Source organism: Mastigoproctus giganteus, chromosome 4 (genome assembly GCF_048544385.1).
Source record: "Mastigoproctus giganteus isolate SK-2022 chromosome 4, ASM4854438v1, whole genome shotgun sequence".
In the NCBI taxonomy this organism is placed as follows: domain Eukaryota; kingdom Metazoa; phylum Arthropoda; class Arachnida; order Uropygi; family Thelyphonidae; genus Mastigoproctus; species Mastigoproctus giganteus.
The window spans coordinates 130,590,931-130,879,288 of record NC_143578.1 but is presented as its reverse complement, the minus strand read 5'-3'; the positions used below and the strand labels follow the sequence as shown (position 1 = coordinate 130,879,288).

General features: G+C 38.4%; 1 protein-coding gene across 1 annotated transcript; it reads right to left on the bottom strand.

The window, feature by feature from the left end:
• Positions 1-153,323: 153,323 nt before the first annotated feature.
• LOC150087064 (glutaryl-CoA dehydrogenase, mitochondrial) lies at positions 153,324-273,121 on the bottom strand. Its single transcript, XM_090371792.1, has 11 exons — positions 272,916-273,121; positions 260,015-260,044; positions 252,763-252,897; positions 225,026-225,149; positions 213,816-213,925; positions 202,263-202,392; positions 188,990-189,206; positions 164,211-164,314; positions 158,548-158,673; positions 157,758-157,918; positions 153,324-153,696 (listed from the first exon to the last, which is right to left on the bottom strand). The coding sequence occupies exons 1-11, from the start codon at positions 273,073-273,075 to the stop codon at positions 153,626-153,628; spliced, it is 1,368 nt and encodes a 455-aa protein (XP_090227918.1). The 5' UTR covers positions 273,076-273,121; the 3' UTR covers positions 153,324-153,625.
• Between the last annotated feature and the right edge of the window lie 15,237 nt (positions 273,122-288,358).

Here is a 288,358-nt window from a genome sequence, read left to right as displayed (position 1 = left end):
ACTACAACCCAGCCTTTATGCGAAATGAGAATTCATATAGAACAAGGTTTATTTTAGTGAGCGAAGTAATTCACATGTTGGTTTTAATTCCCAAAATAACTGGTTCCGGAAGTGGAATGAAGCATGTGAAGGACGTCAGACGGTAGCCAACAATACTAATTTTAGAAATAAATTACTGCGAACCACTTACCCGTGGCAAACACTGCTTTCGAAAAATAAAATTAAATAAAATAGCTCACGAGACCACTGAGGTAATTTGATAAAGTTGATGAGAAATATGGTAGAATCATACTAAAAAACATGTTCGATGCACTCCTAGAGCGTATGCATAAGACTTTAATGTTCGGCTGGATCAAAAATAAAAGTGTTATTTTTCAGCTCATTTAAATGATCCGGCCGAACACAAATGAACCTCTTTTTTCATTTGGCCTCCTATTCGTCGTTTTGCCATTTTGACACGACTACGATCGAAACTGGAAGAGGTAACGAACAAATTGACAGAAAAGGTGACATGAAAGTATGTGTGTGATGCAAAAGTGCAAATTCTGTGACATTGCAGAAGTGAGATTATAAGTTTTATTTCATTGCTCAGGTGAAGTACTCGAACTGTTTCCTACTTCGTATTAAACTCCAAAAAGAAAGCTCTTGGCAACTCAAGTACTTTCTGTTTATCCGATCGTTGTGCGAGAATTCAGGATTATTTCGCTTCGAGTACAGTATTCATTGGAATCTTTTTCGAATTTCTTCTCAGTCGAAATAGTTGGTCTCAAGGCTGGGAATGACGGGTGTCCTTAGAAGTTGCTCAAGGTTTCCTTTCGCAGAATAGTTCAGTCCTCCTCAGAGAAGAGAATTTTCAGTCCAGAAATAGAAATACAGTAAACGGTATACAATATTCCACTTTACAATCCGCAATTCTTTAAAATTTGGCACATTTAAGAAAAAAAAAAAAAATCAACATTTTGCAAACCGAAAATATAAGGAAGCCATCCGGCACTCGTGTTAATGCTCGCATTCATGGTTCCTTTAAGAATCCATGTAAAAAAAAAAAAAAGGAGTGATATTTCTTTCTTAATCTGTTTTTTTTTCGGCTAGCATGATTTAAACTGCATAGATAATGCAATTATCTTAATTCTCACAGCATAAAAAAACTTGCTTTTGGAACGAGTTGTCCTGGTATTGCACTACTTTCAACATATGACTTCGTCAAAAGGTTAATCGGCTATGTGTTTAAAAGATCAGACTGCTATAAAACCCTCAAAGACTAAATGGTTGTTTATCAAGCAGCAGGTGGCCGCCATTAGAAGCAACACGCGAGCAAAACAATTTTATTGGTCTAAAAGATATTTCTTGACTAAATGCCTAAGAGTACAATGCTTATGCCTGAGTAATGAACACTTCTACTACCAAGGTAGTTTTAATGCTGTTGTTATTTGGTTTTTAGGAGCATTAGCAACTAAGGCCATATTGCTCCGGGGATATGCTCCGGTTCCCTGACCTTTCCGCATCCTCCCTATTTGGTGGTCACGGGCACGAACCCCCCGCTCTAATCAAGAAGCGTGTGATATGCACTGCTGCTCCTGCCCACCTAGCTAGGAAGGCGCCAGTTTTAATGCATCGTTTGATTATATCTCATATTGTGAATACCTTCACAACGAGTTGCCCATGGTATTGCACTACCTCTAATAAGTAACGCTTTCACTATGGAGAAGACTAATGAAGACTTATTCTCGGCGGATACCACCACTCAGATGGCACCGTTTCGAAGCTTGTTGGCCTCTCAACAACAGGGTACCTGCCCACCCACCGATGAGAGGCCAACAAGCTTCGAACTGGTATCGTTTGGGTGGTGGTATCCGCTGAGAATAAGTAACATTAGTCTTCTTCATAGGTGAAGCGTTGCTTATTTGAAGTAGTGCAATACCATGGCAACTCGTTGTTGTGAAGGTATTCACAATATGAGATATAATTAAAACGTTGCATTAAAACTACATTGGTAGCAGAAATGATGTGTGTGCATTACCCATGCATAAAAAATCTCCTTCAATTTTATTGTTGTAAAGAAGTTGTTCGATGTGAGCTGCCATGCGGTATACGAAATCACTTTTCAAAACTGTAATATGAATAAAGCTATCTGTTGAAATTAGTTCACTACCAGTGCAACTCGTTACAAGGCAATTTTGCTCTGCTGTGAGAATTAAGACCACTGTATATGCAGTTTAAATTCTGCTGGCCGGAAAAAAAAAAAAAAACAGATGAAAGGACAAAATAGTCATTATAAATGTTTACAGAAGTAAATAAGTTCAGTTGATTGTGCTCCTCTAAAACTAGTCAACTATCAGGTACACCTCTCTAAAATCCAGAATATTTTTTTTAAAATTCGGCACCTTTCAATCTCCCAGAGTGGCAGGTTTTAGAGTCTGCTATATTAGTGCGGTTTACGTTAGGGATTAGTGAAGTAGTTAGGGATATTTATAAAGGATGTACTTCCTAAAATTCTTTACCAGAGTATAGATATGTTGTATATGAACTAAATGCGTCCTTGTAAAGGTTGCTTACAGTGAAATATTTATAGAAGGAAGGAAGATACAGATTGTTTAAAATGTTCAAGAAAAGTGCACATCTTAGCAAAACTTTATTCTACGGAGTGCTTATTTGGTCGTCATGCCACCGATTCTGATAAGGCTACATAACCATTGCTTCAGGCAAGCGAACCGGAACACCATTCTTCCTTCCGGGTATTTGGAACGCCATACACAGCAGACCTGTCAAGTTAGGTTTAGACTGTAATCATATCATGGAACAAGGGCTTGAAAGCTTCAGATAAAAGAAGTGTGCGAGAGTGAAGTGAAGTAATCGGAGTCCGTTTTCTGGTGCGTGTGATGAAGACAGGTTAGGCTTAGAGGCATAACAAAGACGTATGACTTGATTTGCTATTCTCCGGAAACCGCTGTCACCTGGAAACTTTCATAAATCATGACTCAGACCATTCTTTTTGTGAAAATATTTCCAAACATAATAGAAACAAATACGAAGGCATGGAAGCTGAAAGTGATTCAGAAGTTAATGTAGAAATCGCATGATTTTATTTGCGTCGTGAAGGAAAGAAGAGAAATTTAAAGCGACGTCTGGTGTTTAGAATGGGTAAGTCGACTCCTCCAGCTTAAATTATTGTAAACTTCCTGCCCGTAGCGAACCTTATCAAATATTCTCTATAGACATCTCGTTGACATTTGAGGAAGGGAGGTAATCTTGCTATGTCGGAAGGAAGCGAAAGCGAAAGTCACAATCGAAGTGTTGGACTTCCTTTCAGTGACAACGTAATTTCCCACTCACTACCGCACTTCAGAAGAGTGTCGCTGTCAGCAGACCTTTTGTCAAATAAAGAGAGCCCAAATTCTGGGATTGTTTTAGAAGTGACGTTTTAAAGGTTGAACACCTACTGCATCAGTCCCCACCCGTATAAATTGGACTATTCTAGTATATTACGCTCGATTGTGTTCAAATATTGCATGCACGTGCAAGAATGATCATACTTACTTTACGTCCAGCAGCATGGGAAATATGATGCCATTATCTTTAAAGATGGTGCCGTTGAACCTTATGTTAGTACTAACATCAAGGAAGTGTAATACTTAAATCTGTTTTTCTTTTTACCTCCTTTTTTTTTAAATTCCACATATAAAGAGAAACGCTGCCATTTAGCTATAAAGTCTAGACTAGCAATTAATGGATTAAAATGCTTGAAGGCATTGGTACTGCGTGTCACCATAAGAAGGGAGTTGTTGACAAGTAGAACTCCTCAAAATATTGTACTGGTAGAAGAAACGGTTACTCATAGTTCAGAAATCGGTGAAACGGTTTCCTCAAAATGACGAGGAAAGACCACATACTGCTGTATTTCTTCTTCTTCTTCTTTTTCTTCTGTAGCAAACATATTCACGAGTTGGGCATTTGGAATCGATATCCAGCACACTTTGGCTTTGGGTGACCTTGTTCAATACTACGACGAGTTCAATATGTTTGTTTCAGCGCAAAGCTAATAAGGCTGTGAGGCATTATTGAGTGTATTGTATGGTCGATGTGCTTGTTATGTGGATAAAAATTCGAGTTTCTCTTGGGGAGATCATATAACCCTCGAAACCAACTAATTTTTCGGCTATATTGTGAAGAAAGGCCTAAGTTTCTCTGTGAAAATAGCCAGTGAATTTTTACGTTACGCTTCCAATAAAAGTTTCTATAATTTGAGACAAATCGTAAAGAAAGGCCATATTAATCCCTCCGTCTTGACGAGAGGACTCGGGACTTTGTCCTGTGGTGTGAAAGGAGAGTGTGATCATAACCACTGCGCTACCGCGTGGGTCTTGCTTTGGAACGGGGGGTTTAGACTTATACTTAATACCTAATACTTAATACCTAAAAGTCGATAAACAGTTAAATATGCTGACTCTCTTATGTTGTCAGAGTCGGATGTTTATTATTAGGTATACAAATGCATATATTGAACTACTTGAATGCGTAAAGTTCTTCCAAATAAATTATCAACAGCTGGGCGCTGTACCTATAATTCGGTATAGGTGCGTAGTACACCTCTCTATTACTGTAGTGCGTAAAAATGTCATGTGTAAACTAATAAACGGTACAAATTTTAATTTTTGATAATAAAAAAATAAATAAACATTTAACATTTTTTGTTCGTCATTTTCTGACGCCATAGAGCCCGAGCACGTCATTATGTTAATAATTCAGAAAATATCCTAATAATGTGTAATTCTAGTAGAAAGTACGAGGGGTGATCATTTAATTCACTATCTGGTGAAGGATTTTATGTTTACCGCGCGAACTTTCCATAACTGCCACTAGAAGCGCTTTCCCTGATCGCTACTGAGAAGACTCTGTATGCGCATAGAGTCCAGGTAGTGTTGCGTGAAGAGTTTTTTTTTTTTTTTAGCGGCGTATCACTGACGATCGTTTTGAAGCAAGTATCATGTCGGACATGCAGATTGAACAGCGATGTGTGATTCGTTATTGTGTCAGACGTGGCTTAAATGCATCGGAAACAGTTAAAGAGATGAAGTGTATAGTAATGAGAGTCTTGGTAGGACGGCCATGTTCCAGTGTGAAATGGTTTCTCCATCAAGACAAAGCCAGGCCCTATAGGGCCAATATTGTGCAGGCAGTGATCACTGTCATAGGGGTTCATAGTGGCAGAGGTTTTGCTACATCACCCTTATTCATCGGACTTAGCTCCTTGTGATTTCTTCTTGTTTCCAAGTCTCAAGAAAGCTCTGAAAGGCAAGCGTTTTGCGTCCGACACAACGATGCTCGTAGAGCCACAATTGAAGCACTTCGCAATCTTGAAAAATGGCTTGCAAGAAGCATTTAATGCGTGAGTACGACGGTGGCGAAAGTGTGTAAAGTTCAAGGGCGAGTATTTCGAGAAGGAGTCATCCATAGAAGATTCAGATGATGATAATTAAGATAAGATCTTGCACCAGTCTGCGAATTAAATGATCACTCCTCGTATATTTTATGTTCATATTCGTTATTTTACATTTTTAGTTTGATTAAAGATTACTTTATTAATTAATTGTATCCTCATTATATTCTTTTGTGATCTCACGGTACTATTAAATTCTAAATCTGTGCAGTACAAAGCTCAGATTGACAGGACCACATTAATCAAAAATATGGTAGTATTTTCGTCTCAAGAGAGCAGAGGACTGGCGGCGGTGTAGGTATTCTTTTCAACACACAGAAATTCTCACTTACTAGCTCAGCCACTTTAAAGACAGAACTGTTTGAAGCTTCAAAAGTCTCACTCAGTGTCCAAGACAACAGATTTGACGTGTGCACAGTCTACATCCCCCACCCTCAGTTAAGAACACTATACAATAGGTCTCTAACTAGATCGTTAATCAATGCCACCCCAAAGCAACTTTATTTGTGTGGGGAGACTTCAATATTAGCTCAGACCAACAGTCTTCGCAGATTGTTATCCTCTAATCTGACCCTCCAGAACTTTGCCCCTACTAGAGGCACTGACCTATTAGACCTAATCTTTGCAACAGACACCCTCACCTTAGACAGCCAGCCTGAAACAGCCTTCATGTCAGACCACTTACCAGTAGCCCTCTGTCTCCTAATTGCATCCAAGACACCATGGTAACATCAGATACCAGTTAAGAAAACTGTGATTAGTCCTTCACTACTCGGTCCACAGAAATTCTGCTTTGCAGCATCCATCTTTCCTTGGGATGCCCTAAACCAATGTCATCCACAGCTCGGGCTGCACTTTCTTACCTACTGGCTGAATTCCATTGCTCGATCTGCAGCTTCAAAAACCGGGTCAATTTCTCGCCGGAGCAATGCATGGTGGAACCAACAGCTCAGCCTCGAATTTCAGAATAAGCGAAGGCTTCATTCAAAATGAAAAGCCAAATCAGACCCAATAAACAGGATAACATACTTAAGAACCCGTGCTCAGTTTAACAGAAGTAAATCTAAAGCCATGAAAGCCTACATTCATAAAACACTCAAGGTTGAGAAGACACCGTTTAAGGCAGGACATGATGATTTCCCTCAACAAATTAATCCGATCGAATGGCTTGACTACATTACAAGATTTAAGCCCAAGTCTGCATTAGATCGTAAGAACCTTCACAACAGTTGTCAGCGAGATACCGTCGCATCCATCATCATTACAAAAGGAGAGCACATCCAGGTCATCAATAGTATCCCACCAACGTCATGTGCTGGATATGATGGGATCCCACAATTTATCCTTAAGAGTGCAAGTGTTTTCATCATAGATGCGCTTCTAGGAATCCTAAATGGAATTCTTACAACTGAAAGTTTCCCAACAGCCTGGAACCAATATATAGTTCTGGCAATTCCAAAAACACATGGAGTTAACTCAGTATCACAATTCAGGCCAATTATGAAAGCGTCATGGATCATCAAAGTTATGGAGAAGTGCCTTCTCCATAATCTTAACCAACCAGGTTCTCCCATGTAATTCACAGTTTATCCATTATGCACTGAAATGCAGGTCCACCATCACCAACCTGCTGCCTTCGACTGCATTGACGTCCAGCCCCTCCTTCAGCTATGTGAGGAGGGATACCAGATTAAAGGAAATATCCTTGAAATCTCAAAGTCGCTTCTTACAACTAGAGTTCTCCATCTGACGGTGAATAAAAAATCCAGTCACTAGGAAATTCAGTGTAGGAGTTCTTTCTGGGCTCCTCTTTACTACTGCTATCCACCTATTCCTGTGCCAGGAAACGGATTTTCTCAGCCACGCAGATGATTTGAAGTTCCTCTATCGGATCCATGGGACCGACCAACCTGAGACTGCTTTCGACACCATCAACAACAGCCTAAAAACTCTTGTTATGTTCTTAGCACAGTTCTCTCTCTCTCTCCAGATTAACCAAAATAAGTCGGCACAAATGGTGTTCTCCCTCAAATCACACCCAACTCAACTAAACTTGAAAATCCATGAAACCTCCAACCCTCCAGTAACCAAGCACAGAGACCTCAGGATCATCTTTGACCCTAAGCTCAGCTTTAAACACCGTGTCGCAGATATTCACAACAAGGTCTGCCGATCCAGATGACTTGCCAAACAACACCTCCTTCATGTCACAGAGTCTCAGTTCACCCTTCAATATATTTATCTGTTTCTTCAACCAGTCATTACCTACGGATCTGAAATCTGGGCGTCGGCAACAAAAACTACGCTAAAAACCATCTCATCTGATGAGTACTGGATATAGATGAACAGTGCACTGTTGAGTCAGTTTGGTGTGACATAAGCACTGCGAAAGCAAAAATTAGAGTAGGAATGTGTTATAGGCCTAATGACTCGAATGAGTACAATGAACAATTGTACAGAGAAATAGAGTGGGCTAGTAAATCGAAATGTCTTATAATGGGGGATTTTAACTTCCCAGATATTGACTGGAACTTGTGGATTGGGCACTCACACACTAGTCAGACTTTTGTGGATTTATTGGATGATTGTTTTCTGCAGCAGCATGTTCGAGAGGCAGCCAGAGAAAGTAATACTCTTGATCTGGTTATCAGCAGTGATCATTCATGTATTAGGAATTTGCAGATAAAAGAACCACTAGGTGGCAGTGATCACAGTGTACTGACGTGGGATTTACTTAAAGATTTAATTACCATCAGGGGTAAAGGAAAGGGTTTTTGCTTCCGTAAAGGCGAGTACAGTGGTCTCCGACAGTTTTTAAATTCTGTACAGTGGGATCAACTCACGACGTTACCAACAGTAAATTCTAAGTGGGAAGCATTCAAGGAATTAATCGTGGAGGCTACTAAAAGTTTCATACCTATTAAGAAATATTGTTCAAGGTTTAGGCCTAAATGGTTGTCAAATGAACTAATGAGACTCGTGACAGAGAAGAAAAATGCTTGGGATGCATATAAATTATCAAGCGACTCAGAAGCCTATGGCAGATATAAGCTAGTCTGTAATCAGGTCACAAAGGAGGTTCGGCAGGCGAAGGCAGATTACGAGAAATCCTTGGCAAAAGATGCTAAGAAAAACAGCAGGGATTTCTTTACTTATATAAATTCTAAAAGGAAGGGGATGAATCTGATTGGTCCACTTGACATCGATGGTTCGACTGTTGATGATCCTGCTCAGATAGCAAACAAACTGAATGAGTATTTTGCATCTACATTCACACATGAGGAGTTATTAAGGTTTGAAAATGGCAGAAGGTTATCAAATTGTAGCAGGGTGCTTAATGATCTTGTAATAACTGACAGCAAAGTGGAAGAGAAATTGTTGAAGTTAAACGTAAGAAAAGCACCTGGGGTGGATGGGATCTATCCAGTTATATTAAAGGAGGCGGCAAAGCAACTAAGCAAACCCTTAGCCATAATTATGAGAGCATCCTTGGACTCAGGGGAGGTTCCCACGGACTGGAGATGTACAAATGTATCCCCAATTCACAAAGGAGGATCGAATGGTGACACGAGTAATTACAGACCAGTTAGTTTAACTTCTGTTCCGGGTAAAATAATGGAGTCGCTGGTTAAAGATGCATTGCAGGATCATCTAGACAAGACTGCAGCAATAATTCAGACACAGCATGGGTTTCTTAAGGGAAAGTCTTGTCTGACAAATTTGATAGGATATTATGATGTGGTTACAAAGGAACTGGTTAATGGAGTCACTGGTTAAAGATGCATTGCAGGATCATCTAGACAAGACTGCAGCAATAATTCAGACACAGCATGGGTTTGTTAAGGGAAAGTCTTGTCTGACAAATTTGATTGGATATTATGATGTGGTTACAAAGGAACTGGATGCAAAAAATAATTTTGATATCATATATTTGGATTTCAGGAAAGCTTTTGACACTGTTGCGCATGGAAGACTATTGTACAAATTGGAGCAGAATGGTATTAAGGGTAAGTTGCTACAATGGATAAAAGGATGGTTAAGTGGGAGAAGACAGAGGGTGGTAATCAATGGATGCTGCTCTTCTTGGACTAATGTTATTAGTGGAGTCCCACAGGGCTCGGTGTTAGGTCCACTGTTGTTTTGTATATTTATCAATGATATTGATGAAGGTATATCAGGCTTAATGTCGAAGTTTGCAGATGATACAAAGGTTGGCAGGGTTGTTAATGACAGTAATGGCAGTGTGCTACTGCAACAGGATCTAGATAATTTGGGCAGATGGGCTAAGAAGTGGCAACTGAAGTTTAACCTTGACAAATGCAAAGTACTGCATATGGGTAGAAGTAACCCCAGAGAAACGTACCAACTGTGTGGTACTACACTTAAGGTGGTAGAAAATGAAAAAGACCTGGGAGTAATTGTGCAGTCAGATATGAAGTTCTCTGAGCAATGTAGACAGGCTGCCAGGGCAGGTCATGGGGTTTGGTCAATGATAGATAGGAATTTTGCTAGCAGGGAAAAGGAGGTGATTATCCCTCTATATAAGGCAATGGTCAGGCCCCGCCTTGAGTACTGCGTACAGGTCTGGAGGCCTCATTTTAGGAAGGATGTAGATTTACTTGAGCGTGTACAGAGAAGGGCAACAAGATTGGTGAGGGGAATGAAGGGATCCTCTTACCAAGAGAGGCTTAAGTTCTGCAAATTGCAGTGGCTGGAGACTAGGCACCTGCGCGGTGATCTGATTGAGGTATATAAGGCCTTGAATGGGTTGAGCACGCTGAATTCTGATGGGATCCTTCCACTTGTTCAGATTACGAACCTAAGGGGGCATAAATTCAAATTAAGAAAAGACAGATGTAGAATAGATGTGCCGAAATTTGCCTTTAGCCAGCGGGTGGTTAATTGCTGGAACAAACTTCCATCTGTCGTTGTGGAAGTTGATAGGTTGAATAAATTTAAGGAGGAACTGGACAGGCATTTGGAGGGAATGGTGTGATTTTTTTTTTTTTTTTGGCTGATGCTGCATAAGCTCATACATTTGCTTTCTTGCATCACATGCCACTACTACTACTACTTCGGTGGGTGCTCTTCAAGCACAAGTTTGCAACCCTTACACATACTTCAGAAATGACCAAAAAATGATAGCGGGTGAAATCAATACCCCAAGTTTTTGGCAGATTTGTAATTGGCGGCTCCCCCGGAAACCCTTAAGGGCCCTCCCTTCTTTACAGTGCATGGCGTGGAGGCTCAAGAAGGGTGACAGATTCCTGCCAATGAATATGCTCCAAAACGTCCAAGATATGGATGCTTACTACAAGAAATTCATTGAGGACAAAGCCTACAGAAGACGTATTATCAGGGAGCAGTTCTCGTCTTCAACCGACTGACTGTCACTGTTTTTCCTTGATCGGTTTGTTGATATTGTGAAAAAAAAAAAAAAAAAAAAAAAAACTTGTTTTCAAGTATTTACAACTTATATTTTGTTTTTAGAGTTTTAGTTCCTTTATATGTTAAACCCCTAGCATTTTTGCTGTTATGGGCATTGCATCAGGCATCCATGTAAAATTTACTTATTTTCGCTGAATGCAATAAAGTATTATATATAGTAGTTTATTAATCCGCTGGGTGGTTGGTTGTTATAGGACTTTGGACGCATCGGTAATTTTGGCCATATTGTACCGTGTCTGTAAATTTGGATGTGTTCTGTGGTCGATTTTGCTATTTCTGAAAGAAAAATCTGTTTCCAAAAAAAAAAAAAAATTCTCTCCTCGCCTGAGACCGACAAACTCAGCCAAGTTGTGAAAAAGACCCCATAAAAATTTCTGGCGTCATTGACGGATTCAAACTCAACTCTTTTCTACCCTGTGTGGGATTTTCATTTCTTCGACCCCAGGTGCAGTAGTCCAGTTTGTTTATTTGCATTCACGTTTTTTTTTTTTGTATTTTTTTCACTCGCATGCTACAAAAATTTACATTTATAACAAGAATTTGGTACTGTATGAAACCATGTAATTTTCATGGCTATTTTTGTGGTTTAGTGGTATATTTATCCCATGATAAATTGATCGCACGGCGTTTAGTTTTGCATCAAAAAGAAAATGAATTTAAACTCAATTTATTCTCAGTTTGAAAATGCCTTAGAAATCCAATAAATAGACGATTTATCACTGTAAGAAAAACTCAAACGATTAATCTCATTCGAAGAATATAAAATGTCATGCGAAATACTAATTGCATCTGCTGGCGTCGTCTGTTAACATGAAAAGTTCGTTTTTGCCTTCCAAACAAAAATTTATTCCTAAAGGAATTGCATGCTATTAATTTCTAACTTATTTTTGGTTTTTTTAATCAAATATTGCAATTCCACTACGTGGCGTAACAGTTCTTCTTTCTGCGCGCGTGTAAAGTATGGTTGTCATGGCGTGAGATATACGGTAACAATTTCCTCCCTCATATATTCATTAATTTCTAATATTTTGTAATTTGCTCGTTCATGATTAAGATTAATACTGTATTTGTATATTTGTGAATCAGACGCAGCATTCCATAAAATTGATAACTAGTCTGCATAAAGAAACCAACTGCACATTTGGTGTAACGATATTGAATTCACTTTTAATGAAGCCTAACATGATTTATGAATTAATTTACTTGTTTTGGAACAGCCATAAGTTTGTATTATACAAATGAGTTTGGCTATGCAACTACATTTAACAGATTAGCGCTGACCTAGCCTTCAATGGTCAATAAGCTTAATTGATTTTGAGTTTGCACACAGCGTGACAATGCAAATTCTGATAAAGCGAAAACAGATAGCTAACGGCTTAGCTCTGTTATTCTCCTGGAGAGATTGCAGCGCCTGTGCTCCAATACGTAAACATTTCATTTTCCCGAAATTACATGAAAGAATGCACTAAGAATGTTGTCGACGTCAAATATGACGATGGCTATTTTTTATCGAAGGAAATATTATTGGTGTTTCATGAAAATAATTGTATATTTGTGTAGGATTTAGATAACCTTAAACATATAAATAAATTTTCTGTTTATACTCCGGGACGACCAAACGGTCAGAGGAGTTTACAAGATACACAAAATACAAGAAACAGCACCGTATTCAGCAGTCACGGGCTTGAACCCGCGGTCACTCAAGGCACGTGTACTTATGCACCCGCGCGCCTGACCACTAGGCTACGATAAGACATTAAATCGCCATGGTGGCATGTGAATGTGAAGAAAACTATCCTCTGTGTCAGTATAGTTCGAGCGTTACATGTACGTTTACCTCTCATTTAAAGAGATCCATGTTCGATTCTCTCCGACGACTGAAGGAATTCTTAAAAGCGTCTTCAGCCGGAGCTGTAGCTACCCGATCTCAAGAGAAGAGAGTATGATGAAAGGAAGCCGAGTTAAGGCATTGCTTGGATGTCTTTTTTTTAACCCGTAGCTGAAATTGTTCTCGAGCGGACCTCTTGTTTTCCCGTGAATAATTCCAGTTTTTTGTAAATCGCCTCTTGAACACATTTCTGCAGACAACTACACATATGAAATATGTGTAGTTGTCTACACATACAACTACACATACAACTACAAATATGGATGTAAGCGAATAGGTTGAGCGCTGTTAAAATAATAATTTTAAATGTTTGCGAAAGGAAACCAGAGAAACATCTAAGTGAAGTGATAGTACGAACTTAGCAAAAGTTCGTACTATCTGCAAAGTCCTGATCTTCAGAGAGGCAATAACCGTGCCGTTAATATAAAACTACTATTAATAAAAAACTAATGGGCTCCGCCCCTCTGCTCGCCAACCCCCGCGCACGCTTTTCTACGTAATAGGTAGATGTATGACGGAGTAAGTCAAATCTTTTCTACGTAAAAGACACACCTGTCGAAACGCACTGGTCGATATCTAATCAGGAAATGACCTATGTAATTATTTACCCGTGCATTTGTAGTGCGTAGCATTCAAAAGGTCGAATAAATATCACTATGTAATTATTTGCCTGCGTTTACATAAGTCACTTAGGAAAAGCCCTGGTAAAAATTCAGATCTTTGGTACCATTCCATACTTCGACTAACGGTCAGGAAGAAGGCAGTGATCGGCAGGTGCTTGCTACTCCTGTTTAGCCCCGCCCCTTTTGGTTAACATGCCTAGGGTGTTTATCCCTCCACTTGTCGCTGTTTTTTTTTTTTTTTTTTCTTGACTTGGCGCATTATGGCCTTAGCTGCCAATGCGCCGTAAAAAACCAAATCAAATCAAATCAAATCAAAGCCGCTGTTTTAAAATCGGAAACTCGTTTTCGAATTTTAATAAAAATACCGTCAACGCGGCAGAGCGCATTGTCCGGCTGAAACACATCTGTGTCATCCACATCATGTATGCGTGTACCTGATCATCCACAATGCATAGGTAGTTTTTCGCATTCAGAGTGCGATCTAAGGGTATGAGTGCTCCAAGAGATTCCCAGAAAAACATCACCCATACCAAAACACTACCGCCACTTGCGTATTTCTGTCGGACCAGGAACGGAAGGATACCTCTTTGCAATTTGTCGCTCTCCCCATCTACCGTCCACACAGCATACCAAGAAACGTGATTCATCGGAAAAGGCAATTATTTCAAGTCGTCAACGGTCCAATGACGGCATTCAGATGCCGTCATTGGACCGTTGACGGCATTCAGATGTAAACTTTAGGCATTATTGGTGATGGGTGACAGTAAGCATGGGTACCTTGACCGGGCGCCTAGTCTGATGGCTAATACGGAGTAGGGTTCGTTGGATCATGGTTCTGGAAACTCTCCTGGTCGTCCCCCTGGGTTAAAATCCCATTCCCACCGTTTTCCGCAGAAGGCGGGACTGCATATGTCCAAACCATCAAATCAATGAAGAGTGGCGTCCACCATTGACCCAGCGACTGCTCTGTCTACTATCCATCCACTCTTAGAATAACACTCCGTGAACAGCTTACAAGATTAGCAATTGCGTAGTACCGGCACCCGATAATCATCCCTTTTTCGAAGCCTGCCTCATCGCGTCTCTTGCCCATGTCATCAAGAGCCCAGAATGGATCCCATGCCAGGAACCTGCTGTATCACATTTACCGGTTCTCGCTGAGACAGGTTTGTGCCACAGGCGGGAAAGAACGGCCTAATGCTAAAACATGGAGATGGTCATGTTTTAGTTGAACAATGTATATAAATATTCTTTGTTATATTTTCATTTGTTTTCTTTTTAAAAACGAGATTTTTTTTTAAAATACGTTCTTATTACAGAAATGCAGAATTACAGAAAAACGCATTTGATGGATATTGAACCGAATTTGAGATAAGACAGCATTTTTCATGGATCCTTTTGTCTTATCCAGTCACCCATCAGTGAACGTTTACTTTTTTGCCATTTAGTATACAACGTTTACAAAAAAAAAAAATAATAATAAAAATAAATAAATAAATAATAATACATAATAAATAAATGCGGTCACTCGCACGATGTCTGTTAGACCTCTTGTAATCAGTAGTCGAAATGAAAAGAGAAAATGCTCATTGATGGGGAAGAATATATGAGAGGATATGGGTCATTCCCAATTTCTGAGAAACGGCAAAAGGTGGAGGGCGGAGGACAGCCTATCGGCGGGCGCATCCGTAGCCAGGTGGGAAGGAGCAGCAGTGCGTAGCACACGCTTCTTGATTAGACCGGGGTTCGATCCCGTCACCACCACATACGGAGGATGCGGAATGGTCAGGAAATGACCACCGCATATTCCCGGAGCAATATGGCCTTAGTTGCTAATGCTCCTAAAAACCAAAACAACAACAACAACAAACAGGACAGCCTATCAGAGGTCGTTGTGAATCACGGAATGTTAAAACAAATAAATAAAATTTTCTCTTTATACTTGGGGATGAGCACATGGTCACAGAATTTACAAGATAAAGCGAATGCAAGGAACTGCTTCGTATTTAGTAGTCATGCGAGCTTGAAGTACGGTCACTCAAAGCACATGTATGCTTAGGCACCCTCGTGATTGGCCACTTGGGTACATACCTTGCGAAAAAAAAAAATAATAAAGGCGTAGGAATTATTTTTTTTTAAAGGTCGTCTCGGGTCAAATAATAAGGGTCAGCGAACCGGGACCACGCCAACCTTCATGCAAGGGATGGTTTTTTTTTTTTTTAGTTGTTGGCGCATCAGCTTCTATGGCCATAATGCACCTCCCAAAGTTTTTGCATTTTACTGCAAGCCCGAGGCGGGAATCGAACCCGCGACCTTTGGGTTGCCAGGGAGGAACTTTATCTACCTGGCTAGCCAGGTCGGCTACAAGGGATGGTTGCCCATCCCTTGTATGGCATGGTTCGCTTAACGCAAAACTCTACCAATTCAGACTTTCCAATACAGTCTCTTGTCGATGTGGGCTACCGGAAGACTCTCCTCACGTACTTTTTGAATGCTCCATTTACGAGGATCTAAGGTCGGCTCTTAAGGCAACAGTACCAAACTTGTGTCCCGGAGGTGAGAAGATACTCATTTCTGTCAACAATTTCCAGGCCCTTCAAACCTTCTGCAAAGCTGCTTTTAATCGCAGGAAGGCTCTCAACCTCAATGTTAATTCAAGAAATCAAACTGAAAACACATCATAAATCATAATACAACTGTGCGCTGCCTCGTCGTCTGATGACGTCATATAACAGATGCTGCACTTTTCTGACTCTCCTTTATCAAGACTCTCTTCAACTAAACCTCTGCTCAGTGATATCGTCATCGACCAGAGACTTCTGACACCACTCTAGTTTAACAGAATTCAGAATTATATCTAGAACTTGTTCCTGCCGATCATGATTGAATGACATTACTACTTCTGTTTGACAATACACCTTTTTCTCTCTGTGGACCACTTTGGGCAGCACTGCATAAAGACGTGGGCAAGAAATGGATAAAGATTTTATTTTATTTTTATTTATTATTTATTTATTTATTTATTTTATTTTATATATTCTTTTTATATATTTTTTCTTTTTCTTTTTTTATTATTATTATTATTTTTTTTACTTTATGCTATTTTCATCCTTATTTCTTCGTCTTCTGCTGTCCTGTCTCCTGGGAATTTGTGTGTGTGTGTGTGTGTGTGCGTGTGTGTGTGTGTGCGTGTGTGTGTGTGTGTGCGTGCGCTGTTGCCGGCTTGCTGGCATGGGGTTGTTTTGAATGGCTCCAAACCCTCTTTGGACATTCAGTACGTGACTGTTGAGGTTGGCCATGGTTCTTGCGCAGTTGTGGCCTACCTCCCCGTGGTGTAGACGGACACTGGGCAGGCTTTCCAGGTGATCGCCTGCCTGGTGACAAAACGGCCAGAACAACTAAACAACACACACACTGCACAAACATAACGTTACACACATTTCTGGCCTGTTACAGTGCTCTGTAACCATCGCAGTGTACAAAGACGGAGTTGAACTTTCGTTCAGGTGCCGTCCTACATAAGATACTATACATGTCTACATGTCTACACATCCCTTGTATGTAGTTTGCTACATACAAGGGATGTGTAGACATGTAGACCATGAAACTGTCGTTGTCGCGTCTCATTATTAGTACCAAACAGCAGTCATCATTCTATGTTGGAACTCTGCCGATTGAATTTGCCTTCTAGGCACCACTGCTGATGTTGTTCATGCCTCTGAATCTGAATCTTTCCATAGAATACGACGCAGACGCGTTGCATTCTATGGAAAGAGGTATTATCACACTTCGAATTAACCGCCTTAAAATACATGATAACGGCGTTAAATTTACTGTAGGTAGTCGCAGCTACGCTTTATCAACAGAAAGAATGATTAATTTCCAGGAAGCATAATTTGGTCGATACCATCAAGCTAATCATAATAGATTCTCGTTTTGATACAGGATGATGTAACCAAGTGGTTAAACGCGGAGTACAATGGCACACGCATTTCACTTTACCGTGGTTCAAGTCTGTGTAACTGTTAAACACCGTTATGTTCTGCTTCCTGTCCTGTAAATTCCCCTTGGCGATATGTGGTCATATCGGAGTATAACCAAGATTTTTTCTTTAGAAAATTTAATTTTCTGTGAGCTGTACAAAGGAGTGGTTGCTACAGACTTAACTACCTGCAGGCTGGCGACAGGATAAAGGGTCTCTTGTAAGTCCTGATTCACGCATCTAGGCATCTCGTCACTTTCTGAAAGCTTTGACAAAATCGCATTATCTGCTACGAGATGGCAAGAGGTTCTGGCGCAACTCTGGCTTACAAAGGTAGCCAATTCCTCCACTCAGGCGTGTACGATATCGTGGGTTCTCTTCTAATTGCACTTACGCCTCTACTGCTCCCAAACGGCCAACATAAGTACAAGATGGCTGTGTTGGATTAGTCTAATGTATTTTCTTATCTGTTCTCGTGCATTCTAGTATACTGAGTGCCATAAAACTATGAAAATGACTTAATTTTTCTAATATATTCAGTAAAGGACATTACACGGGTAATTTTAATAATTTAAATATAAAAAAATCAACAATACGTGTGCCACCCTTGATTATACGAATGGCGCTCGGTGAACCACTTTTCGGATACGCTGTAGATATTTTTAACCCGTGAGGTATCATTTGATGATTGAACCTGTGCCTGAAATACAATACGTATTACTTGTGCGCATATACTAACACGATGAGTGTCTCTCTTTCGCACTTGCCCTTATATATCGTGTTTTGTGCTAATTTTGTTGTTTTATTTTGTATTGCGGTCGTAATTTATCAGCTCACACGGTTGAATTTGCTTTCTACACTTGACGTAATGTCTGCAACGGACGCTGTTTACTTCACGGATTGGTTGGCACATATCGATTTTGTCTACTAAACACTCCGTGTAATATATAAAAGCAATTTATAAAATGTCAACACCAAACAGAACTCTTTAGTTACAGAACCACATTTATAAGACAGTTTTTCAAAAATAAGTGAGTCTGCAGTCGCGTCCTTCGGAATGTGTTTATTTCGTTTCTTTACATAAAATGTTTCGGGATGGGCATTAATCTTACACAGTGCTCACCGCTAGTGCACAGTAAACGCATGCCGGAAGACGATTTAGTGACAAAAAAGAAGGGAGAGGGGAAGAAAAGAAAAAAAAAACAGTTACCACAATGACTTCTTCTCCATATAAACTGCCCTCTCATTGGCCGGGCGTGCTGGCAATATGTATTATTGGATCTCCTTCTTTCTAGTATATTGAGAAGTTGGAGCGGTTATTTTGTTAGCTTGATGTCTTATAAATTAATTTGAAAAAAAAAAAAAAACAAAACAAAAAACTGTATGTCCTATGCAGTTTCTAAACTTTAATTTTTTATTTTGGTAGGTGGAAGAAACAGAATGAATGTCCAGCAAATGGAGCATCGTTCACTAATCAAATTTTTGACCAAAGAGGATAGAAATGCCAAACAAATCTATGAAATAATGACTACGGTGTTTGAGGAAGTATCACCCAGTTATGCCACTCTTGCAAGATGGGCAGCAGATTTCAAAAGAGGACGGGAGTCAGTCGAGGATGATTCAATGTGAGGTTGGTCATCCGAAGCAACCAGTTCTGAAGTAATTTGCCATCGTTCAAGGGAAAAATAGTATAAAACAAAAGAATTAAGTTGTCTGGACTTGAAAAAGGACTTAACATTTCCGTGGAAGCATTTTAGCAAAAGAATAATACAGGAGCATTTGGGAATGTCTAGAGTTTGTGCAAAATGGGAAAGGTCTTTTCCCATTTTGCACAAAACCTCAAAACCTTTCCAATCATGAACAAATATTAGAGAATGGAGTCATAAAAAGAATTTAAAATTAATTCTTGCTAATCCAGATAGATTTTATCCCGACTAGTAGCGAAACTTGGCTATATTTTTATGATCCTAGATCTAAATTGGAAAGCACGCAGTGGATGCACTGCCTGCATCTCTAACCGCAAAAAAAAAAAACAAAAAAAAAAGTTTCGACCCAGTTGTTGTCGATGATGCTCCTAAAATCCTATTACAACATATTACGTCCTCGTGGGTAGCACAGTCGGTAGGATCACCGTCCTGGCGTCTCCGTAGCCAAGTGGGAAGGAGCAGCAGTGCGTAGCACACGCTTCTTGATTAGACCGGGGTTCGAGCCCGTCACCACCAAATACGGATAATGCGGGAAGGTCAAGGGAATGACCAGCGCATATTCCCGGAGCAATATGGCCTTAGTTGCTAATGCTCCTAAAAACTAAATAACAAACAAACAACAATCACCGTCCTCCCCACACCAGACGGAAAAGACCTAAGTTCGAATCCCGTCGACGACGGGAAGAATTTTTATGGGTTCTTTTCACAACGTGGCCGAGTTAGTCAGTTTCAGGCGAGGGTAGCATGGTTTTTTTCCCCCGGAAACTCGGGTTTTTCGTCCAGCAAACAGAACATCGACCTCAAACACACGCAATTTACAGACAATATACGCGGAGACTATATTTTATACCTAAAATCCAATAACAACAACATATTGCCCCGCAGTTTACATTGTCAGTAAACTGCATTGTAAACTGCAACACACGCTCTTTACATTGTAAACTGCGTGTTCTGAGGTGGAATTTCTGTTTGCTGGACGAAAACCCCTAGTTTCCCGGAGGAAAAAACCATGCTACGAACGCCTGAGACCGACTAACTCAGCCACGTTGTGAAAAAGGCTCATAAAAATTCCTCACGTCATCGACGGGAATCGAACTCAGGTCTTTTCCACCCAGTATGGGGGGGGGGATGGCGATCCTACCAACTGTATTACCCATGAGGGCTTTGAACCCAGTCTGGGTTCGAAAAGTATTGGCTCAGTTTTCTGGGACACAAAATAATTGTTTTTTAATTGATTACGTATCTCGTAAAACCGCAACAACAGGAGAATATTATGCTAGTCTTATATCAAAGGTTGCAATTCGAGAAAAAAGCTTAGGAAAGTTGGAGGCGCCTCCGTAGCCAGGTGGGAAGGAGCGGCAGTGTGTAGCATACGCTTCTTGATTAGACCGGGGTTCGAGCCCGTCGCCACCAAATACGGAGGATGTGGAAAGGTCAGGGAATGACCACCGCATATCCCGGAGCAATATGGCCTTAGTTGCTAATGCTCCTAAAACCCAAATAACTAACTAACTAATTAGGAAAGTTGGGTCATCTGGTTTTGCTTCTCCATGACAATGCACCCGTCCACAAATCCTGGCTTGTACAGGCAAAAATTTATGAACGTGGATTTGAACAATTAAACAATCCCACGCATATCTTAGATTGGCTCCAAATGACTATTTTTGTTCAAAAACTTCAAGCCTCATCTTTGTGGAAATCAAAGGCCGCCGTAGCCTAATGGTCAGGCGCGTGGGAAGTACACGTGCTTTTAGTGGCCCGGGTTGAAGCCCGTGCTTGCTGAATACGGTGCTGTTTCTTGTATTCTGTCTATCTTGTGAATTCATCTGACCGTTTGGTCGTCCCGGAGTATAAACAGAAAATTTATTTATTTTATTTTAAAGGTGACGAAGAGCTAAAAGCGGCTATGAAAGCCTGGTTTGATGCCCAACCTGAAGAATATTTTTGAAGCTCTGCAGATTAAATGCACTAAGTGTATTGAACGTCGGGGTGAATACATTGAAAGATAAAAAACGTATAATTTTGTACGTATCTTTTATACTCCGTTCTCAGAACATTTTGATCACCCTCGTGTATACATACCATTACTCGTTACTCTAACTTTTCAATATCCTTCAACTCAGTTTATACAGGAAACAGATGTGGGTTGCTACTTTGTTATGCCGATTTATCTAATAATGCTTTCGCTGTCGAGTTTCGCCGTGACATTTTCCATAATTTTAAAGGCTGAACTAGGCTCATGCTCTAAATGCCCAAAATTAGGCAGTGCTCTTTATCCGAAATAATAATGCCACTTGTGCTGCCAAGCGAACACACCATTTGGCGTTTCGCCAACGGGCGGTCCAATATTGTTCTACGGCTTCTGTCAAGTATTGTCATAAAGTGATTCGCATGAGTGCCATTTGTTTTATCTTCGCCGTGGTCTATGGTGAAGAAAGTATTTTCTGCGTGTGACACGCCTGAAGGGCAGAGAGGAACCGGTCTTTAATATGAAGTTCAATAGCTGAGTCGCGCATCTGGATGTAAAGCTGCGCAGGTACGTAAGCAGACGTATTCGATGCCACGTGATCTTTATGAATCATTAAAGAAAAGGTTTGCACATTTCTGCCGCCCCGCTTCTTAATTGCTAAAAGTTGACGTTTCATTATTTATTTATATACAGTAGACTCCCGATTATCCGGGACGTATTAACCGGGTTGCGGATTCACTAGTCTCTACCGCTTAGGTTGATTCCTCTTGGTCTCATGTGGATGGTTCTATCGATTGCATGGAACAACAAGGAGGCACCGCTTTCGTTTAAAAGATGACGCTTCAAAATTTGTCCTTTGCGAGCTGGTTTAAGTGCCAATTTACCATTCTCTTTTCACCAAAGGAGAAAGCAAACTTAATTTTTTTTTCCTTTTTCAAAAATAATATGTGCATATTAAATTTTATGTCGAGTCTTTCCACACGTAGTGTTGTTTTATAAATGTGTATAGAAATCTCTCATTTTTTCGGATTACCGGTAAATTTATTTCCCAGTCACCCCGATTAATCGGGAGTCTATTGTATATTTATATCTATAATAATTCTAAATTATTGTATATTTATTTCGCTTGATGATTGTTCATATGGATGAAGTAGAAAGTTAAAATGTTATCTTTTTATTTTGAAATACTGAATATTTCTCTTATTTTTGTTAGGTAGCGGCTTTTTTTTCAAGTCATCAACTAAAGGCCACTGGAAACATTAAACTTTGTTTAAAAATAAGGTAACATTCACTTATTAGTCGAATAATATTTTCAATTTGTGTGTGAGATAGACAGATAGATGGAAATTTGTAAGTGATACCTTATATTATTATCATTGAGGTTTTAACAAGCTGATCGAAGTGAAATTATACCACTTGGAATAAAAACTACACTGCTGGACAAAATGAACAGAACACGTAGAAAACGTGATGTAACTCATGCAGCATGCGATGAAGTGTATAGAATAACGATGAAATGCGGAGACAGCGAGAAACTTAGGACAAGTATAAGGGACATTTATAGGGATTGTAATAATAATTACAAAAAAAGGTCACATTACAGAAATAGATACAAGATGGCCGAAAATATGGTCATATCAGTACGGCTTATGATCCCTTCCAGTGGCTAAATTGAAAGGGATCAGCATTGGCAGATCTAAATTGGCAGATCTAAAAGCGGTGAATCATGTTCGATATAAGGGCGTTTGCAAGATTCTGTGGCAACATGCCACCAATGCAGTCCTTCTCCATCACCACTTGAGCTCTATATGCAGTGACATTGCCGTGTCGTCCATGAAAAGAAAATCTGGGCCAACTGCACCCCTAAAAACTCGCACATAGGTTTCGAGGATCTGTTTTTGGTACATCTGCGCAGTTACGAAAGCCCTACAAAAAATACGAAGAGGGGTGTGGCCGTTGATCATTATTCCGTCCTACACGAGAACACCGCCTTCGCCATAACTGTCCTTTTCTATGATGTTGGAGGGACAGTACCGCATTCCTCATTATCTCCAGATGGAAAAAAAAAAAAAAAAAAAGTCTAGAATCTGTAGACTAAAACAGGACTCATCAGAGAACAGAACTGTACCCATTTGTCAGGGCTCCAATCACATGTTCATGGCACAGTTTCGACGAGCTCTGCGGTGGTTTTGGGTTAATGGAATACAAACCACTTGAATTGAGCTTTCTTAACCCAGTACGGTTGGAAGTGTTTTCACATTTGATAACAGGACATTGTAATGTTCCGTCTTGCCTTTAGAGCCAGCTATCAGTCTGTTCTGGTTTACATAGCCCTCGGGCAACCTTTGCCAGCTTTTCTTGTAATTGTTCCTGTCTACTGGAACTACTATTATATTAGGCTCACCTGGTAAGTTATTACATATACCCATGTGTATTGTGTCTGTAAATTGCGTGTGTTCTCTGCTCGATTTCCTGTTTTGCTGGACGAAAAACCCCAGTTCTGCGGAAAACCAACGTCCTCCCCACACCGGGTGGGAAAGGCCCGGAACCCTGGCCTTTCCCACCCGGTGTGGGGAGGACGGTGACGATACTAATGTGCTACACGCGCAGACTGTTTCCTGAAACTGCTTCCATAGTGTCGAGACGACACTGCGTGATACCTTTAGCCAACTCCGCCTGCGACTGTCCGGCTTCAAGTCGCCCAAAGACCCGCCACCTGAAAGAGTCATCAAAACGAAGATGACTTGCCGTCCTGAATACTGGAGATGTAGCTGTCCCACTGATCAAGCCAAAAAACGGAAATGAAGTGACATTGGTTGCAACCCGTGTTTTTATAGGCATGAATAATTTGCATAGGCCTGACGTAGCCCAGTGGTCAGGAGCGAGAGTGCATAGCACGCATTCCTTGAGTGGACCGGGGTTCAAGCCCGTGACTACTAAACACGATAAATATTTGTATTGACGATTTATTGTAAACTCTACTGACTTGGTTGTCGTGCCGGAGTATAAACAGAAAATTTATTTATAATGTGCGGCTCTGTAAGGGGGTAGATCGATTTCTATTGGATACTTGGAATTTGCATGTAAAGATGCCTATTATATCAAACATTCGCCTTCGGTGATACTGTTCAACAATAAAATATATTCATGAAAAACATTTTGTTCTGTTAATTTTGTCGAGCAGTGTATATGTTCCTATTAAATACAACTTCAATAGAGCAGTCGATGCAGCTACTGACCGCGGACACCTACATGTTTCCAAGAACCTTTTATTGATACAGTATTTAGTAACGTGTTGGCCCACCTTTGGCCTCAATTACACGCTATGTAATTGGGGTAGACTCCGAACTAATTTGTGACAACATTGAAGGCAGTATTTTGGTCCATTCCAACTTCAACATTGTTAATTCAGATACTGATTGCGAAGTATTGTGAACTGGAATATCGGCATGAAGCCGATATTCCAATTCATCCCAAAGGCGGTGTTAAGTCGAAGCGCCGCTGAGGACAGTAAAGCTTCTGCACGCCCATGTCTTAAGACTAATCACTACAGTTTGTGCAGAATGGCATGGTGTATTGTTTTTCTGAAATGAAAAAGGGCTCTCCTCATATGCTCTCACAGTGTATTCAAAGTATTATTATTATTGTTATTATCATCAATGTATTCAACAAACACCCCTGTACAGAAATTATCTAGGAGGGTGGCTCATACATACATCCAACTAAACTTATTAGAGTGTAACATAGGATAAAATATCAGCAAATACATAAGATATATATAAATATAGTGGAAAAATTACATAGATACAGAAATCATACATTCATAGAAAAATTACAAAATTACAAAACAATATACATACATAGAAAAATGACATCGTCATTTACACTATGAATTGGTCCTCATTGTCATTCTCTGAACAAAAGGAATACCCTCAGTCCTATGAGAGTCTTTTGGAAATATAATATATCGTTCATTTAAGATTTTTAAGATTTTTATGAGTTTGAGGGCACTTGAAGTCTTTCTTGAATTACATTCTTCATCATATTTGTAGTTCCGTATACAGATCCGCTGCAATGAGCTTCCTGTAAGTTTTCTCATGGCAGTACCTGTCCGGGTCTATTTTGAGGTCTCTAAACAGCTCCAGAGTATTGCCAGGAAACATCCGTCCTAATCCGTCAGTGTTATTGAGAGCGCTTCGGAGACTATGAGGGTTGTGGAAGCGGGTTCCAGGGCGGGGCCTTACTACAATATTTTCAGTTTGAGGGGCATCTAAACTCCCAGTCAGAAGTTGTGCCAGAGTGCTGATGTTTCGTATTGTGATCATCTGAATCCACGGAGCTGTGTTCAAGTTTGCGTACAGTATGGATTTCGAAATTGTGAAGGGCTTCCCGGCAATCCTATTTAACTACCGGAGCAACCAGTATTCCAGGCTGAGAAGTTTTCTAATATAAGTATTTGGAGCAGAGGACCAAATTGTCGAAGCATATAAGGATACAGGAACGATACATATTTGGATATATTGGGTCACTAGCTGCTGGTTTCGAATCCCAGTTATTTCCTGTCTTACAGCCAATATGGCAGCAAGAGTTTTTGTTCTCGTGTTCTGAAAGTGCCTTTGGAGGGTAAGGCCCTCGTCCCACGTCACTCCTAGGTCGGTGTATGAGTTGACTTTCTTAATCTGTGCTCCATTAATAGATAATTTGATTTGATTTTTTATCTTCTTATTAGTTATTGTCAGTTGTGCTGACTTGTCTGAGTTTAGCCACAAACCGATTTTGCGTAGATATGTCTCCAGTTCATACAGCTTAGCGTTGGCATGGAAATTGACGTCGGACACCAGAGATCCTTCGTTAAAGACAACAAAATATTTTATATCATCGGCGTAGGAAATAAAATTCAGATTCCGCGCCAGAAAAGGCTCCAGGGCGGCAGCGAACAGCAAAGCTGATAAAACACCTCCCTGTGGGATGCCCCAAGTTACCTTCCCTCTCAACAAGAACGTCCGGCAATGGTTTTCTCCCACCCTAACAACATCGTATATACTTACTGGGCACGGCTCCATCAACTCCAAACTATTTCAATTTGGCTTGTCTGACACCAGTCTCTGCTTGTGTGGTGCTGAGGAAACCTGGACGCACATTCTGTATCGCTGCAGCCTGTACCACGATGACAGATCTACACTACAAGCTGCTGTCAGCAACTTCTCTGAAGGAAATGAAGTGGCGCTGACTGAAAATTCTCAATCGTTCTCAGCTCTACAACAGTTCTGCTCTGCTGTTTTCACCAAAAGAAAGCAACTCTTCTCAAGTTTATCAACATATCAACAACAAGGAACCAACCCAACACCTGCAATGTCTATCGATATTTCTTAAAACTGATATGCCATCTACTTTTTTTCTTTTTGTTTTTTAAAGCTGGTACACCAGTTTGGGCAGCTGTGGGTACAGGATTAGCTAACACCCATTGGTATAGCACTACCTCCAGTGGGTGCGGTTTTCATTCTTCCTAGGACAGAAAAAGACTGCTGTATTGTGGTTTCTGTGCCACAATTAATACTTCTGATTAGTTGGGTGATGTGATTTGATGTGTGAACATGTTACATGTTCATTACGCTTATGACATTGTAATTAACACGATTATATGTATATATATTGTATCATTGTATGTATCATATATACAGGGTGTTTCAGTTAAACGTTTCAGAACTTCTAAGAGGGGTAGGGTACATCCTGACAACTCGAAATCATATAGCAATGTGGGGTCGGAAATGCTTTCCTGAAGCGGTGTTGTACACAGAAGCACCATAAAGAAAAAAGACCGTAAGTGAGAAATCGTTTTAATAATACATGAAAAGAAGCAAAAGGTACATGGATTAAAGTAAGTGTTCGAAGTTTCTTCCACGGGCTACAATGCACGCCTCACATCTCCGACGCATGGACATCCGAACATTCTGGAATACTCCAGGCGAATTTCGAATTTCTTCGGCAGCTACTGCGATTCTTGCAACCAGCTCCTCAGCATTGTCAACAGGGGTGTCATAAACTAGCGATTTCGTATGACCCCAGAAATAAAAATCAAGACATGATAGGTCGGGTGACCGAGCAGGCCAACGCACGGGACCACCACGTCCGATCCACTGTTGACCAAATGTGACATCCAGGTAGTTACGAACATCTCCACTATGGGCAGGGGATCCATCGTGTTGGAACCACATTGTCTGTTGCGTCGATGCAGAAATCTGTTCATCTCTCAAAAGTTGTGGCAATACTTGCTGCAGAAAGATCAAGTAGATAGGTCCGGTTAGACGACACGGTAACAGGTAAGGTCCGATGAGGTGATCTCCCATAATACCGGCCCATACATTGACCGAAAATCGAATCTGTGCTGCACGACGTCGTATTGCATGCGGGTTCTCGACCGCCCAGATATGGTCGTTATGCGTGTTGAAAATTCCTTCCCTTGTGAAGGATGCCTCATCGGAAAACAACACTTCAGCAGGAAAAAGGGGATTTGTAGCACATTTTCCAAGGTACCACTGTGCGAAAGCAATACGAGGTTGAAGAAACTTCGAACACTTACTTTAATCCATGTACCTTTTGCTTCTTTTCATGTATTATTAAAACGATTTCTCACTTACGGTCTCTTTTCTTTCTTTGGTGCTTCTGTGTACAACACCGCTTCAGGAAAGCATTTCCGACCCCACATTGCTATATGATTTCGAGTTGTCAGGATGTACCCTACCCCTCTTAGAAGTTCTGAAACGTTTAACTGAAACACCCTGTATATATCATTCTATTAGTAAATTAATAAGAGGAGTTTACCTCAATATAGTACGTGGAACACTTCCGTATGATACCCTCCAGAAATTAAAACGGAAAAAACGAAAAAATCGACAACTTACCGGTACATTAAAGTAAAATATAAATAATTAAAGTAAATTATAAATAATTAAATAATCAATTTAACACAATTCAAAATCAATTCAAAACAATTAAAATTCAAATTAACGCAATTAAAAGAATCTAACGAAAATATTCAAAACGATTTTCCTTCCTGAAGCTGACAATGCTTTTCGACCGACTGTCGTGATCACAGGAATGAAAATTATCGAATCAGGCTAAACCTGCAACTTAAATAGTGATTATGTGTCTTCGCGCATGCGCGTAAAGGTCCACGCATCGGAGATCAAATATGGCCGCCGAACATTAACAGAATTCTCGTGTAATTTAATTTCAACGGTTTCTGCAATTAATAGTCGCGTATAATTACGTTGAACGTTAAGTATTTTGGCCTCGTTAAATAAAAAAGTATGTTTTTCGTTAATGGCATGAAAGGCTAATTCTGACGCTGCTGAACGAGAAGCACGAACAGAGGCTTCGTGTTGATTTACACGGATATTAAGAGAAAACCGCGTGGAACCCTGATAAGACGAGTCGCAATCACCGCAAGAAATGTTGTATACTAGATCATTAATTTGTGTTGCGAACGCCGAAAGAACCGAGCGATTGTTCAGTATAGTGTGTAACTTCCGTATAGGCCTAGCTATAATTTTAAATTCGGTATCTTTAAAGAATCTGTTAAGCTGTTTGTGCCATTGTTCAACATATGGGACAGAAATAAAGTATTTTTTGATATTACTATTGTTGATTGGTGCAGTATTTTGTATCCTATCCTTAGCTTGTACCCTAATTCGATTTATTGTGTAAATGGGATAACCCCTGTTCAAGAATCTGCTAGTTAATATTTGTATTTCTGAGTCTAAAGCAGAATCCGTCGTTGAATATTTATAGGCATTTAGAAATTGATTAAAGATAATCGATCTTTTGTAGGTGAACGGGTGGTAGCTATTATAATGTAGAAGCATACCGGTGTTTGTGGGTTTTCGATAGATGCTAAATTGTATTTTGTTCGAGTCCCGGGTAAGCGTGAAATTTAGAAAGTTTAATGACTTAGTATCCGTATCTTCCCTTTCCAATGTAAATTTGAGTCTAGAATGAATATTGTTAAACGAATGTAAAATATCTTGGATAGTACTACTATCGGTAATAACTAGAACATCGTCTAAATACCTCCCATAGTATGTGATACGGGGACGAAAAGGTGTCAAATGTATCTGCTCAATCGTTGAGAGATAGATCTCTGACATTAAGCCACTCAGGCTCAAACCCATTGGTAATCCAAAAATTTGTTTGTACACCTTGTCTCGAAAGGTGATGTAGTTAGCCTCAACTAATAGTTTAATTAAGTGAAAAATCTCCTTTATAGGCAGCTTCGTATAATTAATCGGTGTCGAGTTTTTATTTAACATATCCCAAATAATATCTAATGTGTATTCAACGTTTACATTCGTATATAATGATGTAACATCTAATGAGAATAAATTGTCATTGTCGCCGAGTCTACAGTCTTTAAGATTATTAAATAATGTATCGTAATTCTTAATCCCAAATTGTATAACCTGTCTAAAAGGTTTTATAATGTTATATACATGTGTGGCTAAGGCTGAAAATGCCGAGTTCCTGTAGGAAACAATAGGTCGAATCGGAAATCCAGGCTTGTGTAATTTTACCTGACCAAAAAGTGCAGGAATATTGTATGTTCTGGACTTCAATTCCTTCAACTGAACCATAGTAATGTAGTCGTTTTTACGATATGTGGTTAACGTTTTATTGTATTGATTTACCAAATTGGTAAACAGTGTCGGGTCCACTTCACAATAAGTGGAGCTATCAGATACAACTGAATCTAACTTATTAATATAATCATGTTTATCTAGTATTACCACTGTATCTCCTTTATCTGCCCTCTGTATAATAATGTCCTTATTTTCACGAAGTTCTCGTAAAGCTGAACTGTCATGTGTATTCAATTTAGGAAGTCGTGTTTCTTTTATGTTATTCACTACTTGGTTAACTTGTTGAATAAATACATCTTTTTGTGGAACACTACGAAGTCCAAATTCAAAATCAATTACGCATTGTTTTTTTGGCAGCTTTCGAGGTGGTAAATTATAATTTAATCCTTTGGATAAAAGTGAAATCTGGTCCTGCGATAGTGTACACGAGGAAAGATTTGTAACCTGTTGATGTGTCGGTTCGTTGGATACTGGGTGAGGGGGTGTTCGTGAACTAGCCGACATATTCTGTGGTAGTGCGTTATGTGTCTGTGGGGGGGATGTCACCCAACTCGTGTGAACTTGGTCGCAAGCTCGCGACAATGTGTTGGAATTCGTATGAACGTGTCTTGAACTATTCGATAATGTTTGCAACTTATTAACGTGTCTGTTTTTTATTTCTGAGGCTTGTGCTTCCCGTCGCAAATCTATGGAGGTCTTCAATACAGACCAATCGTTCGGATGTAGATAATTTTTTAATTTATCGCGAAGCTTCCTAACCTGGGAAAGGTATTTTTGTTTATCCGAATATCGAGATTTTAAGGCAAGCTTAACAATATTACGTGATGTCGCCAGTGATAGTTGTTTTATGCCTGAAATTTTTTGATTTAAATTCACCCTGGCAAACTTCGGAACGATGTTGTTTTGAAGGCAATATTTTAGGAAAGAAATATGGTAACTTTGGGCCGAGTACCTTAGTGTAGATTTAATGTAATTTTGTACCAAGCCATTCAAAAAATCTCCCATAATTGTGTGTATCGATTGTATACTACTGGAGAGACAGGAAGTGAATGAAATAGTCAATAAGAGTATGAAAATTAATTTGATAGTATGAATCAGAGCTGTAATACTCAATATGTTCTACGTTGATAATGATATTAGTAAATTAATAAGAGGAGTTTACCTCAATATAGTACGTGGAACACTTCCGTATGATACCCTCCAGAAATTAAAACGGAAAAAACGAAAAAATCGACAACTTACCGGTACATTAAAGTAAAATATAAATAATTAAAGTAAATTATAAATAATTAAATAATCAATTTAACACAATTCAAAATCAATTCAAAACAATTAAAATTCAAATTAACGCAATTAAAAGAATCTAACGAAAATATTCAAAACGATTTTCCTTCCTGAAGCTGACAATGCTTTTCGACCGACTGTCGTGATCACAGGAATGAAAATTATCGAATCAGGCTAAACCTGCAACTTAAATAGTGATTATGTGTCTTCGCGCATGCGCGTAAAGGTCCACGCATCGGAGATCAAATATGGCCGCCGAACATTAACAGAATTCTCGTGTAATTTAATTTCAACGGTTTCTGCAATTAATAGTCGCGTATAATTACGTTGAACGTTAAGTATTTTGGCCTCGTTAAATAAAAAAGTATGTTTTTCGTTAATGGCATGAAAGGCTAATTCTGACGCTGCTGAACGAGAAGCACGAACGGAGGCTTCGTGTTGATTTACACGGATATTAAGAGAAAACCGCGTGGAACCCTGATAAGACGAGTCGCAATCACCGCAAGAAATGTTGTATACTAGATCATTAATTTGTGTTGCGAACGCCGAAAGAACCGAGCGATTGTTCAGTATAGTGTGTAACTTCCGTATAGGCCTAGCTATAATTTTAAATTCGGTATCTTTAAAGAATCTGTTAAGCTGTTTGTGCCATTGTTCAACATATGGGACAGAAATAAAGTATTTTTTGATATTACTATTGTTGATTGGTGCAGTATTTTGTATCCTATCCTTAGCTTGTACCCTAATTCGATTTATTGTGTAAATGGGATAACCCCTGTTCAAGAATCTGCTAGTTAATATTTGTATTTCTGAGTCTAAAGCAGAATCCGTCGTTGAATATTTATAGGCATTTAGAAATTGATTAAAGATAATCGATCTTTTGTAGGTGAACGGGTGGTAGCTATTATAATGTAGAAGCATACCGGTGTTTGTGGGTTTTCGATAGATGCTAAATTGTATTTTGTTCGAGTCCCGGGTAAGCGTGAAATTTAGAAAGTTTAATGACTTAGTATCCGTATCTTCCCTTTCCAATGTAAATTTGAGTCTAGAATGAATATTGTTAAACGAATGTAAAATATCTTGGATAGTACTACTATCGGTAATAACTAGAACATCGTCTAAATACCTCCCATAGTATGTGATACGGGGACGAAAAGGTGTCAAATGTATCTGCTCAATCGTTGAGAGATAGATCTCTGACATTAAGCCACTCAGGCTCAAACCCATTGGTAATCCAAAAATTTGTTTGTACACCTTGTCTCGAAAGGTGATGTAGTTAGCCTCAACTAATAGTTTAATTAAGTGAAAAATCTCCTTTATAGGCAGCTTCGTATAATTAATCGGTGTCGAGTTTTTATTTAACATATCCCAAATAATATCTAATGTGTATTCAACGTTTACATTCGTATATAATGATGTAACATCTAATGAGAATAAATTGTCATTGTCGCCGAGTCTACAGTCTTTAAGATTATTAAATAATGTATCGTAATTCTTAATCCCAAATTGTATAACCTGTCTAAAAGGTTTTATAATGTTATATACATGTGTGGCTAAGGCTGAAAATGCCGAGTTCCTGTAGGAAACAATAGGTCGAATCGGAAATCCAGGCTTGTGTAATTTTACCTGACCAAAAAGTGCAGGAATATTGTATGTTCTGGACTTCAATTCCTTCAACTGAACCATAGTAATGTAGTCGTTTTTACGATATGTGGTTAACGTTTTATTGTATTGATTTACCAAATTGGTAAACAGTGTCGGGTCCACTTCACAATAAGTGGAGCTATCAGATACAACTGAATCTAACTTATTAATATAATCATGTTTATCTAGTATTACCACTGTATCTCCTTTATCTGCCCTCTGTATAATAATGTCCTTATTTTCACGAAGTTCTCGTAAAGCTGAACTGTCATGTGTATTCAATTTAGGAAGTCGTGTTTCTTTTATGTTATTCACTACTTGGTTAACTTGTTGAATAAATACATCTTTTTGTGGAACACTACGAAGTCCAAATTCAAAATCAATTACGCATTGTTTTTTTGGCAGCTTTCGAGGTGGTAAATTATAATTTAATCCTTTGGATAAAAGTGAAATCTGGTCCTGCGATAGTGTACACGAGGAAAGATTTGTAACCTGTTGATGTGTCGGTTCGTTGGATACTGGGTGAGGGGGTGTTCGTGAACTAGCCGACATATTCTGTGGTAGTGCGTTATGTGTCTGTGGGGGGGATGTCACCCAACTCGTGTGAACTTGGTCGCAAGCTCGCGACAATGTGTTGGAATTCGTATGAACGTGTCTTGAACTATTCGATAATGTTTGCAACTTATTAACGTGTCTGTTTTTTATTTCTGAGGCTTGTGCTTCCCGTCGCAAATCTATGGAGGTCTTCAATACAGACCAATCGTTCGGATGTAGATAATTTTTTAATTTATCGCGAAGCTTCCTAACCTGGGAAAGGTATTTTTGTTTATCCGAATATCGAGATTTTAAGGCAAGCTTAACAATATTACGTGATGTCGCCAGTGATAGTTGTTTTATGCCTGAAATTTTTTGATTTAAATTCACCCTGGCAAACTTCGGAACGATGTTGTTTTGAAGGCAATATTTTAGGAAAGAAATATGGTAACTTTGGGCCGAGTACCTTAGTGTAGATTTAATGTAATTTTGTACCAAGCCATTCAAAAAATCTCCCATAATTGTGTGTATCGATTGTATACTACTGGAGAGACAGGAAGTGAATGAAATAGTCAATAAGAGTATGAAAATTAATTTGATAGTATGAATCAGAGCTGTAATACTCAATATGTTCTACGTTGATAATGATATTAGTAAATTAATAAGAGGAGTTTACCTCAATATAGTACGTGGAACACTTCCGTATGATACCCTCCAGAAATTAAAACGGAAAAAACGAAAAAATCGACAACTTACCGGTACATTAAAGTAAAATATAAATAATTAAAGTAAATTATAAATAATTAAATAATCAATTTAACACAATTCAAAATCAATTCAAAACAATTAAAATTCAAATTAACGCAATTAAAAGAATCTAACGAAAATATTCAAAACGATTTTCCTTCCTGAAGCTGACAATGCTTTTCGACCGACTGTCGTGATCACAGGAATGAAAATTATCGAATCAGGCTAAACCTGCAACTTAAATAGTGATTATGTGTCTTCGCGCATGCGCGTAAAGGTCCACGCATCGGAGATCAAATATGGCCGCCGAACATTAACAGAATTCTCGTGTAATTTAATTTCAACGGTTTCTGCAATTAATAGTCGCGTATAATTACGTTGAACGTTAAGTATTTTGGCCTCGTTAAATAAAAAAGTATGTTTTTCGTTAATGGCATGAAAGGCTAATTCTGACGCTGCTGAACGAGAAGCACGAACAGAGGCTTCGTGTTGATTTACACGGATATTAAGAGAAAACCGCGTGGAACCCTGATAAGACGAGTCGCAATCACCGCAAGAAATGTTGTATACTAGATCATTAATTTGTGTTGCGAACGCCGAAAGAACCGAGCGATTGTTCAGTATAGTGTGTAACTTCCGTATAGGCCTAGCTATAATTTTAAATTCGGTATCTTTAAAGAATCTGTTAAGCTGTTTGTGCCATTGTTCAACATATGGGACAGAAATAAAGTATTTTTTGATATTACTATTGTTGATTGGTGCAGTATTTTGTATCCTATCCTTAGCTTGTACCCTAATTCGATTTATTGTGTAAATGGGATAACCCCTGTTCAAGAATCTGCTAGTTAATATTTGTATTTCTGAGTCTAAAGCAGAATCCGTCGTTGAATATTTATAGGCATTTAGAAATTGATTAAAGATAATCGATCTTTTGTAGGTGAACGGGTGGTAGCTATTATAATGTAGAAGCATACCGGTGTTTGTGGGTTTTCGATAGATGCTAAATTGTATTTTGTTCGAGTCCCGGGTAAGCGTGAAATTTAGAAAGTTTAATGACTTAGTATCCGTATCTTCCCTTTCCAATGTAAATTTGAGTCTAGAATGAATATTGTTAAACGAATGTAAAATATCTTGGATAGTACTACTATCGGTAATAAGAGATCTATCTCTCAACGATTGAGCAGATACATTTGACACCTTTTCGTCCCCGTATCACATACTATGGGAGGTATTTAGACGATGTTCTAGTTATTACCGATAGTAGTACTATCCAAGATATTTTACATTCGTTTCAGCAGATTCTTGAACAGGGGTTATCCCATTTACACAATAAATCGAATTAGGGTACAAGCTAAGGATAGGATACAAAATACTGCACCAATCAACAATAGTAATATCAAAAAATACTTTATTTCTGTCCCATATGTTGAACAATGGCACAAACAGCTTAACAGATTCTTTAAAGATACCGAATTTAAAATTATAGCTAGGCCTATACGGAAGTTACACACTATACTGAACAATCGCTCGGTTCTTTCGGCGTTCGCAACACAAATTAATGATCTAGTATACAACATTTCTTGCGGTGATTGCGACTCGTCTTATCAGGGTTCCACGCGGTTTTCTCTTAATATCCGTGTAAATCAACACGAAGCCTCTGTTCGTGCTTCTCGTTCAGCAGCGTCAGAATTAGCCTTTCATGCCATTAACGAAAAACATACTTTTTTATTTAACGAGGCCAAAATACTTAACGTTCAACGTAATTATACGCGACTATTAATTGCAGAAACCGTTGAAATTAAATTACACGAGAATTCTGTTAATGTTCGGCGGCCATATTTGATCTCCGATGCGTGGACCTTTACGCGCATGCGCGAAGACACACAATCACTATTTAAGTTGCAGGTTTAGCCTGATTCGATAATTTTCATTCCTGTGATCACGACAGTCGGTCGAAAAGCATTGTCAGCTTCAGGAAGGAAAATCGTTTTGAATATTTTCGTTAGATTCTTTTAATTGCGTTAATTTGAATTTTAATTGTTTTGAATTGATTTTGAATTGTGTTAAATTGATTATTTAATTATTTATAATTTACTTTAATTATTTATATTTTACTTTAATGTACCGGTAAGTTGTCGATTTTTTCGTTTTTTCCGTTTTAATTTCTGGAGGGTATCATACGGAAGTGTTCCACGTACTATATTGAGGTAAACTCCTCTTATTAATTTACTAATATCATTATCAACGTAGAACATATTGAGTATTACAGCTCTGATTCATACTATCAAATATCATTCTATATATATCTATATATGTACATAGTGGATTTGCCAGTTTCTGGCTAGGGGTCGCTTGTTGTTTTTGTTAATAAAGAAGTCATAATACTAAAAAAAAAAAAAAAAAAAAAAAAAAAGAAGAAGAATGCCCCAAGTGAGGGTGTGTTCTGCATTGAATTCTTGGTGTTGTATAATTAGGTGCCTTGGCTTCAAAATGGTTTTGATGATCTGTAATAGTTTGCCCTCAATGCGGAAATAAACTTTCAATATGTTTTCAAGTGCAGGTAACGACACATTACCGAAAGCTGCCTTAATGTCAAGGAATATGATGTCAATTTGGGCTTTTTCATTTAATGCGTGCTGCATTCTGAAGAGAGTCTCCAACAGATTAGTAGTAGTCGATCGTCTCGGTACTACGGTATGGAGGTGGGGTGGCCTGTGCGCAAAACACTGTTGGGTTAAAGCAGGAAGGATGGCTTTTTCAAAAAAAGTTTTAAAAGAGAACAACTGATGGATATAGGTCGAAAGTCTGAAGAGGACTTAGGGTTCTTCTTTTTAGCACAGGCCGCACAAAGTAATGATTCCATCTCTGGGGAAGGACTCCATCTCTCAGGATGTTTTGGAAAATGTGCAACAGCACATCAACAATATAGGCACTGCATATTTTTAAAATAAAGATAGGAAACCCGTCGGGGTCGATCGTAGATTTGGTGGGCAAGGAATTCTGGCATTGATGAGATCTCTAGAAATAGTGACTGTGAATAAAGCATTCGCACAAACTCTTCCTCTCGCTAAAATATCTTGTGCCATATTCTCCAGCTGATATCTTTGGACATTTTTTGTTTACCTTCAACTGGTAGCCTTTCAAAGCACTCCTTAGCCCAGTGTCCGAATGTGGTTTCTTCCATTTCAAATTTAGCGGTCTTTTTGCTCACGATTCTTTTCGAATGTCGAAGCTTTCTAATAACCTCTTCATGTAATTAAAAACTAAATCATGTAATTAAAACCTTAACATGTAATTAAAAACTAATTATCAACAGCATATATACATACAATCAATTTTATCAACAGTATATACATACAATCTACAACCCAGTAATTATAATAAACCCAGTTATAATATCAACCATTAGGGCAGATAATAACTTAAAATCAAATTTAAAACTCCAAAAACAACAAGGCAAGAATCATACCAATAAGCAATCGAAAGGCTGCAAATCAATAAGATTACAAAACCTTGAAAAACTTACAACTAAAACAGCCAATCAATCAGCAAAACCCCCCAACAACACGAGTAATGTAAGATAACAACACATAACAAGGTAATTAATCTAATACCACTTCCAAAACCCAAGACACAATCAGAGAGCAAGTCCAAATAGACAACTTAACAATAATCAAGCAGTATTTTGCATTTTAACAAGTGATAATCTGAACCCAACCCCGGCACCAGAAAACTGGCTCTCACAGTATAGGAAGTACGGATCTGTCCGGAATTTCTGTGTTCCGCATGGCATTCGGTTTCATGGTTTCAGGCACATCAGCAACTTTGGCTATATTCCAGCAACTTTGGCTATATATAATATGTCGTAAATTGCATGTGTTCAGAACGATTTGCTGTTTGCTGGACGAAATCCCCGAGTTTCCAGGTGGTAAAACCACCCTTCACTGCGCTGCAGGTTCTCGAGCCTGATGTGTCATGTTCCTCCATTCTTAGGCAGAGCCAGCGATATGACGCTATTGTAGCGTTTGATACTGCAGGAAGGGGTTGCATCCGATACTCTAGGATGGGGCTGAATTTCGATATACTGTATATCATTTTTAAGTTTCTTTGTTCCTTGTGGTGGATTTTAACTTTTTGCCTATAGGCAAAAATTCTTCACATTTACCAGGATGATAAGGAAGAGATGGAAATTTCCGTGGCGATGCCCACCACTTAATGTGCGTAGAGTGGGGGGAGGGGTCTTCCAGACCTTTCTCTTCCTTATGAATCATTTGACGAAGCTGGAATAGTAATCTTTGGCTGCTGCTTTGAGTGTGACCATGTGAAGTTCACTGTTCACTTTTTGTGGACTGTCAAAATCGGGGGTTTTCCTGGTATAATATTCTGACACGGATTTTTCTTCGTGTCAGGAATATTGAAGAAATGGAGAGGGAGACTGCCTTGGGTGCTACCTTCCCGATGCCCTCTGTACATCGGATGAGCAGTGTGCCATCCGTGGTGTAACTTCTCCTTGCTTTCAGCACTATTTCGTAAAAAGATATTTCTTAGCTTTATTTTTATGACGCATGTAAGAACCAGTAGAGGGCGCAAAAGATTCAGTTGTGCTGAACCGAGGAGCTGTTCAGAGTTCGTGTACTGTTCGCTTAGCCTATTTTCAATTATGTGATTAATATTCACGATATTTTCAGTATCGATATTTTTCTAGTTTACGTCGTTTTGCTTGTTCTGCTAGTAAGTGATATTTAAGTGCTTATTACATTTGTTAATTTCCTAGTGAAATTAATGAAGTCGTATTTTCATTTACAATAACTGTCGCAAGTTAAACATTCATCTCAAATGAAAGTTTGATTTCCGGTAATTATTATAATTAGTGATTAATTTTAATTTGTATAAATGTCGGTGGATATCGAATAATGTTTCTAAGTTGCTAGAGGCCATGTTTGTGTGCATTTCTTTTGTTTTTCTTGAGAACATAATAGCTCACAGTATTCTGGACATAGGAATAATCAGTATATTATTACAACTACAGAAGTAACTAAGAAATTAGTCACTTCTTCGAGGCTGCTCTATCATTATATGCCATGTGTACGAAGCGCTTTCTAATGTGTTAAAATTATAAAGTTTTTTTACAAGAAATTTTCAGCATATTTACACGAGTCGCTGTAAAATTAATGCCTTGTTTTAAAACAAGACGTGTTAAACAACGTCGAGAACCCACATTGACGCCATTTTCTCTTTCACTTCGTAACGACCTTCATGCTCGGTCGCAGCAGATATTGTATCGTTGGGGTAAGTTGCAGTTTAGCCCATCCCATTTTGAGGCGCAAACTGTTTCAGCTCGTCTTTTGAAACCGTGGAAATTTTTTTGAAGGGAGGTCATTCTTCAAGGTTTCGAAACTTTTTTTCTGAGTCCCAATGAATACTATAAGTTAATCGATAGAAATTTCTTGGATAAAATAATTAAATATATGTACATATCTAAATGCGTTTTAAATCGCTCTTTGATTTATCCATAATGCTCTTGAAATGCGTGGTACCATTTTGGACACTCTTTAACTGATGTTGATTGATTAAAATATAAGTAATTCAATTTTTCAAATGCCAGTCGGCCTCGACCATTATTTTAATGACGTTTTTCTTACTGTTGGCTAGTTCTGAGCTTTTCATAATTTGTTTGTACCAAACTACATTTTGAAAGTTACTTTTTTTAATTTACGTTTGACTCATGTGTTGTAAATTTTCAACAGAAAGAAAAGTTATTTATATCACAGCGTGTTGTTTAAATTTTAAATAATTCAAAATTTAAATGATAAAAAGTCGAAGTTTGAAAATCACGTAACAATATGACTAAGATAAAGATTTTTGTGGACACTATTACGGCTCGAATAATCTAGTTATATTATACAACTTAATTTTTCATGTGTGTACATTCTCTTCTCCAAAAACTAAAAAAATAGCCCATGAGTTTTTTTTTTTTCCGTTCTGGATACACGCTGGCTTTCACTTAATTAAGATTATTAAATGCCAGCTGTCCAATTCTGAGGAATGTCAATACTTTGCAGAGCATAGTAGCGTCCTCTACCCCTAATTTCGTTTCCATCGAACATCTGCAGTATATCCCGTTGATGCAAAGATATTAGATAGGATCTCATTTACATAAGAAAATCGTGAACATCTTATTAATCGAAACTCTGCTTTAGAGAATTTGGCAGCCAACAATCAGGCAAGAAAAAATAAAATAAAATAATTGAAATCAAGTTGTCGTGAGAGTGTTAAGAGAAAATAAATGTAATTAAGATGCGGCAGATTGAGACTCGTCAGTCATTAACTGTTTCATCACAAACTTGCTTTCATTCGATTTGTAACTCCAATTTAACTTCATAAGAAAAAGGCAACCACAAGAATTGGGAATTAAGATAAACATTTGAATATTGCCACTGTCGCTTCTTCGGGTTTCTTGCGTAAGGAGATGTGATTAATGTAATGTAGAAAACATGTTAACATGAAAAGGGCGGAACTTTCTATCTCTGATAATGTAGGCCGCATGAACATTTAAGCCTTGATTAGCCAAATGCATTTAGAGGTAAGATCGTGGGCGACCGATATTGCTCACTTTGAATACTTAATTATTAGGATTTTTTTTTTTTTTTAACTGGTAGCGAAAAATGAAGCCATCTCCTCAGAAAACTCATTCTTTATTTTCTAAGTCAACGATTAGGTTTTACAGCAACGAGTAGTAGTGACTTGGGTGCATGGTTGGTTTTGGGTCCCCTTTCTTATCGGGACCTGGGTGCGTCACATCCAGTGTACATCCTCTCCCTCCCCTCCGTTCACTTGGCGCAATACAGCGTCAGATGCGCCATAAAATCCCTAATCAAGCAAATTCCCCCCCCCTCCTTTGCTGGGACCTGCATTTTACGCATTGAAGTGCTACGCTGATTTATTGATGTACGCGTTGACTATGATTTAATTCTCAAATAGTGAACTGAATAAACGACTCATGAAGGTCAGCACACGTTTATTCAGTTGCTGACAGTAAAAGTTCTGTTAAAATGGTGCGCCTGAAGTTAGTTGCCCTTTCGATTGGGTAGGGTACAGCCCCGTGTTCTTGCCAGTTTTCCGTTACTGTTGCTGCGCAACTTCAATAGAAAATTTCCATAGTTTGGCTAGAAAAGCTGAAATCTGAATTTATGACCTCGTTGCCTTGATGTCGCCGTCTGAGGTTGCTGTTGAAATGCTTCTAGCATGCTCTTATTTCTTCGTGGCATGGATATTTACCTGGTTGCGCGTAAGGAAGACACTTGCAGAACTGAAGAGAAAACTTTTGTTACTACAAGCTGAGTGTACAAGTGCGCAAGCTCCCGCCTAATGCTATGGAACAGATTCTGAAAAGCACAACTTAAGAAACGCTTTAAGCCAGCATTCGCCTCCCCCCCATCGTATGCAATAATTGAAACGACGGAAATTGTATTTCAGACTGGAATTTTTTTATAGCAACATTACATTAAAATATTTTATTACTGGAAAGTGTGATAACAAAATACAGAATCAGATGTGTCAAACTTAGAATTTTTCTGGGCCGTCTAAAGACGAACTTCGTAAAGTTCCTTGAATTTCAGGAATTCTCCATCACAGATTGACAGATGAAGATATGTCTGGAGTGGAGCCTGAAACCAGCCCGTAAACTAGTGTTTACGAGCTGGTTGTACCCTTTCCTAATGGAAAAGAGATCATCCACTCTTCTGTAGATGTGCCTTTTCCATTAGGGAAAGGCACAACTACAGAAGATGGGTGCAATTCTTGAACCCCATATCACACTGAAAGGAAATGTGAATGTTTAATTCACATTTCCTTCTAATGGGTGATAACCAGGTGATTGTGAAGATTATGACGAAAGCCTCTACATGCAGATGGAATGGGCAAGTAAGCGTCAATGTCTTATTACGGGCGATTTCAATTGCCCTCTAATTGATTGGAGTAAATGGGAAGGAAACTCGACATGGGGAACAAAGTTTTTAAATCAACTAGATAACTGTTATTTGTATCAACATGTCAGGGAAAGTACTAGAGAAAAGAATATCCTAGACCTCATCACCCATGAATCAGATGACATAACAGGGCTCACAGTAGAGGAACCAGTAGCAGGACGTGATCACGGAGTTCTACGGTGGATGATGATGAGAGAGGTAGCAGTAGTAAAAGGCAAAGGAATGGGTTTTAATTTCAGAAAAGGAAATTACGATGCTTTAAGGTACTACATGACCTCTATTAACTGGGTAGATATCGCACAGAGAATGAATACAATTGAACTGTGGTATGCTTTTAAAACATTAATCACAGATGCCTTGAATGCGTATGTACCATTAAAAAAAACCCCACGAGGAGGGTTCCAAGTTGGATGAATAGTGAAGTTGCCACATTTCTTGAGAAGAAAAAGGTGGCATGGGGAGGTTACAGAGCAATAAAAAGTACTGAAGCCTATAACAGCTAGAAGATGATCTGTAATAGAGCCACAGAAAAGGTTCGACAGGCAAAGGCAGTTTATGAGAAATCACTAGCAAACAGAGCAAAGAGGGGGAGATGAGGAATTCTTCACATATATAAATGCCAAGAAGAGAAGGACAAACCAGATCGGACCTTTACGTAAGGGAAAGGGGATAGTATTAAATACACCAGCTGCCGTTGCAGATGAACTCAACAGTTATTTTGAATCGATATTTACAAATGGAAAACCTTTTGTGGCAATGGGAGATTGTGGGAGCTAAGTTGAAAAATATGTAATTAATGATATTGAAATTTCGCAAGATTATTTAATGAAGAAACTTTCGATCCTATAGGCCAGTAAGGCTCCTGGAGTTGATGGAATATACCCTATAATCTTAAGGGAGGCGGCAAGTGAGTGCATTGAACTATTGAGGCTAATTATGCGAGCATCACTAGACTCTGGGGAGATTCCCTTGGATTGGAAAAGTGCCAATATATCTCCCATACATAAGGGTGGGTCTAAGAGTGAAGTGGGAAATTATCGACCTGTCAGTCTGACTTCAGTGGTATGGAAAATCATGGAGGCAATGATCAAGGGTGGAATTCAGGATCATTTGGATAGAATTGAAATTCTTAAGGATACTCAGCATGGTTTTCTAATGGGAAAATCATGTTTAACAAATCTGGTTCGCTATTTTAAAGGGTCACTCACGAGCTGGATTTAGGGAATAATTTCGACATTATTTATTTAGATTTCAGCAAAGCTTTTGACTCAGTCCCACATGAGCGGTTGCTTTATAAGCTGGAACAGGTCGGAATCACTGGGAAAATCCTTAGATGGATAGCAGGATGGCTTCAGGGCAGGAGGCAGAGGATGGTGATAAATGGCTATTTCTCAGATTGAGTTGATATAAGAAGTGGGGTTCCCCAAGAATCAGTATTAGGACCACTGTTGTTTTTAATTTTCATAAACGACATCGATGAAGGGATAGAGGGCGTGATGTCTAAATTTGCAGATGTTAAAATTGATAGAGTAGTTAATGATCACTCTTAAGCTGAGCCTCTTCAGAGTGACCTAGATAGACTTCAGGAATGGTCAGAAAAATGGCAGCTATGCTTTAATCCAACAAAGTCTAAGGTATTACACCTGGGAAACAGTAATCCCAAAAAAACTTATTCACTTGGTGGAGTTCAACTAAACCCAGTACTGGAGGAAAGGGACTTTGGTGTTACGATACGGTCAGACATGAAATTCTCTGAGTATTGTAAATAGGTTGCAAGGAAGACCCATGGTGTCCTATCGATGATCTATCGAACTTTTGCAAGTAGAGATAGGGACATGATAATCCCATTATATAAGGCTTTTGTTAGGCCACACTTGGAATACTATGTTCAAGTATGGAGACCGCACCTAAAGAAAGCCATCGAGCTTCTTGAAAGGGTGCAAAGACGGGTAACTCGCCTGGTGAGATCGGCAAAAGGGCGTCCTTATGAAGAAAGACTTCGAATTTGTGGGTTGCAGAGTTTGGAAACTAGACACCTTAGAGGAGATTTGATTGACGTGTTTAAGGCTCTATCCAGGTGAGGGAGGCGTATAGGATGATAGGTTTAATTTCCTTTTCTTTTATTAATTATTATTATTTTTTCTTTTTTTTATCAGTTTTTTCGGTTTTTTTTTTTTTTTTGGCTGGTGCAGCATAAGCCATAGGCTTTCTTGGTGTATTGTATTAGTAATGTATTAGTAATGTTAATTAGTAATTAACTTGTATTAGTAATGGCCGCATGGTGCAAGTAAGCCATAGGCTTTCTTGCACCATGCGGCCATTACTAATACTAACTCCCATTCTCAAAGAGAGCAATTGGTGAAGGACCTCCTTCAGGTTCCAGAATGTCTATTGCACCTTTACTATATGCATCGCCAATCTGGTCTTCTGCTCTGACGTTGTTTGTAAACAGATTCCTGGCAGTCGAATATTGGGTAATGCGATGGATGAATAAGGTCACGGGCAACGCATTCACCATTTCCAGGGCTGTTTTATATAGCAACCTAAATATCACTCTCTGGAGAGTTCTCGTAGCATCCAGGATTATTCTTCTTCTTTCTCAGATGCTTACCGATGTGATTGACTCTTCAAGGATTTATCTCTACACCACGTGCTGGACGCAGTAATTGACAACCTGTATCTACATTCTGGCCTGTTACATTTTAGTGTCCAACCTGTCCTGTCTAAAGAATTTCTTCACAAACAACACAGTCAACATATTTAATTCATTAGCAATAGATACTGAAATACATGTACTCTGAAAGCAAGCAGTACAGAGTGAAGAGCCTCTCTGAATCCCACTGCTTACTCCAACTATAGAATGGGAGCTTCTTTATCCGAATAGTTTCATCAAAGTTGATGAAACTATTCGGATATAAAGAAGTGGAACGAGATGCAATACTATAATTAAGAAGTAATAATCCTGTAAAAATAAATTTTCTGTTTATACTCCGGGACGACCAAACGGTCAGAGGAGTTCACAAGATAAACAGAATACAAGAAACAGCACTGTATTCAGCAATCACGGGCTTGAATCCCGATCACACAAGGCACGTGTACTTATGCACCTGCTCGCCTGACCACTAGGCTACGGCAACTTTAACAAGTGGTAATGCAGCATAAAATCACTGTTGAACATTTACTTTAGTAAGATACTGCAAACAGTTTCCTCTTTTAATATTGTGAATAATTGCATTTTTGTAAATAATATATATATGTGAATAATTGCTGTTGTTGCATTTCTGGACACCCTTCTAGCCAGTCGGCTGTGTAAAAGCGTTGAAAGCAAACATTTGCTATAATAAATGGATTTAATATTAATAATTTATCTTAATTTTTTCCCTTTAATACAGTCTCTATAATAAGTAAAGGGATTAGAGCGAAGTCGATTATCCGGAATTAAAAGTATTTTGTGATTTATCTAAATAAAATTCAAATCTGAAATGATGCTTTTTAATTTTGTTAAAGATTTTTTTAAAAATCTTTAACTTCAAATAACTTTAAATCTGTAAGGTTTTCAAGGGCTTTATTTTAATAAATAAAATTATATGAAATATCCTTAATTTATTAAAATAAAAACCTTTAAGTTAATGAAGCTAATAAAAGGTGTAATTAAAAAAAAACCAAAGCAAAAAAATGTAAATGTTTGCTTTTGTCGTACTTGAACTCTGCAGCTTTCAAATTGCGATTATTTCGTGAACTGCGATCCTTCCTCTAACATGCGAAGTGACGAATAATAAATTGAAGCTGCCTTAATTTCTCGTGAATGTTATTTGGGGAATCTATTTCAAAAATTTCGAATAAAATGAAAAGAAACCTGAGCTGAGTTAATGGTTTCTGATGGAGGTGTAATGTTTTCCTGAGATATTCTTTTTATCACAATGAAAGGAGAAATCCGTATTAGATCAAACGCAGTCATAATTTTATTTGCCCTTGTAACGCCAAAAGTGGAAAGAGATCGCGACTTGAGTATTCCATACAAATGAATAAAATGAACAGTCTGATTACAATAAGCTACACAAAATACGGATTAAATAAGTTTCACTCCAACTTGATGTCCATTTGCACACAATGTGGCAGTTGGCCAGATGCGTGCGTACATTTCTTTGTTTTTTGCGTGTTGCAAGCATATTTTGGCTTGTCGCTTTTGATTACTTGACGATTGGCTTTTCTTTTTAGCAGAAAAAGAAATCAATATCGCCTCCTTCCATCTGTGTTTTCTCTGAAAGGATTTCGACCCGAAGATGTTAAGGAACCGTGGACACGCACAAAGACGAAATTATTGGAAAGTTCGCGGTAATTGTGTCCCTACTCCTTTCTGTGCTATCGCTAAATTCGTTTGATGCGCAGTCGTCAAAATAACGAGAAAGAAAAAAGAAAAAAGTAACCCAGTAAGGCTTAAGGAGGTAATCAAGGTGCTTAACTTGCTTCATCGATTCACTTCGAATATTAGCTTGAGGAATTGGGCTCAACTTGAGGATTCCCTTTATAGGAAACCAAGGCGTGCGAGATTATATTAGCCGTATTTTTCAATTCTTTATTAAATTCGTTCTCGAAACTAAACCCCAGTATAATGAATGCTATTCAAATCAGAAAGGTCTGGAGCGTGTGTTTTTTTTTTTTTTTTTTTTTTGTCAGTTCAGGCTTAGGTACGGAAACGTACTTAATTGAAAAACCGAATTTGAAAAAGTTTATTATGAACGCACAAAAGAACGTAAAAAAAAAAAATCATTAATGCACGCTCTCACATTATTTTTTTTTTTACCATTCTTTTCATATCCGCTATCTTCCATTAACCTTTATTTTCTTTTCTTTATATATCATGGCAGCATTTTTTTTGTCAATAATTCGGTGTTCTCGTGAATTCCAAGTGGGTTCATCCGCATTTTTACCATCAAACACTTCAAGACAATCTTGGTGACCTATTGTTTAACGAAATTGCATGAAACGGTTCACAATGATCTTTGTCCTTGTTTGCCTCCATTAGAGAACTGTTGATTTCCAATTGTCTCACTTATTTGAGACTTGTGACATTTCGCCATCCCCTATCCTTCGCCGGAAGTTTGAATAAATCGTCGCGAGAGTAAATATGCATTGCCACTGTTATTGAACAAGGAGCTCATGATGCTTGTTAAAACGAAGTATATGGGAAAATGGCAGGCTACGCCCCAGGAATAAATTAATTTTAATTTTTATCTGTATCTCGTTAGTGATTTTGATATTCTTAAGAAGTTAGCTGTTAATCTCTCGAGAAAAAGACGATGATAACGGAAAATAGGACTCGAACGGGTTTAGAATCTCCCAAAACGTATTCGAGAAACCATAAAGAGGTTAGTTTGTGCCTAATGTATAATCTTTGCGGTAAACATTACAGGGCAGGTCAAAGAGGGTACAAATAGATTCGTCAGTACGTCCACCAACTGTAGAGAGATGCATAGCCTTTATGGAAATGAGTTCAATGGGAGGGCAGCTGTGTAAGTTCCATCAGGATGTTTCCTTATAACCCAATAAAACATTTTTATTCTAGAGCCCCGCTAATTTTGTTGAAGTTCGTGGTTTCTAAAACAATGTCAGAGAATGGGGGAAAACAATTTCACTGCGTTAAAAATACACAGACGGGAGAAAAATTTCTATCTGAAATTGCAGCTTTATGCAAATAAGTTCTGGAAGAGTCAAAAATTATAAAACGATAATTCATAGATATGTACCCTAATAAAACGTTATCTCTATGAATATTAATACAAGCGTGATGCCACCTCACGTTGGGAACGGGACTGTTAACCCCCGTTTTAATTAGTGCTGGAGTTTATTAGTATTAGTAATGGCCGCATGGTGCAAGAAAGCCTATGGCTTATGCTGCACCAGCCAAAAAAAAAAAAAAAATATATCCGAACAAAACAATGATTAAAAAATAAATAAATAATAATAATTAATAAAAAAAAAGGAAATTAAACCTATCATCCCACGCACCTCCCCTACCCGAAGGCACCATCCAGATGACCCTTGAATTTCCCCAAACTGTCGGCCTCTACCACCCATGAAGGCAACCTATTCCAGTAATTTATAACTCGCTGGCTAAAATAAAACTTCCTGCAGTCCAATCTAAACATTTCCCCCCCCCCGTAAATTGAATTATGTCCCCTAGTTCTAGCATCATTTATAATCTTGAAAATTTCGTCCTCATTAATTTTACTGATGCCTCTCAGAGCCTTAAACACCTCAATCAAATCTCCTCTAAGGTGTCTAGTTTCTAAACTCTGCAACCCACATATTCGAAGTCTTTCTTCATAAGGACGCCATTTTGCCGATCTCACCAGGCGAGTTACCCTTCTTTGCACCCTTTCAAGAAGCTCGATGTCTTTCTTTAGGTGCGGTCTCCATACTTGAACACAGTATTCCAAGTGTGGTCTAACATAAGCCTTATATAATGGGATTATCACGTCCCTATCTCTACTTGCAAAAGTTCGACAGATCATCGATAGGACACCATGGGCCTTCCTTGCAACCTGTTTACAATGCTCAGAGAATTTCATGTCTGACCGTATCGTAACACCCAAGTCCCTTTCCTCCAGTACTGGGTTTAGTTGAACTCCACCAAGTGAATAAGTTATTTTGGGATTAGTGTTTCCCAGGTGTAATACTTTACACTTCAGTTTCCATTCATTCGTAAGGGTCGGCTCACTGTCAGTGAATTTACTTGATCGACCCTTGGACGAGCAACTTGCGTGAGTCATCCCGAGTATGCCCCATGGCCCTTTTAAAATAGCAGGTAACATTTAACAGCTGCAGTGTTGTGGAGAGACTTGCGCAAGTCACTTAATTTTTTGGGGATTACCCGAGTCATTCGTAAAAGAAAAAAAGTAGTTCCATAAAATTTAACCGATTATTTTAATCGGGGGCATATTTGTTAACAAGAGCCTCACCGGAGGTGAGGCTCTTGTTAACAAATTATCAGCACACCCCTGATTAGTAATACAGGGTGAACATAAAATCTTTCCCTGATTAAGAAAAATTATAATTTAAAAACTATGCTAGGTAGAAACTTGCACCTTGTGTCATAACGAAGGCCAATGCTTAGAGGTTTTTTCACTGTACAATTGCACAATCTGTTCAACAAGACGATCTAGGTAGCGCTGAAATCGCTACAATTGATACATCGCTGCAATTGCCTGTATCAAAATGGCGTCGATGAAGGAGAGAGCTCAGTGTGTTTTGTGGTTTCATGAAACCACACTCAGGAGAAAGTCCTGAGTTTGGGAAGATCGACGTGGAAGCAGAAAAAAGCCGTAAGCCTAGCGGATCAGCAGAAGAAATCGGAGTGGAGGCACTTGTGAAGGACTGGAAATCAACTACTCTTCCAGATAGAGTGAGAAAGACCAAGTAAGTCAGTTTAGAGAATTTTACTAACGAGAACGGTGTTATAAAGAAATCCATGGGAGAAAATTGGACAGGACAGTTTGAGAAGTATTGTAACATGATTACTTCTATATTGTAAGGATAGGAATAGGATATAATAGAAATATAGAGAAAGAGAATGAGTGAGTACGTTACTCATCTGTATTTAGAGGTATTGGTATGAAACTTAAAAGAAATGTGTTAAAAGCAAAAGAGTTGATATCATGAATTGTCTAATTGCTATTAACAGAGTGAATTGTATTCGGTAGAAATTTCCTCATTAGAGTATGTAAGAGAGAGTGAAAAATTATTGGAGTTATTCAGTATATGTTGGAAAGGATACATATATATCCTTTATATATGGTCATATATATATATATGACCATATAAAAGTGTATAGGATAGAATATTTAAGATTTTCTATTGAAAACATAGTGGAAGTTTATGAATTTCTTAAGAAGAGTGATTAAGGGAGGATACCATTTCATGTATAATAATAATTACTGTGTTGAAAAATTTTGATATCATGAATAATTTAGAATGTCTAAATAATTGTACAAATGGTAAATAAATCCTTGTTATGTTAATACCCCTTGTTTCGTCTTAATAGACTGACACCTCAGAACTAATTAGTAGTACGAACTATCCAAGCTAGGGAAGCTAGTATAAAGAGAAAAAATAATAAAATAAAGTCCTCAGTACTTGGATCTTCTGATTAATAAACAAGATAAAATTAATGGAAATAATATATTATGCAGCAGGTAGCATGTGGGCCTTGGAAGGGAAGTGAGGACCCCCTGTTTAAAGAAATAAAAACAACAGCCTTTGTGGTTCCAACGTAATGGGGGAAAGAAATAGCAAGGATAGATAATATATATATATATATAGATGATAGAGAATAATTATCAATATTATTCTCCCCCCCCACAATTGTCGAGCCATAGCTGGGATAAGAAAACCCGTTCCCACAGAAGTGTCGCTTGAGATTGGATTGAATGGAAAGGTTTCGTATTATCAATTGTGAAAGTCTCATTACAAATCTAATTTGTTCGACTCATCGCTAACTACGAAAAATGTCAAGTCTTATCCATATTTTGTGTTATTGCTTTTATTTTTTTAAATTATTCTTATTGTTTTTTTGGACTTTTTGTATGACAGTTGTGTGCTTCTGTACTGTGGGATCTGCTATACCTTTAATGCTTTGGTCGATTCTTCCAAATTTTAATTGTTTGAATTTAGTTTTATTTATCGTTGCATTCAGAAACTGTACAAAGGGTACTAGGAAAGTTTTGCAATATGACGCAACAATGAATCACAGGAAGCTGCTTGTTGCTGCATGTTGAGACATGTTCATACGTGCATAGTAGCCGCCGCGCCAAGTCGATGGGCTCAGTTATTCATTAGTAGTGAGAGTGTAAAGTGCTTGCGATGGCATCGTGGTCACGAAATGAGATAAGGACAGTTTTGCGGTATAATTTCGTGCGTGGTTTAACCATAGACCAGTGTTTAGAAGAAATGACTCTTGCACTAGATGATGATTGTCCACATCGTACAACGATATTCAGGTGGTATAGAGAATTCCAAAAGGGAAATTTCACTCTGGAGGATTCTGAGAGGCTGGGAAGGCCACGAACGTCAGTTACGGAGGAAAACGTTACTGCTGTGAGGAAAATGCTTGACGAAAACAGGCGAGTGACCTACCAACAGATAGAGGATACTTTGGGCCTAAATGCACCAGCAATTCGTTCGATTCTGCAAGATCATTTGCACGTGAAGAAACTTTGTTCTCTCTGGGTGCCGCATCAACTGACTGAAGAGCAGATGACACGACGTGTGACTTGGTGCCGGGAGATGTTAAAAAAGTTTGATAAGGGACAATCTCGGTATGTGAACAACATCGTGACAGGTGACGAGACTTAGCTGTACTATTACGATCTGCCGACCAAGGCTCAAAACAAAGTTTGGGTCTTTGATGATGACGACACACCCGTAATTGTCAGAAAATCCCGATCTGTAAAGAAGAAAATGATAGCTGTATTTTTCAAATCGAGTGGAATTGTGGAACGTGTCGTTTTGGACACGCAGAAGACAGTCACAGCTAAGTGGTATACTGAACAATGCCTGCCTAAAGTCATTGGATCTATGAAGAACCTGCGGCCAAAGTCAAGAATGGACACCTGGTACCTCCATCACGATAATGCTCCAGCTCACCGCGCCAAAGCCTGCACCGAGTATTTGACCACGACAGGACTGAAACTTCTCGAGCACCCTCCCTACAGCCCAGACCTTGCTCCCTGCGACTTTGCACTGTTCCCGCATGTGAAAATGAAGCTAAAAGGGAGGCGGTTTTCCAGTGATGAGGACCTTCTATGGGCTTGGGACAACGAGTGTGCTTTACTCCCTAGTGAAACTTGGCAGAACTGGTTTAAAGATTGGTTTCGGAGGATGGAGAGGTGTATTGAATGTAGAGGAAATTACTTTGAAAAAATTAAATAAACAAAGCTGTATTGCAAAACTTTCCTAGTACCCTTTGTATGTTGACTGAATTTCTTATGCAGCAATTTCTAAATTGTATCGTAAATAATTTTGTAGGGGGATAAGTAAACAGTACATCGAGCTGTTTTCATTTTATAGCCCCGCCTACTGACTGCACTCATTGTTGACGGGGGAAAAGTAACGGAAGTTGTAGAAATAAAATTGTACGCTTCCGCCTGTGAAAGTGGGAAGTATTATCAACTACCTGACATACAAGGAAATGATATTGTTGTTCATTTTATTCTCTGCAAATACGCATAGTAATACAAGAATGGAGACCTATTCTTTGTTTTACAAAATCGTGTTGATGTTTTTGTATTTCAAACGAAATTAGAAAAACAAAATGGCTGCCCCATAGAACACGTTGAGGAAGCGTATTTTTATAATAATAATGGCATTTATTTAATTAGTTTTAACAATTTATATTTGAAACATTTTTTTGATTTGTCTGAAATATATGAATGGCATAAAACAAAGTGTATATACATACAGTATTTAACAAGTTGTTTGCACCACAGCATTAGGGTGGAGGGAAATTTTGTTGGAGCCTCAGCGCATGTAATCCATGTCGACTGAGAATCTCTTGAGGTCAGCATCACGTTCAGTCACTTTGAGTAACATTTTCAGTTGGAAGAAATCGGTCGGAAAAATGCAATCTGTTGTTAATCGATTCGTCCTAAGACAGGGTTCCACGAAAATCGCCTTTAAATCCATATAGTTTAGTGTATATTAAATAGGTGATAATCATGGATAAAAATTTAATGTTAACATCCTGTTTGAGGAGAGCGCACATTTTTGTTGTAGTGATTCCTAAAAGGTGTTGAATTCTAAACTGTTATTACATCATTTCTGAATAACCTCATGCGCATACTGTGCTAAAATCTGTCTTTCTTCTCATCTTGACCGAACAAGGTTTTTGTTGTCGTTTTATCTCCGAGGATAAGTTTGAAATTCTTACTTAATTGAACACTTCCATTCTTTGCGCTTATTAGCGGATAGTGTGTTTGGATAATAATAATAATAAATAAATACTAGATGCCTGAAAGCACAGGCAAGTTTTAAAATTTTTATAAAGTATTGAAGTAAACAAATATATGCTGTGATATTTAGTGCATGTTTCCATCTCGAGCTTAGTAATTAACGTAATACATTTTCTGAAGAAATGCCTCGTGCCTTTTCTTAAGCTCCGAATCGATCGAATCCGTTCCCCATCGGAGCAAAAAGCTGCGGATGTGGAATGAATAAAAGCTACAATCGCAACGAAATTAAAATTCATCAAAGTTTCATAATCGAACAGTCGGTATCGCTGTTAATAAGAATTTGTGCAGCCATAGGAAATGGGCGTGAGGGTTGCTATGTGTGATCGCATCCTGAAGTCTGGAAAAACTATTTCGGTGGCGAATCTCTCCTGCCTCTTCCTCTGAGAATCGATTTGTTAACTTTGTGTAATTAAAGATGACATCGCGTGCAGCCCTGGGAGGAGAGGAGTCATCCTCATATTACTTTTGACAGCGAGAGGTAGACTAATAAGAACTGCATGGCCTGAAGCACACCAGCGATCTGTACATGTAGTGTGCGTCATATGCTGACCAATATTGGAACAGAAGCAATGCACGAAGCCCTTGCCAAAATCTTGCTGCCGTTCTGTGATTCTTCAGCGATTAGAGAGATTAGAGCTTTGACTTACTCACTAGATCCTTTCTAAAATCTATTGAGATGCTAATATTGTACGGCAAATGATACTTAGAACACTGACCATCTAAAAATGAACCATTGCATCCATTCTGCCACCACACGGGAAGGTGGGGACGAATTTAAGTGGTTGAAGTGGTAGTGAATGAGCGGTAGTGGGGAAGGAGGAATTTAAGCCGACTTCTGCTGACTTACCAACCTGGAAGCTATAGTTGTTGGTATACGATCTACAAATTCCTAATCACAGGTATAAACCAATGGGAATAAAGACTACCGTTGTGTAAAGATCCCAGCAAAAGTCGCTGCCCTACGATCCTGTTGCTGAAACAACAGTCATTGTCTACCTCGATGCCTCAATTTACCAAGCACCCTTATACCCCTGAGAATACCACCTTGGTTCAATGGTGGTGTTTATAATTAGTGACGAGTCAACTAAGCAACGAGGCGTTAGTATATATTGTGTATAAATATACAATACGCGCAGTGCTTGTTTTGTGGGATGAAAAACCTGGATATTCGAGTAGATGTCATTCAATTTTTTCACGGTCACAATATAATAATAAACTGGGTTTTTTTTTGGCACGGGCTGTAATTTCATCAAGGCAGAATTCGAACCTATAGGTTTACTGCGAGGCGTGGAAGAATAGCAGCTTATACTTCATTTTTGACTGTTGTGATGTCATCTGTCCTCGCAATAGAATTAAAATGAAAAATTTATTAAAATTCTTATGCTTTCGAAACATTTTGTTTTTCGTCGGCGACACTGCGAATCACTTTGCCACCGTTTGAGTCGTCGTCCTCTGCTCTAGACCACAACTTCATGTTGTATTTTTAAGTTTACGAAATCAAACTCTGTTATTGATTCTCCATGTCTTCTTAAACGACTACCTTTCACTGTACCTCCCTTGAATTCTCGTTATTATGCCGATTTTCCACACAGTAGTCCTTCACACTCAGCCGCTAGTCTTCTGTTTCTTCTCCCTTCAGCGTACACATGAAATTGATTATACCAGTGGTTTTCAACCTTTTTTTTAATAACGGCACTCCTAAGTAATTTATTTTATTTTGCGGCACCCCTACTCAATTTTCTGCTTGTTAGATCTTGATTCTCTCTTTCTGTGTATAACACATACACACACATGTTATATGATATTTGTTACAATAATATAATTATAAAAATTCATAAATACAAATTATATATATACAGTATATAATTTTATTCTTTATATAGAGGTACTAAGTAAACATCAATTATAGATCACCACAAAATTAAAAAGATGCTGTACACTTTTTATAATGAAATAAACATAAATTAAAAAATAATAATTGTTTAAGAAACTTAAATTAATAAATAGTTTAAGTTCCTTAAACCCAAATTACGTAGCACCCCTTGGAATGTTGTTGCGGCACTCTAAGGTGCCGCGGCACCCGGTTGAAAACCACTGGATTATACTCTTACCCCACCTTTGTATAAGATATTACTCTTTACTGTGTTTCATTAAGTCTGCCAGTTTGTATAAGTTTTACGTATTTTCTTTATTTTTTCACTTGAATTTTAGAGTAGGCATGACTTGTCGGTGTGAAATATGTAAATGAACATACATGTCTGCTGTTCGAGCCGTGAGGGGGCCTTCGGATGCTGGTAATTTCAAATGTGTGCGAAAAACTTAGTACATGGCTGTATTCCGTGACATAACCACGTACCAACGATTAACTGCTTTCCTTAACACGGCAATCTTTACATTTACATTTTCCTTCTTGATTAAACTGGATTTTTCATTTGTGATTTATTTGGAAAGGTTCAAAACCTTTTCAAATAAATCACAAATAATCGAAGTTGATAATCGAAGCAATTTATTGAGGCATTTAAAAGCGATGCTGAGTTGATGTCAGGATTATGTGAAGAGGTTGTTATTCCACAATCAATTCCAGTAGACACACTTATCATGGCCTTAGTTGCCTTGGTCCGAATAATCCATTCCATCTTTTGCAACTTTCATACATCCGCTAACTTGAGTCTGAAGTGGAAATCCGTTGAGGGATCTCTTGTTTTAAATGGCCCAAAGAAGACTTTTTTTTTGGTTCGAAACAAGATGAAGTAGTGTTTTGCCGAAATAATTAATTGCCCATGCAAGTAATAAAGAAATAAAAGTAAGTTATACAGTATATAAAACAGTTTCATCTCTTCTTTTATAGATTCGATCCAGCAGGAGCCAGTGTGAACAAACGTTGCAGTCACATTTTTCACCGAGTGGAAGGTCGAGAGTAGTGACTGGACCAGCCCATTGCTGGATTACTACTGTAAGTACCCAAGAAGTTTTTTCTTTTAACTCATATAGTTTGGAACTTTTATTCGTACAAAACGTGCCTTTGAACTATAAGGCGCTTTCAATTCTGACTTACAAATTCCATTGCTGGATCACTATAGTAGGTACGTAATAAATTTAAGGTGGTAACGGGCTGGCTGAGGTTCTGTGGCAGTCAGAAGTATGAATATTTTACGTTTCATTTCACATCTTGCCACAAAAACGAGATTTACGAAAGCTTTAATCAATTAGATTGAACTGTGACTCTTAAAATGGGAGCCATGCTAAATGGGCTATTGTGAAATGCGCGCTATAATAGAGATTTCTAATATTTGGCAGTATATGATTGCAACACTTAGCGGCTTTTTTATTTTTTTATTAGAAAAATATCGTATTCAATTTTCCGTCGGTACAAGGTTTTCATGAGCTCCGACTTTAGAGTAAATTGTATTTACATACAAGCGCATTCTATTACTTGAGGCTGTGAACTGGTAGGCTTCAGAGAGCAGGTGATTTCTTTATCCATATTTAAACAGGAGAACCTAGACGAGTGAAAGCTTTCTCTTTGTGGAGGGGTGGAGTAAATGTCTAATTATTCACACCTGAAACCTAAGTGGATGATATGCTCGGTAGACAGAAAGGTATCGAGTAAATTAGATTCCGAGAAAGTACTCGTGTGTTCTCCCGACGGCTTGTCGTACCCTTGTAAGTTTCTTTGTAGTTGTCGGTTGTTTCCCGGCGTCCAACCTCGGAAATTAGCTTGGGATTCAGGTGGCTGCCAGTCCTCCTCTCGGCATAGTGAATAAAACGACAGCTGCATTTTTGAACTTTTCTGGCACGTTCAGTGTTAATGGAGAAACTCCTATTTTCTTCACCATGTTTGTTTGCCCATACGTGTATAACAACATCGCTCTAATTGGACATCGAAGGCCTTCGATTCATTGACTAAACTTAGTTCTGGCCTATGCGACAATTTTGTGCTACATTGACCTTTTTTATAATAATTATTTTTCCATTTTTATTTCTCCCGGTTCCTCCATCCTTTTGGATAAACATCGGTTTCCGTGATATGAATAAACGCCGAATTTTGCTTCACTAATTTCGGAATCAGAAACTCCTGTTTTGTTATCTTACGTTGTCATTTCTGAATATGGGAACAAGAATCTGAAAAAGCTAATATCTCCTTTCCCGGCAATTTTATGTTTAACTGTCATTCTTCGTGTTTTCAGCGCAAGCATTTGAACTATTTGCCATTCAGTGAGCATTGGGCATGTTTGTATCGTTGTGGACATCATTTGAAGTATTACGTGTCCGTGTTTTAAAATCGCGATGGCAAAGTGCGACAATGTGCCTTTCGAGATCAGAAAAATTTAACAAATGTCTTATTGGAGAAATTTTCAACTTTTCTCAATAAACTTTTCTTCGTTTTAGATTCAACCGCACGCAGAGAATCAAACGCGTCATTTCTTGGTGAGCGCTAAAACGCCTTTTAAAACCCGAGCCGCTGATCTTTTCCCCCACCCTGCTTTTTTATTCGTTGTGTCCATCAGCCTAGAGTGCACAAAGTAATTTTCGTCTGACCTCGACTACACGCACGGCTTAGCAATCTCTTTCGGTCTCCAGTTCGATTATGCTTTTATTTACAAAGAAAAAAAAATAAAGGAAAGAAAATAGTGCGCATAGAAATGTTTTCCGTTTCCGATCGAAACCTCTTGATTGACCTTTCCCTTAACTTTTACCCATACATTCGAGGGATATCTAATTTTGATCTTAAGGTGCAGTTTCTCAAGATAAAACAGGATGTCGCAAAGCAGCTCTCATTTAAGAGTGAAATAAACTTTGCGAGGTTCTTGACTTTTCTTTTCAAGATCGTTTGATTAAATGATTTCTGCAAGAGGTGAACAGCTACCGGACTACTTTCTTATCGCATCGAGCTTACGTCAAGCCATGCGCGTTCAATTTAAGTTCCGGATAACGTGCTCGCGAGGTATCTCTAGCATCCTGACAAGACGGTAATGAAGTTCGGTTCGTAAGACGAACGACCACGCGCGTACACCCTCCTTCCCTTCCCAACCTACTCAGGCACCCCTTTTTTCCCTTTGTGAAGTTGTGACATATTCTCATTTGATAAATCCCAGTTTTTCATAATGAATTCTTTTCTTAAGCATTTTATTTGGAGGGAAACCGCGAGTAAGGAATAGATGTATCGTGCACGTGTTCCGGATGTCAAACTCTCGATATTGGTGCGGCTTCGTGTGTCTTTTATCCGAGAAAAGTCAATTTGTTAGATTCCCGTTGCGTATTGGGAAGTTGGGTGGGGATGATAAATGTGGTCATAATCCGGCAAATTCTGTTCCTGCTACATGAACCTCTAATGGTTGTCTGGATTCCATGCCAGCAGTGTCCTTGGGGCCATTTCCCATGACTTCTTCACTGATTGATACTGCTGGTCACTAAAACGGTGACTACTTTTGCCATCCCTTCGGTCTGGTTGAAAAGCGGTTGCTATAAAACTAATGGACGTGTCAGACATTACAGTAGTCTTATTGTCGAGGAAATCAAACTCATTAAAGGCACCTGCATTGTATACTGTTAGACAATTTGGGTAGCTCTGTATACGTACATACTTAATGTAAAAGGGATTTAAAGTTCAAGAATATTAATATATCCTTGAACTTACACGTTAATAAGTTGATTTGTCTACAAGAATGTAAAGGAATAGATCGTAATGAACGAATAGGGCACTCTTAAAACGATAAAATTTTAAGTGCATCATACTACTGGACAATACGGAGTATAGAATAAATTTTTTCATTAACTTTTAATTATTAATAAAAAATTATTACCTATTAATTATAAATTTAAAGCAATTATAAATTTATTAATAAATATATATATTGATAAATAAAAACAAAATTAATTATTAATAAATTATTAATAGTTAATTAAAAATAGTTAATAAACATGGAAAAACTCGAATTGAGATAAATTCGGTTTTTTTTTCATGTTTTCTGTATGTTGCTGCTGTAATTTTAAAACAATACGTTTAGTTTATTACCAAAAGCTTTAGGATTTCTTCTTGTACTACATTTTTTCTTCCTCTTTCCATTCCTTACTGGTCACGCATGATAAATCATGCAATTTCATTAGCCCAGTATCTCTCATAGATATTCGACGAAGATTTTTTTCCCATTTTTAATAGAGAAACCAAGGAACAGCGCTGTTATAAAACGTAAAATATAATTATCCGTCGGCGGATGCAGTCAGTTAATAATAAAAACTGAAGGTGGAATTAGAAAAAATGCAGAGTAGGGAAGATAAAGTTGAAATGCCTTTCAATAATTCATCACGTGTACATTAAAAGGAAATGGGCGAATAAATACCAAAATTGCAGACCTATTTTACACGCACGTGGTGTCTGAAAGAGAAGGGGAGTGTTTTTTGCACTCTCTGTAATGCGATTGGGAGTAGCAATGCACACCTCTGTTCCGAGGATTTCTTCCTCTCCACCTGCTCGGCTATTTATTCCTGTCTCTGGAATAAAGTAACCAAGTGCGTTGGAGGCCGTGGGAGTCTCCGGTGCACGAGAGGTAGCGTGGAATCCCAAAAGAATTCGATAAGAGCGAAAAACAGAGGAGAAAGCGAAACAGGCAAAGTGACGCAAATCTTAGTAGGCTGAAGAGAGAGAAGAGAAAATTTTGAGTCATTCGCATTAAATGTACGGAATGACTCGAGGGTTGTTTTGATGCCATGGAAGCAAGTTTGCTGCACGAGAGCAGTTCAAATAAAAGACGACAAAATGATACAGCCGTACACTTAAATTCTTTGAGGAAGAGTCCTTCGGCGTCTTGAGTGTCAGAAACGAACTTATTTACTGATATCTTAAATTTTGACGTTCTAAAGGATTTCTGAATACAAACAAATCGCACTGAGTAGCACATTTCGATGCAACTGGTTTCTTATTTATTGTAATTTCCAGCTTTGTATACCCATAGGGAGGTTTCATACTTCGGCCTTTACTTCATGTTGACGATTTTTAAAAATGTGTAATAAATCGTATTTGGAACTTTTACAAATTCGGAAATTATATCCAAACGAGACTTATTTAATGAGGTAAATTTTCTTTGGACTGGAAGAAAGTGTAGTTTCGTTATTTAAAAATTCTTAAGTGCATTTTTGAACAGTGCACTTATAGACGAATTTTTGTGTAGTCTCATTGGATCGCTCGGATTCTTAGAGACCGCACTAAAAACATCCTCTAACTGTTAAGGGGAGGAGAAAAGAGCGATTGCGTTCGTCCGATAAAGTAAAAGTGACAACCAGAATTTTATCAACATGATGGTAAGAACAAACGCTAAACACAAAGTTCCTGCTTCGAGACCCGCGAAGAAGCAACCGGTGTAGGCTACAAAGAAAAGAAAAACAAAGACAAATGGAAAATAGAGAGTAAATGCGGATAGCGAATGAAAATACCCTTTCAGATGGATTCGACGAAATTCCAGTAATCCACCAGCAATTCTCTCCTGATTCCTGTTTAAATCCATCCGAAATGAGAGGGCTTTCCTCCGTTGATGCACCGATTTGCAGAAATCTATGCTCTTCAGTTGGTGCTTACTTTGCTCCATCATCCTCCAGGCGACAGACCTTACACTATTCGCCCGCCTCAACTAAATGCGAGCTTTTTCTGCCGATCTACTGAGGACGAGAATGATAGAGACGGCGATGTCTAAAATACACCGATGTTTACTACACGCCCGCGTTCGTCTTGAAATAGTTTTGGGAACAGCAAGTGTGAGCTAAAGTGCACTGTATTTGATTGCTATGGGGATATAGTGAAGTGGTGCGTGCATATATATATATATATTTTTTTTTTTTTTTCTTCTATACTTATGAAAGGATCAATGGATCCTTTACATACATACTGGTCAGTATGACTTCGGTGATTGGGAAAGTCATGGCAGCGATAATCGAGTGCAATACAGGGACATTTAGACAGAAATGGAATTCCAAAGGCTACGCAACACTTTTGTTAAATAATGTCTGATAACCTGGTTAGCTATTTTGACACAGCTGCACATGAGCTGGATGTAGGGAATAATTTTGACTTTAGCAAGGCATTTGACTCAGTCCTGCACGAGAGGTTACTGTTAAGCTGGAACAGGTTGGTATCACGCTTAAAATTCAAAGATGGATCACAGGGTGGCTATAGGGCAGATAGATATGTCTAATACCTTATGTAGGGCAGCTCCTAAACGCTACTTGAACTCCGCCTTGGCACGCACTGTGACGCTACGAAACTCTGCAGAAAGCTAACAAATTTGTGTAGTGCTGTGTGTCCCCTTTGGTTGTTCCTGGCAACTCTGCTGCCAGGAAGGTTCGTCTTGGTACCCGTTTACGCCACGAGGAGGTGGGCCAAAATTAAGTGCCAGCCGCCGCTAACCCGGAATGTCACATACTGAATGTCCAAACCATTCAAAAATAAACCTATTAGCAAATCTCGCACCAATGCAAGGCAGGCCAGTAAAGACACCGTAGAAGAAATGGTAGCAGGCTGAGGAAGAGTGAAAAAGTAAACACCTGACAGAAAAAGAAAAGGAAAAGACGAGAATTAAAAGGCAATAGAGAGAGATCCCACACAGGATAGCCTGTAAGCGCAGTTGTGGGAAATCACCGGTGACTCCCCCAACTAACTATCCTGTTTAGTATGCCACTAAACAGGATAGCCTGTGCCAGCAATAGATAATAGACGCAGTAGTCATTCGACGAAAGTCGAATGACTACTGCGTCAAGTCGAAAGTGGTGATGAAGATGATCATAGTGACATGTCGTGGCGTCACGAACTGGCCTGGACTGAAGGTGCAGTCTGAATAGGAGTAAAGAAACTGAAGTACCAGTGACGAGTTTCCACATCATCAAAGGCTTTATGAGCGCAACCTTGCAGAAGATTAAATTTTTATTTGGCTGTAGGGTGCAAAGTGTATTGATGTCTAGAGGCACCGTTGGTTGTCCCATCTCCGCGTTGCTTTCATTGTTGGTGTACCAGTTCACTGGGAAGGCCAGAGATTTAAAAGTGTGTGGATTTTGTAAATGTGCAGTGTTGTGTATCGTTGTTCATCTGGCCGTTTAGCCGCTGGACCCGTGCTATGGCTCAACGTTGCCCACACTTTGCCCCGTGGAGGCAGACCAGGTACCCAGTAGTTTGAAGTGTTTACTCTGGCAGGCCCTGTCACATAGTTTCCTTAGATTTCAGTGGCTAGGAAAAAAAAAAAAAAAAAACGTGATGCTGGGTGATAGTTTAGACCAGTGGTTCTCAAACTTTTTAATGTGAAGGCACCCTAAATCCATTATGAAAAATGCTCGGTACCCCAGCACCGGGTGCAATGGTCTCTGGCAGAATATTTTGTAAGGTGGCTGTTTCAAATACAGTGTACGCGACGTACGGCTCGGCTGTTCCGTATATGTATGTACATGTATTATGTATAGATCGATATTATACAAGTATGTACGTATAATGCATGTATTATGTACGTATACCGTATATGTACATAAACACTGCGATGAGGTCAGCAATTATTTCATGACGACTACACAGTTACATGAAATTCGACGACCTTTTGTAGCGACAGCCACGATGTAAGCCGATGCTAAATTTGACGTCGTGGCACCTACTTTGAGAACCACTGGTTTAGACAATTGAAATAGAGAAGCCGAATGGAGTTATGAGGCGCAATTAATTAAATATAGGCGTTGTTAGATTAGATTTAGTTGTGGCTGTAGGGTACAAGGGTAAAGGGTTCAGATAATGGGTCCGACGTAAGAATTGGGGTTCCCCAAGGATAAGTTCAGGGACCGCTGTTGTTTCTGATTTTCTTAAATGACATCAGGGAATAGATGCCAAAATTGGGAGCTTAATTTCATAAATAGGTTAACTGTTTTAGGTTGGGTTAATGAGATTAAATGACGATTATGAATAGCAATGCTGTAATCGTAAGAAAAATAAACATGTCTATTGTTCGTACTGTGAGTATTCGAGCCAATCAAGTAAAATGTGTTTCGTTCTGTTCGGTTGCCAGTGCATTTATTTGCTGGGGTCGGGACCTACAGTACATATAGCGAACCAGTGAAACGCACCTGGGGCCACCATCCGAGGGTGGGGGATCCTAAACGCCCCTAGACATTCTGATACCGAAACTGTCAAAGTCCAGACAAAACTTCGATATGAACTAACAAAGGGTAATGGATCCGGGGGGTGCTGCTCTGCGCAAATCGAATTTTGCACTGTGCTCCCGCAAGAGTTGGCTAGCTGCTATTCGAGTTGCCTATTGCGCATTAGGAATAGCAGAGCAGACGGGTCACTGAGATTAAAAATCCCTTCCGGAGAACACCACTTTAACCATTTAAAGATGTAGCGTAGGGATACGCTTCCCCTATCTACACGTAGACAATATTACATCGCTTGATCTGCCTCATCTTCTACGGGCCTCGCAAAATACTGTAGCAGGGATTCATTATACACTCGAACCATAATATAGGTAATCTGACCACGTACGAACCACTCTGCTGGAATTTACTTCTTGAACGCGTAAAAGAAATCTTAGTGATGTACGGCTTCTTCGTAATTTCGATCTAAGACTTGCGTAACTTTTAACAAACGGGCACTTCGCTTTTATCAAGAATGCAAGTTCCTCTTGTAAGCAACCTAAAAGGTTAAGTGCGTGTTAGTTTAATGGTGGAAAAGAAACATAGCCGTCATTTGTTACAGAGCGGGAAGAGGATGCCGTTTACACGAGTTCCATTAGTTTTTCTGGAATGCCTAAAGTACGGAATGGTTATGTTAAAGGTATTTTAACGTGCCATTTATACATATAGGACTGTTTGTTTGTTTTTCCCTCGCCGAAAGCAGGTTTCACTTTATAGTTGCCCTTGTCTAACATTATGCGCGACGTCAGGTTTTATGTTCGTATAGCAGCTGTGTCGAACTGGGCAGTGTATTAGAATGTTCACGAGGGCTGTTATAAGGTAGCCGCCCATACGTGGATCTTCCAGTAAGTCTTTTTACAGGCAAGCTGTATTTTCTGAGCTATAACCATCTGTGTTTATTCTCGGCTTGCCGCACAATATTGACAGCTTTCCTTTCGCCTTTTACTCCCGGACGTCTCACTACGACTTCTGGGTAAATCGATAATACCGCCAGACGTTCTTGCAGCTTCAGAATGTAATTGGATCTTCTCGGAGTTCATGAGTATTTTATAGCTACTTTGACACAGATGCGCGACATCTGATGGGATTTTCGCATGATGTCTTTTAACTCCCCCGACTCGAGTTTTGCTTATGTTTTTAAAGCCTTTGAAGGCTTAGTTGAAGAATATTAACTTCTGTAGATGTGGGTTCCCGGTGCTCGTTTCTCTCCGCGTTTGCTTTAGAAAAGTGGCACGAATAAAATTAAAACGAGGAACAACGGGATAAAATGTGTGGTTGCTCTTGCGGACGAATTTTCTCTGTTAAAATTCACATCTTTCCTCAAGCTTCCTCTGGCGCGTATCCGAATTGTTTGTTTTATAAATCAAGTGTAGTTTTGGAGGGGAGGGGGACGCATATCTCGAGCACACCTACTACCTTCTTAAAAGCTATCTTTTTAATTTATTTCCTTAAGCTTGGAAAGGGAGAACTTGGATTCTTTTCATTTTCAAAGCAGAGAAAATTAACCGTGTGAAAATGACGGGTAGGATTTTGTCTCATCTCCAACAAGGATTTGAGATGTATTTCTTCATCTCAGAAAGGAGATATATTTCTTCATTCTCTCCCCCCCCCACTTCATTTCTCTCTGGTAAAAGGCAACACGTCAGAATTCATCTGGCGCTGGTTTATCTTCGAGATAAACCAGCACCAGATGACTTCGAGGTGTTGTATTTGAGGTAGCTACAGTATGCTGTTTGACTTCCGTCAACGAACTCCATCGGAACGCACGCCCCGTATCGTATTCCTGTTTCTTTTCTGCCTCCATCGCAACGCTTTCTTCTTGGAGAGCGCATCGAAAAGATGTTCTTTCCCTCCCTGCTCCCACGTTCCTGCTCTGTTTGCGTGCGGGAAGTGTTTAAGGCGGTACAATATGGTCACCTTTCAATTTCAGCTTGAAATTGCCTTCACCTGGAGAATTCAATAAGGTTGCGAGAGGGAATTTTAATGGAAAAGATCTAACTTGGAGAGAACGGGGGAGGGACTACAAATCGGTAAAATTCTTCGAGTTAAGTTTCTTCTATAAAAGGGTGCCCCCCCCCTGTACGTGCCGTTCGCTGACTCAGAACGACACTATTAACACTGTCAATAGCAAACACGCAGACGGAATACTCCCAAAGAAAAACTCCCTCAATTAGCCGCTTACTGCCTCCGCTCTTGATTTCGCAACCTGCACACTCCCGGGTGGCGCTGCAAAGCCTGCTCGATTCTAACAGGTGTTCTCGCTGCCAAAAAAGGCTCAATACTGCAGCGCTTAACATTGTTGCCACCTACAAATAATCCAGCGTTCACCACTACGTTTACCCTTTCAAAAAAAAAAAAAAAAAAAAAAGTGAAAGCTAATGAAATAACGTTCCTTCAATTTTTATTTTTTTCCTCAGTGCTAATCTCTCTCTCTTATGTGCCAGTTTAAAGTATATACAGTTTTTACCCCTCGGGCTTCTTTGTCTCTTCCCCCACGTCACCTTCCATTCTTTAATCTTGTCATTTCGATTACAAGATCTCGTTAGGCTCCGGAGACGTAATGGCTTAAAAAATGCCTGGAAATCGGTGTAGTTCTTGCCATACCTGACGCCTCCTATGTACCTCGTGCGTGTCAGGCACCGAGCCTTTGGACGCTAATGCCTCTTTAATGAGACACAAGATCTCCTGGTGATTAAAACCTTTTATTTCTTCACTTGCTGAAACTATCGATGCGAGAATTTTTTTTTTCCTCCCTCAAATATTCTTAAAGACGGTTTCATACAAAAAATCATGCATTGAAAGGAAAGACTTTGCTAAATACGTTCATTGTTTTTACTGTTTCGGTACGCAATTAAAATTAAAGCAGCAGCAGCTCACGTGCACACGAGCAGCTGCTTGCAGTTCTGAGCCTAGACGATCGAATTTGGTAATTTGTTTGGGTTAATGTGTTCGCTGGTGCGTTTACGATGTAAGGAATATTCGAGAAATGCGACCACAAGTGTTTTAGGGAACTGGGGCGGAAAAGATCTGTTTGTATCAAATCATCTTTAAAAGAAGGATTGCCAACCGAAAAGAGGGCTCTACCTTTATTTTATTAATTATTATTTTTTTTTTTTTTAAGGAAAAGCACTTAAGCGTGTTTTCAAGAGGAAACCTGGATTTAATTACAAGAAAATCTGTAAAATTCTTTAAAATCCGGCACATTTTATAAAAAAAGAAATCACCGATTTGTTTACGATCTTATTTGTCATTAGGAATCTGCGTGAAAGAAGTGTGATATTTCTCTTGCTTTTAGGGCTATCGCTTATTCGGTTTACTGTGTAATATAGTGAGAACAGCTCTTACAAATTACAGCGGGCCGACCATACAGCGCTTACTTGAGTCGTTGATCAAAATATACGACGTGACCAATATTCAATGGGCTTGTGTAGTTGAAGCAGAGATTATCGCTCATGCTTCCTCTTACTGTCAGTGTCTTTTTGCTGAGTTTTTTTTTTCCCCCTTAATTCGTTTAAGATTGAGGAATATATATCTTGCCGTAGCCTTTACTGTGTGAGTTTTAAGGCAAAAATTGTTAAAACGGTTCGTTGGTACTTCAGTACGTACGTCGTCTACACTAGATAAAAATAAAATGGACTAGAATCACTAATAACAGACCTACTCCTTGTCTTCGGTATCGATTACACGAAATATGTTGTGATTTATCTGTATTCTGGCTCATTCATCAACAGTAGGAAGAGAGTGGCTTGCGAATACACACGAAGCTGGGCAGGCTGCCACTGTTTCTAATCCACTGCTCTAACAAATCCGATGCCTGGTATGGATTGTGATGGCTAGGGTGATTTCTGAAGTGCTGGGTACGAGATTTCTGAAGTGCTGGGTAATAGTAATGGAGGCATGTTATACAAGAAAGCAAGCTTATGCAGCATCAGCCAAAAAAAAAAAAAAAAAAAACTATTTCACACATCCATTCTCTCTAAATGTTTATCCAGTTCCTCCTTGAATTTATTTAACCTATCGACCTACACAACCACGGATGGAAGTTTGTTTCAGCAATTAACCACCCGCTAGCTAAAGGCAAATTTCCGCACATCAATTCTGCAACTATCTTTCCTCAATTTGAATTTATGCCCCCTCAGGTTCGTAATCTGAGCAAGCGGAAGAATCCCATCAGAATTCAGCGTGCTTAACCCATTCAAGGCCTTATACACCTCAATCAGATCACCTCGCAGGTGATCTGATTGAGGTGTATAAGGCCTTGAATGGGTAACTCACCAGCCGCTGCAATTTGCAGAACTTAAGCCTCTCTTGGAAAGAGCACCCCTTTGTTCGTCTCACCAATCGTTGCCTTTCTCTGTACTCATTCTAGCAACTCTACATCCTTCCTAAAATGAGGCCCCCAGACATGTACGCAGTACTCAAGGCGTGGCCTGACTATTGCCTTATACAAAAGGATAATCACCTTCTTTTCCCTGCTATCAAAATTCCTGTATATCATTGACAAAACTCCATGACCTGCTCTGGCAGCCTGTGTGTATTGCTCAGAAATCTTTATATCTAACTGCACAATTACTCCCAGGTCCTTTTCATTTTCTTTTCATTTTCATTTTCTAAGTGTAGTACCACACAGTTGGTGCGTTCCCCTGGGGTTACTTCTACCCATATGCTGTACTTTGCATTTGTCAAGGTTAAACTTCAGTTGCCACTTCTCAGCCCATCTGCCCAAGTTTTCTAGATCCTGTTGCAGTAGCACACTGCCATTGCTGTCATTAACAACCCTGCCAACCTTTGTAAAATCTGAAAACTTCATTAAGCCTGATATACCTTCATCAATATCACTGATAAATATACAAAACAACCATGGGGGACTTCAATAAATCACATTAGTCCACGAAGTGCAGCGTCCATTGATTATCACTCTGTCTTCTCCCTCCCAACCACTCTTTTATCCATTGTATCAACTTACCCTTAATATCATTCTGCTCCAATTTGTACAGCAGTCTTCCATGTGCAACAGTATCAAAAGCTTTCCTGAAATCCAAGTATATGATATTAAAATTATTTTTTGCATCCAAGGAAATTTTTTGCATCTTTTGTGACCACATTATTAATATCCAATCAGATTTTTCAGACAACACTTTCCCTTAACAAACCCATGCTGTTTGAATTATTACTGCAGTCTTGTCTAGGTGATCCTAAATAATAATAATAATAAGATTCTTTATTAACATAAATTTTATACAATAGTGATTCCTTACATAGAAAGCCAGAGGAATCTTACAATTCGTTGTTTATACAAGTGATTTTGTTTTATAATAGAAAAAAAAATTGAAATAAAATAATAATAATAATAACTAAATAATAATTAATAGATAAAAGCAAAGATGATAATCAAAATGTAAAAATGAAGTACTAATTACAGCGATAAAGGACTACAAGTTGAGCAGAACATGAAATGACATCGGCTAACTAAGATCGGCACTTACATAAATGTCCTTTACAAACAGAAAGATACGACAAGATGCCATCGCGATATGCCTTGTCTATAGTCCACAGGTCGATGTTGAACGAGTTGAGAGTGTCCAGTATCACATTTGGGAAGTGTCTCTCGAAATTCTGCAACCGCTGGAGCTTTGAGCACAAGGAGGGGTTACTACGGAAATGTCTACCTGGCAAACGCCAACCAACCGTGTTCCAGATGTTGATGTGATCCTGCTTAGCTGAGCACAGATGAAGGAATGACTTTATTTTTAGCACATGAGCTCTGTGGACTATGGGCGTATATTGCAGGTTGCAGCAGAGAGTAGATTTAGATGTCGTGTAGATCTGGTGCGACCACGAGTTGGCCCACTTCAGCACCCAGAATTCGACTTCACTTCTTTAAGCAGACACTCCATTATTTTCCCTATAGACCTGTTAAACTAACAGATCTATAATTATTTGCTTCACCCTTTGAACCCCATTTGTGAATTGGGGGTACATTTGCATATCTCCAGTCCGTGGAGACTTCCTCTGAGTCCAAGGATGATCTCATAATTACGGCTAAAGGTTTGCTTGCTTCCTTTGCCGCCTCATTTATTATAACTGGATAGATCCCATCCACCCCAGGTACCTTTCTTATATTTAACTTCAACAATTTCTCCTCCACTTTGCTCTCAGTTATTACAAAATCATTAAGCACCTTGTTACAATTTTATGAACTTCCGGCATTTTCCTCCATTAATAACCCCTCATGTGTGAATGTAGATGCAAAATACTCATTCAGATTATCAGCTACTTGAGGATCATCAACAGTCGAACCATCGATATCGAGTGGAGCAATCTGATTCATCCCCTTCCTCCTCCGGTCATAGTGCGACGAATTTATACGATCCTTTGATTTTCATGTGTATTGTCTCTACAAGTGTTTCATCGATCGATCTGTGCATTGTGCTGGTTGAAACCGGTGGCTAGGCTATATTGGCTACTGAAGCCGGTGCCTTGTTTCATGAATCATCCTCAGTAACAGCATAGTGGCTACGCCACATAACTGCCCTACACGCTTCGTGGGCATTATCCCACTCGCCCTAGTTCATATACCCTAATAGCTTTAGTCCTATTTCCCACTTGCCCTAAAAGTGTATGCTCTATGTCCCACTTGCCCTAATCACATTTCTATTGTGTGTTTGTAACTGTACCCTATTTTTTCGGAGCGATAAAAATGGAATTCAAAAACATAAAGAAATAAACAAAAATAACATCAAAATAAAAATTGTTTAGGTAATAATTTATTTTCTTTATGTATAAATGTTTTGATATTAAATATAGAAATAAACACGAGTTTAAAATACAAATTATTAAAGTTTAAATTATACTGATCATTTAGTGGAAGAAAGTAACAAACTGCTTGCACAAAAGTGTGTAAATGTCCCCGTTTTGTCTATCTGCTGTTAATTTCATAAATTTCTTATTAATGTCCTCGTATTTGTGATTTCTTTGAGGTGAAAGATTTCAAACATTTACTAATCCTAGTATTCTCTTAAAGTTAGTTTTTTTTTTTTTTTTTTTTTTAAACAACCCCAAGCTTCCACTACACAAGATCCCGGACCCAGGATAAAAACTTGGCGGCATAGTCTGAGACAGGTATCGATAAGATCCTGAACCAGGCGGCACACCAACTGTAAATTATAATATTAATATTATAATATAATTATAATTTTAATATAATAATAACCTTAATAGGTATTATCCCCCGCTATAAAGAGCAAACGTCATGTTGATGTTTGGCTACTATTTGAACGAATTCTTAGGTCGACAAACGCAGATGGAAACACCAGGGGCGTTACCTAACTGCTTATCAACCCTCGGTAAGAGTGTAGAGTGTATTTAGTGTCGAGCGGCACCAGGGGTTTCCCCCATCTCCGCGTTCCTTTCATTGTAGGCGTGCCAGTTCACTGGAAAGGCCAGAGATTTAAAAGTGTGTGGATATTGTATATGTATAGTGCTATGTACCGTTGTTCTTCTGGCCATTTAGCCGCTGGACCCCTGCTGAGGCCCAACGTTGTCCACACTCAGCCCCGTGGAGGCAGGCCAGGTATATCAGCATTATAATTAATTACTCTGGCAGGTCCTGCCACCTAATTTCCTGAGATTTCAGTGGCTAGGACCTAAAAAAAAAAAAAAAAATTTTTGATCTTTCGCGTGGCGGGGGTAAGAGTGCTAGGATTTGAAAGGCCGAAACTATTGGCAAACAGTAATTTGGACATGATTAAATTTGGACGTGTAGGGCAATCGCTTGTGTACAGATAGAGTAGGGGAGGGAGACTGAAGACTGGGGGGGAGAGACAGAAATATGGAGTTAATAGGGAAGGCGACCCCAATAGGTGTCAGTGGGGCATGCCCATGCCCCACCAGAAGGAAAATTGGGGGTGGCGAGGAGGGGAGGAGACAAGAGGACAGGCACCTTCCCCCCCCCCCCTTCCAGGGAAGTGGAGTAGAAAGAAAGCCAGGAAAGAGTGCCCAGCTCGGTCGCCAATTGGCGCACTGGCAGCAAATCTGCTGTTCAAGGTGGGGAAAAAGATATGGGTCCAACGAAGCAGTCGGAACCAGTTCCCCGATGTCATTCATTGGCTATGTGTCCATCCAGGTAGGTTGAGGTCAGTCACATTTATGGGTTATATATCAACCCTCGGTAAAGGGTCATTAGAGTGGGATTACAGATATGCAATTATATACACACTTGCTTCGGGCAACTGACAGTAGCACCCCCCCCCCCGCCAGAAGAGGGTTGCATGGTTTTACTTCCAGCAGACAGGCGAATACGCGCAGTTTACAGACTGAATATGCTGTTGCCTCATATCCTTAGTTTCTTTGGTGCGTAATACACACACTGAAAAGGAGTGATGTCACTTGTGTCCTGTATTGGACAGGTCGGATTCAATACTGTAGCCAGATCAAGGTGATTTATTCCCGTTGGTGATGACAGGAATCAGAAACCTGGTGCTTTTCAAGCAGTGGACGAATGTCTCCGAAAGAGGTACAGGGTTTTTCATCTTTAATGATATTTTGTGGTATCACTCGGCATGTGTAACTCTGTACTTAAACTCATCATTACAGTACAATCATACCAAACTTTTCCGAATATGAAAAATGTCTGCCGTTAATATATTACTCGACAAAATTAACAGAAAAAAATGTTTTTCAAAAATATTTGATTGTGAATAGTGTCGCCAAAGGCAATTATTTGATATAATAGGCATGCAAATTCCGAGTATCCAGTATAAATCGATCTGCCACCTTATTACAGAGCCGCAAATTATTCATGCCTATAAAAACACGGGTTGAGCCCACATCACTTCATTCCCATTTTTTGGCTTGCTCAGTGCGATAGCCACATCTCCAGTATTCAGGAGGGCAAGCCATCATCGTTTAGATCAGCGGTTCTCAAACTGCTGAGATTTACAGACCCCTTCAAAAATCAAAACAAGTTTTCGAACCCCTACATATATATAGGGTGAAGACGAGAGAGAGAGAAAAAAAGTTTTTCATCCCGCACAGGAGAAAGTGACAGGAAAGAAAAACTGTTTGTAAGCTTATGTGTGTGTTGTGTAATGTGATGTTGTGTTTTGGCCTTTTGGCTACCTGGAAGCCAGTGATCACCTGGACGACTTCCTCCAGGTACTCCTTCCTATCAGAAGGAGGGCAAGGCTTCCCCCACTATCTGCACGCCCTCCTCCCTGGGGAATCAGTTTCCCAGGGAAGAAAGAAAAACTTGTATAAGATGAAGAGAGAGGAGGACTATCACGACCGAGTCGATCCAGGATGGATTGCTAGAACACCAACGCAAACAAAAAGGACTAATAATAATTAAATTTTAAAAAAATTATAAATAAAACATATAGAGTGAGTGAGAGAGGAGCTGGCCTGGTCTGGGGAGCTCCAGCCCAGATCACAACGCGAAAAAAAAAAAAAAAAGTTTAAATCCCACAACCTGGTCAAGGAAAGAAAGAGCGTCGGTCAGGATGTCAGCAGGCAGAATGATAGAGAGAAAAAAAAATTTTTTTTTGTTCATCCTGCACGGGACAGATAGAGAAAGACTAGCAGGAGAGTGCTAGGGCTTCTCCAGGTCAGGGAACACTACTCCCACCCAGAGCAAATCGCGAGAAGGGAAGGAAAGAGGGGAAAAAACTAATTTCTTCCCGTGCGAGACGAAACAAGTAATGAGTCGGCATTACGCCAAGCAGCCACTAGTTATTGATTTGCAGAAGCTGCTAGGATGATCCTCCTCCTACGCTTGAATACCTCTGCTGCAAAGTGCTGTAGCGCACCTAAGTTCTTTTGGGATTGTACCAGGAGTTCTACTTGGTCAGGAGAAAATCTCGAAATTGCTACCTGGAGTTGTTGTCTATTGTCCTCGTAGATAGTGCATTCACAGAGTAGATGTGCGCAACTCTCGACAGACCAACAGAAATAGAGATCGGTATTTAGTAGACCTAGTCGGTGGAGTTTCTGGTTGAGGGAACCATGTCCAGTGACCAGAAAGGAGGTTTCCATGCTGATTGAGAACCACTTGTTTGACCGCTTTGCTGGTTGCGAATGTGATATCCGGTATAAATGTTTTCGTAACAAGACCTTTTGTGGTAGTGTCTCATCTTGTCTGCCAGAAATTGATTAGCTCGTTATAGTAACGAGCCCTTTCCTGTTTGGTATCACTGGCCAGGATGAGTTCAATATCCAGTATTTCAGTTGAGATTCTTTTCTTCAGGCGGTAGGTAAGTCCTCTAAAGATGAGGAAGAGATCCAGGGGGGTGTTTCCAGATATTACTTGCAATGCTGCAGTTGACACTGTTCCAGAAGCGCGATGGGTAGCAAGAATAATGCTTCTCTGGATGGAATTAAGCTTCTCTTTGAATTTACAATTGGTCGCTCGATGGAACCACGCACCTGCAGCATAGGTTGGTGATAGGTAGGTAATAAAACCAACAAAACCTCAACATCGATTATAAAACCCATTCTCTTTCGGCAAACAATCCAGGTGAAACTCTAAGCACCCATAATGAAGCAGAAGACATTGACAATTTATTTAGAAGTCTAAATAGACACCATCAACATGAGTCTGTGTACCATTATCCAACAATCCATCAAGCAATGTCCAACCAGAAAAATATTCATTGAGAACTGCACCATGTCTCAGGTTACAGTTCCATATTTTTTTTTATTTTTTTATTTTAAACATCCTCAAACCGAACGACATTCAACCAGCTTAACAATCAGAATACCTCATTTGAGCATTTATGACAAAACAGCTGTCACATATCCAACTGCAAACAATTTACCGGTATTCAAAATCAGTTACACTCAGTTGACAGAATAGTTAGACAACATTTAATACAAAACATTTCTATTGTTCTATAAAATATTCAGTTCTCGTCACTTTAACAAATCACTGCTACATTAATAATCAGTGCAACAGTCTAACTACGAGCCTTCGACCCTACAGTCACCAGCTCAGATACAAACATAAAGATCTGCAATTTAACAGTTCTATAATTTAAAGAACATAATTTATGAGCAATCCACAAGACCAATGGTTATTTCAATTGGGCAACAAACACTAGCTCAAAAACCCTCGTTTGACTCAATTTGTTAGGTAATCCAAAAAACTCCTAACTCCAAGAAATCCATCACAAGAATTTTCCTTGCAATTTTCAACAAGTATAATAAGATAATGCCTTGGATTATGAGGACTTCTGTACATCTTTACATTTACTACATCTTTTGATATAGTAAAACATAAAACTGAACGTTATTCAGCATTAAATTTACTTACTATAAGTTAACCATTTGCATCTAATTCATTATCATAAATTCCCTTTCTTTGTCCAAACAATTTATCTGCGAAATCTGAAAAAGCATAATTTTCCTTGTAAATAAGAAACTGGGGCAAATCATCCTCGTTGTACACATTTGTGAGGAGTTTGAGACTATTTCGTAAATCTAAATACAAAGAACATTCAAATATTAAATGGAAAACAGTCCCCTGAGCCCCACATTTACATAAGGGTGTGGCAGCCAACCCAAACTTGTATAGCTTAGAGTTAAGGCTACCATGACCAGTCAGCAAAAAAAGACACATCCATACTTAGGTTAAACCAAGCAATTTGCTGTTTAGTATAATCCATGACATTTGGGATAAATTTATTAGTTACTCTACCTTGTTCAGCAGTTGACCAAACCATTTGCCAGTCTTTTATAAACTCTGATCTTATTCTAAGATTGTCCGCCTTCACTGGTGTGTCCAAATCAATAGAGAAATTCCCGACCTTAGCCGGCAAGGTTTTCTGCCTGAAATGCTGAAGATATTGATACTTCATTTCATAATTTATTGGTAGCTTTCCATTTACAACTTACAGGGTTAAAGTGGAGACGGTTCTACAATTTCTAGATATAGTAAGTAGAAAAAAGCGTTGTGCTTGTATTATATATTTTTTGACTTGACAATTTGTGATATGATAGTCCCACGCACTTGCAGCATAACATACTGTCGGAATAAAGATACATTTGTAATAAAGCTTTAAAGTAGCAGACTTAACAGCCCAGAAACATTTTGAATGCTAATTATTTTCCCTTCAAGTGCCTTAATTTTTTGATGCAAATATTTAGCATGAATAATGAAACTGAAGCGGTCATCCATCATAATTCCTAAATATTTATAAGATCTTACAATTTGAATAGCATTTTCATTGAGTCTAATATGTGGTTGTCTGTTCAAGTTTAAATAGCCCTTCAGTAGCATCTGTTTTGACTTAATGTCGAAATTTGTAACTTTTGAGTTATGAACTAACAATTAAAATCACTTAGTATGTCATTTGCTCTCATTTCCAACTCAGATCTAGATCTCCAAATACTAAGACTGCAAGATCGTCAGCGTACACTATTGTCAGGACCTTCTCATTGTCAACAATGAGCCACCCATTAAGGACCGCGTTCCAACAAATTGACCAAGTATGGATCCTTGAAGGCAGCTCCTAGTAACAGGTCTACATACAAAGCAATAGCCCGATGAGACTAAAAGATGTCTATCATTAAAGTAGTCAGATGTGAGCCTATAAATAGGAGCAGGTACCCAGCCTCCCGGAACCTCGCCTGGACACTCTGCCACTATAAGGTGTCAAAGGCCCATTTGAAGTCCACGAAGAGGACGAGGACACACTTTGATACCGTAGATGAAACATAATCGATCATGTGTCTGATGGCATCAACCGTGCATTTACTCTTATTAAAACCATACTGGGATTGTACCTGCAAATAAATTTTTATCTTGATAATACACCAAAAATCTGCCTATGATTAACTTCTCTAACACCTTGCCCAACATACGCAATTGGCCGATTGGACAATACATCATTGGAAGACCTGTTCGAATGCTTAAGCAATATTTTGAGATTGGCCCGTTTCCAAATACTAGGGAAAGAACTATCCCTTAGACAAGAATTAAGTAAGTTTAAAATGCGCTGTGAACACACGTGCCAAATTCTTTTCAAAATCACAACCTCTGGAAGATCCAATCCGGGGCATTTCCCATACCGCAATTGAATCAATAGCCCGTACAGTTTCCTCATAAGTAAAAGGCTCTTCAAGTGCTAGACCTCAGCTTGCAAGTGCTAGACCTGAGCTTCAAGCTTCCAAGACCTGATAGCTGGTGATCAATGACGACCCCAAGGACCTTTGTCTGTGTCACCGGGGGGGGGGGGTCGTTTTCCGTCTATCTTGACCTGAGGGGCTGCCGAAGAGCCAGTTTAGTTTTAAAGATCATCATATTTGTCTTGTGAGGGTTGATCTACAGTTCGTTAGTCTTAGCCCAGTGGGTAAGGTTAGTTAGTACTAGGTTAGCAGTATCTATTAGAACAAGTCCTGAGGGTCTGGAGACAACAATGGTAAGCTCATCAGCAAATGCAATGACCTTGGTGCGTTCAAATGATCTGCTCAGCCAGTCTTGTAAAACTACGTTCCAGATCAGGGGTCCTAAGAGAGATCCTTGGGGGCACCACTGAAAGACTGGTCTGGTGACATGCTGATGCTTTGTTTTGACCATAACTACCTTTCAGAAAAGTAGTTTCTGGTCAGACAGTAGAGTTGTGAGGAGCAGTTGGCTGATCGGAGACGTTCCAATGCATGGGACTTTTCCTTATTGAATGATGACACAACATCCGAAATATACAGAGGTTATTTAAACGTATTTTTGTTGTCTGTACAAAGGAGTTCTGTATCTTTAAATGCAGTGTATATATATATATATACAAAGGGTACTAGGAAAATTTTGCAATACAGCTTTGTTTATTTAATTTTTTCAAAGTAATTTCCTCTACATTCAATACACCTCTCCATCCTCCGAAACCAATCTTTAAACCAGTTCTGCCAAGTTTCACTAGGGAGTAAAGCACACTCGTTGTCCCAAGCCCGTAGAAGGTCCTCATCACTGGAAAACCGCCTCCCTTTTAGCTTCATTTTCACATGCGGGAACAGTGCAAAGTCGCAGGGAGCAAGGTCTGGCCTGTAGGGAGGGTGCTCGAGAAGTTTCAGTCCTGTCGTGGTCAAATATTCGGTGCAGGCTTTGGCACAGTGAGCTGCAGCATTATCGTGATGGAGGTACCAGGTGTCCATTCTTGACTTTGGCCGCAGGTTCTTCATAGATCCAATGACTTTAGGCAGGCATTGTTCAGTATACCACTTAGCTGTGACTGTCTTCTGCGTGTCCAAAACGACACGTTCCACAATTCCACTCGATTTGAAAAATACAGCTATCATTTTCTTCTTTACAGATCGGGATTTTCTGACAATTACGGGTGTGTCGTCATCATCAAAGACCCAAACTTTGTTTTGAGCCTTGATCGGCAGATCGTAATAGTACAGCCAAGTCTCGTCACCTGTCACGATGTTGTTCACATACCGAGATTGTCCCTTATCAAACTTTTTTAACATCTCCCGGCACCAAGTCACACGTCGTGTCATCTGCTCTTCAGTCAGTTGATGCGGCACCCAGAGAGAACAAAGTTTCTTCACGTGCAAATGATCTTGCAGAATCGAACGAATTGCTGGTGCATTTAGGCCCAAAGTATCCTCTATCTGTTGGTAGGTCAATCGCCTGTTTTCGTCAAGCATTTTCCTCACAGCAGTAACGTTTTCCTCCGTAACTGACGTTCGTGGCCTTCCCGGCCCCTCAGAATCCTCCAGAGTGAAATTTCCCCTTTGGAATTCTCTATACCACCTGAATATCGTTGTACGATGTGGGCAATCATCATCTAGTGCAAGAGTCATTTCTTCTAAGCACTGGTCTATGGTTAAACCACGCACGAAATTATACCGCAAAACTGTCCTTATCTCATTTCGTGACCACGATGCCATCGCAAGCACTTTACACTCTCACTACTAATGAATAACTGAGCCCATCGACTTGGCGCGGCGGCTACTATGCACGTATGAACATGTCTCAACATGCAGCAACAAGCAGCTTCCTGTGATTCATTGTTGTGTCATATTGCAAAACTTTCCTAGTACCCTTTGTATATATATACACACACACGCACCCACATATAAAATATACTTGTATAATTCCAGATTATATGATGGAGCGAACAGAAAAAAATTCTTCTATTGTTTTGATTTAAATAAAATTTGGGATGGCCTGGAAAATCTTCTTGGCAGTCCCAAATATAAACTTAAATGAAAATTTCTAGTATTGTTATTTGCTGAAGCTAAAATAAAAAAAAAAAAAAAAAAAAACTATAAGTATAAGATGTTTCTTGGAAAATAGTCTGTGCGAATGATAATTAAATTTCAGACCCAAATCAGGAAGTAACTTTCAGTTCACTTCCTTCCCTCATTACTTAATTAAGGGGTGGGGGGAATAGGCATAAAAGTTCAAAAACCAGAACAAGAAAGAAAAAGAAAGTTTTACAAACCAGCATCAAATTAGGTTAACCAAGGGAATAAATAACCATCCATATTTCGCAAGATTACCTTCACAGCGGCATTTCTTAGAAACTAATCAGCGTACGGATAGAAAAATATTTAGTCATTAGCTTAATCAGGAAATGGGAAAGTGGTAACAGCTGAGAGAATCTTAGTCAGCGTATTTCTTCTTAGAAACCTTTTAGTAGCAAACACACGAAGTGACGTAACGGATCCTGAGAACTCAAAATACTCGCAGGAAGTGGGCGAGACAAAAAAAAAAAAAATCATCATAGCCAGTCGTACCTATAATTGAGCATAGGTCTTGCGTTGTACGAAATATAACTCGGGACATCTCTTTTCAAGGATGTGTGTGCATCACATGTCATAAAGAAAAGAGCTGATGACTGCGTGCGTGTATGCATGTCCCGGTAACTTGGTGTTTACAGTGAGATCCAAAAACGTAGAGTGCGTGTGAGGCGGCGACCACCTCAGTACTCTGACAGTTCCCCCTCCCGACTCTCCATAAAACAATCCTAGGTTAGTCTTATTATGCGAGCATTATTTGATTCAATCAAAAGTTCAGATTCATTTGCAATACTCTTAGCATTACTATATAGGCAAATTTTGTATTATTTTTGGCTTTTTACAACCCTGGCGCATTCCTTTTAGTGGCTTAAATGCGGTTTCCCGATGTTATGTGACTGCTGGTAGTTATGCACCTATTTCACTCTTTCTTTCTTTCTGTTCGTTACGCAAATTACAAGTCTGACACAAGTACTCACAGGGACGATATGTAAGGGTGATCTTGTCACTAACCTGCTTCCCTGAAATGACCCCCCTTTCAAATTAGCAGTTCCCCCGAATTCCTGCGAAGTCCTCAGTGGCACTAGCAATAACACTTGCACATCCTCTGTTAAAATGAATTCCATCTTTCCCAAACAAATTACAGTACTTCTATTAAGAAATTTGCATTAGTCATGCAAAAGTTGAAACCCTCCCGCGTTCGCTACAGACATTCAGGTATATTCCCATGTTGAACACAATATTTGCATTTAAGTATATTAATTGGTAGAATGAATAATCAGATTAGTACTTTATACAGCGTCTCGCTTGATAAAGTGAATTAAAACGGAAATATCTTCGTACAGTTCATTGAAAAGAAACAGCGCGATGAAGCCTTAGTCAAGGAAGAAGAGTTCAAGCTGATTAGGAACAATATTAATCAAAATTTTAGTACCAATTAGCTTATTAAACGTTGATACAATTAAATATTTTTAATTTGATTAATTTAATCAAACATTCAACGTTGTCCTTGTAATTTTTGTCTTCCACATATTCCTTAGGGATTCCAGAAACTTTGCGGAACTCGAGGAAAATAACCGTTATTATGCAGAAAGCGGTAATTAATTTATTTTAATGTATGAAATAATGTTTTCGAAGGTATCAAAAGCGATCAGTTTTGGGAAAATGGCCCCTACCTTTAACGATACCGTTTATCATCTGTTACTGCTATACCGCAATAAAAATCATAAAACTGCCAAGTGCACCGGATCAGCACGCGAAGGGAACTGTCATATTGCGTTATTAAGTGCCTCTTCCTCGAAGGGTAGCCAAAGAAATGGCTTGCATCGATGTAATGTGCTGGCTTCCTTATGATTTACCAGTAGGGCGCATATTAAGATATCGGAACGAATTAAATCAAATATTCTCTCTCTCTCTCTCTCTCTCTCTCTCTCTCTCTCTCTCTCTCTCTCTCTCTCACACACACACACACACATGGTAAGAATGACAAACTATCCCTTGGGACGAATGGTGCTATTTCCTGCAAGTGTTTTCTGTACCCACAACGTAATGACATCATAATTCTATAAACCTTGACACTTTTACGGTAACTGTTACCACTCCTACGTGATCGTCGTGGTATGCAGGTGGATGTGAATGTTAAACTGACCGGACCTTCCATATTTCTTGATTTACATGTGCGCAAAAGACAACCGAGAAAATAGCTGAAATACAGCAAATTCTTGGAAAACAAACAGGAGTATGTGCGGTCTGCTGAAGCATTCGTAACGTCTTGGAGAAGTCTTAGGAGACTGCTTTACGTGGAATAAAGATGTAATCTACGTGGAAATCTCCCCCCCCCTTTTTTTTTTTTTTTGCAATTTAGTAAGCACACGCCTGAGTATTGTATCCTTGTAAATTTTGTGAGAGTATGGTGAATAGTAGCGCGAAATTTGTCTTTTTTTCTTATCTAAATTTACCTTTTTTTTTTTTTTTTTTTGCCTGGTGCAGCACATGCCTGCGTCTTCTTTGCAATATATGGGTACTGTAATACTAATATTTCGGATATATAGATATATACCCCTAGCCTGCTATCCAAATGCACTCATTGATCGAATTTACCTGTCATTTTAACGTGAGATTTTTTTTTTGGCTGGGGCGCATGTTTGCAAAATGAAGCTGTGCAATCAAAGAATGTGGAATGTTGTTGGAGTAGTACTGTTATTAATTAAACGTAACCAGTAATTTACGTATTTTTTTGAAATTGGGGGATGATTATCCTCTTCCGTCATAGGTGGTCTGCTAAAAATCAAAAGTGAATACTGTGTTTAAGTTAGGGTAAAAAACATTACGGACGAAAAAATAAAAATAACGAAACTTGAGCTGAAACTAAATAAAATCATGCATCGTGATGGCAGACATTCTTACTAAAATGATATGAACGATGAATTATTCGTGGTACCGAATAATTTGCTTTGTTGGGTTGGAAATCACACACTGGTATGCATTAAGCCATGAATATATTTCTGTACGCTGTAAACTAAATGTAAATAAATCCTGATTCAATTGAAGAGTTACTGTCATTTTCGATTCACTAAGAAAAGCCAAGTGAAGTTTTAATGATAACTTGAGCCCGGTTGACTTATACCGCACGAGAAAGAGAAACGAGTTTGTGGATATTAAAATGGAAGCCTGACAATTTCAAAGGTGGCAGCAGTGACATTCTGATTGGCGAAAGAATATTGAATTACGAGTTAATGAAATTGCTAATAGGAGCAAGTTAATTAAGTTCTTAAGAAAATGAGGCAGATGGCATTTAAATTTATTTTAACCAACTTCGGAGAAGTGGATTAATCGATGATCTTTTAGTTTCTAATAACAGACTGTTCTGCAGATCCGACGCTAAATAAATTAAACACGAATGTAATTAAAAGAATTCCCAGTAGATTTAGCAGTCTTGGTATTGTTGATTGCCTGCATGGGGGAAGGGGGGGGAGACCGAATAACAATCGCGACAGATATTATTAACTGTTCCCTTGTTTACTAGGAATCTTGTGGAAAACCAGATTTAATAAACGATTAGTAATTTATCTTGTAAACGTGGGTTGGTTATGCAGTTCCGGTTGCATCACCTTCTACGGTCCGCTGTAATCTTTTCTGTACTTTGCTTCCGGAACAGGTTAGCCACCCAGTGAACAATAGAATGAATTAATAGACAAATGTATTACTATCTGGTTATATATCCACATACGCCGTGGACTCGCAAAGAGCGAAGTTGCTATACTACATTACCAGTTGGGATTTCTCCGGCTAATATTTACGATAATCTCATTCCGAATATAAGCACGAGGTAGCGTGGAAAGCCGCTTTATTACGAAGTTATTACTATTTAACGTAGAAAGCTATTGTTGTGTGCACAGCTAGCTATTATTATGACTTGGGAATCCATCTGAACGCGTCAACTGCTAAACTCGTAACACGCACGCTGGAAAAGCCTGTAAAATAAATGAGTTCGTTACGTAAATGCGCGTTGCGTCTGCATAAATGTGTACACAAATACTGTTTGCGTGTCAAGTTCACTTGCAGCTGACGAATAATTGACTGATAATTATAAGCCGAGAATGGAACTACAGAAATTTCCTCTCAGCAGATATGGTCGTCCTATATATATTTTGAACTGTGAAATGTCGTTTATTGTGACGTCGAAATAACCACTATTGCATCCATGAAAGGCTCAATGGAAACGACACGATTGACAACTTGGAAGGGGCATTTCGGCACTGAAATAACATCAATTCCGGAATGCGTCGTGATTTTTAAGTTGTTACGCGCAGCATTTCCGTTATTCGCTTCGATTTCCAACCACAGAGAACCAAATAAAAAAATAAAGTGTTATTGATAAAACAAAAAGCTGGTACTATACTTCTCTGGCAATAAAATGTTGAATAAAACATCGAAGTACTAACTGGGTCCGTTAACCAGAGGGGAAAAAACACCTACTTTATCATCTCGGCAAGCAAGTTTCGGACTTTCCATAATAATAGCGTCATTATAAGCTACAACTTTTCTCGGTTGCTGGAGATATGACATGAGCTTATAGGCAACGTGCCCCATTTACCGCTGGCGGGCTGTTTTTATTGTTCGCTTTATTGCAGTTGCATCATTAGCTTGAGCGCGTGGCAAGATTTCATTTTGCTTCAGATCGAAGCGGTTATTTCTATTGCCACAAACTATTCAATCTTGAAAAGAGGTTTTCGGATTTGTCCTTGGAGAGTTGCCTTAAATTATCCTTTCTTTGTCTTTTGGTTCTTAACGATTTCACATGAAATATGAAATTGAAAGATAACTTTGTTTGAATTATATACGTTCGTTCGAGGGTTAATTAGATAACGAAAAGAAAGAGAGAAAAAAAAAAGACAGAAAGAAAACGTAATGCTATCAATTTTTTAAGCAGTTATGCTAAAATAAATTTATTTGTGGTGAATTGCTTGAGTTCTGTTACAAAATTTAGCTAGATGCGGGAATGTTCTAAGAGGGGATATAGCAACGAGGGTCTTATTGATCAGATTAGTCTTTCCGGCGAATACATATTCAGCATTCATTCATTCATAATTAGATAACATAAGTAAAGTGAATGCTTCTGTAGTGTCTAATTAGGCGATATTTCACAAATCCCGGCATTGTGAGCACCTGATTATAATGGACGAACAGCGCTACGCCGCCTTTACCGAGTTTGCGCAGTTTGTCTTCACTGCGGGTTAGGCACCCAAACACCACCCACTGAAGATCAGAGTAAGAAACTTCCTGGATATGACAGTCCTCTTAGGAGGAAAAAAAAAAAAAAAAAAAAAAAAACCCTCCTTCCTTCTATCCCAGGAGTGACAGAACCCACCAGCACAGCTCAGCTGCTGCCATTAGGCCTCCCTAGCTACGCTCTCTTGCGTGGTCCTTTGCCTCCACTCCCCGGAGGGAGGGGGAGATTACCCCTGGTGTCCTCCCTCCCTCTCTCTCTCTACGACTCTTTTTCACTCTGGTGGGGCACGGGCCTGCTCCACTGATTTAGGGTCATCTTCTCTATGGACCCCCGTATCTCTATCTCCCCCACCCCAGTATTCAGTCTCCCTCCCCCTCCTCTAACTTCCAACTAGCGTCCGAATCAACTCCAAATTTCTTGAGCCCCACACCCAAAAAACTTAACATCAAATCGCCCAACTAGTACTACCTTTGTTTTGGCTGACCCCCATCTATAGCGTGTTTTTTTTTTTTTTTTTTTTTTTGTGTGTCCTTGCCACTTAAATCTCAGGAAATTAGGTGGCAGGACCTGCCAGAGTAAATAAATATAATATTGGTGTACCTGGTCTGTCTCCACGGGGCGGAGTGGAGCAACGTTGGGTCCCATTAGGGGCCCAGCAGCTAAATGACCAGATGAACAACGGTACACGACACTACACAAATACAAAATCCATATACTTTTAAACCTCTGGCATTGGCAGTGTTCTGTTTCACACCCACAATGTATAGCACGCGGAGATGGGGGGGAAACCCTGGTGCCGTTTGACACTAAACACATTCTACACTCTACAAATCCAGGTGCTGTATTACTTTTTTGTTTTCGTTTACTCGGTATTAGACTGTCAGGGTCGAGCTTACGTAAATCGGCGCCTAAGGCAAGATAAAAATGCTGCGCCTTTGATAGGTGCTTATTTTACCCCGAAATATAAATCGTATTAGTCAGCCATTAGGTCACATGCATAATACATTTAGCTAAAATACAAACTTCCTTCACAAAACTAAACCGTTATTTATGTGATAGGGTACACGACGCAAACCTGAAACCGCTTCCATTGAATTCTATTTGAATTCAAATAGAATTCAATGTTAGAGGATATCTTCAATTTTTATTCACCAACCGGAAACATGCGCGGTGTAGTAAATGGCAGCATTATTGCAGAACTCCACGGGCTCACATCTGGTGTATGGACTTGGTGCGCCCAGGGTCCTGAGCTGAATATCATCCCCTCTCTCTCAGGGTAATTCAGAATTTTTTTTGGCTGGTGCAGCATAAACCTCAGGCTTCCTTGCACCATATTGGCTAATAATAATAATTACTTATGGCGGAATTTACCAGCCCCGAGAAGGCGCAGTGCGTACTTCGGTTCAACGAGCTGCAGTCTGCCACCGCTATTATGCTTAAATTTCGAACAAAAAGAAGATGCTACCGAGTAGACCTACAGTTCTGCAATGGTAAGGAAATTTCATAAAAGGATGCCTGTTTGTATCATCATCCCAGGTGGTGGCTGAACAAGTCAGTGAGGACGCTAGTGGAGCCAGGGCGTCTTTGGTGTTCGTGGGCATCAGGAACTATTTTATGTTACATTGCATTATGTCATATATGTTGCGTTAAATCAAACTTCGGTTTTAAAAACATTCGAATGTGTTTCTGTAATTTTTAGTTTTGAAGTAAGTATAGTGGTTAGCATAGCTGCCTTCCAAGCAGTTGACAAGGTTCGTTTCCCGGCCATCGCAAGTTATTGTAGGTGGTAGATGACTTTCATCAACCGGTGAAATACCACCACTTTGCTTATTGGAGGCTTGAAATGGTGAAACCCATGTTTAGTCTCTAGAGCAAAGTTTCCGGCACCCCCCTCCCCCCATACTTCTCCTTCAACCCATGCACGGTACTAAGTACTATAGGTTTTGATACCTTTCGTGTTTGGGGTTTCCATAAAAAAAAAAAAAAAAACATTTGTTCCAGCACTAACTGTTCGCAATATGAACTTTTATGATGTTGTTAGTGATTTTGATGACAAAAAAAAAAAAAAAAAAGCCGAAGAAACAATTTAAAAATAAATAAATTTTCTGTTTATACTCCGGGACGACCAAACGGTCAGAGGAGATTACAAGAAACAGCACCGTATTCAATAGTCACGGGCTTGAACCCCGGTCACTTAAGGCATGTGTACTTATGCACCCACGCGCTTGACCACTAGGCTACGGTGGCCTCTTATAAATGTTATAAATGTATGTTAAACATTAGTTTGTAGAATTTTATTGTTGGAATACAATCATTGAATTCTATTTGAATTATATTATTTTCAGGTTCCTATTTTTTTAGTAGGTCCTAGATATGGTACCTACCTAATGAAAAATACAGCCCTGAGTAAACCTCGTTCGAAGACGTTTTACCGGTCACCCAGGTAAATCTATACGAGGTGCCACTCGTCACACACTGTTGGCATGTCATGGTCAAAAGAGTGTAACGCGTTTCTTTGCCGTGTAAAGTTGAAACCTAAATGATGGATTTTTGTTTGGTAAATTAAGGTTTGCGATTGTGCTGCTATCTTCTGCAGCGCACACATTTTTCGGTTGGTAGATAAAAACTTGAAGATACCCTCTATCACCTGGAAATGGTTTCAGGTTTTGTATCATGTACCCTGTTCACACAATAACGTTTTCTTAAGAGAGGTTTGTCGAGGCCTTGTATAATACCTGAACATAAATTAAATTTTGTCTGGGGTAACAGAACTTTCCGAGCATCCTGTACAAAGCAAATTGAGAGATGATTGTTTATTGTGGATAAACATGGCTTTATACAAATAATGGGACATGGCGTATCTCTTTACTTATTTCGTTTGGCCCGGGCATTACAGTCGGACAACCAATTTATAAATGAGTCTCTTTATTCTAGTCACCATTATACAGGGACCTCAATTTGGTAGTTTAATAAAGCAATTTGCGTTATGAGATACTGGGTGCATGTTTGGACCTGAGAGATACCATTCCAGTGCACGTCTGTAATATGACTAAATGGACCCGAGTGAATACATTTATGTCCTACTACAAAGGGGATAACACCAACCATTAACTTAATGGCGTGGGTGAGCCTTTTGAGTTTCATAATTTCAAGCGTTGTATATGTGCGGTCACTCGCCCTAGCGGTATCGTAATTTTAAGCAGATAATTTTCGCAGAAGTATTGATATTTGCAGCTAATTACTGTTTAAATAATAAACCATTAATATCATTAACTATGGCACGGTTAGGAAGCTGCTAATTGATCTTAATTCGTTGTTGCTAATGAGTTCCTATAATTTCGCAGCAGGCGAGAGATCGGGCCACTTTGGCTGCGTGTCTGCCACGGTGTTATTTGCAGGTGGGCAATTTACTTTTGTGGGTAATCCCTTCTAACGATGGTACTTAGAAATTAGTAATTACTGTAACAGGGATGTTGTCTTTGTGTTAGATTTATTATGTCCATAGAATTCATTTCATGCTCACTGGCGTTGTCAGCAATTCCCGTAATTAATGTGAATCTTTTATTATGTCGTCGGCGCTTTCGAGAAGTATTTATTGGGATTTTTATAATGATTTTTGGCGTACATAACTTCTTGGAATATACTACTGTAGTTGTGTATTGAACCGCAAGATGTACTGTTGGTTTATTACAAAGGCAAGAGTTAAAGGAATCCTTGTCCTGGTTACTGTGTCCGAGAAACGTTTGTTTTTCTCGAGTTATTCTCGGATCACTACTCCAGATATTAGCTCTTCTTGGGATTAGTTTTTTCCATATCGAGTGTTTCGCATCTTCTCATCCATGACAGCCGCAAACGACACTGCTGATGACGCCGCTCTCTCGGAGGGTAGCGATCACCCGTAAATCTACTAAAGAGGTTTTAATTCCCCATGCGCCAGCTGACGGAGGTATTGGGCACTGACTTTACTGTCACAATTTTTTTTCGATTATCTTTAGATCGATCAGACATTAAAATCGCCAGGAAACGACATTACTTTTTTCACCTCTTCTCCTGCCAGGTTTTCCTCACTCCTCAGACATCTTTTTCGTGCCGTTTTCTTGGGTGACTTTTAATCCCCGCCTGTGCCTCTTCGTTTTCCCTTAACGACAGTATAGGTGGAAAGAGATAACCAGTTCAGTAATAAAAGGTCTTCTGAAGATCCCGCAGCCCTTCGCTACTTCTGTTTAGCAACGCTGGCAGGAACGTAGCCACAATTAATTACTAATTGGCGATGAACTGAGAATTGTAATTATTCTGCTTTATTCGAGTTTTAGCTTGTATTCGGTATATTAAGTAAGCTTTACATTTCGCTAAAACTTGACTATTCTGTTTACAGTCCCCTGTTGGCTCTTCGACCTTATTGTGTTGGCTATTCCGTTGTGTATTGGTATTAACGACTCAAGTGTGCGCTTATAACAATAAGCGTATTATGTCTGTAGAAATGTGTGTTCGCAGGCAGATTTTCATGTTGTTCTGGGGGAAAAGTTCTACGAACATTCTGTAGAAAAGCCTACTCCCTCTCCCTGAGATTGGCTTACTACAGCCTAGAATAAAGAGGACTTTATCAATTCCTCAAGTCATTGATTGGAATCGAACTCAGACCTTTCCAAACAAGTGGTAGACGGATGTATATGTAGGGAGCACCCAAGCGCTGATTCAACTTCGCCGCGGTGCACTGTGATGCTACAAAAACTCTGTAGGAAAGCCAGAAATGTGTGTTAGTTTTTTCTGGTCACTTTGCTACCTTTTTCCCCGTCTGCGACACGAGGAAGAGGGATCACAAACTGAGCGCGAACCGCAGCAAATTTTCCAGTGTCACGTACCAGATGTCCAAACCATTCAAAAAAAAATCAGTAAATAAAGTAAAAAAAGTAATAAATATAGTTAAAAAGAATTAAATAAAAAAAGAGAATTGATACAAAATTATCAACAAATCCCGCACCAGTGCAAAGCTGATGCCAGCAAGGACAAACAAAGTAGAGAAAAGAATAGCAGGAAGGAAGAGTTAAAAGTAAACCCTTAATAAATGAACAAAAGGAAAAGACATACACTGGTGTTCAAACAAAGTGCATCACTCCTTAAAATTGTAATTGTCGTCCGGCAATATTTCTTACAGATTGCATCAGATAAGATTGACATGCGTATATGATGACGTAATATTGCATCAGCTGTTACTTTCAGCTATATAAGCACGCTCTGCAAGAGTTGCAGTTATTCCTTGCTTGTGTCAGAATGGCGAGTTACGTGCAATAGACGACACGAAGAAAGAGTGCTATTGTTCATTTACATGAGGAAGGATGTTCTTCCCGTCATATTGCTTATAGAGTGCCTTGTAATCAGTCGACAATCAGTAGATTTCTTTCCATACTCAAGAATACTGGTTCTGTTGATAGGAAAAAAGGAACACGACGCAAACGAGTCTCTACGCCAAAACAGGACCGCGTTTTGAAGCGCTTATGCCTTAAAAACCGTAAAGCTTCTTCGTCTGAGCTGAAGAGAGAATGGGAAGAACATACAAGAGTGGTAGTAAGTGCAGTAACAGTCAGAAGACGCCTCTTCAAAAATGGCTTTGTAGCCTTCCATCCTAAGAAGAAGCCCCCTCACACAAAAAATGAAAAAGATCCGATTAATTTGGTGTAAGGAGCGTGTCAAATGCACTCCCGAGCAGTGGAAGTCAGTTATTTTCTCTGATGAGAAGAAATTCAATCTGTATGGCTCTGATGGGAGACAAACGATTTGCCGTAGACGTGGTGAAGAATACCATCCAGACTGTATGGTGTGCCCATGACTACCAAATACCGGGTATGCGGAAAGGTCAGGGAATGACCACCGCATATCCCGAGCAATATGGCCTTATGCTCCTAAAAACCAAATAACAAACAAACTGTATGGTATCTGCAGTGAAATTCCCTACCAGCCAAATGATATGGGGGTGCATTTCGTATCACCTGCGGTTCATAAAAAGTTCCGTAAATGCGAATGGATACCTGGCTGTACTGGAAGGCAAATTGCTGCCAACTATTAGAGACCATTTCAACCTGCCAAGTAACTGCATCTTTCAGGACGACTCTGCTCCTTGTCATCGGACAAAAAGTGTCAGTAGGCACTTCTGTAGTTACTTTAGTTTCATTTCTGTATTAAAGGTTCGACAGTAATGTGTTTACATTTGTTTCAGGTGAAAAAATGGTTGGAATAACGGGCCATTACAACTCTTAGCTGGCCAGGAAACAGCCCAGACCTCAATCCTATAGAGAACTGCATCGTGTGGAATCTTTAGTTGCCAGAAAGAAATCAAAGACCCTTCGTGAACTTCATACTTCGTATTTGGGACCACAAACTATCAGTTGATTATCTTCAGAAATTAATCTTGTCAATGCCTCGACGGTGTGCTGCTGTCATCAGGGCCAGAGGCAGTTGAACTAAATACTAGTTTGCACCTGGTGAACTTTTCAGTTTGTTTTGCATTTAAAATGATAAACTGAAGCAAATTGAGGGCTTCTGATAACATTTCAGTCATAATTGTCGTGTTTACCAAAACTGTTGTATAAAGGTTGCAAATGCTCGTTTTGGAATATTTTGAGAGCACCTATCAAATATTACTTAGTTTGCTTTAACTTTGCCTTAACTATTAATAAATATCTTTTGTTTATATTTCTATTTGTGATGCTAGTCATTAATGTAAATACCATCGCGAAAAAGGGTTAGAAATGTGAAATTCCTAGGTGATGCACTTTCTTTGAATACCATTGTATATTAAAAGGGGATAGAGGAAGAGATAATGATTTCACACAAGATAACCTGTGTTAGCCGTTAATCCCGCCCCAGGAACTGCAAGGCAAGCAGGAGATGGAGAGGAAAGGTGATCCTTCAGCATCAGACTTTTGTAAAACAAAAGACACAGATGGAATAAACTTTGTGATAAAAAAAAAAAAAAAAAAGAAGACTACCACCGATCTTGCCAGAGTTGGACTGCGTCGTTCCAGCAATGAGTGTTTTCAGTTTTATAATCGCAGCGGATATTAAGAGTTATGTATAAAAAAAAAAGTCAACGGGAATGGCATGTCTAAGATAGGATAGTAACCTTCTTAGTATACCTAAGCCAAACGCCAGCGCCATAGGTGCAAATAGGAACAAACAAGGTGTACAAAAGACGGAAAGGTACAGTAGTTAATTCCCCACGATTGATGCGACAGACGGACAGCATAGAAATATATTTGGCTATTTTACCATGAAGGTGCAAGACATGTTTCTGAAAGTTTAATATGCGATCTAGAACAATACCCAGAAATTTATGTGAGTCAACCATGGAGAGGGAGCGGTCAAAAAGTTTAACAGTCGGAGGCCCGGAAATAAATTACCTTTGTTGCTGCTAAGTACGGTACAAGTAAGGTTGCCCTTAAGATAGAGAAGTTTAATCTTATCTGGAAAAAGTTTATTAATAATGGACTAAGGACACAGATCATTCATGATGTTATTGATTTTTTTTTTTTTTTTTTGTTTCTTGTTTGCGGTCTCCAGAGTTTCTTCCGTATACTGCTGTATCATCTGTTCTTAGCATATGCCAAAGCAGGCTGTGTAAGTGTAGTGTAGGTCTGTAAGCGTTATGTTTGTTGTGTTCAGTGTTGTGCACTGTCACCTGGCGACTTTGCAGTCAGGGTCAGCAGATACCTGGTCGGCCGTCCCCTGCCTCCCAACCCCATTCACGTTGAAAGCGCGCCAGGAACTATAATCCAGGACTGGTCTTGGATCGCACCAATCAAAACGCCGACGTAATTTGAGTGGTGGGAAGTAGACAGAAAGGTGGGGGGGGAGGGGAAGAAAGACGTCCACTAAAAAGGTAGAAGGTGCTGACAGGTAGGTCCTAAAGAATGTCAAGAACGACGGTTTCCCAAATGACGTCGGCGTTTTGATTGCCTTCCGCCGAAAGGTCGGTCCAGCCTAAGATGATCTTTAACCGTTTCTCTCTTGTAGAAAAACGAGTGTACCGCTCAAATGTTTGCGGACATTATTAAAACCGCATTACTGTAAAATTCATGCAAATGTATTGAGCTTCAATTAGTATCATCAAATTTAAATCTGTATGAAATTTAATGTTCCCTCGTTGCTCTTCCCATCATATCATACATATAATCGAGACGGACATACATAAAATACGATCTCGTTCAACTTGCATGGAGGTCTAAATCTGTGTATAACTTGCTTCTCTACGAATGAATTTTTTTTTTTTTAATATTTTTCCGCATAAGAAATAATAAAAAAGAAACCGGATTTAGAACGATTGAGACAAAAGGTGCATGAAAATTGCATTCGTAATTACCAGCAGTGAAATAATTATCTTCAGGATGGTTTAGATGTTGCTTCGAGGTTGGAAGAGTACCTCGATCCAAAGACTGAACATCGATGTTTGCTTAGCCAAAATGTCACTGATTCCATTTTTAAGAATAATCTCTCTTTGGACGGATATAATTAAAAAAAAAAAAATAAATAATAATAATAATAATATCCTTATGGCCTGTTATAATGAAAAAGTTTGTTTACAAGCCCATTGGCTTGTAAACAAACTTTCCACAAAATCTTATCACTAAAAAAGGAGCGAAACAGAGCTTGAGAAATGTATTATGAACTATGTACTTCAGTGAAAACAAGTTTCAAATAGGAACTCACTGTTAGTAGGTTGAAAAAAACATTTTTTAAAGCTTTGTTTCGTAAACTATATTAGTTGGTTACAGAAACGAGTTTGTGGCCATCAGCAGACGCAGAGGGGCGAGGTGGTCAGTCTAAATATCCAGACTGCCTTTAATTTTCCGCTTCAGTGGGCAAGGCACCTTAACCACTGTGCCACCCTATATACAAGCGTGCAAAGGCAATTAGTTGATGGGTTGTCTAGCGGGCGGACCCGTCACTTCAGTTCAATTCACTAAGTGTCTCCTGTGAAGGAAATATGGGCAGTGCATGTTCAGAGACAGAGTTGCTGCCAACATGTAGGAAGTGATGAATTGTGTTCGTTTTTAATGTTGCCTTCTAATATGATATCCTCCTCTACTGTGAATGCTGGCGGAAGCAGCGTCCTTGTGGGAGTCGTTGAAGGAACAATCCCATGCGTGTATACGGGGGTTAAATATTAATAGATATATATATTAGCGCGGTGATCGGAATTCTTTAAGTTTGTTGCTCCTTTCCACTGTTATCTTTGCCACGGTGGACAAGATAACGCAGACAACCCAGAATGGTAATAAATAAAATATATTATGTGGAAAGGGACAAAATAGAACAACACTTGATCCTTGAACGGGAAAGATAAGCCGAGTTTCGGAAGATACGAGTAGCGAGTGGAGTTAAAAGCCAAAACAAAAGCGTTGGTGTGTGTCAGGTGGGAAGATAAATCAGGCAGCGGTTCGTGGGCAGTGGAATGAGAGCGAAGAGGAAATGTGGCAGGTAAAATATACGCGAGGTCAGATAAGAAGGGATTGGCTTAAAGACGAGAAGGAAAAATCGAAAGAGCAAGAGATGGTGGGAGTCGGATGCGAAGCGATTGATATATCACAGGTTGTGTGAAGAGAAGAGCAGTGTGTTTAATGAGTGCGCGTAAGGTAGTTGCCGTTCAGGAGTCCCTGATCACGTGTAAGACTTAATGATGCCTGCTCTCGCATCCGGAACTCTGGTTTCATCGGACGACTTCATAATCACGCCACAAATTACTTCACTTATCTCTCCTTCCTGAAATTGCTGCGACTAACGTTGCGCCTCTGGAGTTGCAGTGAACTGTAAAGTTGCGGTTTTATCTGCTGCAGCCCGTGGAAAATCACTTCTGTGCTTAGCGGCACCTCGTGCCCTCCTTTCGGTAAATAACCCGTAGGTTAAAATTTGGCAGTGACATTCGGGGAATATCCCTTCAATCGGAAGCCAAAACGTTTTTGTAAAAGCAGCGAATCCACTGACAGAACTTTAGGGATAGCTGAGAGATTAAAGAAAGTAGCTGCAGACCTTAACTGGCGCATGTGGACATGTGTTGTGTCTTACGCAAGGCGGCCCCTAAACGTTAGTTTATCTCCGCCATGGTTCTCTGTGATGATATACAAGAATGTACAATGGCCAGAAATGAGTGTAGTGTTATGTTTGAGTAGTGTGTGTGTGTTGTTTAGCTGTTTCTGGCCGCTTTGCTATCAGGAAGGCTGCTTCCCAGTACCCTTCCACTCCACGAGGAGGCGGGCCCAACTATACACGTACTAAACTAAATGTAGTATTTCATGCACCCTTAGAAATAAGCGCAAGTCTTACGGGTGCAGCAGTCTCCTATAATCACGTACGGTGGTGAATACCACAAAGAAACCCGCATCCATTGCAGAAAGTGTAATAGCAATGGATGCCAGCAGTTCCTGTACCCAGGAAGCCCAAATCTGGGTACAGGCAGTTTAAAATCCCGTCTCTAATAAACTGGAGACCAGCAAATCCTGCCCCCTATGTGGCTAGCAAAAAAAAATTAATGGACAAAATATTATTACGTTTCTAAAAATAAATAAATAAATAAAATAAAGAAAAAAAAATAATAAAATAATAAATTAATAATAATAAATGAATTAGATAAAATGTTAAAATAATTTTTATTAAAAAAAAGTAGCTTTGTTGAGTATAGAAGTCAGCTCAGCAATCCACGTTGTCTGTTGAAAACCTGTGGCAAATTCCTGTAGAGCTGAGAAAGCATTTTGATTTGCAATAAGATATCTTTCATTTCCAGGAGAGAAAAATTATGCACAGTTGTAGATAATGTTTGTCTTAAATCTTGGTAAACTGGGCAGAAGAATAAGACATGACTCCGGTCTTCGGAGGCGCCGCAGAAGCAGGTATCTGACGTTGCTCGATTGAATTGAATAAGACGAGCGTTCAAAGAACCGTGACCAGTTAGAATGTATGATGTAACAAGGCTTGGGTAGAACCAAAACCGATTACTTTTTTAGGTAGTGAATTTAATATCAGGTATAAAACATCTGGTCACTGCGTTTTTGATCGAGGAATTTCATCTCACTTGCCATCTTTTATGAAGCTCAGTCCAACATTTCGCTCTTTCATTCTTTGGATCGGCAGTTCAAATCTTTGGTCAAATGGGAAAAAGTTAAGAGGATATTCTTTACAAATATAGTAAACAAAGCCTTTGTAAGTAAGATATAGATCCAGAGATAATAAGCCTGCGATGGCTTGCAAAGATGAGGTTGAAACTGTTCTACAAGTTCTCAGAAGAGCTAGCAAAAAGGTCCGTTGGACACTGTCTAGTTTGGTTTGAACTGTAATAAGTTTGGTTCTGTGAAACCATATGGTGGCTGCATATGTAACGATTGGAATAAACACTGTGTAGTATAGAATTCTGAGGGTTCCCTTTTTTAAACCCCAGTCCTGACGAGAGATTTTGAATAACATGGCCATAAAAGTTTTCACTTTTTTTGGAAAGATTCTGGATGTGTGGTAAGAATGACAATTTTTCATCAAAAATAATACCAAGGTGCTTATGGGTGGTAACAAGTGGCAGAGATACTCCATTAAACTTGACAACCGGGTCTATTATGGTCTAGTTTTACGTGAAATATCATCATCTTGGTTTTAGATGATGACACTCTTAATTTATTTTTCAGAGTCCAGTCCAGCAAGTTATCGAGTACAGAGTTAGCCCATTGTTCCAATTGGGACCTGGAGTTACTATGTACTAAGGTGGAGAGATCGTCGGCAAAGGCAATCATTTGCACATCGGCCGCGTTGGAGGGAGAAGACAGCCAATCATCAAGGACGAAGTTCCACACAAGAGGGCCAAGAATGGAACCCTGGGGACACCTTCGAGAAACAGCTTTGGATACCGACTGATGTTTGGTTTGGATGTAGACAGTACGTTCAGCAAAGTAACTTTTGAACAAAAGGAAGAGATGTCTAGAACAACGAGCGATTCTAAGGCGCCGTAAAACACTCTTCCACCAAACATTATCGAAGGCGTCTTCAAAATCAATAAAAACTGCCAGTGCATATTTGTAAGTAGAGCTATCAATTAACTTTTTCAATTCAAAAAATGCATCTTCACAACTACAACCAGGCTTAAATCTATACCGAAGAGAGGAAGATAGATTACTTTCCAAAAGAAGTTGATTACGTGTGTATGCCATGAGCTTTTCTAGTAACTTGCCTAAGTGGAATAATAAAGCGATAGGCCTGTATGATTTAGGATCACTTGGTGGTTTACTTGGTTTTGGGATTATTCTAATGAGAGCAGACTTCCAAATAACAGGGAAATTCCCAGCTACAAGACACTTCTTGAAGAGTTGCAAAAGATGGTTTGGTCTAATAGAGAAGAATCTTTTTATGAAAATGGTTTCCAGTAAATCAGTTCCTGGGCATTTGTTATTACTCATAGAAGAAATTGCATTTTTAAGTTCTTCCATAGAATCATATTGCTCATTTTCTTTCCAATCGCCAGGCATTGGAAAGAAAATGAGTAGGCAGAATCAAGAGTTCTATCATCATTGGGAAAAAGTTTCAAGTTTGCGTCCAGTTCACAATTTCAGTATTATTTGAGATTATTATATTCAAGATATCACCAGGAGTTAATTTATTTCTACTGATTTTATAGATAAGACCCCACGGATCTTGGTTTAAAGTTGTATGTACAAAATTCTGCCAAGATTTGACCTTACTATTATATATTGCTTTAGTATATATATCCTCTTCTCATTTTTATAATTTAAATGTAACCTATTGACTTTGATAAAGGCGCCTAGCGTGATGAACTTTGCGATGTTGAATTGTTAGCTGATTTGTCCACCACGGGGTACATTTTGTACGGAAAGCTTTCATTTTGGTAGATTTTGTGATAGCTATAAAGATAGTGTTTTTAACAAAATTTGCCAATTGATTATCGTCAAGATCGTCTGATTCTACAGACTCTGTAGAATCAGACGATCTACGTCAGACGGAAGATCTTTAAAGATTGATTTGTTAAAGTTTTCCGAAATTATATTTCGTAGGGAAAATCTGATCAGATCATTAGGTGGAGCTGTAGTAGTTTTAGAAGAACATAGATCAAAAGATATGTCGATAAACGGAAACTGTCAAATCTATATGTACATCCCACTCAGAAATTAGAGAAGAGATATTGCTTGTTGTCAGAGTGACGTCGATGTTAGACTGCTCCAGGGTGCTACAAAAGGTAGAAGGCTTATTTGGGAGATTAAGAACATGCAATTGATGAGCAAAAATTAAATCTTCTAATAACCGCCCTCTGTGGTCGGGAGTTGCGCTATGTCACAGTGAAGATTTGGAATTTGCATCCATTAGGAAGAAGAGCAGTTTCTAGGTACTCCAGAAATGGAATAATATCTGAAGATGGCGGACAGTATAAAGAAATCAAGGACATAATTTTATTAAATAAATTTTCTGTTTATACTCCGGGACGACCAGAGGAGTTCACAAAATAGACAGGATACAAGAAACAGCACCATATTCAGCAGTCACAGGCTTTTGAACCCCGGTCACTCAAGGCACGTGTACTTATGCACCCGCGCGCCTGACCACTAGGCTACGGCGGCCTTTATTAGTAGCTTGTATACAGGTAGCATGCTGTGAACAGAGAGAAATGACAGTGTGAGTGTTTAGATTTCTATTGAATACAATAATAGCTGTTTTTGGATCTTCATGAGGGGATTTCATTATTCTGGTGGATAAAGGATAGTCTGTAATTTTACCGTGATAGTGATACGGTTCCTGTAAACAAACAATGTCTAGAGAAAGTATATCTGCAAGTCTTCGAATTTCGTCAGTTACTGTCTTAGATCTATGGGCATTTAATTGATTTTTAATTTGGCGGTCAAGAGTATAGATTCTTGACCGCCAGATTAAAAATCAGTCAATTAAATGCCCGTAGGTCTAAGACAGTAACTGATGAAATTCGAAGACTTGCAGATATCCTTTCTCCAGACATTGTTTGTTTACAGGAACTGGCGCATGAGCAAGTTATGCTCTGACCATTTTTTTCCCTAGCACTTCTATTTTGATCTCGCAGAGTGTGAGTAGACGTTGGTCTCGAAGATCGCCTTTATTGTGAACGATTTATTTTCGGGATTGCATTAAGACGAGACAGAAATACGAGACTGGATCTCTTGTTACTTCTGCCACGATGGTTGGGATTACTGACGCACTCTGTGGGGATCAGGGCCCCATGCGTCCGAAGAAAACAGCATTATCTTTGAGTGGGGAAGCAATTTCCTTCAGAACCCATTGGAGGCTGTTCATGTGTTAGTCCAGTAATGCTGATGGACGTATACAGATTGATTGGGACATCAGGGAATAACAGATCACATATTTTTTTTCGACTTGTTCCGGTTGTGTTTTTGTGGAAAGGAGCGAATAAGACCATTTAGTATTGGCAGAAATTGTCTGAGATTTGAAACCTTGAGAAATTAACAATTCTCAAACGTAGTCACAGGATCACCAAAATAATAATAATAAAGAGTGCGATCCCAGTTTGAATCGCATATATTTATTTAAATATTTCAGTTATATTAATTAATTTGTCAGGGAACATTTAAAACTTTAATTTGGGTTTAACAGCTATACTCCCCCCCCCCCCACCACCACCACCATTTTGGCTACTTCAAAGAAAAAAATTAGTAAAAATATCACATGCCCACGGGAAAAAATTTACTCATTGCCGAAAAATTATAATTTTCCCACTCAATAATTTCGTTTAAGACAAACATTCTCTTTAACCATTGATCAAGAAGACAATGTCTTTCTGCAAAATTTATATACAAGTTCCTGACCAATGTTGATAAAGATAGGAGACTTTGTACTCCGTTTCTGAGCTTTCTAGAAGATTTCAACAGCCCTCCGTCACATGGGGCTCGCGATGAGACAGTACCAGCCTTTCATGACGATACAGTGAATGAAACCCGGACCTGCGAGTCCTTCAACAACTATTCCAAATCGTCATGGAATGAGCGTTAATATTCAAGTAAGACTAAATGCAACTGGGCATAATATTTTTAAGAGTTATAGTCATCTATATTATATCTTATATAACAGATGTTATATAATTATAACATATATTATATAATTATAATATCTATTATAATTATCTATTATATAGATAATTATAACTTAAAAATATTATGCCCAGTTGCATTTAGTCTTACTTAAACAGTATCACGTACACCTTTCGGCATCTCTCATATTGTGGTATTATCTTCACAAATAGGTTGTCATGTTTGCAATATCAGGGTGCCTGCCCACCTACCGATGAAAGGCCAACAAGCCTTGAAACGGTGCCGTCTGGTGGTGGTGCCCACTGAGAATAAGTAACAATAGTCTTCTATTAGTGAAGCGTTACTTATTCGAGGTAGTGCAATACATGGTAACTTGTGAAGGAGGAGCACAATATGAGATACAGTTGAAATGATGCATTTTACACTATTATCGTAGTTTTCCCTTTAAGAGTTGTGTATGGTGTTTTTACACCTATATTATATAGTTACTATTCAAGAAAGGTTTTTACAAGATGGGACAAGGCTACGTACAATATCAAAGGTGGGTCTTGTTTCCCTATGTTCATTTTCGGGTCATCTCACATCGATATCCTGTCCGTTTTGAAATTGAATGATCCTGCCATCATATTTACTAGATTTGAACCCATGTAATTATTTCTTGGGGTTTTCTAAACGTGCATCGGAATAATCCACAATCGATTGAAGAATTGGAACCTGAAATCGCAGCTGTTGTGGAGAGCATTACTGGAAGAAATATTTGCTTTTATGGAAGGTTTTTCATAGCCGTCTGCGAATACTACGTATTCACAAGGGAACACATATTGAAAATATTTTCGCATGAATAAAATCGCCCGTGCTTCTGATATCAGAAATAGTGTCTTGAGTGAAATACTGCCCTTCTTTTCACATGAGTGATAGACCGAGAGAAGTTTCTCACTTCTCCACAGCCGTCTTCCCGTATATAATAATTGAAATTTATTCTGATAACAGAGTGCGCATGCGTTCATAATAGAGAAAACGATTGCTAGGTGTTTTTTAAAGTTTACTCGAACAATGAATGTGGAAATCGTTCTATTGATTATCCATGTGAATAATGATAGTACTTTCAAAGAAATGAAAACTTTAGATTTTTTGTTCTTGCATTTGGAAAAGTGAACTCTTATGATTTAAATCCGTATTCCTTCGTTCGCTGGTAAACTTGTTGTTTAGCAATACGAATGTATTGCTAAACCATCAGACCATAAACTTCATAGAGCTACCCACAAGCTGTCATTAAAAAAAAAAAAATATATATATATATTCGTTATCTGTAGTATACAAAATTTTCGTCGAAGTGTTAGGTATTAGTGAAATTGTCAACGATGATAGTAATTGCCGTTTGGAACAGTTGGTTTTAGCTTGAATTCATTCCATGTTAAAGCAACAGTATGGTATATGAAGATAAAATGGTTAAGAGAGAATTTTAGCATTTTTCCCCTTCATAATATTCAGACGGGAAGCTATTCGAATATTTTCTTTGCCCACCAGCATCCATCACACGTCTCAAGACAGAGCCGATAACGAACCGACTTGTTTGACTTCGAGATAAAATTTTGAGCGACACCTTCTCGCAGAGATTGTGTTCGGGTTATTGATGACAACTGTTATCAAGGAGCAGAGATCGATGGGCGAAGGAAATTAATGCCGCAGTTAGTGCTAATGGAGAGACGATGTTAAGGGGTAACTAACGAGCGTTGGATCGATGGGAGATTTCATTATTCATTGAAATATGGTTAATAAGGCGTGAAGGATTGTTTCACTCCGCTGCTGTATGCGTAGCTTTCGACTCTTCGCTTCTGTCTTTCGTTCCCTAAGTATTATTTTATGTTCTACTTTTCTTTCTCTGCGCAATGAGTGATTGACACTTTTTATTTCTGTTTAGTAAACAAGCGGAATACGCGATTAATATACTAATATTCACGTAATTTGAATAAGCGAAAAGCTTCATAACAGATGGTTTAGAATATAAAAAAAAGTAAAATTAATGCGGCGTTGTTATTTCAACCTAATATACTGGGTAAGCAATGCATTAAATGTAGCTAATTTCTGACTAAAAACAGCAGTGAAAACGATTGTTTCAAGTTGGTTCAACTGGTATGTGGAAAAAGTTGTGGCAGCACTTAAAGAAAAAAATTTACTTGTAGCATTTTTGATAGTTATCCCTCAGTATAATCCTCATCTGCATGAAGAGTTCCCAAGATGATGAATGCCGTCTGTATTGTATTGTATTGCTCGATATTCTTATACGTAAGATGTCGCGGCTGGCGAGGGCTCCGGAAAGTTTTTTCACCTTGGGTATAACAGGATTTCGTGTCATGGGAATGTGGTGGATGCTTTGAGTGGTTTCCAAATTCCACTGATCCAGAGGTCAATATTTGATGCTCTCAGAATACATTGTGGTAAAAAAAAAAAAAAAAGGTCGGGCGTGGATTTAAAAACAACCACAAGATAAAACTACATTGTAATGCGAAAACAGAAATTTGTATCCAACAGTTAGGAAGTGAAATCCAGACGAAGAGCAGTTTTTTTTTTTTTTTTTTTTTTTGTAGAAACCGCAAGAGTTTCAATGTTTTGTAGATGGCTGTACTTTTTTCCCGAATGGATTTGGGATTCTTCATTATGCACAGCCATTACTCTTTTAGGCGCGTTAGCATATACAATTTCCATGAAATGGAAATTGCTGCCTTCACCTCAAATCTTGGCTATCACACGCTGGCTGCTAATAGAATTGGGAGACGAGGTGGCGGTGTAGCAATCTGTCAAAGGAGTTCACTACCGCTGATTAAGGCATCCACTTATCCAGGAGGTGACATAGAAGCTGTTCTTGGAATCTACCGAATTGCTGGTTTGTCGATCTCTGTGTGTGCCGTTTATTTACCTCCACCAGTTTCTGAGGATTCTGTCCTTAATCTGACAGCATGGCTGTCATCCACAATCAATCATCGGCAAAAGCTCATCATCCTCGGAGACTTTAACCTTCCACTGCCAGCCACAAAGAAGCTCCTAGATACTCTGTCATTGAACATGTCGGAAATGGGCATTGGTCTTATTCATGTTCCTCCCTCACACGGCGATGCCACCCTGCAGCGCATCTTCGCAAACTGTTTAGTAGAGGAAACCCTGACCATAACTGAGAACTTCCTCCCGTCCGATCATGTTCCGATTGCTGCGATGATATCTCTGCAGGCACCTAAGGAGGAACGTACACAAGTACAAACTACGAACACTGTCAGGAGAGTATACAATCCAAAATACATCAACATTGGAAAAGTTACTATCCTCTTCCAACTTTACCCATGGAACATACTGGCTGAGCTTAACATAAATGAGGCTGCCTACTGGCTTTCGAGATGGATGGAATTCATTGCAAGGTCTGCAATGTCCAAAACTTGCATCCTTAGTCCCCACTCAAAGCCATGGTGGAATGACCGCCTTTAGGGAAAAACAGGCAGCCCATGCCTCTTACAAGAAGTCGCCTTCACAAGAGTCATACGCCAGATTTTCCAAAGCAAGGATGGATTTTCAGAAGAGGAAACAATTTTCTATTGACAATTTCATGAACCGCCGTCTATCCAGGGGAAAACGTGTGTGGTCCACTAGTCATGCTTACACCCCTCTGTCTTTAGATGTCCAGGAATGGTGTGAGCATGTGCTGCGTTTTAAGCGAGATCACCGTGTGTCCGAAGCATATCCTTGGAACGAAGCGTTTAACATGTCTTCACCTACTAGTAATACAGAAATTTCCGAAGAACAACTAATAAAAATAATAAATTCACTACCTGACAAGTCCACCATAGGAATTGACGCAATACCTCTGTTTAGTCTAAAAATTGCTTCTCATTTCATCAGCAAAGAGCTCACTCAACTCTACAACAAAGTACTCAAATTTGCACAGGTGCCTTCAAGCTGGTTATCATACAGAGTCGTGGCAGTTCCGAAAAAGCCTCATGCGAAAAGACCGGCTGACTTCAGACCAATATCAATTGCCTCTCCCTTCCTGAAATGCCTCGAGAAGTGCATCTATAATGATGTAGCACTCGCAATCTTTGCGCATAGTCCAGAACACACCCATTATGCCATGCCTAACTGTGATAAGCAAATATCGAACAGGCACAATATGGCCCAAGAGGCCCTTGTGCCAAAAAAAAAAAAAAAAAAAAAAAACATGCCTAATAGATCTACGGTAACCTGCCTACAGTCATTATCACAGAAAATACTTCAGGCCTGGAATGACAACGAAGATCTTCACACCATTTTTCTCGACATGAAATCTGCTTTCGACTCAGTCCAAATAACACCCCTTCTTGCCTTGCTTGAGAGATTCTACGGGATATCCGGAAAGATGCTCGAGATCCTCAATAGTTTGCTATTTAGGAGAATGCTTCACTTCGAAGGCGATGGGGTTAAAGTCACTAAAAGCGTCGAAGTAGGGATCCCACAAGGTGGTTGTCTCTCAGTCTTGTTATTTGCAGCAATATTCGTTCCACTAATGGATCAAATTCCAGCGTTCCTATCGTATGCTGATGATAGTGTTTGCTACTTGCCATGCAAACGCCATGTTGGTCCTTCACAAAAAAGACAAACCGCCTCTGAATCTATAAACAGCTACCTAAATGCATTCTATAAGTATGCTAAATTTTTTGGCCTGTCAGTCAATCCAGAGAAGTCAAACTATCTCATCTTTACGCCAAGTCGGATGACTTCTGCTGATACTGCATCTTCTCTACTTCCGGTATTGGCAGGAAATGTCCTGACTCCCACAGACAGTGTCAATTTCCTAGGAGTAATCCTTGATGCCAATCTCACCTATAAAAAACAAATCCAAGGTCTGTATTCCAAAGCCCTGAGAGCGTTCTGGGGAATGAAAATTGATCTGTGCAAAACGCACAATAAGAAAATAATCAAGAAGTACCTCACAACTTACTTCTGTAGTGTACTCTCCTATGTCGTGGAAATTTGGTCGGCGGCACCACCCCCACCAGCCTCAGGAAACTATGGGGCCTCGAATTCTGGATGCTGAAGTGGGCCAACTTGTGGTCGCACCAAATCTACACAACATCTAAATCTACTCTCTGCTGCAACCTGCAATATACGCCCATAGTCCACAGAGCCCATGTGCTAAAAATAAAGTCATTCCTTCATCTGTGCTCAGCTAAGCAGGATCACATCAACATCTGGAACACGGTTGGTTGGCGTTTGCCAGACAGACATCTCCGTAGTACTCCCTCCTTATGCTCAAGGCTCCAGCGGTTACAGAATTTCAAAAGACACTTCCCTAATGTGACTCTGGACACTCAACTCGCTCAACATCGACCTGTGGAATATAGACAAGGCATATCGAGATGGCATCTTGTCCCATCTTGCGGTTTGTAAAGGACATTTATGTAAGTGCCGATCTTAGTTAGCCGATGTCATTTCATGTTCTGCTCAACTTGTAGTCCTTTTTCGCTATAATTACTACTTCATTCATTTTTACATTTTGACTATTATCTTTGCTTTGATCTATTAATTATTATTTAGTTGTTATTATTATTATTTATTTTTTTTTATATAAATCAAAATCACTTGTATAAACAACTAAATGTAAGATTCCTCTGGCTTTCTGTGTAAGGAATCACTAGTGTATAAAATTTATGTTAATAAAGAATCTTATTATTATTATTATACACTCGGTGATCACCCCAATCCGTAATGGAGAATGCTGCATAGTTAGCAGTGTAAAAAGCAGAACAGCTTCACGAAGAACAGTGGTAATTTGCATCTGGTCATGCAAGTCAAAGTAATAACAGTTATGGGACGTAGTAAAGATACACTGAGTTTTAAAAGGGCATGATTTTAAGAGCTCGTGCGTCGGTTGCTTTCATATTGGAAAGGGCACTTTTTTAACTGTGGTTAAGGTGTACAAAGAATGGTGTCTAACGGCTCAAACTACCTCCCGGCGACAGAACTGTAAAGGATTACGCAAGATGGATTTTCGTGGTGAGTGAAGGGTGCAGCGCGTTGTACGGGCTCAACGGCAGGTCACTGTGCTACAGTTGACATTGCAATACAATATGGGGAATGCACGAACAATAGCCAACTCGTGTTGCGCGCGCGCGTGGCGCAAGCAACACGAGTCCACGGACGCATTATTGCATGGTGGCCACTATCCAATCAAGTGACGCTGGTTGCTTATGGGGCATGTTTTTGCTGGCAAGAACTAGAACCCTGGTGCGTACAGACCAACGTTTCACTGCTGAGGTCTATCGGAAGCCTTTAGGAAACCATGTGTACCTTTCCATGTTGCATTTTTTCCTGAACAGAAACGGGATCTTCCAAGACATGCCCTGTGTCATCGGGCCTGCACTTGTGCACAAGTGGTTTGAGGAACACAGTGAAGATTGATATCAAGATGGGTGATTTCGTCTTGATTGGCTTCTAAATTCGCCTGACCTCAATCCAATTGAACATTTGTGGGACGTATGGACACGCAACCTGTTCATAAAAAAAAAAAAAACCCTGGGAAGCCTTGCAGGCAGCATGGCTGCAGATCCCTGCGGACGACTTCAGACATCTAGTGGAGTCGATGCCCAAGCGAATAGCGGCTGTTATCCGTGCGAACGGTAGCCCAGCACGGTATTAGGTAGGTGGTCATAATTACACTATGTTGAAAAAAGTGTAGTATGTCATGTTTGATTAAACCGTCTATCACAACTACTTCTGGATGAATACAAATCTTTTTTGAACCCTCTTCGTAAATACGGCAGGACGCTCTTGTATTTTCTCTACCTTGTGAGCTTCTCTGACACTTAAGTGGTCGTCCCGGAGTATAAAAACAGAATACAGTATTTATTTATTGTAGCTGAAGCACTGGATATTATGTAGTGCGCTGATTGGAGGAGTGAATGGGCAATATGGGGTATGCGCAGAAACAAAATGTGCACTGTTCGCGCACAACACATTCGCGAACCGTGAACATTTTTTTGTTTTTTGCTAAAAATCACGAATTATTACTATTTGCTAAATACGCCTGAAATATAAGTCATTGCGTTCATTAACTTGTTCAGATCTTGCCTCACGCTTGACCGAAAGGGACGTAGTCGTTTTGTAGTCCAATTGCTCCACGCGTTTCGATGGAGAATTTTAAAATTCACTAGGGACAGTCGTTAGCTGATGGAACCTTAGTATTTCAGCTGACTGCGTTACAAGTATTATCGATTTCCTTTAAAATTTAAATTAGTACATATCGGAAAATTTTCTCTCCCCTACTAGTAGCTTAATTAGAAATGTATCACTTGGAAAACCCTTAGATAGGCTTTAGCTGATTTAAAATACCAAGAAGTTAGTGTATGTCTAAGAATTTTTCTCAAATGGTATCGACATATTTCGAATTCCTATTAAGTGTAATCCGTCCAAAAATTTTGAAGAAAGCTTTCACATGTAGAGAAGCTATTCCAATCTACTCCGTTTAATTTACATTACTGTTAGAAATATTTTAAGAAGTTAATGGAGAAAGAGCTGTCAACTACTCTAAAAAGAGTAGTGCTCGACTGAAATTTGGCCTAAAGCCATCCACATCAGAGCACTTAGTGTAACACCAGATGACATTTCACAAGGTGCCATTTGTTCTCTCCTAAGCACCTTAGCAGTTGCTCAATCCCAGCAGTCCACTGAATCTGTTGATCAATTTAAAGACCTGGGTGTTACGTTTCATTGATCTTCATCCTCATCTTTTCCCGAGCATTCAGATTACTCGGTTTAATCAAACGCTCGGCGTTCTCCTTTAGAGGGGGATTCTTCTATTTTGATGCTGTACAAGCAACTTATTCTTCCTGTACTAGATTATTGTGTCACTGTTTGGTCTCTCTTACCAACAATATTTATCCGATGAAGTTGAGAGAATCCAGTATAATTTCTCTGATTATTATTCTATACGAATTACGTAAAAAAATCGCAGAAATTAGCTTAGCTTTGTGCGCTCAAGTTAAACTTAGCATTCTGCCATAAATCTGTTAACGGCAGGGATGCTGAGGTGCGCATATGGTAGTGGTTTACAAACTTTATTTAACAGCGCTGCCCCCTTTTCATAAAATAATGAAAACTTTTATCATAAAAAGTATTTTATTCAATTAAATTGAACAATTTTATATAACTTTTGTAATAACAAACAAAACTTTACATACATAGAAAATGAAAATGCACACATTTAAAATAAATAAATAAAATAAAATAAGCATAGGTACAGTACATAGATATTTAAAATAATATTCAGAATAAAAAGATTTTACATGATGGATGGGCTTGTTTCTCAGCGCAATTTTTTTTTTTTTTTTTTTTTTTCCAAAACGTGGTGACAATGATGATATAGCAACTCATTCTTTTTCAACTACTAATCGAGAACGGTATTTTGTCTTTATGGCAGCCATAGCAGAAAATCCTGTTTCGCACGGATAAAATGTTACGATTGGTAACAAAATTTGAATCGCTTCGTTTGATAATGGAATGCTCTTTCTTCACTGCAGTCAAAACTGAGTAAGATTTTTCAGGACCAAACGATTGTTTTTACGTATTACCACATGAAAAGGCTTAGTTGTTCGTTATCAGAAATAGATCAAAGCCATCGGAGATTATGCTCTTTGTTCACAGAAAATGAGTTCGTTATCTATTCATATGAAATATTTAAGTCTTTAAATTAGAATGCAAATTGCTTCTGTAGACGGCAGTTATTGTTAATGAACATTTTTATTTGTTTCTGTTTCATTTGAAAAATATGCAATTTTCAAATTGGGAAATATAAAAAATATTATTTGAATATTTGTTATCCACAGTTTTTCTTTTAATGAATGCACTCACTATATCTTTCTCGATCAGAGTATCGATTTGAGGACCTTACATTGATTTATATAAAGTGCTCAGTTTTTTCAAATATGTCCACTAAATAAGCTAGTCTCACAGGAAAATTTTCTTCGATAAATTAAATTTTCCCCAGGATTCTTATCACCAGGAAAAACTGCAATTTATTTCAGCTCAAATATCCTTTGAGGTACTTTTGCAAGAGCCAGCGTGTTTCCCAATAAAGAAGCGCTCTGACCCAATACCGTGATATGACCAGACCAGTGAATTATGACCAGATACATAATTGTGCGAATAGCATTCCTTTTTTATGGATCGTTTTTAGTATATGTAGTTGATAATTCTTGTAACAACTTCAAAAACTGCGTGTAATTCCTCATTCATATTTCGTGATACAAGGACTGTCTCCGAAGCATGCAAGTGTCCAAATTGCACGTGGGGCCTCATTTTTCACTATTGCTTGTAGGTCTGAATTTCGTCCTGGCATCGATTGAGTTCCATCAGTGCAGAGTCCCAAACACTTCACCCACTTAATATCCTTTTCTACAAAAAAAAAAAAAAAAAAAAAAATACTCAATTACTGTATATTGAAAATTTCTATTGATGTGGCATTGCCGTCAATATGTTTGCAAAATAAAAGTTTTCCCTAACATCAATTTCTACAACATATCGTACATATGCAGCCAAATGAGCATCTTGCACTACATCGGTTGCTTCATCCAATTGCAATGCAAAGTCCAAAGTTTTTAGTTTTTAAATTAATTATCTGCAAGAGGAACTATTGAAAACTGCTTTGCACATGAATCACTTAGCTGAGTTTCAACCATATCAAGTACTGCGGATACTTGTAACACCAACGTTTCTCCTATCGAATGAGCCTTTTTACATTTTCAATACTATAGGCACCTTTATATGATTCACAGGTTTTTGTAAGTGTTTGTGTTTGCTTATTAAAATCTAATTTTCTCTGGAAAAAATCGCTTGTCTTGCAAATTATGTATAATTTGAAGGTCGTTTCAACCTATTCGGTTTCATGCTGTCTGCAGCTAAAATCTTCAAGCCAAGTGTGTTAGTGATCTTTCCTCTCCATTAACAATACTTCCAAATGGCAAATGTATTGAATCGTATTTTCTGAATTTAGGCTTCTCATTTCTCTGCCTAAACTCTCATCTTTGCTTGTATTAACTTCAGTAGCTGCAGTGATTTTCTCTTAAAACTAGTCAAGTACTTTTCCTCTCGAAGGGATAAATTAGCTCCTAATAATATTTAAAAAACGCCAATCCTCTGAAAAATATATAAAAATAATATAACCTATAACGTTTTATTTATCATTTTTAATATATATATATATACTGTATTAGTAAATTAATAAGAGGAGTTTACCTCAATATAGTACGTGGAACACTTCCGTATGATACCCTCCAGAAATTAAAACGGAAAAAACGAAAAAATCGACAACTTACCGGTACATTAAAGTAAAATATAAATAATTAAAGTAAATTATAAATAATTAAATAATCAATTTAACACAATTCAAGTTGAGGCTAACTACATCACCTTTCGAGACAAGGTGTACAAACAAATTTTTGGATTACCAATGGGTTTGAGCCTGAGTGGCTTAATGTCAGAGATCTATCTCTCAACGATTGAGCAGATACATTTGACACCTTTTCGTCCCCGTATCACATACTATGGGAGGTATTTAGACGATGTTCTAGTTATTACCGATAGTAGTACTATCCAAGATATTTTACATTCGTTTAACAATATTCATTCTAGACTCAAATTTACATTGGAAAGGGAAGATACGGATACTAAGTCATTAAACTTTCTAAATTTCACGCTTACCCGGGACTCGAACAAAATACAATTTAGCATCTATCGAAAACCCACAAACACCGGTATGCTTCTACATTATAATAGCTACCACCCGTTCACCTACAAAAGATCGATTATCTTTAATCAATTTCTAAATGCCTATAAATATTCAACGACGGATTCTGCTTTAGACTCAGAAATACAAATATTAACTAGCAGATTCTTGAACAGGGGTTATCCCATTAACACAATAAATCGAATTAGGGTACAAGCTAAGGATAGGATACAAAATACTGCACCAATCAACAATAGTAATATCAAAAAATACTTTATTTCTGTCCCATATGTTGAACAGTGGCACAAACAGCTTAACAGATTCTTTAAAGATACCGAATTTAAAATTATAGCTAGGCCTATACGGAAGTTACACACTATACTGAACAATCGCTCGGTTCTTTCGGCGTTCGCAACACAAATTAATGATCTAGTATACAACATTTCTTGCGGTGATTGCGACTCGTCTTATCAGGGTTCCACGCGGTTTTCTCTTAATATCCGTGTAAATCAACACGAAGCCTCCGTTCGTGCTTCTCGTTCAGCAGCGTCAGAATTAGCCTTTCATGCCATTAACGAAAAACATACTTTTTTATTTAACGAGGCCAAAATACTTAACGTTCAACGTAATTATACGCGACTATTAATTGCAGAAACCGTTGAAATTAAATTACACGAGAATTCTGTTAATGTTCGGCGGCCATATTTGATCTCCGATGCGTGGACCTTTACGCGCATGCGCGAAGACACATAATCACTATTTAAGTTGCAGGTTTAGCCTGATTCGATAATTTTCATTCCTGTGATCACGACAGTCGGTCGAAAAGCATTGTCAGCTTCAGGAAGGAAAATCGTTTTGAATATTTTCGTTAGATTCTTTTAATTGCGTTAATTTGAATTTTAATTGTTTTGAATTGATTTTGAATTGTGTTAAATTGATTATTTAATTATTTATAATTTACTTTAATTATTTATATTTTACTTTAATGTACCGGTAAGTTGTCGATTTTTTCGTTTTTTCCGTTTTAATTTCTGGAGGGTATCATACGGAAGTGTTCCACGTACTATATTGAGGTAAACTCCTCTTATTAATTTACTAATATCATTATCAACGTAGAACATATTGAGTATTACAGCTCTGATTCATACTATCAAATATATACTGTATATATAATAGAAAGCTATGCGTAGAACTCCAATCAATTAAATTTTTACTATTTTACTGTATGCAATTATAGCATCATAGTACACCATCAAGTTATTCATTATTTATAAAATCTGTTGGTGGTATGCGTACTTACCAAAATGAATGACATTTCACTACACTGAAATATATTAAATGCGACTACCGCATCACACTTGTAAGAATCACAACACACGCAGGGAATGGAAGCTGTTGGACATAAACTAATCGTAGATGGCAGCACATGAGTAATGTTAAAAAAAATTGGAAATTTCAATGAATTTCTTCTGCAGTGACATAGTGTTAATTGTCTTGCGGCACCGGTGTGATGCATACAGTTCGCTTTAAAGGCCAGATTGTGCAAGTGCAAGTGTTGGGTTTGTTCAGTGCAGTGTGTTCATATGGCCTCTTAGCCGCGGGGTGCTTGAAAATCAAGGCATCTCCCGTTGCCCGTTACTACATCGGAGGGTGGGCCAGGGCGGTAGGTAAGTAGACGTATGAGTACTCTGGTGGGGAAGAACCCTGAACTTCGCCTGAGCTTGATGGGGGAGGGCCCGATAAAGAAAAGAAATAGAGAAAATGGAAGCGAGGAAAGAGTAAAAGCGGAAAAGAAAAAAAAAATCTGAAAGGGAGCAGGGTGACAGTTTGGGACAGAACGGGAAGAAGTACAGGAGGTTGGATGATAATCCACCTGGAAATAGGAAGAACAAAAGGGATAGATAGGCGCCTCCGTAGCCAGGTGGGAAGGAGCAGCAGTGCGTAGCACATGCTTCTTGATTAGCCCGGGGTTCGAGCCCGTCACCACCAAATACGGAGGATGCGGAAAGGTCAAGGAATGACCACCGCATATCCCGGAGCAATATGGCCTTAGTTGCTAATGCTCCTAAAAACCAAATAACAAACAAAAGGGATAGAAGGGGCATCCCTCTACTGGGGTGTCCCTTATGCCGGGTACCCACCTTCTGCTGGGGGGGGGGGGACTTGAGAGGTGAATGTCATAGGGCTAGAGTGCCGTATGTGGGAGAATTTTCCATGTTCGTCATGGCAGGTGATATTCTCACGCAGACTAGCATCAGCATCCGACGCCATGCCGCCTAGTAAAAGGAATCAGTAGCGGCACGAGAGAGTTTCTAAAAGGTGGTTGCCACTTGCAGTCATGGTCAGGAGGAGGATACCTGTTTACACAACATTCCTTTCAATTCTGCACACATTTACGCACTTTTCAGTCATGCAAGCAAACAGGACGTTTTAAGATTTTTTATTTTTCATTTTTATTCAGGGCACATACAGAACATTAACTTTACATAGCATTTACATATCTTCCCCGTTCGCTCCTCCTTTAATACAGGCATCACCTTGAATATGGACAGTGCACACAATTTTTTTTTTTTTTTTTTTTATAGATCATGAGTCATTCTTTTGGTCATCGCATAGCTAACAGACATGACAAACCCATCCATACTACACTTACATGGCTTGGTCTGCAAATGTACTTTTCTTTTTTTTTTTTTTTTTTTTTTACGTATATTTATTGAGCGCGCAGGCCAAGTTAACACTCCTGATGGTTATTACATAGTTATAACTTGACAGTTATTACCCCTGATCCCAAGAATCAGGTCATTCGCATAAGCCAGTGGTGTCCAACCTACGGCCCGCGAATAATTTTTATAAGGCCCGCGCGGAAAGTGAACTAAAACAGCATCGATCGCCACTGCGTGTACCGGCATGCAAGTGTCCAGCTCGACTGTGTCAAACAAGTACATGTGTTTCAGAGCAGTCATATGTATGCTAAATACAGTTATATATTTTGATATAGCTTCTTTTGCATTGAATTAATTATTAATTTGTATTGAATTAAAAAAAATCATTCTTAAAAATGTTACAAAAGGGGAAAATCGATTTGGAGTTTCGTGTTTTTGATCCAATGTGGACTGAATACTATTTCTTCATTGATCACCACGAAAAGCAGTGTGTTTTGTGTCAGGAGACTGAGTTTTTAAAGAATATAAATTTAAAGCGACACTGATTCCAATCATAAATTTTATGATCAACATAAAGGAGTGCTGCGAAAAGAAAAGTGTTGGAAGTTACTAAACGAATTAAGAAACCAACAAAACATACTGAAAATGTATCGGTCAGGAAATTTATCTGCTGTACGTGCCAGTTACCAAGATTTTCTAGATTTTGTTGCACATTTGATCGCTTTTGAAAGTAAACCGTTCAATGATGGTGAATTTGTTAAGCGTTGCTTGTTAAAAGTTGTGGAAGAAATTTGTTCGGAGCAACGAACAATGATACAAGACATTTGTCTTGTATCATTGTTCGACAAACAATTATGCGAAGAGTAGAAGATATTGGAAAGAATTTGTTCGAACAACTTTTGGAAAACATAAAACAAATGAAATATTAGTTTGGCACTGGATGATAATACTGATTTAAATGACACAGCCCAACTCCTCATCTTCATACATGGAATTAATGATAATTTTGTACCAGTTGAAGATTTAGCTGATCTACAGAGTATGCGCGGAACAATTATAGGCGAAAATCTTTTTGAAAAATTTTGCCAATCTATCGAAAAGTTAGGATTAAATATTAAAAACCTGGAAGGAGTCAACTGGCGGAGCAAGAAATATGATTGGTAAAAACATTGGGATTATGTGTAGAATAACCAAGGAAATGGTACATATCGGAGCTGAAACTCCGATTGGAATTCACTGCATTGTGCATCAAGAAACTCTTTATGGGAAAGTATTGGAACTCCAACACGTTATGAATGTGGTTATTTCAACTGTAAATTTTACAAGATCACATGGCCTCAATGTTGCTGTTGAAACATCACCGAATGTTTCAACACAGAAAAAGGGAAACCAATAAAACAACTATCAAATATGGAGTGGCTGTTTGATCTTGCAATTCATATATACATTTCTAGTCATTTAAATGCTCTTAATTTAAAACTAAAAGGGAAAGGAAAGTTGGTCTGATTTGTTTGGTGACATCAAACAATTTCAGAATAAGTTATTATTTAAATCCCAGTTGAGCAAGACAATTTAGTTCACTTTGAATGTCGTACTGAGCTAAAGGAGAAACACATTTCCAAAGAATCGTTGCCTTTCGTTATTACAATTACTTTTTGACAAGTTTGAAAGTCGATTTTCTATAAAATTCCATGAAAAAACTTCAGCTTTTGTTTGAGAACCCATTTACTTCTGAGGCTGAAAACTATAATCCCAGATTTCCATTTGAAATTATTGATCTTAAAGCCAAAATATGATTCAAAAATAAGTATATAGACTGCAAAAATAAACTATTTGAATTCTACAAGGCTTTCCCATCCGAAGATTTTCTGCTAATAAAAGAAAATGCTATGGAAATGGCTACTTTGTTCGGATTAACGTATGTTTGCAAGCAGATTTTTTTCACTGGTAAAATCAAATAAACATTTAAAAAGAAACGGAATAACGAATGAGCATTTTTTTTTTTTTTTTAAATGAAAACCCGGAACACGAGATATATTAGAACCTGGTACCGTGCATGGGTTGGAGGTTGAGAAGACGAAAGATATTTGTTGACATTAGACTTCAACTTCTGTAGACTAATTTTCAGGATATGCGTAGGAAGGAAGGTCGTTCCAGAAAACGGCAGTTGAATGAATAAACGAAGAAGATGAAAAGTTTGTTCTGTGAGTTTGAAGTTGGACAGTAAATGGATGTTGGCTGATGGCGGCACGTGTTCGGACTGTTTTGAAAGAAAGCGGGAATTATTGAAGCCAATTCAAAAGAACAGTGCCCATGGAAATATCTGTAGAAGAGGCATGCAGCAGAAACAGTACGCCTATGAGACAGCGAGTGGAGATACTCTGTTAGAGATGGGTCATTAATTAACCTAACTGCCTCTTCTGAATGGAATCTAGAAGCCTGAAAGAGAGGTTTTGGGGCACAGCCCCAGATGTGGGAACAATATTCCATGGTAGGGTGGATTTGCGATTTGTACAGAGTGAACAGTTGTTTGGAAGAAAAGAAACGCGGAGAGCGAAAGAGAAAACAAAGTTTTTCTATGCAGAGGAAGCAATATTTGTAATGTGTTTGTGCCAAGTGAGAGTAGAAGTCAGGGTAATCCCCAAAAGAGATATATTAACTTGCCTAGAAATCGGAGTGTCACCAAAGATAACCTTTTTGAGAGAGATATAAGATTGAGTTTTAGAAGGATTGAAATCAAGTAAGTTGTCTTTGCCCCACTGGATAATTACCTGGAGATCGGCATTTAAGGAATTGATTGCGCGGATATTCGAGAAGTTGAAGCTGATTGAACAGACCAAGGTTTCTCAAACTGGAAAGTGGAATGCAATATGCTATCATCAGCAAAACTATAGATAGGATTTCCGATCATAGTGTGCATACGTTGGGGGAAAGGCGCCTCGGGTGGGTTCCCACATCTGCGCCATATGAATTCTGTGGAGACAAACAGTATCACTGTGAAAGCCAGAAAGAAGTATTGTGCTGGGTTCTGTTGATTGTCTTGGCTTTTGGCCGCAGGGCCCCTACGTTACCCGCACACACCACTAGGAGGTAGCCAGGCTGCCCATAATTCTCTGGCTAGTCTCCTCCAGGTCGCCTGAGCTTCTTGGAAAGAGACCAAGAAAAAAAAAATAGATATAGGGTACAGGGAGTACAGGATGTACCGGAGAGGATAAAGGAAAGGAGGTATAGACGGAGGATGTAAGGGAAGACACCCTCCGCAGGTTGGGTGGAAATTCTCCCAAGAATTCCCACCCAACCTGCGGAGTGGAAGAAGAGGGCCCTCAAAAGGGTGGGAAGACAGTCACGTATCAAGAGAGACACGGATGAAACAATTCAAGCGACCTGAGTGTCAAATTCAGAAGCTAGAAGTGGTCAGTATATGAGAAAAGGGTATTGATCAATGTGCATCAGTTCCAGGACGTTGCACCAGTGATCTTCTGGTGAAGAGATCATGGGCGAAGGCAGAGAAAGTGTGGTACTGGTCTTCCTCATTGATCAGAAAATGTCCATTTCCTCGAGGCAAAGCATGTATTTTTGATATGAGCAACGTTCGCAGGTCCTCGTAGAGCGGGCAAACATAGAATAGGCGATCCCAGCCTTCGTTTTCACCACAAAGACAGCGAGGGCCATCAACGATGTTCATAGAGGCAAGTTTGTGATTTATGGATCCATGGCCTGTAATCAGGAAAGTGTTATATAACCCTGGGCTGTACAATGCTTGGAGCTTTAGGGTAGATCTGGGCTATTTCAGGTAAGAATTTTTTAGTGATGGAATCTTTGGGGGTGGTATTCCATGTGTTTTGCCAGGCGTTAAGAAGGTAGACTGCAAGGCGCTATTTTTTCTTCTTTGATGATGTTTGCTGGGTTTGTAGTGAAATCCAGGATGGTGGTAGGGAGTCCCTTTGCGAGCCGGTAGTGCACGCCTTTACGAATTATCTGCAGGTCCAGAGGGAGAACTCCTGCCAAGACTTGGAGCGCTGGGTTGCTTACTGTGCAGCAGGCACGGGAGGATTTCTGATCAGTGAAAGAAGGTCATTAATATACAGTACAAGAGGGAAAGAACTGAACCTTGGGGGACATCAGCATTAGTGGAGAAGTTAGAAGACAGCGCATCTACCATCACCCTCTGTGAGCGGTCAGAGAGAACACTGGATAACCAATTACAAAGAACAGTTGGTAAACCATAAGATGGAAGCTTGTTTAGAAGATCTTTATGCCAAACACGATCGAAAGCTTTTGAGATGTCAGGAGCAACTGCTTGTGTTTCACTGAACGTTTCCATTGAATTTGTCCATAAATTGGTAACATAGGCCAAAATATCACCTGTGGATCGACACTGACGAATCCATACTGGCGATCGTTGATCAGACGGAAGGTTTCTAGATATGTTGACGGTTAAGTGATTTCTCCCTTACTGAATAAATAATGATAAATTTTATGTTTATAATCCGGTCAGAGGAATTCACAAGATAGACAAAATACAAGAAACAGCACCGTATTCAGCAGTCACGGGTTTTAACCCCGGTCACTCAAGGCACGTGTACTTATGCACCCCCGCGCTTGACCACTCGGCTACGGCGGCCTTTTAAAAAGAAAGAGTAGAAGTAATTGGATGGGATGGATTTGTCACCCTTTTTAGGAACTGGCTGGATATGAGCAAATTTCCAAGTAGAATGAAAAACACCTTTGGAATAAGAAAGTGAATAAAGGTGGCATAGAATAGGAGTAGCGCAGGTTTTGAGAACAATTGGAGAAATACCATCAAGACATAATCTTCATTATGTATTGAGATTGGCGTCACAAATTTGCAACCAAATTTTGAACAATTATTTAAAAATATCTAGCCTCAATCATCTCATTAAATGTTAAGTTTTGTCCGGTAAATGTAATGTATTGTACTTAATAAAATTTTCGAATATTTCAATTTTAGATTTATCATTATATTTATTTATTCACCTTAATATTGAAAAACAGTGATCCTTTTCAGGTTACAAATTTTCTAAAACGAGCATTTAAAAGAAAAGTAGTTTTTTTTTTTTTTTTTTTAACAAAAGTGAAGTAAGTCATATTTTTGTAATTGTAATAAAATCTAAAAAATAAATCACTGACATAGATTCGTTGCACATAAAAAGTGCTGGGAATTTGCATTTTTTTATATATAGCTTGAAAAGAAAAAAACGGTAACATGAAAACAGAAACTTGCTTTTACAAGTAACAAGATATAGAAAATGTGACAATTTTTTCCTCGAATCACTCTGTGCGGCCCGCGAAACAAATGCTAACTTTGAATACGGCTCCCGTGCGGGAAAAAATTGGAACCACTGGCATAGGCGAAGGCTTCGGATGGTGATAGGTTCAGAACTCATCCAGAAAAATTAGTACTGAGCCTGTGGACAGCCTTTAATCACAGGTCTACTAGTTTTTCTGCTGTACTGATAGTATATTTCAAGTTGAGTTAATCTGACCTTTCTTCGGTGTTTAATTTTTTAGTAAATTATTATTATCTAATCTTGCTTTGCGCTCCTCTTGAGACGATCACCCCCCCCCCGCACTTTGGAAACAGCTGGTAAAAAAGATAAATTTATTATAGTACCAGTGGTTCTCAACTTTTTCTGAATTTAAAATTTTATTGCAACTGTTTAAGACAGACGATTAGGACTATGAATTAATTAATAGCATGTTGAGTCGTTACTGGCCTGAATTACTGCTCCAACACAACGTGGCACGTAGCGAACAAGGTTGCTCTGACAAACATGCCTTTTTATATCGTCACACTGATGCTCACCAGGTTGGATACTTCAGTCTTACTCGTTTTCTTTAAACCACTCTTTCACACATTTGGATGGTTGTATCGCCATCTCCAAAGTATCCTGTCCTTAAGGGTAAGCATGCAGCATTTCCGGGCTGCAATGATGTTTAGATATGCTTTGGAGTTCACGGTACTATACCTTCCAGTGGGATTAGGGAACAAGGGTACACCACGAAAACATGGCCCATACCATTTCACTTTCTCCAGCAGCCTGTAATGTTGTTAGACAAGAGGATGTTCCACTGCCTCGTGCGATTTAGTATCAATCAAATATTAATAATCAGATCAGATGAAGAGCTGTCATGTAGTCGCTTTCAAAAATATTTTCTGGACATAGTCATTTGCCAAAAACTTTACCATATGTAATAAAAATATATTTTAGTTACTTAAAAGTAATTTAGACGAAATAAAGAAAAACGAAATACTTTTTCTTGAGTTACAATAAGAATAATATGGCTGCGTTTCACACCTATAATCAGTTAAGCTTATGATAGGTGACGATACAATGACAGTCTTCATCCAATCGAAATCATAATTTGGATGTTGCTTCCCATAGCATAAAGTGTGAATTACTATATTTAGCAAAAGCTGAGAGTATACTGTCTTTGCGAACTTAGTGCTCGCGAGCACCATTTCACAACTTTTTTGAAAAGCTTCATATTCACAAGTGAGCACCAAGTTAAGGAAGCCGATCGCGTACTCTTGGTATGATTCGCATGCACGCACTGCGCCTCTCATTGCTTACCTGATATTTTAAATCGCCATGGACAATGCTTCTTTAGTTTCGCTTTTAATTACTTCGGATGATTTCACTCACATGATCCTGTGTAATATTTACAACTTGAATTTACCTGGATTTAAGAAAGGTTGCCGGTGCTTGGCGAGATTTACAACAAAAGCAATCGTACTTTGTTCTGAGTTTATTAGTAGGGAAAGAGAGAAATACTTCCGGATTATTATTATTTTTTTTTTCGGTGACTATGTTCTTCCTCCATTCATCCTGAAAAAGGATTCGTATTCAATTCGCATCTTCTAGATACTTTCATATATCTTTTTTCATGATGGTCTTTGGACATGCGTCGTGTAACACGAGCCCTTGGAGAATTCTTGGCATTTTTATTACTACGTTCCTCGCTAACGGACAAATCAGAATGGCTATTAGAGTAACGTGCAGCGAAAGAAAAAAAAACCCAATTTATCGTCTTACCTTCCTCGTATTTCTCGTCAGTTGGAGGAGCACTGATTCGGTTGAGACGCGATCAGCAGGCTGACGGATGAAGAAAGGTGCCGCGGTATGCGATCATTTAACTTTAATGGGCTCATTTTTCTTTGGTGTTTAGAACTTTTTTTGGGATTTCATTTTTTCTGTCTATTGAAAACACGAACTTTGCCATCTAACTGATCTGTTGACACGCAGTTAAACCTGAGCAATGTCACTTTATTAAGAATTACATGCATCGGAGAAACGGGTTCTTTTCAATCTAATAAAAAAAAAAAAAAAGTCTTCTGAAAAGAAAATTTTATTTGTAATAATTTAAAGAAAATATTAAGACACATCTTATTTTTTGTGAGCTTTCGATGGAGAGTATTACGGGGAAATCACCAATATGCGTTTCGTAATTTTTTTTAAATATGGAGCAGGCCCGAAATGAGTCCAGCACGTCGCGTTCACTGCAGGCAAACACGGTATCCAGCTGCTCGCAGTCTACATTTCCGAAGTATGTACTTAATAAATTATTAGGGCGCTTCACAGCAGCCGTTAGCACATGTGGCTGCCTTCTCACGTGCCGTACTGAAACCCTTTGTCAAAGTAGTTGATCTGCCATAATGTTTAATACATAAGGCTTTTAGGAAAACAACATGCAGCAAGTTGAAAAATCATTTTTTGTGCTATTCAAGGCGTTCCTATTATTTTTGCTGACGCTGTTGATCAATTAGTTGCATATTTTTGGCTTACTTGTTTATGCAAGGTAGAAATTTTCAGTTGTGAAATGGTGTCCAATATTGAAATTACCTTTTTTTGCGGGAAGTATCGTAATTTGTCATAAATGGGATCAATTTAAAGCGAGCGTCTTGCACAGAACATTTATTTAACATTTGCGAACAAGCAGGAGAAAAAAAAAAAAAAAAGAAGAAAAAAAGCGTAAATATCATTTTTAATAGAGGAAAGCAACAACTTTCAATCTCTAATATAATGATGTCTTTAAAATGAGTTAATCGTTCAGAAGAGTCATACTATAATTTTTTTTTTTTTGTCCATTCAAGATTAAACACATGTAAAGTTAATTAACTCTTCTGCTTTTGCATGAAATAATTACTAATGCAACACGTGTTAAAATTCTAAGTTTATTTTTAATTTCGTTTAGCGTGATACGTGAGCGAGTTTCATTTGTTTTTCCAGTTGTGAACGTATGGATTAGCCTGTTTCCTCGAGAGCTTTCTATAAAACGATTGTTGAATGTGGATGTGTGCACGTACATGAGGGAAATCGTGCTTTGCTGTCACAACAACGGTTTCAAGTAGGAGGGCTTAATAACAAACTTTACAAACCAATTACGGTTCTTTCTTTATTAATACACGATGGGATTCCTTCTCGTGTGAACTTGGCGAAACCCGACGAGTAACCAGCGGGGCAAACTTACTCGAACTAGTTTAGTTCTGGAGTGTTTCTTGAATGCTTGCACAGCATTTGTCTGGATTATATCTCACGCTAACAACAAATACTGAGTAGAAAAAGGAATAAAATCGACCAATCATGACAGGGCCGGTGAGTGCGTGCGACACGTACAGGAAATTAAATGTAACCGGAGGGAAGTGAGTGGTGTTATCTTGTGGATTAAGTGCGTGTGCGAAATGGGATACATCTGTCTGGTAAACAGATTAGCGAGAACAAGGGGAAGCAAGATGGATTGTCCAAACAGAAGCAATAGGCTCCCTAATACCGTGTTGGGTGGTTATGGGAAACGAAGGCTCATTCGAATATCAATACATCGACATCTGTAGCTATTAAACTACGAATCGGCTCGGCTTCGTCGGACAATAGTGAGTTACTACCGGAATATGCACACGATTCGATATTCGGAGTTCGTTGAAATTGTTCTCATGGTTGGAATAGTTTATCGACTGCAGCAGTCGATATTTAAAGTATTTCGATGAGCCGGCAGTAGTTACGAGATGGCAGCGATATTGAATTTATCGACATCTGTTGCACACGGTGTGGAAACCAGCAGGAAAAGAGAATGGAAACTCTGAGGTGCTTTATCGGACCGTCTTAGCTGAATAGATGCTATTGTACAGGCAGTTCAATATTCTTGCAGCTTAGCGTGCAATATTTTCTTTAAACAAATGGATTAATCGAAAAAAAAAAAATTCTCATGCAATGTTTACTGTTACAATTTTTTAGAGTAGCCTTTATATATGCTTCTTTTGTTGATTCCGTTCTTAATAATATTCCCCCCCCCTCCCCAATAAGCCTGTCTATTTCGTACGTTCAGATATCTGAGAATATGGCCTTCAGAGTTCATATTTCACGACGCATTTAGAGCATTCACATAGTTTACTTATACATACGTCGGGGGCTTCGAGAGCCAGCTGGTCGGCCCATCTACGCCCCGTTACAAATGTATTTTGGCTAAAGTGCTTGTCGAATCTTTACGGAAGGCTGACAATGAGTCCGTTTGTTTAGTAGCAATCAGTTTGAATACTTTGGCTTCCACGAAGAATATTCATTCATTCATTATATATGTACTTGTCTATGGTGGCACCCAGACTAACGTCCATTTCCACCAGTATATTCTGTGTTCAAGTATTCTACTTAATGGGCCTGTAGTGTAAAGTGTGTGTAATATGTTATAAGAAAAAAAGCTGTCCACTGTCTGTGCTGTTTGCACTAACACCCCGCACCCACTGGAGGTAGTGCAATACCGGTGGGTGCCAACAATCCCATTACCAGGCTGCCCATACCTGGAAGCCTAAAAAAAAACAACCTTGCCCAAATCCATAAGGTAAGTCCCGCATCAGTTTTCTTTCTGATGCCTGCAAAAGCAATTGAAGAGGAAAAAAAAAAAAAAAAAAAAAATCCTCCAGCAAAGTTGCAGGGAAAAAAAAAAACAGTGTAGAATTCTAATCTATATTAACCAGTACAGATAGCTGTTTCCTTTTTTTAAATACATTTTTACAAAATTCCTGGAATACTGAAAAATTCTCTGATGGTAACTGAAGCTCAATGGGAACAAGGTTCCCATTGAGCTTCAGTTACTCGATTAAAATCTGGTATAACCGATCTTAAATTACGCCTAAATTCCTCATAAAGAGGAATTTAGGCGTAATTTAAGATCGGTTATACCAGATCTATATTTTTTTGCTTCCCTGGTTTTGATGCACCCGGAGCAAATGCCTAAATTCCTCATAAAGAGGAATTTAGGCATTTGCTCCGGGTGCATCAAAACCAGGGAAGCAAAAAAAGGTAAATTTAAAAGATAATGCATTTGTAACTTCGAAAAATAAGTGAGTGCGATAGCCATTTTGCAGTATTTCATTATTCTAATATTTATTTATGAGGGACTAGGGGACGCAAATTTTTTATTCAGTCCCGGGAAGAGTTACGGTTCTAGTAGAATGATGTAAGATACACACATGCTACATAATGTCGAGACATCTCAATAGCACAGGTGTTGTCAAGTTTTCGAACCCCATGCAATGCGCATATATCTTTTGAAATAATTTTGTTTATATGTAGATCGGAACCCTAACAAGAGATGGCAGCACACGTCATGTGTATGCGAATTCACTCCAGTTTAAAAAAAAAAAAACACCGTGATGATGGTACGGCGCATAAAATGTAATAAAGTCCATGCTTTTACGTTTTCATTTTGACTTTTTATTGTGATTAATATAAACAATTTAAATATATTTTAACACTTCATTTGTAAAGCGAACTATAGAATTTCAAAAAATTAGAAAGTTCTATTAACTTTTTCAGTTCACATTTATATTAATTTTAAATGTGTGCGCTTTTGAATTCAGCTTCTTCAGGCGAAAAAAAGTGAACTGAAAAGAAAAATTAAAAACAGTATAGCATTTCAAAAATGTTTAAATTGATTTTTTTTTTTTTTTTGAAATGCCATACTGCTTTAAAATTTTTCTTTTCAGTTTGCTTCATAAAATAAACTCCCTTTTTTGCAGCTTAGCATAGAAATTTTTTTTGTCACCCACAGTTAAATTAATATTTTTTCAGTCCAGAATAAGGAACCACCCTCTCCAGTGGGGTGATTCCTCCTTGAAAATTTATACACCCAAAAACGGGTGTATTAAATTTTCAAGTGTGTAGGTGTCTGTATTGGTGTGAGTTCTCTGGTCGGTTTGACTGCTTGTGAGTGGGAAGCCCCTCACGTCCACGGCCTGAGACCGACTAACTCAACACGGTCGAAGGAGAGCTGGAAAAACTTCCTAAATGCTTCTTGCGGGATGCGAACCCAGATCCTTCAACTCCGTGAGCAAGCACGTAACGCCATAGCTACCGTGGACCACGCAAGTGTCGTGCACTAGTCAAGTTATATATCGACGTCTCGTGACAGTTCGCCGCTGGATTGAAATAAGGCTAACGCATTGAATATTCTTGTTAAGGTTTGATTTGATTTGATTTGATTTGGTTTTTTATGGCGCATTGGCAGCTAAGGCTCTTGTTAAGGAATTAAGATATTTTTCTCCCAGGCAATTTAAAACGGTTAACAAATAGTTTAATAATTCGACCGTTGTTGTATTTTATAATAAAGCAAATTCGAGTAGAATCGCTTTGACTTCGCTGGAATAGCGCAAATTACTGTACTTGTGAAGTGTTTTTCATAATGAATTTTTCTTGTACTGTACTTCTACTTCCAAAATCATGATTTCGTCCTACTCCCAAATGACTGAATGTAATCAACTTGATATGCGATTAAATTTCCTTCAGATGCATAAGTGAGATGTTATTCTTAATGATTCCTGCGTATGTAGGAAATGGTTTTAATAATCTACAGAACTCGGGAATCCAGCATAGCGGTCAGTTTTCAATTTTGGTATTTCCGTGCTTAGAGAGCTTGTCATTACCTTCATAAGTAATTTTAACCAATAAAAATCATATTTTTTCCCAATACTTGCTTGGATTATTAAAATCTTGATTATATTTACTTACGTACAGATGAATATGAAAATAATAAACGATGACCATCCCACTCTCCCGAAGCTGCTGTACATACGAAAGAGAGAGGGAACAAAAAAAAAAAAAAAAAAAAAAACACATGCGCAACAAACTCGTCTTTTGCTTATGAGAAGTGTTATTTTTTTAAGGACCTCTTCCCAATCACAGACCTGACTTGAAATTTTCCAGTGATTCACCCTGATAAATGTTTTCATAAAAACGAATTCAACTTTTATAGGTTCATCAAATTTAGGGCAAAGGTTTCGTTGTACTTGAGAGCTATATAATTGTACAAGTATTGATATATAATCATAGCTTTGAGCAAATTAAGTGCATCGATCTCGTATTGCTATTTAAAATGATGTCATGGCATACAGTTTAATAAATAGCAATATTGTATTTTTTTTTTTTTTTTTTAAAGTGCTTAATCATTAACAAGGTAACTCGAACAAGATCGATGCGCATAGTAGCGATTATACTAACACCACTTCTATGTAATTGATTAGTTCAATTCAAACTCTTCTTGTAGGATGAGTATCAGTGACGGATTTAGTCACACTGGGGCAACATCACCCGATTACGTTTTTTTGCATGCAAAAAAAAAAAAAAAAACCAACTTGTACTAGGGCTATTCATGACCAAATGAACTGTATTAGTTAATGCAGAGATTATTGTATTTCAGTTCTTTAGAATAAGAGAAATGTTTTTTATTTATTAATTCTACCTTTATAAATCAGCATATGAGGGTTGTGGTCCTTCCAGATAATCCGGCCCTAATGGACGTTAACATAATACAGTCGGATCTCTCTTTAACGAACTTTTTTAATTTCCCCTGGTCATTACATTGAAAATAGTTTCCCTATAACGAACTGATTTCGAGAGAACCGGGTATGCATTGTTCGCACCTCTGGTCTTTAGGCAATAAAGCCGATGCTGTAGAAAGCACGAGTTAAGAGCTAAAACATTTTACAATTTAATGGTGCCTGTAAAACCCTGCAGGAGGAAACTGGCCAACCACAGCGCGGGCTAGAAAAAGATGGAAGAGGCCTTTGTCCAGTAGCGGGTCAGCAATGGCTAAAAAGAAGTAAAACCTATACACTACTATGCCAAGAAGTCCCATGGTCAGCTGTCTACAGCCTATTTTCTACCCAGTGGTGTAATTCGGGCCGGAACGACGTTCCGGTACTTTTTTCTAAATGTCATAATCAAAGGGGAGAGAGAAATATCTATTTTACCCATTGCTACTAAAAATATAGTGTTTCAAAAATGATGGTTAATAATTTAAAGGTGAAAAGTACAAATTAAAATAAGCAAAAAAAGTCCCAGTGAACATCGGGCCACAAATGAACCGTTTTCAAGATACTGTAATGCACATTTTCTCTTAGATCTGCCACTGACTATGGGAGCACTCTGGGAGGGTAGTCTGTATTGCTGAGACCTGCCACACGCTGCTATTACTCAGTACACGCTCTTGCGGAGCAACCCTCCTGGTCGAAATTCCTGGTTTTTATTTTATTCTTTCTAACACCCTTTCCTCAACATCAGGTGTTATGCTTCTGGGCTCACCTGCTCGTAATCTATGTGCGAAGCGTTGATGTACCTTGATGAATGTGCGCCTGTTGGGCTGCCTTCAGCGGGGAAATGCTTCTTGGTACAAACGTGCAGCCTCGAGTGCACTGCCGTTGGTTTTACCATACAATAAGTGAATGTCCGCATACTCGTCGTTGCTGTAACCTCTTTCCATGTGACTATCCTTTGACAAGTACTAGTATGCCTGCTACGTCTCAGAGCATTGAGAGAGGGGAAATGGAGAGAATAAGCGTAACCCAAACTAAACAAACAAGTCAGTGGTGGATCCCAACTAGAAATGTGCAATATCTCGACAATGATTCACTGAAGGACCCATGTTTACTAGGCTTTTTTTTTGCACATTGTAGTCTGTACAGTTCACCATCACTTTTGAAACACCCTGTACATTACTATTAATCTTTAAAAATTTATTTTAAAACAAAAATATAAATTTCGCAATGAAACTTGAACGTTTCTTACTGAATTACAACGTGTTAGATAAAGAGATCCAACGAATGAGATATACTGTGATGCGTGCGAACGCTGCATTTTGATTCAGCGTTCGCACGCATCACAGTACTGTACAGTCGATGTGGCGCTATCATATAGTCTTCTGGAAAACGAGCGTTCCGGTACTATATTTTTAAGCAATACACCGTTAAGCATCCTAGTTATTTTCCTTTATCTCGGAAATTCATCTGTTATTTGGAAGAAATGAGTCATCCACACTTTCACCTGTTTCTGTTTACATGGTAGCTACAAGTGGTCCCTAATTTCAGCTTTGTTTTAACTGCTGTGCAAGAACCTTACAGTGTAAAGTGTAGACCGCGGCTTAAAAAAAAAAAAATCGCTTTAAAATTTGATGTCTCTACTGCCAGTAGTGTGTAAACCATTCTGAAAAACACTGTTGCGGAGACAGATGGGGGTCTTCCCAATGAAGAGAGTTGTTGTTTGGTTTTTAGGAGCATTAGCAACTAAGGCCATATTGCTCCGGGATATGCGGTGGTCAGTCCCTGACCTTTCCGCATCCTCCGTATTTGGTGGTGACGGGCTCGAACCCCGGTCTAATCAAGAAGCGTGTGCTGCGCACTGCTGCTCCTTCCCACCTGGCTACGGAGGCGCCCCCAATGAAGGGAACCACAGCCATTGATAACGAACTGACAACGGACCTGACCAGCGTTCATAGCTGAGGAGGACAAACCTGAATGCTAAAAACTACTGATGACAGAGAAGACCGACAAAGATCTCATACTGCATAGGAACTCCAAGTTGCCACCTTGATGGAGCCATATTGGCTCAAGGCTCTGCACTCTCTTGTGCGGTGCAACCTTTTTCTCCCACACCCGGCAGGGGGAGGTGACGGCTCGCTGTCTCCTCTTTCCCTCTGGTGGGTCATGGGCATGCCTCACTGAATAATAGGGGGTCACCAACTTCACCCTTCCCTCCCAGCACTTTCTCTTGCATAGCGCATAGTCCTACACGTCCAAATTTAAAATACACAAAAAAAAAATTCGCCCGACCTTTTAGGCACTTCAGAAACAGGCCTTCAGCGTCAAACCCCACATTAGCACTTTAATATAACTGAACTAAAATCAACCGCGCTCGTTCCAATTTTATTTTAGGTCCTAGCCATTAAAATCCCAGGAAAGTAAATGGCAGAACCTGCCAGAGTACAATTGACTCACTGGTAACATCCGGCTAGCCTCCACGTGGCGAGGTGTAGGCAACGTCGGGTCCCATTAGGGACCTGGCGGCCAATAAGCAGGATAAACAATGGGCACAACATATAACACTACACTGACCCACACATTTCTAAATCTCTGTCTTTGACAGGGTACTGTCACCGAAACATAGAACATTCGCCGAGATGGGAGACGTCGACCGGGCTAGCCGGGTGGGTAAAGTGCCTGCCTGGCAACCCAAAGGTCGCGGGTTCGAATCCCGCCTCGGGCTTGGATCAAAGTACTGCAAAAACCTTGGGAGGTGCATTATGGCCACAGAAGCCGATGCACCAACAACTACCCAAAAAAAAAAAAATGGGAGAAATCCCAGGAGCCATTAGACCCTCAAAATACCTGATCTCTCGAACTGTTTGAGGAAAAGGGACCAGTCGGAAACAAGCGAAATTATTCCGATATCAGGGCTATTAATAAAAGAAAAGGCTATGGAGTACACATGTTTTCTGGGGCACAAAACTTTCCAAGCCAGTTTTTGTTGGCTGGACAAATTTAAAGAGCGTGATGGCTTGCTCGAAAAAGTTATTTGTGACGAAAGTTGAGTTGCAATCGAAGAAAACTATACCCATTAGAAAGAAACAGTTTTGAAAAAAAATATGGAGGGCTACGAGTCCAAAGACACATTCAACGTTGATGAAACATGTCTATTTTTTAAATTATTATTATCCGTTTATTTCCATAAGGAAACCACCCCGGGACGGCAAAGTGCCAGGAGGGTGCTAAGTACATATCAGGGTACGAGATACTACGTGCAGTGGGTTACATATACTGAACACGTAGTCTCGTCCCGAATGTTTGCCGAACAAGACACTGACTTTTAAAGGTGAGAATTACACTCTTGGTTGCAAATATAGCTCGTGATGAAAAACTGAAGCTTTTGGTAATAAACAAAAGTAAATAACCCCGATGTTTCAAAGGAATAAAAAAAAAAGTCTGTAGAGTTGGACCACAACAAAAAACCTTGAATGAGCAGTGGATTTTAAATTTCGATAGAAAACAGAAAAATCGCGTTGATTGTCGACAACTGCCCTGCCCACCTTCACTCGGTAATTTCGAAACTTATAAGTGTGAAGCTTGTTTTCTTCCTTCTGAATAATTCGTTTTAACTGCAGCCAATGTGCCAGATTCGTGGATGTGCATATCAGGGTTGGCGAAAGTGAGGAGTCAACGATTAAGAATTATTTTGCAAAAATGCTACTTAACAGAGAACTACTAGAAGTCATTGAGCAATCTTGGGAAGAGTTCCAAGCGAGGTTTATCAGTGGAGAAATTGTTCTTGGCGAATTTTTAGGAGTTGATAATGATGTCAATAGTTGCTGAATATCCGAGTGATTCCAACATTTTGGAGCGTATTTAAAGAACCAGTGACAAAATCGACGATGAAAATTAGGACAATATTAAACATTATTAAACTACAAATGTTGGCAGCATTTGAAACTTTGCATCGAGGCCTTCCGTGGGATGAAAATATATCTGAGTGTTTAAAGTTTAAACAAATGCGAACCTTTTTTTTTTATGAACTGTGTACAACAAAATATTTTACGACATGATTCTTAAAAATGTACTAATAAATTGTGGGCATCATGTAAATAGTCATTTCTTAATAAATTATTAGAAAATTTATTCATTCCCACTTCTTTCCCAAAATTTTTCATTGTTGAAAAGGTAATATTTCTTTATAATGAATTTTTTCACGATCGATTTCGTTATAAAGAGGTCCGACTCTATTTATTTAGGGAAGTTACTACTATCCGGGATTTCTTATATATAAAACTTTAATGTCCATTTACTAACGTGAGGAGGAAGGGAGAAATACTGTGCTTGCGCTATTATAACCTTTAATACCAGAATTCACCCATCGAACTGAATTTTCAAAGTCCGAATGCCGCTGTTTATTTATTACGTTATTGTACGATGCGAACAAGTTTATCGACTTTATTAGAAAAAAAAAAAAATAATAAAAAGTGTCATAGAGAAGAAGAGAAAAATTAAAGACACTCGTAAATGCACAGCTGATGTCTCATATAAATGTGTAGCCGAAACCGTTTCGGACCCTCAGAGAATAGTTGTTTCTAAGGATGCAACTGGGAGGACAAAAATTGTATCCTCTCTAACTGCAGTCATGCAGTGCTCTTTGACTTTAAAGGGCTTTGAGGACAAAAGTTTGCCGAATGAAAACTTTTGTACACACAAGTGAGTAGTCGGTTATCATCATTCCCCCGTTAGCTGGCTGAACCTCCCACATCTATGTCTGGTCTCTGAATTGTCACCCAAACAACTTGGTTTCTGTACGTATATCCTTCGGTTTAAATCGACAGTCACTCCTTCCCCCCCCCCCCTAAGGTACGGTTGCTCCCAGCATTCAGCCGAACACGAGGCGCCTTTGTTCCTGTGTCGCTCACCTGAGCGTGACGTGAAATGTTCCTTGCTGAGATAAAACAAAGTTTTCGCCGTAAGAAAGTATTAACATTTATCGAACCACCCTTTCTGAAAACGTAATGATCTAAAGCATTTCTTGTCGCATGCGGGGTCTTTTTTAAATATTCAAACGGGCGTGATAATGGCAAACAACCGTGCTTTGATCGCGAAACAATAGAGAATTTTCTTGCGCTCCTTTCAATAGTGGTTTTCGTTGAAGTAAACATATGTCACGTATTATGTCGGCCTACAAGCTGCTGCTGAAGTACTGTCGCACAACAAAGAGGAGCGTCTGAAGCCAAGTCCCGCGTACAATGGCAGATTCGATATTTTGGATAATTGGAAGTAAAAGGAAACTCGCCACTGGGCTTCTTACACGTTTAATTTTACCAAATGAAATGTGTAAGAAGCTCTTCTTTAAAAGGTCTTGCATCCTCCCAAGTGATCTTTAACCATACTAAACCAGCAGTCGGGCCCCTGGTAGGGTAGTTTCTTCACTGCGAACACTATCCCATTGGTGACGGAACCGATTTTTATTACTGGATGCCTTCCCCAACGTTATGAATAAAATAGGAGCGAAAGTAATCAACCTGATCGTGAATTGTTTGCACAAGTCGTACGAAGAAGTGACATATAGCTTTAACTGTCCCAGAGAGAAACTTAGCATAGGCGGATTTAACAGGGGGGCGCGCGCCCTGGGCCCCGATTTCTGAAGGGAAGGGCCGCTCAAAACCCCAACTTTGGTTTCATATGTGCAATTTTAATTACGTACAAGTTTATAATCGGCGTTAAAACCTGATAGTACTGTATTTATATTCGCTTATTTCATTACTATACTGCATAGGCCCCGCGCTACAGCTCATCGGAGCAATAGAATCGTATTTGTATACTTTGTACTTACAAAGGTTCTCCTGCTGTGCAGACTTACGATATACGCAAATACGCGTATATCGTTGAAATTATATTAAGATAAAATTAATTCCTGTTGCTACATCAGCGCCTGGATTTTCGTAGTTTATAAATAATTTATCATTAATTTATTGCACTATAACGAAAAATCTCTTCTCTAGTATTCTAATAATTAAGACTATTAAATTTTATATTTTTTCTTTTCATTGGTAAGCTACCAGTGGTAGCTAGAAAAATGAAACGACATCTATCAGGGGGTGAAAAAAGACAAATTAAAAAAAGACGCGAATATAATATAATACATACATTATATTCAAATTTTATTGGAAATAAAAGATTAATAGTACATAATATTTATTTTAAAAAATGGTTAACATGTATTTTTATTTTCCCTGTCTTTTTTTTAAGGGGCCCAACCGACCTTAATCCACTTCTGGGCATACGATGCAAGAAAGCAAGCTTATGCAGCATCAGCCAAAAAAAAAAAAAAAAAAAAAAACCCTCCCATTTCACCCCTCCATTCGTTCTAAATGCCTGTCCAGCTCAGCCTTAAATTCATTTAGGCTATCAACTTCCGCAACAAAAGATGGAAGTCTGTTCCACTAATCAACTACCCGCTGGCTAAAGGCAAATTTCCGCAAATCTATTCTACAACTGTCCTTCCTCAATTTGAATTTATGCCCCCTCAGGTTCTTAATCTGAGCAAGAGGAAGAATCCCATCAGCATTCATCTTGCTCAATCCATTCAAGGCCTAATACACCTCAATCAGATCACCTCGCAGGTGCCTACTCTCCAGGAGCTGCAAGTCGCAGAACTTCAGCCTTTCTTCGTAAGAGCATTCCTCTGTTCCCTTTCTAGCAATTCTACATCTTTCCTAAAACGAGGCCTCAGACCTACACACACAGTACCTGATATACCTTCATCAATATCATTGATAAATATACAAAACAATAATGGGCTCAATACCGAATCCTGGGAAACTCCACTTATAACATTTGTCCACGAATTACCACTCAACCATCCCTTTATCCATTGTAGCAACTTGCCCTTAATGCCATATCTCTTCAATTTGTACAGCAGTCTTCCATTTGCAACAGTATCAAAAGCTTTCCTGAAATCCAAGTATATGATATCAAAATTATTTTTGGCACCACATCATTATATCCAATCAAATTGGCCAGAGAAGACCTCCCTTTAACAAACCCATGCTGTGTCTTAACTATTACTGCAGTGCTTCTTTAACCAGTGATTCCATTATTTTCCCCAGAACACAAGTTAAACTAACAGGTCTATAGTTACTTGTGTCACCTTTTGAACCGCCTTTGATAATTGGTGATACATTTGCACACCTCCAGTCCATGGGGACCTCTCATAATTATGGCTAAGGGTTTGCTGCCTTTTTTTTTTATGTTCAACTTTAACAATTTCTCCTCCACTCCCCTCATTGAATAACTCCTCATGTGTGAATGTAGATGCAAAATATTCATTCAGTTTATCAGGTACTTGAGCATGATCATCAATAGTCAACTCATCTATGTTAAGTGGACCATTGTAGAAAGAAGAAATTTACGCAGAATAAGTTTTACGTTACGGCATTTCTTCTGTTCACAAGCACATCCCTTACAGACATAATAATAAAATATAGCCTATATAAATTACAGAATTTATTAATTAAGGTATTCTTATTTTTCGGACCATATAAGACCCACTCTTTTGCCTAAAATTCCCTTGTATCTTATGGTCCGAGATATACGCAGCAATATCGTTATCAGTCGGGCGATCTTCTAAAAGCCTATTTTTTTTTTTGTTATGTGATTAGTTTGGATCACAAGTAATAGAAAGGACGATTTGTGAATCAAACACGAAGATATCTGTAAGTTCAGCAGTTCTCATTTTGTGTAGTTTAGTTTGTTAATTGAGATGTCCAGTAGCTTCGACCACTTTAATGTACTCACGTGCGACATGTGTACTAAAGGAATGGAGGCATCAAATCACGAATGAAGCAAACGCTTATCGGGTGTGCGAATTTGTGATAGTTGATAAGTCTTTCAAGAAATGTGGAATCAGCAAAGGCCTTGATGAAAATAGTGCAGTTTGTTGGAGAAAGTATATACTTAGATATGTTGCTACATTATGGCTTACTTTACATCCAGCAATTGAAAGGCTTTGAAAATTTACTTTATGTCATTCGGAGAACTGTCCAACCGCTTTGCTGAAATATTTTTCAGAAATCGAAAAACTGAATGTTACTAGAAAAGGAAGACACTTGTTCTGAAATACTTTCTAATTTAAAGACCAAAGGATTGTCGACGTGAATTTATAGGTTTTGTAACTAAATATTTAAAACGATTGCCTATATCCGAGCAAACTTCTATTAAAAGCCAGTTAATAATGTGGTACAAAAATATTTTGAAGTATGTTTCTATTTTTCTGAAGATATCATTTTGTCTAAAATGCAAATCCTTTTAACTGTGTGAAATATTAAACAAGTTGGACATTGACGAACTTTACGAAGAATACTGTCAAGTAAAAGAGGTCTTGAATATTATAATTTCAGAAAACCAAGAAAAAATGGCACAAGCTTTTAAAAAACTTGCTCAAAGTATTCCAATTTGTAGCTTCAATTCCTTCAGCACAGCGTGTATTTTTACTCTGTAATAATGCCTGGAGCGATAATAGAAAATGTAAAGGCAGAACTACAGTTAAGGTAAACTATCCATTTACTTGTGAAGAATAAAGATGTGCGAAGTCACAAAAATATATAATTCCAAGCTTTGAAATATTTCACATTGAGGGAACTGTTGGGGTCTTTCTCTTATTTTAATTCTTTGTATATATATCTACCTAATACCCCCAGCTTTCCTTGGAACCACAATTGGATAGTTGTTGATAAGTCTGGATTCAACACTGGTATCCTCACTCCCTCCAAGGCTCACAAGCTACCTGACTGCACTACTGTCCTTTTACAGAAAACTTCGGTTCATGAGGATTTTTTTTTTCATTCTCTTGTTCACGATACTAAAGTGGTTTAGTGTAGAGCTGTCTGTATTGATCATATGGAATTTACAAACACATAATGACACACTTCTTCCTGCCAACCAACTAAGGGCAATGTTACAAGGATGGCTGTATATACTCTCCTCTACAGTTATAGATAGTTCACTATTCTTTTAGCCAATTCCATGAAACTGTATCTTAGTCTATTATTATAAATATACCATTTTATATAATTGTATACCTCAGTACATACAATTCCATTATAATCTCACTTTCCCCGGATACACTACCTTCTTTGGTTCACAAATCCCTGTAGTTCATATACAGAGTGAATTCTACACTTTAAATTCTTACTCCATTATACCTGACAGTACTTTCATATTTATAGTTCTACATGCCTCTTTGTCACAGAAAGGTAACACTCTTTCTCACTACTTAAGTAAATCTATTCCCATCCTTTATTAAATTACTCAGGCCAATCTAGATGCCTATGTGATTAAATATCAAATTTTCAGAGGACTTACTTGTACCATTTCTTCTTGCCTTCTCTCTTTACCTTTCTTCTAGATAGAGTTCCTTCTTACAGGTTTCCTACGATCCGCCATCTTCCTTGAATGGCTTCTGCCCCTTGCATAGGAAAGATTTCTGGTGCTCCTTGTTTCGGCACTCTATTTTTAAACATCCTTTATCTGCGGACTCTTCCCACTATTACTTACTAGATACGCTTCACTATCCCTTCCAAAAGAAAACACCGCACTTTTCCATTACTACTTTATTACCACCCACATCAAAAAGAAAAAGCCCCCTTCTCTCTCTCTCCAGCCAAACAGAATCCTCGTTCTGATTGGTCGGCAACTATGTTCATAGACTTCTAGAACATTCCTGTTCGCATTCAAGACCGCACTTCAACATCGGCCTCTTTATTCTTCACTTTTAATTAAATAAACTAAATGCAACAAGGCATAATATTTTAAGATTCTATATAATATCGGTGTAGATACGCCATAGACAACTCTTAAAGAAAAACTACAATCGTAGTGTGAAAGGCACCCACCGATGAAAAGCCAGCTAGCTTTGAAACGGTGCCCACCAAGATTAAGTGACAGTAGTCTTCTCTATTATTCGAGGTAGTGCAATACATGGTAACTCGTTGTGAAGGATGAACACGATATGAGATACAGATGAAATGATGCCTTTCACACTACGATCGTACCTTTTCTTTAAGAGTTGTCTATATACAGATATCGTAACGTATTTATGTATTCATTGCTGAGGAAGAGACGCACACAGTGTCGAAAGCTTCTGTAAGTATTTCATCAAAAGAAGCGAGCGCAACCCCCTAGTTTATATTAAAAAATAATAGAGGACTATGTTCTGTTGATATAATGAAGTAAGTTGACATTTTACTTACCTGCCTATTTTAAAAAAATATCTCAAGATATGCCTATATAACTAGGAAGTGACATGACTAACAAGTACATACATTAATATTACAAGATATTTTGTAATCTGATGTACCAATGAAAAAGTCCTAATTTTTTTTTAAGGTCGAAATTGGTTGATCAAGAGTTGGTCACCTTATATGCAGCTTGTCCACCTTCTCGTGAAACTCGGACCACAGTTTGCGTGACGCTTCTAAACAATAAATTTGGTCACCCATAAAAAAAAAAAAAACACAGCCACAAAAAATATATACAGTATATTATATTAATATGAGCCAAATCATTAATTTGACCATTTTCTATTTTCATAGGTGGTAATCAACATTACTGTATATTTGATAAAATTCCGAAAACGCACAAGATAATTAATTTTTTAAAGTTGTGCCTCGCAAGATATTATAAGCAATAATATAGATAAGTCTGGATTTATATTTTACCAGCCCCAGCTCAGGTCTTAGTGCAGATGCTTCTTAGGATGACATCAAAGGCCATTTTTTTAACCACATTCTATCGTTACTTCCCTCCACCAAAAAAAAAGTTACTTTATTGAGCCAAGTCACATAGCCCGACCTATCAACAATTTATTTATTGTTAGCATGAAAAACAAGTCTTCCCCCCTCCGGCGCCTCCGTAGCCAGGTGGGAAGGAGCAGTAGTGGTAGCACACGCTTCTTGATTAGACCGGGGTTCGAGCCCGTCACCACCAAATACGGAGCATGCGGAAAGGTCAGGGAATGACCACCGCACCGGAGCAATATGGCCTTAGTTGCTAATGCTCCTAAAAACCAAATAACAACTTCCCCCCTCCCGACAAAAGTTATTTCAATTTTGTAAAGGAAAGCCCATCATTAAAGGAAAACTGCTTCAGTTTCAAATAGGGAAGAGTATGTTATCAGTGATGACCCAGTTAAATTTAATTTAATTTTCTGTCCGTAAATCATAATAAAAGTACTTAAAATAAATTTAAACTTGTTGGATACGGATTCGGCTTCTGTGGCATTTAAGTAGAGGAAGAAAATCTTTATTGCAACAATAATAAAAAGGTTATATTGTGTTACATAAACGTTTTGTTTAATTGCTTGTACGCTTGGCGGTTTCTTTACGAGAGAGACGTATTTGTAGATTCCGAAACGTATTATTTGAAGCAAGCGGACGAAATTATCGGCCGGCTCTCAAACATCGTGTTGACGGCTGCAGCGGGAAGATAACGAACTTTGTTTCGCCATCAGCAGTGAGTGTTCACTCGGACAGACTGCGCAAATTAATTAATATACTTCAGTTGACGACTATAAAGTTTCCTTGCTAGATAGTCGTCACAATGGACTGCGAATTAGCACTCCCTCGAGTGTAATAAGCTCGCTAATGCTGTTGTTATTAGTCGAGCTTGAGCCGCACTGAACAATCTACAAACTCGGACGTAATCTGTCTTTTGCGAGTCCTTTTTCTGTTCAGCGGTGCTCCCTTGGAAATTGGTATTCCTCGCAATTTAATATTCCACAAGCTAATCCGGAAAGATCAAAAAGTAATTATTGGTTGCTAAGACTTAAGAAAATACTCTCGTACTGATCGCGCAATTCAAATAAAACGGGAAGAGTTCGAAAGGCATAAAATTCTCTGATGACTGGCGGAAAGCGTGGGTAGCCGAGCGTTAATTCTCCTTTGGCGGTGTCTTTCACCATGCTTGAAGGGTTGATTCGCATGTTTGTGTTGCATGATGCCAAGGAAAACTTCCACTCTACCACCTGAGATCAGCCATTTTGAGTGGCTTGCCATTATTACTTAAAATAGCCAGTAATCTTATTAGCTTTGCCTTACAACGAGGACAGCTATTTGCATATTTGGTCTATTAGATTAACCGAATTTGATGGGGAGATAGACTATCGTAGAACCTCATCATTTGCTTTTTTCTGTTTTCCAAGCTGAACTGAACTGGACCGACGACTGTTGCGTAGGCTGGCTTGCATGAGTAGTTCATCGCCAAGGCGAAATGTGTCAACGACATTTGCATAATACAGTATATATATTTTTAAACCATGCGTCTGATGCTCTCTTCAACAACACTCAGATTTTCACAGGTTCACGTTGATTACAAAAAAAAAACATTTAACCTTGTTGAGGACTGATATTTTCTTTCTAAATTTATGAGAGGGGATTACGTCCTCTAAATGATTCGGTATTTTCTGCTTTCATTTGGATTTTTACCACGAGATGTTGAATGTCCGTTTGGAGTGTATAAAACATCCCTCATCCAGAACGGGTACAGCTCCGTTCGCCTATGACACTAAAATTTTGCCCGTTGTGCGTGATTTTCTGAAAGTTGCCTTTCGGTACGTATTTGGGGGCTAAAAAAAAAAAAAAGTAAAGAATGGGATAAATCCGTTTCCACATCACTTGCAACAAATTAAAAATATAGATGCTGCGCCAATTACGAAGTGTTGCTTAGCTTTCGTAGTTCATCAGAATATCAGCTGATTCTTCCGTCCTTGGCGATAACTGAAGAGCTCTTGGCAAAAGTATTTAATTTAATCAAACTAGAAGTTCTCTGAATTCAAACTAGCCAAGAATTAAGCCGACACTAATTAGTGACTTAAGTGCTCATTTAAGAATAAAGTTTCTCCTGCACCATCATCCTCTGTTACAGCACGCACATACACAACGCAAGCAATTTTACTGAAGTGTCGGTAGGTACTAGAAGGTTCTAGACTTCGACAAAAACACGTAGTGCTGAGGATGGTTTAGCCTCGGAGATGTTGCCGTTCGCACTTTCTCAGAACATTTTTGAGACAGTACTTCGCCGTATGTAAATAACGGTAGCGAAATCTTTTAATAAAAACTTACGTTTGTATTACAATTAAGTACAGTAAACCCCCGCTATTCGCGGTTTCGCGATCGTCGATTTAATATAAAATGAAACCTAAAAAAATGTGAATTTTAAAGCGCCGTGCATATTTTCCGCCATAAAAAAACATGGGCGTGACTAAAATTATCTTTCCCGGTCAAAACAGCACTCAGTGGGTGGGGAGGAGAGGGGTGACAAAATCGCGAGCGTGGATGTTTCTCGCTAATCCTTGTTCAGTATGTGTTATGCGCTTGTCATGGAAGATTTCATCGTTTGCTTTTAATTTATATGCTTACAAAAAATGATAAATCTACCGTTTTGCAGTGTAAAAGACTTTTTAGAGTGTGAAAAAAAAAGAAAGTGACTTTATTGTGGACAAGTTCTTTCTAACCCCTACAAAAATATGGCTACGAATAACAAGAGAAATGTGAAAATATCAAAGAAGGTGATGACATTAGCGAATAAAATTGAGTTATTAGATAAGGTTTCTAATGGTGAAAGTGTCTCAGTGACAAAACATTATAAAATCAATGAGTCAACGGTACGATCAATCAAAAAATCGGAAGAAAAAATCCGCCGTAGTGTCCGTGAAAACGCGCTAATTGCTTCAAAAATTTGCTCTGTAACTCGTGATGTTAAATTAGAAAAAATGGAAAAGCTTTAAATCTGTGGATAGAAGACAGAATTCAAAATAAAATTCCGTTAAGTTCACTCATCATTCGTGAAAAGGTAAAACTCCTTTATCAACACGATAGCACTGGCGGGATAAGTTTTTTAGCTAGCAAAGGCGCTGGTTTGAAAGATTTTTTGAAATTTCTAATAAATATTACATTGTTTCTTATTTTCATTTCGATGCCATATGCTTGCATTTCACTATGTACATAGTCATATTATGAAGGTACATATAATACAAACATAGACAAAAATGTTAGACTAGTGTTTCTTATATATTTCATACTTTGGAACGGAACCCCTTTATTAATATGGGAGCCATAACTCAGTATTCGCGACATTTACTGTATACAAAATGGTAAAAGTATTTTCTCACTTCAGGAAGATCATACCTTTCCAAACCCAGATTTGTAGTGACGGTGATTATACCTACGAGAGCCAGGCCTTCCCTAGAGTACAGTGGATATAATAAGCGTCCTCACTACATCGGCTAAAAAAGGTCAGGGTTTGAATCCCATCATTGAAGTGGGGAATTTTTATGGTCGTTTTCACAACGTGGTAGATTTGTAAGGTTATTTTCGTCCAGCAGTTTACAGATACAATATATTGACTCCTTAGTTGCTTTGGCGCTTAACACACACGCTTGTTTGAATGCCCCTTCTTTGTCTTATATATTTAGAGCATGGCACGAGAGGGCTAGTCACCTAATGGGATACTTTTAGTCTGTCTGAATACATCGTGAGATAGAGGCAAATTCAGTGCCAAGGTTAAAATCAATTTTAGAAAAAAATCGTTCTTAGTTTCAAGTTGGTAGAAGAATTGCTTTGAGTGGCCGTGGTTCAAGCCTGCGTGATTACTAAATACGGTGCTGTTTTTTATATTCTATCGGCCTTGCGAACTCCTCTGACCGTCCCGGATTATAAACAGAAAATTAATTAAATTTAACTGGTGTCAGCTGAAATTTTCACTTTATTGCGAAAGAAAGCAAAAAGTTTCAGATCATTACTGGCTTCAAAGCAGCTGATGATCGACTAGCTGTTCTTCGTGAGAGCATCAAGGTCAAACCCATGTCGGCTTAGGCTCCTTCAATCCCATTGAAAGAGAAAAAATAAACGACAAAGTATCAAGTCTTTTGGAGAGCTAACAAAACGCCTTGGTCTCTTCATAAATAATTATGAACTGGCTCCATAACGACCTCGCACACGAGGTAATGGATTATAAGGGTTCTCTTCATTCTAAATCCATTACATTTATTAGTACAGTATGTTGAAATGCTGTTCTTGGCATCCAAATTGTGCTACCCTAGATATCAGTTTTGTTGATTTTTGAATATTTTGGATTATAACAGTATACTGCATCGCTAATAGTAAAGAAACATTAAAAACAGCGCCTTCATCTCAACGCCGATTGCAGAAGAGTGTTGAATATCTGTGAAGTTTCTTATTCACTATAGACACTTTCACGGGGGAAACTAAAGCCCCTAAGAGCAATTTGTTTTATGTTATACTATCATGTGTTCACACTTGTAAAAGCTACCAATATGGATCGTACGACCCCCCCCCCCCCCCAACAACAACATTTTTGAGTGCGCTACTGTTCTCCTCTACCACTGAGGGTGAGCAAAGAAGGTTTTGACCTCAAGGCCAAAAAGATTGAGAAGCTTAACTGTTATTACGTGTTTTTTTTCTAGCTCGTGCAACATCCAAATCAGCCCGCGAACACAAACTTCTATTGACATAATCACTTACGGTTGCGAACCGTTAACCAATATTTTTTTGGATGAAAAGTGTCACGGCCTTCAGGATGAGCTGATCCATTATTCAGCAAAAAGAAAGATTGCTAGATCGATTTTTACTTTAATCGCCCTTTTTACTTCGTTACATACCCCTGATAGCTCTGTTCAATTTGCATTCACCCCTCCAAAATGTATTGTAGCCATACTCCGTTATTCAAATATACAATGGTTTCATATGTTGAAGTCTTCGTAGATTTGTTTTCCGTTACTGGTAACGAAGTTATTGAGGTGTGGAGTTGTAAGCAGGATATTACCGGTATTTTTCATCACACAACTAGACAAGCCGGCCTTAAAACACAGTCGTGACGCACTATGGTAATATCTAAAAACTTTCTTCTCTGCCATTATGTGAAAGAGAGTAATCCTTGCTGAAATATTACCAACAGTTTCTAAGCCCCAGATCGACACTACCAAATATATTTTTTATGTTGGACGGCATTTTCGTGGAGATTGTATAACAGTCAGTCCCTTGGTCAGGAATGTACTGCCAATTTGCGAACAGGGATCTCGCTTGAGAAGAATTTTAGCTATGGGTCATCCCAGGTTAGAGTTTTGATAAACTTTGTTTAAAAAAAAAAAGCCCCCCCCCCCACAATACGTGATTTAAATTTGCACGTTAGTGTTTCCTGACTATGAACAGCTGGAGAGATACAAAAAAGTTCTTTTTTTTTTTAAGATTTCTAATAATATACATTGGCTTGAACGAATTTGTCCTCATATTGCAGCGCAGCAAAAACTAGTTGATCTTTGAAAGAATATCGATTTTTGTGCTGTATTTCAAAAAACCGACTTTTTCTGACGCTAAATGCGTACTTTCGATTTTTGAAATTGCTTACTCTTCAGAATTGTTTCATTCTGCTTTTAAAAATGAAGCAGTAACAAACAGCATTGGAAAAGTTGAGTAATCACAGAGATATTGAAAAATGTTGCCAGGGTTGTCACTTTCGCTGGAATGTATCGACTCATGTTTTAGTAGGGCACTGAAAAAACAGTAGTCTTCTAAGGCAAGGATTTTTCATTACATAGACAGAAAACCGGTCCTTAAATCGCACAACATTTTAAGACCATCTCAGGGAGAGGGGAAGATCGCCTGACATCCGTGTCTGAAGCAAAGACAGTGGAAAAATTTACCACACCACTTAAGTGTGGAGTATCGTTAAAATTAATTTACTGACCAAGAGCATTTTTTTTTAATGTAACGTAGTTCAGTATTGATTGTCTATGGCTTAGATCAAGTTGTTGACTGCCTTCTTCGATCACTGGTTAATATGGTTTCAACGAGACCGTAATAATTAAAAAAAAAAAAAAAAGAATTTTTTTTTTAATTATTACTAAGGGCAGTGGAGATATTTATAACAGTTCATACCAGGTTTCTTAATGCAATTCTTCACTTTTCATATATAATTAACAACAATTTGCCAGCCACCTTATGCAGTTCCTATGCTGCACTTTGACATGTTTAAATTTTAAGATCTAATTTCTGCTTTCCCGTCAAGAAAGGTTATAACTTTTACTGACAAAATAATCTGGTTACTGGGTTATGAATTGTAATTTTTATCTAGCAGTTTCTGCTATTGGTCTTCAGCCGATAGATGTTGACACAATATCAGTGTCAGACAAAGGTATTTCTGTGCCACAGGCAGAATGATTTTTTGGCACTCTTTACTAAGGATATTATATCCCCCCCCCACAGTTTGCAAGCTGCTGTCTTTCATCTGGGGAAAGAAGTTCTTGCACCAAGGCTTTTTCAACCCACTGTGGAAGGATGATAATATATGTTAGTTAGTTATTTGGTTTTTAGGAGCATTAGCAACTAAGGCCATATTGCTCCGGGATATGCGGTGGTCATTCCCTGACCTTTCCGCATCCTCCGTATTTGGTGGTGACGGGCTCGAACCCCGGTCTAATCAAGAAGCGTGTGCTACACACTGCTGCTCCTTCCCACCTGGCTATGGAGGCGCCTTGATAATATATGTATTGCTCTAATACATTTTGAATTTTCAGTTAAGGAATGAGGAGGATCATGATTCTGTTCAACTACCTAAAATTTTTTTTTATCATGACACTAGAATGTCATAACTTTACAAAATTAGGTGCTAATTGTTCCAACATCTAATGGCTGTTTGATGATACAAGAAATTTTTTCTTTTTATGTATCAGGTCTGGAACTATCCTTCATTAATGTGTGCAGTGCTAACTGTACAAAAAACTCTAGCATTATTCCTAATTTACTCAAGCCTTTAATATCTTGATTAGTCTCCAACAAAACTGAAATTTCTCTCTATCAGGAAGAGTATACTTTGTGCATTCCAAATTGATATAATGGAATAACTACATCTTTGTACAACACCATGTGCTGTTGGGAGCACTTCTTGTCTGATTGCAGAGTTACCCCTAAGTTTTTAGGTGCATTTGCATATAAGAGTGGATGGGTCTTTTAAAAATATTTCTATTTTCCACACAACTCATTCATTCATTATGGAGGTTTGTAAGCTGTCCTATTATCATAGGTTAACATCCCCATCATTAGTTAACCTGAATATGTTCAGAGCTTTCTCAATCAATTTAGCACTGGAGAGATTGTGCAAGGCTCATGGGGTAGAATTTTTCCCAGAGTGATCTGTGCTCGTTAACGGGAGAGACTGCTTCTACAGGGATGGGGTACACTTAAGTAGAAAAGGTGCAAACGATTCTTGCACTGCTTCTGTTGGAACTAGGAAATATGTGGGCTGTTTGAATGTTAATGCAAAGTACTGCATATGAGTACCAACTGTGTGGTATGACCTGGGGTAATTGTGCAGTTTGCTAGAACAAGTACAAAGAAGGGCAACAAGATTGGTGAGAAAGGCTTAAGTTCTGCAAAGTGATCTGATTGAGGTGTATAAGGCCTTGAATGCTAATGGGATTCTTTCTCAGATTAAGAACCCGAGGAAAGACAGTTGTAGAATAGATGTGTGGAAATTTTCCTTTAGCCAGCGGGTAGTTGATAGCCTAAATAAATTTAAGGCTAAGGTGGACAGGCATTTGGAACGAATGGAGGTTTTTTTTTGCTGATGCTGCATAAGCATCTACTACTAATGTAATAAAGCACCGAAAACCTACATTACTATTATTATATTTATTTCAGAATTGGAAATATGTACATATTTCCAATGAAGAAATAAACATAATAATAGCAATGTAGATTTTGAGTGCTTTATTATCTTCAAAAAACAGTTTACTTATGCATCATGCCACTCAAGGAATAACTCAGATACATGGGCTGTGTTAGGGTAATGAAGAGTAAGAACAGGTGCGTAGTAAATTAATAAGAGGAGTTTACCTCAATATAGTACGTGGAACACTTCCGTATGATACCCTCCAGAAATTTGTTTTCACTAACAAAGTTTGATGAACAGTCGTTAACAAATATTTGGTATTTTAAACCCTGGTACTTTCTTAGTAATGGCAGTACTAAAGTCTAAATGGTTCTTTTGTGATAGTCTCATAATAAAAACTACTTGCAAATCTGCTGGAACTTCTCCAGAGATACATTCATTCATTTCTGGAGGGTATCATACGGAAGTGTTCCACGTACTACTATATTGAGGTAAACTCCTCTTATTAATTTACTAATATTATTATCAACGTAGAACATATTGAGTATTACAGCTCTGATTCATACTATCTAAGTAAATAAATCTGAAGTGCTGATCAAGTCATTAAATGCAGAATTTCAATAGGGGGGGGGGTTATGCTCCTAGTTAAATAGTATTTGCCATATAGTGCAAGGTAGACAGAGGCTTTTGCTGCATGGCAAAAAAACCCCAAATTATATGCTTCTGCTTCACACAGGTATGTATCCTGTTGAACCGACCTTTGAATAAACTAAAACTGTCAGCCTCAACGACTTGCTAGCAAAAAGAAAATTTAGCATAAAGGCAAGTATTGCCTTTATGCTAAAAAGTTTTTCTAATAAACAGTCATCTGTATTACGGCATCATTAATTTCATATGGCTCATCCTTACAGATGCGAAGTAGCTGTTCAATTCATTCTTCTATGTATTCACATACATGCAAAATTCCTTCTGACCTTATTTGTGGTATTATTACAGATCAACTTATACCTGTCCGCTGCTCTATTTGACCAGCCAACTCTGCCTCCTGCAATGTTGAGTCAGTTTGGTGGGAAAAGAGATAATGACAGTAGAAGTGCATTATAGGCCTAATGAGCACAACAAACAACTGTACAGAGAAATCCCCAATTCACAAAAGATGACATGAGTAATTACAGACTTGTGAGCTTATTAGCATTAGAAGAGGCATATGATGCAAGAAAGCAAGCTTATGCAGTATCAGAAAAAAAAACAAACCGCTCCCATTTCACCCCTAAATTTATTTAGGCTACCAACTACCCGCTGGCTAAAGGCAAACATCTGCACATCTATCCTACAACTGTCTTTCCTCGATTTGAATTTATGCCCTCTCAGGTGAGCAAGAGGAAGAATCCCATCAGCATTGAGCATGCTCAAACCATTCAAGGCTTTATACACCTCTATCAGATCACCTTGCCGGTGCCTAGTCCCCAGACACTGTATTCTTCAAAACATGAGCAGCTCTACATCCTTCTTAAAATGAGGCCTGACCATTCATAAGACACCATGGGCTACTTTTGCAGACCATCTGCACTGCTCAGAAAACTTCATATCTGCCTGCACAATTACTCCCAGGTCCTTTTCATTCTCTACCACTGTCAGTGTAGTACCACAGAGTTGATACGTTACTCTGGGGCTACTGTTTACCATATGTATTACTTTACATTTGTCACCTCTCAGCCCATCTGCTTAACTTTTCTAGATCCTATTGCAGCAGTGTACTGTCATTAGTGTCCTTGACAACCCTGCAAACTTGGACATTAAGCCTGATATACCATTATCAATATCAATTATAAATATAGAAAACAACAATGAACTCTAAGAGACTCCACTAATAACATTAGTCCACTGATTACCACTCTGTCTTCTCCCACTCAACCATCCCTTTATCCAAAGCCTTTCTAAGATCCAAATATATGATATCAAAGATATTCTCTGCATCCAGTTCTTTTGTGACTACATCATAGTATCCAATCAAATTGGTGAGACAAGACTTCTCCTTAAAAAAACCATGCTGCTGTGTCTGAGCTATAACGGAAGTCTTGTCTAGATGATCCTGCAGTGCCTCCATTAATTTCCCTGGAACAGAAGTTAAACTAACAGGTGTCACCCTTTGATCCTCCTTTATGAATTGGGGTAACATTTGCACATCTCCAGTCCATGGATACCTCTCATAATTATGGCTAACGGTTTGCTTATTTTTTTTGCTGCCTCCTTTAATATAACTGGATAGATCCCATCCACCCCGGGTGCCTTTTTTATGTTTATCTTCAACAATTTCTCCTCCACTTTCCTCTCAGTTATTACATCTGACATCCATTTAGGCCTAAACCTTGAACAATATTTCTTAGTTGGTATGAAAAGCCTAGTAGCTTCCAAGATTAATTCTTTGAATGCCTCCCATTTTGAATTTGCTTTTGGTAACATCATCAATTGGTCCAACCATATAGAATTTAAATACTGTCTCAGACCACCATAGTTGCCTTTACAAAAGAAAAACCTTTCCCTTTACCTCTTTGAGTAAATCCCACTTCAGCACATTCTGATCACTGCCACCTAGTGGTTTCTTAATGCATGAAGAATCACTACTGATAATCAGATCAAGAGTATTACTCCCTCTAGTTGCCTCCCGAACATACTGATGTAGAAAACAATCATCCAAAAAAGCCTTGCTATTGTGTGAGTGACCAATCCACAAATTCCAGTCAATTAAAATACACCATTATAAGACTCTGATTTACTGGTCCACTGTATTTCCCTGTACAGTTTTTTATTATACTCATCAGACCTAACACACTCCTACTTTCGATCTCCCAGTGCTTATGTCACACCAAACTGACTCGACACTGCACTTCCTTGGATTTTGTATTTCTTAACTAATAGCATAACCCCTCATTCCAGTTCTGCATTCCTTATATCTATGTGACACCACGTCTCTGATATTTTGACCAACACCTCAAGTTCATTTACCAAACTCCTTGCATTGGTAGGGATGGTAAGTGGATAACATGATGAATTTATTTCGTTGTGAACTGCAATAGCCCCGCAAAGTTCTTATATAATTATGTTATTAATTAACTCTTGTTCAAAATTTAAATGATTTGGGACTTCGGCCTAGGAGGCCTGTCAAAAAGTGAAGTTTCGTTCACATGACCTTAGTTGTGGTGCTATTACAGATCAACTTGTACCTGTTGTAGGCTAAATCGAGCTCATGAGTAACTGTGTCAGAATATCTTCTGTTCCAGAGAAAATAATGGATTTGTTGGTTGAAGAAGTAATGCAGTTATACTTCTGCCATAGCATGGCTAACCAATATGACTGGATACTATGATAAAATTAATTTCGGTACCTATTGCACAACTCGGAGCATTAAGGGTAAGTTACTGCTAAAGATAAGACAGAGAGTGGTTATTGCTCTAGATCATTAACCTTAAGGGCTGAGAAATGGCAATTGAAGTTTAATACTGAAAAATGCAAGGTACTTCATATGGGTAGCATTAATCCCAGAGTAATGTACCAACTGTACGGCTACACTCGGGGTAGTTGTGCAGTGAGATATGAAGTCTCACTGCAAATTATCTTGAGTACTGCTCTTACCAAAAAAAGAATGCTTCAGTGGTTGGAGACTAGGCACCTGCATATCTAATTGAGGTGTTTAAGGCTTGGACGAACTCAGTGCTGATGGGATTCTTCCTGAGGAGGCATGGTTGCAAAACAAGCTTCTATCTATTGTTGTGGAAGTGGATAGTTTAATAAATTCAAGGGGATGCATAGGTGAAATGGAATTTTTTTTTTGGTTCTGTTGCTGTAAAAGCTTGCATCATTTGTCACTACCAATGCTAACCATAAATTTGCATTAGACTGCAGTAACACCTTAACAATTCATATTTTGAATTAGTATGCTTCCTCTATATTCAAATTCTGCATCCAGTGTATCAGAATGATACAATGTTTATGATGTTAGCATTTGTTAATCAAATCCGTATTTCAGATTCTCTAATTTTTACACATCCCATCTAACTGCACCTTTCTCATCAGGTGTTGAATGAGATAATTCCAGTGCGGAGGCTTAGATTGTTATTAATGGTGCCCCCACCTAGCATACATCCTGGAAGAAATTTTTGTAGTGATTGATGGCAAGGTATTGTGCTGACTAGGCTACCACAGAGGTGCATGGCTTAAATTGTTAGGGGAAAACCAAGAATATTCTTGCAATAGATAGTTGGAACAGAGCATATCGGCCAAGTGGTAAAATTTGTGCTACAGGTACTAACCAGCTGCCAATTTTTCAAGAACCTAATGATAACAGAACTGAGGACTTGGATCACAAATTGTTGTCTGCAGTTATATCTGAGCATGACAAGAGGAAATTTTTTTCTCACTTTCATGGGGAAAGCTGCTACTCAGAGTGTAAAAAAATCTCTCACTCATGCACACAGTAATGCTAGAAGTCCAGTTATTGAATTTGAGTACCTTAAATTCAATAACTAGAACAGGCTTCTATCCGCTGTTGTGGAAGCAGATGGCTGATGCTATATGAGCTTGCACCATTTTCCACTTTTAAAAAGGTGGAATGCATGAATTAATCAGTAATTAGGTTACTCAAGAAGTGAGAAAAGCCAAGTAAAATCCCATATTGGGATCAGTTGAGGCAACCCTATGCAGATGGCCTAGTGATATATACAATAAGTACAAAAGCCCATAAAAGTTCCTTGCGTCATCAACAGGATTCGAACCAGGCATTGATACCACTGTGTTACCTGCACAGACTTATCCTTTTTGCCTGAGAGTAGGGCACACTGAAAATCTGCACATTCTGCCATGGTTTTGTTGAAGGAAGATTTCAGCTGACAATTATGAGGTAGTATCTAAATCAACCAAATGATTATGAAATAGCAGTCTTAAGGGTTGAGCCAGCGTTTCTAATTTTCATAGCTTTGTTAGTAATCTCAGTGACTGTGCCAGACAGTTATCCAATGTATTGTGGAAGCAAAGAAACTCCAGTTCTAAAGGCCATAAAAGGAATGCTACTTGCATTATATTTTTGTCTTGTTCCCTCTGTTGACAGCCACTAAACTTGGGCTTACTTTAGACAACAAGTTATTTACATTTAGGAAATTGGTGAGCATTGTGATAAATTATCTGATATCCACTTGAAATTTCTCAAGGATACTTAAAAAAAAAACTTTGCCAAACAGAGTTGCATCATCTGAGATAAGTATGTTAAAGGAATGCTACATTCCCTTTGTTAATAAGAACAAAACTTAGTCTTGTACTCACTTTTGAAGATGGAGTCAAGTTATCTACTCAAGTGTATCCTATGACTTTCGCACAATTTTTCATACTGCTTTGTCTCTTTCTCAGAATTATTAAATAGAGAAGAAAAAAAAACTGTAAATATGAACATAAATAACAAAAATTAAATTCCATAATTAGTGGTAAGGAACTGGCCTTGCACCTTGAAGATTACTAATCATTTAAATATGTTTTTGCCTATGATTCGTGGACTTATACCAAAAGTTTAAGATCCTTTAACAAAAACACCAACCTAGAGGAGGCAACTACAGATAATGAATGAGCAAAAATAGATGTAGTAATCATATACATTTTATTTTGGGTGCTGGAAGTAAAGATTTAGAGTATTCATAAGTAGGACAATCATCATGAATGTTGTGACTATGGAACCAGTTCCTGATAAGCTGCATTTTCCTTGTCAATGTCCACTTTAGTAAACCCCTCTCTCAACACTTCTCAATTGTAGATGGTGACATGGTTCACCATGCCTTCTCTTATGGATACTTGGTGATTAAGTGCATCTTGAAGGTCAATATAATGCCTTGATCCAAAGGTTGTATTCTTTGGCAAATAGCTCACCTTTATTTCTACAGGAGGGCGGACAAAGACAGTCATCCCACAGCAAAAGTGCTTTAGGTTCCATATATTTCTTTCATAAATGAGCAGTGCATAGCACACGCTTCTTGATTAAACCGGGGTTCGAGCCCGTGCCCACCAAATACGGAAAGGTCAGGGAATGATCACCGTATATCCCCTTAGTTGTTAATGCTTCTAAAAACCAAATATCATAGATGGCACAAAAAGTTTATGAAACCATTCCTGGAAAAACCTTGGTGCATGCCAGTTTTATTGATACAAAATAGCAATGTCACCCTGTTCCTTTTGTTCATCAGAAAGCATGTGATAACAAAGTCCCGTAACATAGCCTTCTTCCATGATAACTTTTAATTTTGATGGATAGTATCTGCAAATCGAATTTCACCAGCTGAGTCTGTCCATGCTCACTTTTTCAGTATGTAATACTGAAAAAGAGTCCCAGTACCATTTCCTAGCAAAAGTTCAACAGTTGTGATTCCTACATTTGATATACTTTTTTTTCCCAGTGTGAAAAAATAAATTGTTTAAAATGTATCCACAAATGGTAGTTATTAGACTGTTTTAAACAATTCTATTATTTCAAGATACAGTGAAATGTCAGAACAAACTTTTTCTTCCAGCAGAATAGAGAATACAGTCTCAAACTGAACAATTTATTGTAGCTGCAGTGGTTATCACAGTGTATGCTTGGCTTGATATTCTTTTATTTAACCTACTACCCTAATCATACCTGCAGGATGAAATATAATTTAAAATGTTTGGGACTAATCTATAGGAGAATGCATTGCTGATCCACATTGCCATTAGATTTTTCCTGATGCTCTCAGGTAAGCTTTTCCATTACAGCCAAAATAACACATCACTTTGCATAGAATTATTACAATGAAAGTGCCACATTAAGCTGAATTGCAGTATGCCTTCACTTTGGCAGATAAAACAAACATTGTAGAGGATAGCCTTTACAATGCTAAGGTTAAAACACAATCACCATACTTAATAAGATGTCTGAATTAACTTTGTTTTTCCCTTTATAGAAGCTAATGTATAGTTGCCAACTCACTGCTCTAACACAAGAAAGCCATAGCTTTCTTTTCACTATAACTGAATTAATTGGTGTCTGGTTTTTTATTTCCAAGTGTATTAAAAAGCAGTGAATATGGTCTACAGATGCTATAGTAAAAATAAGTGCTTCTCTCCTCTTTGTAGGTAAATTCCCACATATCCAAAAAATCTTTCCTCAAGCGGTTCTTCCCTTTCCTAATTCAACCCCCAGAATGTATATAAGTTGTGCTTGCATTATTTATAATTCAAAGTAATACCTCCTGTGGTTTCATCAGATGCCAAGTGAAAGGTTAATAGGTTGTCTTTTAGCCATTGAAGAACTGGCACCTGTGCACATTTAGGTTAAAAACAAAAACTCTTATAATGGGTATAGTACTGATCAGGATGCTAAATACTGCGATGTGTTTAAATGAACACTATCCACTATGATTACTTATGCAGTTTGATGGTCTTCTAACCAGGACAACAACAAAAAAAAAATCAGGATTATTTGAAGTAATGAAACTTCACCCATCTTAAAATACCTGTATTTTGCTTATTGGCAAACGTAAAGAGCATTATTACCCAGCCATAAAAATAACAGTTCTAATATAAGGATTGCATCTATAAGTCAGAAAGCTGATTTTGAATTTGTATCAAACATTTAATGTAAATTTAGCAAGAGTTGGTTGGGTGGGCTGCCATTAATTTAGAAATTCAAGCTAAGTCAGCATCTAATAGTAAAATTATTTGAGATATTCCTACTTATTAATAAGTGGAATATGCCATGAGGATAAATTTTAAACTATACACTCCCCAAATAGTTATTTATACATGAATCCAACAGTAGGTCCTGATGAATTTTGTCGTCTTATCAAAAGGAAAACTCTTGGTTTACAAACGAGTTCTGTTATGTGTATCTTGCATTCCTGAGCTTTTATGATACATATCGTATACATTAAAACCATGTAATGGTCTATACCAGGGTTTCTCAACCTACGGGTCGCGAATTGATGGCTACTACTTTGTGCTGAAGAGAGAAGTGCAGAGCATCATCCGATTTTATGACGGAAAGAAAAATTAATTTTCTAACCTAAAAGTTTAAAATTGAAGTGAAATGGTCTCAGAGTGAAACAAACGATGTGATCGCGGCCAGTTCAAAGGTAAGAATTATTTTTTATGTACTTTACCATATTTTGCTGAGATTCGGTAATATTAAATTTCCATTTTTGTGTGATTAATTCATCAATGAAAACTTTTAATTCTTTTTTTTTTTTTTCTTAGATTATATCCGTTGTTTAATAATGAGTAAACAAGTCAAATTATCTCATGAAACTAATTCGGATAATAAAAATGCAGAAACGTCTAGAACTTCAAGCAAACTAGTAGCAAAAAAAAGTTTTATTTATAATTATCATGGTTTCACCACAATGTTATCAGTGGAAATGTATTGGCTAACTCTTCATTCAAAATTAATAAACTATTAAGACATTTGGAAACAAATCATAGCCAAGATAAACCTATGGAGTTCTTTTTAAAAACAACTAGATCCAATTGAACAAAAAATTCTTGAAATGTTCTTATTTGGCAGCCTTTCATATTGCTAAATGCAAGAAAGCATATAGCATTGGAGAAATGTTATTAAAGTGAATTATTTGGCAAAGATAAATTGCATTCCCATGTCAAACGACACTATAAGTCGACGGATAAGCGATTTGTCTGAAGACCTTGAATTACAGTTGGTGGAAAAAACACAAAAATCCCAGTATTATGCAAAAATATTGGTTTACACGTAAAGAATTACTATGTTCTTAGAAATTAGAGTCTTCAGCAACGTCAGAAGAAATTTTTAAAAACATTGTATAGGGATTTAGTATCACACATAAAGAAAATTGCTCATCTAGATTAATAACTTACTGTTTTCTTCATCGGGAAGAAATGGGTTCAGCTCATAAACAAGTATTGTTACATTCTCATATAAGATGGCTTTCGAGAGGAAAAGTTCTGAAACGATTATTTTAAAGTAATTTGTGGCTTGCTAAAGTTTCCTATCTAGCTGACGTATTTTCGTTAATGAATGATTTAAATTTGTCAATGCAAGGAAATCAGACCAATCTTTTTATTTGTTATAAAACTTGACCTCTGGTTAAACAGGATTGTTTTGATATGTTTCTATCATTCTTACAAATGGTTGAGGACAACATAACTCAGAAGGAAATTTTGGATATATGTCAAGTTATACAAAATATCCTTTTCAACAATGTCAATAAAATAATTTATCAATGGACAAGAGTTTGGAAATAAAGAAAACCAGAAGAATATCAGACTCTGAGTGAAAAGGCAATAAAATTATTACTTCCATTTGCAACAGCTTATTTGGCTGAAAGTGGATTTTCAACAATGGGAATAGCATTAATAAAGGATAAACAACAAAGTCATTATATATATAATTCAAACTATTTTGGTGATTTTTATAGTTTTGAAACAGCCTGTTGAATTTAAAGTCCTTGTTATAAATCGAAATTCATCTGAACTGCTCTCAGTAGAAATGTAGAAGTTATTGTCAAATATGCATAAATTTATTTATTTATTTATGTAATATACAGTGATTCCAGTCTACCAAGTTTTTAAAAATTTTATATTATAAACATTTGGGTCGCGGTACAATTACAAACAAAAAGGTTGAGAAACGCTGGTCTATACAATATCAACTTTACTCATCAATATCTTTATCAGAGTTCAAAATTTTTTTGAAATCTTACAATTATGTTCACTGCATGTATCTATTTGTAGAACAAAAACTTTTAAATTATATATATTGATACTTAAGCACTGCAAAGCTACAATATTAATTGTTTTTAGGCCATTTTACAGAGCAAACTTAGGTAATTTGGTGGAGATGTCTCTTTAAAAAGAAATTACTAATTTGAGTTAGGTGCCTACCTTTGATCATATGGGTGTGAAATCTTCACTAGAATTATTTATGCACTGCATCTCAATGAAAACAGGGAGTAAATTTATTACTGGTCCCAAGCACAATATGATTTTTTTAAATCACAAGTAGAGATGGTAACTACCCTCTTGACATCTCCAAACAAGTTATTAATGACTTTTAAATTCTTCACAGCACTAGTATAGCCATGATTTATTAGCTAACAACAATCCATTTTTAATCTTCAGAGAATGCTTGTAATCCTGTGATAGCTCTTCCAAGTATAAGGGCATGGATATCATGAGTACCTGAGATGGAGGGAAAAAAAAAAAAAAACAAGAAATTATAACTTTTGTTTCAAATATGGAATTTCCTAAGAACTGTTTATCTTCATGCAAATTGCTGTTCTGAACCTAATGCCTCCAAGTTTTTTTTTTTAATCATGTGATGGTGCATATAAAACAGAGAACATTGGGAAGTTGATAATAGAAAATGCTTTGCGGGCATAGTCTACACTGACTGATTTTGAATATTATCAGAATTCTGTTCATCACCTAACAGCACTTAATATAAAAAACTTAAGAGAGGCATGAAAGTTCTATCTTTATTATCACCAAAAAGCAGTTTAGTTGCTGTTTTTGAATGATCATTTTCAGTACCATCCATTGGTTTACTAATACACACATAATTACCTCTATAACCTGGAAAAAAAAAATTCAGATGTTACAGAAATTGGACACTAAACAGCTCAGAAAGGGGATCTGATTGAAGTTTGTTTGTTTGTTATTTGGTGGTGATGGGCTCAAACCCTGGTCTAATCAAGAAGCATGTGCTACGCACTGCTGCTCCTTCCCACGTGGCTACGGAGGCGCCGGAAGAAGAATAGAGAGAAGCACATCGAACATGGAAACAAAAGGGTACAAGAAAGATGTTAGTTTTGTTAACTATGCACCCATGAGGCATCCTGATTGGAATAATTAACATCATTTTCACTGGGTAGTGGTGGCACTACCCCTAAAACATCTTTAGAAGAAAAGTAAAGTTTTGAATATACCAAGACAGATTAGGAAGTCACCGGTCAGCAAGAAACTACACACTCCAATATGAGGAGAATACATAAACAGTTTCATTCCAGATGATGTATCAATGTCATTAAACTCACTAGCAATTAGATTTAACTTTAAAAAAAATTCTTGATTCATTGTGCAATAATTAACAGACACTTCTGGAATTTTATTCCACCATGTGTTGACTTATACAGGTTTAATGAACTGCCTTATCATATTTACTGGGAGAACCAAGGTTTCATTCCTACATCTGAGGTACTTAGAAGGGTTGTTATGCAAAAGATTCTCAACCATTTTCACTGGGTATTGAGTGATGTATCAACTCTGTGGTAGAGAATGAAAAGGACCTGGGGGTAATTGTGCAGGCAGAAGGTCTGCAAAAGTAGCTCATAGTGTCTTGTCAATGATATACAGGAATAAGGAGGTGATTATCCCCTCGTATAAAGCAATGGTCAGGTCTCATTTTGCGAAGGGCAAGATTAGTGAATGGAACAAAGGCTTAAGTTTTGCAAATTACAGTGTCTGGAGACTAGGCACCTGCGAGGGCATAAATTCAAATTGAGGAAAGACAGGGTTGCGGAAGTTTGCCTTTAGCTAGTGGGTAGTTGGTTGGTGGAACAGACTTCCATCCTTTGTTGTGGAAGCTGATAGCCTAATTAAATTTAAGGCTGAGCTGGACAGGTATTTGGAACAAATGGAGGGGTGAAATGGGAGCAGTTTTTTTTGGCTGATGCTGCATAAGCTTGCTTTCTTGCATCATATGCCTCTATTAATGCTAACCAACAGTCTGTGTAACCAGAAAACTAAAGGCAGTTGGAATTGTACGCATTAAAATCATTTCATTATTAGATTAGATGATATTGAGTTTCAAAGAAAGGCAGTCAAGAAGTTCTGAGTGATTTGGGATAGAGAACTTTAGGAAGTCTCTCACTAGGACTATTAGAGCAGATATATACAGAAGTACCACCTTTTAAAGCAAATAATTAGGAATACTGATATGAGTTGTGACTCTTCCAGAAAACGTTTTTGAACTTTCATCTCATCTATTTGCTGCACCACGAATAATCAAACAAACTTACCTGAAAAAGATCAACAGCTCATCTTAGTTTCCCAGATGGTACTTCTGATATTCCCAACCTTGAGGGGGAATATATTTGAAACTTTTGGATGTGACATACATCCAATTTGACAGTGTCTCCCAACATGCACACTATGATGCTTATTATAACCTCAAAAAAAAAAAAAAAAAAGATTTACACCACTTAAAACTTCCAGAAAGCAGAGTGAGGGAGTCATCTACCACTTTTCTGTGTGATGTGCACATAGAGGATTTGGCTGTCAGAGAACAAGTGGACTTTGCCAAAATTTGGTCCACTAGTGAATCAAGTGGGAAAGGAATGTCAGTTATTGTTTTAGGCTACCACAATTCTCAGCATATGATGCAAGCTTATGCAGCAGCAGCCAAAAAAAAAGCTCCAATTTCACCCCTCTGTTTGTTCCAAATACCTGTCCAGCTCAGCCTTAGATTTATTTATGCTATCAGGTTCCACCAACCTGCCACACATCTTTCCTCAATTTGAATTTAAGCCCTCTCAGGTGATTATTCTGAGCAAGAGGAAGAATCTCATCAGCATTGAGCATGCTCAAACCATTCAAGGCTTTATACACCTCAATCAGATGACCTCGCAGGTTTGTTATTTGGTTTTTTTTTTTTTTTTTTTTTAGGAGCATTAGCAACTAAGGCCATATTGCTCCGGGAATATGGGGTGGTCATTCTCTGACCTTTCCGCATCCTCCGTATTTGGTGGTGACGGGCTCGAACCCCGGTCTAATCAAGAAGCGTGTGCTAAGCACTGCTGCTCCTTCCCACCTGGCTACGGAGGCGCCTACCTCGCAGGTGCCTAGTCTCCAGACACTGTAATTTGCAAAACTTAGCCTTTCTTTGTTCCATTCACTAATCTTGTTCCCTTCTCTGTACTCGTTCCAACAGCTCTACATTATTCTTAAAATGAGGCCTCCAGACTTGTATACAGTACTCAAGGTGTGGCCTGATAATCACCTCCTTATCCCTGCATATCATTGACAAGACACTATGAGCTACTTTTGCAGACCGTCATCTGCATAATTACTCCCAGGTCCTTTTCGTTCTCTACCACAGAGTTGATATGTTACTCTGGGGTTACTGCTTTCCATTTGTCAATGTTAAACTTCATTTGCCACCTCTCAGCAATGTACTCTTATAATGATGAAACACTACAAATTGCCTGCTGTTTTCAATATTTTAAGTTAAAGAGTGCAGTAGTGTTTGAAAATTATTAATTAGTATAAAACAGAGCTATGATGCTCAATACATTCTATTTATCCAGGAAGAGAAGTCTTTTTTTCAAAATTTATGCTAAACTTGTTTTAGTTTTTTTAATGTAATCATTTTGCGTTAATTTTAATTGCTGGACAGTGTCATTAGGAAGTGTTCTACGTATCATATTGAGGTAGGTAAATTTATCTTATTCTTCTACAAATATGGAACCTTAAAAGAACACATACACACTGCAGATTAAATATTTATATATTCAGCCTGACCAACTTACTTCCTCTCTGGCACCCTCACAGAAACATTAAAAAAATTCATTGTTTTTGCGAGCTTACGATTGGAGCAAAGGACTCTGGTGGTATGGTTATTTGTGTCAGTAAGTGAAACTAGCAAGCTGGTTTCACTTATTGACAGGTCCAAAGGGTTTTAATTTTGGATTTTTCACAGTTGTGTTCAGAAAAGATTGAAAATATAGGTGGCATCAAAAAAGTGAATAATTTTCTGATTTTTCAAATGTAGGCATGTGGGGTTGAAGTGGCCACACGTACTTTCCTTAATTGCAGCCTTTAAACTTTGACATGATATTCCCATTATTATGGTTTTAGTTGTAAAGTAATTAATTAACAACAATACATTGATAGTGGGTTTGAAACCCATTGTGCATTCAGTTTCATCACCAAACAGGATAAAATCCTTTAAATGACTCCACCCTCTGACGCTGGTCACAGATGGAAAGATTTATAGATACATGTTAAGTACTTTTTCAAGTAAATATCTTATTCTTCAACTGACTCCTGTCATTCTTTCATGGATTTATTTAGTATTTCTGCTCATCTACCAACATAACATATTCTATTTTTATATTAGTTCTGTGCCAGGAAAAATTTAAGTCCACCTGTTATACAGAATTTGAATATGTGCTCAGTCAAAATTGGTGTTATTTTATAAGTTTATGTAAAAAATTCTAATTTGTTCAAAACAATAGTTTTACCTTCATATGTATTGACTGTCTCTAAGTTCATTAGATGTCTAATGATGTGATACTCATCACATATACCATTTCCTCCCAGCATGTCTCGTGCCATTCTTGCTATATCCAAAGCCTTGCCACAAGAATTTCTTTTCAGAATTGAAACCATTTCAGGAGTATCCCTAAAAAAATGTAATAAAGTTTCTTATATACATACACTGAAATTCATGCTTTTTGTCATGAAATTTCCTTTTAAATTTAAGTTGATGATATTAATATTGCAATAATTCTTCCCCTTCTTATAATAAAACATCAAAGTACAGTAATAACCTCGGGCATTCTTATTAAGTATAGTTTACTGGTGAAATTGAAAATCAGAATGATATAAATGGGTATGTTGTGGCCACAGGACTAACGTTAATTTTTTTAACCTACTGGTGTGGTACACCAAATTTATAAAATTGGTAGGTGCAGTGCCTTTTCTATATCACTTGCTTTGTAAGTTAAAAATAGCCAGAAATAATTCAAAATTGTCCATTTTTTTATACTAGAACCATATATTTTGGATTAATTTTTTAAATTACCTATGTACCTTAGTAATGTGCAATATTGGATGCTACAGACACAACTAATTTTGGGTTCTTGATAATTATAACAATTGACTCGATGAGATCTGACAAAAACTTTCCTTTTATTTTTTTTATGAGATTGTTGTAAATTAAAGTGTATATGGAGCAATAGGCAAATCATGAACTGCAGATGTTATGATCAAAATTAATAATGCGCCCCTAAAACTAACCAACATCCTCACCTTTTCTCTTCTTTTAGTCTACCCAACTGAAGACAGGACTGAAGACCTATAGAAATCTCTGTCATCATGTCTGCTAACTTCTTTTGAATAAGTTGATTCTTTGCAAGTGGTCGACCAAACTGCTGCCTGAAAACATAAGACTGGTCAGAAGGATAATGAAATCATTTCTCTCTGAAAAAAAAAAATAATAAATCTGGTTTGACAGCTAAGTACAGCAGAAGCCCAGCTCTTACAGAATTTTAAAAGTCATCAACATAGCATTAGCAAAATTCTTAAGTATAACATTTATTAAATCTTGGAGAAAACTGACCTGAGGCTAATGAAGAATATAGTTTAACTAATTTCAAGCAAATTGAAGGTTCTAAAGATTTACAAGAAGAAGATATTTCAATTATATTCGGGGCCAAAAATGTCCTCGATATAGTGTTAATTTATTGTGCAATTTAACATGTTCATTGCCACCTATATGAGAGGATCCATTCAATGTTGAAAAATAACATTCTGAAAATTTGTAAATAATGGTTGAAAAGTAAAAGCTCACTTTTAGGTGGACCTGCAAATAATAAAAAAAAAAAGTGTATCAAGTTATAAACAAATATGAATTGTTGATGTTAATAGCCCAGAACAGTTTATTTTATGTACCTTACTTTTACATTGCTTGTATATATATTGGGTGCTGTGCCGTGATGCATATAAATGTTATGGCACAGCACTTTGGGTACCATTGAAAGTGATATTTATAAAAAAAAATTGAGGGACTATGCTGCAAAACACCACATTTCATCATAAAAATTACTGATTTTTATGTATATGAATGTACATACACCGATGAGCCAAAACATTGACCAGCGAGACGGTATAAAAAACACCTGATACTGAGCTCCGTTAATCAGCAGACTTAAGTGAGTTTGACAAAGGCCAGACAACTGGCTCAGAGCATATCCGAAACAGCATGGCTGGTGGGGTGGTTAGTACCTACCGAAAGTGGGCTGAGGAGGGGAAACCCATGGCTCATTGATGCTCAAGGTGAGCGAAGGTGCTCCCGAATGGTACGTGACAACAGAAGGGTAACTGTGCAGGTGATGGAAGTAATGTGTCACAACACACAATACATCGAACCCTGCGGAAAATGGGGCTGCGTATCCGCAGGCTGCTCCAAGTGCCCATGCTAACCACAGTTCACCGGCTACAGTGCCTACAATGGGCATGCAAGCATCGAAACTGGACCTTGAGTGATTGGAAGAAGGTCGTCTGGTCCGACGAATCATGTTTCCTGTTGAACCACGTGGATGCCAAGTACGCGTGCATAGTTTACCTGGGGAAGTGATGGCACTTGGATGCACCGTGGGATGAAAACAAGCCAGTGTCGGCGGTGTCATGCTTTGGGTGATGTTCTTCTGGGATACTCTGGGTCCAGTCATCCATGTGCCAGGCACTCTGACGTCTGCCACCTACCTAAACATCATTGCTGACCAGGTACACCCTTTCAGCAGGATAATGCGCCATGCCATACTGCCCGGATTGTTCGAGATTAGTTCACAGAACGTGAGGAAGACTTCCAGGTATTGCCCTGGCCTCCAATTTCTGCATACATCAATCCCATTGAGCATCTGTGGTTTGTGTTGGAACAGCAACTCCGATCTGCGGTGTCTCAACCAAACAGACCTTACAGGATCTGCTGTTTATGTGTCAGTACCATACCATGAGACATTTAGAAATCTTGTAGCATCCATGCCTCGCCGGGTACGAGCTGTTTTGGCTGCACGTGGAGGACCAATATCATATTAGGTAGGTGTTCACAATGTTTTGGCTCATCGGTGTATACTTTTTTATGATTTCCACCAACTACCAGTCCTGATCATGGTGAATATGAGGGTTTCTATTGTACTTATCGCTACTGTCATTCAACAAATATACTGTTAATAGTCCGGTCATATTTTTCTAAACATAAATTAAAATCCAGGTTACCTGTGAAATATGCAAAAGTTCTTTCCGTTAAAACAATTTTAAGTCCCAAACAGTTGAACAATGAAAAGGCTTAATATTTTACAGAATATGGGAAAGATCAGATCAAGATAATTCCCTCCTTTACTTATTATAAACACACAAATAACCTTTCCAGAACAAAGCATTCCTTCATACTACATGTTTTAAGTGTCAGTGAGTGGTATAAAAAATTTACTGACATCATCTCTAAAACAAAGGGATAACAGTTGAGCATGTAGTCAAAGAAAATCTGTTCATTGTGCCAGTCATGAACTTAATAAGTTACCTAAGCTAACCTACTTTATGTTATGAATTTTACTATCAAATAATGGACTCACTTGCTGATGAGGCAACATTTTATTCTGATGAAAAAGGTTAACAGACATGTTCATATATCAAGAACAGCCCTAAAGTTAGTGTTTTGTGCTATTAGTACATGGCTTATGCTGGTTTGTTATCGTACAAAGAAGAAAACTGGACCCACCACAACTGTTGGTTAGAGGGTTTACAGACGGTTTTAGTATATACATCCAGATAATGAGCAGGCTAGCAAACTTGAGGTAAGTATAAAGATAGGATATATAAAAGAATAAAACTATCAGAGTATGAATAGGTGGGGAGAAAGTTTTTATTTTAAATACATGGCATAATTAAATACAAGCCAAAGCATCAGAGGATATAATGGTATGTAGAGCATTGCTAGGATCGGGGCCCCCTCCTTTAAGTTCAATTGAAATATTTTGGTAGATAAATTATCTATAAAACTGGAAGTGATATGTTATCTTTTGAAATGAGTATTTTCCCTCAGATATGGGAAAAATCTCATAAACAAATATTTTTCTTTTTTAAAAAATTGCAGCTACCAGGATCCAAGCTTGTGGTGGTATGCTATTCAATGGAACTATCCAAAAACCTGCCTTCAAAGAGAAAGGGATACCTGCAGAGTATGTGTTCTCTAAAACTAACTGAGCAAGTTTATAAGATAGTAAATTTGATGTTTTGTTAGTACCAAAAGAAATGAACAGAGAATTAGGAAGAGGTGCCGAGAAATAAATAAATTTTATTTATTTCTTGGCCATTCGGATAATCTGAAAAGGAAATGTAAAAAAATATATTTTTTATCCTCCAATGCAAAATATTTTTTCTCTGAAGCATATTCATTGATATTCTCTCTGATACTATATTAGACAAGCATTTTAAATTGACATTCAGTACACAACAATATCTGCTGTGACTGTTTACTGTCATTTGTTTATTTAACTATTATTTTTAACCATTAGCACTGCCTTTTAGGCAGTATAAATAGGTTGTTTTTGTACCCCTAAAACCCAGCATCACTCAGTCCATAAGGGTGCTAGGTTTTTAAGTTTACCCCAAATGCTTGACATTCTGACAATTCTTCATGTGAAAAAAATTCAAATCATTTCTTTCTGGTTAAACTTTTGAAATGCTCTTGACAGCCAAGTCTAAACAGCAGTATCATTTTATAAGAAAAACTATGACTCAACATTTCTGAAGAGGGCAAAAGTATCTTTCTCAAAGCAATCATATTCATTCAATCCAAACTGAAATATTCTAGGTTAGCTAATGTTTGGAAGCAGAATATTGTACTGGTAAACAATCTTGTTGCTGCATTTTAATAAAAGATGTCAGGGAAATTTATTTTCTAGTGCAGTGTGGGCTTGTTATATAGTATCCCTTTCACCGCAACTGCTGATATCTAACAACACTAATTTATTTTGTATATTAACTGAAAGATAAAATGTAACTAGTGGTGGAATGCATTCTGTCTAAAACTTAAGTTGGTAAGTGATTCCAGCACAAGTAACATCCTACTATCTTTTCCATAGTAGGCAAATTCTAAATCAAGTTAAGGATTTGGGGTTTCATTCCTAAAAAGTTGAGAATAACAGTGGGGTAGGGGATCAATTATGTTATTAGTAGTGGCAAATGGTGAAAGAAAGCACGCTTATACAGCATCTGGAAAAAACCCCCTTCCCACTTTGAATTTATACTCCCCCCTCATGTGCCAGGAAGAATTTAAATTTTTATAACTTATGAAGAGGTTACCGCATCAAAAGTTGTATATCTATAAATAAGTAAAAGGCAGTATATGGATAAAAATATATATTTACTATTTTATATACGTCTATACATGCTAATAGCATGTAAAAAGTTAAAACTGCTGACATACGGTCATTGTCAGATGGCTAAAAGCCATAAAATGTGCACTTCAAAATTTGGACAGTCTGTTAAAATATGCTTGATAGATAAAATGGTATCAATATTGCTAGCACATAGGAGCATCATCAGCAGAAAATAATGTGTTAGATGATTATGTCCTATGCGGAGCCAAGAAAGAACAACTTCCTCTTTTTGATTCTTGCACAGACTAGACCACCATGGTTTGATCTGATCGAGTTTGTTTATTACCATGCCACTGCGAATAAATCTTATTACAGATTATTCGTCGAGACTGCTGATTTGGCTGCATTATCAACCAAATCATTTCCAGTAATGCCAATGTGGCAGGGGACTCAACAGAAGCAGATGTCAAAGCCACCTTCACAGAAAGAGCAAATCATCATTGCTGATAGAGTTTTCACTCAACGAATTGGTATATATAATAACCCCATGATGTTGGAGAGTTGCTATGTGGTCCAAAGCTAACTCTATAGTATGCAGTTCTGTGGTGTGCATATGCTGCATTCAGGGGGAATCTACATAGTGTGAGGAAGAATCTCATCAGCATTGAGTTAGCTCAATCCATTCAAAGCCTTAAACCTCAATCAGATAACCTTGCAGGGCCTGCAATTTACAGAACTGAAGCCTTTGATGAAGGCTTCAGTTCTGTAAGGATATACAGAACCCTTTCTGTATATCCTTACATTCTTTTCTGTAAGAATATAAGGATACCCTTTATTCCAGTTACCAATCTTGCTGCCTTCCAGCAGTTATACATCCTTCCTAAAATGAGGACACCAGACCTGTATGCAGTACTCAAGATGTGGCCTGATCATTACCTCCTTATCCCTGCATATCATTGACAAAACCCCACGAGCTGTCTTGGCAGCTTGTCTGCATTGCTCAGAGAACTTTACATCTGACTGCATTATTACTGTTAGGGTCTTTTTCATTTCTCCACTACTCTGAATGTAGTGTTACAGTGGGCATGTTACTCTGGGGTTACTACTACCATATGAATTACTTTGCATTTGTCAAGGTTCAACAGCCATTTCTCAGCCCACCTGCCTAGATCCTGTTGCAGTAGCATACCATCATTAGTATCATCTGTAAACCTGATAGGCCTTCAACAATATCATTAATAAATATACAAAACAATAGGCCCAGGACCAAACCCTGGGGAACCACTCAACCATCCTTTTATTCATACAGTAACTTGCTCTTAATACCATAATGCTCCAATTTGTACATATCAAAAGCTTTCCTGAAATCCAAGTATATCAAAATTATGTTTTTCATTCAGTTCCTTTGTGACTGCATCATAGTATTCAATCAAATTGGTCAAACAAGATTTCCCCTTAACACTGCAGTGATTTATACCCGATAATCTACTAATATTTGAAAAATATATCTAAAAAAAAAATCATAATAATAATTATCATTGCGAGATATAAAAATGCTGTTATCAGAAGTAGAAATATTATGAAACTCACCTGTCCAGTACATACTGTCTTGCTGTTTCAAAACAAAACTCTGCAGCACCTAATGCACCCCATGCAATTCCAAACCGAGCATTGTTCAAGCAGCCAAATGGACCCTAGATCACAAAAATTAATCTAATTAATAATCAGAGAATGAACGCTGAAATGCTTCTACTGCTGAATTAATATACAGTTAATAAAATTATTATATGATTAATATTACATTGTAATGTTCATACAGATTTTGTGCCAGTGAAATATTTTTGCAAGAACGAAATCCTTTATTGCTCATTCCTATCTAAACCTTAGAAAACTAAGATAAGAATAGAGCATATTGTATAATTGGTTTGTGTCCAATTCTCAGGCTTCACCAAAGTTTGCAGAAGTAAAAAAATCAATCTAAATTCAGTAGTGAATAGCAGTTCAGCCTTCTGGTCTTTGAATCAAAGTTATTATCCATCCACACTTGTACCTATATTACAATCTGATGAGCCTAATTATATACTCAACAAAAGATAAAGCTGATATATTAGCATCTTACTTTTGCATTGATGACCTTGGTACGTTACCTCCTTCCATGTTAAATATTCCACCGATGTTTCCTGTGGTCTTCTGACAAAAGGATATTAAAAGAATTTCTGCATAATCTTGATACCAGAAAGTTCTAGATCCTGATGGCATTTCTCTATTTGTTCTCAAAAGTTGCACCTGTTTTGTTTTGCCTTTTCATATTCCACTGAGTTTTTCTATCTGCATGGAAATTTTTTCACATCCATCCCTTGCAATTATTGTCCCACTGTACTTACTCTACTCTTTACAAAGTAATGGAGAAATCCATTAATTGACAACTCATACTATCTCTAAACCTTACATCTGATCAATGATAATGCCAATGCGCATTATATCAGTGTCAATTCACTGGTGATATCATATCATGCCTTATCCTACATCTTTCGATAATTTAAATAGAAATGTTCAGTGAAACTTAAACAGTTGCTTCTGGCATTTCCAAGACTTTTCATCATGTTTGGCATAAAAGGTCTTCTAAACAAGCTCCAATTTTATGAACTGACCTCTGTTTTCTCCCTGACCCCTCCCCCCCCCACTTCAAATGATGGTAGATGGCTCTAACTTCTCAACTGACTGCAAACACTTATCTACAGTTTTGCCAATGACAACAAGCTACAGTTTGAGTAACCTTGCCTTACACAAGCAGCTTCAACTTCTTGAATATCCACCAGAAATTCCTTAAATGCTGACTGCAAGATAATTCTCCAGTAGGATTGAAGAAACTCAGTTAACTTCAATCAATAAGTAACCCAGATTTCTAGACAAGATCACATAATGCTATGGGAATCACCCCAACTTCTAATCTCTCTTGGCATAAGTACATTACAAACACTTTTTCCTCTACATCCAAAAAACTAGGTTCTCTCAGCATTACTAATGATAATAATTAGCCATATAGTGCAAGGAAGCCACAGGCTTTTGCTGCACTGGCAAAAAAAAAAAGTAGATAAGAAATTACAAGCTTCCCTCTTCACATAGGTAACTACCCAATTAGCCTATGAATTTGTTCAAACCGTTAACTTCAACTACCTGCAAAAGGCAACAACAACTCTGTCTCCCGCATAATTTGAATTTATGGCCCTCAGTTAGGTAATTCTTTATAACAATGAAAATTCTACCTTCATTAATTTTTACTAATCCCTCTCAGAGCGAGCAGCAGTGCATAGCACACGCTTCTTGATAAGATCGGGGTTCAAGCCTGTGACCCACCAAATACGAAGAATGCGGAAAGGTCATCGCATATCCCTGGAGCAATATGGCCTTAGTTGCTAATGCTCCTAAAAACCAAATAACAACAACAACCACCTCTCAGAGCCTTATAAACTTCAGTCAGGTCCCCACTGAGGCACTTTGTTGCCAAGGTCTGTTAGCCCATATAATTGATGTAGTTCCTCGTACGATTGCTCTTTTGCCTAAATTTTCTAGTTCCTGTTGCAGTAGCATACTATCATTACTGTCATGAACCACCCTGTCAACTTTTGTATCATCTTAAAACGTGGACATTAAGCCTGATATGCCTTCATCAATATCATTGATATATATAGAAAACAACAATGGGCTGAATACCAAACCCCGTGAATTCCACTAATAACAATGTCCATTGATTACCACTCTCTATCTTCTCTACTCAACCATTCCTTTATCAATAGTAGTAACTTGCCCTTATTGCCATACTGCTCCAATCTGTACAGAAGTCTTTTATGTGCAACAGTATTAAAAGCTTTCCTGAAATCCAAACATTCAATAATCTGAATGAGCCATCATTTATTTATTTTTTATGCTGGTGCCATAAAATAATTACAGTAAGCGCCGATTGTGAATTGAATTTTGATTCTATTAAACGACAATTGGAAGAACACAGCTACAACGCACAAATTTACACCTTTTTTTCCCTTACCAATTAACAAAATTAAATGATACATGAAAATTGGGAAAAATATTATCCACAGGTTAGCAAAATAAAAATTAATTTATGCTGATAAATTTATTTTATCAGCATAAATTAGTACATAGCTTAATTAATATACATAACACTGATATTTCATTTCACTGACTTTTTTTTGGGTTGTAAAATCTAAAATGGTAAGCGTGAATGAATAACAAAGAACATACACGATACACACAAGTGAGATATGGAGTAAAAATATTCTGGATGTAGTTTTTACAGAATTTTATTCTACTGTAGTTTTCTTTATCTTTTAAAAGGAAGCAGAAATTTTTAAAAACTGAATTGAAGATTGAGATTTTAAACAGACTTTCAAAGGGAGAGAGCGGATCTTCATTAGCAAAATTAACCATAAAAGACATTAAAAATTTTTCAAGTCTGCATCGAAACTTGATTGAATTGAGATGATGCAAAAAAAAAAAAAAAAAAAAAAAAAAAAACAACTATGAGAACAGCTAATGACCTATTCCTCGAAGATGCTGTTTATTTGTAGTTCACACAGAGACGAAGTTTAGGAGAACCCATATCTGAATCGTTGTGTGAAAAAGCTCTGGATTTTAACAAAAAATTAGACAGTTCCTCAAGGTGTGAAAGCCAGGGTTTTTATTTTTGAACTCGAGACGGGATATATTTAACTAAGAAAGTCTGCAAGATGTTCAAAGAATGAGAATATAACATGAATTGCTGGTACCTAACTGTATAGCATGCAGCTATGAATATACTGTATTCAGGGAGAATCTGCTCAGGTATAGTGCTGTCTGGGAAGACAGAAGCAGATCCTATGTATGATTCTGATTTCAAATCATCCGTGTTACTGGCAGGAATTCAGAATTTTCAACTCAGTGTGTTGAATGGAACTGCAGGTAGACAGATGATGGATTATCTGACTTTCCCCATTTCTTAAGGGAAAGGCCACATGCTATTGGAGAACGAGGGTAGCCTGTGCAGATGTAGCTTTTTGCCGCTCCTGGAACAGAGAAGTTTTTTCTGATTTATTTCTGTTTTATTAGCTTAAATTGGCATATTAACTTATTTTCTAGAGTAGCTTTATATTCCTATTTACGATACTTGTTTAAAGTAACTTAGATAGAGATTTTGTAGGTATTAGTATCGGTAAGGGTATCAAATCCACGTGTTGACCATTCGTAAATTGCCGCCATTGTAACACGATACAAAATATCTCGAACTAGATAGCATAAGCTTAATATAGTATAGTATAGTACATAATATTGCCAATTAATCAGTAAAATCTATTAATCTTGTTGAACTTCATTGTCAATTAAATTGTACTTTTAACTATACATATAATGACTTAGGTTACGTAACATAAATAATTAGAAAAATAAATAATTAATACTTAACTTAATACGGAAGTTATATAAAGGGATTTCGTAGATAACACTCGATACTGAAACATAAATATAGCATTATAACTGTGTTGGGATACAAGTTTAGGGTTTTAATTTTGTACTGAAATTGAAATTTTATTGAAATTAAATCAATAAAAATCATGACTCAAACCAGAGCAGCAAAGCAAAAGGCTCAAGCTAATGGGAGTGCTGTGGCTCAGGGGAGAACTGAGGGGGGCAATTGCTCTCTGAATCACAGCCTTTTAAAATGCACTACTTGCTTGATGTTTGTGGAGCAGTTGGGTACGGGACATGATACTGCCATGTGGGATGTCTTTGTTTGTGCGCGATGCAAGGAGTGTAAGGAAATCAGGCGACAACTCAGCGTTGTTATGGGCCTATATGAGAGCTTGAAGGACAGGGTGGATGCCCTCGAAGGATTAAAAGTGAGGTGCCCATCAAGCTCTCAGCTGCCCACACCAATGCCAGAGCTTGCACTTGGTCATCGCGCAACACAGCGGCAGCCCCCAAGGCAGAATGTGCTGGTCCCAAAGGAACTAGTAGTTGTTGGTGACTCTGTTGTCAGGGAAACGGGAAACATGCTTTGTAAAAAGGAGAGGTGGACCAGGACCAGGGTATGTCTGCCAGGGGCAAAGGTTGATGACGTTGAAGAGCGGATATCATCTTTTAAGGGCACAAAAGGTGATATAGTTGTACACATTGGCACTAATGATATTAAGAGTAGGAGACTGGCGGAATTACTTAACAAGTACAGGTCACTGTTGAAAAAAGCCGTGAATTAGGGTTGAATTTGAAAGTGTCTGCAATTCTGCCCAGACACGATAGGAGGGAGTATATGATGAGAGCCCTGTCGATCAATTCGGCCCTGGAAAGATTGTGCAAGGCTCAAGGGGTAGAATTTTTTTCAGCTTGGTCTGTGCTTGTTAACAGGAGAGACTGCTTCTACAGGGATGGGATACACTTAAATAGAAAGGGTGCAAGAATGTTTGCTGATGCTATTGAGGCAGTGTTAGGTGGGTCAGAAAACTGTTAGATTGGGGGGATACAAGGACTAACAGATTAACAGTAGCCACTGGCAGAGGTGAAAGTGATTTTTGCACTGCTTCTATTGGAATGAGCAGCAGCCTGGAAAATAAGATGCAGGATATTTCAGAGACTGCTGGGAATCATTGGGGTACAAGTAAACACATGGGTTGTGTTAGGGAAGCTAAGAAAAAGAACAGAACAGGTGCATGTATACTTGCATACACACCAATGCTAGGAGTTTAGTAAATAAATTTGATGAATTTGAGGTATTGCTCAAAACATCAAAGGCAGATATTGTTGGGATTTCAGAGACATGGTGTCACACAGATATAAGGAATGCAAAACTGGAATTTGGGAAGTACAATGTCTACAGAAAGGTTAGACAGGATAGGAAGGGAGGAGGGGTTATGCTATTAGTTGTAGTTTTTTTTTTTTTAAGAGTGTCTATGGTGTATCTAAACACCGATATTATATAGATACTAAACTCTTAAAGTATTATGCCATGTGCATTTAATTATTTTAAATATTATCTTATACACCTTTAGGCATCTCTCATATTGTGCGATTAATTTCACAACTGGGTCGTCATGTCTGCAATACTAGGGTACCTGCCCACCCACTGATGATAGGCCAATAGCCTTGAAACATGTCTGGGTGGTGGTACTCACTGAGAATAAGTAACAATAGTCTTCTCTATTAGTGAAGCGTTACTTATTTGAGGTAGTGCAGTATCATGGCAACTCGTTGTGAAGGCAGAGCACAATATGAGAAAGAGCAAATGATGCCCACAACAACTACTTTGTAGTTTTTTTTAAGAGTGTCTATGGTGTATCTAAATACCGATATTATATAGATACTAAACTCTTAAAGTATTATGCCATGTGCATTTCATTATTTTAAAAAGTTAAGAAATACATAAAATCCAAGGAAGTGAAGCCAGTCAACATCGCTGGACAGTGCAGTGTCGAGTCAGTTTGGTGTGACATAAGCATTGGGAGATCAAAATTGAGAGTAGGAGTGTACTATAGGCCTAATGACTCTGATGAGTATAATAAGAAACTGTACAGGGAAATAGAATGGGCCAGTAAATCAGAGAGTCTTATAATTGGGGATTTTAATTTTCCAGATATTGACTGGAATTTGGGGGCTGGTCACTTACACACTAGCAAGGCTTTTGTGGATTTATTGGATGATTGTTTTCTACATCAGCATGTTCGGGAGGCAACTAGAGGGAGTAATACTCTTGATTTGATTATCAGTAGTGATTCTTCATGAATTAAGAATCTGCAGGTAAATGAACCACTAGGTGGCAGTGATCACAGTGTGCTGAAGTGGGATTTACTCAGAGGTAACTACCATTAGTGGTAAAGGGAAGGGTTATTGCTTTCGTAAAGGCGACTACGATGGACTGAGACAGTATTTAAATTCTATACAGTGGGACCAACTGATGATGTTGCCAACAGCAAATTCAAAATGGGAAGCATTCAAAGAACTTATCTTGGAAGCTACTAGGCTTTACATACCAACTAAGAAATATTGTTCAAGGTTTAGGCCTAAATGGATGTCAGATGAACTAAGGAGACATATGGCAGAGAAGAAAAATGCATGGGATACATACAAATTAACACGTGACACAGAAGCCTATGATAGATACAAGTTGATCTGTAACCAAGTTACAAAGGAGGTTAGGCAGGTGAAGGCAGATTACAAGATATCTTTGGCAAGGGATGCAAAGAAAAACAGCAAAGAGTTCTTTACTTATGTAAACTCTAGAAGGAAGGGGATGAATCAGATTGGTCCACAGGATATCTATGGGTCAACTGTTGATGATCCGAATATTTTGCATCGACATTCACACATGAGGCGAGGGAAATGCCAGCGGTGTATTCAACTCGAGCAGTAAGCTACAGAATCTTGTAATCTCTGAGAGTAAAGTGGAGGAGAAATTGTTGAAGATAAACTCAAGAAAGGCACCTGGGGTGGATGGGATCTATCCAGTTATATTAAAGGAGGCAGCAAAGGAAGTAAGCAAACCCTTAGCCATAATTATGAGAGCTTCCTTGGACTCAGGGGAGGTACTCATGGACTGGAGATGTGCAAATGTGACCCCAATTCACAAAGGAGGATCAAAGGCTGACACAAGTGATTATAGACCTGTGAGTTTAACTTCTGTTCCCGGAAAATTAATGGAGGCTGTGGTTAAAAATAGCACTGCAGGATCATCTAGACAAGACTTCAGTTATAGCTCGGACACAGCATGGTTTTGTTAAGGGGAAGTCTTGCCTGACCAATTTGATTGGATACTATGATGCAGTCACAAGATAACTGGATGCAGGGAATAACTTTGATATTATATACTTGGATCTTAGAAAGGCTTTTGATACTGTTGCACATGGAAGACTGCTGCACAAATTGGAGCAGTGTTGCATTGGAGGCAAATTGCTGCTATGGATAAAGGGGTGGTTGAGGGGGAGAAGACAGAGAGTGGTAATCAATGAACACTGCTCATCGTAGACTAATGTTATTAGTGGAGTCCCTCAGGATTCAGTATTGGGTCCATTATTGTTTTCTGTATTTATAAATGATATTGATGATGGTATATCAGGCTTAATGTCCAAGTTTGCAGACGATACGAAGGTTGGCAGGGTTGTCAAGGACACTACTGACACTATGCCGCTGCAACAGGATCTGGAAAGGTTGAGCAGATGGGCTGAGAGGTGGCAAATGAAGTTTAACATTGACAAATGTAAAGTACTACATATGGGAAACAGCAACCCCAGAGCAACGTATCAACTCTGTGGTACTACACTGACAGTGGTAGAGAATGAAAAGGACCTGGGGTGGTTGTGCATGCAGATATGAAATTCTCTGAGCAGTGCAGATGGGCTGCAAGAGTAGCTCATGGTGTATTGTCAATGATATATAGGAATTTTTCTAGCAGGGATAAGGAGGTGATTATTCTCTTGTATAAGGCAATGGTCAGGCCACACCTAGAGTACTGTAACTGTATACAGGCCTGGAGGCCTCATTTCAAGAAGGATGTAGAGCTGCTGTAACGAGTACAGAGAAGGGCAACAAGATTAGTGAATGGAACAAAGGGGTGCTCTTACGAAGAAAGGCTTAAGTTTTGCAAATTACAGTGTCTGGAGACTAGGCACCAGCGAGGTGATCTGATAGAGGTGTATAAAGCCTTGAATGGTTTGAGCATGCTGAATGCTGATGGGATTCTTCCTCTTGCTCAGAATAATCACCTGAGAGGGCATAAATTCAAATTGAGGAAAGGCAGATGTAGGATAGACGTGCGGAAATTTGCCTTTAGCCAGCGGGTGGTTGGTTGGTGGAACAGACTTCCTTCCTTTGTCGTGGAAGTTGATAGCCTAAATAAGTTTAAGGCTCAGCTGGACAGGTATTTCGAACGAACAGAGAGGTGAAGTGGAAGTGGTTATTTTTTATTTATTTATTTATGGCTGATGCTGCATAAGCTTGCTTTCTTGCATCAAATGCTTCTACTAATGCTAATGAGCATGCCAAGGTGGAAGAAGCTGCTTTGGTGATTGAGCATCCATGTCTATGATGTTAAGCTCTCTCTCTGAATAGCTCTTGGACACAAATACTGAAAGGAAGACCAGTAGTCTGGCGGGGGTTGTAAAAATTTTTTCATCATGGCTCAAAAATGGATGTTGAAGTAGGATGGTCTGGCAGGGATTTCAGTTTTAAAGCGTACTTTAGAGACAACTACTTATGTTGAAGTGATAATGGTGGTTCATTTCCTTCCATGTATGGACTCTGGCCAGATGTCTGAAATGCTTCAGCCATTGAAGTACAGAGTTTTTGGTTGATGCATAGTTGAGAACTTGAATCTGTTATCCAATGTCCAGGAGTTGAGGTGATCAATGGTTGAGAAAATATGCCAAAGTCATCAATATAGGGGGAACTGTTTACAGTTGAAGTTGTTCTGTGATGGCAGAAAGCATAACACTTAATACTGATCCTTGCGATATTCTCTCCTTTTGGCAAAAGGGGACAAGGAAAGGTACTACAAAGGTGACAGCTCTTTGTAGCTCCAGTATAACGAATGACCCATTGTATGGATAAAGGTCCTTTGATGTGAAATTAAATGCCTGTTTTTCACATTTATGTTTCATGACCAGGAACTCTGGGGAATAGTGTGATATTGCACAGATGTTAGAAAATGTTTCCCCAAGAGCACTGGCTACTGTAGTTGGCTCTGCAATAGTACGTTCATTATATTCTAAGACTGATGAAAGGTGAGTGTATATTTTCCCTTCATTTTCCAGATTTTATTCTACACCACCTTAGTATACTAGTGGACTGGACAATTGATGATGTGAAATGGAACCATGATTCCTTTTGACTCTGACGGCAGATGTAGTGTGTTTTGGCCTGTGCACAAAAGGCAATTAGATTAGCCATGGTAGGACTATCCCCCAAGCTTTGTTTTGAGCCTTTTTTTGCTGCTGTGCATTCTACCATGGTTTGGGAAAACATTGAACCATGGCAATGTTTTTGGTATGGCAGTTGCATGAACAATACTTTATGTGATGTACATCACCATATCATTGATAGGCTCCTGACTACCACCTGGTTCACCAGTAGTGAACGTACTATTGCAGAGCATTTTGTCAGATATTTAAAGGCATTTCAGTCAGCCAGATCAACATTAATGGAAGACATGGTCTCCCAATAATTAGTGTGGTTATCACAGGGGATTACTTCCATACAGAAAGATCAATGGCAGAAAACAAATGCAGACATGTGGGAGAAGGTGTCAGTTCCCACATTTAGAAGGGAGAGATTATTGTCAGTGAGCATAAGCTCTATGACACGTCCCCTTACATTAATGTCTGTACTATCCCACAGGGGGGTGTTATGTCACTGAAATCCCCGAGGAATGCAGCAGGCTGTCAATAAAAATTCAACCATAAGGTGAATTGCTACAGCTTCTAAGTTAGTGGAAAGCAGCCCAGGTTGCCCACAATAATGGCAACTCCACCCCAGTTCTGTCCTTATGTGTGACAGTGGAATTATGAAAGGAAGGGTTTTCATTTTCATATGTCTCTGGCAAACTGGCTGTTGCTTTTGTAGGAGGGCCTTGATGTCATTAGTATTTTTCTGAAATCCATAACAATTTCACTGTAGGAATTTAGCATTAGCAGAGGCATATGACGCAAGAAAGCAAGCTTATGCAGCATCAGCCAAAAACAAACAAAAAAAAACCCCCACCTCCCATTTCATCCAAAATGCCTATCCAGCTCAGCCTTAAATTTATTTAGGCTATCAGCTTCCACAAAAGATGGAAGGCTGTTCCACCAATCAACTACCTGCTGGCTAAAGGCAAATTTCTGCCCATCTATTCTACAACTGTCTTTCCTCAATTTGAATCTGTGTCCCCTCAGGTTCTTAATCTGAGCAAGAGGAATAATCCTATCAGCATTCAGCTTGCTCAACCCATTCAAGGCCTTATACACCTCAGTCAGATCACCTTGCAGGTGCCTACTCTCCAGGTGCTGCAATTTGCAGAACTTAAGCCTTTCTTGGTAAAAGCATCGTTTGTTCCCCTACCAATCTTGTTGCCCTTCTTTGTACTCGTTTTAGCAACTCTACATCCTTCCTAAAATGAGGTCTCCAGACCTGTACATAGTACTCTAGGTGTGGCCTGACCCTTGTAAAACAGGATAATTACCTCTCTGTCCTTGCTAGCAAAATTCCTATATATCATTGACAAGCCTCCATGACCTGCACTGCTCAGCAAACTTCATATTTGACTGCACATTTACCCCCAGGTCTTTTTCACTTTCCTAAGTGTAGTACCACACAGTTGGTACATTTCTCTTCGGTTATTGCTACCCATATGCAGTACTTGCATTTGTCAATTTAGTCACTATTTTGGCTTTGTGGGTTAATCAGGCTTACTTTTCTCAGTCTTGGATTTAACTCTTTGTGGAGGGTGAAATAAACACATTTCATCCTCCACAAAGAGTACCAAGACTGAATTATATGGTACCTCCTTCACCCCGATATACATTTTCTTGAGAACTAGGAGGTACTTCAGGACTTCATATACTTTTCTCCAGTAATTTCCTTTGTTACTGGTGGAGCATTAGGAGGTACAGATATAGGAATGGCAGCTGAGTGACCCTTCAGTGCAGGTTTTTTTTAGCTTAACAGGTAGCTTGCAATGGGAGTGAATAACTCTTTTGGTGGGATGGAACATCTCCCTGCTACCTTCTGGGTTTAGGTAGGCTTGTTTGTATTTATAGGTCTCACTGCTTTTCTTGCCTCCTGATATTATATGTTCAGTTCTGGCTTAAGTCATTTGTATTTCTTTTACTTCTTTCCATCTCAGGTATGCTCCTGAGTATGCAGTTCTCCTTGGCAGCTATTGCAGGTGGGTTTTGTAGCTGAACATGATGGAGTTTCCCGGTCCTATGCAGCACATCGAACACATGAAAGGGTTCTACAGCAGGCCATATGCAAGTGTCCATATTTCTGGCACTTAAAGCACCTTAAATGATTTGGAACATATGGATGCACCAGGTTGTTAATATAGCCAGCTTTGATCTCATTAGGAGATGGTGAATTAAATGTCAGTATGATGTTTCTAGTGGGAACGAGTTTCCCATCCCTATGGCATGAATATTTGTTTTGCAGCTGTCACACCTTGGGATTTTAATTCAGAACAGATTTCCTTTTCAGACACCATGGAATGAATTCAGTGTGAAAGATAACTGTGATAGGTATTCCCCTGATAGATGTGGCTCAGAGGCACTGTTCTGAATGTCTGTCACTTCTGGTCTCTACAAGGAGCCTGGGTGAAGCTGTTTTACTGATTAGGAGAGCCAGCCAATGCTTCTGGGTAAAGAAGGATGTCATTTTTCCTATAGCTATCTCACTTGTACAGTGTATTATCATGTAATGGGGTGTTGGACCCAATAAAACTTTTTTCTCTTTTTTGATAAAGTGACCTCAGTGGGGTCAACTTCTAATTTTTCAGATAGGGACCATGTTGGGGCCCCAGAAGAAATAACTTTATCAGGATTCACGGGTTTTTTGTTTTTGTTCAGTGCCCAGGTTTCCCACCCACCATGGATCCCAAATGGAATGCTTACTAACGGGCAAACAATAAATGCACTTGGGAGTGGGATGGTAGGGCTACCTAGACACTATAGCTCCACTGCTGCCAGACTGAATCCTGTCCCTTGAACCATGAGGTTAGGGACATGGTTTACCCTCACAAGTGAACCCACTAGCTGACTGATCCTGGCCAAGCCATTCAGGATCCCCCCCCCCTTCCTGAGTTTCAACAGGTCGCAGTGCACGGCAAACATGCCAGATTCCTATGGTGTTAGCCTGGAACTTAGACTGTGGGAATTGGATCCCAGTGATGCTAATCTGGAAGACAAGCAACATCACTGGGGGGGTCCCCTCACCATGTACAGGTGCCCACGATGTGGGGGGGGTTGTGGCAATAATTTTTTTTTCAGAGTATAAGCAGAATCTTATCTTAGCCAGCAGAGAAGTCATTTGACAATTTCCAAAGCAACTCAGTGAGAATGTCTGTGCCAACTGAGATATGTTAGAAAGTGTATCATCCTTAATGACTGAAAATTCATAAGTAGAAGCAACAGAAGCTGCATTCTGCTTATAACATAAAGAGAACAGATTTTCAAAAGATATACTTTAGTTTTATCACAGGCTATAGGTGTGCAAGGGTGTGTATAGAATACTTAACCACCACTATAGAGGCAGTGTTAATAAATGGGTCGGGAAACTGCTAGCAAGGGGATACACAGACTAAAAGATTAACATTGGCCGCAGGCAGAGGCAAAAAGTGATTCTTGCACTACTTCTATTAGAATGAGCAGCAGCCTGGAAAACAAAGTGCAGGGGATTTCAGAGACTGCTGGGAGTCATTGAGGAAAAAGTAAATACATGGGCTGTGTTAGGGTAGCTAAGAATAGGAACAGGTGCACCTATACTTGCGTGTACACCAATGCTAGGAGTTTGGTAAATATGAGGTGTTGGTAGATATTGTTGGGATATCAGAGATATCATCAAAGGTAGATATTGTTGGGATATCAGAGATATCATCAAAGGTAGATATTGTTGGGATATCAGAGATGCAGTGTCACACAGATATAAGGAATGCAGAAATGGAATTTGGGGAGTACAATGTGTACAGGAAGGGAGGAGCAGTTATGCTATTAGTTAAGAAACACATAAAATCCAAGGAAGTACAGCCAGTCGACATGGGTGGACAGAGCAGTGTCGAGTCAGTTTGGCGACTCGATACTGGGAAAGCAAAATTGAGAGTAGGAGTGTGTTATAGGCCTAATGATTCTGATGACTATAATAAACAACTGTACAGAGAAATAGAGTGGCCGGTAAATCAGTGTCTTATAATGGGGAAATTTAATTTCCCAGATATTGACTGGAATTTGTGGGTTGGTCACACAGTAGCAAGGCTTTTGTGGATTTATTGGATGACTGTTTTCTAGCAGCAGCATGTTCGGGAGGCAACTAGAGGGAGTAATACTCTTGATCTGATTATCATTAGTGATTCTTCATGCATTAAGGTTCTGCAGATGAAGGAACCAGATGTCAGATTTTATCTGACAATGACTGTGTGTCAGCAGTTTTTAACTTTTTACGTGCTATTAATATGTACAGATGTATATAAAATAGGAAATATATATTTTTTACCCTTATATTATTTTTACCCTTATTGAGACTACTGACGAGGCTAGTAGGGGCCAGATGTGTTCAAAGCCGCTAAGTGGATTTTTCTTATTTATTGATTTGAAATTATTGTTTTTCTAAAACTTTTGATTTAAATTTAGTAGTATAGCATTATTTTGTGTTTTTCTGATTAATTTGGTGTATTTATTCTTTACTCGGCCTTGCAATTGCATAAAAGTATCGGTAAGATTATCCATGTGTTACAAGTCGCAACTCCGCTGAACGAGAAGTTTTTTAGCCATATTTAGCCGCTTATTGAATATTTTTTACATCAAATTATTTTTTGTAAGTAGCTTATAGACCTAGTAAAGATCGTTAGTTTATTCTGAATTGAGACAGCAAGATTTGAAAGTTAATTAATACTTAAGTGTCCATAGATTCACCGTTCGTAACTTCCCGCCTTTGTCATACGATCGTTATATATCGAACCTAGATAGCGTTAGTATAGTACAGGTTATAATATTTTCAGTGGTCGGTAAAATCTATTAAACTTGTTGAACTTCGTTGGCATTTAAATTGCACTTTTAACTAAATACATATACCGAGTTAGATTACAAACGTAACATAATTAATTAATACATAACTGATATGGAAGTTATATAAAGGGAACTCGGAGATAATTAATACTTGACACCAAAAAAATATATATCCCGTTATAACTATGTTGGGAGATAAGTTAGGGTTATAAACTGAAATTTTATTTAAATTAAAAGAAATCATGACTCAGACCAGAGCAGCAAAACAAAAGGCTCAAGCTAATGGAAGTGCTGTGACTCAGAGAAGAACTGAGGGGGGCAGTTGCCTTCTGAATCACAGCCTTCTAAAATGCACAACTTGCATGATGTTTGTGGAGCATTCAGGTATGGGACATGATATTGCCATGGGGGATGTCTTTGTGTGTGGGCGATGCAAGGAGTGTATCGAAATCAGGCAACAACTCAGCGTTCTTATGGGCCTATATGAGAGCTTGAAGGACAGGGTGGATGCCCTCGAAGGAACTAAATTGAGGGGCCCATCAAGCTCTCAGCTGCCCACATCAACGCCAGAGCTTGCACTTGGTCATCGTGCAACACAGCGGCAACCCCCAAGGCAGAATGCGCTGGTCCCAAAGGAACTAGTAGTTGTTGGTGACTCTATTGTCAGGGAAACGGGGAACATGCTTTGTAAAAAGGATAGGTGGAACAGGACCAGGGTATGTCTGGCAGGGGCAAAGGTTGATGACGTTGTAGAGCAGATATCATCTTTTAAAGGCACAAAAGGTGATATAGTTGTACACGTTGGCACTAATGATATCAAGAGTATGAGACCAGCAGAATTGCTTAACAAGTACAGGTCACTGTTGAAAAAAAGCCGAGAAATAGGGTTGAATTTGAAAGTGTCTGCAATTTTGCCCAGACACGATAGGAGGGAGTATATGATGAGAGCCTTGTCGATCAATTCGGCCCTGGAAAGATTGTGCAAGGCTCAAGGGGTAGAATTTTTTTCAGCTTGGACTGTACTTGTTAACAGGAGAGATTGCTTCTACAGGGATGGGATACACTTAAATAGAAAGGGTGCAAGAATATTTGCTGATGCTATCGAGGCAGTGTTAGGTGAGTCGGAAAACTGCTAGCTTGGGGGGAGACAAAGAACGAATAGATTAACAGTAGCCACTGGCAGAGGTGAAAGAGATTCTTGCACAGCTTCTATTGGAATGAGCAGAAGCCTGAAAAACAAGATGCAGGATATTTCAGACTGCTGGGAGTCATTGCGGTACAAGTAAACACATGGGTCGTGTTAGGTAGCTAAGAATAGAATTAGGTGAATGTATACTTGCGTGTACACCAATGCTAGGAGTTTAGTAAATAAATTTGATGAATTTGAGGTATTGCTCAAAACATCAAAGGCAGATATTGTTGGGATATCAGAGACGTGGTGTCACACAGATATAAGGAATGTAGAACTGGAATTTGGGGAGTACAACGTATACAGAAAGGATAGACTGGATAGGAAGGGAGGAGGGGGTTATGCTATTAGTTAAGAAATACATAAAATCCAAGGAAGTGAAGCCAGTGGACATCGCTGGACAGTGCAGTGTCGAGTCAGTTTGGTGTGACATAAGCATTGGGAGATCAAAATTGAGAGTAGGAGTGTGCTATAGGCCTAATGACTCTGATGAGTATAATAAGAAACTGTACAGGGAAATAGAGTGAGCCAGTAAATCAGAGAGTCTTATAATGGGAGATTTTAATTTCCCAGATATTGACTGGAATTTGGGGGCTGGTCACTCACACACTAGCAAGGCTTTTGTGGATTTATTGGATGATTGTTTTCTACGTCAGCATGTTCGGGAGGCAACTAGAGGGAGGAATACTCTTGATTTGATTATCAGCAGTGATTCTTCATGCATTAAGAATCTGCAGATAAATGAACCACTAGGTGGCAGTGATCACAGTGTGCTGAAGTGGGATTTACTCAAAGAGGTAACCACCATTAGAGGTAAAGGGAACGGTTATTGCTTTCGTAAAGGCGACTACGATGGACTGAGACAGTATTTAAATTCTATACAGTGGGACCAACTGATGATGTTACCAACAGCAAATTCAAAATGGGAAGCATTCAAAGAATGCTTCCCATTTTGAATTTGCTGTTGGTAACATCATCGGAAGCTACTAGGCTTTACATCGGAAGCTACTAGGCTTTACATACCAACTAAGAAATATTGTTCAAGGTTTAGGCCTAAATGGATGTCAGATGAACTGATGAGACATATAAAGATAAACAAGAAAGGCACCTGCAATGGATGGGATCGATCCAGTTATATTAAAGGAGGCAGCAAAGGAAGTAAAGCAAACCCTTAGCCAGAATTATGAGAGCTTCCTTGGACTCAGGGCAGGTACCCACAGACTGGAGATGTGCAAATGTCACCCCAATTCACAAAGGAGGATCAAAGGCTGACACAAGTAATTATAGACCTGTGAGTTTAACTTCTGTTCCAGGAAAATTAATGGAGGCACTAGTTAAAGAAGCACTGCAGGATCATTTAGACAAGACTTCAGCTATAGCTCGGACACAGCATGGTTTTGTTAAGGGGAAGTCTTGCCTGACCAATTTGATTGGATACTATGATGCAGTCACAAAGGAACTGGATGCAGGGAATAACTTTGATATTATATACTTGGATCTTAGAAAGGCTTTTGATACTGTTGCACATGGAAGACTGCTGCCCAAATTGGAGCAGTGTGGCATTGGAGGCAAATTGCTGCTATGGATAAAGGGGTGGTTGAGGGGGAGAAGACAGAGAGTGGTAATCAATGGACACTGCTCATCGTGGACTAATGTTATTAGTGGAGTCCCTCAGGACTTAGTGTTGGGTCCATTATTGTTTTCTGTATTCATAAATGATATTGATGATGGTATATCAAGCTTAATGTCGAAGTTTGGAGACGATACAAAGGTAGAAAGGGTTGTCAAGGACACTACTGACACTATGCTCCTGCAACAGGATCAGGAAAGGTTGAGCAGATGGGCTGAGAGGTGGCAAATGAAGTTGAACATTGACAAATGTAAAGTACTACACATGGGAAACAGCAACCCCAGAGCAACATATCAACTCTGTGGTACTACACTGACAGTGGTAGAGAATGAAAGGGACCTGGGGGTGGTTGTGCAGGCAGATATGAAGTTCTCTGAGCAGTGCAGACGGACTGCAAGAGTAGCTCATGGTGTATTGTCAATGATATATAGGAATTTTTCTAGCAGGGATAAGGAGGTGATTATTCCCTTGTATAAGGCAATGGTCAGGCCACACCTAGAGTACTGTATACAGGTCTGGAGGCCTCATTTCCTAAATAAGTTTAAGGCTCAGCTGGACAAGTATTTTGAACGAACAGAGGGGTGAAGTGGAAGTGTTTTTTTTTTTTTTTTGGCTGATGCTGCATAAGCTTGCTTTCTTGCATCAAATGCCTCTACTAATGCTAAACCACTAGTTGGCAGTGATCACAGTGTGTTGAAGTGGGATTTACGCAAAGAGAACTACCATCAGGGGTAAAGGGAAGGGTTTTTGCTTTCGTAAAGGTGACTATGGCGATCTGAGACAGTATTTAAATTCTATACAGTTGGACCAATTGATGATGTTACCAATGGAAGCATTCAAAGAAAGATTTTCATACCAACTAAGAAATATTGTTCAAGATTTAGGCCTAAATGGAACTAATGAGACATGATTGTTTGTTTGTTATTTGGTTTTTAGGAGCATTAGCAACTAAGGCAATATTGCTCTGGCGGTATGCGGTGGTCATTCCCTGACCTATCCGCATCCTCCGTATTTGGTGGTCATGGGCTCGAACCCCGGTCTAATCAATAAGCGTGCACTATGCAGTGCTGCTCCTGTCCACTTGGCTATGGAGGTGCCAATGAGACATGAGGCAAAGAAGAAAAATGCATGGGATACATATAAATTAACAGGTGACACATAAGCCTATGATAGATATAAACTGGTCTATAAACAAGTCACAAAGGAGGTTAGGCAAGCAAAGGCAGATTATGAGAAATCTTTGGCAAAGGATGCAAAGAAAAACAGCAAAGAGAGTTCTTTACTTATGTAAGCTCTAGAAGGAAGGGATTGTTGTTATTTTGGTTTTTAGGAGCATTTGCAACTAAGGCCATATTGCTCCGGGAATATGTGGTGGTCATTCCCTGACATTTCCATATCCTCCGTATTTGGTGGTGACGGGCTCGAACCCTGGTCTAATGAAGAAGCACATGCTACGCACTGCTGCTCCTTCCCACCTGGCTATGGAGGCGCCAGAAGGAAGGGGATGAATCAGATTGGTTCAACTGTTGACGATCCTGCTCGGGTGGCTAACAAACTAAATGAGTATTTTGCATCTACATTGCCAGAGGTGATTAAACTTTGGCAGTCAGCTAGATGATTTTGTAATAACTGAGAGCAAAGTGGAGGAGAAATTGCTGAAGATAAACATAAGAAAGGCACATGCGGTGGATGGGATCTATCCAGTTATATTAAAGGAGGCAGCAAAGGAAGTAAGCAAACCCTTAGCCATAATTATGAGAGCTTACTTGGATTCAGGGAAGGTTCCAATGGACTGGAGATGTGAAAATGTGACCACAATTCACAAAGGGCGACAGAAGTAATTACAGACCTGCTAGTTTACTTCTGTTCCAGGGAAATTAATGGAGGCATTGGTTAAAGATGCACTGCAGGATGATCTAGACAAGATTTCAGTTATAGCTTGGACACAGCATAGGTTTGTTAAGGGGAAGTTTTGTCTGACCAATTGGATTGGATACTATGATGAGGTCACAAACGAACTGGATGCAAAGAATAATTTGGATGTTAGAAAGGCTTTTGATACTGTTAAAATGGAAGACTGCTGCACAAATTGGAGCAGTGTGGCACTGGAGGCAAATTGCTGCAATGAATAAAGGGATGATTGAATGGGAGAAGGCAGAGAATGGTAATCAATAGACACTGCTCTTCATGGAGTCCCGCAGGGTTCATTGTTGTTTTCTGTATTGCTTAATGTCTAAGTTGGCAGGGTTTTTAATGACAGTACGCTGGTGCAACAGGATCTAGAAAAGTTGAGTAGATGGGCTGAGAGGTGCCAACTGAAGTTTAACATTGACAAATGTAAAGCAGTAACCCCAGAGTAACGTATCAAACGTGTGGTACTACACTGACAGTGGTGGAGAATAAAAAGGACCTGGGGTAATTGTGCAGTCAGATATGAAGTTTTCTGAACAGTGCAGATCATGGTGTCTTGTCAATGATATACAGGAATTTTTCTAGCAGGGATAAGGAGGTGATTATCCCCTTCTATAAGGCAATGGTCAAGCCACACCTTGAGTACTGTATACTGGTCTGGAGGCCTCATTTTAAGAAGGATATAGAGCTGCTGGAACGAGTACAGAGAAGGACAACAAGATTAGTGAATGGAACAAAGGGCTGCTGTTACGAAGAAAGGCTTATGATTTGCAAATTACAATGTCTGGGCATATGCAAGGTGATCTGGTTGAGGCGTACAAGGCCTTGAAAGGTTTGAGCATGCTCAATGCTGATGGGATTCTTCCTCTTACTCAGAATAATTGTCTGAGAGAGCATAAATTCAAATTGAGGAAAAACAGTTGTAGGATAGACATGTGGAAGTTTGCCTTTAAACCAGCGAGTGGTTGATTGCTGGAACAAACTTCCATCTGTCGTAGAAGTTGATAGCTTAAATAGATCTAGATGTGCAAGTGGATGGGTGAAATGAAAAGGTTTTTTTTTTTTTTTCCTGATGCTGTATAAGCTTGCTTTCTTGCATCATATGCCTTTGCTAATGCCGGGTAAAACAGCAATGTTGCTTCAACATATGACCTCACAGCAGCCATGCAACAGTAGCAATAATTTTTTTGTTACTGCGATTTTAAGTTGTTCTGCATCCTGCCTTTAGCTAAGGTTTGGCCTCAAGTGACATTTTTGATCCTAAAGCTTAAAGGACACCTCAGAGGTATCAGATATGACTCTGATGTAGGTAAAGCAGTCATGAAGAGAAGGTTGGCCTTCTGGCTGAAAGAATTTTATCTGAATAGCACACAGGAACTGGCTAAGCTTGGACAAAATGTATCAAGTTAGATGGGGACACATGCAGAAAATGATACATCAAACTGAAGACAACATTTTATCTATATCTACAGGTACTTTGACACATGTGAAATTATATACAAGATATTGATGTCATTGGGGGACCTTTTCACCCCATTCAACAGTTCTTGAATTTTTAATAGAGAAACTGTGTAAAAATTAGCTGGGAAAGCATTGTTACTCTTCAGTTAAAGTCAGAGAAAAAACAGGAGTGAGAGATCAAAATAATATCCAGATGACCAACAATGATTTTATATAAAAAACTGCCAGGTTTCTGGTTGAGAACTAGTTATTTGAAACCTTTTTTCCTTTTACATTAAGTCTCATCCATATCTTCCCCATGCAGTTGTTTAGTTAAAGTTATCTGGTATCTCTATGAATGCAAAAAACATCTGATGATTTCTTTTTTTATTTTAATAATAATTACTAAAAATTTAAAATTGTAATATTATAAGGATACAGTGCAATCTCACTAATTTGGACTAAAGGGAGGAGGGGTTCTGAATTACAGATTATAATTATATCTAAATATTTTTAAGTTATAGTTTATAAAAACATGCAAATTTATTTCAGAAACGTATGCTAAAAAGAAAGGAAATATTATGAAAATGTTTAAAAGTCTTTTATCCTCTTGCTAGTAGTTACAATGTTACCACTCTAGTGGTGCAATCTTTGTTACCATTAAACTTATGTATGAACTACAAAAGATAAATATACACATGTACTCATTAGGTTAAGTTAAGACTTACTTGCAATTTACACTGGCAGGAGAATAATAGAGAAGTACCAACAAATGGATATAAAGAGTTCAAATCAAATAGAACACAAATAATATCATTTTTTAAAACAGACTTAGTCAGAAACATTCTGTTGAATAAAGATCCTGTTGTATTGCAGTTCCATAATGCTGTTCACTTCTCCTTACAGCGCATAAATAATTTTCAAATTTGAAGTATCGAAGCAACTTCTGTTTCTGTGTAATTGAACTTTTTATTTACTTTACTTCCCACTTCATGATTTTTTCCCTTGAAATGCCATTGTTATTTAATCTTCTTCTTCTAGCCACTTTCTAACATCACCAAATTAATATTTAACTGGATAACACATTTTGACACATATCACATTTATATTTCCCCTGGGAAGTGATAATATTCTTTCATTATAATTGCCACTCTTGGTACTGATAGGCTGAAAGTCAACTGTAATATATGAGAGTTTAGCTAGTCCAGACTGCTTATTAATGTATTCTGTTTCCTTTCAAAAGACTAAGGAAAAATACTTTTAGACTATATAATTTATATAGCTAAATACAAGTTTTTGCAAGAGATAAATTACTGCAAACCTTTTCATTCAAGCTTATCTGACCATACAAAAAAAAGTGCAGGGAGAGATTTCCAGAAACAATATCTATTTATGACCATTGTATTATAGCGTATAACACGGGATGTTGTTATTAAATTTAGAATACTGCAACAAAAAATGCTAATGCCACTGTAAAGGTGCTATTTTATTTTTATAGTCTGCAATGGGGGGAGGGGAACCCAATAAACTGATGAGAAAAATTCATACCCAGTCATGTTATAAGTTTTTCAGAGTTCCAGTGGAAAACTACCCATGTAATTATGCAAAAGAGGTAATTTGAAAAACCTAATCACAATAAAAGTTATATAAAAAACTACTTCTGTTGTGGCGAGTGTTTACATTGTTTATCAGAAAAACAGTTACTTATAATTACACATAAATAATCATTATGGCATCTAAATTTGTATTAGAAATTAGTCCCACTCTTTCAAAGTCAAAATTAGTAACAACTGGGGGGGGAGAATCAATAATAATCATAGTTCCGTTCCTTTTTTATATACAGTGAAACTTCTCCTAACGGACATCTCTCTACAACGGACATTTTCAAATTCCCCAACTCTCCTCTATTGGTTTTAACATGTTTCCAGCTTCTGTCTAGCAGACATTCTCTGTAACGGACGCAGACAGGCAAGCTGCACTGTTTCGTTTAGATTAGCACTTAATTTGAGCTCCCAATAACGGACAGCTGGCGAGCTCACGGCCCTTTTTTCTAGGAATGTTTCTTCCACGTATTGCCTCAATCGTGTGTTTATTTTCTATTTCCGATTCTCTGAATTTTATCAAGGTTTACGTTGCGGTTCTAAACCCTTTTTCAAGAATTTTAAGGCACGTGTAAAACTTGACGTTTTACACGTCAAGTTTTACGAATTCGGTATGTGCAGGGGGGGGATTTTGTCGGCCTTTCGTCTTTTCAGTTTCAGTTTTGTTCAGTGTCGTGTGAAGTGTACAATGTCTTCTCGTAAACATTTAACTTTAAAACAAAGTCGAACTCATTAATGCGTATGATCGGCAAAAAAATAGTGTTCACAATCTCGCTGTAAAATTCAAAATCGGGAAGACGCAGGTAAGCGACATCCTAAAGAAAAAAAATGAACTGCTCAAACAATTTTGGCAACACGTAAATGATCAGGTTCAAAAATCATTCCCGAAAACTGTTGGACTTCAAATTTGTCGTGCACGTGCTAAAAAAATTCCTATTAATGGGCCTATTATTAGGGAAAAGGCTTTGGAGGTTGCGAAATCTATGGGAGTAAATGAGTTCAAAGCTTCTGTGGGATGGCTAGACAAGTTCAAAACTCGGCATAAAATTTCTTGGAAAACCGTGAGTGGTGAAGGTGGATCTATTGATACTGGAGTTGTAACAGAGTGGACCGTCAAATTGGAAGATTTGTGTCGTGATTTTGAAGCTAAGGATATTTACAACTGTGACGAAACAGGGTTGTTTTTTAAAGCTCTTCCTGAAAAAACAATGAGTCTAAAAAACGAAAAGTGCCAGGGCAGAAAAATTGCTAAGGAACGCTTGACTGTACTATTGTGTACAAATATGCTGGGAGACTTTGAACAACCTCTTGTTATAGAAAAAAAACCACAAAATCATCATTGTTTAAAGGGCATAAAGTTGAATCTTTTGAATGTTGACTGGAAGTCTAATATAAAAGCGTGGATGACACGAGATATCATGAGCGAATGGATAAGTCATTTTAACCAAAACATGATTCGTCAAAACAGAAAAATTATTGTTTTCATGGATAATGCTGCATCTCACCCGCACATTGAATTGTCCAACATTCAAATCATTTTTCTGCCACCAAACACATCTGCAGAGTGTCAGCCCTTGGATCAAAAGATAATAAAAAATTTTAAACTTCACTACAGAAAACGTGTTTTAAGACATCTCATTGCAAACATGAACGTGTAACATGTGCGAGTGACCTTGCAAAGAAACTCAGCATCCTAGATGCAATTCAATGGATTTCCTCTTCAGTAAACGCAATTAGAAAACAAACTGTAGTGAACTGTTATGTAAAGTCTGGCTTCTCAAACGCAAAAATAGAAGTTATGAACAGCAATGTGGAGCACCAAGAAGAACAAGAACTTCAACATCTATTGATAATGTACGATACTTCCGCTACAAGCGACCCTGGCTACAAAGATATAGACTCGAACCTCACTACAGAAGATGGTGCTCTAGATATCAACGGCATTATCATCAATATTTTTCAAGAAGTTCCTCATGAGGATGAAGAAATGGAAGGAGGTCATTCTGTCGAAGAACATATTAACGACGAACCACCGATGAAAATAGAAGAAGCGCTCATACAAATCAATCGTTTAAAAATGTTTTTCGCCACTGAAGAAGATACTGAAGGCCTTTCGATGGTTTCTTCACTCCAAACAAATGTTGAAAACAAAATTATCAGCCAGAAGAAGAAGAAGGTGCAGAAGAAAATAAGTGCTTACTGTATGTATTTTTCTTAAGATAAAGTCATAATATGCATATTATTTACAAAAATATTGTGCAAAATCTGCATATATTTTAATTTTACATTAAACGTTTAACGATTTTTCTTTCTTTCTTTTATTTTTCTCCCTCAGACTTCTTGTTAGCGGACACTTCTGTCTAACGGACAGATTTTCGTTACCCATGGCTGTCCGTTAAATGGAAGTTTCACTGTATATGTATTTTTTTAAAAAACAAACTAAGCATCACTAACAAGAATACTGAATTATCACTCGAATATAAAATAAGTCCAGAAATGTGGCTCTTGTTAAAAAAAAAAAAATAATAATAATCCTGGGGAAAATTTACATTCTTAAAACTGCATAAAAATTGAGAAGATATAGATAACTACAAACCACTTTATATTTGAGTTCTCATGAGGATATAAGCACAATTTCTAAAATTTAACTCCAGAGCTTGTATTATACAAAGAGACTATTTGAAGTGTTATAATTGTCAATAATGATAAAAATTAATTTTGTTTGATTTGGGTAAGTGTAGTAATCAGCTTATTTAAAGTCAAAACTAAAAAAGAATTATTTGCTAATGTTTTAAAAATTTAGGCTGTATTAATTAGAGATGAGATTACAGCTTTATTATTAGCAGCTTAATTTCATGTAATGCTTCACAAACCTTTAAGCCTTGTGCATTTGGCAGGAGGTGACTCTCAGGGACAGCAACATCTTCCATACTAATTATACCAGTAATGGAAGTGCGGAGAGAAAATTTTCCTTCTATTTTTTGTACAGACAAACCTTTCATACCTTTCTCTAGCAGAAATCCTCTGATAATATCATCATCACACTTGGCCCATATTACAAATATATCTGCTATTGGTGCATTTGTGATCCTGTAGGAGTAATGTCAGGCATTTTAAAATGACGTGATAAATAACATTTAAGTGAAGAAATTTTCAAACATTTTTAAAATGCACCACTGAATTTATAAAGAAACATTATCTAAAATTGGAAAACAGACCTTGAGCTTTGGATTGCATCACAAAACTTTCTGGCAACGACCGACAAAATAAATTTATTGAAACGCATGATATCGATATAAAATAAGTGTTAAAATACAATAAAATGTAGACAAAAACTAATAAAATAAAATGTACCGTAGCTTTTGAGACGAAGTGCTTCTTCATCAGCTTAGTTGGTGAATGGTGTAAGTATATATACGTTGGTTAAAATAGCAAAAGTCAACTGAGCATGATCATGCATTATGAGTTTGGTGTTGGTATAGCAGAATTATGTATACATGACGAGTGGCAGCACTCATCACACTGCAAAACAGTAGATTCCATAATGGGGTGCAAGTGTACTCCCCTAATGTGGTTCATAGTACTATTACTGCTAGCTATGTGCAGTGCCTCAAGATATGAGCACTGGCGGTAATCATGTGAATAGTCGACAATTTCAATGTCCTGTCAGGGATCAAGATCATGCTGTTTAACCCAATAATGCTTGGCGACCATGAGGTGGCTTTGAAGAGCCACCTCATGTTCAGAACCCCAATCTTTCAATCTCCTGGCGGACTCACCTACATAACATCCCCGACAATCCAGACATGTAATATGGTATATGGAACCACTCCATAGGAGAGGAGGAACGGGTGTTTTCACCTTAGAAATAATAGAATGCAATTTCCTCCCCGGAAGTTGCACACATCATATATGGTGGAGATGCAAAATCCTCACAAAACGTTCCAACACACCTGGATAATAGGGGACATAGGTGGTAGAAATAAATTTGTCGACACAAGGAGGGTTAGATTGGAAAACAAATTTGTGAGTCTGGAGTGTGCCGCAATTTGAAAGCTCTGCCCTAATTTTGGAAATCTCCAATTGCATGTCACCAAATGAACTAGAATGTGTCCAAGTGTAGGAGAATAAAGTGCGAGCAGTGCTGTGTAGATGACTAGGGGTGTGCACAGACCATTAACTGGTAAATTGGCTTGCGCACATTGGCTTCCTAAAATGGAAATTACAAAATGAGAACCCATGCATTGGACTAAAACATCCAAAAAAGGAAGAGTATTATCAACCTCCAGTTAAATCATAATTTAAATGAAAGGTAACAAGGAATTGAGATATTGCAGCAGTCGAGTTTCTCATCCCCAAGGGACAATGTCGTTAACAAAGCGACACCAGAGACTGATAGGAACTGGTGAGTTCAAGAAAATCCGACTCTCAAGTTCTTCCATGATGATATTGGCCATGACAGGACTAACAGGGGCACCCATAGCTGAGCCCTGTATTTGGCAAAACAGAGAGTCATTAAACATGATCACACCACCAGTTAAACACAGATTGAGAGCAATACAAATATTGTCAGTAGAGAGTGAGGCTCTGTCTTCTAATGTGGTATCTCCCCATTCAAAAGACATCTCTTACAGGCAATAGCCTGTTGTTCAGGAACAGAAGTGAACCAGAAATCCACATCAAAGGAGACCACAGCCTTGTCCTCGGAAATAGTAAAATCTTTAATAATATGCAAAAAATGCATACAGCGTAAGCAGTTTTTCCAACAAGGGGTGCTAATAACTTGACACCATATTTAGGAAGTTCATACGTAGGTGTATTGCAACAAGAGACAACGGGCCACAAAGGAATATCAGGTTTATAGATGTTTTTGGGAGCCCAGAAAACTGCAGGAGTTGACAATCTGTCGCATGAAGCTTCCAGTGAACATTCTTGGTAATCTCATTAGCTAAAAACCAGGAATGCACAAGTTTATTAACTTTAGATTCCAAATTCTGCAACATTTTAACAGGGTAGCCTTGCACAGTTTCATAAATCTCAAAATCCTGTAAAAGAGAGACGGTTTTACAAAGTACTTGGACTTGTCCAGGACAACAGTGCGCCATCCATTATCTGCAGGCAAGAATACTATAGTGTCATCTTTGCACAAAGAAGTAAGAGCTTCCCATTGATAATGATAGGCCAGATGTGTTGCAAAATAGAAGCTGTTTTAAAGTGAATTACGTTAGCAGTAAGATTTTAATTCAGTTTGTCAGTCATTGCTAGAAAGTTTTGCGATTATCCAAAATCTTTTGCATATTAAGATATAACAAAAATATTAACTTTCAACATTTGTTTGAGTCATGCAAAGCAAAATAGATTTATTTAGCATGACTCATATTTCTATAAGGAGAATTATATATAAAGATTTGTATTTTAATACAAAATATAAATGATCATAAGTTAACATATTCATTTGAGTTGTTTTTAAATAAGTTTCAAGGAAACTCAAGCCACAAGACAGCAGTGTGCTGCAATATACTGAATGTATTCTAAGGCTGGCTTAGAATAATCACTGCTGATAATCAGATCAAGAGTGTTACTCCCTCTGGTTACCTCTCGAACATGTTGCTGTAGAAAACAGTCATCCAATAAATCCACAAAAGCCTTGGTAGTGTGCGAGTGACCAACCCACAAATTCCAGTCAATATCTGGAAAGTTAAAATACCCCCATTATAAGACAATCTGATTTACTGGCCCACTATTTTTCCGCACAACTGTTGACTTTATTCAACAGTTGCCTACAACACACACCTACTCTCAACTTTGTTTTCCTAATGCTTATGTCACACTACACTAACTCAATGTTGCACTGTCCACCAATGTCAATTGAATGCACTTCCATAGATTTAGTAATAGAGGTATGTGATGCAAGAAATCAAGAGTATGAGCTTATGTAGCATCAGCCAAAAAAAAAAAAAAAAAAAATCCACACAACCATTCTCTCTATATGTTTGTCCTCCTTGGATTTATTTAAGCTATCAACTTCCACAACAAATGGAAGTTTGTTCCAGCTATTAACCACCTGCAGGCTAAAGGCAAATTTCTGCACATTTATTCTACAACTGTTTTTCCTCAGTTTTAATTTATGCCCCCTTAGGTTCATAATCTGTTCATAATCAAGTGGAAGAATCCCATCAGAATTCAGCATGCTCGACCCGTTCAAGGCCTTATACACCTCAATCAGATCACCTCGCAGGTGCCTAGTTTCCAGCTGCTGCAATTTGCAGAACTTAAGCCTTTCTTGGTCAGAGGATTCCTTCACTCCCCTCACCAATCTTGTTGCCCTTCTGTGTACACACTCAAGCAAATCTACATCCTTCCTAAAATGAGGCCTCAGGACCTGTACACAATACTCAAGGGGGTGGCCTGACCATTGTCTTATACAAAGGGATAATCACCTCCTTATCCCTGCTAGAAAAATTCCTGTATATCATTGACAACACACCATGAGCTACTCTTGCAGACTGTCTGCACTGCTCAGAAAACTTCATATCTGCCTGCATAATTACCCCCAGGTCCTTTTCATTCTCTACCACTGTCAGTGTAGTACCACACATTTGATACGTTACTCTGGGATTACTGCTTCCCATATGTAGTACTTGACATTTATATCAGGTTATAAATTTTTTATATCGGGTCTACAGCGTATTATATTTTTACATATTAAGTAACAAATCTGAGTCATGGCAGTTACTTGCAACTGCACAATTATTCCAGTACTATGCCAAGTAGTGCTGTCCCAAAGGATATGACCCTAAGAATGGTCATTAGGCACTGACCATTTGGTTTTGAATGAAATCATTTTAATGTTGGGTAGGGCGATTTTCTGACTAATATAAAAGCCATGTGATTACATAAATAAACAAAGTCCGTGTTTACACCATGACAAAGCTGTCTTTTATTAATCATGGGCAACTGAATATTTTCAGTAGACAGAGCCAAGGTATATCTGCCTTGTCCCGAAACTGGTTAATATTATTAATCAGTTTTCAGCTCTTAATAGGACTAAAGGGTGTATAATTATTCATTGGAAATTAATGATTAAGCAAAAAAAGGATAGAGGCCTTGGTAACAAAATATAAAGTCAAGCTGGAAAAATTCCATGCTGTCCGTAATCCTGCTTATAAACAACAGAAGGAATTATATGGTGAGAACGACATTGATTTACTCTAGACTTGAGGGGCTTTGAAAAGCTTATGGGAAAGAAATTTTTCTCAGCATAGCCTCTCTAGTTGCTAGACAGAATTTGTTGTTTTTCAAAACTTTTGAATCATGAACTGGATTTGGACATGAATCAGTGAAAATAGCTAGTAACTACTTCTTCTAACCTATTCTTTAAATAGACTTGTCAGAGGTTGTCTGTTTTACAGTCCAGCTAAACATTTACTTAAAGACAACACATGATTCAAAATCTTTTTTTAGTTCAGTAGCATACGACATTTGACTTTCCTTTTAGCACTTCTTCCTACATAATATTAAATATCCACAAATATTCATCAACTTTCACAGGATGGAATGCTCCTTTTTCAGTAGACAGATTAATCAGATGAGAAGGACAGCAAATTACCATGCTTACTCTCCTCATTTAATAGTCTTGTTATTCCAGATTTTAGGACTACCCTAACGTGTATCATTAGTATTAGTATAAATATTAATGGTGGCAAATGATACAAGAAAGCAAGTGTGTCTAGTTATTCCTTGAATTTATTCAAACTATCCACTTCCACAACACCACATGGAAGTTACCAACAATTGACCACCTGCTGCCAAAGGCAAATTTCTACACATCTATCCTGCAACTCCTTCCTCAATTTCATTTTATGCCCCCTCATGCATGTAGTCTATGAAAGAGGCAGGATGTTATTACCACTGAGCTTACTTCATCCATTTACCTCAATCAGATGGCCAATCTCCAGAGGTTGCAATTTGTAGAACTAAACCTGGTCTTTTTTGTTCTCCCTCACTAACCTTGTCGCTCTTTTCTGCACCCATTCCAACAGATCTTTATCCTTCCAAAAATGAAACATCCAGATCTGTATGCAGCACTCAACATGTGTCTCCCAACCAGTACCTTGTACAATGAGATAATCACCTCCCTATTCTTCCTGGCAGAATTTGCATATATCTTTAACAAAACACCATTAACTGTTTTAGCAGCCAATCAGCACTTCTCAGAGAAATTCATGTCTGACTACAGGATTACACCCCCCCACCAGGTCTACCCTGAGTGTGGTACCAGGGCCACTGCAACCCTATGTGCAGCCAGTAAGCGAAATCAAATTTGCCGCCCCAAAATATTTTGATTAAAAACTAAAATAAGGCATAAATAATTATTATTAATTTATTGAAAAAGAAAAGAATTACAATATATCTCACATATAATGTAATGAAAAAACAAAATCATTCTGAAATTCTGGAAATAAATTTTAAATTCTAAATCACAGTAATCATACTCTATCAAAATAAAAAAATTATACAAATTTATGTTACCTTTCTTTGTGATGCGATTTTTGTTAATTATTTTATTTTTTCGAAACGATCATTTTCTATTGAAATTATTGCAAAATTAGAAAGTTGTGGTTGAGACGTTGTCAACTGTAAATGATTAATTTTTAATTTTGAAAAATTCTGTTCACCTGAGCCATCTGAAACTGATAAAGTTAATAAAATTGGCATTAGCATTAGTAGCAGCATATGATGCAAGAAAGCAAGGTTATACACCATAAGCCAAATAAAAAAAAAACTCATTTCCCATTCACTTCTCCACCCTGCCCAAAACTTTGTCCAGTTCCTCCTTTAATTTATTTAAGCTATCAACTTCCACAATGACAGATGGAAGCTTGTCCCAGCATACAACAACTTGCTAGCTAAATGCAAATTGCAGAAGACATGTTTAACATGTATTCTGCAAATGTCTTTCCACAATTTGAATGTGTCGCCCCCCTCAGGCGATTAATCTGGGCAAGAGGAAGAATTCCGTCAGAACTGAGCCTACTCAACCCATTCAAGGCCTTATACACCTCAATCAGACCACCTCACAGGAGTCTAGTCTCCAGATGCTGAAATTTGCAGTACTTAAGCCTTTCTTGGTAAGACCATCCCTTTGTTTTCCTCATTTGCATAAATTCTTAATGCAACTGCTACATTTGGAAAAATAACTGTAAGATCGTTTTTAAAAATATATTGTAACACTTCAAATGGAGTAATATTGTCTTAAATAAAAATTTGAAGTACCTTAAGTTCTTCAAATAATGCTAAACCATCAGTATCAGACTCATTACGATCAATATCACTTAATTTAACATATAAATCTTTGCAGTGATTTAATAAATCGTCATATGATCATTTTTTTAAATTCAGAAATATTATAAAATATTTTCAATATTTCTAAACCTTTCAGTTAACGAGAAAATTGTTGTGTCCATAATTTGAAAGAAAAAAAATTAATTTTGAAATTTTGTTGCGGATCCTGAATAGATTCCTCTACTTTTATAATCAAAATGACGTATTTGCAATCTTTTCCTTACAGTGCCTACTTCTGGAAATGAAGTGTTAATGCCAATGATAGTAGCCATATCAGTAGTGGAATCGAGAAATTTTTGAAATGCTTCCTCTGTCCTCTTTTCTTTAAAATATTCTGTGATTTTTCCATTGATAGGGGTGTAAGGCAAGGATGTTCCATGTTGCCCATACTATTTGATTCACATGCAGAAGCACTGATGAAGCAGCTCAAAGAAGAGCAGAAAGGAGGTGTAAAAGTAGGAGGTGTAAAAGGAGGTGAGAAGATAAAGGTAATAAGATTTGAAGATGACTAGATAGTTAATAGCAATAAAATCAAGGTAATGTTAATTTCAAAGAGGCCAGGAAGAGGAATCAAAACAACATCAGATGGAATAATATTGGAACAGTTCAACAGATACAGATTCTTGGGAAGCATAATGACAGAAAATGGAAAAAGCCTTGAAGAAATAAAAACAAGAATTGCAATGGGCAAATAGGCATTTGGTAATAGAAAAGAACTATTGAGAAGAAATTAAGAAAGTAAATGGTGAAAACATTAATATGGACTGTTGTACTATATGGCTCCAAAACACTGGGAAAGAGGATAACAGACGGCTAGAAGCTTTCGAGATGTGGGTGTGGAGGAGAACAGAAAGGGTAAAAGGGTGGACAGAGTGAGTAACGAAGAAGTTTAGAGGAAAGTAGAAAAGAGAAGGTTAGTGAAGAATTAAAGAGGAGACAAAATAAATTTATAGGACATGTATAGTGAAGAGAAAGTATGTAGAGGAAAGGGATTGAGGGATAGATGTGTGGGAAGAGAACTGTTAGGAGAATTGGAATGATTGATTGGAGAGGAAATTATGCAGGAATTAAAAGAATAACACCAGATAGAGAAGCATGACGTCAATGGAGACCTGAACCTGCCTGAGGACAGAGAACTCGGGGGAAAAAAAAAAAAAAAAAAAGATTTCGTAACTGCAAAGTATAAATATGAAACACAGATCCAGATAAGCAAATTAACATGTTTGCAATTTCATGTACTGTATTTATTTCTAATTAATTATTTGCCTGCCATGTTGAATAATGGGATCATCTGATTGGTTGATTGCATTGATCATCTGATTGGTTTTAACCAATTAGATGACCAGGGTAACTTTGGGAACAGGCATTTGGATAGGTTTTAAGAGTAACACTAAGTTGCAGAATGGTAATCCCTTTGGCTCTTAATTTTTGCTTAGCAGCAGCACTAATTGCCTAAAGGACAGAGGTGCTGGCCTTTAGGCAATTAGTGAAGGCAAAACAATGCGTTCCCAGTAAAGTCTCTAGTAATCTGTTCTTTATATGGAAATTTTATTCGTTCTATTGAAACTGTTATAAATGCAATTACCTGCGGGATTTAAAAAGAGTCACTAGATAGAATATTTCTCTATAAAGAAGTTTACTAAACAGAGGTCCGAATTGTATATGTCAATTTTTTTTTTTTGGCGCCCTCCTGAACTGCTGCCCGTAAGCGACGCTTACCTCGCCTACCCACTTGCGGCAGTCCTGTGTGGTACCACACAGTTGCTATTTTAATCTTGGATTGCTGCTATCCATATGTAGTATCTTGCATTTTTCAATGTTAATTCAATTGTCACTGCTCAGCTAATCTGCCACAACAGGATCTTTTCCAGATCCTATTGCAGTAGTCTACCCTGATTACTGTCGTTCACCATCCTGCAAACCTTTGTATCATCTACATTAGGCCTGATATGCCTTCATCAATATCATTATTAAATATTGAAAACAATAACAGGCTCAGCAGTGACCACTGGAAGACTCCAATAATATTTGTCCAAGAAGAGTAGTACCATTTATAAGAACTCAAATTCAAATTGAGGAAAGACAGATGTAGGATAGACGTGCGGAAATTTGCCTTTAGCCAGCGGGTGGTTGGTTGGTGGAACAGACTTCCATCCCTTGTGGTGGAGGTTGATAGCCTAAATAAGTTTAAGGCTCAGCTGGACAGGTATTTTGAACGAACAGAGGGGTGAAGTGGAGGTGGGGGTTTTTTTTTTTTTTTTTTTGGCTGATGCTGCATAAGCTTCCTTTCTTGCATCAAATGCCTCTACTAATGCTAATGCTAACTCTCTGTCTTCTCTTACTTAACCATCCCTTTATCCATAGCAGTAACTTGCCCTTAATGCCACACTGCTCCACTTTGTGCAGCAAATACTAAATCAATATAGCAATTTGTATAGGAAAATACTAAATGCCAGATAGTTTTTTATAGGAATCTCATATGCTTTCAGATGATGCCCAATATAGTATTCTGCACAGCTGCTTTCCAATGCTGGCACTGAGAACAAACTGCTTTTGATTTGATGTTTTTTATTATTAGGAAAGATTGCCACAATGAAATATAGCTTTTAATCACTTTGAATACTTTCTAGTAAGCAATCAAAAATACATAACTCAAAGAAGATGTTTTGTCTCGTGCATTCCACATCTTTCTCTATCACAAAATATTTCTGAAAATTGTTCCTGCATAATTAGCGCAGCTCAGAGAAAGCTAATGCTCTATGATAAACAAAGCACATAAACATTCAGTACATAACACTATAACTCTTCACTCTGAAATGCTACATCTATTGTTGCATTTCTTTCCTTGCACTGCACATTGCTCTTATGATTATTTGTTTAAAATGTTTGACTGTTATTTGAAATTGAAAAAGATATCTACATGCAATATATAAAGCAAACATATTACCTTTTCCAGATTTCATAATACATAGAAAACCTTGGGCATATACATCTTCTGTAGTATGTTAATTAGATTTGTGCCACCAACAGGAAAACAAAAAAATGGGGGGAATATATGCTAGATGTAACACAGAAAAAGTCTGTTTGTGCAATTCAGATATTTTATGCAATATACATTAGCAAACCTGATAACAGATAAGACTGATAATCTGTTAACAAAAATAAGCAGAAATTTTCAGCTTTTAAACCTAGAATTAAAAGAAATTTTCTAGAAATTTTCATTTAAACCTAGAATTAAAGCCATATACTTTGCTGTTTTACTATAATTTTGCAAAAAATGGGGGGTGGGGTGGGTGGGGGGTTTAGAAGAACTATGTTAAAAACATGAGATGGGGGGTATCAAAACAAGTCGAAAAGACAATCTCCATTGTACACTGAGTAGAGAGAAATCATGGGATACCTACCTAGTAAAGGATAGGCCCATCTTTCACCCGGATAAGGGCAGTCACATGGCGATGCATTGGGTCCACTAGTTCACAAAAGTGCTCCACAGGTATTTCCATCCATGCTTGCTGCACCACTGTCCATAATTCTGTCACATTCTTGACAGAATTATGGACAGGGAGCTCAAATGGACCTTTCCACAGCATCCCAAAGATGCTCCTAGGGTTCATGTCCAGTGAATGGGGAGGCCATTCCATGGTGGTAAAATCTGCGGAATACTCTTCAGAACCATGTTCTAGTCACTACGGCTCTGTGGGGAGGTGCATTGTCTTGCTGGAAGAGTCCATTGCCTTCTGGGTGTACGATGACTATGAAGGGATGTAGAACGTCTGCAAAGATGGACACGTAACCTGGACCATTCAGAGATGCATCTAGCATCCCTGAATGAAGTTCAACTGGCACACGTTGGGACCTGTGGTCCCAACGTGTGCCGATTGAACATGCCCTAGACCATTACCGACCGTCCACCTGCCTGAACAGTTCCTTGTTGACGTGATGGGTGCATAGTTTCATGCAGTTTCCCCAGACACACACCCTCCTATCCTCTCAAAATAACTGGAAACGGGACTGATCAAACGAGAGCTCCAATCATCCAATACCGATGTTCTTTCGCCCACTCGAGGTGTACAGTCCTGTGTCGTGCTGTTAGCAATGGGACTCTGGTGTGTTGGCAGCTCCCATAACCTATTGCAGCTAATGATCGCCAGATGGTCTTAGTGGAGACATTTCTGGCACCTCCCTCATTGAAGTCGGCAGTGATTTGTGCCATTGTCACTCTCCAGTTGGCTGAAGCAATGCAAGACAGAAGTTGACGGCCATGTTCATCCACCACCTATCTCTGCCCACAGCGCTGTCCATGATGAGATGTTATTCCGGAACTGGTGCACTCCTGATACACTCTTGATACTGTCGAACGGGATAGTGCAATTTCTGTACCACCTCCACGACATAGTGACCCATGCGTTGGGCACCCGCTATCATCTCTCTTTCAAAGTCGACTAACTCACAAGGTTTATCCATACCGACATCGAATTACTGTATACGTGAATGCAGTGAACCTATATACCTGCCAAGCAGTGGGTTCGTCCACCAGCAAGAGGGGTGACAGTGTCACATTGCCCAGGAACCAGGTATCCCATAAATTCTGTCCTTTCAGTGTAAATCCAGAGAGTTGACAATCCCTCAAGAAATTAGTGATTGCAAACACTTTATATGCCATGTCAGTTACTTTAATAATTAAGCATACATGCCAGGCTCTTGTTCACATTCACAATCAGTGAGAATTATAAATATACCTTCCTCCTAATGCTGATGCCATGCGTAAAAGGAGTCCGTAACTGTTATCTAGCATTTTCACAATCTATTGGTTTCCTCCTGCTTCCCTTATTCTCTACTTAATCTGATTGTCAAAAGCCTATTCCACGGTTCTGTATTTCTCCTTTTTTTGTTTCTATTTAACGCCACTGTATAAGCCACATAAATCGCTCGGTATTGTAAAGCTTGGAATACTAGGTCCAAGTATGGAGACTGCACTAAAAAAACAGATATCAAGTTTCCTGAAAGGGCCCAAAGATGGGCCATTTTGCAGAGCTCACCAACAGGTTGGTGAGCTCTGCAAAAGGACACTCGTATGAGGAAACACTTCAAATATTTGAACTACAGAGCTTGACAACCAGGCACCTTAGAAGGGACGTGAATCAGATCTATAAGGTTCTGAGAGGGGATAGTTAAAAGAATGAAAGCAAAAAATTCACCGTTATATGTGGTTTCAGAACTAGAGGCAATAAATTCAAATTATATTTAGACTGGATTATAGGAAATTTTCTTTTAGCCAGCAAGTTATTAATTACTGGAATAAGTTACACATGTGAGGAGGGAAACATATAGGTTGTTTATTTTTTAAAAATATTTATCTTATTATTACTTAACTCTTTTTTTTTTTGCAAGCACACCAAAATCCTGTGGCTTTCTTACTGTATGGCTAATGCTAATATCAACTCCCCCACCTCCCTTTAGTGAAGTTCCTATCACTATAAGACTGGGCATATTCTAATGATTGCCATGTTTTCTTTAGTGGTCCATTTTGAAACGTGGTTGTTGTATCCTTCTGCGTGAGTTTCAAATATCTTTTTCCTATCTCTCTTATTGTATACCTTGCCATATTTAGCATTAGCAAGATTTTTTTTTTTTTTTTTGCTGATGCATCAGCAAAAAAAAAAAAAAAAAAAAAAAGCAAAACACTTCCCACTTCACCTATTTCATTTCCTCCAATAATTCGTCTAGTTCTTCCTTGAATTTATTTAAGCTATCAACATCCACAACAACAGATAGAAGTTTGTTTCAACAGTCAAAAGTTGGCTAAAGACAAAACTTCTGCACATCTATTCTGCAACTGTCTTTCCTCAATTTCAATTGTGCCCCTAATGTGTGTGGTCTGAGCAAGAGGAAGAATCCTATCAGCATTGAACTTGCTCATTCTATTCATACATATTTTTATACATTACATGTCATCCTCTATTAAGTTGTGATGTCAGTTCTTTAAACACACTTCATTTTATTTATCGGCTTAAAGGCAACCTTCAGATCATACTTTTTGCAGATGTTAGTTTTCTTTCACCTATCCCTTTCATTCATGGAACAACTAATTTTTTGTAAGCAACATTTTGTGTTGTTTTATAACCCTTTTTAGAATATTCTTCTACGAGCTTGTTAGTTAATTGACATGGGTAACCATTATTCAATAAAAAAAAGACTACAAACAAGCTAAGGATTTTAATCAGATTTTGAAAAGTATTCCAAAGCATTCCTAGAAAGCAAAATAAACTGTTTTCATTTGTTTGTTTATGTCACCAACCCAGACGGAGGAGAAAATTATTTAGATTTAGATGTGAAAAATATATTTTTCTAAAAAAAAAAAAACATGAGATGAAAAAAATAAAAATTAAAAATAAATTAGAAGCCAACTGTTATAGTATGAAATTTTAAAACAAATAATATTAATCAAATATTTTTAATATGTGGCCATATTGGTAAATGCTTGAAAATTAGCATAAAAAAAACAAGCTAGAAATATTTACTGCTAGCTGTACTATCCATCAAAATCACACTCCAAAATAGCCACTTAAGTTTTAAATCTTTATTTTTAAAAAAAATTGCTAAGAGTATAAAAATAAAATTTTGTAGATAAAGGTCCCCATAGTATTGTTAATCAATAAAAAGAAAGATTAATAACACCAAACAGTAACTATGTCTTGATTTTCGAGCATCTAGAGATAACATGTAATCAAACATAATTACTTAAATTATAGCGCGTATGTACTTGGAGTTAATAAAAAATTTTAAAAAGCAATTACTTACCATGTTTTGTTTCCATTTAATATATAAAGTTTATTCTTTGGATCATATTTTGCTCTTGTTTCCAAACCAGATGGATTACTTCCATGATTAGCTTCACTTAACCCAAAACATCCTATTAACTCGCCATGCGCTATAGACAAAAACAAATGGAATCAATGAACAATATGATTTTCACTTAACAAGTTTCATAAAATATTATTGTTATTTAATTATTATTAGTATGCAGATAAATATTATTTATCTGCATACATTATGAGTGAATCTGTATGCAGATAAGTATTATTTATCTGCATACAGATACACTCATAACTGTAAAGACAATTAAGTAAAAATAAAGCTTTATTGAATACTTATGGGGAAAGCACTATACTTATCTGGGGGTGGCCAGGAAATATATAATAATACACTTAATAGCAAATGAGCCAGGAGTTTGTAGGAGTGGATAAGTTACCAATGCCATTCCATTAGTCTAAAATTACTTCCTGTACTGAAACAAGCTGTCCTGTAAATGCTCTGACTTTCAAGTATGTAGTGTGGATTAGGAATAAGGTAACAATATAAAATATCTATAAAATTGTATGTACTTTATGGTCAGCTTGCTTGTTTTTCTGGATGAAAAACTTGAGTTTTTAGTTTCACTTCTCTTCCTGGTAGGCCACTCTATGTTCAACTTAAAATTTCTGTATTTTTTTTTTTTTCCAAGTTTACATAACTTGCAATTTTTAGAATATGCAGGATGATCTTCCTTGCAATTAGGACAAACTGGAGATGTTTCAGTACAGCCTGTTTGAGTGTGATCCTGGGATCCACATTTTGGGCATATTGTGTTTCCTTGATATGTTGTCTGAATTTCTGTATTGAATTTGGAACATATGGGCAGATATGACAATTTAGATAACCAGCTTTAACAGTACAGCAAACCCTAGCTAATCCAGTTACAGTCAATCAGGATGTTGAATAATCTGGATCAAAATACGAAAAATTCCATTCACACTGAAATATACATGGGATTTATGAAGGCAGTTGAGTCACTCTGACTGCGCAGAGAGAGAGACGGAACACACATCACATTATCTTGCATGTTGTTAACTCAGTTGGACAGGTGTAATGCTTATATTGCTTCATTTGTGTACTTCTTTAAAAGTATATATGTACATAAGTTAACATATTTTATATATTATGGGTTTACGTAATTGTTTGCTAAACCCCAATGCCATTGCCTTGTCGCGGCCCTTGTACACAGATGGTTCCATCGTTTTTCTGATAGTCATGCCTTTAATGCTATCAGATGTGCCTGCAAAATCTAATAGCTCCCTTTGTTCTTTACGATGTTGCATATGATTTGGTTACTAACGTAGTAAAAAAGGTAAAGGGCAGCCATTATCAACCCACTGCAGGATGGAAGCCTCCTCAACAATTCATGTTGAGGGAAATGGACCATAATCTGCCATGCTGGTCCAGTGCGGGTTGGCAGATCGACCATATTCAGCAGTCAGGGGTTTGAACCCCGGTCTACTCAAAGAGCGTGTGCTACTGCACTCCCGCTCCTGACCACTCAGCTACGGAGGCACTAACATAGTAATGGCTCATTAAAGATTTAACAGCTTTCACAGCTGCACCTTTTTCAAACTTTTGAATAATTTAAAGTTTTTGTTCAATTGAAAGCACAACTCCTTTGCATTTGCCCATCATTTTCATGATTTCTAAAAAAAAAAAAAAATACTATAAAAAAAATTTCAACATAAAAAATTTCTCCTGACATAAACAACAAAACAAAATTAGTCTTTTTGCAGTGTGATGGAACACAACAATCCACGAAACTAAATGAGTTGATCCCAGGATCACACATTTGTTTTCTTGTGCCGGCAGGTGTGAAGACAGCAGGGGCTGTGGGATAATAGGTACATTCATCTTCCAATCATGGCTTATAACACCACTTCTTGTTGCTTATTTATGATTTGCAAAACATCTGTCGAATTGAATTTTATGATTTCCAAAGGATATTTTTTTTTTTTTTTTTTTTTTTAACTTTGGAGTCGAAGTGTCCCAGTTAACAGAATCTGCTGTACAACTTCTGAGTCTTCTATCAATGGATAAATGTCCTGTCTTTTATAGTTTTTAAATAAAAGCTCTATAGTGATATATGTTTTTTACTTATTTTCATCAGGACTACCTAAAACATTAAATTATCTATTTATTTGTGTTCTAAATTTTTTTTTGTCTTTTAGGGCAATCTTTTGCTTCACTAATCCGGATTATCGCTTAATCTGGATGACCTCTCCCCCAATTAATCCACATTAGCGAGGGTCTACTGTACTGTATTCGGTAAATTTGGAGTACTGGAAGTGAGTATTACATTATACTATATATATATAGTATAATGTAATTTTATGTGTTGGAATGAGATTCCCATCCCTACGAGTCAGAATTCTCTTAGCTTGTACAACCTTTTGATCTTTCAGTTCTTGCACAAGCCCCTCTTTTGTTACATTCAACAGATCCCACTCAGAGATAGCACTTTTGGAACTATTTAGTGTTGTGTGGGGAGAGATTTTAACAGGCATTCCCCAAAATGTTGTAACCTTTAACAATGATTCTGAATGTTTGACCTGTGTTGTTTCAACAAGTAAATCCCCTAACTATAATCTTTTAACCATTTTAGGTGATCCAGCAGAATTTTCTAGGAATCTCTGTATTATAAATGGAGAGAGAGTTTGCTCACTCACTGGTTGACTAGTTAAGGAATGGACAATGAGGAAAGTTGGATACTCTGCTTGCTGATTGTCTTTTTTAAGCACTTATGTTGCGCATTACCTTGATCAGATTTATACCAATCTGTAGTATTTGAGCTTGAAGGCTCTAATGCTGGATAATTTTCTTTATCCATGTCAGCTCCTTTTTGCCCTAGGATTTGCTTTTCCAACCAGGTTACTGGTCCTAGTCGGGGAAGGCAGGAGCAGTGCAGCTTGTGGCCAAGCATAGGAGTTAGCATGGTTAGTAGACTAATAAAGAGTAAAGAAAAAGGGTACTTTTCTTTTTTCTGGCTCTCTTTTTATACTTTTAAAAAGTAGAGCGAATTAACAGAAAACTTATAAAATGAACTAAAACAAGGAAAAACTCAATCACTCTAGGAAGTTGCCGATTGCTTGGCCATGCACTTGGCACCCAGGGGCCTAATTTTTCTTGATTGTGTACTCATATATTTTATATCTTCATATCCTCAGACTTGGTGCATTGTGGTTAGTTCGTTGATTGAGGATTTTTTTTTTGCCGCATCAGCATCTATGGCCACAGTGCGACATACATATGGTAGGTATGGATGTTATTTCTTACAGGTAGCGATAATTTCATAACTAGGACTACAAAATTATTATATATTTTTTTATTAGCCGCATTAATCATTTTGAGAAAAGTAACGATGTTTGAGACATTTATTTTATTACTGAAGATTGAAGCAAGTGTAAGAGGGTCTTTCGTTATATCAGTAGAGAAAAGGTTCTGGCATTCTTCTGCATATTTTGTGCATTCGACAAAGATACGTTTCACGGAAAGTGTAGTGTTACAGTAATGACACTGAGGGGGAGTCTCCTTCTTAAGAGATAACAATGAGTAATGTTAGCGTGGCCTATTCTCAAGTTTTTAGTTTGAACTAATTTTAGATATTTATTTAACATGGTATACTGTAAGATAAGCAGCCTCCGTAGCCGAGTGGTCAGGAGCGGGAGTGCAGTAGCACACGCTCTTTGAGTAGACCGGGGTTCAAGCCCCTGACTGCTAAATACGGTCGATCTGCCAACCTGTACTGGACAAGCGTGGCAGATTATGGTCCATTTCCCTCAGCATGAATTGTTGAGGAGGCTTCCATCCTGCAGTGGGTTGATAATGGCCGCAGTTAACTTTTTTTTTAACTGTAAGATAGTAAAGTAATTATGAGGAATTGTGGGAGATGTAGTTTATTTCTTTGGCAATTCTTTACTTTTTATGTAATTTTAGTTTACTTTATTGTTTATTATTAGTTATATTTTGTAGTTTGCAATAATATACCTATGTAAATATAAGCAGACGTCATTACGGAATTTTTAGTGCGAACAACCTGGAACACTTTGGCGAACCCCCAGGGGTTTGTAAAACGGCCGATCGGGAACTGCTGATCTATAGGATCTGTAGCAGTTTTCGCAGCTAGATCAGCACGTTCATTTCCAGAAATTCCAACATACCAGGGATCCAGCAAAAAATGACTTCTTGTTTCTTCCTATTTAGCTTAGTCATGGTATTCCAAATCTGTATGAGTAAGGGGTTATCGTGATTTTTATTCTGCTGTATAGCTTGGATAGCACTAATGGAGTCTGTATAGATCATACTGTTCAATATATTTGTTGATAAGGTGAAATTTAATGCTACGAAGATAGCACAGAGTTCTGCAGTGTATCTGGTGCATTCAATGGGGAGTTTTTTGGCTATGGTAAGGTTGAGAAAAACTGATGCTGCACCAACATGAGTGTCAGTTTTAGGTCCATCCGTGTTATTTGGTTTTTGGAGCATTAGCAACTAAGGCCATATTGCTCCGGGATATGCGGTGGTCATTCCCTGACCTTTCCACATCCTCCGTATTTGGTGGTGACGGGCTCGAACCCCGGTCTAATCAAGAAGCGTGTGCTATGCACTGTTGCTCCTTCCCACCTGGCTATGGAGGCGCCATCCATCCGTGTAGATTGGCTTGTACTCTGTGTGCTGGGTTCTCAATGCGGCATGAATTTGCAGTATGTTCTGTTGGGGTAAGGTATGTTTCCCCAATGATGTGAGTGAAAGGTTGCACTGCAGTATGTGATACATCCAAGGCAGGACTGTATGAGAAGCAGTAGGCTGTATTATGCTAAGGTCAATCTGCCAGTCACTGATCAGGGAAAGCAGGTGTATCCCTGTTGATGGGTAGGCTCTATAAAGGTTCTCCCATTTGGACGAGAAAAGTCCATTCCAAGTAGGGTCGTCCCATTGCCCTTTGACTTTTGCTGCATAGTTTAACAGAAGCATTTGTCTGCGTAGATCTAAAGAGGTTTCAGTTGCCTCAGGCGATGTACGAAATGCCCCTAGTGCAAGATGAAGGGAACTGTGGTGTACGGGATCAAGCCAATGAAAGGCACTTGGTCTAGCAGAGCTGTAGACCACAGAGCCATAGTCTAGATGTGACCGTATTAATGCATGGTACAAATGCAGTAGTGTGTAATGGTTGGCTCCTCAAGTTGTGCTAGATAGTTCTCTTAAGGTGTTTTGCTTCTTAAGGCAAGTAATCTGGTGCTGTTTTATATGTTCGAGAAGGTAAGTTTTTGGTCAAGAACCACACCAAGAAAGCGGACACTACGAACCACTGGGATCATTTGATTTTTTAGGCGACGTTGTGGGTCTGGATGTAGGTTACGCTTCCTACAGAAGTGTATCCCGACAGTCTTTTGTTGTGAGAGGCGAAAACCATTGTTTTAGGACCATTTTACAACTTTGTCGATGGCACCTTGCAACTGTCTTTCTACCATATTAGGCGAATGGCAGGAGATACTGAAGTCATTGGCATACAGAGTAGTGGACACTATCTGTGATAGATCCTGTGTTATGGAGTTCATTGTTATGTTAAATAGGGTAGCACTTAGTACTGAACCTTGTGGGACCCCTTCTTCTTGGATAAAATTGGAAGATAACTGGTTGTTGACTCTAACTTGGAATGTATAAGGAGCAGATTGTAATGTGAATGTCAGCAGCTACATGGATGGCTACTGCCTCAAGTGGAGAATTCAGTGAGACGCAATTGGAAGGAACATGTGGGTTTACTAAAACAGCTACAACATCATGTGCAGTATTTTGGTGGGTTTTGTCTTTTCTAAAGATATTATACTGAGACAGTTTTGGTGTATCTTGAGGTTTTAAATATGTCTCTTGAAGGCAGAGACATATTGGCATATATTCAGAGGTGGTTGTTATTTGGTTTTTAGGAGCATTAGCAACTAAGGCCATATTGCTCCGGGGATATGCAGTGGTCATTCCCTGACCTTTCCGCATTCTCCGTATTTGGTGGTCACGGGCTCGAACCCCGGTCTAATCAAGAAGCGTGTGCTACGCACTGCCGCTCCTGCCTGCCTGGATAAATATTCAGAGGTAAGATCATATACGTCATCAATATTGGCATGGAAACCAAGACAATTTCACTGAACTATTGTGTTCATTATTTGTTTCTTGTTAGGCTTTCAGCACATTTTCATGTTGTTGAAGTTCTCTGATTTTCACTCTTGTTTTTATCTTTTTTTGGAAAGTAAGGCTTTCCAGTGCCCATGTCTTTGACAAAAATTTCTAAGACACCATCATCTGCAGATTTTTCATTAATATCCATTTTCTGAAGTTCTAATTTGTTTTTCTTTGCATTCTTGATCTGGGGGGGGGGTAGTTTTTCGCGTGGTATGGATATTGGTGTATTGACTGCTTGAGTGTGGGTTGTACTATACATGGTTTTCATGTAATTTGAGAAAGACTCTTTTGGGGGGGGGGTACTGATAATTCAATTTGCACTGCTGTTGACTGGTATCTTTTGGTGATTTGGGTGTATATAGGTGTGTTTGGATGGGTTGATGGTGAGATGATCTGCTTTGCTTCTTGATAGCAAACACTGGTTTGTTTTGTGCTTCTGAATAAGTTTTTTGTTTTTCCAGCACTTGCATGTTCTGGCATAGGCAGGGTGGACTTTTTAGTTTGGGCATATTGGTTGAGGGACAGTACAGGCTTCGCAGCCATGTTCTACTGAAGCGCCCTTTACACAAGTAGGGGTTTCCTGGCAAGCTGTCTGGGAATGCCTGTACTTTTGGCATCGGAAACACTGTAGTGGGTTTGGAATATAGGGTCTGACATTGCATACCAGATATCTGGCCTTAATGGACATTGCGGTGTGTTAAACGTCAAGATGAGATTTTGTGTAGTGGTCAGATTGCCATCTTTTCTGGTGGAGATTCTTTTGACTTGAATCACTCCTTGATCTTTGAGTGCTTCTGGCATTTCTCTTCAGATACATAAAATAAATCCTGGTCTGAGATCACTCCTTAAATAAATCCCAGTCTGAGATCACTCCTTTAGAGGTGTTTAGTGATCTGTGGGGTGTCACAGTTACTGGTAAACCTGCAAAGAGATTGATGCTCAAAGGTCGCTCAGAATGATTGGCATTGGAGGTCTCGATAAGAATATCTCCTGACCTCAGTCTCTTTACGGACTTGGGAGATCCAGCTTTACTTTCTAATTCCTTTTGGACTCTTAATGGTGAGAGTTTGCCAATTGCATTTTCACCAGTTGAGTGAATGATTAAGAAAGTTGGAACTGGATGTGCCTCTGTCTCAGTTTTCTGGCATTTGGAAGTTCCTGCAATGGAACTATCTTTCTTTTTAGATATCTGCAGTGCGTCTGGCAGTCCAGATAAGTCAGAGTTGGAGATATGGGCCTATAATTTTGAAACAGAAGGATCTTTTCCTGGTTTTGGTATGGCAATAATGAAAGAATGGCGCCAAGAAGAAGGATAGGCATTTTACAGAAGATCTGATTGTAGAAGATCAACAAGGTATGCAAGTCCTTTTCAGGTAAATGCTTCAGCATAATGTAATGAATACCATCCAGGGCTATGGCACTACTGGATGATCTATTTAATGATTCTTTGAGTTCTGTTAACGTAAAGGGTTGGTTGTATGGGAAGGAACAGTGCATGAAGAAATTAATTTTATGCCATTCTGCAGTTGCTTTAATGTTTTGGAATGAGGATGCATAGGAAGCAGAAGCAGAGATTGTGGAGAACGATTCTGCTAATGCATTAGCAACATCATCAGGGGTTGATAAGTCTTTCCCTTTCCAATGAAGTATTGAAAGGGCAGCCAAAGAAATTTGCCATTTAGGGCCTTTATCCTTCTCCAGATGAGCCGTCTGTCGGTGTCTCTTGTTATGGTTGAGGAAAAAGGCAATCCATGAGTTATGTTTCACTTTATGTCTAATTTGTCTTATTTTAAGTCTCTTATAAGCAATTAAGTTACTGGTGGTAGGATACATGTGGAAATTATTCCAAGCACGATTTTTCTCCTGTTTGGCATTAAAGCACTCTGTACTCTGTATTCAACTAGTGATTTCGATGGGTGTGATATGTCTTGGATTTTGGAATGGAAGCATTAGCCGCAGTCAGAATCTGGTTGGTTATGTAAGTGGTTACATCATCAATTGGTTTCTGTTGAATATAAATTCTATCTAAAAGGATTTTGGAAGAACAGCCATCCCAATTTGCTTTATTCAACTTCTAACTGGATCATTGATCTCCTTTTAGAGTTACCACTGTTTGTATTGAGCAAATGATTGGAAAGGGATCGGATAATACCGACCACATCATAATTGGAAAGATGGACGGTGAACAAATTGATAAGTAACTGTAGGAGTAGATCCTGTAGGTAGGTGGATATAGGTAGGAGATCCAAAGTTGAGTAAATTCCTCAATCAATTTGGCTTTTCTGTCCATTGTAGTGGACCCTCACAATGGATGGTGTCCATTAAAGTCTCTGAAAAGACAAATTGGAGTTGGGAGTTGAGTAATGAAGTTGTCAAGTTCTGATTGCGGAAATGGTAGAGATAGTGGAATATAGATGGAAAAAAGGGTAACTGAAATACTCGCTGCAATGTGTGCAGCCACAGCTTCTAGACTGGTTCTTAATTGGACTGGTCTGGATGGTACGTTAGAATTAACAAGAATGACTCCTCCACGTGCTGAAGACTCTGAGTTCCTATCTTGTCTGCAGATCGTATAATTTGAGAATTTTGGTGAAATTTTGGATGATAAGAATTCTCTTGGAGGCATATGCCTATGGGATTGAATTGAGCTAATAAGAGCCCTTAAGTCATCGGAATGACTGCTTAGTCCTCAACCGTTCCATTGTATGATGTTATGCATTATTTAAGTTTGGCTGAGGACGATTCATCGGTCTTTTTGTGTGCTGGGCAATTTTTCGTTCTTTTTTTGGGAAGGAGGGGCATCCAGTGTCCATAGTGTCATTTGAATGAAGCTCTAATATAGGTTCCTCATAATCAGAGTGTACATCAACTTCCATACTGTTGATTGGCAATTTGATTTTCTTACTGCCTTTGGTAGTTTCTGATTTTTTGCTGTCATGTGATGTGGTTAGAGTATCAGTTGGGATATTAATTGGAGCGTTAGTTGCTTTAACCCAGTTTGTCGGCAGAGAGGTGTTTGGTGGGATCGACACATCAGTTTGAACCACAGTTGAAAGATGGTTTTGGGTGCGAGATGCATAAGATAGACTAGGTAGGGTCAACAAAATTTGTCTGCGTTCCTCAGGATATGTCACTTTATGTTCAATTTTGTACTTTTGAATTTTCTTTCCAGTTTTCCACATATCACATGACTTAGAAAAGGCAGGATGGCTTCCTTTGCAGTTGGGACAAACCGGAGTTGTGGCTGAACAATCTGCTTGTTTATGATCCTTCGATCCACATATAGGACAGATTGCGTCACCTCTGTATGCCTGCTGGGGGTGGCCATATTTCTGGCATTTAAAACAGCGAAGAGGATTCAGGATGTATGGCCGAATTCGGCAGTTTAAATAGACAGCTTTTACAGAGGATGGCAAATTAGGAGTGCTGAAGGTTAAAATGATGGATGAGATTTCCATCTTTTTTAATCATTATGCGCTTCGCACTGACTACATTCTGATTACTAAGTTCTTGGACTAATTCCTCCTCAGACACGGCAAGTAGGTCCCACTCAGTGATGACGGCTTTCGATGAATTTAAGGTATTGTGGGGGGTAACAGATACTGGCAGCCCACCAAATGTTGTCTTTAATAGCCACCCAGAATGTTTGGAGGTGGTTGTTTCAACAAGGAAGTCTCCTGATTGAAGTCTCTTTACCATTTTTGGTGATCCCACAATTGATTCCAAGTATTTTTGGATCATAAATGGTGATAACTCACCAGAAAATTAGGTAGGGTAGGACACTGTGCAGCTCTTCGAAGTCTTTTGGGTTGATTCAACTCATTATCATTGGATATTACTGGCTTTGAGCTTGAAGGCTCTAGAGGTGGATAGTCATTTATAACCATGGTTGCTCCTTTTTGCCCTGGAGGTTAGCTTTTCCCCCAAGTTACTGGCCCTGCCACATGGAGGAGGGAGTGGTGCCACTTAGTGACCAAGCGGCTGGATAAATTAATTTGTTAGTTAAAAATTAATATATATACTAAGAAAAAGAAAGGTGATTTTCCTTTCTGAGTTCTTAGAAAGGGAAAGAACTCTCAAGATCTGTAAAGTACACAACCACTTATAATAAACTGAGAATTTGAAAGGCACTAGAAATCAAACAGAACAAAATCACTGGGAAAATCACTCTATATATCGCTCAGGAAAAATCGCTTGGCATGTGGGGCTCCACATCATAGTAACCAAGCAAACTGGTCAAACAAGATTTCCCCTTAACAAACCCATTCTGTATTTGAAGTATAATTGCAGTCTTCTCTAGATGATCCTACATTACTTTTCTTACCAGAGAAGTCCATTATCAGTGACTCCATTATTATTCCTGAAAGAGAAGTTAAACTAACATGTCTGTAATCACTCTTTGTCTGTGTCACCCTTTGATTCCCTTTTTGAATTGGGGATACATTTGCACATCTCCAGTCTGTGGGAACCTCCACTGAATCCAAGGATGCTCTCATAATTACGGTTATAAGGCTTTGCTTACTTTCTTCGCTGCCTCCCTCAATATAACTGGATTGATCCCATCCACCCCAGGTGTCTTTCTTATGTTTAACTTCAACAATTTCTCTTCCACTCTCCTCTCAGTTATTACAAAATCATTTAGCTCCCTGTTAGAACTTGATAAACTTCTCACATCCCCTTTCCCTAAAGAATTCCTCATGTTTCAATGTAGATGCAAAATACTCATTCAGTTTGCCAGCAACCTGAGCAGGATCATCAATAATGAGTGGACCAATTTGATGCAACCCTCTTCCTTCTACATAAGTAAAGATGTCTTTGCATCCTTTGCAAAGATTTCTCATAATTTGCCTTTGCTTGCCCGATCTTTGTGACTTGAATACAGACACTAGTTTATATCTACCATAGGTTTCTATGTCGCCCGATAATTTATATACATCCCATGCACTTTTCTTCCCTGTCACGAGTTTTATCAGTTCAGTTGACATTGATTTAAGCTATATATCTTGAAGAGTATTTCTTAGTTGGTTAAACTACTTCAGTATATGGTTAATACTGTTTACAAAAATGTGTTTTTACATCCAATTTGCATGTTATTTGAATTCAAAAACCCAAAGTAAAAATATGATAAAAATTCTATCAATTTAATCAATTCATGGGAAAAATTCAATCTCAACTGGAGAGGCATGCATTTAAGAATTTCTCCAGTATCCAGTGGAATTCAAACAATTCAGTGAATGAAATGCAAATGTACAAAATTATATATTTAGGACAACTCAATTCTAATTTCATAAAAAGTGCTAAATGTAAACACTATTACCTTACCTAATTTTGGCAGATATTTCTGTTTTTGTTCCTCACTTCCATATTCATAAATAGGATGCATTACTAAGGAAGACTGAACACTCATTGCTGATCGATAACCACTATCTACCCTGTGAAAAGAATCAAATTAAAAGTGCATATGCTTGGGCAGTTTTATTATATGCTGTATCTCATTTCATTATTTGAAAATAAAATAAACACAATATTAATTTATCGCAATCCCTTAGAAAAAACTTTTGACCACAATTCTACTACTGATTTCTGGTTAATTTTGACTCACATCTTTCCTTAAAAACTTTTATTACTGTTCTTTCTGAACTGAAACACCAGCAAATTCAGCAACTTTAAATTCAGCTACAAGATGATCTTTGGACCTGCCAAATGCTAAAATTCCTTTTTACCACTCACTGACATCTTTTTTGTGTTATGCAGCAGATCCTATCTGGACCAGCAGCAGTACTGGATATTTTATTGAGACTCTAAAAGTTCTGTTGATGTGAATGGCTGGATATATGGGTATGAAACTGTCATAGAGAAATTGATCTTATGCTGTTCTGCAGATTATTTAATTTGCTGAAAGACTGGGTTGTAGGTGGATACTGCTGATGTGCTGGTGAATGATTCGGCTAAGGCATTTGCTATTTCTCCCGGCAAGGACAACTCTTTCTCTTCTTGGTTTAGTATTGAAGTTTAGTGGCACATGGACTATGTGAGTCATAATACACCAGTTCATATGGTGTGATGTGTTTCACGGGTGTTTACTTTGGACTAAAATTGTTCCTTTTAACCTGATTTGTACTTCATTGAGTTAGTCTGTTGCTTATGTTTACTTCCTTAGAGGAGGTGATATAAATTAATAGCTTTAAGAAAGTTGAAAACGTCTGTGAAGTCATCTCTATCATTCAAGAGAGCCGTTGGGGCAATGGTGTGATGTGTCCTATAAATATCTTTGAAGGCTTGTTTGCGTTCATTTGCGTATGTAGGACAGTCTGTTAATATGTGTTGAATTCTGTCACAAGTCTGACATTGTGGTGATTCGAGACAGCGCATATATAAAAGAACATGTTAAAGGATCAACGCATTTAAGATCAACAGTGATCACAAAACACTGATGATCACCGCTATTAATAATATGGATGGAAAATCAGATCAGAAGCAAGTGCCCCTGAGTCCAATGGCCATTCAGGCAAAAGCAAGAAGTATTTATGAAGATATTAAGGATAAGTAGTCAGAACCCCAAGCCAAGTTCATGGCAAGCAATAGGTGGTTTAATATCAAGCATCACGCTGGTTTCCAAAACATTAAAGTATACGGTGAAGCCACCAGTGCTGATTGTGCAGCTGTAGAGAAATTTTGTGATGTTTTGGAAAAAACCCCTTCCTAAATCTCCAGAGCCTTCAACTTCGACAGCAGCGTGCTTATCAAGCTGGAGAGTTAATTCTGGCAACGATGCTCAAAAGTTAAAACCTGCTGATTTTATTGCCTGTCTCCTCTCTCTTGTGTGCACGAGATAAAAAAAATTGAATAAATAATTCTATTTACATGTTCATCAAACATTTCTTTTTTGCTTCAATCAAATTCAGTGTGCATAATTGAGAGTGCTGCATAAGCCTTTAAGAAAATTCTGACTTACGTAGAGTTCCGTGGAATGCAACCCTTACATAAGTCGGGGAGTGATTGTATATGGGAGAGGCACCAGTAGCTATATGCAGTGCATTATGATGAATTGGGTCCAGCCATTTCAGAGCTGTTTTCTGTGCTGAATCATACACTGGGGCTCCATATTCCAACTTTGATCTAATTAGTGCTTTGTATAGGTTTAGGAATGAATATCTATCTGCTCCCCATGTTGATGAAAGGATTTTAAGTATGTTCAGGTGCTTTGTACAGCTTTTATGTAGCTCACGGATGTGCTCCACGAATGTGAGTTTCTTATCTAAGATTAGTCCAAGAAATTTTGCTTTCAGCTGCATTGGTATATTTTGGCCTTCTAATTTTAATTCAGGGTCAGGATGGAGATTTCTTTTGTGACAAAAATGCACACATTGTTTTTTGTGTTGAAAGTCTGAAACTGTTATCTAGTGCCCACTTACATATATTGTTGACTGCGCATTGCAACTGCCTCTCGATAGTTCTCATGTTCTGTGACTGACTAGAGATACCAAAGTCACAACATAAAGTGCATGTAAAACTGAAGGAGGGAGTTAATTTGTGATCAAATTAATCTTTATGGCAAACAAAGTGCCACTCGAGACTGAGCCCTATGGGACGCCGTCTTCTTGTTGGTAGATTTTGGAGAAAGAAGTTTGTATTTTGACTTGAAAGGTTCTGGATAAACATAGAAAGATTGCCTCTGAGCCCAGAATGGTGCAAATCTCTTAAGATCCAATATCTCCAAGTGGTATTGTAAACTTTTTCAATGTCAAAAAATACTGTAACCATATGTTGTGATCTGTTAAATGCACTTCTAATGTTGGCTTCTATCCTAACTAGGTGGCCTAGTGTAGACCTGTAATGTCTAAAACAATGTTGCATGTTTGTGTAGATGTTATTTTTCTGTAAACACCATATCAATCTCTTATTTATAATTTTTTCTAGTAATTTTCCTAAACAACTGTGAGCGATATTGGTCAATAGTTCCATGGATTTGTTAGGTCTTTGTCAGGTTTAGGGAAAGCTAGTACTATTGCATGGCACCATGTATTTGGAAGTATATTTTCTTGGAATATTCTGTTATACAGTTTCAATAAATTTTCTAATTCAGGCTTGTAAGGTGCTTGATCATGTCGTAATGTATGAGGTCTAGTGTAGACCTGTAATGTCTAAAACAATGTTCAATATAGAATCGCCCTCACCTACTTCCACATATCACAGAGTCATAATATTTTGTGTGTAGCATCATACATATATCTGTACTAAAGGTGTAAAATTTCAGTCCTGTGTCTTGTTTTTTTTTTTTTTTTTATGAAAACCCCAAACACGAAAGGTATCAAAACCTATAGTACTTAGTACCGTGCATGGGTTGAAGGAGAAGTATGGGGGGAGGGGGATGCTGGAAACTTTGCTCTAGAGACTAAACATGGGTTTCACCACTTCAAGCCTCCAATAAGCAAAGTGGTGGTATTTCACCGATTGATGAAAGTCATCTACTTTTGGGGTTTAATGGTGCAAGAGCAGCTTCGGCTATATTGCGCCTGTTCAAGTTTTGTTATTTCCTGTTATACTGTTACTGATTTGACATATTAGATATGATTGGTTAAGTTTATTAAACTGAGGTATGAAAAGAGTTCACTGGCGTTTGATTTTTCTCCCATAATGAGCTCAAGGCTTAATGGCTCATTTGAATGCAATTTGAAAGCTGATTGGCGGGCAATTTGGTATCGTGGACATTCTATGATGTGCTTCACTGTTAGTGCGGTCAGACACTGAGGGAATTGTGGAGGATCGTCTTTCGTTAAAAGGTAAGAGTGTGTTAAATGTGTGTGGCCAATGCGAAGCCGGGCGAGGATAACCTCTTTGTGTCTGTTTGACTGAAAACTTGATTTCCAGGATTTCTGCTGCTGTTTGATTTGGTATAATTTATTGTTTGTTTGAGATTTCCAGGTCTGCATCCATATATTTTCAGAGGCTTTTTGATTGACGTTTTTAAAGTCATTGAGCGGAATTTTATGCAAGTGAGAGTTTTCATTTGATGGATGTTTTGCAGCATCATCTGCACGTTCATTGTCAAGTATTCCAGAATGTCCAGGGAGAACCATAATCTAATTTAGATCTTATCATTGCACGATAAATGTGCAAAAGTGAAAAATGATCAGCTCCCCATGTCATGGCTGATACAGGCTGATGCTGATACATGTTTAATTTCTTTAAGCACATTGTACATAGATATTTTATGTGTTCTAGGAAATTTAATTTGTGATCCGTGATTAGTCCTAGTAGTCGGATACTTTGTTTGAGAATAAGAATAAGAATTGCTTATTCTTAGTTCTGGGTCAGGATGCTTTCTGCAGAAGTGTATTGCCACTGTCTTTTGAACTGAGATCCGATATCCATTTTAGATGGACCAGGACTCTATTTTGTTAATAGCACATTGAAGCTGCCTCTCGATTGTCCGTATATTCTGTGAGTGACATGATATTGTGAGGTCGTCAGTATACAGGTAGGTTTCTACTGTTGCTGGAATAACTTCTGTTATAGGGTTGATTTTGAAAGGGTTACACTGAGGACTGAGCCTTGGGGGACCCTCTGTTCTTGATTGTATATTAGAGACAGAATATGATGGTAGCAGACTTGAAAAGTTCTTTTAGTCATGAAATTCTGAAGGAACTTCGGTAGATGGCCTCAAAGTCCTAATTTGTGTAATTCATGAAGGATACCATATCTCCAGGTAGTATCGAATGCCCTTTCAATATTAAGGCATATCATTACAAGATGTTTGTTTCGGAGAAAGGCATTGCGAATATTTGATTCAGCTTTTGTCATTATGTCTATTGTTGATCTATTTTTCCGAAAACCGTATTGGCTAGGACTAAGGAGGTTATGGAAGTCAAGAAACCATGTTAACCGATCATTCACCATTTTTTCTAAAGTTTTACCTAGACAGCTAGTGAGGGCAATGGGGCAATAATTATATGGGGTTTGAATGGTCCTTCCCAGGTTTTGGAAAGGCCAGTACAAACGAATGTCGCCAAGAGTCTGGATATGTATCCTCAAGGTATATCCTATTATATAGCAGTAAGAGCATGCATACAGAATTTTTAGTGAGGTGTTTAATCATTTGATAGTGGATTCCATCCGGACCTGCTGCACTTTGCTTAGATTTGGTTAGGGCTTTATGCAATTCATTTATAGTAAAGGGTTGGTTGTATGAAATCTCATGAGCCGCATAGAAATTAATTTTGTATTTTTTGATTTGAGCTTTATATGTTTGAAAGAGTGGTCTGTATGATGTCATTGCTGACAATTCCTCAAATGTTTCTTCCTAGTAGATTTGCAATTTTTTCTGGTTCAGTTATGTCATGACCTTTCCAGCTTATGATCAGTTCAGGGACGGTTGAATATTTGCCTGAAATTTGTCTAATTTTATTCCAGATTAATCTGCTGTCCGTATTTTTATTAATTTTGCTTGCAAAAGATATCCAGGACTCTTTCTGAGATTTACGGCGTATATAGCATGCTTTTGCTCTGGCTTTCTTATATTTTATGAGATTAGTGGTGGTGGTGGTGGGATACTTTCTGAATTGATTCCAAGCCTTATTTTTTTCTTTCTTTGCTTCGAAGCATTCTTCATTCCACCACTGCTTATAATGTTTATGGAACTGGTTAGCTGTCTTTGGTATTGCAATGTTTGCTGCAGAAATTATTTGATTTGTGATATGAGAAACAGCATTATTGATATCAGAATGTCTTATGATTTTCTCATCTAAAGAAGCAGCACATTGGTATTTTTCCCAGTTTGCTTTGCAAAATTTCTATTTTATACCTCTTATAGGTTGCTGTACATCATTTGCTAGTAGGTGACAAATGACTGGGTAATGATCACTGCTATAGGGATCATCAGAGACAGACCAGTCAAGGAGAAGAAAGAGAGCTGGGAAACAGATGGTCCTTGTGTCTTAATTTGTTTTTCTCTTACAGAGCTGAACATGTGATGAAGTAGCATCATGGACAAAGTTGAAGCCAGAGCTGTAATCTGGTATCTGTTCTTGAAGGGGAAATCTCCTAAAGAAATCCACAAGGAGATGACTGCTGCATAAAAGGATGAAGCTTCATCTTATGGCATTGTGAAGCACTGGCATAGACAGTTTAGGTGTGGTCAGACATCAGTAGAATCTGAGCCCATTCCAGGTCGTCCCCATTCAACCACTTATGACAGCACGATCAGAAAATTGGAGTTGTTAATCATGGAAGATCGCCGGATATCTGGGCGTGAATTGTCCCAGGAGGTGAAGATTAGTGTGGGCTCTGTTGAAACAGTCCTTCATGACCAACTCCATTTACGGAAATTGAGTGCAATATGGATTCCCCGATTATCGACTGGTTTCCAGAAGGCTGATTGACAACAGAAATCACAAACGTTGTTAGCCCCGTGCCAAAAAAATGAGGAAGACTTTTTCTCTCGTCTAATCACTCAGGATGAAAGATGGATACACCATTTCGACCTTGAAAGTAAAAAGCAGTCCATGGAATGGCGACATCATGGTTCTCTCCCCCCAAGAAGGCAAGGGTCCAAGCGTCAGCAGGAAAGGTCTTGCTTTGAGAGAGACAGTGTTTTAGTATTAGTATTAGCAATGGCCACATTGTGCAAGGAAGCCTATGGCTTATGCTGCACCAGCAAAAAAATAAATAAATAAATAAATAATATAATAATAAATAAATAAATAAATAACAAAAAATAAAATAAAATAAAATGATAAGAATAAAATAATAATAAGAATATAAAAAAAAAAAAAAAAAAAACAATAATAAGAAGAAGAAAATAAAATAATAATAATAATTAATAAATAAGAGAAAAGGAAATGGACAACCTAAGCATTTCCCTCCTCCTGTAGGTAATTATCCAGCTGACCTTTGAATTTCCCCAAAACTGTTAGCCTCTACCACCCATGTAGGCAACTTATTCCAGTAATTTATAACTTGCTGGCTAAAATAAAACTTCCTGCAATCCAGTCTAAACATCCCCCCCCGTAACGAAATTATGGCCCCTTGTTCTAGAATCATTTATAACTGTGAAAATTTCGTCCGCATTCATTTTGCTTATACCTGTCAGAGCCTTAAACACCTCAATCAAGTCTCCTCTTAGGTGCCTAGTTTCCAGATGAGAAAGGCATAATAATGACTGATTACCTGCTGAAAGGTTGAACAATTACAGGTGCCTATTATGCCAACTTACTCACAAAATTTCAGGAGAAAATCAAAATATGTAGGCGTGGCATGCTGTCCAAAGGTGTGAGAATGCATCTTGGTCTTCATAAGAGACATCTTCTCCTGGCGGAATGTATAATGAACATATGGTTAATAGGAACCCTGGATATTGTACGAATTGCTATCTTGTCTAATCAGCTATTTATATGCACCTGCTGTGTTGGTATTCTGTCATTTACTAATATAGCAACTCCTCCATGTGTTATACCTTGAGTTATTCGGTCTCTTCTGTACATAGTTCCTGATATTCAGGGTATCTTGTTGTTTAAGGTACATTTCCTGGAGACAGATACAGATTGGTGTGTACTGGGTAATGTAACTGGGTAATGTAAATATCGGTTTCCCGGTATTTCCCAAAAGAGATAAAAGTAAAAGCTGTTGAAGCAAAATCCATGCTGAAGAAGAAGATATCCATATCTTCTTCTTCAGCACGGATTTCAACACTTCATCATCTAACTTTCCCATTTTCTCAAATTCCATAAATTCGGAGGTAGGTTTATGATTACGTGGTCCTTCATTACTCTTGCAAGGTTGGAGGTTGGAGTATCTGAGGCGATTGAGATGGGTGTGTTTACTGTTTCCTCATGTTTATCTTGTTGTTTTGTTTGAAGTAAGTGTTTGACTTGTGGAGATAAAGATTCATTTGGAGGAACTGAGATTTCAGTTTGACATTCCACTTATTTAAATTTAATCGTTACTTGTGCGTACATTGATCTACTGGTTATAGCTGGCTGGACCATTTTTCTTGCTTTGTGGTCTGTTTTGTATTTCTTTTTTTCCATCTTTCACATGTTCTGGAGTAGGCAGGATGTTCTACTTTACAATTTGGACACTTTGGGGTTGGAGCTGGGCAGTCACCAATCCTGATGTTCTTTGGGTACACATTTAGCACATGTCGGTGTATTTCTACATGCAGTCTACGAGTGTCCATATTTTTGACATTTGAAAGTACAGTCGGTCCTCGTATAACACGTGTTTACATTACATGAATTCGATCATACACGATTTATAAATAGGGGAACGTTATCTTATATAACACGAACCGAATTCGCTTATGCACGATTCGCCTTTGTGTTTACAAGAAATGGCAGTTGAACGCGGAATCACCCCAACCGAACGCAACACGATAGGAATGAAGAAGATTCTGAAAATGTATTTATGTGTTTTATATCAGTGAAGGAGAAACACATTTCACCATAATAACGTAAAAACCCACACAATTCCAGCTATCGATAATTTGCAATTGCAATTAGATCGAGTTTACGACCAGTTTATAACAGATCACTAGCAGAAACGCAACTGGAAATTGTTTTTATTGTTTTATGGTAGTAACCCCTAGAAATGTGCTTTAATAAAATGTGAGGTGTTAATAGTGTATCTCGGCCTTTACGGTGTTGTTTATTCAGTTGCTACACGCGCGCAGCTTTGTTTATGTGTATTAAGCGTGCCTCTTCGTTTTGTAATTGTGCGCTTTAAAAATGAGTAAAATACTTAAAAGGTGTGAAAAGGAAGCGTCCTGGCGAAGACACTGCAGATTCAGAGAGAAAAAGAAAACAATATCGATAAACAGAGGCGGACTGGGTCAAAAATTCTTACCCGGGAAAATTTATAGTGGCCTCATACTACGGTTTATGGCCAAAATCACACCGGCCTCCGGCCCACCGGGATTTCCCGGGTAAGGCTTATGGCCAGTCCGCCTCTGTCAATAGAGAAAAAATATGAAATTGTGAAACGCTTTGAGCGAAATGAAAGACCATGTGGTATTGCACGTGCTACAGACCTAAATGAGGCAACGCCGAGAATTACAAAGAATGCAGAGAAAATAAAAACAACTTTCATAGCGGGAACAACTCAAAGTGTAATTAAAATCCATTAGATTAAGACACAAGAATTGGAAGAGATGGAACGGCTGTCTTTTCTATCTGTTTTTCGATTTTCTATCCGTTTGGATAGAAAATCAAACAAAAAACAAGTTTTGCTTACGATGGAAGCAAAAGCATTAGCAATATTTTATTACGTAATAGTCGTAATAAAATACGTAAGCATTTTATTACGACTTATGTATTATAATTTTATTACAACTATTTTATTTAATATAATAAATTTTTTACGAATAAAATACATATTTTATTCGTAAAAAATACTTTTTTAGTATTAAAAAATACTAAAAATACTTTATTATAATATAATAAATAATAAAAAAATATTTTTTATTATTTATTATATTATAATAAAAATATATATTATTTTTTATTATGTATTTTAATCGTTATAAAATACGTAAGTATTTTATAACGATTAAAATTACCCGATTATTTATTGTGTTTGGTAATGTTTTGGTTCCAAATGTGTGTTCAATCTTGGGTGGTCGGCACATAACCCCACTTTTCCCATAGGGCCTGTTGTTTATATTGCACGATTTTGCATTGCACGAGGGTTTCTAGGAACACAACTATCGTGCTATACGAGGACAGACTGTATAGGGATTTGGGATATATGCTTGTACTTGGCAGTTCAAATATCCTGCTTTTACAGTAGGTGGATTTCCATCTCTCCAAATAGAAATTTGTCTTACATTTGTCAGTCCTTGATTTTGGAGTTCATTGCTGATTTCCTCTTCAATAATGTACAAGAGATCCCACTCGGAGATTATTCTCCACGAAGAGTTTAAGGTGTTATAGGGGGTGACCACTACTGGTATACCTCCAAAGTTCGATACATTCAGTAACTTTTATGAATGTCTGGTACTGGATTCTTCAACTAAAAAATCCCCAGATCGGAGTCACTTGACTGATTTTGGTGGTCTGGCTAGCCCTTCCAAGACTTTTTGAATAAAGAAAAAAAAAGGGGGGGGGGATTTCCTTCATAATGTCTCTTCTCCAGTGGAGTGAATGATTAGGAATAAGGGTGTTGGTGTTGAACTGTCTGTCCTTTGCCTTTTGGCATCATTTTCAGGACCTTCAGCAGTTCAATTTTGTGGGATCTTCTCTGAAGTCCCTTGGGAAGTAATGGCTTTACTACTCATGTTTTGCTCCCAGGTTTCCAGCCCCACCACGAGGAGTCAAGAGCGGTGCCACCAAGTGACCAAGCAGCTGCTATAAATTAGTAGATTTGGTGGTTAGTTTGGGAATAAGGAAGAAAAAGAAAGGTGACTTTCCTTTCTGATAGTTTGCTAGGTCCCTTTAGCAAAACTTACTTATTGAGTACAGAAAATAAAGATCACTATAAATGTAAAAGACTAAATATAATGGAGAAGCACACTATAGTATCACTTGATGCCTCCAGATAAGCCTGGTATCCGTATCCTTGTTTACACTTGAGGAAAATCTAATCCAGGCATCTTTCTTTGCTTTTCTTCTTATTTGGTGGAACTTGGCTTTCAGTTTTTCAAAGTTAATTAAGTTAGGGAGTTTGTGAAATAAATTCCAAAGTTCTATTTTTTTCCTGTTTAGCATGTGTACAATCCTGACTCCACCAGTAATTACTGTGTCTGCATTTTCCCAGCAAAGATTTTGGTATTGCACTTTATAATATCTGATTAGTTATATGCTCAGTGACATTATCTATGAGATGGGATTTGACTATTTTACCATCAAACTGGACACGAGAGAAATATCTTCCAAATGGAGCAACGCAGTGAAGGAGAGTTTATCCATATTTGGAGCTTGCAGAGAATTGGTAGATGATCACTATTTTAGTGGATTATCAAGGACAGACTACTTTGTATTGGTATATATGGAGAGAGAGCAGATTGAAAGTCTATTGTACTCATGGGTCCTGTAGAAAAATGAACACCACTGTATAACAAAATAAGTTCGGATTGTTCAAACACTTGTGCAAAGACATTTTACTCACTTTTCAACACAAGTCTGACACGATAACCTCAAAAAAATAAAATAAACTGAGCTCACACTAATAAACACTGCCATATGGAACTGTCATGGTCAAGAATCAAATGACTGAAGGCAGTGTTGCCAACATGTGAGGATCTAGCTTACATATTACCAGCATTTACTCCTGACTTGATAAATTCAATAATACAACTCAAGAGATCAACTTAAGTGATTTGTAAAAAAAAACAGTATATGACAGAAAAAAATGAATATCATTTCTGAAATCAGTGTAACAAACTGCATTAAAAACAGCCATTAGTTTACAAACATAGAAAACAATGCAAAGTGGTTTTATTAGTATAAATTTGCAATGTTATTCAGTAGAATGAAAAGTATATAAAATTACTGATACAAATATAGGACTTTATCCACAATGCTATAACCAATTCTTACCGTTCACATTCTCTTGCAAGAAGACCATAAGTTACATGTGATACTCCAGCACAGCCATAACCTTTTATTGTAGCTCCTAAAACACCAAGCGAACCCATTTCTTTTAATATATCTTTGTCAAAATCTGCCATAAATTCAAATTAACACTATTAGTGAATACTGTAGATTTTTTAAGTTATAATTATATAAAAGATCAATAATTTAAAACAATCTAATAATGTTCCTGATATTTTTTGTAATGCATTTATAGATTAATTAAACTATACAACAAATTTTCAAAAAAGTTCTGTTTATTAGTTTTATTTCTTCATGTTTCCTTATCATTTTGGATATGTTAATTCTGATTATAACCTTACTTTTTGTATAGCATCAATAGTTTAGTATTAGCAAGGACACATGATGCAAGGAAAAAGACTTTTTCTGCATCAAAAAAAAAAATAAATAAATAATAAATAAATAAAATAAGATAAGATAAAAAAATAATGTAATAAATAAAACAATATTCATGATTCCCATTCCCACAAGAGTGTAGTGGGAAATTACCAACTGGTCAGTCTAACTTCAATAGTAGGGAAAATCATGGAGGAGATGATCAAGGGCGGATTCAGGATAATTTAAACAGAAATGGAATTCTGAAGGATACACATGATGTTTATCAAATCTGGTTAGCTACTTTGACAGGGTCACTCATGAGCAGGCGCCTCTGTAGCCAGGTAGGAAGGAGCAGCAGCGTGTAGCACATGCTTCTTGATTATACCAGGGTTCGAGCCCGTCACAACCAAATACGGAGGATGCGGAAAAGGTCAGGGAACGACCACCGCATATTCCCGGAGCAATATGGCCTTAGTTGCTAATGCTCCTAAAAAAAATCAAAATAACAATAACACTCATGAGCTGGATTTAGGAAATAATTTCGACATTGTTTATTTGGATTTCAGGAAAGCATTTCACTCTGTCCCACACGAGCAGTTACTTTATAATCTGAAACAGATTGGAATCACAGGGAAAATTCATAGAAGATAATCCTCTGAATCAGGATTGCTTCAGGACAGGAGGCAAAAGGTTGTAATAAATTTTTTTTTTTTTTTTTTTTTTGATTTGGTAGTTGTTGGCGCATCGGCTTCTGTGGCCATATTGCACCCCCCAAGGTTTTTGCAGTACTTTGATCCAAGCCCAAGGCGGGAATCGAACCCGCGACCTTTAGGTTGCCGGGCAGGTACTTTACCCACTCGGCTAGCCCGGTCAGCTGTTGTTGTGATAAATGATTATTCTTCAAATTGGATTCCCCAATTTGAAGAATAATCTGTTTTTGATTTTCTTAAATGCCATCGATGAAGGGATAGAGGGCATGATGTCTAAAACTGCAAATGATGCAAAGATTGGTAGAGTAGTTAATGATCACTGCCAAGCAGAACTTCTTTAGAGTGACCTAGACAGACTTCAGGGATAATCAGAAAAGCAGCAGCTATGCTTTAATTCAGAAAAATGCAAGATCTTACACCTGGGGAAAAGCAACCCCAAAATAACTGATATGCTTGGTGGAGTTGAACTAAAGTCAGTAGTGGAAGAATGGGACTTGAGAGTTACGATCTGTCAGAAGTTCTCTGAGCACTGTAGACAGGTTGCAAGGAAGGCCTGTGCCATCCTATCGATGATTTATCGAACATTTTCTAGTAGAGATAAGTATGTCATAATCCCATTTATAAGGCTATTGTTAGAGCACACTTGGAATACTGTGTTTAAGTGTGGAGATGCCACATTTCCACACTTGAACTATGTTGAGCTTTTTGAAAGGGTCCAAACACCGGTAACTTGCCTGGTGAGATTGGCAAAAGGGCGTCCATATGAGGAAAGACTGAATATGTGGGTTGCACAGCTTGGAAACTAGGCACTTAGAGGAGACTTTATTTATGTGTTTAAGGCTCTGAGAGGCAAAAGTAAAATGAATGAGAATGAAATTTTCACAGTTATAAATGATTCTAGAATTAGGGGCCATAAATTCAAGATATGGGTGGGGGATGTTTATTATTATCATTATTAGCCACACTGTGCAAGGAAGTGTGAGGCTTATGCTGCACCATCCAAAAAAAAAAAAAAAATTTCCGAGTTACCCTGAGAGAGAAGTAGGAAGGAATCACCAAGAAAGAGAAGAATGATGATATCCAGCTCAGGACCCTGGGTGTGCCAAGCCCATATTCACCAGATGTGAGCCTCTGGACTGGATTGCAGGAAGTTTTATTTTAGCTAGCAAGTAAATTACTGCAATAAGTTACCTACATGGGTTGCAGATGCTGGCAGTTTGAGAAAATTCAAAGGTCAGCTGGATAGTTACCCATGTGGGATTTAGTTAAAGATATAATTACCATCAGGGGTAACGGGATGGGTTTTTGCTTCCGTAAAGGTGACTATAGTGGTCTTAGACAGTTTTTGAATTCTATTATAATGGGACCAACTGATGATGTTACCATCAGTAGCAAATTCTAAGTGGGAAGCATTCAAGGAATTAACTGTGGAAGCTCCTAGGCTTTTCATGCTGAATAAAAAATATTGTTCAAGGTTTAGGCCTAAATGGATGTCAGATGAACTAATGAGACTCGTAGCAGAGAAGAAAAATGCATCGGATACATATAAATTATCAGGCGACACAGAAGCCTATAGTTTTGGTTTGATTTGGATTTTACTGGTGCAAAAATGACTGGGTATACTGCACCAGGAAAAAGTTAAAATAGAAAAACAATAGATTCTGGTAACCTTTAAAAAGGTTACCAGAATAAAAGGTCAACATATATTAATTTGACGAGGTAACCTTTAAAAAGGTTATTGTAAAATTTCAAAGTCTCCTAACATAAAATTTTTCTCATCGTGTACTGCAGACAATGCCTGAGCAAATGTTATGCATAAATAGTATGCTTTTAAATTCGAAATAACACCCTGATCCATAGGCTGGATGAGTAAAGTCATGTTTATCGGTAGAAATATGACCCTCACGTTCGGATATAAATCATCTAGATACGTGGGATGTCCAGGAGCATTATCTAATAGAAGAAAATCTTGAAAGGAACGTCATTGTCTTTACAATATTTTTCAACTTTGGGAATGAAGCAGCATTTAAACCAATCCTTGAAGTTGTCACAGACATTCTCTCAGATATGCCAGACAAGCTGTACTTGCTACCTGGGGGTCTAAAACGCTGATGGAACTGATATCTGGGTGACACTCAAGTCAAGTGGACCCAATTTCGGCGAAGTCTAGATGGTCTGTGACAGCCAAATCCTCTGCTTGCACCTTCATGATGGTGGGACTGTTAGTAATCCTGGGTATAACCTCCATGCACAAGCACACGGTGGGTGACCACCCAGGTGCTAACCAATGTAAGCAGGGGTTGAAGTGTGGCGCCCAAACCACATAGAAGAATGCCGCCTCTTTGTGTTACCAGGCAGTACTAGGTGGTAGATGACTCTCATCAACCGGTGTAATACCACCACTTTGCTTATTGGAGGCTTGAAGTGGTGGAACCCATGTGTAGTCTGCAGAGCTAAGTTCCAGTCAACCCTTCCCCATCTCTTCCATCACGCAGTATGATTGATGACTTTTGAGGTTATGATGAACATCATGATGAACGTCCAATCTTCCTTACATTTCGAGGGTACAGCTCTAAAACGGTGTTTGCAGGCCGGCCGCTACTTAGTACACTGGATTGAACCTATTGGTAACTCTCTAGGAGGCTTCCGGATCAGCTAGTGTATAATCTTGCTACCTCTACTCTGCCAGATAGTGACTGGAGGGAGTCCGAGTAGTGTGTATGCGGGGGGGGGGATTGTCAAGGGCACGCTACGTCGAGGATCTGGGTATATTCTTACTATGTGTATGCCATATCCAAAAATTTCATTACTTCATACAGCATGTCCCACCCACTTTTTCTTACTATTGAATACACAATGAATTGTCAAACTAATAGAGTAAGCTTATCTGCAAAAAGATCTAAACCTCACAAACACTTCCTAATTCAATCACAAATATATGTGGTCTCAATTCTAATCTCAAAGAAGTCCATTTCCACTTGCAGTCTGCCAAATCCCATGTACTTTTTCCTCACAGAATCTCAGTTATCGGTTGGTTCAACTACTGCTCATCTCAGTTGCCCAAATTATTCACTGTATGATTCCTTTTACCTCAAAGGAGGTAATTGTACATATGTCCATTTTGATATTCCCTGTCAGAGACTTGGTAATTTGGAATCTCTTCTTTTCGATCTTCTATGGCTTAAAATTTCTCTACCTCATTGTATCAAATTCATCTGTTGTCTCTACCATTCTCCCAACTGCACTAATCACTTGTAGTTCTTTGACTTCCTCTCTTTGCTACTTGACATTTCTCCAGTCCAACTTTCTAACAGTGAGGTAATTTTCTTTGGTGATTTTAATGTTCACAACTCCAGCTGGCTTCCATTTTCTAGTCACAATGACCCAGCTGGTCGAGATGCTGAGACTTTTGAAATTACTAATGACTGTGCACAGATTATTCATTTACCTACAAGAATACTCGACAATCCTAACCATACACACTTGATCTTTTTCTCACAAACAACCATTCTAAGTACACAGTCGAAGTGAGAGGTCCTTTAGGCACCTCAGATCACAACTTGGTGATTGTCTCTTCTCCAATGGAGCCTTTATCTCATGGCTATTCCCAACCTCGTATTGTTTGCCATTACAATAATGCAAAATGGAATGACCTGTGAGATTTCTTTTCTTCTTTTCCTTGGTCGGATTACTGTTTCAAAACTTCTGATGTCACTGTTTGCTCAGATTGTGTCAGTGAAATTATTCTTGCAGGAATGGAATCCTTTATCCCACACACACTCCACTTTAAAATCTCATCCTCTATCTAAACCTTGGTTTTCCAATAAATGTGCTAAGGCTGTTCAAGAGAAGAACGATGCATATCGTAATTGGCTTGTTTCTAATTCTTCAGTTTCATTTTCTGCCTACACCAAAGCTCACAACAATTGTAAAGCAGTTATTAATCAGTCCAAACTAGAGTTTGAACAGGCTAAAAGTAGAAAACTTGCTTCTTGCCCTAATGGTAGCCGAGCATTCTGGCCGAGCATTCAGCAGTGCATAGCACACGCTTCTTGATTATTCCCGGAGCAATATGGCCTTAACTGCTAATGCTCCTAAAAAAAACCAAAATAACAACAATGAGATACAGATGAAACGATGCCCTTTACACTACTATCATAGTTTTTTCATTTAAGAGTTGTCTATGGTGTATCTACACCAATATTATATAGATAATTTATACTCTCAAAAATATTATGCCTAGCTGCATTTAGTTTTACTTAAATATTATTACGTACAACTTTTGGCATGTCTCATATTGTGGGATTATCTTTGCAACTGGGTTGTAATGTCTGCAATACCAGGGTATCTGCCCGCCCACCCACTGATGAAAGGCTAACAAGCCTTGAAACGGTCACCATGGGGAGCCTGATATTCACGGAGTTTCTGAGAATAGGTAACAATAGTCTTTTCTACTGGGGAAGTTTGCAAACCTATTCAAGGAATTTATGAGTTTTTGAGTGGTGTGAGTTGAAGGAGTTACCGTCCCTTTCATTCTTCTACACCGTTTCTTTTCTTCTTCCACTCCTACTATAACTTTCCTTGTACTTCTTGCTTTTCTAAGTCTGATAGGGACAAGTAGATAGAAGAGTTATCCCACACGTATACAAACAAGCCTTGAAATGGTGCCGTTTGGGTGTATCTAATATTGTATCTACTACAATATTATATAAGTAAATAGGAATGAAGAGAAGTTTCTGAAAATTTGTTTTCTATATGATTGAAGAGGAACTCATTTCACTATAATAGCATAAAAACCCACACAATTGCAGTTATCACTATTTTCACAAATGAAATAAGATCGAGTTTACTACCCTTTTATAATTAGATGCATTAACAGAAAAGCCCAAATTGTTTTTATTGTTTTCTGGTTGTGACCTCCAGAAATGTGCTTTAGAAAAATATTATAAAGGCATTCAAAATCAGTTCTTATAACCGGAACATATGATAATGATGAAAGGATAGTGCAATTTCCATTATAAATATAATCTTTTAGAGAGATAAATAGCTTAGTAATATAGCGAAATTTTCAACTTCAAGGACTTGGAATTAAAAAAAAAGAAGGAAAAAAAAAGTGTTATCGGGTTCACATTATGATGTTTACACGATATCTCCATTTATTCCTATGGGGTGCAAAATACGTTTCCACGATTTTTTTAAATTTCCACCCGCCAGAAAAAAATTTCTGTAAGTTGGGGAGAGTTCCTGTACTCTAAAAAATAATTTCCTGATATTGTTACTTTAGTAGTAATGTTTTCAGAATAAGAACAACAAATTAAGTTATGTTAACCTGCAATTTATTATTCAAGTACAGGTTGGCCTCAATTAACGTGATTAATTCGTCCCGCAAGTGCATTGCGCAAAATGGAAACACGTTAATCAAATATAATAATCAATAGGAAAAATTATAATCGGTTCTTGACCTTCTGGAATGTCCATAAAGAATTTTAAAAATAACTTTTTAACTGTATACAATATAAAAGATAATGAAAATAATTATGGAATTAAATATTTATTGCATAAAACAGCGGTTCCCAAAATGTGGGCCGTGGAATATTTTAAATTTTTGAGAGAAACACAGAAATATTTGACATCTGTAGGACACTGTGCGAACTACTAGCTCGAGGTAATTCAAAGTTTCAACATTTCTTATTAAGTTGTTTGGACCTAACTACTAAACGGAAGGCTCATTATAGCCTCGGTTGCCGACCGGGCTAGCCGGGTGGGTAAAGTGCCTGCCCGGCAACCCAAAGGTCGCGGGTTCGATTCCCGCCTCGGGCTTGGATCAAAGTACTGCAAAAACCTTGGGAGGTGCAATATGGCCACAGAAGCCAATGCGCCAACAACTACCAAATCAAAAAAAAAAAAAAAAAAATAGTCTCGGTTGCTGATGCGCCAATAAAACCCAAATCAAACTAAACGGAACTGTTAGGTATTTCTTTTAGTCTGGATGCACCGTGAAAAAATTACTGAGACACTACGGGCGCTGTGAACGAGAAAGTTTGGGAACCTCTGACATAAAATACACAATGAAGAAATGACTTGCGGAAATATTTGAACAGTGTTGACTTTCTCTTTTCATCAATCAATTTCCGATAACTGACAACAATCTTCTCAGAGAACCTCAAACAAAAGGTTTGAGGTTCTCTGAGATACTAAAAATTTCATCTGTTCTTTTACCGTTATCTCCTTTGCGGTAACATTTTCATCTGGCTCATTTAAAAATCTTAATTTTTAAATGCAAGTCTGCATTGACTTTATTAGCGGGAGAAAAACAAGTAACATGTCTTCTTCCGATGGTTGATGGACCACAATGAGGCAGGCAGCAGGCAAACATTTGTTTATTGCCTATCCAACGGGTGGTAAGCTTAATGTGTGATTCAAATCTTTTTCAACTATCACATAAAAAAAAATCACATTAACTGGAAATTTGCATTGTGTAAAGTGAAAAGTGGTATAATTTTTTTCAAATAGCGGTAACTGAAAAACGCGTTAATCGTACTCGTGTTATGTGAGGCCTGGCTGTATATAACAAAAATAAGCATAATGTGAAAAAATAATTTCATAATAAAGTTTTTGCAGAATATTTCAAATTTTTATTAAGTTCTCATCCAGCACACTATGCCGACTTCTTTTCTTACTGTTTGTGTCTGTTGCTGAATGATGTTTCCAAATCAACATATTTTGCTGGATTGAAGCTGGTCAGCAGTGGGCCTACAATTTTAAGAAATAATAGTGAATAAATTGTTTTTGTCATCAATGAAACTCTGGTTGGGCTGACGATCAGATTAATTTGTGAAAATCCTTGTTCACATTCACTTGATGAAATTGGTTTCATACTTAGAGCATCCATCAAATGCTTTAATTCTTCTGAAACCATCTTTTCAATTAGGTATTCCCGAAATCCACAAATTGTATCTCTTTCATTTAACTGTATCCTAATTGACAATTTTCTAACTTCGTTCTCACCAAATGCCAACACTTCATGTTTAGAAGGTTTAATACCATCGTTGTCCTCACTTTCCTCCTCTCATCACTGATATTGTCACCAGTTCTTTGAACTAGTTATTAAATTTGAATTTTTTCTTCTTCTTTTTTTTTTTTTTTTGAAACTCTTCAAAATGTCAGTGTTATTCGATATTCAGGTACTGTGACCGTAAAAAGAGATAGGGAAAATTTATGGAAAAAGGAGAATAACGCACTTCCGCAAAACAACAGATGATTATTTATTGGAGTAAAAAAAAAAAAAAAAAAAAAAAATCACTCTCTCCTAATTCTCTTACAGTTGATTCATAGTGGTGTCCAACCTACAGCCCACGCGGAAAGTGAACTAAAACAGCATTTTAAATTTTGCTAATTATCAATCAAATTTTCTCATTAAATGTTTTGTTCAGTAAATGCAATTGCGTATGTACATAATAAAATTTTCGAATATTTTCAATTTTATTTTTACATGTAACAAAATATGGAAAATGTAACACTAATTTTTCTTGAATCACTCAGTGTGGCCCTCGAAAGAAATCTAATTTTGAATTTTTTTGAATATGACCCCTGTACGGAAAAAGGTTGGACACCACTGCAGTAGAAGGTTGACCAGAGCCCATTGTCAGTATCGGGAATACCCCTTGATCTGCTCACTGTTGACCAGCACGACTTCTCCGTATGTGGGGCAGGTGGTCGGATAGGTTTTACGAGTACCACTAAGTTGTAAATTGGTAATCCCATTAGCTCTCTTAATTTGTGCCCCAGCACTAACTGCCTAAAGGCCAGAAATGTGAATAGCGTGTAGTGAGTTAAGTCTATTCCGTTCATTATATGAAAATTTTCTACACTCAACGGAAACTGTTTTAAATGCAACTTCCAAGGGGAATTCAAAAAAATCTGCTATAAAAGGGGTTTGTCAAACAGAGGTCCGAATGAATAATTTAGAATTCTAAAAATGGTTATAAAGTTTTATATAGAAAATATCTTAACAATAGACAGTGAAAAATGCAAATTTAGTTAAATAACTTGAAGCTTATTTGAATAGTAGGTAAACACTGAAAAAAAAATTTACGAAATATTACAAATTTCAAATATGGAATTTGAATTTTTGACATGTAACATGTCACTATTAATAAAGGTGCTGGTACACCATACCATCCAAAAAAAAAAGCACTGTATATATAAATAGAAGAAATAACTGTAAAAATAAAGTATCTAATTTAGATATGTGTGTATATATTAAGGGTTTGTAAAACCTTTAAAACTACTGACACATGGTCATTGTCTGCTAAAATCTGACTGAGTATATAAGGCCCAGTCAGATGTGTAAAAGCGGTAAAATATATATTGCGAATACGGTAAAATTAACGCAATCCATTAAAATATGTTTTATAGATAAAATGGAATTGCAAGACTCACACATAGGAGGGTTATCTGCCATGAGCAGGAACGAATGTATTATTGATTGTGTCCTGTTTGTTGTTGTTTGTTATTTGGTTTTTAGGAGCATTAGCAACTAAGGCCATATTGCTCCGGGAATATGCGGTGATCATTCCCTGATCTTTCCGCATCCCCGTATTTGGTGGTGACGGGATCGAACCCCGGTCTAATCAAGAAGCGTGCGTTACACACTGCTGCTTCTTCCCACCTGGCTACGGAGGCGCCGATTGTGTCCTATGTGGAGTCGAACAAGAACAATTTCCTCGCTACGATTCCTGCACAGACTAGACTGCTAAGTTTGTAGTAAAGCTTTATCTAGTATTATTTATTTGTTCTCTCTTTATGCCATAGTTCTTGCTATTTGGAGTATATTTTGTTGCGTATTATTTGCCTGTAATCGGAATAGGGTACTGACAAGCAAAGATTATCAGTGGGAGTTGCTGATTTGTCTGCCGTGTTGGCCAATTCATTTCCCCTAATCCCAATGTGGCTAGGAATCCAGCAGAAGCGAATATCAAACTTGTATTCGTAAAGAGAATGAATCTTCTCCAGAACCCGACAGAGAATTGGATGGGAGCTGTGTCTCAAAGATAATAAAGCCTGTAATATACTCAAAGAATTGGAATATATTATTGAATTTTGGTATTGACTAGTTCTAATGTTTGTTATAGGCCTAATGACTTTGATGAGTACAATGAAAAATTGTACAGGGAAATAGAGGGGGTCAGTAAATCAGAATGTCTTATAATGGGGGATTGTAACTTCTCAGATGTAGAATGGAAGTTGTGCATTGGTCACTCACACTAGCAAAACTTTTGTGGTGTTATTGGATCACTGATTTCTACAGCAGCGTACTTGAGAGGCAACCAGAGAGAGTAATACTCTTGATCTGATTATCACGGATTAAGAACCTGCAGATAAAGGAACCACTAAGTGGCAGTGATCACAGTGTACTGACTTGGGATTTACTTAAAGATATAACTACCATCAGGGGTAAAGGGAAGGGTTTTTACTTTTGTAAAGGTGACTACAGTAGTCTAAGAGATTTTCTAAATTCTATAGAGTAGGACCACCTGATGATGTTACAAATTCTAAATGGGAAGCATTCAAAGAATTAATCTTGGAAGCTACTAAGCTTTTCACACCAACTAAAAAATACTGTTCAAGGTTTACGTCTAAATGGATAATGGATGTCAGATGACCTATGAGACCCATGGCAGAAAAGAAAAATACATGGGACACAAAAAAAATATCAGGAGACACAAATGCCTAATATAGATATAAGACAGTCTGTAATGAAGTCCCAAAGAACATTAGACAAGCAAAGGCAGATTACGAGAAATCTTTTGCAAACAATGCAAAGAAAGACAGTCACGACTTCTTTACTTGTGTAAACTCTAGAAAGAAGGGGATGAATCAGATTGGCCCACTTGATCTCAATGGTTCAATGGTTGAAGAAACTGCTGAGGTGGCTGATAAACTGAATGAGTATTTTGCATATACATTCAGACATGAAGAAGTCTGCAGGGAAGTGGAGGCCAGAAGCTTATCAGACTCTGACAAGCAGCTAAATGATTGTGTAAAAACTGAGAGCAAAGTGGAGGAAAAATTGTTGAAATTGAACATAGGAAAGGCACCTGAGGTGGATGGGATCTATCCAGTTATATTAAAGTAAGCAAACCTTTAGCCATAATTATGAAAGCTTCCTTGGACTCAGGGGAGGTCCCCATGGACTGGAGATGTGCAAATGTGTACCCAATTCACAAAGGGTGACATGAGTAATTACAGACCTCTTAGTCTAACTTATATTCCAGGGAAAATAATGGAGTCAGTGGTTAAGGGAGCGATGCAGGATCATCTAGACTAGACTGCAGTTATAGTTGAGACAGCATGGACAAATTTGACTGGATGCTATGATGTGGTCACAAAGGAACCGGATGAAAAAAATAATTTCGATATCATATACTTGGATTTTAGGAAAGCTTTTGATATTAGCATTAGTAAAGGTACATGATGCAAGAAAGCAAGCTTATATAGCATCAATCAAAGGAGAAAAAAAAAAAAAACCCAACCCTTCTCATTTCACCCGTCCACTCTCTGCAAAGGTTTGGCTAGTTCTGCCTTGAATCTATTTAATCTATCAACTTCTACAACGACAGATGAAAGTTTGTTCCAGCAATCAACCACTCGCTGGCTAAAGGTAAACTTCCACACATCTATCCTACAACTGCCTTTCCTCAATTTGAATTTATGCCCTCTCAGGCGACTATTCGGAGCAAGAGGAAGAATCCCATCAGCATTAAGCATGCTTTTTACTTCTATGTCTTCTATGTCTCTTTCATTCTCTGCCATCTTGGGTGTGTACTACCTAATTGATATTTTATTCTGAGATCAAGTTTTGGATCGACTTCTGAGAGCCAGAACAAGATGTTTTAGTTCAATCAGAGAACTAGCCAGAACTATTTAGTCTTCACTTACCAAAAACTTGTGGAAATTATAGAGCTGCTTTAGCATTTAGCATTAGCATTAGTAGAGGCATTCGATGCAAGAAAGCAAGCTTATGCAGCATCAGCCAAAAAAAAAAAAAAAAAAAAAAAATTATATATATATTTTTTATAATTAAAAAAAATTTTAATTATAAATAATTAAATAAATAAATAAAAAATAACCACTTCCACTTCACCCCTCTGTTCGTTCGAAATACCTGTCCAGCTGAGCCTTAAACTTATTCAGGTTATCAACTTCCACGACAAGGGATGGAAGTCTATTCCACCAACCAACCACCCGCTGGCTAAAGGCAAATTTTCTCACATCTATCCTACATCTGTCCTTTCTCAATTTGAATTTATGCCCTCTCAGGTGATTATTCTGAGCAAGAGGAAGAATCCCATCAGCATTGAGCATGCTCAAACCATTCAAGGCTTTATACACCTCTATCAGATCATCTCGCCGGTGCCTAGTCTCCAGACACTGTAATTTGCAAAACTTAAGCCATGCTCAAACTATTCAAGGCTTTATACACCTCAATCAGATCACCTTGTAGGTGCCTTGTATCCAGACACTGTAATTTGCAAATTTTTAGCCTTTCTTTGTAAGAGCAACCCTTTGTTCCATTCACTAATCTTGTTGCCCTTCTCTGTACTCGTTTCAGCAGCTCTATATCCTTCTTAAAATGAGGCCTCCAGACCTGTATACAGTACTTAAGGTATGGCCTGACCATTGCCTTATACAAGGGGATAATTACCTCCTTATCCCTGCTAGAAAAATTCCTGTACTCGTTTGACAAGACACAATGAGCTACTCTTGCAGACCGTCTGCACTGCTCAGAAAACTTCATATCTGCTTGCAAGTTACCCCCAGGTCCTTTTCATTCTCTACCACTGTTAGTGTAGTACCACATGGTTGATACGTTACTCTGGGGTTACTGCATCAATAAATACAGAAAACAACAATGGACCCAACACTGAACCCTGGGGAACGGACTCCACTAATTAGTCCACGAAGAGCAGTGTCCATTGATTACAACTCTTTGTCTTCTCCCACTCAACCATCCCTTTATCCTTAGCAGCAATTTGCTTCCAATGCCACACTGCTCCAATTTGGGCAGCAACCTTCCATGTGCAACAGTATCAAAAGCCTTTCTAAGGTCCAAATATATGATAACAAAATTATCCTTTCCACCCAGTTCCTTTGTGACCACATCATAGTATCCAATCAAATTGGTCAGACAAGACCCTTAACAAACCCATGCGGTGACCGAGCTATAACTGAATTGTCTAGATGATCCTGCAGTGCTTCTTTAACCAGTGCCTCCATTAATTTCCCTGGAACAGAAGTTAAACTAATAGGTCTGTAATTACTTCTGTTGCCCTTTGATCCTCCTTTGTGAATTGGGGTCACATTTGCACATCTCCAGTCCATGGGTACCTCCTGAGTCCAAGGAAGATCTCATAATTATGGCTAAGGGTTTACTTACTTCGTTTTGCTGCCTCCTTTAATATAACTCGATAGGTCCCATCCAACCCAGTTACGTTTCTTATGTTTATCTTCAACAATTTCTACTCTGCTTTGCTCTCAGTTATTACAAAATCGACTGGCTCACTGTCGGAGTTTGACTCACCTCTGGCATTCCCCTCTCTGAATAGGTCCTCATGCGTGGGTGTGGATGTAAAGTACTCATTTAGTTTGTTAGCCGTCTGAGCGGGATAATCAACAGTTGAACCATCAATGTCCGGTGGACCTATCTGATTCATCCCTTTCCTTCTAGAGTTTACATAGGTAAAGAACTCTTTGTCATTTTTCTTTGCATCCTTTCTCATAATCTGTCTTTGCCCGTCTAATCTCCTTTGTGACTTTATTACAGACCAGCTTATATCTCTTATATCTATCATAAGCTTCTATGTCATCCATTAATTTTATATGTATCCCATGCATTTTTCTTCTCTGCAATATGTCTCATTAGTTCATCTGACATCCATTTAGGCCTAAACCTTGAACAATATTTCTTAGTTGGTTGTAAAGCTTAGAGCTTCCAAGATTAATTCTTTGAATGCTTCCCATTTTGAATTTGCTGTTGGTAACATCATCAGTTGGTCCACTGTATAGAATTTAAATACTGTCTCAGACCACCATAGTTGCCTTTAACAAAGCAAAAACTCTTCCCTTTACCCCTGATGGTAATTACCGCTTTGAGTAAATCCCACTTCAGCACACTGTGATCACTGCCACCTAGTGGTTCCTTTACCTGCAGATTCTTAATGCATGGATAATCAGATCAAGAGTGTTACTCTCTCTAGTTGCCTCCTGAACATGCTGATGTAGAAAACAATCATCCAATAAATCCACAAAAGTCTTGCTAGTGTGTGAGTGACCAACCCACGAATTGCAGTCAATATCTGGGAAATTAAAATCTCCCATTATAAGACTGATTTACTGGCCCATTCTATTTCCCTGTATAGTTTCTTATTATACTCTTCAGAGTCATTAGGCCTATAACACTCTCCTACTCTCGATTTTGATCTCCCAATGCTTATGTCACACCAAAATGACTTGACACTGCACTGTCCAGCGATGTCGACTGGCTTCACTTCCTTGAATTTTATGTTTCTTAACTAATAGCGTAACCCCTCCTCCCTTCCTATCCTATCTATCCTTCCTGCACACATTGTACTCCCCAAATTCTAGTTCTGCATTCCTTATATCTGTGTGACACCATGTCTCTGATATCCCAACAATATCTGCCTTTGATGTTTTGAGCAATACCTCAAATTCATCAAATTTATTTACCAAACTCCTAGCATTGGTGTACATGCAAATATACATGCACCTGTTCCTATTCTTAGCTACCCTAACACAACCCATGTGTTTACTTGTACCGCAATGACTCCCAGCAGTCCCTGAAATACCTTGCATCTTGTTTTCCAGGCTGCTGCTCATTCCAATAGAAGCAGTGCAAGAATCACTATAACCTCTGCCAGTGGCTACTGTTAATCTATTAGTCCTTGTATCCCCCAAGCTAGCAGTTTTCCGACCCACCTAACACTGCCTCGATAGCATCAGCAAATATTCTTGCGCCTTTCTATTTAAGTGTATCCCATCCCTGTAGAAGCAGTCTCTCCTGTTAACAAGTACAGACCAGGCTGAAAAAAATTCTACCCCTCAAGCCTTGCACAATCTTTCCAGGGCCGAATTAATCAACAAGGCTCTCATCATATACTCTCTTCTATTGTGTCTGGGCAGAATTACAGACACTGATAGTCTGGTGATCACTACAAGTCCACTATGTTTTCACCTCCCAATTCTCTAACGTTCATGCTACAGTAATCTGTAATCAGTAAAATTAGACTTTATTTCTACCTGGGGTCTCCAGCCCGAGTACCGCATCACTGTTCCTTTTGCTTAGCTTTCGGATTCTCACACTGTTTAGGCAGTTCTTTATATTTCTCAAAACAGCATTATGAATTTATTTGTTGTCTCTCTGACTAGACCTCCCTTTTTGCCTAGGCTACTGCAAACCTGTTCAGCTGTCCTGGTGTGGGAGCTTGCCCCACTCCTCCTCTGACTGTAAATAGAATAGTCTAGTGATCGCTGCAAGTCCAATCTGTTTCTGCCTCCTAATTTTCTAACATTCATGCTGCAGTAATATTGGAGATTGTAAAATCAATATTTGACTCCCTGTTTACAGTAAAAATGTACTTTCCTCCCCGGGGAACCACTAAACCTGATTCTGAACCACTAAATAGAATAGTCTATTCTTACTGCCAGCTAAAAACTTGTCTAATTGATGCTCTACTCATTAGTTAAATGATTGAACCATGTTGAACTGGCATTTGTGTCTGTGGCAAAGATAAGTGAATATCCACATAAACAAGCCTGCACTGTTTGTTTTGAAACACTGACATTAATGTCAGTTTGACCATGATGTATATGCTGCAAATGAAAAATGAAGTTAATCAAGATTCTTCAACTCGTATACACATTATGTGTTTTGTGAACAATAAATTCTGCGCTTTTACAACAAGGTTCCTGTTGGGAAAAAAAAAAAAAAAAAAAAAGATAAAGCGCAGCCATTATCAACCCACTGCAGGATGGAAGCCTCCTCAACAATTCATGCTGAGGGAAATGGACCATAATCTGCCACGCTGATCCAGTGCGGGTTGGCAGATCGACCGTATTCAGCAGTCAGGGGCTTGAACCCCGATCTACTCAAAGAGCGTGTGCTACTGCACTCCCGCTTCTGACCACTCGGCTGACCATGATGTACATGCCGCAAATGAAAAATGAAGTTAATCAAGATTCCTCAACTCGTATACACATTATATGTTTTGTGCACAATAAATTCAGCACTGTTACAACAAGGTTCCTGTTGGATATTACACTTTCTGCTCAATCTTTCTCTCCTACACACAACACACCTCTGCAGAAAGTGAGTAGCCTGTAATATGTCATTTCACAGTATAGAGTTCTTGAATGCAGACTGTCAGTATGCTCCCTTTCATATATTACTCTTATTCATCTGTTATTGCCCTTGACCTTTGTGCATTTATCTGTACCATGGATAAAGTACTATTTGGTCGTAATATATACCCATGCATCTGTGACTTACTGTTGTTAGTTCCTATTTTCTTTTTTTGACTTTTCATACTCTTTCTTTCATCGATTTCAGTACTTTCAAGTATTAAGGGCATTGCTTACTTCTCACAGAATGCTGTGCAGTATTGGTTTGCATTTCTGTAAACAGAAAAACAGAAACTGTAGGAAAACAGAAAGAGAAACTGCAAACAGAATGGTTTGCAGTTTTGTATCCATCAGTGAAGGGCGCCCTGTGTGTTCGGACTATAAAGCCAAGAGCTCTTGGCTTTATAGTTTGAACGTGCAGGGTGCCTTTTACTGACAGATACAAAACATGTAAGCGTGTCCTTGATGAGCATAATGACTGTAAGTTGGTTCATTATGATAGCAAGTCTGTGCTGTGTTTCCAAAGCCCTGACAATTACAGCAGAGTCCCTAAAGTCATTAATTTTGTATGCTATGAATCTGATAATGACCCTACCCTGCAGGAATAGACAACTTCTAAATTGACTTGAAACTTCGAGCACCCTGTGTTAACTGTGTTATACTTGAGTTGCTTTCTTCTCCATTTCTTTACTAGAAAGATTTCCTTTCATCTCATCAACGGAAGGAACTCTTTCTAGGAAATGGAAGAAATGGAACTCTTTCTAGGAAATGGAAGAAATGGAACTCTTTCTAGGAAAGTACAATTGTACAAAACTCGTAATAGGGCTTCCCAGTAATAGACTTTTCAACAGCATACAGTATCTTTCCTCCTCCTAACCTCACAATCCTTTTGGCACTCCTAACCTCATGATCCTTTTGCATGCCTTGATTTCATCTAATTCTCTCTGGGATCTCCAACTTCAGTACCACATCACTGCCCCTTATGGTGCATAGCCTTTGGATTCTTGCACTGTTTTGGCAGTTCTTTATCTTTCCTCAAGACAGCATTATGAATTTAATTGCTGTCTCTTGGAGTAGACCTCTCAGCTGTTTTTATAAGCAGTATATGCCCACTTGGAGGTGGACCCTGACATCTTTGAGTTGGAACCTCACCAGACTTCCTAACCTTTCCATGTTCTTGCACATTTCCATCTGTATTTTGCTCCTGTGTCCTGTTTTGCTGGAGAAGTTACTGTACAGTCATTTCAGGTGCATTACTTGACCCTTCTTTCATACTCTTCCAACTTTAGCTCCAAGGAGCAGACCTTTTCCTTTAGACACTCATTTTCTGGTCCTACCAAGAATGCATTCAACCATTCCCTGGTCAAGCTGCTCTCTTTATCCTGCAACTCCTGCAGCTTCCATTATGCCTGCTAGTCCATTGATTTTTTCCTTAAGGCATATGTTTCCGTTAGTATGTTCACTCCTGTGTGGCCTACACTGCATGCCTTCACTTAATGACAATCTGACATTGACACATTGAAGAGATAAACACTCTTTTGGTTCCTTCAATTTCCTATTAGTCGCATCCAACTCGAGATCCTTTTGGATATTTAAGGAAACCTTTTCAATACTGTGACTTTTTGTTCACTGTAACCTTTTACTTCTACCACCATGTCTTGGTTGTGGTGAACTCCTCCAAGGGACACTCGGGTACCCTTGAACTAATGTTATCCTTAATAACATACTTATTTTTTCTAATATACAGCCTCTGTGATGCCCTGCCAAATATACCTTGAGATGAGACTGGGCGCTCTACTCCTGACTTATTTCTCCTCTTCCTTTCTGTAGTTTTCCAATAACGTGCCAATCTCCTTCTGAGACAATTTTGATTTGCTTTGCTTTAATTTACCCCACTTTTCAACTTCTGCTATCCCTTCTGTGAAATACCCATTGTATTTACCTCCTTCCTTGTCTTTGCTCTTTCCATCTCGAATTTCTCTTTTCAAACACTTTTGTCCAATACCACATTGTCCTTATCCAGTAAGACCCTGTTACTCCAAGATCCATAACCCCCAAGAAATGTGCATTTCATCTATCAATGTTTTTTTTCCACCTGGGCTTGTGTCAACCTCCCCTTTTATAATATGATTCTTTAGATCATTTTCTCATAAGACATTCTTAATGTTCATTTCTTTGCTAACTGTACTTTTGTATGCATCACTTAACTGGCCATTGCCTTTTATGTTATTACACATCCCTTTTCCTTCATATTTTCCTCATCCTTATTCATATTTTTTATTTATTAGTTTTACTAACCTCAGTGGTGTTTCAGTTTCCAAAAATAAAGCTCTAAGACATTAAAAAAATCATGCAAAATTTAAATTAGCATTCAACTAAGGACATAAGGAGGAAATAGGGTCTACCAAATTTACTATATCAATATTTTAAAAAGATATATCTAGTGCAACCGCAATATAACATAGATGTCAGACAACAACTTTAATACCTCCATTATAGCCAAACCCAGGTGTTCATATCTGGTGAGTATGGGGATATCATCATTCTTCTCTTTCTTGGTGATTTCCCTTCTATTTCTGATGCTCTCTCTCTCTCTCTCACAGGGTAATTCAGAAATTTTTTTTTGGCTGGTGCAGCATAAGCCTCAGGCTTCCTTGCACCATATAGCTAATAATAATAATAATAATAAATAATAAATAATAATAATAGTAATGATAGCACGCTACTGCAACAGGATCTGGAAAAGTTGAGCACATGGGCTGACAGGTCGCAATTGAGGTTTAAAAGTAACAAATGTAAAATACTGCTTATGGGTAGCAGTAACCCCAGAGTAATGTACCAACTGCGTGGTACTACAATCAGGGTAGTGGAGAATAAAAGCACCTGGGGCAGTTAGATATGAAGTTTTCTGAGTAGTGCAGACAGGCTGCAAGATTTGTCAATGATACACAGAAATTTTGCTAGCAGGGATAAGGGGGCAATTGTCCCTTTGTATAAGCCAATGGTCAGGTCACACCAAAGTACTGTATACAGGTCTGGTGGCCTCATTTTAGGAAAGATATGGAGTGGAGGAATAAGATTGGTCCGTGGAAAGGGTTGCTGTTACCAAGAAAGGCTTAAGTTCTGGAAATTGTGAATTCTGACCTGCGGGGTGATCTAATTGAGGCGTATAAGGCCTTGAATGGTTTGAGGAAGCTCAATGCTGATGGGATTCTTTTCCATGCACAGATTACACACCCAAGAGAATATATATTCAAATCGAGGAAAGACAATTGTAGAATAGATGTGTAGAAATTTGCCTTGAGCCAGCGGGTGGGTGATAGTTGGAACAAACTTCCATCTATTGTAGTGGAGGTCAACAACTTGGCATTAGTAGAGGCATACGATGCAAGAAAGCAAGCTTGTGCAGCATCAGCCAAAAAAAAAAAAAAAAAAAAAAAATGCTCCGATATCAACCCTCCATTCGTACCAAATACCTGTCCAGCTGAGCCTTAAATTTATTTGGGCTATCAACTTCCACAACAAAGGATGGAAGTCTGTTCCACCAATCAACTGCCTACTGGCTAAAGGTAAACTTCTGCACATCTATCCTACAACAGTTTTTCCTTAATTTGAATTTATACCCTCTCAGGTGATTATTCTGAGCAAGATGAAGAATCCCATCAGCACTGAGCATGCTCAAACCATTCAAGGCAAACCATACACCTCAATTAGATCACCTCGCAGGTGCCTAGTCTCCAAACACTCTAATCTGCAAAACTTAAGCCTTTCTTCATAAGAGCAATCCTTTTTTACATTTACTAATCTTGTTTCCCTTCTCTGTACTTGTTCCAACAGCTCTACATCCTTCTTAAAATGAGGCCTTCAGACCTGAATACAGTACTCAAGGTGTGGCCTGACCATTGGCTTATACATGGGGATAATCATCTCCTTATCCCTGCTAGAAAAATTCCTGTATATCATTGACAAGACACCATGAGCTACTCTTGCAGACCATCTGCACTGCTCAGAAATCTTCATATCTGCCTGTACAATTACCCCCAGGTCCTTTTCATTCTCTACCACTGTCAGTGTAATACTTACTAACCACATAAACGCTATCACTGCATTCTCCCCTGGCCTAGAAAAAAAACTTGCAGCTAGGCCTGCACCACAACTGAAGAATAAAAGTAAGTTGAGGTACCTACAGAGTGCAGTGCAGAAAGCAAGAGTCGAATAAATGAAATGAGAGCTAGAAGAATGAATGAAAGTGTAAGCGTGTGAGAAAAAGAACATAAACCATAAATGCTACAATTAAGTACACACTAACCCTAGTTTTAATTAGTATTTAAATTTACATTACAGATCATTGCATTCCCTCTGGTGTGTGAGAAAAAGATGAATGAGTGTGAGTGAAAAAAAAATATATATATATAAATTAAGAAAAAAAAAAAAAAGAATGCAAAAGAGTGAGAATGCAGATTATGAATGAAATAAATGTGTGTCTCTCCCACCGCTTAGCCTGGTGTGTTCCCACTGCCAGCTAACATATCCCACCCCCAGAACAGGATGGGCAGCTTAATCTTCTTATTGGATTCGACACTACATGGACATGACAACCCTCACTGACAAAGACATATTGCAGCAAAGCCGCGGTGTCTTTATGGTCCACGACATCTGAAACGAGTACTCTAACCCGATTCCCTTTAAAACCCCATCCAAAGATAGGGGAGGAGACAGATCTCTCTCTCTCCTCCCCCCATACTTCGCCTGGTGGAGCTCGTCTCCACTGACCTCTTTGGGGTTGCCTACGCTATCGTCCCTATTCTTCTATCTGTTTCCCCCCCACTCTTCAGTCTCTCCCCTCTCTCACTAAAATTAACCGAGTACACCCCTTAACAATGCTGCCAAATTCTCATCAATGTATAAATTCTACTGGTTTCATGTAAATCTCTAAGACAACTAACACTATTATCTTTTATCTAGCATATAGCCTCACATGTCTAAATTTAATAACATCAAAATTTTACCCGACTTATTAGGCCTTTTAACACATCTATCTAGCGTTCAACCCCAACCAGCGATTTCCTAACGGCAATCCCATTAAGCATTAATGTCAAACGCGTAAATATATATATCTATTTTTTAAGGTCCTAGCCACTGAAATCCCAGGAAACTAGGTTGCAGGATCTGCCAGAGCAACTTGTTGTGATAATGGACACACCCGGCTAGCCTCCATGTGGCGAGGTATGGGCAACATAGGGCCCACTAGGGGCCTGGAAGCCAATAAGCTGGACAAGCAATGGGCACAACACATCACACTGCACAGCCCACACACTTTCAAGTCTCTGGCTTGACAGTGTACTGTCCTCGATACAGCGAACACACACGGAGATGGGAGAAATCCCAGGTGACGTCTGACATGAACATACCTTATACCTTGTCAGTGTAGTACCACAGAGTTGATATGTTACTCTGTACTCTGGGGTTACTGCTTCCCATATGTAGTACTTTACATTTGTCAATGTTAATTTCATTTGCCACCTGTTGTTGTTGGTTTTTAGGAGCATTAGCAACTAAGGCCATATTGCTCCGGGGATATGCAGTGGTTATTCCCTGACCTTTCCGCATCCTCCGTATTTGGTGGTCACGGGCTTGAACCCAGGTCTAATCAAGAAACTTGTGCTACGCAATGCTGTTCGTGCCCACCTGGCTACGGAGGCACCATTTGTCACCTCTCAGCCCATCTGCTCAACTTTTCTAGATCCTGTTGCAGCAGTGTACTGTCATTAGTGCCATTAACAACCCTGCCAACCTTCGTATCATCTGCAAACTTGGACATTAAGCCTGATATACCATCATCAATATTATTTATAAATACAGAAAACAACAATGGACCCAACACTGAACTCTGAGGGACTTCACGAAGAGCAGTGTCCATTGATTACCACTCTGTCTTCTCGCACTCAACCATCCCTTTATCCATAGAAGCAATTTGCTTCCAATGCCGAACTGCTCCAATTTGTGCAGCAGTCTTCCATATACAACAGTATCAAAAGCCTTTCTAAGATCCAAACATATGATATCAAAGTTATTCCCTGCATCTAGTTGCTTTGTGACCACATCATAGTAACCAATCAAATTTGTCAGACAAGACTTCCCTTAACAAAACCATGCTATGTCCGAGCTTTAACTGAAGTCTTGTCTAGATGATGATGCAATGCTTTTTTAACCAGTGCCTCCATTAATTTCCCTGGAACAGAAGTTAAACTAACAGGGCTATAATTACTTGTGTTGCCCTTTGATCCTCCTTTGTGAATTGGGGTTACATTTGCACATCTCCAGTCCATGGGTACCTTCTCTGAGTCCAAGGAAGCTCTCATAATTATGGCTAAGAGTTCGCTTACTTCCTTTGCTGCCTCCTTTAATATAAATGGATAGATCCTATCCACCCCAAGTGCCTTTCTTGTGTTTATCTTCTACAATTTCTCCTCCACTTTCCTCTCAGTTATTATACATCTAGCTCACTGCCAGAGTTTAGTTCACCTCTGGCATTGTTGTTTGTTGTTTGTTATTTGGTTTTTAGGAGCATTAGCAACTAAGGCCATATTGCTCCGGGATATGCAGTGGTCATTCCTTGACCTTTCCGCATCCTCCGTATTTGGTGGTGACGGCTCGAACCCCGGCCTAATCAAGAAGCGTGTGCTACGCACTGCTTCTCCTTCCCACCTGGCTACGGAGGCGCCACCTCTGGCATTCTCCTCCCTGAATAACTCCTTATGTGTGAATGTAGATGCAAAATACTCATTTAGTTTGTTAGCCACCTGAGCAGGATCATCAACAGTTGAACCATTGATATCCAGTGGACCAATCTGATTCATCCCCTTCCTTCTACAGTTTACATAGGTAAAGAACTCTTTGCTGTTTTTTTCAAAACTACCCAAAAGTTTTGAAGTTTTGGGTAGTTTTCGGAACTACCTAAACTCAAACTTTCGGAGTGAATGAATTGGTGACATGGGATTTTTTTTTTTTTTTTTCGGCTGACGCTATATAAGCTTGCTTTCTTGCATCACATGCCTCTGCAAATGCTAATTGTCAAACTTTTATTGTAATAGTTTCTGAAATGAATTTTTCAACAGTTTTTGTACAGAAACTGCAAGCGAGAACCTGTCAGGCATCCCACCACCACCTCCACCTTTGAAACTATGATGGATGATCATTTAATTCATGGACTGGTGCAAGATCTTATCTTAATTGCCATCATCTGAATCTTTTTACACTCTGTCATGCATCTGAATCTTCTGTGGATTTCTCCTTCTCAAAATACTCTCCCTTGAACTGTACACACTTTCGCCACAGTCATACCCACGCTTTAAATAAGCCATTTTTTGAAAGACTGCAAAGTGCTTCCATTGTGGCTCTGAGAGCATTGTTGTGTCGGACGTGAAAAACGCTTGCCTTTCGGAGCTTTCTTCAGAAGTGGAAACATGAAGAAATCACATGGAGCTAATTCCGGTGAATAAAGGGGATGTGGCAGAATCTTGGCACCTATGACAGTGATCACTGCCTGCACAATATTAGTTGTATGGGGCCTGGCATTGTCTTGATGGAGAAACCACTTCACATGAGAAAGTTTGGTCACAACAGAATATGGCAGTCCTACCGAGACACTCCTTACTATATGCTTCAATCATTTCTTTAACTGTTTACGATGCATTTAAGCCCTGTTTGACACACCAACAAATCACATATTGCTGTTCAATCTGTATGTCCAATATAACACTTGCTTCAAAACAATTGCCAGTGACACTCGCTTCACATAACACTAGCTTGACAAGTATAGGCATGCACACAGAGTCTGCTCAGTAGCGATCAGGGAGAGTGCCTGTAGAGGCAGTTATGGAAAGTTCATGCAGTAAACATAATATCTTGCACCAGTCCACAAATTAAATGATCATCCCTTGTGATCATTTAATTTGTGATCATTAAATTTTGCATGCCATGAAGCATGCCAAATTTAAAATAAATTTTGAAATAAGTTCCCCATGAAAAGATAATCCACTGCAACCTTGACATTCTCTACCATATCACAGAAATTGCAATATGATACTTCAGTGGTTTCTTTGTTATCAGGATCATCGGAAGATCTTACGTTATGTCTGAACAGTTTTAAATGTTTGCTGAGTTTCGGCCTGTTTTTTGTCCACATTCACTACCCGCTTCCTGTAGCATTGATTTTCCACTTGCTCCGTCATCATTGAATTAATTCTATAGTTTGTAACCTTTCAGCATGTTTCTCTCTATATTTCTGTGAAGACTCATGATAGCATTGTTTTCTCTAGGAATTGGTGATTGCCGATCTAGATTGTCGCATTGTGCTAATTACTACATTAGTACGTATAATTAGCAAATCAAACGTCACTGATTCCAGACACACCTGTCAAAAAGCACTGATTGATAACTAATCAGGAAATGACCTATGTAATGCATGAGCAATATTGTTGTGTCCAAAAGAGCAGGTCTAAAATAGTTACAAACTATAGAAATATTTAAAATATTTACAAAATACTGAACTATTTACAAATATACAATGATTCTGCCCAGTTACATTTAATGATCCTTCCATTTAATGTTTACCTACCTCGTTGTTGTTGTAATTGAGGATTTCTGGAACAAGGGCCTCCTGAGCCATATTGTGCCTGTTCATGATTTTCCTGTGACTGAAGCTTTTATATTATGGCTTTCAGAGATGGATATATAAATTTATGCATTTCAAATATTGAAACAGTTCTTCAAAATTTGCATTTTTGCCAAGTATGTGTAATAAAATTAAAGGGTCTTGCTAATTAGACAGAGAATAAAAACTGGATTTTTGGAAATTTGACTTTGATTGATTGATCGATTTAGAAATTCTTAGCGCAAGAGCTACTGCGGCTAAAATGCACCTGGAGGATACTTGAGTACTGAGGGCATTCTATTAGAATGTTTAATTGTTATTGGGCCTGACAGATGAGACATTGAGGAGGATTCTCTCCTATAAGCAAGAACAGATGAGTTTATAAGAATAACCAATTTGGAGCCTTGCTAAAATGACTTCTTGCCTGCTTCTCCTGAAACTCAGGAGAAGTCCACAGTTGGGGTTCTTTTTTAATCTGGAATAGTTTATTATTGACTTGAGTTTGACAGTTCTGAACATTGAGTCCTACATGCAGTTTTAACAGTGAATTTATAATCAGTGTATGGGCCTTTCAAATGACAGAATGATCCACTGTCAGGATGTTTAGCAGCACGATCTGCACTTTCATTTCCTGGGATGCCGACATGACCTGGGATCCAGCAGAAAGTGACTATCTGGTTGGATGTTTGATATTGATAGTCTGTATTGGATGTGTTTCAGAATGGGATGGTGGGGAGAAGTAACAGACTGAATGGCGATGATTGCACTCAAGGAATCAGTGTACATTAGAGCTTGCATGTATTATCTAGGGCCAGTTTTATTGCATATAATTCTGCGGTATAGATACTGCATTCAATAGGTGGAAATACAGATATTGAGAAGGTAGAAGAAATTGCTGCAGCACCTATGGCTTCATCTGTTTTGGAGCTGTCAGTATAAATAAGTAATTCCTCTGAGTTTCCTAAGATGTGGGCTTCATGTAGCTGCTGTAAGTTGTTGTTGTTTGGCAATGAGTCTTTTTCCCATCTCAAAGAAATCACAATGAGGTGAGAACTGAATCCAGGGAGGTTCAGGAGAAGCATAATCATCAAGGATACGCTTAAAGTTAATATACCAACTGCTCATGATCTTTGTAATCGAAGACCCACAGGGCAGTTTTCATTAGGTTTATTACGGTAGAACGTTACGTATTGAGGATCAAACAGGTATTCTCAGCTGGGAACCAACCTCATGCATGTGCTTCACTTGTCTAATACATGACCACGCCTGGCATCATTTGGTATTCCATTGTAACATATTTGTATATTAACATTAGCTGATGAGGGACCCTATTTTCCCGATATAGTAGAGGTATGATTGTAAATAGTTTAGTTTTTTATAAATATTTGTATAGTTTTGTATTGTGTAATGTTATTATTTGTATAATAATAACATTACACTGATCATAATCTAATCAGGAAATGACCTATGTAATTATTTTTACCTGCGCACTTGTAGTGACGTGATTTCCCTGCCCTCTTCTCCCATTGGCTTGAATAAATATCACTAGGAGGAACTTTTTTTTTAATGTACAGGGAGAGAGATATACATAATAAGCAGAAAATATGCACGGTTAAAATTTCTTGCACATAATGGTCTTTTAAACTGGAAAATGTTAAAGACTGAGCGACTGATATTTCTATTTCATGTCTAAAAATTTTTTTGTAATTTACAGCAGAATTAATATTTTCTTAATTTTAAATAAAAAGTGTAAAGCAAACATGTTTTAAAATTATTAAAACTTAAAAAAGTTACATATGATAAGCATTGCAATCTATTAAGAAAAAAAAAAACAAAACAAAAAAACAACGAAATACTGGCACTGTTGAAGCAGAATTCAAAGCCAAAATATTGTGCAAAAATTAAAAAGAAAATGGGCACCTGTCAGGTGTCCTGCCACTGTTTCTGCTACAAATGAGGGTGCCACCACTACCAGGTTAAAATCAATTAAAATTAATTTTGTGGCTAATTTAAATGGTTTCAGATTTGTCATAACAGCAGTGTCAGTTTTTAACATTTCTGAGATTCATGAATTATTTTACAATGCAATTCATTATGCAAAAGAATATTTACTATTTGAATCTGTGTCACTTTAGCAAAGTTCTTTAAGTTTAATTTGTCCAAGGGTGGCCTAGTTAGTTTAATGTAGTTTTAATAACATCAGTAACGGGCATACTTCTGTATTTATATTATATGTTCATGTTCTTTATATTCATTCAGAATACAGTATTGTATCTTATTTTTCTATTTCAGGTTTAAGCACTGCATCTTAAACAGAAAAAATTACTCACATAGAGAAATATATTCTAAATAATTAAAGGTTGATAATCTTAGGTGAGCAGCAACATACTACCAGTACTGCTAAAGCATCATTTTTCTATGTGAACAAAAATTAGCAAAATATATTTTCACTAAAGTATCACACACTTTACATTATTGAGCAAAGACAAGCAGTGCTTATCTTCTTAAGCACTGCTTGTGATTTTTATGAATGTAAACAATAAAAAATATAATGGTCTGCATTTAATTTATATACATACATTCATTTCGGTTTGCCATCAGAACTCTTGGCATTAGTTTATCTTGACAATAAGTTCGAAAGTGATCCCGTATTAATATTTCTTCTTCCCTTAATAGACCTTCTAGCCTTAGAGCATCCTTCCAATCAAACGAAACTATATAACATAAAATAAATACAAAGTAATAAGGTATTTTCCATTGCACCAATTCATAAAACTACTAAAATAAGAAAATATAAGAGGAAAAAGAAAAACTTAATGTTCTTAAACCAACAAACTTTTAAAGGTGTTGTGTTTTCTGACACAAGGGCCATATTGCACCTCCCAAATTAATTGAGTTCCTTATGATAACTGCACGGTGAGCAGTTAGAAACGGTCATACATTTTTATTTGTTTTAAGTAGAAAAAGAATTCAGAGAGATTTGCTTCTTTACTTATTATGCTATTCAGAGAGAGAGGTTGTTGTAGATCTAAAATGAAACTACAAGATGTTCGTCAGGCATTGTTGAACAAGTTAAATTCAAGGAGAATATGTTTTACTGTAAGTGGTTGTGAGCAGTGTGCACACTGCAGAGGACTGTTTCCAGTAAGACAGAGATGTGTGAGGTGAGTGTGACCTATACAAGTTCTGGCTAAGATTACTTCTTCTTTTCTATTTTTACAAAGGCTAGAAGTCCGTAATTGTGGTTCAGGTTTTATTTGAAATAGCTTGTTATTTGTTTGCATTTTCCACAGAAGCATCCATTGTTCCATAGATGTTCTCCGTATGTTATGTCTATAATCAGGATATGGGACTAGGTCATTTGTTGAGGCTATGTTGAAAGGATGCTTTGCAGCATTATCTGCACATTCATTTCCTGGAATAACACTGTGGCCAGGGATCCATAAAAAGATAAGTTTTCTGATGCTTGTGAAGACGCATCAGCTTATGTTTTATGAGATTTAATAAGGGACTGTTAGGTTGGGGAAGTACTTTTCAAAGCTAAAAGAGTACTCTGTGAATCAGTATATATTATACTTTTATTTATCGACAGCAGTGAGATATTTTTCAGAGCTTAATGGCACGGAGCTCAGCAGTGTAGCTGAATTCGGTTGGAAGTGAAATTGAAACAGCTGTATTAGGGAAGAGGGCAGGTGGATCGGAAAACTGCTAGCTTGGGGGGAGACAAAGACGAATAGATTAACAGTAGCCACTGGCAGAGGTGAAAGAGATTCTTGCACTGCTTCTATTGGAATGAGCAGAAGCCTGAAAAACAAGATTCAGGATATTTCAGAGACTGCTGGGAGTCATTGCGGTACAAGTAAACACATGGGTTGTGTTAGGGTAGCTAAGAATAGAAATAGGTGCATGTATACTTGCGTGTACACCAATGCTAGGAGTTTAGTAAATAAATTTGATGAATTTGAGGTATTGCTGAAAACATCAAAGGCAGATATTGTTGGGATATCAGAGACGTGGTGTCACACAGATATAAGGAATGCAGAACTGGAATTTGGGGAGTACAACGTCTACAGAAAGGATAGACTGGATAGGAAGGGAGGAGGGGTTATGCTATTAGTTAAGAAATACATAAAATCCAAGGAAGTGAAGCCAGTGGACATCGCTGGACAGTGCAGTGTCGAGTCAGTTTGGTGTGACATAAGCATTGGGAGATCAAAATTGAGAGTAGGAGTGTGCTATAGGCCTAATGACTCTGATGAGTATAATAAGAAACTGTACAGGGAAATAGAGTGGGCCAGTAAATCAGAGAGTCTTATAATGGGAGATTTTAATTTCCCAGATATTGACTGGAATTTGGGGGCTGGTCACTCACACACTAGCAAGGCTTTTGTGGATTTATTGGATGATTGTTTTCTACATCAGCATGTTCGGGAGGCAACTAGAGGGAGGAATACTCTTGATTTGATTATCAGCAGTGATTCTTCATGCATTAAGAATCTGCAGATAAATGAACCACTAGGTGGCAGTGATCACAGTGTGCTGAAGTGGGATTTACTCAAAGAGGTAACTACCATTAGGGGTAAAGGGAAGGGTTATTGCTTTCGTAAAGGCGACTACGATGGACTGAGACAATATTTAAATTCTATACAGTGGGACCAACTGATGATGTTACCAACAGCAAATGCAAAATGGGAAGCATTCAAAGGACTTATCTTGGAAGCTACTAGGCTTTACATACCAACTAAGATATATTGTTCAAGGTTTAGGCCTAAATGGATGTCAGATGAACTAATGAGGCATATGGCAGAGAAGAAACATGCATGGGATACATACAAATTAACACATGACACAGAAGCCTATGATAGATACAAATTGACCTGTTACCAAGTTACAAAGGAGGTTAGGCAGGCGAAGGCAGATTACGAGAAATCATTGGCAAGGGATGCAAAGAAAAACAGCAAAGAGTTCTTTACTTATGTAAACTCTAGAAGGAAGGGGATGAATCAGATTGGTCCACTTGATATGGATGGGTCAACTGTTGATGATCCTGCTCAGGTAGCTAACAAACTAAATGAATATTTTGCATCGACATTCACACATGAGGAGTTATTTAGCGAGGGGAATGCTAGAGGTGTATTCAACTCTAGCAGTAAGCTAGAGAATCTTATAATAACTGAGAGCAAAGTGGAGGAGAAATTGTTGAAGATAAACACAAGAAAGGCACCCGGGGTGGATGGGATCTATCCAGTTATAATAAAGGAGGCAGCAGAGGAAGTAAGCAAACCTTAGCCATAATTATGAGAGCTTCCTTGGACTCAGGGGAGGTACCCACAGACTGGAGATGTGCAAATGTGATCCCAATTCACAAAGGAGGATCAAAGGCTGACACAAGTAATTATAGACCTGTGAGTTTAACTTCTGTTCCAGGAAAATTAATGGAGGCACTGGTTAAAGAAGCACTGCAGGATCATCTAGACAAGACTTCAGTTATAGCTCGGACACAGCATGGTTTTGTTAAGTTTAAGTCTTGCCTGACCAATTTGATTGGATACTATGATGCAGTCACAAAAGAACTGGATGCAGGGAATAACTTTGATATTATATACTTGGATCTTAGAAAGGCTTTTTATACTGTTGCACATGGAAGACTGCTACACAAATTGGAGCAGTGTGGCATTGGAGGCAAATTGCTGCTGTGGATAAAGGGGTGGCTGAGGGGGAGAAGACAGAGAGTGGTATCAATGGACACTGCTCGTCGTGGACTAATGTTATTAGTGGGGTACCTCAGGGCTCAGTGTTGGGTCCATTATTGTTTTCTGTATTTATAAATGATATTGAGGATGGTATATCAAGCTTAATGCCGAAGTTTGCAGACGATACAAAGGTAGGCAGGGTTGTCAAGGACACTACTGACACTATGCTGCTGCAACAGGATCTGGAAAGGTTGAGCAGATGGGCTGAGAGGTGGCAAATGAAGTTTAACATTGACAAATGTAAAGTACTACACATGGGAAACAGCAACCCTAGAGCAACGTATCAACTCTGTGGTACTACACTGACAGTGGTAGAGAATGAAAGGGACCTGGGGGTGGTTGTGCAGGCAGATATGAACAATGCAGACGGGCTGCAAGAGTAGCTCATGGTGTATTGTCAATGATATATAGGAATTTTTCTAGCAGGGATAAGGAGGTGATTATTCCCTTGTATAAGGCAATGGTCAGGCCACACCTAGAGTACTGTATACAGGTCTGGAGGCCTCATTTCAAGAAGGATGTAGAGCTGCTGGAATGAGTACAGAGAAGGGCAACAAGATTAGTGAATGGAACAAAGGGGTGCTCTTACGAAGAAAGATTAAGTTTTACAAATTACAGTGTCTGGAGACTAGGCACCAGCGAGGTGATCTGATAGAGGTGTATAAAGCCTTGAATGGTTTGAGCATGCTGAATGCTGATGGGATTCTTCCTCTTGCTCAGAATAATCACCTGAGAGGGCATAAATTCAAATTGAGGAAAGACAGATGTAGGATAGATTTGTGGAAATTTGCCTTTAGCCAGCAGGTGGTTGGTTGGTGGAACAGACTTCCATTCCTTGTCGTGGAAGTTGATAGCCTAAATAAGTTTAAGGCTCAGCTGGACAGGTATTTCGAACGAACAGAGGGGTGAAGTGGAAGTGGTTATTTTTTATTTATTTATTATTTTTTTGGCTGATGCTGCATAAGCTTGCTTTCTTGCATCAAATGCCTCTACTAATGCTAAGTGTTAAACCAACCAAATAACGTCCCAACTTTTAGCAGTACCATTACTCTTGCCACCAATTCAATAGCTTATAAAATTGGATCATAGAGCCATCACCTTCAAACTAAACAGGCAATTACAAACACCCCAACACCCCTTGTTGGATATCAAAAGGTATAACCTCAAAAAGGCAAACTGGCAGATTTTTGCAGAACTTACAGCAGCTCAGCTGCAAATACAGGAAAATGAGTGGTCTAGATCAAGCAACTGTAGCCCTTACAAGCAAGCACTAACTATGACAAACATTTTAACAAAAACAGCAGACCTGTCTATTCCATGGAAAAAACTGAGGATGCAGGGTGCACCAGGCGGGGAAAAATTTTCAAAGAGCCAGAACATCTTGGCCACAAAATGAGGTGGATGCACTGAGAGATTCTTATAGAATCTCTTAGGAGTCAGTATACAGCCCTCATAAGGGACAAGAAAAAGGAATGCTGGAGGCACTTGGTGGGAACGACTGGAAACAATAACCCTTGGGGAGTTGTCTACAGAATAGTGACCAACAAGCTGCCAAGAGTCTTAGAAACCACTGTCAAACCAGATGGAACCCCAACCCTGTGTTGGGCAGACTCTGTAAATAACATCCTAGGCAATATTATTCAAACTGAAACTGGGGATCTTTCCTCCACCCAGCTGGACATTATAAAAGAAAACACTGAATATGACAATGCCAATATTGAACCTCTGTTCACTATACAAGACTTAGAAATAGCACTATCTAAAACCAAAACAATAAAAGCCCAGGTTTTGATCTCTTAGAGGTTGAGATTATTAAAAAATTAGCAGAAATAGCACCAGACAAATTACTAGCACTGTATAATAACTGTATGACAGAAGGTATATTCCCAAAAATATGGAAAAAAGCAGTGTTAAGATTAATTCTCAAAAACCCTGAAAAACTCCCTACTGATCCCAAATCATATAGACCAATAGCCCTACTCCCTGTACTAGGGAAAATATATGAAAGACTAATACAGCAGGTTAGCCCAATATTACACAAAAGCAGGTTTACATTCCAACAATCAGTATGGTTTTAAGCAGGGAAACTCTACAGAGGATGCCATGTGCCACCTACTGACAACAGTTAAAAACACAGAGGAGAAATATATGCTGGCAATTTCCATTGACTTTGCTGAGGCATTTGACTCACTCTGGTGGCCTAGTGTCCTTAGGAGACTCCGCCAGGCTAATGCCCCACGAAACCTCTATAAGGTAATAAACAGCTACCTTATAGACAGATGTGTCTCAGTACACACAAGGTTCCAGGAATTGACACGCCCTGTGAATAAAGGCTGCTCGCAGGGTTCAATCCTTGGCACTTTCTTCTGGAACATTGTTCTGGACAAATTTTTGGCCTTGTATCTGGGCCCTGTAGAAAGCCTGGCCTTTGCAGATGACATGATTTTCCTTGTAAAAGGTAACACACGAGTGGTTATAGAGCAAAGGTCAAATAATGGCCTCTTGCAGTTGCAGGAGTGGGCACAAATGCACATGCTCAAAATATCACCTGAAAAAACCAAACAAATACTTCTAAAAGGAAATTTGGACATAAGAAGACATCCACAAATCAAAATTAACACAACCAATATACAAAATGGTAACAGAACTAAAATATCTTGGAGTGGTCTTTGATTCAAAATTAACTTTTTACCCCCATTTGATCTACTTGGCGAAGAAAGTGAGAAATTATGCAGGTATGATTGCCAGGGTCAGTCGAGCAGACTGGGGACTCAAAAGAAAGACCCTGGCAATCATATACCGTGCAATGTTCTTACCTGTTATCACCTATGGAGCCAGTGTGTGGTTCACCCGCTCAGCCATAGTAAGAAATAGGAATAAATTAGAATCGATACAAAGGACAATACTATTCACTATTACCAGAGCATGTCACACACTAAGCAAACCTGCATTACAGTTGCTGAGAGGTGGTAAATGAAGTTTAACATTCACAAATGCAAAGTACTACATATGGGAAGCAGTAACCCCAGAGTAATGTATCAACTGTGTAGTACTACAGTGACAGTGGTAGAGAATGAAAAGGACCTGGGGATAATTGTGCAGGCAGATATGATGTTGTTATTTGGTTTTTAGGAGCATTAGCAACTAAGGCCATATTGCTCTGGGGATATGTGGTGGTCATTCCATGACCTTTCCGTATCCTCCATATTTGGTGGTCACGGGCTCAAACTCCGGTCTAACAAGAAGTGTGCGCTATGCACTGCAGCTCCTGCAGGCAGATATGAAGCTTTCTGAACAGTGCAGACGGTCTGCAAAAGTAGCTCTGGCGTCTTGTCAATAATATACAGGAATTTTTCTAGCAGGGATAAGGAGGTGATTATCCCCTTGTATAAGGCAATGGTTAGGCCACATGATTGATATACCTGTACTGTATACAGGTTTGGAGGCCTCATTTTAAGAAGGATGTAGAGCTGTTGGAATGAGTACAGAGAAGGGCAACAAGATTAGTGAATGGAACGAAGGGTTGCTCTTAGGAAGAAAGGCTTAAGTTTTGTAGATTACATGGTCTGGAGACTAGGCACCTGCGAGGTGATCTGATTGAGATGTATAAAGCCTTGAATGGTTTGAGCTTGCTCAATGCTGATGGTATTCTTCATCTTGCTCAGAATAGTCTGAGAGGGCATAAATTCAAATTGAGGAAAGACTGTTGTAGGATAGATGTGCAGAAGTTTGCTTTTAGGCAGCGGGTAGTTGATTGGTGGAACAGACTTCCATCTTTTGTTGTGGAAGTTGAGAGCCTAAATAAATTTAAGGCTGAGTTGGACAGGTATTTGGAATGAACGGAGAGGTGAAATGGGAGCATTTTTTTTTTGTTTGTTTTGGCTGATGCTGCATAAGCTTGCTTTCTTGTATCATATGCCTCTACTAATGCTAACGAAACAGTCATAATTGAAGGTGGTGCAATAAAAGATTCTTGTTTGTTTGTTCTCTCTCTCTCTCCTTTTTTTTTCTCATTTTTAGTTTTCTGACACTATGAGTTGCTAATGTACTTATTTTAATATTACAAGATAATAGTTACCTTTCTTAATTTTCTCTTCTTGTTTGGGTTCTATGAAATAAATGTTAAGAAAAGAAAACAGTTTTTAAATATTCATGAAAAAAAATTGAAAATCAGATATTACTGCAAAAAAAAATCATACTTTATTATATTCATTTACATTTATTTGACTACTGATCATGATTTCAAAATTTGTCTTTAAGTGCCCAATAGCACTAGGGCAGAGCATCCAGGACGGTTCCCAAGCCCAATACTTCACAGGAGGTTCACAAAGTGAACCAAAAGTATGGGAGTGAGGAACACAAAGAGCCATTGTGCTGAAATTATTATTATTAAAAACTTTTTTCTCCTTTATGGGGCTTTTTATGCCACCATGACGGGTATTGGCACCAAGTGCATGGGGAGGTTTGTTGTGTTCAGATACTATTATTATTTTTATTACTACTGTTGGTTGAGGAACTCTCTTACTATCGCAGCTTTCTGGAGTTCCACATAAGTGTTCTCTGGCAGGTCATTACTTGTTCCATATGCCACATATCTTTGACTTTCCATCTTAGGTCTGACTACTTCCTGATCTTTTCCTCGTTATGTTTTCTGGAGGTTGCTGGCGTTGGGCACTGCTATGTCGATCAGATAGGTAGCCATCTCCTTCTTGTTGATGTGGTTATATCTGGTCTGTTGTGCAGGATCGTGTTGTCCATTGTTATGGCAGACCAGTATAATCTGCGAGTAGAGGTCTCTAGTATGGCCTGAGGCTCATACTCATAATAAGGTGCAATTTTTTTTGATTAACTGGTATTTCCTCACTAGCTTCTGATGTAGTATCCCAATGACCTGGTCATGTCTGTGAGTGTACTCCGTCTGGGTGATCACTTTGCATCCTGCGGTGATGTGCTGGATTGTTTCTAGGACCGGATGGCATCGACAACGTGCCATCTATTATTCCACGGTCCTTGGCAACATATTTCCTATAGTTTCTGGTGATGATTACTTGATCTTGGATGGCGAGCACGAATCTTTGAGTCTTGGGGAAGAGCTTTCTGTTTGTGAGCCAAGCGATGTAAGCCATCTTATCTATGTAGTCTTCCTGAAGGTCATTGTAGTGTCTGCCATGGAGTGTCTTCTTCGCCCATCTTCCTGTCTTTGTTTCTTCTGTCTGAGTGTGGTCTACTTGTTGAGGTTGAGTGTTGTGTGCCGTTTGTCTTTCTTATGGCTTGGTAGATTGGTGCTGTGTTTTCCTATAAGTTTAGTCTCGCAGGTTCTTAATTGGCTTCTTCTCTTGTTCAATAATAATAATTGTTAATTTTTATTATTTTACTACAGCGAGGTTAACAGTTATAATAAGGTAACAACATATTTTGGAAGTGTATTTCACAATTCTCAAGAAGTAAAATCACTATTCTAGTTGTGCTTCCCCGAATAAACTTGTTACTTGCTATTTTTCCTGTGCTAACATCAGTTTCACCTTCCCTCAAAGGAGAATTTTCCTAGGAGGTTTACACCAAGCTAGAATATTTCTTCAACTACTGGCATACCAAGTAATCAGCCAAAAAATTATGTAGGAAAAACTTTTTATTTCTGAATTTTCTATCCTAACTTGGAAATCACATTTAGTACAGTACAAATTACAAATTAAGTTAACTGTTCTGAACATAATATTTTCCCATAGAAATAACATTATAAATAGTGGTTAGTTCCCCCATAAAAGCCTATTTAATCCATAATATATTGCAGCTAGAGCACAAGGTTACATCTCTCCCCTTTAAATAAGCCTAGCTATGTGTGGCTCTGAGATGAAGTCTTTGAGCCACAAAAGTCCCTACTGTGCTGCTCCAAACAATTTAAAGTCACAATAATTATTTTATAACATGAGAGAGTTGGTTAGGTCGTGATTGTCTACTGCTATTCTGGAACAAAATTAACGGGCTTCTCAGATGTAGTGGAGTTCATTTGTTTCTATATAAAAGCTTTAGTTGTTTTTTGGCGCAATTACGAATTAGGCCATTTTGCACTAATCAACATTATGAATGTTAGAAATGCATAGTGACTGTTATGACAGCAGTCAAAAATTAGCATTAGCATTAGCAGAGGCATATGATGCAAGAAAGCAAGCTTATTCAGCATCAGCCAAAAAAAACAAAAAAAAAAAAAAAACCCACTCCCATTTCACCCCTCCGTTCGTTCGAAATACCTGTCCAGTTGAGCTTTAAATTTGTTTAGGCTATCAACTTCAACAACCAGTGATGGAAGTCGGTTCCACCAACCAACCACCCGCTGGCCAAAGGCAAATTTCCGCACATCTATCCGACATCCGTCCTTCCTCAATTTGAATTTATGCCCTCTGAGGTGATTATTCTGAGAAAGATGAAGAATCCCATTGGCATTGAGCATGCTCAAACCATTCAAAGTTTTATACACCTCTATCAGATTGCCTCGCCAGTGCCTAGTGTCCAGACACTGTAATTTGCAAAACTCAAGCCTTTCTTCGTAAGAACAACCCTTTGTTCCATTTACTAATCTTGTTGCCCTTCTCTGTACCCGTTCCAGCAGCTCTACATCCTTCTTGAAATGAGGCCTCCAGACCTGTATACAGTACTCAAGATGTGGCCTTACCATTGCCTTATACAATGGAATAATCACCTCCTTATCCCTGCTAGAAAAATTCCTGTATATCATTGACAAGACACCATGAGCTACTCTTGCAGCTCGTCTGCACTGCTCAGAGAACTTCATATCTGCCTGCACAATTACCCCCAGGTCCTTTTCATTCTCCACCACTGTCAGTGTAGTACCGCAGAGTTGATACGTTGCTCTGGGGTTACTGTTTCCCATATGCAGCACTTTACATTTGTCGATGTTAAACCTCATTTGCCACCTCTCAGCCCATCTGTTCAACCTGTCCAGATCCTGTTGCAGCAGCATAGCGTCAGTATTGTCCTTAACGACCCTGCCAACCTTTGTATCATCTGCAAACTTGGACATTAAACTTGATATCCCATCATCAATATCATTCATAAACACCGAAAACAACAACGGACCCAACACTGTACCTTGAGGAACTCCACTAATAACATTAGTCCACGTTGAGCAGTGTCCATTGATTACCACTCTCTGTCTTCTGCCACTCAACCATCCCCTTATCCATAGCAGCAATTTGCCTCCAATGCCACACTGCTCCAATTTGTGCAGCAGTCTTCCATGTGCAACAGTATCAAAAGCCTTTCTAAGATCCAAATATATAATATCAAAGTTATTCCCTGCATCCAGTTCTTTTGTGACTACATCATAGTATCCAATCAAATTGGTCAGGCAAGACCTGCCCTTAACAAAACCATGCTGCGTCTGAGCTATAACTGAATTCTTGTCTAGATGATCCTGCAGTGCTTCTTTAACCAGTGCCTCCATTAATTTACCTGGAACAGAAGTTAAACTAACAGGTCTATAATTACTTGTGTCAGCCTTTGAACCTCCTTTGTGAATTGGGGTCACATTTGCACATCTCCAGTCCATAGGTACCTCCCCTGAGTCCAAGGAAGCTCTCATAATTATGGCTAAGGGTTTGCTTACTTCCTTTGCTGCCTCCTTTAATATAACTGGATAGATCCCATCCACCCCAGGTGCCTTTTTTATGTTTATCCCCAACAATCTCTCCTCCACTTTCCTCTCAGTTATTACAAAATCATCCAGCTCACTGCCAATGTTTACTTTACCTACATCATTCTCCTTCCTGAATAACTCCTCATGCGTGAATGTAGATGCAAAATACTCGTTTAGATTGTTAGCCACCTGAGCAGGATCCTCAACTGTTGAACCATCAATATCCAGTGGACCAATCTGATTCATCCCTTTCCTTTTCGAGTTCAAGTATGTAAAGAACTCTTTTCTGTTTTTCTTTGCATCCTTTGCCAAGGATTTTTCATAGTCTGCCTTTGCCTGCCTAATCTCCTTTGTGACTTGGTTACAGACCAACTTATATCTATCATAGGCTTCCATGTCACCCATTAATTTGTATGTATCCCATGCATTTTTCTTCTCTGCCACATGTCTCATTAGTTCATCTGACAACCATTTAGGCCTAAACCTTGAACAATATTTCTTAGTTGGTATGTAAAGCCTGGTAGCCTCCAAGATTAGTTCCTTGAATGCTTCCCATTTTGAGTTTGCTGTTGGTAACATCATCAGTTGGTCCCACTGTATAGAATTTAAATACTGTCTCAGACCATCATAGTCGCCTTTACGAAAACAAAAACCCTTCCCTTTACCTCTGATGGTAGTTACCTCCTTGAGTAAATCCCACTTCAACACACTGTGATCACTGCCACCTAGTGGTTCATTTATCTGCAGGTTCTTAATGCATGAGGAATCACTACTGATAATCAGATCAAGAGTATTGCTCCCTCTCGTTGCCTCACGAACATGCTGATGTAGAAAACAATCATCCAATAAATCCACAAAAGCCTTGCTAGTGTGCGAGTGACCAACCCACAAATTCCAGTCAATATCTGGGAAATTAAAGTCCCCCATTATAAGACTCTCTGATTTACTGGCCCACTCTATTTCCCTGTACAATATCTTATTATACTCATCAGAGTCATTAGGCCTATAGCACACTCCTACTCTCAATTTTGATTTCCCTATGCTTATGTCACACCAAACTGACTCGACGCTGCCCTGTCCATCGATGTCGACTGGCTTCACTTCCTTGGACTTTATGTGTTTCTTAATTAATAGCATAACCCCTCCTCCCCTCCTGTCCTGTCTATCCTTTCTATACACATTGTATTCCCCAAATTCCAGTTCCGCATTACTTATATCTGTGTGACACCACGTCTCTGATATCCCAACAATATCTGCCTTTGATGTTTTGAGCAATACCTCAAATTCATCAAATTTATTTACCAAACTCCTAGCATTGGTGTACACGCAGGTATACATGCACCTGTTTCTATTCTTAGCTACCCTAACACAACCCATGTGTTTACTTGTACCGCAATGACTACCAGCAGTCTCTGAAATATCCTGCATCCTGTTTTTCAGACTTCTGCTCATTTCAATAGAAGCAGTGCAAGAATCACTTCCACCTCTGCCACTGGCTACTGTTAATCTATTAGTCCTTGTATCCCCCCCAACTAGCAGTTTTCCGACCCACCTAACACTGCCTCGACAGCATCAGCAAAAATTCTTGCACCCTTTCTATTTAAGTGTATCCCATCCCTGTAGAAGCAATCTCTCCTGTTAACAAGTACAGTCCAGGCTGAAAAAAATTCTACCCCTTGAGCCTTGCACAATCCCTCCAGGGCCGAATTGATCGACAAGGCTCTCATCATATACTCCCTCCTATCGTGTCTGGGCAGAATTGCAGACACTTTCAAGTTCAACCCTAATTCACGGCTTTTTTTCAACAGTGACCTGTACTTGCTAAGTAATTCCGCCGGTCTCCTACTCTTAATATCATTAGTGCCAACGTGTACAACTATATCACCTTTTGTGCCCTTAAAAGATGATATCCGTTCTACAACGTCATCAACCTTTGCCCCTGGCAGACATACCCTGGTCCTATTCCACCTATCCTTTTTACAAAGGATGTTCCCCGTTTCCCTGACAATAGAGTCACCAACAACTACTAGTTCCTGTGGGACCAGCGCATTCTGCCTAGGGGGCTGCTTCTGTGTTGCCTGATGACCAAGTGCAAGCTCTGGCGTTGATGTGGGCAGCTGAGAGCTTGATGGGCCCCTCAATTTATTTCCTTCGAGGGCATCCACCCTGTCCTTCAAGCTCTCATAAAGGCCCATGCAGATTATATCATCATAAATGGTGATATAATCTTATCTGTTTAATAAAGTGGAAAAATTCCAGCAGATTAGCATCATTACTTATGATGTGGTAGAGTGTCAGGGGTTTTTTAAGATTTGGAAGAAAGCTGAATGAGACTTGGTGGGCAGTGGTGTACAAAGTACACTCAACAAAAATATGTTTCATTGTAGGAGAAGAGTTGCACTGTGTGCATTGCAGAGGATCATTACCTGTGAGGAGATAAAGGTGGGTAAGTTGACTGTGGGCAATTCGCACTCTGGTTAAGATTATTTCCTCCCTTCTGTTTACATGGAAGCTGGAGGACCATAACTGCGGTTCAGGTTTTATTTGGAGGAGTTTATTATGCATTTGGGCTTGCCATTGAACTGTCCATTGTTCCCTACATATTCTTCGTATATTACCTTTGTAGTCAAGATATGGGACATAATACTGTGATGATTCTTTGTTGGATGGATGCTTAGTGGCATAGTCTGCACATTCATTTCCTGGTATCCCAGCATGGCTTGGGATCCAGCAGAAAATGACCACTCGCTGCAATTCTTGAATATGCATCAGTTTGGATTTTATGAATTTTATTAAAGGATGTGTTTAAGAAGAAATGTTCTTTAAAGCTATAAGTACACTCTGGGAGTCTTTATATATCATGCTTTTATGGATGGACAGATGGAGAATATTTTCTATTGCAAGTTTGATGGCATATAATTCAGCTGTATAGTTGCTGCATTCATTGGGAAGCAATACAGAGAAGGTTTTATGAGGGAAGATGGTTGCAGCACCTGCTCTACTCTCAGATTTTTACCCATTGGTATATATTTTTGTAAAATGCAGATGATTTTGTGTGTAGGCAATGTGGAGTTGTTGTATGTTGACATCTGCAAGAGAGTGCTTTTCCCAGTTTAGGAAATAACTGTCACAGGATGGTTTAATATAATACCATGGAGGATCCGGACTGTTTGGATCTTGAAGAACTTTGCCAAAATGTATATTCCAAGTTTGCAATAATGCCTGAAATCTGAGAGCAGTAGGCTGAACTGCCCTGGGTTTATTTCTATAGTACATTGTGAACTGAGGGTCATTAATTATCAGTCTGATGGGATGGGTAGGTAGACTTTGGACTTTAATTGTATAGTTGAGTAGTAACATCTTAACATCTCCCTTCTGAGGCTTAGGGGAAGTTCATGAGCTTCAATGAAAAGACTTTGAATTGACAAAGTTCTATAAGCACCTATAGCTATCCTCAGGGCAGAATGTTGAATAGGGGCAAGCTGTGCTAGCACGCTCTCCATAGCAGAATCATACACTGGGGCACCGTAATCAAGGCGAGATTTGATTAGGGCTCTATACAAATGAAGTAACGTATACCTATGTACCCCATGATGTAGAAGAAATAATTCTGAGTATGTTAATTTTTTTCTGGCATGACGTCCGTAAATATTTGACATATTCCACAAAGTTCAATTTTCTATTGAATATTGATATAGGATGATTTTTCAAGTGTAGCTCTGGATTTGGATGTATTTCGGGTTCGTTACAGAAGTGAATTACTTTAGATTTTGAACACGAGAGTCGATACCCATTCTGTGCCATCCATATCTGAATGTTATTAATTGAAATTTGAAGCTGCCGCTCAACGAAGGTCATGTTTTGTGAACTGCATGAAACGGTGAGATCTTCGGCGTAGAGATATGAACTCACAGTGCTGGGAATATTTTTAGTCATGTGATTTCTTATTGCGAATAAGGTGGCACTGAGCACAGAGCCCTGTGGGACCCCTTCTTCTTGTACATATGTTTGGGAGAGGACTTGTCGGTATCGAACTTGAAAGAATCTGTGCTGAAGGAAGTTCTGTATGAAATATGGTAAGTGGCCTCTCAGGTCAAGGGAATGCAGATCTCTCAAGATACCAAAATGCCATGTGGTATCCAAGGCTTTCGACATGTGGTGTCGAAGGCCATGACGAGATGCTCATTTCGGATGAATGCATTTCTGATGTTTGTTTCTACTTTGACCATGAGATCCAGGGCTGATCAATTTTTTCTGAAACCAAATTAATTATCAGAGATTGGGTTTTTGGAGTCGAGATACCACGTGAGCCAATGGTGAATTATTTTTTTCAGAGTTTACTTAAGCAACTGGTGAGAGAAATGGGTCTATAGTTTTGAGGAACAGACTGATCTTTCCCTGGTTTGGGAATTGCTATTATATAGGAGTGATTCCAGGAACTGGGGAAAGAATGCTCAAGAAAGATGCGATTGAAAAAGGTGAGCAGTGAACAGATCGAATTTTTATCTAAGTGTTCCGAGCATTAAGTAATATATTCCGTCGGGGCCTGCAGCACTGTTTTTTGAGGTCGATATGGTTTCTTGAAGTTCTAGCATTGTAAATGGTTGATTGTAGGGTGAAGAACATCTAGATCTGAAGTTCGATTGGGATTTTTTGACTAATACTTTGATCTTTTGGAATGATGGATCATATGCTGTCGAGGCAGACAACTGTAAAAATGCAGTGCTTAAGGTATTTTCTATCTCTGTGGGAGTAGAAAGCTCCTGCCAATTCCAGTTGAGAAGTGGGGAGGATAATGGGGGAAATTTGCCATTTAGCTGTTTTATTTTTCTCTATATTATTCTTATGTCAGTATTTTTATTAATTGAGCTTTCAAATCAAATCCAAGAGTCTCTTTTAGATTTCTTCCTAATGTGATGGGCCTTGGCTCTAATTCTTTTGTAGTTTATAAGATCGACCAAAGTAGGATGTTTGTGAAACAAATTCCACGCTTAGTTTTTTTCTTTTTTTTGCACACTTACACTCTTCATTCCACCAATAATTTATGGTCCTATGGATGGGTGACTGTGAAATCGCAGTAGATGCAGCAGCCAGTATTTGCCTTCTAATGTGATCGGTAACTGTGTCGATTGAGAGTTTTCGATGATCTGGTCATCAAAGGACACATGGAAGTGAACTTTGCCCAATCTGCTTTGGAAATTTTCCATTTTATGAGGTTTTCTGAAATTATGGAATGTGCTGTTTGAATTTTGCATATTACTGGGAAGTGATCACTTCTAAGAATTTTGCATATTACTGGGAAGTGATCACTGCTAAGCGGATTGTCAAGGGTTGTCCACTCAATACTAGGAAAGGGAGACGGAGAGCAGATGGAGAGATCTATTGCAGAGGTTGTACTTGCAGAGAGATGGGCTTAAGTTAGTGAGCCAGTATTTAGTATAGTTAAGTTTTGTCTGTCAGCAAGCAGTTCAATGAGTTGTCCTTGTTCATTTACATTGGGAGAACCACACAATGGATGGTGTCCATTGAAGTCACCCAATAAACAGATAGGGGTTGGCAACTGCAGAATATGGTCTTCAAGTTCATGAATGATATAGGACTGGTAGGCAGATAGAGACAAGTGTCACAGTAATACCAATCATTATACATGCTGCCTTTTCTTGGCACTATAACCTTAGTCGTTTTTGCGCCAATAAAATCAAAATCAAATCAAATCATACATGCCGTAACAGCTTCAATGGAGGTTTGTAAGGGAATTTGCCTGCAAGGTACTCTTGAATCTAGGAGTACGGCTACCCATCCATGAGCATTTGTAACAGTTCTGTCTTTCCTAAAAAGAGTATAATTTTTAACTGAGAGAGATACATGTGGTGTTAAATTTGTCTCTTGTAAACAGATGCCTGTAGGATGATAACGATTGATTAGTTCGTAGATATCATCAATGTTACTGTGAATTCCTCTACAGTTCCATTGTATGATATGATGCATTATTTGATTTTGTTGAATGAGGATGTTTCTGATTCTTTTTTATTCCCTGGCTGTTTATGGCGATCAAGCTTCACTTTCTCTCTTCTTGGCCAGTTTGGGCATCCAGTATCCATGTCATCTTCTGCGTGAAGGTCTAAGATAGGCTCATTTGGGTCTGCATTATTATCAGTATCCATGTTTACTAAAGTGGTACTGTTTGTCTTCCTATTGGGAGCTGAGTCTGTTTTTAATTTTGTAACATCTGATGATCCATGAGGTGTGGCTGGTGGAACTGTGATTGGGTTTTGTTGGCTCTGTCTACTACCTTTTACTCCTTAGGAGTCAGTTTCATCGACGATGACAGTATAGATCGGGCCCAATCTGCAATTGATATGGTTGGGGAGACTGATACTTCAGTTTGTGTTGCCATTGACTGATATTTTTGCATGGCTGCTGTATATGTGTTTTTAGGTGCATTAATTAAGCATAATTTGTTTTTTGGCCTCTTGGTATGAAACTTTTCATTCTACCTTGTACTTCTGGATTTTTTCCCTGTTTTCCAGAGATCACATGATTTTGAATAGGCTGATGTGCCCCTTTGCAATTAGGACAGTGCGATGTTTTAGCATCACAGTCTGTTTGTGAATGTTCTTTGGAACCACAATTTGGACAGAGTGGATCTCCTCTACAAGCCATTTGCGAGTGACCAAATTTTTGGCACTTGTAGCATCTTATAGGATTCGGAATATAAGGTCGTACTTGGCAGTTTGGATAGCCAACTTTCATACTAGATGGTAAGATAGGCGATTTGAATGCCAGAATGATATTGTGGGTGGGAATAAGATCTCCATCTTTCCTAATCATGATCGTTTGGCTTGAATCACTTTTTGATGTTTCAGTTCCGCTTCGCTTCTGTTACAGTGATCAGATCCCACTGATGGTGGGACCAGTTCCGCTTCTGTTACGTTGATCAGATCCCACTCTGAAATTACTCCCTTGGAGGTGTTTAATGTTGCATGTGTTGGGACCTGTACGGGTAGTCCTCCAAATGTTGTTAGATTCAGTAGTCTCAGAATGTTTATGACTCTCTGTTTCACCCAATAGGGCTCCAGATCTCAGTCTTCTCACCATTTTGGGAGACTCTGCCACATTTTCTAAGCATTTCTGTATGAGAAATGGTGATAAAGTGCTCATAGGTTTATCTGACATAAAGTGCAAAATAAGGAATGATGGGCATTCCTGTTGTTCTGGGTTCTTACGCATTCTTTTTGATTTTGTTGCGTCATAGGTAGATTCATGATCAACATCGCTGATAGTACTAGATGAGTGCCTAGGCTACTCAAGTGTAGGATAATCATCATAATCTATGGTTAGCTCCCTTTTGCCCTGGGGGTTAACTTTCCCTCCAAGATTTCTGGCCCCACCACAAGGAGGCAGGAGCAGTGCCACAAGGAGGCCAAGCAGACAGAAAAGTTAGTTGATTAGTAAATAAAGAAATATATGTAATAAAGAAGGAAAGTGAGTTCCCCCCACTTTGTTGTTACTTGAGGTTTTTCAAGTGTAGAACTGGTTTATAAATGAACTGCTGATAGTAAATGATATAACTTAAAAAGAACTTCTCACTGGGAAAATCACTGTTTATTTTGCAATAGGAACGCTTGACCTCGAATTCGCTTGGCACCCGGGGCCAAAGATTTAGTAGTGGTGGTGGTGGTAAGTAGTAATGGCAAATGATGCAATAAAGCAAGCTTAAATAGCATCAGCCAAAAAAAAAAAAAAAAACTACACAGTTCACCCATCCACATACCCACCAAGAATTTGTCTAGGTCTTCCTTGAACTTATTCAACCCACCCTCTTCCACAAAAAACATATGGAAGCCTGTTAAAACAATCAACTACCTGCTGGCTGAAGGAAAACTTCCACACATCTATCCTGCAACCATCCTTTCTCAACTTGAATTTATGTCCTCTCATGTGTGTAGTTCTTAGCAAGTGGAAGAATACCATTAACATTCAGCTTACCCAATCCCTTCAAGGCTTTAAACACCTCAGTCAGATCTCCCTGCAGGTGCCTAGTCTTTAGATGCCACAATTTGCAGAACTGAAGCCTTGAGAGCACTCTCTTGTTCCCTTCACCAGCCTATCTGCCCTTCTCTGCACCCATTCCAGTGGATTTGTCTAGGTCTTCCTTGAACTTATTCAACCCACCCTCTTCCACAAAAAACATATGGAAGCCTGTTAAAACAATCAACTACCTGCTGGCTGAAGGAAAACTTCCACACATCTATCCTGCAACCATCCTTTCTCAACTTGAATTTATGTCCTCTCATGTGTGTAGTTCTTAGCAAGTGGAAGAATACCATTAACATTCAGCTTACCCAATCCCTTCAAGGCTTTAAACACCTCAGTCAGATCTCCCTGCAGGTGCCTAGTCTTTAGATGCCACAATTTGCAGAACTGAAGCCTTGAGAGCACTCTCTTGTTCCCTTCACCAGCCTATCTGCCCTTCTCTGCACCCATTCCAGTGGATTAACAACCTTCCTAAAGTGAAGCCTCCAAACCTGTATATAGTACTCATGATGCAGCCTAACAATGGCCTTATACAAAAGGATAATCACTTCCTTATCACTGCTAGCAAAGTTTCTGTATATCATTGACGAAACACCATGAGCTATCCTGGCAGGATGTCTGCACTGCTCATAGAATTTCATGTCCGAGTGCACAAGGTCTTTTTCATTCTCTACTACCCTGAGTATAGTACCACACACTTGATATGTTACTGTCGGATTACTATCTATATTCTTAACTTCTTGTAAATTACAATTTCTGACGTATTGTCGAATATATGCCAATATCAGTAAAAGCCAAAATATGAAAGACACTTTTCCAACATCAGTTTGATTATATCCAGCATGGTATACACATCGACCTTCCAATTACATGTGGAAATTCAAATCTATGTGTAGAAATTCATGTTTTGAAATTTATAAACATATTTTCTATCATCATGTGCATCAGCAGAATGCAGCACTCTTGGAAGTTACATGATAATTGAAAAAAAGAAAAAGAAAAAAAGTAACGATAAAAATAAATAACGTTCTTTCAAATGTGTGTGCACTAATTTAATTTGTGTCAATGTTAGATGTTTAAATTTCGAAATTTAATTTAAGAACACTTAAGTTTTTTTTTTTGCATGTGTTTATGTAATTTCTAGGGAAAGAATGCTGGGAAGCTCACTTTTATGAATATTTCAGTTGCTCAAAGGTAACGTTGGTAATTATATATATATATAATATATGCAGAAAGGAGAAATTGACAATGAGAACAGTTATATAATAAACACAAACACAGAGGATACTAGAAGCTATCGTATTTTTGCTTCGCTGAAAACATCGGGAAACGTTTGGAGATCCACATGCTGCTCTCCAAAATAATGGATAATATAACGAGCCAACACAACTGCTATTAAAAAAGCAAAAACTAAGCATTCGTCCGGAATTCATTGAAAAATAACACATATATCCACTCTCTAACACAAAAATTGCAAATTTTTTTTTCTTTTGAGCTCAACTATATTCACCAAAGCTAAAATGATCACATGGTTCAACATGTGATAACAGATGGAAAACTATACATAGATGTATAATAAAATACTAACGCCCTCTGCAGCACAAGTATAAAAACAAAAGCCGTTTAATATTGAATTAGTGTGAAATATGAATAATATTAATTAAACTACGTAAATTGCTGTTATAAATTTTATATGTAAGAAAACAAAAGCATTACAGTAAGTAAGTAAAATTCTCATACAATATAAGGACTTAACGTTTGGCAATGCTTCTGGATTCCATGCAGCGTTATTACGTATTCCAAATTTAATTATACATGGTTTCAATTCTCCCCCCCCCCCCGGGCCTTGCGGCAGAAGAGTTAAGTTAAATCATTGAATTTGGAACCTAGCTTATACACTCATGAACCAAAACATCATGACCACTCCTATCTACACGAGTGGACGCATCCCACAGCACCTAAGAGTGACGTCACCGACACAGTTCGCAGTACGAATCCAGTGCAATAAGGAAAGGGAAGACACAGTTTGAAAGGGGAATGATTTGCGGCGCTAGGAAGTCGGGGCCAGCAACCTAGCAAACGCAGACATTGTCGGCTGTTCGAAGGCCGCTAGTGAAGGTGTATGTAATTTTACCTTTGAGCAACTTAATGTATGTACATCATGGTTGGGCAGTACCTGGAATGTTGGTTCAAGTCCGGCTCATTTCACTGTGATTTTACAATACCCGCCAAAAAGGCCAGATATGTACAACGTAGTGTTTGTGAGTAGTGTATATTATGTCGTTGTGTTGGCTACCATAAGTAGCTATCACCTGGATGGCCACTTCCGGGTATAAGTCACTAACGACGGGAAGGTAGGCCAAATCGACTATTTACACAGCCAGTCTCAAAAGAGGCCACAGCTCATGTATACCAGAGGAAGAGATGTCTATGCTGCAGAATTGATTTAATGAAGAGGAGAATATTTCTTGTAATGTTGAAGTAATGCTCGAGAATAGTTATTAGAGCTGTTATGTCTACTTTGTCATAGGATGCTTTGATAATAAAAGAAAATGATAGCAAGCTGTGTCCTATTCGCTGAGGGCTTTCTGGATTATGATAAGGGTGTCCATCAGGTGGCTATTAGTAGATCTCACTTTAATCGTGGTATGGAGATACGGGGCCTGTGATTGAAACAGTGGTCTGCAATGGAGGACTGAATTGTTTTTTCAAATACCTTAAGGAACCCACAGCTAATGGCAACAAACCTGAAATATTGTTGCCACATGGGATCTCTGCATTGAGTGACTGGATGGACAAAGTAGGTGTTCCAGATCTTTGGGATCTTTCAACTTTCTAGTATTTTATTGAAAACATAGACTAGGAGATCTATAATATATGTACTACAGATTTTTATAGAAACAGAGGAAACCGGTCAGGACCCACTAGGAGAGGCGGACTGGCCATAAGACTTACCAGAGGCCGGTGTGATTTTGGCCATAAACACTAATATGAAGCTGCAACAAGTTTTCCCCGATAAGAATTTTTTACCCAGTCCACTTCTGCCCGCTACAGCTCTCAGTGGTAGTTTTTTGACGATTTCCATCAGATGGCTTCAGGTTATGGTTACGGTGATATTAAAAGTTTGCGAGGAGGGCCAAAAAGTGTAACAGGAGTAGTGAATGTGATTGGTCAGTCGGTTGAAAAGTGAGCTCAGTCCATTCTCTTATTTCTTTCCTTAAAAAAGCAAATCACTATGAAGGAAGAAATATTTCTTCCTTCAAAGTGATTTGCTTGCGGCACTGTTTTTGGAGTCTTAGATCTTTTCAACGTATCTAGGGCAAGTTGGTTATAGGCAAATCTTTTCTATCTTAAGAAGAAAGCTCTTGCCTTTTTATAGGCGCTGAAGTCTTTGGCATCAGCAGATTTTCTCTATTGTCGGCAGGCCTTCTACTTCTGGAGGAAAGTTTGTTTGATGGTTTGATTAAACCATGCAGAGGTTCTGGTAGTGATGCATATTTCTTTTGAAGCTTCCTCTTTAGCTATTCCATAAAGCTCATCGGCTATATGGCTTAAGGCTACGTCAGGCGGGACAGTGAAAAGGTGTGTCCAGTTCAATTCTGTGAATCGTCTGAGGATGATTCTTGGTTTCAGGAATTTTGTGGAAAAGTTCAGTTTTCTCTCTCAGGTTGGTTATCTTTTCCTGTAAGGCGATTTCACATGTGATAGTAAAGGGAATGGGCAAGCAAGTATTGAAACTGGACCTTGGGTGATTGGAAGGTCGTCTGGTCCGATGAATCTCGTTTATTGTTGCACCATGTGGACGGCCGGGTACATGTGCTTCCTTTATCTGGGGAAGTGATGGCGCCCGGATGCACCATGGGACGATAAGCCAGTGGTGGCGGTGTCATGCTTTGGGCGTTGTTCTACTGGGGTACTCTGGGTCCAGTCATTCATCTGCCTGGCACTCTGACGTCTAACATCTACGTAAACATCATTGTTGACCAGGTATACCCTTTTATAGCAACGGTCTTCCCCTCTTGTGGTGCTGTCTTTCAGCAGGATAGTGCGCCATGCTACATCGCCCGGATTGTTCGAGACTGGTTCGCGGAACAAGAAACACTTCCAGATCTTGCTCTGGCCGCCAAATTCCCCCAGACATCAGTCCCATCGACCATCTGTAGTTTGTGTTGGAACAGCAACTCCGATCTGCGTCGTCTTAACCACGGACCTTACAAGAGTTAAAGGATCTGCTGGTTACGTGTTGGTACGAGATACAAGAAACATTTAGAAATCTTGTAGTGTACATGACTCGCCAGGTACGAGAGCTATTTTGGCTGCATCTGGAGGACCAACATCATATTTGGCAGGTGGTCATGTTTTGACTCCTATACCAGTCTGTATATTGGTATATACAGACTGGATTCACCTCATGTATAATTGCCCTCTTTATGATTTTCCCAGAAGTCTCCTAATTACTAGAACTGGAAATATATCCCATGGGCAGGGACTTCTCTACATAATTTACGAAACCAACTATAAAGCCTTCACTACTTTTGCCCAGACTGTATTTGAAATGCGGCAAATCCACCTACAGCAAACCGTTCAGCACACTCCCATCTTATAATGGACCCAAAACTCAATTCACAGCGCATCTTCTGAATGGAATCAGAGAAAACACCAACAGGAGACTGATCTTTATCCTGACGTTACAGGAATCTCTCTACGCTCACAAAGGAAATTCTCTTACAAACTCACCAACCCAAACGGAGTTCTCTACATTAGACACAAGAACTCCAAGCAATCCTTGAGCTTCAAGAATCCCTGTGCCTTCATCCATCCCCTAACTTGAGGAGATGACCCAAATCCCCTGCCCAGCGAGGGACACTGCTCATTACCTTCAAGTTACCCTTGGGCGAGGAAAATTTAATTACTGACGCTAGGCCCTTGACCAGGGTGGGACCCACTCACTTGCAGGCACCTCTTCTCTTATCTTCGAGGTGTGGGACGATATCTACTTTTCCGTTTAGAGTAGGAACTCAGATAAATACTCCCCCGGGAATGGGACTGGCATTTGGCTTGTCAAATGCAGGGTCATGCCATTAGGCAACCTGACCTCACAGTCTTTTCTCCTTTTTCAGAGCTCCCCCAAAGGGGGGGACACCACCTTACCTTGCCCTCTTTCTTCTCCTCTGTCTCTCACACCTTCTCTTATTTCAATTTTTTTGGGCCCTCCTTGTGTAGCTCAGGCTTACCCCAGTGTTGGCCAGCCAGAGTTATTATTTTATTATTATTATTATTAGCCATATGGTGCAAGGAAGCCTGAGGCTTAGGCTGCACCAGCCAAAAAAATTCCCCAAGTTACCCTGAGAGAGAAAAATATTCTCTTCCTATTAACCCGGTCCGGCTCCCCGTGCCAGTAATTAGCGGTCTGTGGTGCCCCATGGAATCTAGGCTAAGCGGCCAGACGAACAACATAACCAAATTTATTCTTCCTTGAATTTATTTAACTATAATATGCCTTCATCACTATCATTGATAAATATAGAAAACAACCATGGGTCCAAAACCGAAAGCTGGGGGACTCTACTAATAATATAAGTCCACAGAGAACAAAGTCTATTAATTACCGCTGTCGGTTTTCTCCTACTAAACCATCCCTTTATCCATAACTGCAATTTGCCCATAATGTCACTCTGGTCGAATTTATACAGCAGTCTTGCGACAGTATCAAAAGCTTTCCCGAAGCAAAAGTATATTATAATAAATCTAAGGCCATGTCAATAAATCCGGCCCTAGAGAGATTGTGCAAGGCTCATGGGGTAGAAGAATTTTCCCAGCGTAGCTGCGCTTGTTAACAGGAGAAACTGATTCTACACGGATGGAATACATTTAAATAGAAGGGGCGAAATTATATTTGCTTATGCTATCGAGGCAGTGTTAGGTGGATCGGAAAACTACTAGCTTGGGGTGGGATCCACACACTAAAAGATTAAAAGTAGCCAAAGGCAGAGGTGCAAATGATTCTTGCACTACTTCTATTAGATTGGAGGGCAGGGTGCTGGGAGACTTCATGGAACAAATAAATACATGGGCTGTGTTAGGATAACTAAGAATAAGATTAGCTGCATGTACATTTGCATGTACACTAATACTAGGAGTATAGTAAATAAATTTGTTGAATTTGAAGTGCTGGTCAAGACATCACAGGCATTGCTGGGATATCAGACATTGTTAATGATATAAAGAGTGCAGAATTGGAATTTGGGGAGTACATAGTGTTCAGAAAGGATAGACAGGATTGGAAGGGAGGAGAGATTAAGCTGTTAGTTAATAGACAACTATGCAGCCAGTTGACATAGTTGGTCAGTGCAATGTTGAGTCAGTTTGGTGTGATGAAGCACGGGGAAAGCAAAAATGTAATGACTCTGATGAGTATAATGAACAACTGTACAGGGAAATAAAGGGGGTGGGCAGTAAATCCGATTGTGTTATGATGGGGATTTTTAACTTCCGAGATGTTTCTTGTGGATTGTTTTCTACAGCAACACATCAGAGAGGCAACCAGAGAGAGACATTCTTGATCTGGTTATCAGCAGTGATTGTTCGTGCATTAAGAATTTGCAGATAAAGGAACTACTGGTGGCATTGATTGCAGTCTACTGATGTGGTTAAAGATATTACTACTATCAAGGGTAAAGTGAAGGGTTTTGCTTCCGTAAGGGGGACTAGTGTTCTCCGACAGTTTTTAAATTGTATACAGTGGGACCAACTGATGCTACTAGCAGCAAATTCTAAATGGGAAGCATTCAAGGAAGTAATCGTGGAAGCCATTAGGCTTTCCATACCGATTAGGCCTAAATGGATGTCAGATGAACTAGTGAGACTCATGGCAAAAAGAAAAAAATGCATGGGATACATACAAAATATAAAGTAACACAGAAGCATACGATAGATATAAGCTGGCCTGTAATCAAATCACAAAGGAAGTCACACAAGAGAAGGCAGAGAACGAGAAACCTTTGAAAGCTAAGAAAAACAGCAAGGACTTCTTTACTTATCGATGGCTCGACTGTTAATGATCCTGCTCAGATAGCTGATAATCTTAATGAGTGTTTTCCACGTGTATATTCACACAAGGAGTTATCAAAGGAGGAAAATGCCAGAGGTTTATAGGATGGTTAATGATTTTTAATAACTGAAAGCAAAGTGGAGGAGAAATTTTTGAAGTTAATCATAAGAAAGTCACCTGCGGAGGATTGGATCTATACAGTTATTTAATATAACTGGATAGGAGGCGGAAAGTAAGTATGCAAACGCTGAGCCATGATTATTAGCATAAGCATTAGTTGAGGTATATGATGCAAGAAAGCAAGCTTATAAAAGTATCAGCCAAAAAAAAAAAACCCACCCTTCCCATTTCATCCATTCCGGTCACTCCAAATGTGTCTAGTCAGCCTTAAATTTATTTAAGCCATCAACTTCCACAACAACAGATGGAAGTCTATTCCAACAATCAACTACCTGCTAATGGCAAACTTCCACACATCTATTCCACAACTGTCTTTCCTCAATTTGAATCTATGTCCCCTGAGGTTCTTAAGTTGAGCATGCGGAAGTACCCCGTCGCCATTGAACCTGCTCAAACCATTCAAGGCCTTATACATCTCGATTAGATCACCTCGCAGGTGCCTAGTCTCCAGATGCTGCAACTTGAAGAACTTAAGCCTTTCTTCGTAAGTGCACCACTTTGTTTCTCTCACCAATTTTGTTGCCCTTCTCTGTACTCGTTCTAGAAACTCTAAATCCTTCCTGAAATGAGGCCTCCAGACCTGTATACAGTATTCAAGGTGTGGCTTGACCATTGCCCTATAGAAAGGCACAGTAATTTTGCCTCTGCCAGCAAAATTCCTATATATCATTGACAAAACTCCATGGCCTACTCTGGCAACCCGTCTGCACTGCTCAGAGAACTTCCTATCTAACTGCACAATTACGACCAGGTATTTTTTTTATTCTCTACCACCCTGAGTGTAGTATCATACAGTTGGTACATTTCTCTAGGGTTACTGCTATCCACATCCTATTTCAGCAGCATACTGTCATTAATAACCCTGCCATCCTTTGTATCATCTGTAAACTTGGACATTAAGCCTGATATATCTTCCTCAATATCATTGATAAATACACAAAACAACTAACCGAACACCGAACCCTCGGGGACTCCGTTAATATTAGTCCACGTACAGCAGTGTACATTTATTACCACTCTCTGCCGTCTCCCACACAACCATCCGTTTATCAATCGCAGTGACTTGCCCTTAAAGCCATATCGCTTCAATTTGTACAGCAGTCTTCCATGTGCAACAGCATCAAAAAGTTTACTGAAATCCAAGTATATATCAAAATTAATTTTTGCATCCAGTTCCTTTGTGACCACATTATAGTATCCAATCAAATTGGTCAGACAAAGACTCCCCCTTACCAAACCCATACTGTGTCTGAACTATTGCTGCTGTCTTGTCTAGGTAATCCTCTATCATCTCTTTAACTAGTGACTCCATTATTTTCTCCGGAACAGAAGTCAAACAGGTCTATAGATATTTGCATCACCCTTTCACCGCCTTTGTGAATTGAGGATACATTTACACATCTCCAGTCTATGGGGACCTCTTCTGACTCAAATGATGCTCTCATAATTATGGCTAAGGGTTTGCTTACTTCCATTGCTGCCTCCTTCATTATAACTGGATAGATTCCATCTGCCACAGGTGGCTTTATTATTTTTTTAACTTCAACAATGTCTCCTCCATTTTGCCCTCAGTTATTACAAAATCACTTGGCTTTCAGTTACAGCTTGATAAACTTCTGGCATTCCCCTCCTTGAATAACTGAATGTAGATGCAAATTACTCATTCAGTTTATTAGTTACTTGAGCAGGATCATTAGTCGAACTGACTATGTTAATCATCCACTTCCTTCTAGCGTTTACATAAGTAAAGAACCCTTTACTGTTTTCCTTTGCATCTTTTGCCAAAGATTTCTCCAAATCTGCCTTCGCCAGGCTAACAATCTTTGTGACTTGATTACAGACTAGCTTATATCTGCCGTAGGCTTCTGTGTTGCCTGATAATTTATAAGCATTTCCCATCTCTGCCATAAGCCCCATTAATTAATCCGACATCCATTTAGGCCTGAACCTTGAACAGTATTTCTTAATTGGTATTAACAGCCTAGTACCTTCAAGATTAAATCCCTTAAGGCTTCCCATTTAGAATTCACCGTTGGTAACATAATCAATTGATCCCACTGTACAGAATCTAAAAACTGTCTGAGACCACTGTAGTAACCTTTCCGATAACAAACACCCTTCCCTTTTACCATTGATGGTAGTTACATCTTTAAATAAATCCCACATCAGTACTGTGATCACTGTCACCTAGTTGTTCCATTATCTGCAAATTCTTAATGCATAAATAATCACTGCTGATAATCAGATCAGATCAGATACTCCCTTCCTCCGGTTGTCCATCGAACCTGTTTCTCTAGAAAACAATCCTCCAATAAATCCACAAAGTCTTGCTAGCATGAGTGACCAACCACAAGTTCCAATCAATATCTGGAAAGTTAAAATCTTCCCTTAAGACATTCTGATTTACTGGCCCATTCCATTACTCGGCAGAACTGTTCATTATATTCATCAGGCCTATAACACACTCCCACTCTCATTTTCCCTTTCCAAGTGTTAATGTTACACCAAACAGACAACATTCCGCTGTCCATCTGCTAACTGGATGCACTTTCTTAGATTTTGTGTTTGTTAACTAACAGCATAACCTCTTCAACCTTCCAGCCCTGTCTGTCCTTTCTGTACACATTGTTGTCCCAAAATTCCAATTCTGCACTGCTTATATCTGTGTGACACCATGGCTGTGATATCCCAACAATATCTGCCTTTGATGTTTTGACTAGTAAATAAATAAATAAATAAATTTTCTGTTTATACTCCGGCACGACAACCAAGTCAGTAGAATTTACAATAAATCGTCAATACAAATATTTATCGTATTTAGTAGTCACGGGCTTGAACCCCGGTCCACTCAAGGAACGCGTGCTATGCACTCTCGCTCCTGACCACTGGGCTACGTCAGGCCCTACTTCAAGCTCATCAAATTTATTAACTATACTCCTAGCATTAGTGTACATGCATCAATTCATCAATTTTATTTACTATGTTTCTAGCATACATGCACATGTTCTTCCCCTTAGGAACGGTAAACATCTTCCGTATTTACTTGTTCCATGATGACTCCCAGCAGTTCTCAAAATCCCCAGCGACTTGCTGTCTAGACTGCTGCTCATTACAATAGCAGTGCAAGAATCACTTTAGCCTCTGCCTGCGGCTAATCTTTTAGTCTGTGAATCCCCCCCCCAGTCTAGCAGTTTTCCGACCCACCTATCACTGCCTCGATAGCATCAGCAAATATTCTTGCACCCTTTCTATTTAAGTGTCTCCCCTGTTAGCAAGCACAGACCACGCTGAAAAAAAATTCATCCCCGTGAGCCTTGCACAATCTCTCCAGGGCCAAATTGTTGACAAGGCTCTCTTTATGTACTTCCTCCTATTGCGTCTGGGCAGAATTGCACTTTCAAATTTAACCCTAACTCGTGACTTTTTTTCAGCATTGATCTGTATTTGTTAAGTAAATCTGCTGATCTCTTACTCTTAAAGTCATTAGCGCCGTGTACATCACCTTTTGTGCCCTTAAAAGATATCTGTGCTATGTCATCAACTTTTGCTCCAGCAGACATACCCTGGGTCTGTTCGACCTATCCTTTTTGCATAATATATTCCCTGTCTCCATGACAATAGTCACCGATAACTAGTTCCTGTGACCAGCGCATTCTGCCTTGGGGATTGCCTCTGTGTTGCCTGATGCACAGGAGTGAGTTCTGGCGTTGAGTTGGACAGCTGAGAGCTTGACGAGCCCCTGATATTAATTTCTTCAAGGGCATTTACCCCACACTCAAACTCCCTTAGACGCCAATCAAAAGCTGTTAGCGCCTAATTTCTACACACTCTATGCACCTAGCACACACACAAAGACAGTATGAGCATCCTCATAATTGGTAAGTTGGCATGCACTGGAGATGTGCAAATATCTCCCCATTTCACAAAGGGTGACAAGAGTAATTACAGAACTTAATTTAACTTCCGTTCCGTTCCGTGGGGGAAAAAAAATGGAGTCACACAATAAAGATGAATTGCAGGATCATCTAGCCAAGACTGCACTAATAATCTAGACACAACATGGGTTTTTTTTTTTTTTTAAGGGAAAGTCGTCTGACAAATTTGATTGGATATTATGATGTGATTTCAAAGCAACTGGATGCAAAAAATAATTATGATCTCATATATTTGGATTTCATGAAAGCTTTTGACACTTTCGCATGGATGACTACTGTACAAATCAGGTCCATACAGTGTTATGACTAAGTTTCTACAATGGAGAAAAGGGTGGTTGAGAGGGAGAAGACAGAGTGGTGATCAATGGACGGTACTCTTCTTCGTGTACTAATATTATTACAGGTGTGTCCCAGAGTTCGGCGTTGGGCCCACTGATTGTTGTATACAGGAACTCCCCAACTTACCTAAGGGTTGCATTCAGCGGAAAGTTAAATAAGTCGGATTTTACGTACGATTTTTCCCCCATGTTTGTGCAGCACTCGCAACTGCTTGCTGAATTGATTAAATCAAAAAACAAATGTTCGACGAACATGTAGATAGAATTATTTATAGTATTTATTCAATTTTTTTTATCTCATGTACAGAGCAAAAATTACAAAAGTGTGGAATTTAAAAAAAATTTCAAAACTATAAAATTACAAAAAAAAAAAAAAAAAGATGAGAAAGGCATAACATCAGTAAGTGTTGCTTCTCGAGCATCGTTGCCAGAATCGACGGCTTCAGCTGATACGTACACCGCTGTGGAGATTAAGAAGAGGTCGGCTGCTCCACCTTACAAAAGAACGTATTAATGGATGACTGGACGGTGGCTTTTTTCTTTTCATCGTAGCAAGCATATCATTCATCCCTCTGTTATAACTTTAAGAATCATTCGCTGTGAGGTTCTCAAACTTCGCCATTGCCGATGCAATTTCACTTAATACCATTGCCATCTCTCTGGTGAAGGGTCGCGGCTCATTTGGTTCATCTTGAGCTTCGTCACCATTTTCTTCTTTCACTATCGCTGCCAACAAATCAATAAGTCCTTCGTTAGATAATTCCTTCTCTTCTTCCTCTTCTTCCTAACTCCTCCAGGTCTTTGGCAACAGCCTCCAACTGAAGAAGCTCTGCAACCTTTACAATCTTATTTCTAACCTCTTCCTACGATTCGTCTTTTTCAAATACTTCGAAGCCTTTTACGTGCCATGGGTATATTTTCTTCCATGCACCATTTAAACCACCTTTAGTAATATCCCCCCAGGCCTTATTAATGTTTAAGATGGCGTGGTAATGATCGCAAGTTTTCCGAAAGTCTCTTATCGTAAAATTTTTCTCATTGTCTATTGCAGACAATGATGAGCAAATATTGTGGGTAAGTATGCTTTTAAATTCAATATAACATCCTGATCCCCAGGTTGGATGAGTGAAGTCGTTTTGGTGGTAGAAATATGACTCTCTGAATTGAAATAATTTAGATGCGTAGGATGCCAAGAGCATTATCAGAAGCAAAATCTTGAAAGAAACGTCGTTGTCTTTACAATATTTTTCATGCTTGGGAATTCGTCCCCGGGGGCTCACATCTGGTGAGTATGGGCTTGGCAAACCCAGGGTCCTGAGCTAGATATCATCATTCTTCTCTTTCTTTCTTGGTGATTCCCTTATACCCCCCTCTCTCTCGGGGAATTTTTTTTTTTGGCTGGTGCAGCATAAGCCTCAGGCTTCCTTGTACCATATGGCTAATAATAATAATAATAATAATAATAATAATGAAGCAGCTTTTAAACCAATCCTCAAAGAGAGAGAGATGTTTTTATCCATGCTCTCTGGTTCGATCGGAAAATCACGGGTAGGGTGGCTTTACTGATGCCCTTAAATGCACGAGGATTTCCAGAATGGTACACAAGCAGTGGTTTTAATCTGTAACCTTCCGCTGTATTGTATTTTCCTCCCCCAATACAGAGCAGTTTCGTCAACGCTAAAAATTTTAAATAGCCTTCATCAATAATTTTTTCCAACACATCACAAAATTTCTCTGCAGTTGCAGAATCGGCACTGGCGACTTGACCGCATAATTTAACCTTGTGGAAACCAGTGCGATGCTTGAACCTATTAAACCACCCGTTGCTTGCCACGAACTAGGGTCGGGGTTCGCCGTACTTATCCTTAATATCTTTATAAATATTTGTTGCTTTTGCTTGAATGGTCATTAGACTCAAGAGAACTCGCTTCTGAATCTGATTTTCCATCCATATTAACAGTTGTTCCTTCTTCAATATAGCACCTGAACGCTGTTTTGTGATCATTGTTGATCTTAAGTGCGTTGATGCATTGACATGTTCTTTTATAAGCGCACTGTAGTTTAAAAATAGTATTCACTTTTGAAGCACTAAGACCCAATTCCCTTGCAATAGTAGTAGTAGTGGCATGTGATGCAAGAAAGCAAGTATATGAGCTTATGCAGCATCAGCCAGAAAAGAAAAAAAAAAAAAAAAAATTACAAAACAATTTCCTCTAAATGTTTGTCCATTCCTCCTTAAATTTATTTAACTTATCAACTTCCAGAACGACAGATGGAAGATGTCAGATGACAAAAACTGTGTCCTGCTTCATACTTCTTGATCATTTTCATCATTTCTAAATCAATTTTGTTTCGTTTCCTGCCACTACCACCACTTGCACTTTCCCTTCGTCATTGTAATGCCTGACGTAGCCCAGTGGGCAGGAGCGGAAATGCATAGCACGCGTTCCTTGAGTGGACCGGGGTTCAAGACCGTGGCTACTAAATATGATAAATATTTGTATTGACGATTTATTGTAAACTCTACTGACTTGGATGTCGTGCCGGAGTATAAACAGGAAATTTAATTTAAATAGGAATGAAGAGAAGTTTCTGAAAATTTGTTTTTTCTATGAGTGAAGGGGGACACGTTTCACCATAATAGCGTAAAAATCCACAGAATTGCAGTTATCGGTATTGTCGCAAATGCAATAAGTTCGAGTTTTCTACCCATTTATAATTAGATGCACTAACAGAAAAGCCCAATAAACCGGAAAGTGAAATTGTTTTTATTGTTTTTTGGTCGTGATCTCCAGAAACGTTTAGAAAAATATCACAAAAGCATTCAAAATTGATTCTTATAACAGAACATTTGATAACGATGAAAGGGTAGTGCAATTTCCATTATAAAAATGGACCTTTCAGAGGGATAAATAGCTGTTATATAGGGAAAATTACAACTTCTAAGGTCATGGAACGAATTACACACACACAAAAAAAAAAAAAAAAACCAATGTGTTATTGGGTTCACATTAAGATATTTTCATGATACCTCTATTTATTCCTACTGGATGCAAAATACATTTTCACGATTTTTTTTAAATTTTGCACTGGCCGGCAAAAACTTATGTAAAGTCGAATATTACGTAAGTCGGGGAGTTCCTGTATTTGTAAATGATATTGATGAAGCTATATCAGGCTATGTATATATTAAGTGCAATAGCATCATTAATACACAGCCATTTCTGAATAAACAGAATATTTAAAAGGCGGCATCGTTTTAAGTTATATCTCATATTCTGAATACCAATCATGAGTTGCCATGACATTGCACTACTTTGAATAAGTAACGTTTCACCTAAGAAGACTTACTTATTCTCAGATAGGTACCACCACCCAGTAGCACCGTTTCAGGGCTATTTGGTCCTTCTTCGGTGGGTGGGTAGGTAGGTGCCCAAGTGATGCAATAAAGAAAAAACAGTTATGAAGTATTTAGACGAAGATGCATTTACGGTTAAAGCCTCAAGCCATGAACAAATGAGATATAACTATTCACTCATATTCACAATATGAGATATAACTTAAAACGATGGCGCCTTATAAATATTCTGTTTATTCTGAAATGGCTGTGTATTAATGATGCTATTGCACTTAATATATGCAGTCTAAATTTGTTCGCAGCTTGAGGCTTCAGCCCTAAATGCATCTTAGGCTATATCAGGCTTAATGTCGAAATGTGCAGATGATACAAAGGCTGGCAGGGTTGTTAATGACAGTAATGGCAGTGGCCTATGCAACAGAATTTATAAAATTTGGGCAGATGTGCTGAGAAGTGGCAACTGAAGTTTCACATTGACAAATGCAAAGTACTGCATATGGGTAGAAGTAACCCCAGTGAAATGTACTGCGTGATACTACTTAGGTTGGTAGAAAATGAAAAATTACTGGGAGTAATTGTGCAGTCAGATATGAAACTTTCTGAACAGTGCAGACAGGTTGCCGGAGCATGTCAAGGGTGTCAATGATATACAAGAATTTCGCTAGTAGGAAAAAGGTGTTATCCCTTTGTATAAGGCAATGATCAGGTCACTCATTGAGTACTGCGCACAGGCCTGGAGGCTTCATTTTAGGAAGGATGTAGAGTTGCTTGAGCAAGTACAAAAAAGGGCAAGTCTGGTGAGGACAATGAAAGGGTGGTCTTACCAAGAAAGGCTTAAGCTCTGCAAATTGCAGCATCTCAAATAGGTTTAAGGATGAACTGGATAAACGTTTAGAGGGATCTGATGTGTGAAAAGGTTTGGTTTTTTTAATTTAATTTTTTTTTTTTTTGGCTGATGCTAAATAAGCTTGCTTTCTTGCATCACAAGTCTACTATGTCTTTTTTTTTTTTTTTTTTTTTTGATTTGGTAGTTGTTGGCGCATCAGCTTCTGTGGCCATATTGCACCTCCCAAGGTTTTTGCAGTACTTTGATCCAAGCCCGAGGCGGGAATTGAACCCGCGACCTTTAGGTTGCCGGGCAGGTACTTTTACTATGTCAAAATTATTTTTTGCCCCCATTTCCTTTGTGACCACATCGTAGATTCCAAATTGGTCAAACAAGATTTTCCCTTAAAAAACCCATGCTGTGTCTGAAGTATAATTTCGGATTTCATTAATGCTTCTTTAACCAGGACTCCATTATTTTATCTGGAAAATAATACTTCTTTTCGTTTTACAGAAGTTAAACTAACAGGTCTGTAATTACTTGTGTCATCCTTAGATTTCCATTTGCACATCTGCAGTCTGCAAACTATTTTGAAGGGCTCCATAAATGTCAGCAGTTTTGGAAAAGCACTGCTCTAGAGAGCTATACTTTTCGGCTGAGTGAGTATCTAGGGGACCTCCCCTAATCGAAGTCCAAGGATGGTCAGAGTTTTCAGCAGAGCTGCAATGGTACAGGATCCCAGTTTTCAGGGGATCCGCAATGGCACAATGATATCCAGCACTTCATTTTCCTTTTTGCATGTGCTTGTCATTTAGTATGCGAGTGCGTCTAAGTTTTATGTATGTGCGTGCACATGTATTTATGTATGGCTGTGCACATGTCTTTTTATGTATGCACATATGTGCATCCACATATATAAATGCAATGTGAAAGTGCATACATAGACATGCACATATGTATAAATGACATATGCATGTGCATACATATATGCACGAACATACATAATTGCATGTGCATATACATAAAGGCACATATATGTGACA

What these genes read in the sequence shown, in the direction of transcription:
- LOC150087064 (XM_090371792.1), bottom strand. Translation starts at nt 273,075, where the DNA reads ATGTGTTATTTTTCAATGAATTCCGGACGAATGCTTAGTTTTTGCTTT. An exon ending in TTAAATGGAAACAAAACATG is followed by an intron (nt 189,207 to 202,262) that starts GTAAGTAATTGC and finishes TTACTCCTACAG; the next exon opens with GATCACAAATGCACCAATAG. An exon ending in GACAGTCAATACATATGAAG is followed by an intron (nt 153,697 to 157,757) that starts GTAAAACTATTG and finishes CCTCCATCTCAG; the next exon opens with GTACTCATGATATCCATGCC.